Consider the following 288,358-nt stretch of genomic DNA (forward strand, 5'->3'; position numbering starts at 1 on the left):
TTCCAGCTCCATTTTCCACAACATAAGCATTCCTGCAGATCCACATTGCGTTGCACAGATGGCCTCTCCAAAAACACACAACGGAAACTACTCATTGTTATATGTTTCTGGTGCCAAGACATACAGAAGGTTTATATGCCACTATGGAAAGGTAAGACCAAAGTAAGGCTGTTTCTTAGGTAATAAAATCATCTTTTATTTCATCTTCTCTTTCACAAGGGTAGCTGTTACCCTGAATCTCACTAGGTGTTCAATGGACAAAAAGGAACTTTCTTTCCAGAAGCATCAGCACTTCTAACTAGTTTGTTAAACTAAACAAGTTTTTCACGACTATTCTTGACATCCCTAACAGCCTGTCCAAATTCATGTAAAACACCGCCACGGCAATCTGATGAGAAACATAGCTGCTAGTTCTGTATTCAGAAGAGTCAAGACAGGTTATTCCCTGCATGGGACATAGCCCTGTGCATGGGGACAGGCAGGCTCTAGTCTCAGATATTAAAAGCTCTGATTTTACAAGCACTTCTGTCAAGACAGCACGTACTTTTATAAATCTAATCCTCATGCAAGTCTGAAATCAAGATAAGCAGCTCCTGCTTAATGCAGTGCTCCTATCTATTGGAACAGACGAGCTGTCCTGGTAAGTCTGAAGAGTTTTTGTCAATGTGAATAAACTTGTGTTATAACCAAGACTGGGAAAAGGCTTCAGAGAGCACTTTCTGTGCTACCATAGCTAAGTCATGCAAATCTCTCGTTTCTATCAGGGACAGCCTCTGTGAATGTGGACGTTCACTACGCAGCTATTCTTTTCTTTAATATTTGCACCCTTGCTGGAAGTTTTGGAAAATGCTTACCATTAAAGGGGCACAAAGCCAAACTATCTGTTGTGCTGAGGTGCCTAGCTGATGGGGGAGAAAAGCTGGGCACTTCAGGGTGACAGACAGATATGGCCAGCTGTAGTCACTGCCTCCTTACCTCCAGCTGTGCACACATTGCTAGCAGCCTCTCAGCATGCTACTCAGCATTTCCTTCCCATTTCACCAAACCAATTAAAACAATTAACTTGTAACTGCTTTTGTTCCTCTCACATCATACATATGGTTCTACAACTCTTCGACAATGCTTAGCGAGTCCCTGAGGTTTTCTTTAGTTTGGCTTGACAGTTCTGTCAGGGCCTGCCTGTGACGGGACCCATCAGCACATCGGCCATGTAATCTCTCCATATTGCGTGAAGCGTGCGCATTGCATACAGAGCATTATTCTCCACTTGGTAGATAAGTCTGGTGCTCTGTACACACAGCAGGTGGCACGTATGGCAGCATAATAAAAAAAAAAAAAATAGCCACAGAAAACTCCTTAGTACAGGTGAGTTCAGAGTGCAGGCAGAGGTGTGGTGGCATTAAATAGTCACAAAGATCCCCAAAGATGCCAGTGGCCTTTTCTAGCTGCTTTCATCTCTAACAAAGTCAGGACCAAAGTCCTTCTTGCCACTTTTTTCTATGCTTCCACTCATACATATTTAAAAAAAAAAATCTGTAGAAGTATGTTCATATAAAGCAGTAGCGTAACTATTTCAGAGCCTACTTTGTCAGCTTAAAACTATTATTTCTCTCATTTCCAGCAGAAGGCCTGAATTCTGCAAGCACTGTTGATAGGATCCCTTTCCATTTAACAATAAAAATTCACCAGTAAGAAGCCAAATGTTGAATTGCAATGACTTTGCCACACAAATTTTAATTGCTCCTCCCTGGAAAAGGTAATTTGTTCATCACCATCAGCAGGCTGACGTTTCAGGGGGCAGCAGGGGAGAAGGTGGTGTTTATGGATGGTTGATCCATACCTGTCTTCTCTGTCTTCTGTGACTCTTTCCAACCTGATGGCAAACCAAAAAAACAAAACAAAACAAAAGGCATTCCCCCCTGCAATATCTGCTAGTCTCATGTTTATGGGTTCTGAGTATGCAAAAGGGGATATTCAATACACGAACCCTTTTTTTCTTGCAAGTGCTGAACATTTGAATTCTGTGTTTACCACATTGTGTGGAGTTGCTCCGATAGATAAACAGTCATACTCCACATAGGAATACATACACAAATCACCACTGTCCACAATTAGTAAGGGGCTCAGATTGCCCTCAGGAAGGTTCACCAATGTCAAGTAAATGGTTTTCAATACATTCCAGCTATACTGTTCTGTTCGGGGCAGAAACAGAGGCAATACACTAAAATTTGCAGAGCTTCTCCTGAATTAATTTTAAGATAATGAATTAATTACTTGTCCAGGTCTTGTGTCCACTCTATTGGAGAATCCTTTAAAAAAAAAAAAAAAGGAGATGTTGTTGAAGCAGAGAAAGTTCTATCGGATACAAGCTGACACTCTTTAGTCCTATTGCCAGAGGGGAAGCAAATCACACACTACATCTTTCTGAAAATAAACTAATTTCAGTGAATAAATATTTACTCAAAAAGCAGACAGATAGATCCATCCAGTCAGAACTTTCCGCTCAAAATGGAGTTCATAGGAATAGCGAGACAACAGCAAGAAACACAGAACCAGAAAGGTGTATCTGTGGCATAAAAATCATGCTTTCTCCCCTCCAGCCTGTGATCATTTCTCTACGGGCAATGACCACCCATCATTAGCTGCAGAGCTCCGTGCACCCTCTGAGCCAGGGTGCTCACATCCTCAGCCTTGGCGACAGCCATCCAACCTGACCGATGTGTTCAGCCTTCAGGAAAAACCACACACTAAACCTACCAATACACCCACTTGTGCAGCGGACGTCTCCCACCCAAGATCACTGGCAGGCTTTTGCAGTAGTCTCAGAGCACGAAGAAAAGTGTGACTTGTCAAAAATTGTGCTTATGGACCTCTAATTCTATTGTAAGTGTGTATATAGGTATGCATGTAAAACACAGAATAAAGATTTCCAGTCATTCATTCATCTCAGCTGCCCAAAACCTAGAAAACTCCTACATTGGCCGTATCTTGTAGATAGTTTTCAGGTTTTCTTTTTTAAACCCCTCTCCATAAAAAATTTCATAGGATATCTTTAGTAAGACTTGTTCAGAGCACATTTTTTTTCTGTTGGGTTACACTGATACACCCGAGGATTCACTTGAAGAGGCTGTGACTACAAAACTGTGTCTGTGGGGCAAGAAACACACACGCAAAATGGTAAAAACACACAGTATTGTGTGCTTGAGGTGCTCAATCTTTTTACAAGTCACCAGGCAACATGAGAGAATCAAGCTGGGCTTGCAGATCCCAGGTTGGTTTGTGTGTTAGAAGACAGCAGTAACATTTTTTCTATTTGCTTAGTGAAAACTTCTGAGTTGGAAACTGGAGAGACATTTGCCCTTGCACACCTTTACAGCATCTGTGAAAACTGAGTGATGCTGAAGCTGGTAACACCACCTACATTTCAGCCAGTTCCAGCCTTTTCTTTCGATGTTTGCAGGAATACAGAAATATACGTTACTATAAATAGCAATTAACAACATATTGAATGTTCAGAAACGCCAGGGCTTATCCCTGCAGAAGTCAGCGGACGCAAAGGTTTTTTTCAACGGAAAGCCCAAGGCATGATGAATATACAGTGAAACGCATGGGCAATATTAGAGAACAATTTTTAATGATTTTATCTGACCTAATGAAAACCACTTTACTGTGTTAAAAGCCATTAAGAATCTCACTAAAAACAGGAAAGGAAAAATCCTTAATTCAAAGTCATATAATCTTTCCAGGAGGTGGAGAAAAGCAAACTGGAAAATATCAGAAATTTAGTCCTAAGTTTTACTTGCACATTAAGAATGATGGAAACCGATCCTTCACTCCCTCACTTTTTTTTTTTTAGAGTACACAGAATATAATTTCATCATGTAAAATACAAATTAAATCCATCTATTTTATAGTTTATAAGAAAAAAAAAATCTACAAATTCACAAACACATCCAAAACCAGGAGACTGGAGTTCTGCCCTATCTCAAATAATTTTATAGAGCTGAGCAGAAACAAATTCTAACCAAAATAAAACAATAATTGTAATAAAGTTGTTTGTATCATTGGTAATAAAATATAAGAATTATCCAAATAAGTTAACATTGACATAAAAGTAACCAAAATAATTCATGTTGTAAAGTCATTTTGAAATAAAGCTTATATTTATTTTTAAATTATTTTAAAAGATTATTTGAAACAGTCATCAAAATAACCCTTTTCAATGAAAAGTTTCTGTTTCGATGAATTAATATTTCATGCTAGGGTAAAAATGTGGTTCAGCTACCTAGCTTTATCTGTCTGGCATCTGTCCACATTTCAAAAAACTTGTACCAAGCCATCTTAAAATTCCCAGTTTCCCAGTCTGTTTCTCTCTGTTGCTTTCTCTTATAACTTGATTCTTCAAAGTCTGACACCAGGGTTTTTATGGTGTGAGGTTTTTTTTCCGTTTTGTTTGACTGGGAAAAGTATTACTCTTTTAGCTATAACCTATCTATCTTTCTTGTTATTGGTACTTCAAATTTTGTATGCATTTGTATGTTTGTTTAGCCACATAACTTTGTATATATCATTTATGAGATTACAAAATTAGTTACAAATAAAATAGAACAAGTTATTTATATTTTTCATAGTGTTGGCGTTTATTTTGTGTTTAGTTTTGTGGGACTAATAAAACAAATAAGCATAGCCAAATCAAAGCCATTGTTATTACAATACCATAGTTTTTACCACCAACAATACAATGGGTGTTGATCCACTAGACTTTTACCGGTAGGAACTAGGCAGGACATAAGCTTTTTCCTTGAATCCTCACTGATCATTTCTCTTCATTAGACATTCAGATTCCACTGTGATGAGGGGCATAAAACTAAGACAGATTTGCAGACAGAAAGATTACTAAATTATTTCAATACAATCTCTGCTCAAAACTCCATCTCAAAGTAATGTGGACTCTACTTTCAGGGACATGATGGAGGTATTTTTGTGAAGGTACTTTATAGATTTGACAGCCCAGCTACTACTTGTCTACTTTAAGTTGTTTAAACATTTTATTTAAAAGAATGTTGTTATTTTTCAGGTTTCCTGAAAGACAGAGGAAGAACCAGAGAAAGCTGAATATGCTTAGATCACAAGAAATAATTGGTCTGAGTATGAGCTATCAGCTTAAGCGTGTAATTGCAAAGATAACAAGAAAGCACAACTAATGAGGTGAGATTACTAGTCACAGCTGACTTATGTTCTCCTCCCAGGCAAAGGGACTGGACTTGCAACCAGACAAGCAGTTTCAAAGTAATTAAACACTTGTGATACCAGCTGCAAGGCTGCCTCTCCAAACCAACAGCGTTTTTACTAGCATCCAGCAAACCGCTAATAAGAATCAGGAATGAAACAGTTGGGGGCTGCAGAATCGTGTTGCCATGGAAACCACTGCAGGTGCACGGTCCAAGGAATAATAAACGCCAGACTTTTAGAGTTTATAAAAAAAAAAGCAAGGAAGAAAGGAAAAGAAGACATAGAGTGAAATAAATATCACAAACCAAGGGCACTGCAAACACTTTTGAAAGGAAGATAGAATAACATTTTTAAATGTTATCTGTCAGAAAGAACCTTGCAGGGGACAATGGGATTTAGCTGAAAGATATCTTGGTGTATAAGTATGCCAGAAAAATGAAGAAAATAGAACTAAACAAAAGAAAAATACAAACACCAGAGGGCACTGAAACACAAATAAAACCTATTACAGGTCACTGAGTTCAGAAAAAACAACAGAAGAAAAAGAACAGTTCAGAAATTGATGTGGGAACCAGGACCTCTTGGATTGCCTCACATAGTTCTAGTTCTCTTGTGCCAAAAATCATGTGAACATCAAGTCTCCCACTCATATAACTCATGGGCCAGCCTTTCCCAGAATAAGAGCTCATTCATCTATGTACAGCACAATATAATTCTGATGGATCCAATTTTCAAAGGTATTTAGAGTCCTGAAACTGTTGCTGGTGGGGAAAAAAAAACCCTAATGTTGGGTGACATGAATATGCCATGAAGAGAGGCCATGCCTCAAAAATCTGTTCAAGTTCTTTGCAAGAGTCAAAAAAGTGTATGGACACAGAGATTTGGTTGATGTAATCAATTCAGATTCCCCCTCCAAAAAAAAGTTATAAGAAAGCAAATTGTCTCATCAATTAGCTAGTGAAAATAGAGGGAAATAAAAAAAAAATAAATAAATAAAAGAAAACAAAGGGCATGACTAAGTGCTCAGTTATCTCAATATAGGGGTTGATCTTTGCAATCTAGGGACTTAGGCCAGGATCTTTATTGTACCCTGAATGATCCAGGCAAGAACGTCATAACACGACAGAATTTTCAGAGTACTAAAATACTGAATGTGAAAAGCTGCAGGAGCATCTTGTAATACTGAGCAACTGGTAATATAATGGCAAGTAAAATTGAGTTCTGAGAAATATGAATCAATGTATCCATTCATAGTGATGGACTGTGAATTAGATATTACTAATCACCAAGAAGATTCCTTTAGGGATCAAAAGAGATAGTAATTTGCTTCAAAAAAAGCTGAGGGGAAAAAAAAAAAAAAGAAAATCAGGGATAACCCATGTGCAGAGCTGTGAATTTCTATGCATGACAGAGGCATAAAGAAGATTGGTGTAGCAGCAGTAGTGAAGAGGAAAGAGGGGAGCAAATCTAAGCAAGAGTCATAAGAGACAATTAATTTTAGACACAAAAAAACCCTCAAAAAATACAGCATTCATTGGCAAAGGAAAGTAAACAACAGACGATGAGGTGAACTGAAATATTCAGTGCCTTTTTGCTCCAATTTTCCTAAGAAAAATTAAGTATGACTAGATAATCAACATAATTAGCATTTGTAACTGGCAATGGTAAAACAAGCCAAAACAATGAAAGACTCTGTTAAAGGTGAGATACAGTCAAGGCAGCTAAGCCTCATGAAAATTTACACTATGTATTTAAGAAATAAGCCAAAGCAACCTCCAAACCATTAACTATTTTCTTCGAGAGCTCAAGGAAGGTAAGATATATTCCAGAGTAAAAAAGTACCTGTCTTTAAAGGAAAAGAAGTAAAAAAACATCAGTCACTAGGGAACTTAGATTAAACTCTGATATCTGAAAGAAAGTGGAAAAAAGATGAAACAATTATTTTGTTAGCTAGCAGATGATATTAACATGACAAGAAATATAAAAATGGATTGTCTAAAATACATGGTGTCACACTAATCAGATCTGCTTCCCTGACGAGGCTACCAGACTAGTGGGAAGATCTTTAACACATACATGTTGTCTTTATTAAAACTACTGGCATTTGACATTTTCATGGGAAAATTAAGGATATATCATTTAGGTGAAGTTAATATTAAATGCCTGCACAACCAATTGAAAATAATAAGAAAACAACATGTTCATAGAATAGTTATTAATAGTTAACTGTTAGCCTCAAAACGTAGGAGATGAAATGGAAGATCTGTCATAGGTTTTGAATTATATTCTGAATTTCCAGTACTGATATGGTTGATAGAGCAGAAACAATTTGTGGATGTTGCAAATGCCTTAAAGATCCTCAAGGACATGGTTAAAGCCTCTTATCAAAGAAATGTCATGAAATTTAACCAAAAAGATTGGAAACCTGAGAAAGAAGAACTAAAGGTGTAAATACAAAAAATAACAATAACAGTTTACACACCACCACTGCAGAAACATAGCTGGGGTTACAGTAAAGCACAAACAAAACAAGTTGATAAAACGAATACAGAGCAAAAGTAATTCTGGAATGAAGGTAGAGGAGCATTACATGAAGGCCATGAAAAGTAGCTATTCCATTCTGCAAAGTATTGACAAGGCCATAATGATGGTACAATATTTCAAATGAAATCTGACAAATCAAGGAGAAACCAAAGCAGATGTTCTAAAAAATAAGAGGAGGGAAAAAAAAGACAGAAAAAAACAAAGAAATAATTATATTTGTTTAAACTAGAGAAGATTATTTTAAAAGCCTTTCAAAATATAAAAGGTCATGATAATGAAGTAGGCAATTTTGAGGTATTGTCCAAGATGCTAACAGTTAATTTGAGAAAGGGATATTTTTCTATCACACTTTTAGGAAAATTAAACAAAACAGAGCTTTTCAACATGATGACAGTTAAGTACTAGGACTAATTATCTGTGGAGAGTACCTAGCGCAGCTTCTAATTTGGCCTCTATTACTGTCAAATCACTGCTTGAAACAGAGTGGCACGGTAAATACTCAGTAATGCGGAGCTGAGTTTGTGTCTGTTGTCATCGGGTTGACTTTCTCAGTGTTGAAGATGTTTGACCTGGTTTCTCTTTGGTAATGACTGGGACGAGAAAAGATTGATCTCTGCAGGGAATTTATTTATTTGTACTATATATTTGCAATTGCTTATTTACAAGAGGCTGTGAGAGATATTTTTAAAATAATGAAATTTAAGAGCAAGAATTGGCTATCTGCTAAATGTATCAGACTTGGAGTTCTTCCCATGTTAACACTCTGAAAATAGTACAGCAGCAGAGTGATAGTAGATACAGTGTGCCACTTCCTCCAGAGTTAAAAAGGGCATTGTTTTTCCAAGGCTTGGCATTCTAGATAGCAGATTTCATTACATCAACTAAGCATTTTGCACTGTTATGTCAAATAATATACCAGAATATCCATAAAAACTTGATTTGAACTGTTTTGAAGTCAGAATAAATAATATCTCAAAGTCCAGGTGTAGCTATGAGGAAAAGGCTCAATTAGCAGAGTCAGATGCATCTTAGAGTTCATGACGCATAAGGATAAAGTGGTACTTGACAAAACTTAGACTGAGCTAGAATTTTTAAAACGTATTAAATAGGAAAGGGTTTTCCCCACATTTTGAAAAAACAAATGAGGCAAAAAAATCACAGAATCACAGAATGTTAGGGATTGGAAGGGACCTCGAAAGATCATCTAGTCCAATCCCCCTGCCGGAGCAGGATTGCCTAGACCATATCACACAGGAACGCGTCCAGGCGGGTTTTGAATGTCTCCAGAGAAGGAGACTCCACAACCTCTCTGGGCAGCCTGTTCCAGTGTTCGGTCACCCTCACCGTAAAGAAGTTTTTCCTCATATTTAAGTGGAACCTCCTGTGTTCCAGCTTGCACCCATTGCCCCTTGTCCTGTCAAGGGATGTCACTGAGAAGAGCCTGGCTTCATCCTCTTGACACTTGCCCTTTACATATTTATAAACATTAATGAGGTCACCCCTCAGTCTCCTCTTCTCTAAGCTAAAGAGACCCAGCTCCCTCAGCCTCTCCTCATAAGGGAGATGTTCCACTCCCTTAATCATCTTCATGGCTCTGCGCTGGACTCTCTCTAGCAGTTCCCTGTCCTTCTTGAACTGAGGGGCCCAGAACTGGACACTATATTCCAGATGCGGCCTCACCAGGGCAGAGTAGAGGGGGAGGAGAACCTCTCTCGTCCTGCTGACCACACCCCTTCTAATACACCCCAGGATGCCATTGGCCTTCTTGGCCACAAGGGCACACTGCTGGCTCATGGTCATCCTGTTGTCCACTAGGACCCCCAGGTCCCTTTCCCCTACGCTGCTCTCCAACAGCTCTGCCCCCAACTTGTACTGGTACATGGGGTTGTTCTTGCCCAGATGCAGGACTCTACACTTGCCCTTGTTATATTTCATTAAATTTCTCCCCGCCCAACTCTCCAGCCTGTCCAGGTCCCTCTGAATGGCTGCGCAGCCTTCCAGCGCGTCAGCCACTCCTCCCAGTTTGGTGTCATCAGCGAACTTGCTGACAGCGCACTCTAATCCCTCATCCAAGTCATTAATGAATATATTGAATAGAACTGGTCCCAGTACCGACCCTTGCGGGACTCTGCTAGACACAGACCTCCAACTGGACTCTGTCCCATTGACCACCACTCTCTGGCTTCTTTCCTTCAGCCAGGGAACTGCTTTGCACTGGAAATTGAGCTACAGACTTTCTAGCAATACGATGATGATGACAGTCTACAACTACCTGAAGGGAGGTTGTAGTGGAGTGGGAGTTGGCCTCTTCTCCCAGGCAACTAGCTATAGGACAAGAGGACATAGCCTCAAGCTTCGCCAGGGGAGGTTCAGGTTGGACATTAGGAAGAATTTCTTCACAGAAAGGGTTATTAGGCATTGGAAGGGGCTGCCCAGGGAGGTGGTGGAGTCACCGTCTCTGGATGTGTTTAAGAAAAGACTGGACATGGCACTTAGTGCCATGGTCTAGCTGACATGGTGGTGTCAGGGCAATGGTTGGACTCGATGATCCCAGAGGTCTCTTCCAACCTGATTGATTCTAAAAAAAACTATGGGAGGGGAGCTAGGATAGCTAACAGGATTACAGAAATGGAAATGTACACGTCTGAAGCAAGGCAAAACCCCAGGGAACTCCCTGCCCACAGGTCAAGGGGCTTCACATTCTGCATTGCAGAAATGTGACTGGTCTACATCACAGACTTATATGTTCAATATCAAGGTTTTTTAATAAATCTCTCCCATGTAAATTTATTCCATGTTAGGGATAAGCCTTTACACTAGCTGCCTACAAAAAGAGAATTGGTAAAAAAAAAAAAAATCAGGCATGTCCATTTTGGCTTCCATCGTGTACAGGGCTTTGTAATGGGGCACAAGCTGACCCTAGATTCCCTTTCTGCCTGCATTTTGGGAAACCAACCAGGCTGGAAGCTGTCTAATCATAATAGTGTGGGGCTAAGCTTGCAAGGATATTAACCAATAAGCCCCCCCCAAAAATATAAAACTAAGGCATGGGCTGATCCTCTGGCCAAAGACCCCCAGCTTTGGCCTAGATGAAAAATTTCGTGAGAAATCTCACAGCAGTCCACATGCCCTTTGAAAGCCTCCTGAAACCCCACTATTACCGGAGCTCTAGGCTTCATCTCTCTCCTAACCCTACTCTTGACCGCTGCTAAGGGCCTGGCTGAGCCTTAGCCATGGATCATCAGGAGGTCCAAATGAAAACATTCTCCAGGAATAACTCTGCTGCCTACCTCTTCCCCGGGCAGTTTCTCCTCGGCTCCCCTCCAGCCACAGCTCCAGGCCCAAGGTGAGAGAGGGAAATGGGGCACTTCAGCGTTGTGCCACTGGGTTACACGCTTTGGGACATGAGCCTCTCTCCCTCTTGCTGAGGCTCAGCTCTCTGCCTAGGACCACTCAGACCTGCGACTTCAGACTTACCAGATCTAGGTGGGAAAGTACAAGCCAGGACAGTGTTTTGTTGACCTTTGCCTTTCCACAGGAATCTCACACTCTACAACCACCCTTTCAAGAGAAAAAGTTTTAACTCATCTTTTCTCACACTGGCACCTACATACAGAAGGCTGGACAAGCCCTATCACTTCGAACAGGTTAAGAAAAAGCACCATATGGAGTTAGTTCCAGGCCAGACAGAAATCATTGCCAAATCAAACCACAGAGCTAATGCATCTGTGTAACATCATCTAATTATTGGCAGATAGATTATTTCACAGTAGTCTCCCAGGCCGAGTCTTAAACGATTCACAAACATGCTTTAGGATACAAGCCATGAATTCATAGCACTGGGGTCTGAAGCTATTTTCAGTCATTTTATTCTAAAAATCTATAAAGGAGATTTTTGCTGCTATACACAAAGATACCTGTGTAATTTACATATCTCAGATTCTGATGCACTTCTATCACCATCTTCTCTTCCTCTTACATACAATTAAAAGACCTTTAGCTAAGTAATCCAGGAGCAAAACAATAGCATATATCAAGCTTTTAAATCCTGCTAGCCAAATGATTAGATGAATTAAAAATACTAGAAGCTCAGAAAAGTAACAAGTTTTGGCAAGCAGTCTGGAGAATAAAACTCGTGTAAAAATAGCCACTGAAATATTTGAAATCAGAAAAATCAGTAAAAATTTAAGCTTGTCTGCAAGTAATTCAAATAGGAAAATCAGGCTACATTCATTCATTTAATTTTCCATCACAAATGGCTGGAATAGCTCTAAAAAGAGCAACCTTCTTCCATTCTTTCAGGCTTATAATGTTCGAAGCCCTCAGATGGTTCACACTGGTGCTATGGTTAAATGGCAAAGAAGAACAACTGGGATAGGCACCTATAAACGAAGTAACCATATGACCACTCATAAATTAAAGGTAATGTTTAGACAAAAATAATTTATCTCTCTCTGATCCGTCTTCCCTCTGTTTTGTGCTCTAACTTCTCAAAAAGAGGTAAAAAGATGAGCCAAAAGCCCTGCTCTTTCTTCTGGCACATCTCTGGAGGGACCATCCACGATCTGGCTGGGGATACATTTCCTAGAGGCTGCTCTAAAAGAGAGGAGCAGGATGGCCAAGCAGCAAAAGTCTCTGGACACACGCCTTCTTTTCACTCATAAACTCTACAAATAGGAAGCTGCAAATAGTGTAGTCTTAGTAAAACTGGCATCAATGAGGCATCCTATAGAGTCACTGGAAAGAGAGAACATGATTCGAATCTTGGTTGGTTCAGTCAATCTTAGAGTTATGTATCCTCTTCACTAGGCTGTAGGATTAAGTCACTCCTAAGAGGATGTTTCAAAAAGTGACTACCAAAAATACATTAATAAACTTACAGTTATGGTTTTGATACAAAGACTTTGGCTCACTTCAGATTGCTTAATTTTTGGCAATGTCAGAAGCTGTAGCTGCACATCCCTGGGGCTATAGGAGTAGTAACAACTGTTAAAATTCTTCAGGCCAATGAGGAAAAATCTTGGCAGACTGCAAGAGCACAAGCAACCACAAAGTCCTCCTTCCTCTGCCCCACAGTTCACTTTCTATAGTTCACCATGCAAACCACTAACTGCAAAGAACAAGCAAGAGAAATTTCATCCCATAAGGTCACCATCTCAGAGTTACAAATGTATTAAGCAATGCAAACTGATCTGCAGCTCTTAGGCGCTGGAAAAGCTGCCTGCTCCAAGAACTGAAAGCTAACACTCTTGACATCAAACACCCCCGAAACGTTATTTTCCACAGCAATGCTAAATACTAGTCTTTAATAGAGGGGAGAGCTCTCAGGCCTAGGGGTAAGCCAATCTCATCAGTAAAGTAGGGCTTTGAGATGTTGGCTGTCAGCCACCACTTCCCATGCACGTTGTGCGACACTTCTCAGTAATCTTCAGTGGCAGCTCTGTAAACACTGGAGGTTGTGTTATTCAAACTTATCCTAGAGATGCCAGGAATTATACCACACTTTTACCCACAATTACGATGCTGCTTTGTCGTGGACATTCCTCTGGCTAAGCCTTTGTAGATTTGAAATTTAGTGGAGCGTAGAGGTGTTTTAGGATTACAAAATCCAGTTTGCTGCTTTCTGTTCACCTGCAGATTTAATCCTTAATTATCAAACTGTGATTAAAACCAGAAGCTGAAACTAGCAGCTGAAATAAGTAACATCGTAATGAAAGGAGATCTTCCCAAATAAGTTAGTTATTGGTACCAATTGGTTTTCTCTCAGGACAGATTACATCCATAGGACAACAGATTGGACTGATACTGCAAACTAGGAAGAATATTTACTTCACACCATCAGAGGCCTTTCCCAACAGCACAGAACAGCATTAAACCCTTAGATAAAAATCTAAAATGCCAGAAAACACCATGAAAAACAAACAAGAAGGATGCAGAACATTGCCAGTGTCTTCACAGCAATAGCAGGGAACTTAACAGAGAGAGGTGATTCTGCTCCCCTTTTTGTTCCTCTGTTGATAACCCTAAGGACCTTGAGCCTTTTCCAATAGGTGCTGGATACACTGAGATCAGTGACCATCTGAGAGAACAAGGAAACACTTTAGAAGGTGCTCCCTGCATTTCAGGACTGAAGTTTAACAGACTGATCTGCAGCTACTTGTACTTTGCTGTGTATATGTGTCTTTTAGTTTTCAGGGGCGTTACTCTACAATAAAGCCAAAACTAAGACGCTGGCATAAGCACCACCTGCGCTCTCTTTCCTTACTTCTCCGACTTTTTAGATTACAAGATGGAAAAAACAACTTTTCAAGTCAATAATACTCACCACATTTAAATCAGGATCTTGCAGTACAGAGAAGTTATCAAAAATACCAACTATTTTTAGAGGCCTCGTGGGCAACTGAAAAGCATTTTATTGGCATTTCATGAAATTAGATGTAAATGTGTTAAAAAGCTCCTGCAGCTAGTAAAGTGCTAAGTGCAAAAGTTATTTTTCCTTTACCCTTTCTTTTTTTCAATACTGCCAATTTTATACATAAATATGATTATGGAATTATAAGAAAAAGAAGGAACTACTCTTTCTGGCTTCAGAGAGGACTTATGGCTTTACTATGAGTTTTGCAAACTGATCTTACGAGTCAAAACCAAGTCTTTTCCTCTGTTTTCGCTCCTAAAATATTGCCTGATGTTTACTGAAATCTGAAGAAATACCCTATTTTCCACATACCCTCCTGAAAGTCACTGAGAAAACATGTTCTGAAATAACTTCCTGTTAATTTCTAAATAGAAATGCTCTTAAAGCTGTCACTGATATTCCTTCATTTTCTTTGAAAGAGAGTGTCAGATTGCCCAGATCCAGGGCATAAACAGAGCACTGACATTTAACCAGAGGCAGTGTATCCTTCCTAGCCTGTAGTATTTTTCCCTGCTAATTGGCACATAAGACCAAAGTTTTGTTTGAGCTAAGAATCAATAGATAAAGGTGGTGAAAGAAACAAATCCGATTTGGTGAACAAAATGAAAAAGACATCTTCAACCTGGTATGGTTCATGCTGGTAAGGCCAAGCAGACGTTGAGCAGAATCTATGCAAAGAACATGTCATCACGATGTTTTTGCTGCTTATTTTCTCTAAGAACATAATATTTAATACATAATGTAAATATTCTGTTGCATACAGGTGCAGTGCTTTCACAGTATGAGTCTTTGCTGGGGCCTCCAGGGACTACCACCATAATAAATACTGCCCTCTAAAAGCAAAATGGTCTGAAGGAATCAACAGCTAATTAAAAAACCTAAGAGTTCTAATTATAAATGGTGGCTTGTAGTCCCCTTCATTCATTTCCCTTTGCTCTTTACTCATCTCTATAAGCAAAACATACTACTTTCATTCCTCTCCAGACCAAGACCCTCAAACCCCTGAACTGTATGTGTTAAATAAAATATTTTAGGAAATTCCACAATTAGTCTGAGCTGTTTGGCATGGTTATGCCAGTTGGTTTTTCATCATTATGAACAAGAAAAAAAAACTTAAGACAAACCACTAGGAGTTTTCTTCCTCTGGAGATCTATCAAGTCATTGAAGAGATATAGATTATACCTGGATATGAAACTAACAATCCAAAACTTAAATTTTTAAATATCTTGAATCTTGAACCATCTCAAACTGGACCTTACTTCATATAGGAAGCCATATCTCACAATCACTTTAGTTTTTCACCCACTTATGTCCAGTAATTTTCAACAGATTCAGAAAGTGCCAAAGACTGAAAAAATCACATCTTAGGAACATCTTTGTTACAGTACAGCTGTAGCATTTATAGCTCCAAAGTCCAAAATGGCCTAGGCTAGTTTTTCCTCCACTTTTCTCTGCATATGTCTTTACCAGAAATAACATTTAAAGCAGGACTATGACAAACATTCATTAAGTGCTTCAATGAATGGAAGAGGTCACAAAAGAAACACTTCCAGGACTGGACCTTAAATTGCACTACCATTCCCTTTTCGAGATTATATAGGATATTGCCTACATATACTTCACATATATACTATTGAAAGTTACATTCAGATACTGTTGTGTCTTTTTCCCTCTATAGCCAGAACCAGCGCAGATGGTTCTAACAGATTAATTAAAATCACCTCCCAGTTTCAATTGCAGTTTGTGTTCTGTATTGTTCTCCCATTTAGACTAAACTCCTTCTGCTTACTTGTTTTCAAGCATTACTTTTTATTTTTAAACAGCGTACATCTGCTTTGCTCATTAGAATAAATATTTTACATGCACATTTTGTAGATAAAGATTCTCACAGAAAAAGGCCGTGATGCAGTTTTCTGTATCTGGGTTGCAAAGGACACTGGACTATAAATCAGAGCTCTGCGTCAAGCTGGTTTCCCTGTTACCATGCCTTGCAAGCAAGGGGAGCCTAGGAGGGCAGACTAAGAGGACACTCAACCATCCGCTCCCATGCAGCTTCAGAAAGCACAGTCTCTATTTGTAGGTAGAAATGCTGACCAGGTTGTCAGATTTAGCTATGACTGAGCTGGACATAACCTCAGACTTTATCTTCTGTTTGCACAGCTTAGTGTATCCCATGAAGGTTCAGTCAACATGATAAAGTTTCCCGCTTTGTTCAAACAGCATAGTCATTAGCATGAGCACCGAGCCATCCTCTTTGTTAGCCAATCCCAAAGAAAGCGAAGAAAAATTACACATGAAATTTATCACTACAAGAAGAAATCAAAGTAAATAAGATTTTCATTTTTCTGAATGTCACACTAGTTAGAGGTTTAGAGAGGAATTTTTTTTGCTATGAAGTCTTTGCTGTTATAATTACCTACTGAAAATACTGGTTGTAGTTAAAAACCAACTCTCCTAAGCACTAAAGAAAGATGAGGCTCTGTACTTGTGTTGCTAAAGTCTTCCTGCTCTTTAATGGGATGCTCATACACTCTGGAAACTCAGTACTCCTTCTCCACCTAGTGTGACAGAGCATCACTAAAGACAAACATAGGAAAGTTTAAGGCACTGAGCTCTTGTGGAGAATGGAACCATGTCAGCAGCTGATTTAACCAAGCTAAAAGAGTCTGTTTCTGACCATCAGTAGGACTTTTAGCTACTCATCTGCCTTTATGTATGTGCCTCATCTTCAACAAAATGAGCTAGCTGTTTTCAAGTGCAGGCAGTTGCTAAAGAGACTCAAGTTTACTATTTTCTGTGTCTACAAAAGGAGACCAATAGTAAAGGTGTTAAAGAGTGCTGCTGCAGACAAGTTTTTGAGTAAGAATGAGAGCTGGATGAAAAACTGTTGAAAGTCTGCATGAAACATACTGTCTAGGTGATCAACTGGTAAATGTACTTCAATCTGTAACTACGATGATGTGACGTACATGAGAAAATCTTAAAATAAACCGTAAAAAAACATATAAAAAAAGTAATCTCAGATGATTGCTGCCAATGTGGAAAGAGAGCTTAGGGTCAAACCAAATAATCCTACGCACACACTACCTCAAGTGCTCAGTAACCGTTAAACAATCAAATTGAAAAAAGATTTTTATGACACCAGATGAACCTTTGGTGTACCTGCAACATTTGATACAAGGCCTGGCTCTGCTCCTCCCATGTCTCAAAAAATATACCAGAAAAGATATAGAGATAAATAAAGAGGATGACCAAAGGTTATAGAGAAATAACTAAGTACACTAGGACTCAACGGGCTGGAAAAGATACAATCAAGACTGAGTATATTAGAAGTCCATAAAAATAGGGTGGGTGAACAGTGATTCAGTTTTTCATTTTTTTCTGATATAAGAAGTAGGGACATCATTTGAAACAAATGAAAAATGAAAACACAAACAATGGAGGTGACTCTTCTGATAGACAAGTTTATGACAAGTTGGGTGTACAGATGAAGTCATACAACCTTGGAAGTGAGACAAGCCCAGGGCTTTACTGAAAATGTGTACTCTCTTTTAAAAACACCAGAGTTTAGGAACCTGCAAATTTTTAAGCAGGAAACATGGCAGACATGGTGGGCAATGCTACAATAACAAATCCATTTTGAAGGCAGAATACTTCAAGTTTTGTGTTCATTCCCTTCCTTCAGAATCTCTCAGTCTATGATCAATCAGTACAATAAAACAGCAAGGTGTTATAGATGTTACTTGCTGCGTGTTTTGCAGTGAAATATAACCCTAGTAAAATCCTTGCCTTGGCCTCCTTTTTCATTTACTTCAATTGGTATGGCTGTTTTGATGTTGCCCTGTTCTTGATTTGCTCTCCAGCTAGAGCTTACTTGTTCAGTACTCACCTGCTGACAGATGAAAGGTAAAATCTTCAGTTCCCATGTGGTTTGCTGTTATCCTGTGCTTCCGCATAAGGAGCACATTCTTTGGGAGAAGAGCTAGCTGGGTGGTAACCCACCATCATTCTCAGCAGCAAAAGTTTCACCTAGCACCCCTTGTTTTGTGGGTAACAGAGGCACAGTGACTGTCTGCGTACTGTTTCGTGTTTGCCCAGTTTGCTGGGTTTTGAAGGGAAAGCAGGGGTAAACAAAACAAACTTGAAAAATTATTGTGTTTTTGCAAGTGGAGGAATTCTCACCCCGATGATGAAGGTATCCATATTCTATGCCCATCCTCTCAAAGCATCTTTTCACAGTGCAGAATGTCAAAAACGATAATTCACAGAAAGAAACATTATACAAGGAAAATATCCAAATCATACTTAGCCACCCCACTCACTGAATTGCACTGTTTTGTTTATAAATACAGAAGTGTCTACTCTGCATCTGTTTGCAGTGACATACTGTCTCCACATACGATTTCCAGCACAGAAAGAAACTGTGAGTTACGATCTTTCTTCCTTCATCTCTGGTTCTTCTTACCCAAAAGAAAGGGGATATATTTTGCTGCTTTGGTACATCTACCAGGCAGCAAAAAGCTCCTCCAAGACATAAATACTATCAGCGTTTCTCAGGCAAAAGAGGATTAATTGCCCTAGGAAGCATTGCTCCTGGAGACACAACTGAACTCTTTATTCACCTGCTTTTGGGAGCACAAGGATCTCCAGAGCATGGGCTTGTTTTGGGTAAAAAACAGTCAGCTCATGCTGTATTCTGAACAGATCCCAGCTGCAAATCAAACTGACAAAACTGAACTGTCTCAAGTGCCAATTCAGCATCTTATTAATACCAAGGTGAGTTTCTTAACCTTTAGAAAAACAAAACCAAAAACAAATCCAAAACCAACACAATAGCATTTGCAAGAGTATCTCGGTCACTCCCAGTGCCTCAAATGTTATTCTACCATACAGAAGATACTAAAAGGCTGGCACTGGGATAAACATATCCTTGTTATGTGCCTCTTCTCTCACTTTTTGTTTTCCTCTTAATTTTTATTTGGAACATACACTAATGTAGGCTGATCATTTTGGATGTATATACTAAAACTGTTTCTTATAGATGAAAGTTTTGAATACAGAATAAATGAGGAGTAGTCCTGGCTGCAAGGAAAACATTTATCATGGATTTGTAATGCCAGCAAAACAGAAAATGGACAGAAGATCAATAGCACTCATTAGAGCTTTATCTACAGCTCAGCTCTAGTGACACTAAACAAAAACTTTTCATGATCCTGAATGAGAACAGTCAGAAAATCTAGCACTGAATTTACTAACCTGAGAACAAAACATGTAGACAGAACAAAATGCTCCATCGTAAAGTACAGAAACATCTTCTACAGAATAATCCAAGGTTTTTTTGCTGGAAGTAAGCCTTGTGATTTGCCTGCATCTACTGATTTCCAGTTACATTACCTTTTTTAAATTTTTCCTTTCTTTTCTCTGCAATTCCAATAGACCTTGCTTTCCTAGTTTGGGATTTTAGGGACTGCTAACATAAGAGAACAGAATTAAGGCAATATAGCTGAATGATATAAATTTGATATGTATGTCAGATACATGGATGAGGTAACCTTCCATAAAACACTGAAGGACAGTTGGGACCAGCAAATACAAAAATAAGTCAACAATCTGAAGAATTAAAGCATCCAAAAATAAATCCCAAATAGCAAAAAGCTCAGACAAGAATGTTATTACTGAAGCACAGAGCAACCTCACCTGAACTGGATCCCTCTGTTGCCAAATTTTGACTGAATATTACCAGTGTTAACGGAATCCATCACAAGTGTCCGTACTGTTGCATGGTACAGACAGCTAAATCACCTCTGAACCGCAGTCTCCGCACTAGAATTATTTTTGTGTTTTGTTTGTTTTGAGGAAGGAAGGCTATGGGGGACCCAATACCTACAAGAAGGTTATCAAGATGATGGAGCTAGGCTTCTCACAGAGTGCATGGTCGGAGGATGAGCAACAACTGGAAGAAGCTGAAACAAGACAGGTTCAGACAAGAGGACATACGTAAAAAGCCTTTCAATATGGGGACAGCCAAGCAGTGGGACATTCATCCTTGGAGGTTTTCAAGACCCAGCTGAATACAGCCCTGAGCAACCTGCTCCAACAATAAAGGAACCCTGCCTTGAAGAGAAGGTTAGATTACATTACCTGTAGAGACTGCTTCCAACCTGTATTATCCTATGTATCCTATCATGTGCAATGTTTCTGTACATTATTACATCAAAATTAGATCTGAACACAAGATCAGGCAAAAGATTTACAGATTAATTTTAACACCAAATTCCTACAAACACATGGAAACATCAAAACCCTCTGGTAATGCAGTGTAATAAACAGCCCCCTTGTTAAAGAAACTCAGAAAACAATCAGAAATACTTTGCCTTATTAAGACAGAAAGGCATTTGGAAATAAAGACACCTATGTAATTTGTCAGAGCTCAAGAAAAACATAAGTAAAATACTTTGAAAGTGCATTCACAAAAGGTATCAACAAATGACAACGATTTGAGATGGGGCTTCCCAAATTGTGGAGAAAAATATCTGAAAGACTAGAACTGTCTGCAAGCACAGAGAAGTTCAGCTTGTCCTAATGAATAAACATCACTGAGGAGAGACAGGAATTTCAGAAAAAGTGGCTGAAGAAAGAAAATATTTATCTGTCTAAAAGGAGGAAAAAAGAGCCTACAATAAATGCAAAATATTTTACTTACTGCAAACAAAAGCAGTTGTAACAACATTGCACAATACCAAATTTCAAGGTTTTGAAATTCTCAGAAATTACTCGTCATTGTGATTATTTTTTTGCTCCATATATCTTTATAATTATATTTTTACATCAGTTTTACATTATGACAAGAGTGAATTACAGAAATTAAGACAAATTGTATATAACCTGCTAGCTTACTAATATTTTGTTTATATGTCACAGAGTGTAATCATTTAACACTTTTTTCTGATCTGAAAAGGATTATCAGATTCAATGCTTTGTTAGTCATATAACAGAATGATACGGTCTGCACCAATCATTTTTTTAAATCATTAGAAGTATATGGGAATTCACTCTAAGTGTGCTGTTTGTATTTTCTACAAAACATAGGCAATAACTAACTTTGTTACTTCACCAGAACAACAATTTCTCCCTTTTGTGTAAGATCTCCAGAAAAAAGGCAGACAAATGTACAAACCCAACTTTTTTAGATCCAATGCTGAAGAGCCTGGAGGGCACTAGTAAAAGTCCTGAGTGCAGGATGAGTCCCTCGATGAGATATCAAGAGGGACCCAGCCTCTGCGTTGAACCCTGCTTCTTTAAGTTGCTTTGCTATTTCCTCTACATCCCAGCCTCCTTCTCCCTGGTTAGCCAGTAAGTGGTCAATAAGCCGAGGATAGAAGGCAGTAGATACGCACTTCACCACTAACTTGGCATTGAGGAGCAAGGAAAGTATTTCAGCATCACAACTGGAATCATCAACCTACAAAGAAAGAAAAATCCAAAATAATTAAAAATTAATTACCAGATACATCCATGAACTACAACATGTCATCACTGTTCTAACTGCACAGTGTTATCTTGAAAGTGAGATGAGTATTCTGTATGGATTAACAACAGGGATACACACTTTGCATATGTCAGAATATGTAAAGGTATGTCTTTGACAGTCTCTGTCACATGAATATAAATATTTGACCTGCATGAAGTTATGGAATAAGGATGCTTATCAACTTGGCTAGGATTACATGAACAGCTTTATAGACTTTTCACAGGTTCTCAGCCCCAGTACAGATCAGATCACACAATTTACCTCCGTATTAAGAATGACACCTTGAGAAAGGTCAGAGCAGAGTATATTAAATTTTGGTCACTTGATATCAATAGAATATGTTACACTCTACATATTAATATGATAGGCAACATTCACAGACTCAACCAGATTTTCCAGAGTTTCAGCACTCACAGTAAGGACGGGATTTTTAGAAGAAAAAACCTTATATTTCAAAAGATTTGGAGCACAGAGCTGCTACCTCTGTGAGACACCCTGGGTGCCTCAGAAAAATGTGGTTATTTGATACATGAGAGCAGATATTATCTTGAAAATCTTGTCTATAGCTTTACAAATAACACTACAGACTACTTTAAATTCTATTTCAGTTAATTTTGACACATCTTTCCTGGGTTCCTTGAAATCAGGAAACCCTGTTATTTTAATCAGCTTAGGTGTCTTACCGTTTCAAGAAATGCAATAAAACAAATACTTATAACCAAAAAAAAGGGCCAAAGGAGGGGTAGACACTAGTCAGTTTTCAATGACTGCATCTTATAAATTTACAAATAAAGTAATCAAATTATGCTACATTTACAAAACAACCTCTCCGTTTAAAAAAAAGAACAAACTGCCCGGTTAGTCTCCATTTCATTTTCTATAAAAATGATGTACTATCTTACATGGTGGGTACCAGGGTACCAGCAAGCACCAGTGATTTGGTACCCTTGAAGACCAATTCAACTGCTACACAGGAGCACAGGACATGACTACTGTATCCTGAGAGATTTGGCACAGACACTTGACAGCTGAAATTAAGCAATTTTAAATCTAATTAGCATCACAAAACTTTTAACCTTGATTTTTTTCAGGACAGCAATTAAAGTTTCCTTGTCTCTCTGTTTTAGTTCAAGCTCAAACAGTGCAGAGCTTTGCTTGCTCATGTTCATGTGCAATAGGCTGCATCCAGACCCTGCCCCACCGTTGTCACCATAAGCACACTGCAACAGACATTTCTTGCTTATAACACAATTCTCTGTCCCATGAAGTTTCCACGACCACTTAGTAACACGTAACAGTGTCAATTTGCAGTTGTGGGGTTTTTTTTTAATTTTTTTTTTTTTTCCCCAGAAAGACTGAACAGAAGTACGATCTATTAGTCCAGAAAACCAAACGTACTGGTAAAAAAATCTTACCTACTCAGACACATACACTGTGAGAGATCATGCACACCATTTAACAGGGACCATCTACTGTGGCAGACTACTCTCTCCAGTTTCCCTGTACAGGTAGTCAAACCAGAAACAGGATCCTCAAAGCATAAATCAGAACAAGTATATTATTTTCTCTTGAATGCATAGAATTACAAGACTCCCAAGGTTTGGCATCTTATTTGGAGGAATCAATATTACATTTGCACATAGAGGAACACAGAGAGTTCATTAGGAAGTACCACATATGTCCTTGCATTGAAGAAATCTGCCACTAGCTTCAGGAGAAAGAACTTCCTTTGCAGTAATGACAAATTCTTTTAGAAGAAAGGTCTTCATTGTATCTAAATCATTTTAGGCTAATGAATATAAGTTTCTCTCCTGTGAAAGAGCTGAAAAGTCAGCATGATGACTGAAAGCATGTATGTGATAAAGCAACAGAAACAGAATAATTTGTTGCTCTTCTTTGCAAGATGCACTCTGCGCAATATAAAATACAATTAAAAAAGGAAAAAGAACATGAAATACTGTAGCATGAAAAGTTGCTATACTTTATCAAGATAAAAGACTCCAGGTGAAGCCATTCTCCAAATAACTCTTTTTATCGCCTTCAATTTACCATGAATAACACATGATCATTACTTTCAATTTACTATTTTCACTTCCTTTGGAACTTCAGAAGCTTTCCAGAAAAACGGAATGGCTTTATCATGTTAATCACGAAGAGAGCTTGCTTTTTCACCCTCATACTACTTCTTCCATTACTTCATTTAGATATTTGTACTTTTCTTTCCATTGAAATCTTAAAAATAAACTTCATTTCTTTCAAGTCTTCAACAATTTTACACTTGGTTACTATAAACCTCTTACGGATTACAAAGCTAACGCAATAGTGCGTAAGAGTTCTAGGTCCAGTTCACAAAACTGTTCTAAGAACTATAGGGATGTTCAGTCTTTAGGCTGTCTACTAAGTCTTCAATTATTCAATAATTTCTCTAAATTGTCATATGTTAATTACTGCCATGCTTTCCTGTTGAAGACAGGCTGATGATTAAATAAAATTCCTAGTGTTGGCATCTTGTAGCATACCACTAAGTCATTATCCAAACAGCTCTCATCTTTTCTGAAATGGGAGGCTGGAGGGATCCTCTGCCTCACCTCTGAGCTCTGTGTGCTCTGTTCTTGACCTGTATGTAGCATGCAACTTTACACAGGGCTTCAGTGTTTGATTTTATGAATATAAACCACAAACAGTAATTACAGTAATTAGATTAACAGCCGATGGAAAGTCTGATTTAAATTAGATTTTTAGGCTATTATTCAGTTAACGAAAAGTCCTATAGATTAGTTCAATTACATATGTCAAAACCCTACAAATTGGAAAGAGACAAGTCTGAAAGGATAAGACCTTTTCTAGCATAAAATCATTAAACATCTGAGCTATAATATAGGGATGAAGATGCCCACAAGCAACACAGAAGCAGAGAAATCTGTCTGTACTCATGCTTAAATGAGCTCATTGGGTCTTCACAGATAAAAAAAGAGCACTCAAAAGGCTCTTGGTTGTGTCTGACAGTTCATCCTTAAGCTCAAATAGTCCAGTAGGTTTAAATTGATTAACATTTCCCTTTTTCTGACTTCAAGGCTGCCTGAAGACCTGCTTAGAAAGAGGAAACCTTTGTCATGTAATTGTCTCCTGGCAACTGGATGGAAACACAAGATGGCAACTAGACCCTGTGAATGCATTTCACACAGCTAAGGCCACTATCTATCCTGCAACTCTTCGTTAAATCTAAGCAGAGTCTGACAGGTGTGGGAAGAACACAGATAAGCCAAGGTTTAATGAGAAATCTGTATAAAAATAGGCAGCTGAGAAAGATAGATTAACTATTTGTTTTTATCAGTTTTGCAAGTCCGGATCATGTCAACATTTTGCATATCAATTGCATATGAAGAAACAGTCATTAGTTTAAATAAAAAGAAATGCACACACAGAAATTCCTTACCAACACCTAGGCAGATTGTCAATAATGGGGCTACATATGGCTGGCGACTGGTCACCAGCAGTGTTCCTCAGGGCTCAATTCTAGGGCCAGTTCTGTTCAATATATTTATCAATGATCTGGACACAGGACTTGAATGCACCAGTAGGAACTTTACTAATGATGCCAAACTGGGAGGTGCTGTTGACTCTCTTGAGGGACAAGATGCCTTGAAGAGGGATTTAGATAGATTGGAGAACTGGGCAATCATCAAGGGGATGAAATCGTAACAAGTCGAAATGCCGGATTATGCACCTGGGACAGAGTAATGCTGGGCACAAGTACAAACTGGGAGAGGAGTGGCTGGAGAGCAGCCCTGCAGAAAGGGATCTGGGGGTGCTGGTGGGCAGCAGGCTCAGTAGGAGTCAGCAGTGTGCCCTGGCAGCCAAAAGGGCAAACCGCATCCTGGGGTGCATCAAACACAGCATAACCAGCCAGTCAAAATAGGTGATTATCCCACTATATTCAGCACTGGTGCTGTCTCACCTTGAGTGCTGTGTGCAGTTCTGGGCCCCGCAGTTTAAGAAGGATGTGAAGGTCCTTGAATGCATCCAGAAAAGGCAACAAAGCTGCTGAAAGGGCTGAAAGGAATGTCCTGTGAGGAGCAGCTAAGGGCTCTGGGCTTGTCTAGTTTGGAGAAGAGGAGGCTGAGGGGCGACCTCATTGCTCTCCACAGCTTCCTGAGGAGGGGAAGGGGACAGGGAGGTGCCGATCTCTTCTCCAGTGACAGGATGCGTGGGAATGGTTCAAAGCTGAACCAGGAGAGGTTTGGACTGGACATAAGGAAGCATTTCTTTACTGAGAGGGCGGTCAAACACTGGAACAGGCTTCCTGAAGAGGTGGTCAATGCCCCAAGCCTGTCAGTGTTTAAGGGGCATTTGGACAATGCTCTTAACTTTTGGTCAGCCCTGGAGTGGTGAGGTAGTTGGACTAGATGATCACTGTAGGTCCCTTCCAACTGAACTATTCTATTCTATTCTAATAAATTAGTGTATATTCTATACGTATAATGTGTATTCTAATAAATTCACGTATATTTCAAAACCTTAATTAAGATACTTTTATTATAAGCATCGCTGCTCAGTGTATAAGCTCTAAGATTTAAAAAAATTAAATCAATTTAAACGTACCTTAAGACTACATCCATTTAAAATTAATTTTAAGTTACAACAACAAGCATTAAAGCAAAAAATTATTAAAACTATATAAAGGTAAACACACACAGCATATATTTAAAAGTAAAAATACACCACAGAGCATATAACATGGTGCCTGTGCAAGAAATGTCTCAGCAAAACTAGGACTTCCCAATCTATGACAGAGGCAGCTTAGAGGGTATAGAGTAGATAGCAACATCATTAGAGTATACAGGGACTGATTAAACACATTCTGTCATAAAGAAAGAATTACGAAGCATCAAATGAAACTAGTAGGATCAGATTCACAATAAATAAAAGGAAATAGGTTTTTTTTACACTGTTGAAAGAGAGGAAGAAAACCACTGGCAGTTGCTTAGTACACAAATACACGCAGATGGAAATGACTGGAAGTCGGGAGAGCAGTACCTCAGAAAAAGAGCCTATATATTTGTCCTATTCATACTCCGGGCTAGAAGACTTGTAATTCTTCCCTCTGGTGGAGCCAGGATACTGTTCCAGGTGGACTTTCGATCCTCAAAATTTTACCTTCTTAAAAATATTAATTCAAAACAACCTTAAGGATTATTTTTGTTTGTCAATGATTTTACTAACATTTGAAATGTTGTTTAAATTAGCACAGATTGGCTGCAAGTATATACTTCTAGCATACATAACAGAAATTAGCCTACAGTAGGCACAGACTCTCTAAATGGCACTGCATTTTCTTTTTCAAAATCACTCTTTTGACAAGACTTGTAAACAAGAGAGTAAAACCTGATTAAGACAATTAGTAAAAAGCAGCCTTACCCTCCCAGTGTTAAAAAGCTGCTGCTTCTGGGCAGACAGCAGAGGAAGGATCTTACTAATGAGCCACTTCTGATCTGCCGGCATATGCAGAGCCTGTACTGTCCCAAGATCCTAACTAAGTCTTAAAACACTGGTTCCGGCAAAGTTTATAGGTGATACCAGAAACACTGTTCCAGTGATATGGGATGCAGCTGACTGCAGTTTAAGCAAGTCTCAGAGGTGCAGGTATCTTCTGTACAAATTAACACACAACCACTTTCCATATTGTGTGAATATGTGAATAAACTATAAACCACAATAATGACAAACTCAGAGTACATTATGCCTATCTGGACTTCCACGCTGAGGGTGCTAAATTTTTCATTAGCGTAAAACCTGATACTTCTGGAAGGCTTAAATGGGACCAGCTTTACTTTTTGACACCCATCTCTCCTTCAGTAGGATTTGACAGTGCTGATTTAGTGTGGTGCCTGCCCACACACACAATGCACACGTGCACAAGTAAAAGAACTAATGGGGATACTTATGCTAAGGAGAAGAAATCCTGACTTTTTTCCTTGACTTACATACCTATTTAAGTGTTAGCTGAATCAAGATGCAGGCATTCAAGTGGTATCTCTGATGATACTACTAGCCCACTCCTTTAGGCTGTGATGATCAATACCTTTTCCTGCTAGAGACATGCATATTCATCTAGAAAGCAAGGCAGACGTCACAGAAACAGAATTGCAACAGATGAGATCATAATTTCCACTGAAGCAGTGCTACAGCACTCTGCTTCAAACAGAGCTTGTGCATTTTATCAAATCACTCTTTAATGCAGAATTTATAAGTGGGTCTGCATCTACAGATGGAAAATCACACCTCAGCAAGGTTTGTCAACAGAAACGAGGACCCACTTGCACTCTGTCTCCATGAACCCTAAACTCTTTCTGCACATCTTCAGCAGGATGGGTAGGAGCCTTATCCCAGACTACTCAGTGCTGCTCTTAGAGAGGGTGGGTGTCTCCCTAACGCCCTTGGCAAATGATCCGAACACAAAGCAGCTGTACAACTTATATTCACCCCTACGCTGACTGCTGTTATTTCTGAATCAGAATGGCAGTTTGCGTCTTACGCTGAACTCGGCGCTGTCAGTGCATAATTAGTAAGGGTTAAGCATGCCTGCCTGGGGCTTTGCCATCAGCACACTAATGCTACGAACTGCAAATGGGCTCAGGCTTGAGGCACTCAGCTCTACCAAGGCAGCAGGTCCCCTGGGCATGCAGAGCCTGCAAATTTTAAGAAAGCTTGTGTGTGAAATAGGTGGGTGAAGATCAGCTTTGCCACAGGTGGCACTTCTGATGAACTCAGAAGAGGAGCTTGAAGCATCTAGAAGGCTTTACTGATAGATCACTGAGGTCTCCACAAATTCATACAATCATGAATGCAAGAATTTTGTGGATCCACTCCCCGAGACCAAGGACACATCTTGTATCAGCATCCAGTATTTTTTCTAGTTGCTAATACAGCCTACATGGACACTGTACCTATGCTTGCTACGACGCAGCATATGTTGGGGGGAAAAAAAAAACCTCTGCACTGTAGTGAGATTTTCAGATAAGCAAGAAAAGCTCAGGTAGGTATCTTTTGCCTTAGGAGCAAGTCAGGGTCTGGGCAATTCCCTGTCAGCATTTGCTTGCACAGGTGTCTAGATATGTTCTAGTATTAGCAATAGGCAATATTTCATCCATAAGTTATGCATTATAAAATCCATGCATTATGAAATATGGATACTAATGGAAAGATAAGAGCTGCTGCTGATACAACAGCAGAAAAGAACTGAACCTGCTATTTCCCAGAGTATTAGCTCTCCACTACTACTGGAAGTAAAAATGTTTTTCATTTTATTCCTGAATGGAGTCCCTAGCTACAGGACAAATAAATAAGTGGAGAAGAAAACAAAGGGATACAAAAAAAACCTAGAAAACTAAACTAGAGAGATGTTTTATCATAATCACGATTCGCTTACACACACATAATTCAACAAGATTTCTTTTAAAAGGTAAGCCACACCAAGTGAGTAGCCATAAATGGCACAAGACATTGAAGAAAACTGGAAATTCCATAATTTCAGACATTTTTTATGATCTTTCATATTACATTTTTCAATAAATCAAGTTGTAATGGTAGTCTCAGTACTTCATTATTGAAAGTATAGTATGCAAACTGAGATAAGGTATTATTTTAGATTAACTAAAAGAATTTTCCAGTTCTAGTTTTTATTAAAGTCTGAGTTGGAGAAGTATTTGCACTGATTATATTAACTCCCATTTACTGGCTGTTTAAACAACGTAACTACCAATAGGTAATAAAATATTTACTTGCTCTGTCAGAAGTATAAAAATCAGTCTTAATCTCTGAAAGACAACCAAGTGAACAGACAACACTGAAACTATTTTCAAAACAGTCTGACTCTTAAGGGCAAACTCTGAGCCCTACTGGCAGTAATAAGCTTATTTAAGTAAACTCATTTTTAAAATTATTCACACATCACACAACACAGAGGAAGAAGAATTATTTCTGTTATCCAAAAGAGACAAGTGGCAGTTTATAAACAGATACACAATAAAAAGAGAGGTCTGCAATTTCAAAAAAGCTTACACAAAATCTTGGTTGTTTTATTACAAGCAAAAGCTGTACAATTCCTAGTATCAGCACTTCAGCATCATCCTTAACTGTAAACATCCATAAAGCTGTCAGCAACATAGAACAAATGGCTAACTAATACATTGTACCAGCAAGCAAGTGCTGTATTTTTCTCACAGCCATGTTTGTGAGCTGTGTTAGTACTATGTCAGGGAATCAATAGCTATGATTTCCCTTTGCCAGATGTTATTTGTCCTTTTCCTGTTTGATGTAAGCAGAAATGGGCTTCCTATGAAAAATTCATGAAGAATTCTACAAAAAGCATTAACAGGCCAAATACTGTTTTTAAAAAGCAAAAAGTATACACAAAATTATACTGAATAAACAACATTAGACACAGCTAAGCAATATATGCACTTTTAGTACAACACCAACTAATGTAATCATAAGAGATGCATATAAAACAACAAGTAAGAGACGCTTTCTAAACAATATAAGAACAGCTTTTAAATTTAGCATGGCACTCTTCTGTAATAGTCGCTTTGCTAACACTGGCAGTGGAATGTCACATTCAAGGTGCTGGATAAACTCTGTGCCTGATGTAATGAAGTCAATAGTTAAATTTTCACTGACTTAAGACGAAACATTAGACCAAAGCTAAATGCTTTGAAAATTCCAGGTTATGCAGCACTGTTACAGAAGTATGTGCTCAAATGAATACTGAATAAAGAAGGAAAAATTAGGAACAATTTATTAAGCTGCCTCCTGCATAAGAAGGCCAAAAAAAATACTATTTTAGGGATGCACAGGTGTATGAAGTGTTTTATATTAGTAAGAAGATAACATGGTTCCTGGCCCTAGACCTTCAAGTTAATGTAATCAACCTAGAGTGTAGAAAATTGAAAGCTGTAGCACACTAGAAAGAAAAGGCCAGTTAAGAGAGCAACGCAATTAGCAGCCATTCAGAAAGTGCTACTGCACAGCATTGTGCTTTAAAAATAGTTAAATAAAATGTACTCGGACAGAAATTCCTGCTGGCAAGCTTCAGAGCCAGTCACTTACACAGCAGCTTTTATCTGTTAACAAAAAAGTCAATTTTAAAAGGTTAACAAGAACATACAGATGAGAAAGTGCATGCATGTATCAGACCCGCAATTGCTTTTCAATAAGATCATCTTGTTTAAAAACAGTTACAAAAAAAACTTGCTTTGCAGACACAAAATCTAAAATTGCAGGTGGTAAAGGAAAACCATCAATATATTAAAATAATTTACTATTGTTTGGTGGTTAGTATTTATAAAATTACGTTTTGTGGAAAATTCAGAAAATTTGTGGTTTATTTGTATAAGGAAAAGGGAATAGGAACACCTTCATAAAAACCTGTGGTTCTTTGCTTAGAATGCCAAACTTAACTAGGAAATACTCCTAATTCATACTGGATGCAAACTATGACATCGGAATTTTGATACAAGTAGATGTATATTACTTATCATATGCCCTGCCACCTTCCATGCAACCATTTTAAATGTTCACAGAGAACAGGTTAAAAAAGCTGGTGCTTCATCCATTTTGGTAACTATGTCATTTTGAAGGAAAATTAGCAACATCTGAGGTGGAGCCTATACTACCAGACCCGTCGCTTCTCTGGTTGGTCATGGCCACTGTGTTCTGGAGCCCTCCTGAAGGCGAAGGAGATAAATCCTTTCTCAAGCTATCCCATGGATGCAAAAAGAGAAAGCTTCTGGAATACAAAGTGCAGCATAAGAAGGAAAGACATAGTATGTGAGACAGAGTAAGTGAGGAGGAGAGACTTAAGGGAGAAACCTGGGAAAAGCAGGACGCAGAATATCTTTCCTAGGGAACAAAGGACGGTGTGAAAGTAGGGAATAGGATTGCACCCTTTGTTGCAACCAAGGAATCTGGAAAGTTTGTGGCAATTAATGTAACTAGAGCAGAAGGCCTTCAAAAACGAGGGAATGTTTGCCCACTTTGTGCATCTCAGGAAAGAGTTGTAATTCCAGTCTGAATTCCTACAAATCACACTTTTAAAGCTTTTGCGTTTTGGGGATGCTTATTTTAAAAAGATATACACAGTTCCATTCCTGTTTCCATACGGGCAGTTTCATTTTGAAGTAGCATATGGGAAATTTGTCATCAATTATTATTTTATATTGTAATATACAACCAAGAGCTCCCTAAGATATGATGCAGAATTTGGAAATAAGATGACATTTTCCTACCTAAATATTACAATTCTGGAAATGTTATATACAGTTAATTCAGCCAGACAGGAAAGCCATTCCCTTTCATATAAAAGTCTGAGACCGTACCTCCCTTCTCTTTTGTGGCAGAGTGCTGGATCATAGCCCATAGAGAACATAAAATCCAAGAAAGTCAGCTTGTACATGCACAAGTTCAATTAAGAGCTTCAGGAGGCTTTAAACGCAGGTAAATTTTCAGAAAAAAAGATAAAAGATAATATAATGCTTTTGTCTAGGAGATTAGCTTTCATCTTTTTAGGTGTTCCTTCTTAATTGAAAAGCAAATCAACGGGAAAAAAAGAGTAATGTAACTTTATGTAACAACTGAAAAATATACAGTAATGTCTTTCAGTTCTTGTCCAAAGGAAAAAAATGCAGTACTTGTTTTTTTTTTTCTCCAGAAACTTTGCTGCAGTATCAAATAAAACCTGTTTATAATTGCATGAAAGTCCCCAAACATACCATCTTGCACTTTAACCTTTCTACAACAAAACCAGAGATGTCACAGCTTTCCACATGTATATGAACAGACTGACAAGCTTGTCATAAGCACGCTAATTCATCTGATGTACTATTATCACTTAAAAAAACCCCAAAGTGCTAGAACATGAACACAGAGATAGCAATCTACTTTATATAACAGAATCGTTTCTGTTCCACCACACTGACTTAAAATAGCATACTTGATAATTTAAAGTGCTATGAGTTTTAATCACCTCAAGTATATATAAAGATCTTACTAGACCTGTGTTACTGCTCACTGTGGACACAATAGCTGTGGAAAATCTTAATAATGATAAGGGTCTCAACAGTCTCTGCTTACTATATGAAGATAAAAGAGGTCATTTATTACTTCAAACTCTGAAAGGTGGTTAATTCAGCTGCTCATACCTTAGCAACAGCTGTTATCTGCTCCAGTGCCACAGCGTGAAGATCTTGATCTTTGCTTTCTACCAGCAGTTTCAGGGATGGCAGCAGGAGGGACTGGTTAAGCAGCAGCAAACATAGTTCTTTTATACACTGAAAATAAAAGTAAAATAATTAGGTGAGATCTCTGGAGATACTACCATCATCATTCACACTAAAATTTATGAAAATTCTATGTCAAATGCAAAATGAAAACAAATTTTTAAAACAAATGAACTCCCTGTTGGAAATAACTCTTCAGAAACTTGAAAGGACAAATTTTTAAAAAATGTGGAATACAGGGTGCAACATTTGTTACATTAAGACAAGACAGGTGCTGAATCACCATTACAACCTGGAGTTTTACTGAAAGAAAACAAAGCAATCACAGCTCTCTGTGGGACTAATATGTTTGTGCTTACCAAAATACCGCAAAGAAGAGTAAGAAACTTAGCAGACACCTGTGACATTTCTGTAACTCCATTATGCAATCATAAAAGTGGAACAAAATAAAGAACTAACAGTACTTACCAGAGGTCAACTTCATACAGTTCTGTTGTAAAATCTTTCCAAATTTTGTACAATTTTTTTATACGCTATTAAAGTTTAGCAAATTAACTTTCTCTCATTCATCCATTTTCTCATATTTTATAATATAGCATAAATTTAGCATCATAAATCTTCTGCAAGAAGAAACTGGCCAGAGAAATATCTTTAAAAAAAAAAAAAAAAACAAACCAACACAAACCAACAAAAAAACCTCAACAAACCTACTGTGCATTTCCAAATCTTTACTTTGCCCTTTAGTTAAAACAAAGAAACAAAACATCCTACATGTTACTTGTGTTTTTTTTCCCTCAACATTACAGTGATTTATTCATTTATACGTCAAAAAGTATTTCAGCTAACAAATTACGTTATAAATCAAATTACAACTTCCCTTTCCCTTTTTGTCATTTCCAAGAATTTGGGTCACTTGTCACAACCACTTCCCAAAGAGGGCCACCAGAGATGTCCCATATTCCAGGACAACTTACACTAAGTGCTCTGGATGTTATACGATAGTCACCTTGAAAATGGCATCCAACTCTTAGAGGTGCTCTCTGTTTCACTCCAACATTTAGATAGCAATTGTCGGAGGAGCTCATCAGCTAAATATTAAGCTGAGAGAATGCAAGTCATATATTTTTTACATCTTTTGCAGTTTAATGACAAGTGTAACAATCTGATGACCAAGATGCAACCATACTTTTAGCAGCACGGTTTTAGTAGCTGTGAACCTAAAAGCCTAATAATTATTTGAAGATGAAGAGATGTTAAATGCTCCAACTGTAATGTACTGCAGAGACACTTGGCCTTGCACAGGGAGCTCTCTGGCTGCACGTTGCTCAGTCTTTCCTAAATTTATACCTTCAAGAAACACTGCCTAGAAGGATATATTCTATCACTGAGACAAGGCTTGTTCTCTTACCCAGACTTGTTCCTTTAAACTTGTATTCTGTACTGCTACTGATTGTTGATGATTTCAGTAAAGGATATGATACAGGATCAAGGAATAAAAAGAGTAAATAAGTATATTAAGCTTTGTCTGATCAGTCATATTCTTATTAAACTACTCACAATTTCATATTCCATTGTATTTCTTTTGAGCAGTATACCTGTCATTCCAGCAAACTTACTGAATGCAAAGTTAGAGATTCACTCTATATGTCTCCTTTTCTTGAAAATGTGTATCCAAAGTAATAAATGCAACTTATGTTCATAAAAATAAATTCTGAGAGTCACAACATACATAACCTGAACAAAACAGCAATTTTACCATGCTTGGTAACTTTTTCTATCTGAAAGCCTCTCAAAACTAACCGGAGAAGCTGTGCCATAAGAAATAACCCGTAACTATGAAAAGGCTCTCTAAAAAAAACACAAATCATATTTTGGGGTTGTGGGAGGAAGAAAAGGAAACTAAGCAAATTGTAAAATGTAACTAGGTACTGTACATTTTTAAAGTAACAAGGCAGGGAGAGAAAAGATGCAGATGTTGCATCAGAGTTTGATGTCTCAATGAGCTGCTTTAAAATAAAGAAGAATTAAACCTCTCAGCAAGCAAACACAATAATACAGATACTAACATTGCTATTTTCAAAGCACTAACATTTAACTCAGATGATACGCCAGCATTTTGTTTTCTTCTTAGATGCTTCACAATTATACTCTAGTACTGGTTACACATTCTAATGGGATACGTTCTAACACAATCTGCCTTGTTCATCACAGAGGCCTAAAGGCCTCCACATAAGAAAACACATGCTTAGCTATCCACTTAACTTCTGTTTATCTTACAATAGCAGATTTTGAAGCCAAAGGTCATTAGATTTCAGGTAGGTACCAGTCAGATGACTTGAGTAACTTTGTGCCTGATCATAGAATCATAGAATGTTAGGGGTTGGAAGGGACCTCTAGAGATCATCGAGTCCAACCCCCCTGCCAGAGCAGGACCAATCTAGTGCAGGTTACACAGGAATGCATCCAGACGGGTCTTCAAAGTCTCCAGAGAAGGAGACTCCACAACCTCTCTAGGGAGCTTGTTCCAGTGCTCTGTAACCCTTACAGTAAAGAAGTTCTTCCTCACGTTGAGGTTGAACTTCCTGTGCTTTAGCTTGCATCCATTGCCCTTTGTCCTATCACAGGGCACAAGTGAAAAGAGGTTGCACCTTTCCTCTTGACACCCAGCCCTCATGTATTTATACACTGATGATAACATGTCTAGCAGACATATCCAGTCTTACCTAAAAAATGTTCGAGTAATAGAGAATCCATCATGTCTCTTGAAGAAGTATACATTCCAACAATTACATTTACTTACTGTCAAAATATCATGCCTTATGCTAAAATATGAAATGGAATAAATTAAACTCAATTGGTTCTTGTTATGCCTTTCTTCATAAATCAAGAGAGACTTTTATTAGCTTGTGTTCCATCTAAAAATATCTGCAGAGTACAATCACCTCTAGATCTCTGATAATACACTGCACTCCTTCAGTCTTCCACTTCAAGGTATTTTCATCCATGTACTAATTTTTGCAGGTTCTCTCTTTTGCCCCTTATTTTTCAGTGTCCTCTTAAAATGCAGCTATACTAACAGGGAGTTTTATTTCAATGTCAGTCTCGGTAGTGGTTTATGGAGAAGGGTACTTCTTATCCACTCTTCTTCACTTGGTATGTCTTATAAAGTAAGACCGCACTGCCTCTGTTTTCTTTATTACACTACATCGTGATTAATGACATCTTGATATGAAAAAAAACACCAGCAACATAAAGCCAAGAAAAGCAAACTGTTAAAAATATCTTTTTTGCTTTAATTCTTATTAAAAGGTCTCAGGCAAATGAACAGCTAACAGTTGACAATAATAATGGGTGAGGGTTCAGTACTGAAAATTCAGTCTAGAATAGAAAAAAGGATGTTTCTGGGGTTGAAAAATTCATCTTCAAACACCTAAAGAAATAATAAATCACGTTAAGAGACATCACCCTCGAGAACATGGCAGGTTACAAAAGACTGAAAAAGAGAAATACAGTCTGTCTTTCAGACATGGAAGAAAGCAGGCATGCAAAGGGAAAAGATATTGTAGACCTATTGGACACTTCCCAATTCATAAAAACAATGAAAACATAAAATGAAAAACCAAACACAAAAAAATTTGTATGGAAATATGTTCCCACAAGGCCCTGCAACAAGTTCTGTAGTTAGGAATAAGGCCATCACTATGGCATATTTTGAACTTTAGGAAGACTTTGAAAATGTCACATGAAACAATCACTGTCCTCTGCACCAGGGAAATAAGCTGTAGGATAGTGTGGTCCAACTTGCAAATCCTTGGAGTGGCCTCCATCCCTTTTTCCACAGAAAGGGACTGGACAACTTGCTAAGCACCAAAGACTGTCCAAGTAGTACAAGTACCTCCTTGTATCTCTCCCACAAATGACTGCACTGCTGCTCTGGACAGGAATTGGAAACCCAACCCTAAGCAGCAAGCCACCACCCACAGCACTTCTTAGAGCAATAAGCACTCAAAAGCATTTGAGTCTCTGCCTGCCTGCAGTGAGAGGCTATGCTTACAGGGGGTATGATGTTACCTGTGAGAGGGACAACTGAAGTCCTAATTCAAAACCTGGATTACCATGATTTAGCTGAAACTTTTGTAAGATAACATTTGTCCTCTATCTAGTTACACAGCTATCGGTGGTTCACTGTGACACCAGTGAGGCATATAAACTGGATTTCATCGTAGTCTGTTTTGGGTCCAGTATTATTCAGTATTTTCATGGAAGGGCTGCATAACGAGTTCAAACAATATTGTGTCTGGAGAGGCTGAAAGCAGACTGAAGGGCAGCATTTAAAGTCAAAATTACCTGAACAAAATGATCAGAGACAACTGTGAATGAAGAAAAACATACAACGTAAACTCATATATAAAACCCAGGAACAACCAGCTACAAAAATAGAAAAAAGGAGATCAACTGGCTGCTATATTATTCTAGGAGGTAAGCATCTTATGGCCCCTAGGATTCCAGGGTGATGACAGATAAGAGACTAGATGCGCTCTCCCATTTAGGTGTTTATGTTAACTGACACATGACCCATAGGTTGACATAAAAACATGAGATATTCAGAGGAGTCACTTTAACAGTTACAGGGGGGAGAAGGATTTGCCCCTTTCTAAAGAGATTAATAAGGCAATGCAGATGTCAGACAGTCCAAACACATGTGCCTTCCAAGCAAATAAAACAAGGGTTATTTCAACTAAGAGGAATGGAAAAATCTATTCACTGAATAATGTAAATAAAAAAACCCCACCAAACACAGACACAGATACAAAGATTAAAGCTATGACTCTCTACAAAAACATTAAAAAAAGAACTTGGCTGTAAAAAAGTAGAAAGACCAGCAGGAGGTGGGAAAAAAAAGGAGAAACCTTTCTGATCACATCCAAAGAAAGTTTTTCTAACTTCTAGACCATCATGACTTGAAGTTAAATGTTCTTTCCATCAAAACCTTTGGACTTCAGAATGGTAAATGTTATTCTTGGTGATAAACTGATCTCTTAGTTTTTAGAATTCCATCATTCCAGGTCTGTCTCTTAATCAGTGTATTTATTGAAATGTGAAGTCATCTAAACAGGTTAATTGTCAGTAATCAGATTTTCACCTTATTCAGCCATGCAATCTCAATCTTCTAACTTGTGCACTTAAGTACTGTAGCCATGCATACAAATAAGTCACTTAAAATTATCCATGTCATTCCCCCTCTTCCCAAGTTCAGACTTAATGCAACACAGCCTGTGTTTGTTAGGTAATGGTACAATCACATATTTTAGTGCAACTCCTGTTGCTGTATAGTATTCTAGTCATAAAAAAAAGGTATTTCACATTGGTAAAGCTATTTTATGCTTAAGGACCAGAATACCTTCATACTGTACCTTTATACTCACACCTACACGGAGGGCTCTTCCAACATCCTGTACCATTAAAAAAAGGCACCTCCAACCAAAGCTGCCAACCAACACCAAAACTGTCTGCAAATAGGGACTTGTTATAGAGTTCAAGAAAAAGTTTACTCAATTAAGAGAAGTGAGTAAATCACGCCCCATTTTTGAGTAGAACTCTAGATGAACTGACTGCTGTATGACAGTGACCCTTGGTGGGATTTGTCTTCCTGGATCACCGAGGTGAAGTAGAACAATTCTACTTTGACTACTCCTATGCACAAATAAGATTATGAGTTTACAGGCTATGATGTGCCATTCAACACTTTATAAAGAAAAGCTACACATAATTACGCCAGTCCCAGGGATACACAGACCTGCCTTCCACCAAAAAATTTTTGGTGGGATGAATAAATTAATAAATGTATTTATCATTTCAGCTTACTGACACCTTTTGGAATTATGTTTTACATAGATTTGAAACTTGACTCAAATCAGTCTGGTGGACCACTTAAAAAAAACCACACCCCCACCTGTCTGTTTTTTAAACAGAATGTGTTGTTTCTATTCTGCTTCTAGTCTTAACATCAGCTGTTTTCCACAACAGACTGTGATTGTGTGAATATGATTATAAGGAATTAATCAGCCTACTGAAAATATGCACATGACTACTCTGAAGTTGTGTGAAGTTTATTAAGCATTTCTCCAATCTGTCTTCATTAATATACAATGTTTATGTACAAAATGCTTCAATAATTTATACTAAGAGATGCTTATATTGAAGTATGCATACATAGTTTAGGGAAGACAGAACACCATGATTATTACAAAGCAATTACTTGTATATTAGCTTTTTTCAATCACAAACACATTTTTCAAGGATTCCTCATTAAATCTTTATGCATTTATTAGTGAGGAAATTACTGATTATTTAATTAACAGTTTTTGCCACACTATTAAAGCCTTTCTACAAATATGCCAAGGAATAATTTATACTGGAACAGACCTCTAAAGCTCAGCTAATCCTACTAGCCTCCACTCAAAGCAAGTCCAACAAGATCAAATTGCCCATGATGTGATCCAGTCAAGTTCTGAATACCTCCAAGGACGGAGACTCCATGTCTCTTCTAGGCATCCACCTATTCTAATGTTTCACCACTTTAATGGTGAAAAACATTTTCCTTGTATGTAATGAGTTTTTGATGATGTAACTTGTCTCTATTGCCTCTTGTCCTATCACTGAGCATCCCTGAGAAGAGGCTGGCTCCATCTCCTCTACATGTGTCCTCATCCGTGTATTTAAAGACAGCAATTTGATCCCCCTCAGCCATCTCTTGAGACAGAATAAACCAATTTCTCTCAGCCTCTCTGCATTTAATGTGCTGCAGCCCTAATCCTCGTTAGCTCTCCATCAGACTTGATTCAGTATGACAACACCTTTCTCGTCACTGGGAACCCAAAACAGGACTCACACCCATGATACTCAAAGTTAAAACTTACCTTGATAGGGAGCATGTGCTTTGTCTCATACAAAGAACGGCAGATTTTCAAAATTTCATTTCCTGTGTTCTCCTTTTCCTCAGGTGGGCATCTCTGTAGCATAACAGTACCCAGTTTCACCCAGGGATTATCGTCTGTGCACGATCTGCCCAGAAAAGAGAGAGTTTTATATAGAATATAAATATACTTACACATCCCCATCATTTTCTGTAGGTGGTGGTGTTTTTTTTGTGTGTGTGTGTGAATTAAAGTACAATCTCATGAAAAAGAGAGGAAAAAGTTTTGACACAAGTTACTATCCTGATGCCATCATTCTTTCAATGCAACAAAGAAGCTTAAAGTATTTTGAATTATGACATGCTGTTACAATCCCTGAGGAATCATGCACCAGATAAAGACTGAATAGCATAGGAACAGCTTCTCCTGGCTTTATACCACCTGATTTCCCAAGCACAGTGGTATTGAGGGAGGAGTGATGGGAATCCAGCATTTCTAATTTTGTTTGCTTTCATCACATTCTAACAGCATCTGTCTCTTGCTTCTAAGTGATAAAATATTTCCAAGATTCACATTTTAATTTTCAGGTCTAACAAGTACAAACAAAAATAAACTTTTTTTATAGCTCATGCAAACAGGGTAGGAGAGTGAAAGTACATGCATCTGTACTTGTCCATTAGTAGATATGGATGCAGATACATTTGTTTTACATATTTAAAATGCTATTTTCATCCCACACAGAACTTCATGCCATGTCACCATTAAACAGTCAGCCCTACAGAGACAGCAGACAGCAGATACAAGTAAATTTTATCACTCATGATGGCAAAGGTAATGTTTACTATAAAGTTTTGCTGCTGGAACATTTCTTGGCCTATAGCCGCTATTTGGTAGATCGTGGAGATGCTTGGCCACTTTTGCTAGGGATAAGTGTACTTGCTAGGACCGGGTGTACTGACAGAAATGGGCAGCAGACGGGAGCTTTTAAATGATAGAATGAATTGTAACACTGGAACACATTCACACTGCCATTTTTCTAATGTGAATTAATTTAATGCATTTCAATTCCCATCTACAATGGGCTAAAATCATGCACGATCACAGCTTAGATCACAGTAACACAACCACTACGTTCATCTGTGCATAAACTTAGGAAGGCACAAAAGGTGGTTTAAAAATCACCCCATCAATCTCTTTGGCCATTAATCAGTATCCCAAAGATATGGGAAACTCTTCATTTTAGCTTGAAGGAAAAAAAAGAAATAAAAAAAATCACAGGAAGACCAAATCTGGCAGGTTGGTCTTACAATTTAAGATACTCATCCAGCACATGTGGGAAGGAGCAGTAAAGTGCTGTCAAAGTGCTGCTTTTCAAAGATATTATTTAGCGGCAATTGTTGAAAGTAACACATTCATATCACTGTAAATGGAGTCCATTAAGAGAGCCTGTTTGATTGGCATATACCAAGGAATAGGTCTGACAACTCTGGAGAGGACAACCACCAATATCTACTGTTTCATATATAAAAGCTCTCTCCTGCTCATCTTCTACTTTCAGAAGTACATACTGTAAACAAATAAAAGCAGCTCCACATGAAGCTGACATCATATTCTAACATGAAAAGCTGACAGAGATGCCAGGAGTGGGTAACTGAATGCAAACTAAATAGAAGTAACTACATTTATTTCTTCTGACAACTTAATTGAGCCTTTCCATCAGTCACAGTCACTGAGCACAGAGCTGCCACGAGTCTGGCTGGGAAAAGCAGAGCTGCTCCTCTCTTCTCCTCTCCTTCCAACCCGATGGATCAAACCCAAAGATGCCAGCTTATTCAACAAGGAGAACATAACGCACTTAATCTGTGAACCCCCAGTAAGGTTAGGAGAAGAAAAAAAACCCTGCACTCCATATCTTTGCCACCAGTTAAACTGATAGCTCCTGCTACGTGATCCATCTCTTGCTTAGAGGCACAGAGTCATAATGAATTTCCATTTTTATAGCTGCTGCCTCCAGTGTTCATTAAGAAAACCTGTAAGAATTTCCCATTAGAAAAAGAAAACAAAAATCACACTGCAAAACACAGAAATAACCAGAAAGATGCAAGGCCATCAAGGCTTGCCATGTAAAGGTTTATTTATTTAAATAAAGTATCAGATATATACTTTACATATATAAAGCTTTTCTCAACACAATTCCTTATAATTATTTCAAATACTTGTGTGATCTATCAACAAATATCTGTTATCTGCTATCTCTAAATAAAAAGATTCAGTTACCAAAAATCTGACACCTACAGGTAGAATTCAGTTTTCTTCTCTCCTGAATTTTACCTTAGTTCAACTATGGCTAAAAAAAAAAGTTATTTCTCAACATGAAAAAAGTAATTATTTCAAAAACTCAGCATGAGCGCCTTATTTTTTTGCCCAGAAGAAAAAGAGGGAAATTTTTGGATTAAGTTAAAAAAAGAAAAGTGAACTAAGCTGCTGAGTCCCTAAGAGCTGGTGTTTTTGAGTTCCAAAACACCTTATCAATATTTAAAAATAAATATAAAAAATGCCTTTTGAATGTAGGCAGCAAATTCCAAAGGACTGCAGAGCTTCAGGTACTGTCAATAATTTTTTTTAAAAACACCTTTATGAAATGCTTAAAATGACATCTGAATATGAGACACCTAGGTGGAAAAGCATGCATGCATGACAAGGGTGTGAAAATAAAATTTCAAAAAGTATATGGTTTTGAGTGCTGCCTGAAACAACCAAGCTACCTTCCTGTTTCCTCATGGTCAACATGGCATATTATGACATGAAGAGAATTATATTTGCAGGTGAATAATAAGCATTATTGTAGCTGGAGTATTTTAAAACACAAGAACTCAAAACAACATTAAAAAGCACAGACTTGGTAACAGAGAGGTCACAAAAACAAAAGGCTACTGAAAAAAACCCAAACTTCAGTTCTTTTACTTCGCCTTCCTTTTGAGCCTTTATAGAATGTAAATTGCATTTTCTAGCTTTATATTCAGTTATAAGTATTAGATATTTACTGTTAGGTTGAAAACCAAAATTCTAAGTATTCAGATGACTCAGACTTAAACTCTCCAGTTCCTGCACTGGGGAGTATCATTACACTGGCAATAAACAACCAGTTAGCACCAATGACCCTTTTCTGAAGCAGAGGAGGAACAAATAAGTAAAGATTTAGCAAAAATCTTAGTACGTACAGTTAAACAATTGGCTTAAATCCTCTCAGTTTTCCTCTTTGCTCAAGAATTTCTTAATACAATTTGCTTTTTTATTTTTTTGTTGAAAACCTCACTACTAAACAGTTCCTGCTCCTTACTCCAACCCAGCCATCAAGGTACGTTTTTCAGAAACACAGTTTCAGGAACATATATATATATAAAAACATCTAGGCTGGTAAGCATAATTGAATGCTATTAAGATGGAAGTATGAGTATGAGGCAGAAGAGTGAAGAATGAGCAATGCAAGAAAAGAAGACGACCCCAGAGCAGAGCAGAGTACGCTTGCAGCAGCCTTCCCAAAGATGTGGAGATGGGCATATGATAGCGACTGTCAATAATGACCAGGAGAGAGAGGAAAGGAGGTTCAGATAAAGAGGGTAGGAAGTACCAAAGATTATTTTGATTGCTGCTGGGCCTCCTACTTACAGCACAGCCTCTGCTTCCTGGCTGGCATGAATAATTCCAGGATTTACAAAGCAAAATAATTTAAATTAATAAAATTCAAAATAATTAAAAAGAATTGTAAACTATTCCCAGCACAAGAGGCAGTTGAAAAAAATCTATCTACTTGACAAGATCTTATGAAACAAATAGGTCTCAAGACATAGAGCGCAAGAACTTAGGAAATAAATAGGTCTCAAGGTCTCAAGAGCTTGACAGGCTTGAGAAGTGGGCCCATGCGAACCACATGAAGTTCAACAAGGCCAAATGCAAGGTCCTGCATGTGGGTCGGGGCAATCCCAAGAACAAACACAGGCTGGGCAGAGAATGGATTGAGAGCAGCCCTGAGGAGAAGGACTTGGGGGTGATGGTTGATGAGAAACTCAACATGAGCCGACAGTGTGTGCTTGCAGCCCAGAAGGCCAACCGTATCTTGGGCTGCATCAAAAGCAGTGTGGCCAGCAGGTCGAGGGAAGTGATTCTTCCCCTTTACTCTGCTCTCGCGAGACCTCATCTGGAGTGCTGCGTCCAGCTCTGGGGGCCCTAACATAAGAAGGACATGGAGCTGTTGGAACGAGTCCAGAGGAGGGCCACCAAGATGATCAGAGGGCTGGAGCACCTCTCCTATGAAGACAGTCTCAGAGAGTTGGGGCTCTTCAGCCTGGAGAAGGGAAGGCTCCAGGGAGACCTTCTAGTAGCCTTCTAGTACCTGAAGGGGGCCTACAGGAAAGCGGGAGAGGGGCTTTTTACAAGGGCATGGAGTGATAGGATGAGGGGTAATGGTTTTAAACTGAATGGGGGTAGATTTAGATTAGATATTAGGAAGAAATTTTTGACTGTGAGGCTGGTGAGACGCTGACACAGGTTTCCCAGAGAAGCTGTGGATGCACCCTCCCTGGCAGTGTTCAAGACCAGATTGGATGAGGCTTTGAGCAACCTGGTCTAGTGGAAGATGTCCCTGCCCATGGCAGGGGGGGTTGGAACTAGATGATCTTTAAGGTCCCTTCCACCTCAAACCATTCAATGTTTCTATGATTCTATGATTAATCCTGTCTCCTATCAGGGAATACTAAAGAGAGAGCTTTACCTGACTTTTCAAAATCAATCATAGTTGATGTGATGGGTTTGAGTGTGGAATAAGGACAGACCGTCATTTCGGGAGCGCTGTTAGCTGTTAAGACAGACGTTTTGAGTTCACTCAAGTTCATTTTAATGACAGCACACCAATGATAAAAGCCAAAATTCAGTTTGAGAACATTTCTGTACACCAAATACATTATTTCTGTAGACAAAAATAATAAATACACATTTTTTAGTTTTGTATAAAATGTGCAATGACATGGCTTAGATTTAAATTTAGGTGAAGTCCTTACAGAAAATATTTAATATTTGTCCTTAGAGTTGTTAAAAACAGAACAAAAACCAAAGCACCTCCAAAAAACCCCAGAACTCCAAAACGTTAATTGACTGAGTGAATACAACTAAGTGGAGGAAAAGATAATTCACAAAAAGGACTCATAACTATGATCGTGCTGTCTACTATTAAAATATCATGTATGTTTTCTGAAAAGCACTAGAAATGAGCTAGCAAGGATGTTCAAGCTACAACGAGTATTCCTGCTGACACAGGTTTTATAAAGTACTTAATCAGTCTTGCAAGTATTGTTAGTAGCAGAAACAAAAGCGATAATAACAGTAAAGCAATAGGAATATAAACACAGAAAGACCCCAGGGAGTGAAAAATGCCCCCCTTTGATATATTTTTCTATTGAGACAACTCTTAGTAGGGAAGGGGAAAACTGAACCATCATTGACTTTCTCATTAAATAAATAAATACTAAAAGAAAGCAGAAATGCAACATTCCTACTGAGAATAGACATGAGAAAAAAGGAGGGAAGGGGGCAGAAGGAGAACTACCTCTCTTGTCATTTCTTTCAATATGCAGCCTCAATTCTCTTCTCTAAAACACTGCTAAGGCAGGGAATAGAACAAACTAGATGTTTTTCCCCACCCCCTTCAAGCTAGCAGAGAGAACGGAAGAATGAAACAATGGTGGTAACCATGCCCTGTGCCCACTACCCTTTAAAAAACAAAAAAAAGCCAAAACTTACAAGAAAGACCCAATTGTTTCCTATACTATGAACACAGTTGCTTGCTTCACTAATTAAATTTATTTTCTTTTTTTAGTTGTCCAGAGTTTCAGGCAAACTCAAGAAAAATTGGAAACTCTATATTTCCCTGGAGATAACGACTATGAATTTAGCACTGAACTTTGGAAAACTAGTTGGGAATCTGCACTGTAGATCACATTTGGGAATAATAAGAGTCAGAGGTTCTCCATGAAACCAGTATAGGTGGCTATCACTAGTGAAAGAGAATAGGGCAATTTTCTCCTGAAGGCTTTCCAAAGCCTCCTGGCAAAGTCAAAGCAGTGAAGAGAGACACTGAAGTTTGAGTAATAACAGAAATTATTAAAAAAATAAATAAATAACCAATCTAATCACAGGATGACATTTGTGGTTTGTTTTTAGCATAAAGTCTCCAGACACAGGCTGGTCATCCTCACCTCAGTTCCTGGGAAGATGAAGCAAATCCTTCTGGAAGCATTTCCAAGCAAATGAAGGACGAGTAGACTGAGAACAGTCAGCATGGACTCAGAAAGAGGAAATCGTGCCTCAAACCTGATACCCTTCTGTAAAGAAATGATTGGCTTGGTAGATGACGGCTGATATCACATACCTTCAATTCATTCAGCAATGCTTTCGACACTGTCTCCCAGAACATCCTCACTGTCAAACTGATGAAGTATGGGCTAGGTAAGTGGACAGTGAGGCAGACTGAAAACTGGTTGAACTGCCAAGTTCAAATGATTGTGATCAGTGGCACAAAGTCCAGTTGGAGACCAGTAAACACTGGTGGATGCCAGGGGTCTATACTGAGGTCAATACCCTAACATCTTCATTGAGGACCAGGATGACCACCAGACAGAGTGTGCTCTCAGGAAGTCTGCAGATGATACAAAACTGGGAGAGAGTGGCTGATACACCAGATGGTTGGGCTGACATTCAGCAGTACCTTAAGAGGCTGGAGGAATGGACAGAGACCAACTACACGAAACTCAGCAAAGGGATATCCAAAGTCCACTCTCTACCTGGGAAGAAATAACCATCAGTACAGGCAGAGAGCCAACCAGCTGGAAAGGAGCCTGGACAATAGGGTGACCATGAGTAAGTCATGTACCCTCACAGCAAAGAAGGGCAAGAGCATCCTGGGCTGCATTAGGAAAAGTGTTGCCAGAAGGCTGAGGAAGGTGATCCTTCCCCTCTACTCAGCACTGGTAAGACATCTGGAGTGCAGAGTCCAGTTCTGGGCTCCCCAGTACAAAAGTGGACATACTGAAGCGAGTCCAGGAAAGTGCCACAAAGATGATGAAAAGATTGGTGTATCTGTCCCACGAGCAGAGGCTGAGAATGATGAGAAAGTTGGGACTGTTCAGCCTCAAAAAAAGAAGGCTTGGGGGAATTTTATCAATTGTATAAATACCTGATGGGGAAAGTAAAGATGAGTGAGTGTGACTCTTCTTAGTGACGATAGCACAAGAGGAAATGGGCACAAATAGAAACACAGAACATTTTACCAAAACGTAAGAGAAACCTTTTTGTTGTAGTTGGGGAGTCTTCAATCTTAGAGATATTCAAAACTCAACAATGCAATGGCCTTGAGCAGCCTGCTCTAGCTGACCCTGCTTTGAGCAGGGGGGTTGGAGTAGACATCTCCAGAGATCCTTTCTGACCTCAACTATTGCTAAATACATGAAAATCACAGAATCACATATAAGGTTGTGAATTAATTTACCCTGTTGCCTTGACCCTTATCTTAGCCAAATCGACTTCTTTATGTCAAAATTGCAACTATGTAAATGCCTAGGAGCTATACTAACTACTTTAGACCCTAAAAGAGTTATGATACAGGTGATCTAAGTATTTTGTGGAAATTTTCAGACTTCACAGATCTTGGAACTAAGAGGTGTCCCACCTCTGAAATTTAATCCACTGTTAGTTGTGACTACAAATCACATTTAATCATTATTTTGTTTTCTCTTCACTTTAGGAAGTCAGCCTGAAGGAACAGAACACCAAGGGGGAGATAAAATCAAATAATTTTTAATCTCCTCTTTTACAGAGCAGTAGACAAGAACTGTCATATACAAGAAGGGTTCTCCTTTCACAAAATCTTTAGCCTTTCTGTTCAACCCAAGGAAAAAGGATTTTGCTAACTGCAGCTGTATTTCACTTGACCCTTTGTTCCATACGTTTAACACTTTATTATTTTTTTTAATCTAAACAATATATTAAACAGAGTTTAATGCAGTTCCCACACAGTGTGAGACATCCAATTTTCAACTACAATTAAAACAAAACTAAAAAGGAAAGTTGGAATATGAATTTGTGATAGATCACACAGCAGTCCTTGTACTTCTTAATGCACTGAAGACAATTTTTGGCTCATAAAACTGTCATAAAGAATTTAGGTCAATGCTCATCCAGAAATTGCAAACAAACTGCAGGCTTGAAGGTGAATAACCTTACAGATTACCTGCTAATGGACCAGTCTCTACACGTACACCAAAGAGTTACTTTTCATAAAAAGATAAGCCTTAACTTTTCTGACAAATCAATGCACATAAACACTTTGGGGAGTGTAGTCCCTGAATTAAAACAGGTTGTAATCAATACCCCAAAGTAATCCAATGTAAGCATCATTTAATGTTTCTAACCTAACTACCATCAGATAAAACATGGCACATTGTGCTCGCTAGCCAAAAATTTATTAATATTATTGCTCTCCTTGAAAGATACGTGACTTTTGCCTCATAAGATTATATGAAACTTTATATCTTAGAAGTGATCACCAGTTATAGAATAGAACAGCTAAAATTTTTACCTTTAGATGTGTTCAGAAAGTCATGGACAAAACCCAAAGAAATGGTAAAAAGTAATGTAGTCAAGCTCTTCCAAATTAACACTTTCAATAAACGCCCATTCTGATGGGTGCAATGATGAAGTTTTAAGTAATTATTTTCATTTTAAATTGTTGGGCTAGGATATGTCTTCCCTAGTATGTATTCTTTACTTTTGGATACTTTATTCAGAGACAGAAATAATAGGCAGTGGATCTACAAAAGAGAAGCATCATTGCTTGGTACCATTACCGTCACAGACCTCCTGCAGACTTTCTGCCACAGCCATCTGAACAGTAACTTTCAAAGGTTTTCCTGCAAAGTATAACTTTGAATGGAAAAAACAGAACTTTCTATTCCTTTTTACGGATTTTGTACATACTGACAAAAATAAAAGCAAAATAAATAACTTTATATTTAAGCAGATAAAAAACCCCTCTGTGCAACAGTTCAGGCAACAAAATGTTTTTCTGCCTCCTCCATGATACATACTACATAGGTATAAAACAGTTTTTACATGAAACTAATTGATTCAGTTCTGCTTTAAATAAGCCATTTATTTTTCCCAGTATGACCCTTTCCAAAGGTCATGCTCCTCTTAGCCATCTTTGAATTAATTGATTGAAAACTACATGATATCATCAAGCAAGAAGACTTCAAACTCTTTTGTTACACGATTGAAGAAATGCTCACCTGTTGCTCATGTCCATCGGTGGCCAAGCTTGAAGTAGTAAAACCAAGTGCTGAAACTCAGATGGACTGTGACTAGACTCCAGAAGTCCCAGGAAGAGATCATACCTTTTTTCTTCATTTTCAATATCTGTTACCTCTACCTGGAAAAAAACCCCACAACAGATTTTTTTTTTTTTTTTTTTAAGAAAGCAATGATTTAAAAGCAATCAACAAACTATCTGTGAAGGACATCACTGTTGTAAAACAATGCAGGAACACAGTGAATGCAATTTTCCCAGAAACCCATTTTCTTACCTCTCGTTTTCAATTACATGCAAATAAAACGGGAGAGCACACAGATGATGGGGAATGACTTAGGTGTACGTTCCTAAAACAACGTAACCCCACACAAGTACCTTCATTGAGTATTTCAGAGGACCTTATCTCTGTGTTCTTCAAACAATCAAAAATTCCTTAAATTTCCTTTTCTCAACATATAGACATATATACACACACATATATGTATTTTTAAAGAATAGGTATGTCTAGTGCTTCCCTTATATATGTAACTTACTCACCTATGAAAATTCAGTAGTCTTACCTGAATTTACAGAACCTAATCTTTTCTCCCATAGGAAAGAGCCCTGAAAGATTATTCTAAATTAATTTACCCATTAAACAATGTGAAGAACATTTGCTGACAAGTACTGTAATATTTCTCTGTATAGGTGTTTGAACCTAAGAAAAATAAAAACCCACACCCCATCAGCCAGCCACCAGACGACTCTATCTCAGGAAAAGTGTTCATCTAAGTTTAAAACCTGCAGCTTCTGCCAGAACTTGAATTCACTTCAGTTGATGACAGGTTCTTTTACAGATAATTACTGCTTGCAGTTTGCATGGTAAAAAAGCACAAGGTAAAAGGTCTGACTGTTGGAGGAAGGCTGCTATAAATGAGAACCAACTTGCTACCAAATGAGAAGAAGTTTCTGTTTAAAAGTTTGGCTATCACACTAGGAGGGCTTTCAGAAATGCAATAGCTATTCGCTGTCTGCCTGACATACAAAAGTTCTTGGAGTTTAAAAATAATTTGTTACAATTACACAGTAGCTTCCTCTGCATTAACACATTCTAACACTGAATTTTTCTTCCAAAGTTCACAAAGGTTCAGGATATCAAACACTTCAGGTTCATTTTATAATTCCACTGAAGATACGCAGCATTAACTATTAACTTTTCTGTTTCAGCCCAAGTAGTTCTAAGACATCAAACATGGACAAAGTTTTCCTTAGTTCTACAGCTACTCTAAAAGATTAAAGATCACATTCCCATCTTTTCAAAGCGACTCTGATACATCAAGGGCAAATTTTTCAAGAGGTTGGAAAACAAAGATTATTGATGCATTTATTGAGTTGCCTACATAATTTGTGACTTTAAAATATTCAGTGTTGAAAAACTGTTCACTTCTGTCTCCAGGGTACATCTGAAAGCACCGTACACGAAAACATTTTAGATAGTGAAAAAATGTTTTTGAGATCTGTCTGTATAAAATACTTTTCTATACTGCAAATGTCCCATAGCAGACATCAGTTACCCACTTGTAATACCTCTAAATTCTGTCTATACTTGTTAATATAAAATATTATAATGTTCAATATTTATATCACAAGGCTGAAAAGAGAAGAGAGAAGAACAGGAAAGGGTAAAAGGGACATAAGACATGCTAACCTCTAAGGATCAAAAATATTTAGCAATTTAACAAATTACGTACTATCTAGAAGTTCTCACATTGCTTCATCTGTCCCCAAACTCCTTTTTCAGACAACTAGCTCTTTAAATATTTAAAGCAAGGAAGCAGCATTCTGGATGGTCCATTGAGTACATTTTAGTATGTCTGCACAAATAGCATGTTACTTCAAAACACAGACTAAATGTTCAGATCACTCTAATGATAACTGTAAAAATGGCAAGAAATGGCACAGATAATATTAATAGACGAGAAAAGCTGTCACAGAAATTGAGCCATTAGTAGCAGAAAGTATATAAGAGTAGATCAGACAGCCTATTCAACATGAACTGAATTCCAACAATTCTGCCTAATAATGTGTCTTTACAGACTCTGGTTTACATTTTTTTATGAGGTTAATTAATCTAACATTATAATGTGTTTTGGACAGCTGGATCCTTGCAAGATGATTGCTCAGAACAAAGCACATATTAATATGATCAAAGTAAATCAGAAGAATTAACTTTCTATTCTTAAACATGGTGTGCATTTCTGCAACATTTCTTTCTACAATGGCCTTTTTTCAAGTCACCTACATTTCCCACTAACAGTAATAAAGTGAACTTTCTACAGTGTTATTTATGGGTTTTAAGAAAACTATTGAAAATTCAATTTTTATATGGCATTTTAAATGCATGCCACTTCCATTTACTAAGAAACAGGTGAGATTAGAAAGTAGTAACACAGTGTATAAGAATGCATACCTTTAAGAGTGCATGTGGTGATCTAAAATTGCAGCACTAAGGATAGAGGAAACGGAAGGTTAATGAAGGAGCAACAAATGGAAAATACCTAAGTATTGATGGGTAGGTGACAAGTATGATTACTTTAAAAAAAAATTACTAGTGTTAGCCTACCTTAAATTCCCCACCCCTCCATATTTAAGTCCTAGATCTTATGCTTCTGCTGTATCTATCAGTCGTCCCTACACTCCACATACATCTGCATTTCAAGTATGTTTTAAGCATTATTTCACTCTTATGACAACATGGTTGTTAAAATAACTTTTTTTAAAAAAAAAACAAAAGCCGAGATTCAGAAGTAAACCCATGCTTTAACACTGAGAACGCCTAACTGTGTGTGACCATGGTCACACAGTCAACGATATCAGGAATATTTTTCAAAAGTATTCCTGAGTTGAAAACATCATCAAATACACGCTGATTCTGCAAAGATTGTGTCCACACTTCACATTACACATTGATAAGTAGTCCCACTGGTTTAAATAAGATTGCACCATGTCTAAAATTGTACCTTCTGAGAAGCAGCTGTATTTAACTTGTGTGTATATGGGTTTACACAATCAAGACGATTGAAATCTATGCCCCATTTGCCCACTAGCATCCCTAGAAAAATCCTAATGAGCAGAAGATCCACACCATGTACCAGAAACACAGACAACAATAAAGCATTTAAAATCTTAATTTCAAGGTATTGCTATTGCTACAAAACAAATAGGCTATTTTAATTTAAACAGCAGTATAGTAGTGATATTTTCTGCTATGAAGTAAATCAAGACACTTGCTGTACATAGCTCCTGCACTCCTTTGTAGTTTGAATGACAAGATACTTTGCCCTGTCTCTAATTCTTTCCTTATAATTCTCCAGAAAGTTACAGTCAAACCACAAAAACAAAGTGATAGTTCCTTGCTACAAGAAGCAATACCTTGAAGAAGCACATTGGAATGAGTTTTGAGTGTGTGTGTGTGTATATACACACACCCTGACCCCCCACAGGTTTTCCTCTGTATTGTCTCCTCTTTGCAAGGCTGAGGGACAGCACGGTGAGGAAACAGCCACCTCACACAGCAGAAATAGAGCACGTTCTGTGTTAAAAGGTAGAAATTTCACCTTAACGGAGGTGAAAGCTAGCTGGGATGAAGTTACCATGGTTAGTTAAGCCTGTTGTTTTGTTGTAATAACAGCAAAAAGATTAAAAATTCCTTTTTTAACTGAACACTCTCTTTGTAGCGACTCTGCATGATCTATTCAGAGGACTCTGAACACTGTAACGCAACATGGCACTGCATTTCAACCATCTTCTACCATATGCATTTCCATTCATCTTTAAACCATGATAACGTATACTATAACCCAGCTTTCCCTCCCTTTTTTTTTTTTTTTTAAACAAAACCCCAAAACATCTTTCTAAAATACTCAAAGGCTATGAAGAGATAACCTGGCATGAACTGCTCAGAGACCTGATGGCACAAGTGCCTGTGAAGAAGAATCTGTCACTAAACAGAATACTGAGGCCTATAGAAAGGCAGTAAGGAGTATGCTTGAACTTCAGGTGATCCCAAAGGAATATGAAAAAAAAAAGAAAAAAACAAAAGCAAGGAAAAGGAAAGCAAGGACTTTCAGTTTTAACAACAGATTTGCTCATTCTGTCTTGATTTTCCCTAGTTTTGTGTTTTCTTTTTGGCACTAGAACACAGCTGGCTTCATGTTTTTCATTAAAATAAAAGGCTGCACAAATATTTACCACAATGGGAAAGTCAATTAGGGGAATTAATTTTAGAAATTATACTCATGATAGATTATAAAAAGAAATACAGATTAAGTAAAACCAAACCTTCTGTTAAACTGTTAAAATACACAATTTTATTATCAATGAGGGACTACATATGTTTAAAAATCAAGAATATGAAAACATCTGCATATGCTAATGTTTCTTAAAAAAAAATCTATAGGAAATTAACAAAGTAAAATACAAGCTACACAAACAGCACCGAGTGTTGCTTAAAACTGCATTATGTACTACCAGCTCTCTGAACCAGCGCAAACACCTCTTAATAGTATGTTCTCCTGAGCGCTTTGCTTTTACATCTTTTCCCAGTTTCTCCTGTTACTAGGTAGCAGTGGTTAGGATGGCCCATAAAGAAGTTCTGACTCACCCCATATTATCTCCGCTTAATAAAGGCAAAAATCAGTCCACCTTTGTCAAATATTAACCAAGACAGAAAACTAACCACATTTCTGAATGGGAGTGCAGACTGCAGCTACAGCCTGTAGCACCCATGGCATGCCAGAAGACATAAATCAGATTTTCTTTTTATCTGGGATATATTACTTTGTGTGTCTTTGAGTATGGCTACACAACACACCTCATTGAATTATACTATTTTAGCCATCAAAACAGCTATTTTTTCTCAAGTTGTTATGGTCTGCTTATCAGTAGCAGAGACTTGACACAGCATATATTCAGTCACCCATTCTCTTACAGGGACAGTCATGAACTTGCTGTAACTTGCAAATCTTAAGAAAACTAAAATACTGCTGAAAAATTTATTGCTGGAGTCCACCTATTTATCAAACAATTGGCCAAAATATCTCAGTTCTGACATCATTTTGCTAGTAGGAAGTTACATCAGATGAGATTCCTACAAGCTTTTTAAAACATTTAGTTTTATATAAAAAACATGTGGTACGGGTGCTTTTACTGCAGAAGTATAAATGATAAGATGATTCTGGCAGTTGGTTGAGATACCTGTAATCTCTTCAACAGTTGATCATCTGAGCACAAACATACCCTTTATCTGACTTCAGCCATCCTGAGCAAACTTGGAAGGCATATTCTTTATATCCAGTGCTGAAATAAAAAGTTAATGCACTTACAATACCTCCTCAAATAAAACCCCAAACTGTTCTGCTGATGATAAAAATCTTTCAAAGTTTAATATCGTTCTCTTCCCTCACAGATTAGATCCTATTAGCTGCCCAAAATGTTGAAACCGCTCAATGTGCTTTATCCACTTTCAATGCACGAAGTTTTGACTCATCATCTTATTCCATACATTTGTTATTGCTTTATAGATACTCATCACACCTGACACACATCAAGGAGTCCAAATATTAAAAGTTCCATCAAAAGTTTGTTCTGTAGCTTTTAGAAACCTAGTATTTTATGAAAACTATAAGATGATACACTTGAAGAATGATAAGGTTAAATAAAGCTGTGGACATCACACATGACTGATAAAGAAGACCTTTGGCATGGCAGCCCGCAGCATCAGTTGTTTAGTTCAGTACATTATCTCACTCATGAAGGGAGTTTAAAATCAGTATTCACAGCAACAGTGAAATGTTGCTGTATCTAAATTGTGTCCCTGAGGCATAGATATCCACTATATAATGTTCTCTTAATCCTAAAAGACAGAGACATATGATAAGAGTTATAGAGTAAATGCTTTATTGCTTAAGCTATATAATTTGAGAATCTGGCACTGACCAACTTGGCTGATAACCTATAGAGAGATTAAGAAATGGAAATGCCAATAAAAAGATCCAGCCAATCCCACCCTCTCCTTCTGCTGAGATAAAATACAAAACACTGCCTATTTACATAAGAGACTGGTTAGCAGGAAAACTAACACAGATAGACATCCACCTTCCTCTGCCCCATGAATGTGTTCTGTAAATTACATTTTTACTCACTGCGAGCATGGCAAAGCCATGGTTTTCATCAACAGATTTTGTTCACTACTAATGTTCTAAGGAAATAATTGATAAGGGTGTTTGTAACCAAAGAATCGAGATGTTGAGATCAGAAAAAAAATTTTCCGTCATTATAATCACTTGTTTATTAAGAAAAGCTACATCCGTGCTTAAAACCAACTTCCTATATTAAAGGCAGGGATATTTGTTGTTTCCAAAAGCCTACTGATTTACCTGATTATAAAATTCATTTTATTACATCCACCAGATTATAAGTGTAAATATTTCAAAACATGTTTCTCACTGCAGCATAAATTTGAATTAATATGGCACTGAAAACAGAAACACTAAGCAGGTATTTGAGTAGTCCCTTATTGCTACAGTACATTTTCAATTTGTCAGGACTCCCTTGTAAAATGCACTATGCTTTTATTTATCTCCTTCTCGCCCCCAAGCTCTAGAGGTAGAGGATTCATCTATGCTGCATTTTAAAATAATAGGCAGATCTGACATGAAAGATTTTATTCAGATTCAAGATAGGGAATGCTGATGATAAAACTTGCTTCCACTCATCAGATAGGGTTTAACACGGCTTACAAACAATGACTAAAAGGATTGATAACAATTTGATAGAATTTTTGTAATTGCAATCTTGGTGTGCTGTTCACAGCACAAAAATACAACAGTCATGCCTTAAGGAGTTTGTAGTCTAATTGGGTAAATCAGCAAAGAAAATACTGCCTTTCCTACACAAACAGACCAGACAGGGTGGGCCACTGAAGAAATTAATCTTGCCATTTTGTGGGTCAACCTGTAGTCCATTGTTCCCTATTCTGCTGCTATCTGTGTGGTTACTGAAGTCTGCACAAATGTAAGTTACTGAAACCTATTTCCAGCACAAGGCTGCAAAGCTAAAAGCTTGTTACACAGGACATATAAAATTACAAACTAAGTTAAACAGATCCTTTAAAGCTAATTACTCACAATATGAACACAAATGTGAAAAATCACCAGTAAAAACAAACTGCGCAAGTGTACAACTGTTCCTGAAATCAGATAGCTACTGACCCTGCAAAGATAATATCAGGAGCTTTTAAAGGCTATTATTTATTTCATTCTCTTCGAACTGTTTCAAGGTGCTAGACATCCTATCAACCTTGATGTTAGACATATTATATACTTGTGAAACAAAGCAAAACCCCAAGCACATATTGAAACAACTCATTCAAGACCTTCACATCCCAGAACAAGAGTAAACCCTTTTTAAAGGCAAAACCACAAGTGCTGTACTCCCCAACATACTACCAGCATCCCCTTATTGCTAGACCAGGGTGTCGTTATAAAGAAATCTTTTAAGTTGTGATTGAGAGGGAAATCCTCGAAGATATAACAGGGTCAGGCTGGGGAGAGTAGTAACAGGCTTGGAAGAACAAACCAACACGACAGCCTCCCCGTCTACCAGTGTGTGGGCAAGAGAACACATGAAAAAAGGAAGTCAAGAGTAACCATGAGAGCAGAGCTGCAAGCTTGGGCATGGACAGTTTGAGATACCTGACTGAAGGCAATTTAGGAGGAGACCTCACATACAGCCAGACAGAAGTAATCACCTGTTTTGTGAGACATACACTGGAAGTCAGAGATCCCTAGGAGGAAAAGTGGAGAACTACTACTTTTTCTCCTGACTTTTTTTTCCTCACTATATTTATAGTCTCATTTTCCAAAGTTTAACAGATTTTAGTGCTGGAGGAGGCAGTTATTGATAATCTAAATACCTCTATGTACAATTTTATGTAATAATTTTGCACTAAAAACGTAACTTCTGTTTGAGCTAGAATGCTTCCCAATAGACTTAGTTTTTTGACTTAAGCAAGCAAGTTTAAGGTGTCAACAAGTAAACAAGCTTAACATCTTTCTGGTAGATTAGTCCCACCTATCACACAAAAGGCAACTCTTCCTCATTTGACTTTATCAAGACTACACTTGCCGTGATTAACACTTGAATTTACAGCTTGTCCACACAGGGTTGTTGCCAGTTCCTAGTCCTAACTAAACTCCTCTGACTACCCAGACATGAGGACAATATTGGAGTAAATTTAATACATATTTTTCATTTTCCAATTCTTCCTTCCATGTTTGTTTTTTGGCCAGAATATTGGGCTCGACTGGACCTTGATCTGAACCAGAACTGACATTATTATACACTCACACACTAATTAAAATTTACATTACAAAAACACGCTGGACCCACAATACTTTGTTACATGCAGTTTCCAAGCGGAATTGAGGGAACACAGGGACTCAGGGAAACATCATTCTCCATATGTGAAACGTACTCTCACAGGGTAGCTGAACAGGAGTCAATGAGGTCAAGTGAAAGTTGCTTCTCAAAGATATATTTTACAGACTTCACCTCAAACTTAGTATCTCCTTAAAGTTCTTTCCCCAGTATTTATTGATATTTTGACGTTTAAACAATAATGTGACATAGTACCTTTCACTCTCATGTCCTAGCACTATATTGCCATGTACAGAGTTAAAGGCAATTAAGAAATATAAAGAACACATTTATACAGCACTAGGTTTTATATACTTTAAATACTCACAATGTTTTAGAATTAAATTAAAAAGATTTCCTAGAACAAGGAATACTGCCAAACGACTATGACAAGGCACAGACGTAATCTGCTTCCTTACTAAGCATTCAGTCTTAGTACTGCACTTACTTCCTGTTTTTGGAAAGCCTTTTCTGTAAAGCTGGTAAGAACTTTTACTTTTAAGAAAACCCATGGAAAGCTGTGATTTAGATTATAAAAGTGTTAGTTTACTCACACCACTGTTGGATAAGAAAAATACAATTTGAAGAGCACATACTTACAACTAAATTGTAAACCTGGCAAGTTCAAAGATTTCCTGGGCACAAGTTCCATAAAAAAAATTTCTATGTCAATACATGTCATTTGAGAAGTCCATCTTTCCTTTAGCACAGATGAGTTTTACCTTCTAAGAAATGTATTCCAAATATATTCCCCTCGTTGCAGAGGAACCTGCCAGTTTTAAATGAGACTTTTTCATCTTACTTTCTTCATTTGCTCAAGTTCACATGTGGATCTATTTTGGATCTTGGTAAATTGAAACTTACATGATAGTAAGTCACAGCTGAGAGATGGTAACTTTTAAAAAACTGTTCTACTGGGCTCACAAATGCACCTGTATAATGACAGAATTTAGTTCTATTTTATGAAAAAACACTGTAGGAAAAACATGATCTGACTTGTAGCCTGGACCAGTGCTGCAGATTAAATTCCCTTGCTTAAAAGAAGCATTTTTGAAGCTATGGTTATGGAATTATCCCAGTTAATAAAAAGCAACAGCTTATTTTAGGAATATCCACTTAAAAAAACAACAACAAACCAAAAGCAACAAAAAATAAAAAACCCACCACATTCAAAGTACTGTTGATTTCCATTACTAGGGGGAATATAACCTGAGACAGTGATGCAAAGGCCTATCTCACATCTCCCCTCCATCTGAGTTTAAGACCATCAAGGAGACAGGAGTTCCTGGTGGAGCACAGTCCAAGTTCTGAACTCACAAAGATAACGTGGGCTGCTATGACCTAGACTTTGGAAAAAAACAGCCACTGCCTGACAGACCAGAAGGAAGTGTCTGCTATTGAAACAACAATCTTAGAGCAATCAATACAAAATTAAAACTTGAAGTCAAGGGTTTTGCATGACAAACTCAAGTGTTCACAACCTCTACCTTCTACCCCAAAGGAGGGAGAACTCTGAGGTGAGGCTTTCTTGCACTTTCCCCAAAGCTGGACTTCACATATTAAAAATTATTATGACTATGAGTGCTAACCACATATGAAAGCCTGCTGCACGCAGATACTAAAGGGATGTACATAATCTCACAGGTCAAATCCTGCTCAAACAGAAGCCAGTGAACAGGATAAGCAAGTTATGGGATTCAAGTTTAAAAACAAATCAAGCAGAAGCCTACTGATAAAGAAAGGCTCGGCCACATGTTGAGTTGCCATTCTTGCAGAAGAACTTTCTTCTTCTGAACATATTTATATATTGTTTAATTCCTTATCTGCTTGATATGCACTCACTAACACTAAGAAATGCATACAGATTCAATAAACACAAATGTGTTGCCTAATGTACAAAAATGCATAACTCATGCAGAAATAAAATCCTCTCATTTGTATTCTGCAGGAGACTATGTCCTAATCTGCAAATATATTTCAGCACAGAGAAAACCTCTGAAGACTGTACATAGATATTGATAGAGAGATAAGGGCAAATAAAGAAAAAATTATGCATTTGAAAGATTTGTATTTCCAGCTAGCTAGAACTGAAAGAGACAGGATTAACATATATGTAATTTAAAACGTATGTTGACTAGGTGTCAGTTAATAGGTAAAAATTTGGATCTATGTAAATCATGGCTAAAACTAACATCTGTGCAACATGAGGGACTTAAAAACACGTTAACTCGTTTCACTTGTACGCGGCAGCTACTAATCACTGTTTCACATTTCATAATCTATGTCTAATATAGATACTCTATATTTAGAACAGTGTTGGAAGACGCAGCCTAGAAATTACAAAACTTTAATCCTTAAATATCACTTTTAACTTTAAGCTGTTAAATTAGCGTCAGCCATTTCCCTCCACACCTTATGCAAGTGGCTCTTCAATTTACCTTTTCTGATCATCACTACCATCAGGCAGCAGTACATGCCCAAGCTCCCAGTATTCAGCTGTATGCATAACTCCTGTCTTGATAATCAAAGTCTGCAATTCTTGCTAATAGAGGAAAAACAATTTTAAAAGCTGTTTTCATGTAAATGAAAACTTGTTATAATTCATCTTTCCAAAATGTCATCCTGCAGATAGGCTAAACTGACCAAGTAAAAGATGGATTTTTAGAAAGAACAACCCACAATAAACTAAGATACTCTCTTTTAGGAACAGCAGGTTGTTGAAGTTGCGTCCAATTTTAAATAATATTTCAGTACTACTATTTTCAGTTTAAAAAAAAAAAGAAAGACTTACATTTTTAAGGCAAAATTCCTCCATTGTTTATCCATATTTATAACCTAGACCAGGGGCACTTAAAGTACCAAGTGGATGTATACCACGAAATTATTTAAGCTGTAAAAACTGAAATAAATGAGCAACTCTGTTGCAGCCATAAAAAAAAAAAATCAGAAGGTAGGCAGCATGACGCAACTGTCATACTAAATGGCGTTAGTGGTAAGCACTGGAATTGGTGGTTTTCTTTTTGATTTGATGTAGTGAAAGTTCTAGCAGTCACAGTCGTCGTAGCTGAGTCCCTATGTAATAACAGCAACAACATGGGAAAACCCCCTCACTCTCTTAATCAACATGGAACTATCAGAAATTACTCTGAAGTAAGAACTATTTTAAGAACACCTGAAAGGGGCTCCTCAGATGATACATAATTTACAGACCTCCAAATAAAAACTGTCAGCTAGCAAGATGGTTGATGGAATAAGACTGTTTGAAAAAAAGCATGGTATCAACTGAATGTCACAGTTATTAACAGAAAATACTCATTTATGATATTAACAAAATAATGCCTACAATGCCTACAAGTTTTACGATTTACTTATATTTTCAAAAGGCTTTTAACAACGTTCCTGACTAGAAACCACTGAAGCACTTGATTTGCTAACAGGAACAAAACAAAAAACCACAAACAAAAAAAACAGTTTATGATCAAATAGTAAAGGTAAAAAGTAGAATTGCTCATTATTTTATGACTGCTTCTTTGCTTATATAAATTAAATGATGTTTTTGAAGGACTGCAAGCATTGAACAGATAATAATTCACACAGATGAGCTGGCTTATATTCATCAAGGACACTGTAGAAAGAAACCTCCAACTGACTTGAAAAAAAAGTCTACGGTAAGTAAATGACCATATGATGGCAAATAAAACGTAACAATAGTAAAGTCATCACATTTTAAAGTACGCTAAATTAGCCTAAATTAGTCAAAACAGGTACCTGAGCCTGATTGACTGAAATTCAGAGACCTCTGGTTAATGTACAGCTGAAGTCAAGAGAGCAATCAAGGTGTTGGGATGCATAAGCACAGACAGTTAATTTCCACAAGGACATCACATTCACTTCTCCAATTACCTCCTTTCAGGTGGTACACTGCATATCACAGTGGGCTCGGAGATACGGGGGAGAATAGTTAGAGATAGAAAACACTGTGGATGAGGTAACATGACTGGAATTGTTTACTTAGATTGAGTAAACAATAGAATAAGGAAAAATGATGAAGTACATAGAGCAGGGACTTTGATTTTCTGGATTTTACTATCCTATAAACCATAGAACAACACCACACAGCAAATCACATAAAGCGGTTAAAAAAAAAAATCCTTCTACGAAATTTCAGCATGTTTTGCGCTCAATGCTGTATGGTGTACCAATGCCAAGAATTTAGCAAGAGACACCCCAGGCTGAATCACAGTTCATCCACCAATTTCTTCGCAACGTAATAATAGAACCAATAATACACCACTAATGAGCTCTTAATTTTTCTGAAACTGAAATTGCATATGCAATGAATATGCAATGTTTAAACCATTCTCCACTTATACCTTCATTACAAAAGACCTGTTACAGAAAGTGAATTATCCCCCATGAATCCACTCCAGAGCACTCTTATCTTCCTCTGAAGCAACTGCTGCTAGCCACAACATACCGCAGTACCCAGGGCTCGCGTGCGAAACTGTCATGTTCACTCAAGCTATACTGCTCTTCTCTCCACTTTGTCTCACCCGTTTTACTTGTGTAGTTAATGGAAAATAATTTCCATTTGCATCTTAAAGTATTTAATTAATCATACATGCTACAATTTATGTTCCCAGAAAAAATACATTTCACATGTTCTCATATGGATAAATTGCATCTTCAAGGAACGGAAATTAGTGTTCTAAAATATTAATTAAAACTTAAATTACATTTCTAAAACTTAATTTTTATGCATTACAAGTAGGGAAACAATGTCTCTAGAATTATAAACAACATCATAACAAATTTACTCAAAATTGATAGGACCATAAATCTTTCTTCTAATTAAGCATTTTTCACAAATAAAAGATGGCTGAGGATTAAAGAGATACAGCTTCTTCACTTGTATTTTGCCAGATCAAGCTAAATACAGGTCACTGTTACCTGATAAATGACTTCAGCAAAATGACTTCGGAATTCTTAAATCTCACTGTGCTTTCCAAATCCTTATGTTTAAATCTCTCTGACCCAAGCAGAGGCAATGGGAAAAAAGTTGAAAATTACTGGACATTGACTTATTCCCATTGAGACCTTTCTTTATGAAGCCATATGAAGAAATATCATGTAAACAGATACACATTTCTCATATACTGGGGGAAGAGGAACAAAAGAGCAATGGAGGCTTGACAGCCATACCCAAGTACTCAGAAAGTCATTGTGTTAATGTAGACATTACTAAGGTTGCTGAGACACACAAAACTTGCATATGACGTACATAAGTTGCCTATATGAAGGAAGGGCAAGTGGTGTGGGATGTACACAAGACAAAACACAAATTTATCTGGCAATTTTTCAAAGCTAAACTTTAGGAGAAAAAAACCCAGATAAAATAAGAAAGGTGCCTAAAGTTACAAACTGAATTCATATTAGACACCCCTTCCAATTTTCAAAAATGTTTAGCCCTCAGCAGCTCTGTGTACCCCAAGATCATGAAAAAAAATAATATAACAATATGAGGGAAAAGGCTAAATGAGATTACCTCCTCTAAATGTCAAAGCTCTTTGCATTTAAGTGGCATGCAAATAGTAATTACATTTTGCATTTGCATAATAATTAAACAATCCTTTTAAGACCAGGTGTGTCTTATAGAAGCTTCACAATTGTTAACTTCTTATCTTAAACTAACCCTTGGTTTACCTACAGAAGCTTTATTACTGCCACTGTAACTTTCTGGGGCAAAACCCTCACTCTTATTACTGTTAACTTACGCCTGGTAACTGGTCACTGAACTGAACAACTATGTACACACACATAACCTGCTAGTTGATACCTTACATATCTTAGACAGTGCTGTGAGTCATTACAGGCCATATTTTTATATATTATATGAAAACAAACGGATTTCCCATCTTAGATGTATAAAGTTAAAATTTGATATGAACATTCTAAACCACATTTCCCCTCCCCCAACATTTTTTAATATATAAAAAAGTCAGTATTTTGACCCATATTTTTCATGCACCAGTTAACTAGAAAATTACAGAACCTGAAGAGCTCAGATAAAATTCATCAAGGGGATTAAAACAACGCATGCCTCCTCCCTCCAGTAGCGTGGGATGCTACTGGAATGTGAATTGAAGACTCTCAAGGCTTTGAAAAACGAGGACCCCATAATTTTTAATTTTGTTAACTAATCATTAGAGAACTGGAAATTGCTGTGTTTCTGACTGTTTGATACGTAGCTGCTTCCATAAAGTACATTTTTAATTTTGTAAGAGCTGGCCTGTTTCCCAGCAGCACATTGATTTGTGGGACCACTACTTAGAGCATCTAGAGCGTAATTAAATATTAAGTCCCTCCTTGATGTATGCAAAGTCTGATTAAGAGGATTAGTAGACGCACTGAGGGTGGCTTTCACTCATTTTCTGGTAATTGGACACTGCAATATCATCAAACTTATCTTTACTCAATAGAAATCCATATTCATCCTTTACAATATGTGTTGTCCCTTTTTGTAGCAAGGAAAAGAGGGATCCCCTAACAGTATGTAAGAAATGTCAAGCGAGTAAGGATAGAACAATCTGGAAGTAAGATAACGAATACATTTTTTTAAATATTTGCAATTTAAAGTTGATTTAAAAAAAACCCCAAACTCAACAACCTTTAAACACATTCCTCTACAATCTAAAAATAGCATTCAATCCAAGCCCCCCCCCCTCTTTTTTTTTAGAAGCGATTTTCTTTTTTTACTACTTTGCTGGATGAGAAAGGATGACCAAATTATAAAGGTGTAGTGATGCCAGAGAAATTGATACCTACAGACAAAGCAGGCAGACTGACATAGCACTCTGAGCACATGTTTGAAAGATGTAATTCCTCATGTCTACTTTTTGACCCAGCTTCATACAGGATTACCCAGCAACCTGATCAAACTTTTTAATTGTGCTTCAACATTCCCTTCTGTAGAATGGGGTTGCTTTTGAAGGCCTTTGCACTTGAAGCATTAACTTGTATGAGAAGCTTGCTTAATTAATGCTTTGCCAAAAGCTCACATACAAATCTCTCTCTCAGCTTTTACAGAAGTCATGTAACTACTGAATTTGGCTGTGTTTTTGTTTCACTAACATACCATGAAGGATTGTGAAATGTGCACAGTTTTCAATATGCTGTTTTATTTTGGTATTTTCCCTGTTTGTTAATACACGAAATAAGCAAACTTAATCATCAAAAAAGGTCATCACTTGCTTTTTCTAATATCAACTTGTAGACTAGCATTTGACATCAGCTGACTAGAAGAGAAAAAAAAAGATAAAAAAATAGTCTAAGTAGTGGATCACTCATCTGTTTTCTTGGACATTTGTGAAGAGCTCTGAATTTCAATGACTGGTACCTAACAGACAAAGCAATATGAAATCTTCTGTTTAAATCACACATTACTTACCTAGCTAAAATATGAAAAACAAGCTAATGAAAAAAATATTGAAAACAAAGGGTTCTCATCTATCACATTTAGCTTGAACTGACATGAAAATTAGAGTAATTTTTAAATATGTTCCAACAAGACTCTTATAATTGGTATGTCTTCCTGCTCGAAACTAGGAGCATTCTAAAAATCTACCACTTCAGGAAACATAAATTATTAACAGATTATATGGAGAGACCTAAACAGGCTGGAAGATTGGACCAACAAGAGTCACAAGAGGTTTAACAGCCATGCTGCACCCAGGACAGCACAGGTGGGGACAGCCAGGCTGGGGAGCAGCTCTGCTGAGAGGGCCTTAGGGGTCCTGGTGGACAGTGAGCTACACATGAGCCAGCAGCGTATGCAATGCATTCAATTAATCTCTAAAACATCATGAGACAAAAGCAAATGGATTTAAGTTTCATGTTGTAAAGTTATATACATTTTGACTTACCAGATTATGGGAGAAAATAAAAAATATCTGATCTTACCTATTTCTCAAACAAGTGTAATGAGTCTCACAAGGTTTCTGTCAAACATAGGTTCTTTTTCTGTCTTCTACAGACATGGCTAAAAGCTATTATCTACCTATAGCTTTCTTCTTAAAACATACTCCAGTTGAATCTTTTAGACTTGTAATGCTTTTGGATTGGACAGCGGGTCACAGGCAACACAAATATTGACAAAGGACTGAACTGAAGATGAAGAATGCAATCATAGATCTGAAGAGCAGTTGAGGAGTTAAGTGCTGCTATTATTGTAAATGCAAGGGAAAAAGTAATTTCTAAAGAAAGCAAGAGATAAGCATTTTCTTTTTCTTTTAAGATTTTTATTATGATTATTCTTTTGGATGATCTTAGCACAGTGACTCAAAACTGAGATACTGTTTTTGTTTTATATGAATAGAAAATGGGTTTGTGCATAGATTTTTTTGAGGAACTATTAGAAATATTCTATTTTAGTTCCATAAGGTCTTGGCATGGCGGGGAAGCATTCAAAAAATGGATGAAAAGTATATCTGCTTCTTAACAATTCTACATGCAGCAAGTGATACTCATCTGATTTCAAAACAGCACAAGCTTCAAAGACAAGACTACTTCTTCCTGTTAAGCTTTTAGTATATTTTCATTGTATTTAGAAATGTAGAACTTCTAAAAATACATACGTTGGTACCAAGCACTTCACTAAAATGAGTCATGAAATAAAGCAGTTAAAATATTAATGAACAACCAACAAAAGCTTTTTTGTATATATGGAATTTTTAATATTCTACTTCACAAACCTGAGCATTTTCACTCCTGAGAATATTTACTAGGTGATCCTTATTAGTCTTAGATAAACTTACATATGCTTAAAAAATGAAATTTAAGCATTTTGTCACCCTTTAATTCAGAAAGAAAATTAATCTGTTTTAGACTTGAAAACCTGAACTAGAAGTACTTTGTCTCTCTTAGTTGGAAACAAATAAATATTGCTAAGAGTAACTTATTTCATCAATGATTTTACCTTATTTTTTTTCCTGACTTTACACTGAAAAAGACTTAAAATTATCACTTGGGCAGTTAGAGGTATGAACTGTTTTTAAGCAACTACTGCCTTTCAGTTGTTAGGTGCTGCATCTTAAGAGACAACAGCACACTAACTATGACCGAATGCACCCCCTACCAATTAAAGTCTTGCCATTGAAAAGAAAGAATGTACAAAAACTTCGAAGTCAATGCTTGACATGGAGGAAAATCATTAGTGTTTAATCAAGCTTGGTATTATGTATTCCTGATCAAACAAGAGCTGAGGAGTCCGTTAACTTTATATAACTGTGTTTTTCAAAGAATCATAATGTATTAGAAACCTGATTAAAAAGGAAGGGAGGGTTACTTCCTATACCAACAGGATGTATTGAAACTATATATTGCAAAACAGCATTTCATCGTATAATCCGTGTATAAAACCACTCGTTATCATCTATAGCAATCAATATTAATACCTTCATTTCAGGCCAGCAAGCTCTGAGAACAGCTTGCGTCCTGAAGTACACGAGTAGCTTGCTATCCTCATCACTGAGATGGAAGGCTTGCTCCAGAATTTGCAATACTCTTATGCGAGGCTTCACTGCTAAAGAGTCATCACCACAGAAAGGTCTCAACCACTCCAGAAGGTCATCTGAAGAAACTACTTTCTCCCTGTAATTAAACAATACTGTGTTAAACAGTCTTTGGTAATCCTAATGAAAGCACTACATGTATTTTCATAGCTTTTAACAAGTACATTCAATACATAACAACTACATAACACTGGAAATGGAAGAGCTCACATCTGTGAGGCTGCAGAGAAACTAGCCCTTGTAAATCAGTGCCTAAAGCAAAGTGGTGTAAGAACTTTTTTTGAACTTCAAATAACCATGTAATACCATAGAAATCCATCTACATATTCTCCCACATACTACCTGGACTGCTAATTGTATTGTAAGGGTTCTGGATTTCAGCACCTGAAAATCCAGGCCTTTTTATGGTGCCCGGTCCTGACTGATGCCTGTACTTCCACCCCATCTGACTTTATGGAAAACCAGCTTGACTGGCTGCATTTTAAGTATGACATTTTTATATCTGATGTTTATTCATATTGTCCTATATTCTCTTTCTTTCCTTACAAATCCCTTCTTTACGCTCCACATACACAAATTAGTGTATTTATTAGAAAAAAAAGAGATGTTAAAAAACGTAAATTTTTGGGTTTTCCTGACTTGGTTAATTAGAAAAACTCTTAATAAAATCATTTGACTCAAAAAGTGTATTATACTGAACACATTCTAACTGTGTGAAAGCATTTACAGTATACAGATTACCATGAACTCAACCAACCAGCTAGCAGTTACAGACAGAATACTCTGTTATGCCCCTTAAAGGCTATAAACTAGCATGTAACAAATCAATAAATGTTATTCTGCTATCTTTCAGCAGTATTTTAAACTAAAGCTAATGTTTTTTTTCCTTTAAAAAAAAAATCAAGAAAGTGGTTCCAGGTGGCATCCGAGGTGACCTTATTGCAGTCTACAACTACCTGAAGGGAGGTTGTAGTGAAGTGGGAGTTGGCCTCTTCTCCCAGGCAACTAGCGATAGGACAAGAGGGCACACCCTCAAGCTTCGCCAGGGGAGGTTCAGGTTGGACATCAGGAAGAATTTCTTTACAGAAAGGGTTATTAGACATTGGAATGGGCTGCCCAGGGAGGTGGTGGAGTCACCATCTCTGGATGTGTTTAAGAATCACAGAATCACAGAATGTTAGGGATTGGAAGGGACCTCGAAAGATCATCTAGTCCAATCCCCCTGCCGGGGCAGGATTGCCTAGACCATATCACACAGGAATGCGTCCAGGCGGGTTTTGAATGTCTCCAGAGAAGGAGACTCCACAACCTCTCTGGGCAGCCTGTTCCAGTGTTCACTCACCCTTACAGTAAAGAAGTTTTTCCTCAAATTTAAGTGGAACCTCCTGTGCTCCAGCTTGCACCCATTGCCCCTTGTCCTGTCAAGGGATGTCACTGAGAAGAGCCTGGCTCCACTTAGTGCCATGGTCTAGTTGACAGGGCGGTGTAGGGGCAGCGGTTGGACTCGATGATCCCTGAGGTCTCTTCCAACCTGGTTGATTCTGTGATTCTGTGGCATGTGATTTATAACTAATGTTCCCTTATTTGTCTTAACAAGACAGATGGGAAAGTAATATCAGAGAGAAAACACTAATTTGACCTGTCTTGCAGCTCTGAAATAATAAACATTGACAGCTTAGCTTTTCATATTACAAGGATTTCAATTTTACTTAAGCTTTATATTATCTGAATGATGCTGTTAGCTCAGAACTTGAGCTAAATTAGACATGCCTCTGTCGAACAGGTGGCATTCAAACTGTAAATCAAAAGTTTGGGAATTAAAAGGACCTGCTGGAATAATTAAAGAGTTTTGTAGAGCTCATAACTGATGTTTATATATGTTTTCCTGAAGGAAAGACTTATATTCTGTAAATTGAATAGCTGAAGTTTGAGGAGATAAATAAGAACAAGTGTTTAAATGAATGTAAACAATCTCCTGTAATCACAATGACTTTCACTCCAGCTTATTATTTCAGCAGTTAAATGTTGATGAAGGACACAAATAAAAGACTCTAGACAGTGCATCTCAGAACAAAATAGTACCGACTCTCCCATTCTACCTCATAATATTGCGAATGAGATTTAGTGTAGATTTTGACATCAATTCAGTCTACTTCAGTATCCAGTATTCAACTAATTTAATGTCAGTGCAGAAGTCTCCACATAATAGTGCAATCGGGTTTGTTGGCTACCAGAGAGTATGGGGTTTTATTACTATTATCATACATGAGTTCTTAGTTTGTACATCTGGAGAGAAAACTTTGGTTTTTTTTTTTTCTTGTCCTTACTAGAAATGCAATGGAAAATGTCAGTGAGACATACAGACCATTATGTCACCTAAAATAAGGACATCCCCAAAAGAGGAGAAAAAAATGTGGTGAAGCATTATACAGCATTTGTGAAATTGTTTCTGCACTATAGCCGACAAATATTGACAAATTTAAATATCTAAATTCAGATATCTGAAAGTGAGTCATTATTATCTGTAATTTAGCTACTAAACTGAAACAAAAGCAGTGAAGTACTCCTGTCAAATATACAATCTGCAGTAGTCACAGCAGAAAAACCATTTTCTCAAATCACCATAAACCATAGTTATCTAAATTTTCAGTTCAGTGACTTGCTTTCTTCCAAATGATCAAGTAAAGGCTTCTGTCAAGACTCAAGATTTTGAACCTGATAAAAAATAGCCTGTTCCAGAATAAAGTCTTAGAAAAATTAAGTGCAAACTCATTACGTACATCCATGAAGAAAAATCATCCATATTCAGTATCGTGCCATCAATGTTTTCATGAGAAGTATCTTTCAAAGTCTTAACCAAAGAATCCATACAGTAAGTTCTTACCCTTTCTCAACACTTGCATGCACTGCAGAAACAATGCCTTCTAGGATTCCAAGTGGATCTTTCACTGATGTACATGAGTCACCATTTCCACTGTTAAGGGAAGACATAAAATTACCACAAAAATGGTCCTTAATATCATATCTAATTCTATCCACCTGTACGATAATTGTTCAATAATATAGCAAATTTCCACTTTTTCCGCTTAACTGCCTTTTTTTTTTTATGTCAAACTAATGCGAGGAGCAACAAGAAGAAAGCAGGAAAGAGAAATACTGAAATACTTCAGTGAAACTTGAAAAAAAAAAATAGTTAAAATTTAGCACTTCTAACACAGATTAGGTCAGCAAAATATCCACATGTAATCTCATTATTTTAAAGATATCATCAGTATCAACTGAACAGATTAAAGGTTAGACATAAATGTCACCATCTTTTCACATATCATCTTGCAGTATCACTATTGGTTTAAACAGACTTGACTGTAACCTGAGTCAAGAATCCTATCTGCTGATTCGGCGGATTTCTTTTCCCCACCCCGCTCTGAGGTTCATTTTCAGCTGGATCAACCACGTTGATGCTTACCAGAACCAACAAAATTAAAAAGGAGTGAACACACGGTCAAGAACAGCATGTGGGAAAGGGAAGGATTAAGCCACCCATCAAATCACATCCATTATGCATGTGTAGGAATAGAAAAATGTGAATCATGCTGCCCATCAGATGTACCAGTCACACAATAATGTTCTTCTGCAGGTCAAAAGGGAGTAAATACTGGGGGGTGGGGGGTGGGGTGGAAATCACTCTGGTAGGAAATAAAGCTTCACTCCTAATGCAATGACAGTGATATTTTCTGCTAAGATTTTCAGCAAAACAAACCCAAGATGTGACTTGGAGCTGAAGGAGGGAGGGATTTTGCACTGGTACTCCAATAAAGCACACAGTGGCTCTGCATGGAAACCACTGCAGTGGCACTGACGCCTGGATGAACTTGAAAAAACAACAGTTTTGCCTATCTTAAGAGGTTGTCAATGCTGCATTAAAGAAAGAGAAAGAAAGGCAAATAGTTCCAAACTTTAGTTTACTAAAGATGACTCAAAAACCCACAGATAAAGTGTATTTTCTCTACAGTTCATCAGCATATCAAAACTCTTCTGCTACTAAAAATGTCAGCCTCTTCCTAGCTGATCTCTTCATAAAAATGAATACGTGTCCAGAGTACCCTGACTGTTCTGTTTAAAGCCAAAATACACTGTATAGCTGATTGTAATGTGTAAAAATAACTGCAATATTTCACAATATTTTTTTGTCAAGAGTTAGGAGAGCGTTAATAATTTTGTCATTTATTCCTTCAGTAAGATAAATATATTGCCTAAAAAGTGATTATTCTATATGGCATAGAGACCTGAATTTTTACAGCCTGTAATGTCTCCCTGCATTCAGAACTTTCATCTTTTCTGTTTTTATTTTTGTGTTAATAGGTGACCAGCATTTCAGTGAACACTAGATTTAAAAATAACATGTGACTCCATTCAGAACAGATGCAAGATAATTTGTTGCATGATGAAATCTCAGTTTACCTTAGTATACCCATTTTATATTGCTATACTGCACTTGTAAGTTCAAAGTAGGAAGCTCATAACACTGGCCGACTTCTCAAAAAATACTGTTACATATGACTATGACAGAAATGCCACTGTTAATACCAATACTATCATATGGCAGCTAAATAAATTTTAGAAGAGTGAAGTTTAAATTTAGATATTTTCCTAAACATCTTCAGAATATCTGGAAACAATCAAATCATTATTTATAGTACAGAAATATCCAGGATTTTAGACTCATGAAGAGAGATAATGTCTGTTGAAAAGATAAAATCTATTTTCACCAAAAAACACATCAAAAATTTCAGTCTCAGAAAAAAAAAGAAAGTGTATTTTTCACAGAAAAGGAGACACAACAGAACTGAATGGTCTGTTAAGAAAAAAAAAAAAAAATAAAATTGTATTTAGATTACACCAGTACTGCAGAAGTGTGGAAATGGTAAAAAGAACAGCATTAAAGTAATCATTTTACGCAAGAAGCTACACGCATTAGGAGATGGTTTCAAATTTATTTTAAAATAAAAAAGCTAAGAAAATTTAAGACATGTTCCCAGAGTGAAGACCGACATAAGCCACTTCATTAATGCTCTAATCATAAATGATTAATTACAGGCCAGATTTAAATTTTCATGTATTATTATGCTTTTTGTGTTTTTTCAATTAAGTTTGAAATAAAAAGACATCAACAAAGGGCATTAACATGGCATATCTAACCAAAACTAGAATACTTATAAAGGTTACAGACTAAGAAGAGAATTATGATTGTCTGAAATAGAAAAGAATAGGACATGGACTACAGAAATGGAAATCTTACTAGCTCTACTTACCCTAATTTATTTTTAGTGTACATAAGCAGCTTTCATATCAAAGGAGAATGACCAGCAAACCTTAGGTTCTGGGTACCCTCAATTTTGGAGATTGAGGGTTCTGAATTGGTTCTCAACCGTTCTAGTACTTGCTCTTCAAAAACCCTTCATTTCTAATTAGAAATTAAAGTCTTTACTCCTGTCACAACCAGGCTCTGAGCACATCAAAAAACTCAAGTTAAAAGAAACATATACCCCCAAATTAATGGACGTTTCTGAAAACAGAAAACCACTGTTTCTGACAATACATCTGTGAAGGCTGTTCTCAAGTACAGTAGATGTATGAACATTTACAGAAAGCTTCGAGTTTGTCATACACAGACACGTACTACTCTGCTAAGCAGGGGGAAAGGAGAAAAAATGTGAATCTAAGCAGTAAGTTACAGTTACCTAGAATAAGAAAGTATTTAAAGAAGAAATCTAGAAAGACTGAAAGCTAGCATTTTCTTAAGTTTAAGATTGCCTTTACTGTCTAATGGTTAGAGAAACTAAAAAGAGATCAAGTTCATGAGACAAATAATCGTGTCAAGTTTCCACAGATTGTTGCCTTGTTCTTTTCTTAATGATTAAAAATAAGCAGCTACTAACAGAAACAAATATAATTAATGAAGGATTAGTCTTCCACACAGATTATATGCTATTTTATGCATGTTTTAAACAACAGAACAGGATTCAATGTTCACCTCAAAACTCCTAGGTATGAGCCTGGTGTAATTACACTGATAAAGGCTTATTTTCGTTTTAGTTCAGCTTCAGAAAAAGTGATGCATATTTAATCAAGTTCCTCAAACACAAGAATGTACAAAGAATGCTTGAAAGGATAATAAATTAACTTAATCTAAATCTTTTAACCTAATTATGGTATTCATTGAAAATACTTGATATCGTCTTATTTCTCCAGCCTTATATTCATTTTCCTCTTTCTGTTTGTGCTTCCTCTAAACACCAGGAAAATAAGAAAATAATATATTGTTGGTGTGATCGTTCAAAGCTGGGGAAAAAAGTCATAATGCCAAACCACTGTTTCCATCAGAAATACCATGAAATTATGATATCCAAGTTATAAAATTACTCTTTATGACCCCTGCTCAAGTGAGGCGAGAGAGTAAAAAATCTGGGTCTTCTTTTCCTTTTAAGTTAGCTACTTAGTCTAATAAAGCTACTTTTACCTTCTTCATGAAACACTGGCCATTGAACAAGAACTCAAAATTTCACCAAACCTTTCCTGCTCATTGCCTGCTGAATACTTCCAAAATGTCATGAAAAGCTACATCCATCTATCTATTGAGGAGCTGCAAATGAAGGAGGCCATAATGTCTTCAACAGACAGACTGTTTTCCCTGGCTAACCATCCATGAACATGCCTACAGACATGCATCATGGAAAGTCTTCAGTACATCATATGAGTGATCTATAAATTGAATCTTGGGTAAATCTAATCAGACTACATCATTACCAAAATATTTTGGTTGTTTGTTTGTTTTTTTTTTTTTTTCAGAAGTTCATGATTTCTACTGAAGATGCAACTAATTTTTATTTATAGTAGCTGTTTGCACAGGCAAACAAGGAAGAGCCCAATACATATGTCGTATAAAGTATGCAGATATGCCCTGCTGGAGAGATTTTATATATACAAATATGAGTTTCTACTTTGAATTCTGTGTGTCAGAACTATAGAGTCAAAGGAGATAAAAGTAGTTAACAGAACTGGACAATACTGCTCTTGAAATTAAAACATAGGTACCTAATATCAGGCAAATAACTGTAAGTTATATTTAACAAGAAGTCTGCTTCTGAGAAGGTGTGTGTGTGTTTTTAAGACTGTGATATTGTATGCTGTTGAAAAATGAAGCCAAAAAGTAACTTAATTAATCTTTCAGAAAGGCAATACTTTCTAGAAGGTTCTTCTGCAATAGTAAATATACTAACAACAAAAGACATTTTACTGTGTTTGAAGGGATGTTGTAGTCATGAAACTGAAAGAAAGGATGCATATTTTCAGTCACAGAAATGGTGGATTGATGCTTAACTTTCAGGTAAATCACCAACGCTATCACCATTTTTCACATCCATACAGGCCTGTTTCACTTACGGTTACAATACCTTCATTACATTCTGTGTCACCGTAGATACAGAAAATCCAAGTTCTGTGTTATAACCTTACAACTGCTACTTTGAAGGTTAATTGTTAAAGAAGGAATTTTCCAACATGATCTTTTTCAAGACTACTGTATAAAATAACCACATTGTGTATAACACATCAAAGCTCCAATAATAAACCTGTAGAGTTTTCCCTTGAAATATTACATATATATGAATAGTAGTTTGTCATTCCAGGTACACAGGCAAGACTGCTTCTTTAATTGTAGTTTTTGCCCATTAACCCTGAAATGCAAGTACTGCAAAAAATGTGATTAATATGTTCTAATCTGTGTTATGGTCTTATTTGAAAGCTAACATCTGAGCATAGGCTAGAGATGCATCCAATTTTATTCACAGCAACAACATTAATACCAGCAGGCTTAAGAAATTCCAAGCAACGTTCCTTTTAATTGCTCCCTGTATTTAGAGTGGTGCTACTTTATAATATTATCCTCTTACTGAATTTCATAATAGGGAGGATATTATTTCAAGTATTTTCTATTTTCTTTTATGCTAGATTTTCACTTCATGCTCTTTATCATTGTAGTAGACAAACTTTCCATATGTCATTATCTATTAATTTATTATGAATGATATGAAATGATCTTCCCCTTCAAAAAAACCTGATCACATTAGGTAACATCACACACCAAATGAGTCAATTTCTGAGTTTATCTGAAGCCTCCAACTAATTCTCCCATCTTTGCCACTACAGTTTTCTCTACCAGAGAAACAGGCATTCCCTTCTTTACTGGAAAGTGCTGCATAGGAGTTATTGGTCATGGTCTCTGCCCCACAACTTTAAATCAACTTGCAGACATTCCAGTCTTGCAATGCATATAAAGAACAAATAATTCAGTTCACAGGAAAAATATTGATAAGAAGCAGAGTAGAAAAGAGAATTTAGATAGGTTTCTCATACTCTGCATATTAACAGGACTCATTACAGTTGAAATAACTGGACTTTGTGAGCTTGATAGCCAGATGCATCACACTGCTATATTCTAGTTAGTAAGAGCAGGACAGTGATTATCTAAAGCCAAATTATTCTTCATCAAGTGGACAAACCCAGACAAGAAAGCTGCACAAAAGCTCTACCATCACTGAGGATGATATGAACACTCTTGAACTGGGTGACAGGAGAAATCAATTTTCTGCCAAAGAGGACTGCAGACACTTTGACAGGCTGCCTTCTTTTCATCTGTGGCACTTTAATCTGCTGTAATATACATATACATGCTGAAGAAAAGCTACAGCCATTATTTTACATGCTAGACTTGTTTCTCTATTTCTGGTATGTGCATTCAGATCATCCACACAACTTTTCCGCATGCAGAAGAACAAGATAAATTCTCAAAGTTTTATCTATCTAAACTGGTCTTAAAAGTGATAAACAGCGTCTAGCAGTGATCTAACAGCAGAATACTCTTTCATACTTGTTGCATGTATCTCTGGAACAGAAATACTTCAGAAGAGAGTTTTGTATGAATAGTTAAATGAGAAGTATCTGTTCATTTATCATGAATGATACAAAATTATCTCTCCCCCTCCCCGCTCCCAGAAAAAAAAAAAAAAAACAGAAGAAAATATTTCTGCTGAAACCACTAAGTTACAGATACAGTGGTATTTCATTTGGAATATTCAGTACATCAAAGACCCAGCCAGGAAGAAGCAGCAGGTAGCATTGAGCAACATTAAATCCAAGAGAGCTTCCTCAAATAAAAAAAAAAAATCCCTGATGAATTAATTTCACCTGGCTGCAGAAAAAAGCCAAAGCAAATACTTTTATGCTGCTCTGGAGGAGAAAGAGCATCATGGACAAAAGGATTTTTAAGAGCTCATTGACATTCTGTCAACAATGATGGCAAAAAAAAAATATCTCAGGCTCTCTTCATCCTATACAAATACTGACAGGGATGTAGATGTAAAATCCCAGAACTTCATTCTCTGCTTTCTGTCTTGAGAATTTCACATCTTGGCTCTGGTCCAACAGCAATGGGGACTGTGTGCTCTTTGGTTAAGTTGTACTGACAGAGAACATCAAGACAGACCCATGGATTCCATTGCACTAAGGCATGGGTCAGAATGTGGCTAATTCCTTGGAGGGAAGGGGACAGGATGCTCTTATCTGGCTACAAAAATTTGTGGACTTCCACATATCCTAAACCTTGTTAAAGAACAATGGCACCTTCACAGACTCATTCAACCCTAACAAATAATTTTCAATGTACACTTGCCTCATGGATTGTCATTTGGGCCCCCAAACAACATCCGCTATCACTTCACCACCCTAATAAATATCTTCAGTTTCGCTGTGGCAGGAAAACGGTTTAACGCCAAAGGACATGCTGAAGTCTCACATTACATGCCAAAGGAATTTTATAATCACTACGGCGACAAAAGCGGTCAAACCTCTTATCATATCTTAACAGAGGGTGTTATGAACCTCCCTTGCCCAAGACATGACTAGCACTGAAGAAATACACCATGACTACAGTAGTTTTAGACTGTTTCTCACAACTGTAATTTGAAAGCAAGACTATAAAGAATATAAGCAACTAAAAGATCATCGTATTAAAGTTAATGCAGACATTAAACTCACTGTTAACAAGATTAAGATGGTCAGCATCAACTGTACTTCATGTTCCTTTGTAGCATCCAGGTCTTGCCCAGATCTCAACAGAATTATTCAGGGATGCCTAAGTATAAAATGTGTTGAGGCTAGTTATTTTGCCTTTTCTGTTCTCCTAGCCTATTTCTCTGTGATTTTAAAATAAGAGATGACTCAGTTTGCTGGAGCTGCATGAACAGGTTGGTTATTTGGTTTGTGTCATGCCATGGAAAAGACAATTAACGAGGTTTGGGGCCGTGAATCCCAGAAACAGACGAAGCCTCGCTTGTGGTACAATGTATGGGATTGCTCATAGTATGATGGCACTAATAACAGCAAGAAACAGTAACAATGAAAACACTGAAAGAGCTGAGCAAGACAACACCCTTCCTCACATTAGAAACCTGATTCTCTCCAAGAAGTTAGTGGGTCAGGGGTTTTTTTAGGGTATCATTGTTGCTTTTAAGTGCTGTAGGAAGCATAAAGCACTCACACTTGCTGTTTAATGTGGAGGCAGAGTGTGACACAAAGGGAGATGGAAGAACAAGAGCAAAAACTCTAAGCAGCATTCTTCATAAGAACAAAGAAGAAAAATGTATAGCCTATATTTTAATGACAGATGGACACATTTTTCAAAATGTTGCAAATAAAAAAAAAAAAACAAAACAAAACACAAGCAAACTGACCCAAAAAACAGCTCCCAGAAATAACCCAACCCAGCAACTCATTCCAAAGATGGAAATTGTACTTCGTCCTGTAGGACTAGCTGTTGTGGCAACAGCCATTGCTAGGCCTCTACTGCCCAAATACCTGCATGAGGTACCCACCATTTCCAACAAACACGCCTTTTGACTCTGTTTAAGAGGAAAGAATTATGTGCAATCGTAAATTTGCCAAAAATTCACAAGTGCACACACACATAATGGAACAATTTTAACTGACAAGCACCCTCCCGTGAATAGGATGAGTTCTGTGGCTTGCTTTGTTCAGACTGCCCAGGCTTCCCAAACTCAGAAAAATATAACTCTTATCTGAATAATAAATTATAAGTAAAGAGAAGCATAAACGATCCAAGAACTCATTTCCTGTTACTGTCAATTTTCTGCAAAATACAGACCTTCAAAGCAAACAAGTACTCACTACAAACAAACAAACAAACAAACAAACAAAACAATCAATGAATCAAACAACTCAACGCAAAACAATCAACCAACCAAAAAAAAACCCAACAAAAAAAAAGAAGAAAGGTTTTTAGGCTTAATTGTGGTAGTGTACTTACCTTAATGTACACACAATTTTTTTAATAGCACATTGGACAATATCCTTGGGAGAAAGACCTAGATCTCCAACAGCCACTTGTAACAACTGTTGTATCATGTCCAGGGGCTGACCATCTATACACATAGCCACTGCTTGGTCATGGATTTTTTCTTTCTCTGACCTTGACAAATCATATAAATAGCCATACTTCTGTAGTGTATCCTGTGAACAGATAATTTTTGAACATGAATCAGCGTACTCTTTATTTACAGTGATGTATCATTCAGAGTCTTTATTTCTACCAAGGTTTAACATATACTACAAAAGGAAAAGATTGATGGAAATGAGTTTTCAAACACCAGGTCAACAAAAACAAAGTTACAAAACACTGAAAAAATGTAACAGAAGATTGGTGTCCATCACTGCTAGTCATGGCAACACTCAAAACAAGCATCTGATAAGTAATCCTTACCTGTTCGCTTTTCTTCAAGTAAGTGATAAAACTATGAGTGAGTGTTTCCAGATGAACAAGAGATTGCTGCAAGTGATTCAGAGTTTCTTCATAAGCAATAGATGGATTTTCAGCATCTTCCATGACATTCTCAGAAGTTTTTTTTCTTGATTTCTCAGAAAGATGTTTAACTGTCTTAATTGCCTTCTCAGTCACTGCTATCCTGGCTTCAACTGGCAGCTGAAAAAGATTACTTGATATTTAATCATTTATCATCTGTACACTGCTATTTGTATTACAGCAGTGCCTAGAGGTCAGGTGCCTCCACTGCTCTACAGTACAGCATAAAACCAAATGAAGTATTTTATGAGAAACAACCTTCTTTCTTATTAGTAATTTATTTAAAAAGGATCAGTATTCCATTACTTTCTTCAGTTGTCCTTTCTTTTTATTGATGTTGAATCTGGCTCATATTAAACCATATGGAACTTATTTTCTCTAATAATATTCATTATTTTTGTAGACTGCCACCTTATCATCTTTGGTTTTTAATTCCACATTGAGAGATGTCTTGGGATCCTTTTACAAGATGATCTGAAAATCCCAAATGCTGAAAATTAACTTAGTTTTGTTAGGTTTAGATCACTGTTTAAAATATATCCCTGAGACTATAATCATAAGCAAAAAAAGCAGTAGGAATTCTACAGCTTTTAAATCAACCTATTTAAAGCACAAGTTATACAAAACAGCAAGTTATTATTTTGAAGACCTGTACAACTAGATGTATATAGCTGTTAAATTGAAACAAGAAAGTCTGGGTTTTTTTTTCCCCATTAAACTTCTCATAGAATTTTAATTTTTAAACATAGAGTCACACATACACTGCACGAAGTTTCCCCTTACCCCTCCATCTAGCACAAAAGGGTCATTCCAGTGCACCAGAATGGAATTTAGGACTTCAGAAATGAGCCTGGGCAATGATCACAGATTCACACGCTTCCAGAAACCAAAAGTATTTTGGAAAGGGATATAGATGGAAATACTCTATGTAAACAGTACTTGCAGCATACTGCTGTGCTTTTGAGTGAGGAAAGACAAAGCTTCAGCTAAAAAAAAAAAAGCAAGATGGGTGGACATCATTGCAAGAGCTAAGACAACTTTCCATTTACCATTCAGTTGCAAATTTGGCTCAGTTCCATTCCATCAAAAGAAATTAAGTATGATTTGGTATACTTTGAACAAGGTCTCAGTATCAGGTTTTACTATAAGCAGGGAAAAGGTGATACACTTCATATCCCATTAAAATTTAATGACCACAGGTGGATTTATATATCCATTTTGTAAACCTGATAAAAGATGAAAACAGCGACATATTTCATTCTTCCACTTCTACTGCACATTCTAATGTTCAAAATGCAATTGAGAGATGCAAAAGGCAAACAATTTAAGTATTTCATCTAACTGTTATATCCTAGAGAACAGTGTCAATATACTGTCAGTTTAGAAGTCGTGATGCCATAAGCATATACAGAAATAGAGCATTAAAAAACAAGGAATACCGGTTCTTCCCAAGACTATTGTAATTTTGCATTCATATTTGCATAGTGCTAAAATGCAGCACTACCAACAGATCATTTCTCTGATTATTTTATCCTCCATACTTTCTAGTCAGCTTCAGTAATGAGATTTGGTATCATACCCAAGTGATATAAAAAAAAAAAGTAGCTTAGGGGCTAGTTCAATCTGTGTTTGCATGTGAAGTGAAGTTTTCTTTTTAAAAAGCTTTTATTGTTTAAAAAAAATTAATTCTGTAGGCTATAATGTGTAATGAAAAATCCTAAAAATATGTTTTCTTTCATTTTCAAATCAAGGAACATCGCATACAAATTCAGCACAGCAGATTTCACTCCTCAGGGTAAAAACTCATCGAAGAAGTCCATTTCCTTCAAAATATATAAGTATTTCTTAATAAAGTATTGTACAAGTAACATTCACTTGCACATGAAGACGTTGACCCTGCTACTCTTATTGCCAATGACTAGCATGCAACTTGAGATGATGGAAACAGATCCCCTCCTTTTAGTGCTACAGGAACCTGAGATCCCAGCAACACTGAAACACAGAACAGTTGAGGTTGGAAGGGACCTCTGGAGGCCATCTGGTCCAAAGCCCCTGCTCAAGCAGGGCCATCGAGAGCCAGTTGCCTACGACCATGTCCAGGTGATTTTTGAGTATCTCTAATGTGGGAGATGCCACAACCTCTCTGTGCAACCTGTGCCAGTGATCAGTCACCCTCATAATGAAAAATGTTTCCTGGTGTTCAGATGGAACACTTTGGTCCAGTTCCCATCTCTACCATTAAATGCCAGCTTTATACATTCTACCAACAAAATGTCATGTAGCCACAAGTCAACCAGATATACTAGAATGGAAAGCAAATTACACTAGTTGATTCATAAGTAGATTATACAGTTACAGAATAACAAAAACTGGTTTCCAGTTCCTCCAGGGGGAGAGAAAAGAAGAGCAAAGGCAAGAAAACTTGTGGATCAAGATAGAGATAGTTTAATACATGAAGGAGAGAGGAAAATAAATGAACAAACCAAAATTAAGTGATGCAAAGGCAATCACTCACCACCTCCCACAAGCTGACCAATGCCCAGCCAATCTCCAAGCAACAACCATCTTGGAAGACATCTCCCAACCCCCTGTTTGTTACTGCTGAGCATGACATTATGTGGCACTGAACGTCCCTTTGGCCAGCCCAGGTCAGCTGTCCTGTCTGTGTCACCTCCCCACTTTTTGCCTACGGGCTGCCTACTCAGGGCTTGAGTGTTGAGAAAAAGAAGAAAGTCTTGACACTGTGCAAGCAGTTGTCAGCAACAGCCAAAACACTGGTGTGTTATCAACTCTGGTTTAGTCACAAATCCAAAGCACAGCCCCATAGGGGCTGCTAGGAAGAAAGCGAATTCCATCCCTGCCAGACCCAGTACGGTAGTGTAAAAGTTCTACTGCATGTAAGGAAGCAGTTAAAGAAAAGACATTATTCATGAAGTTTCCTACTACGCAGTTTTGAAGCAGATTTAATTAAAATAATTATATTAATTGCAAGGCACAAGAAAGTATCTAAAAATGTACTGATATCAGAAAAACAGGTAGTGTCCCATGAAGAAAACATGGTCATACAATACAAACCAACTGAACTGGAGCACAGTGATAAAAAGTGATAAAAAAAAGCCAGGTAATTCAAAAGGTAACATCTGAATGCAGTCATGCTATGTAAGAACACTATTAACACATTTCTTGTACATCTTCAGGCAACATCATGCCCTTTTTTCCTTAGTATTTTATACAGTGTTAAGAATCAGCCAGACAAAAGATACTGAACATTACTTTGAGCTTTTCTATTAAACTGAGCTTTTTATACAATTTTAAAAATGGCATTTAAAATCATTAAAATTGAAAGAGGAAATGATGTAGGTTAATATCCAGTCGTAACAGGTTCCCATTCCACACCCATTTGGTGTGTGGTCAAAATGTGGACATTGTATTCCCACTTAAGCAAGAAGAAAATGGTCTAAAAAGCATTACTGATTCAGAGAAAATAAGAGTCAATCTTTCAATTAAAAACATTAAGTTGAAAGCAAAATTATTCCTTTGCATCAGAAGTTGGAAAAGAAGTTATAAAGGATGGAATAGGAAACAAAAAATATCATCAGCCATAGTTTGAATGAATGTGGCTGAGCCTATGGAAGGTTGCGAGGAAGAGTCTGCGTAAGGAAAATTTCAACTTCTCTTTCTCTATAGAAGACCTAACTGATGATACCACTGCTTTTTATTCTACTTTTGCTGTCTACAGCTGCAGTGTTTTCTTCCTTATCATCATATTTTGCCCACCCCCATTCGCAGTGTGTGTTCAATAATGAAAACACGGCAATTAAAAAAGTAACCATTTTCAGTTGTGGTTTTGGTTTTTGGTTTTGTTGCTTTGAGTTTTTTTTTCAGAGTACTGTTATTCAACAAACATCAGGGCAATGACCTATGAGCTCTGAAACAGATGGCTCTTTGAAGACATAACTGACTATCCAGCACAATGAACAAAATGCTGGCAACGAAGGAATAAAAAAAACCCCTAAATTGCCTAAAATGCTTCACACAGATCACACAAAGGAGAATAAACAGGAAATCATCAAGATAAAGAAGTTGATATGACCATTAATATAATTAAGAATCTATGAAGTCAGCATTATTCAAAAGCAAATAGAGCTTCTGGAAGAAAAGACGACAGACTCAAAATGCATGCAAAAATATAAGCAGTAGTTCCACTGAATATTTGGAATATCTCCCCTTTAGGGAGAAATTTGTTCCATGCATGCAAATAGCCTATGCTTACCCCTCTGGAGGTGGACTGAATTCTTATTTAGTAAGAAAAACTTGAATAGTTATTCAGAATTAAAAGCATTTCTGAGTAGAAGTGCCACAAGCAGGAATCCTCTCACTGCTTGCAGCAGTGAGCTGCTGAGGTCAAGGACTCTTCAGTCCTTCAATGTGTGAGGAGGATACTGATGAAGAGTAAAGGACTTCACCTATTTCATTCACCACAAACACAACAGGAATACTGCATCAATCTCTACCTTCTTCAGTTGAAGATGGATGCTGATATACTGGATCCAAAGAAGAGTTGTTATAATAATGGAAGACCTGGGAAAAGAAGAATACAAAACAAACCCCCAAACACACTAAAAAAAAAGCCCCCAAAAAGCAACCACACACAAAAAAAAGAGCAGAAACCTTCCCAAGGTCGGTCCATTCTGTTTATCAAAGTTAAGTGGCCTCTACTGAATGTCTGACTGTGGAAGCAAACTTTGATAACTACCTCTTTAGTACAGCAGACAAAAGGTCTATAGGTGGAATTTCAAAACTAGATAACTTCAGTTTAGCAAAAAAAAAAAGGCATTTTTAAAAAAGCAAGGATTACTCTGGATTCACAAGTCACCCTTAACCCCTCAAAAAATTGTAAAACGTCTCCTATAGGATATGCTGCAGATCAAAAAATATTAAATTTTGTGAAGCAGTCTGATATGTCTCATACAGAATGTTCAGTACGTTAACCATGTTACTTTGGGTCTATGATTTATTACAGTCCCACTATGATGCATTTCTGCTCACACAGTTCCCACCACACAATGTCACCACTTCTCTGAACCCTTAAGTCTGGGGAACTGAATCTTATCTTCCATGTGGTAATTCCTTTCTACTGATTGCAAGAAACATGGAAGAAAAGACTCTCTGACCTCTAGGAGCACCTAAAACTTCATCACACCCTAAACTACACGTCATCGTAACAATGTTAACCGCCCTTTCACAAGTGCAAACTCCCCATCCGTTTCTCCAATATAGACATTCTCTCAACTCCTTTGCCCAGTCAAGCACTGCTCGTTCACCCACCTTTCCATTCAGTTACTGCTGGCCCAACTGATCAGAAAGTTAATTATGCTTCAACTTTCAATACTACCTCTTTCTTCTCAGATGTTCATTTACTAGTAGCAGAGAAGGAGCAACAATGCAATTAGCAGCTACAGCATCCTCACACAATGCAAATACAAACTATTTCTCTACGTGATCAGGAGGAAGATTCTGTTATAAATCAGACCTCCAGCTCCCCTCTCTTCTTTACCATCCTATGCTCCATGCTGTAATTATTGTGACATTACACTCATGCTAAAACACGAGTTTTTAAAAAAATAAAGTAAAAAGAAGAGCTAGTGGAAGGGGACAAGTGAAGAAGACCAGCAAGGCCAGCACGTTCCTGTCTTACTCAGTAAGAATGAGGAGTTGTAGAAATCAGCACTAAATCCCTGTGGTTTCACTCCCTTTTGTACAATTGCGCATTCTGCTCCCACTTTCTCTGTCATATGAAGGGACACAAGTAGAAGAGGTTTGTTATTGCTTTGTTGGCCCGTCACCTGCCTCTCCTTACTACTGCTGATATATTCAAACAGTGGGGGATATTCTGATGTTTGCGTCCTAAGTTCCCATGTGGTGACAACAGCAATGGTACCCTGGAACTTCAACTCTTGTAGCCTTCTACATTGCTACTTAGCCTACCTTCCATCACCCCTCACCGTTCCAGACTTTTCTTGATTGTTTCTGACTAAGAGGGGCTTTTAGATGGAGGTGCTGTTCCACAAGGATAATCACGGAGTGCATTTCATTGCCTCTCTGGACTACTCTCTCTCCTTTCCCTCCTCCCCTTTTGTAACTTTGAGAGGATCGGAGAGGGGTGGAGGTGTGTGTGTGCAGCAGTTGCCCCCTTTTGGTTTTTTTTGCAAAGGGGGAAGGAGCCAATTCACCTCTCAGTACTCCTAAAACACCTACTTACACTATTTTACTTCAAGCTTCCTCTCAAGGACCACTTAAAAGAACCTCACAAATTTTCTGTATGTGAGATTACTTCATGGTAATGACCATGGTTTTTTGCAGTCCTTTATGTGTATTAAATATCAGTGCTTCCACGAAATACAGAAATGTGCATCTGTTATGGGAATGGGAAACTGATATAATAAAGTACTTGGCCACAGAAGTGGGCTGGGAAGAAAGTGCTGAATTAGGGATTAAAATAGTGATCGCATGACCAGCACGGCCTCAAAACAAGATAAAATTTTACAGAATCACAGAATCAACTAGGTTGGAAGAGACCTCTGGGATCATCGAGTCCAACCTTTGACCTAACGCCATTGTGTCAACTACACCATGGCACTAAGTGCCATGTCCAGTCTTTTCTTAAAACACCTCCAGGGATGGTGACTCCACCACCTCCCTGGGCAGCCCATTCCAATGTCTAATGACCTTTTCTGAGAGGAAATTTTTCCTAATATCTAACCTGAACCTCCCCTGGTGCAGCTTGAGGCTATGTCCTCTAGTCCTGTTGCTAGTTGCCTGGGAGAAGAGGCCGACCCCCCACCCTGCCACAACCTCCTTTCAGGTAGTTGCAGAGCACAATAAGGTCTCCCCTCAGCCTCCTTTTCTCCAGGCTAAACAATCCCAGTTCCCCCAACCGTTCTTCATAGGACATACCCTCCAGACCCTTCACCAGCTTTGCTGCCCTCCTCTGGACTCGCTCCCTTAAGTAAAAGGTGAAAGCCAAAAGGCAGCTTTTATGTATGAAGCATTTTTCAGACCAAAGTTAGAGGAAAAAGATCTCTGAGAAATAAGTTTTCAGGTTCTACAACAATCATTTTTCATTGTATGCTTCCAGTTGAAAATTGCATGGGATCCTGCGGCAAAACTAGTTGGAAGCTGGTTAAACAGCTGTTTCATTCCCAAAGCCAGTGCAGGGGACACACTAAATCAACTGATTTGACCAATTGCTTCAAACGCTTCTTGAGTATCTCTCATGGCCAAAAAGTTAAGAGATTTCTGCTACAAAGTCCTGCTTGTGCCACCAACATAATAACCGTGCTGTCAATATCTCCTTCTGCTACCCCTACTCATCTTAAGAGATAAGAAAAAACTGTATTAGAATCCTGAACAGAAATAAAGGAATGAAAATAAACAAGGTGTTTCAAAACAGATACACAGTGGAGGCTATCCATCTTCTCCATGTACCATTCATCTGGAATAAACGAGAAATAATCCTGAAATGCCCAAGATACATTAACTAGCAAGAGTTTTCAAGTAGTCACTAGTGGCGATCATACATGAAGACAATATTTCCTTCTCATTAGACAACAGTTGTCCCTTGGCTACCTCAGTCCAGGGTCAGGTTTGGCAACTGAGATCTCAGTTTGAGTGTCAGCCTTTCCTGATAAGCATGAAACACTCAGTATTCACGCATGATAAAAAAGGATCAAAACACCTAAACAAGACAGTGGCTCTGCTGAACAGGCTTAGAAGACAGCTGATGAGACTAGTGATAAAACGTGTTAGTCTATTAGTAGCATGACAGACAGATCGAAGCATAAATTTGGTGCTGACAAAGGTTCATTTTCCCAGGATTTCAATGAATAGCAAATTTTTTTTTCAACAAATTCTGGTACAGATAGAGGTTAGATGGGTTCTAATAAATTTATACTAATATTGTGGGAACACTAAAACAATTATCCAGGGAGGGAACAAATGACACCTCATTGAACGCAGTGAATAAACACTGCTGGAAAATGAGCACAATCCAGAATAGAGAAGATAAAGACACAAAAAACCTCACAAAACATCTCTTCTTTATCATCCTTTTCAGATTAAGTTAGTGAAGACATGTCAAGATCTTTTAATATGGAAATATATAAGATATCTCGTCTCTTTTTTGTGCTTGGCAGTGAAGATATATAAGAAAGCATGCTAGAAATAATCTTATAAGTAGGTTTCACTGGGCAAAAAGAAATTGCAAATCTGGTAATATATGATACAGACATGAAAGCACATTCTTTCAATAACAGGCTTTCAGCCAGATGGAGATTACGACAGAGTTTATCATTTATATTACTACAGTGCCCAGAAACCATATTGCGCTGGCCCAGAACACTTCTCTGTGGAGCATTCTATTCAGAATGCAAAAGCCTGGTACTAAACACAAGCCCGCCAGCGCAATGAATTTTAGGATGAGCACAAATAAATAAAAAAATACGCAAGATTAATATCTTATTCTCTGCTGAACCAGAATACAGGGACTTCGGGGTTCCATGAAAATCTCTCTTACCCACAGAGCTAACTCCTCTAACTGAATGAAAATCTTCTTTTTATACTGGCAGTCATGAAAAGAAGAGGTAGGCAGAGGAAGGTAGGTTTATGAATTTACCTTTAAAAACTTTAAAATGAAAAATGTAAACATTTGCTGAGACTTTCTCCTTGATACTATATTCAATCGCGCGTCACCTGAGACCCGAAATTCTTCAAATATATCTGCTTACCTTTGTGACAGCTTTTGAAGAAAAGGTAATTTCATCAATAAAAGTAACAATATCATCTGGATCAAGTCTATCCAAGTACTTTGAACACATATTCATATGCATGTAGCCACTCATCCACGGTTTCTGGTATTTTTTTAATGAGATGATGATCACCATTCCAAAAAGTTTTTGTAACCAGACAGCATAAATAGAGCTTGGTGACAGCATGCTGCCATCATTTTTAGGAATTTTGGGAGCCAGTTTGGAAATAGATAAGATATTTTGACTTGTAAGGATGGGCTCCAGTGTTTCCAGAGGGTTTTCATTTTCATCTGTTAGCTTTTTGTAATTGAGACCTATTGACAGAAGAAGAAAGAGGCAAACAAAATAAAAGTTATTCATAGTTAATCTACTCAACTCTACATAGAATCAGAGAATGGTTTGAGTTGGAAGGGATGTTAAAGATCATCTAGTTTCCAACCCCCCTGACATGGGCAGGGACATCTTCCACTAGACCACGTTGCTCAAAGCCCCATCCAATTCTGGCCTTGAACACTGCCAGGGAGGGGGCAGCCACAACTTCTCTGAGCAACCTGTTCCAGTGTCTCACCACCCTCACAGTCAAGAATTTCTTCTTAATAACTAAAATCCTAAATCTACCCTCCTTCAGCTTAAAACTGTTACCCTTCGTCCTATCACTACATGCCCTTGTAAAAAGTCCCTCTCCAGCTTTCCTGGAGTAGCAACAATACTACTTTATGCATATAATTCCTAAGACAACTGACTTCTATTGCCATGTGTTTCTTCATATATTTAGAGCCTGTAACCTCTACAAACACTTTGATGTTGTACCTTGCCTACTATCTATAAATTATGCTGAACACTGACAATTTTAATTAAGGGTGTAATACAATAGATTTAATTTTTTACCATACAAAGTTACTGATTTATGTCTGATGTATGGTCCTAGGACTTTTTTTTGAGCAACATTTAAAAATAACTTTGAAGGCAAACAATAACTTCTTGACAGATTTTTCTTCAACAAGTACTGTAGAATTTGAGTGTTGAGAACACATCAATGAAAACTGAAGGCAATCCCTCCCCTCAAAAAAAATGATTGCCTTTTTTTCCTTCCTGCAATACATGAATTCATATGCACAATCTCTCCAAATTCTGCAGTAAATTTAGCATCTGATACACATGAGGTTAAAGTATTGAACAACTAATTCATCCCCACAGCAGGCAATCCCATACAGTGAGTATTTTTCATTCTGAAACTGGATTTAGAGTTATTCAACTGAAACTCAAGATACTGCTAATACTTGACTAACAAGCAAATTAAAACTAGTATTCAGAATTTCAGAGTGCTTTCCAGCAGCTCACTTTTATAGGCACTGTCTGATAATGTAGAAGGACAAATAATGTTGTAGTTCTGCAAAAGCAAAAGGTAACATCAAAGATAAAACACTAAAATTACCCTCTTTAAAATAAACAAACAAACAAAATGGTTAAAGTTCCTGATATAATATGTAATACAGACTTTTGAGGTAAACTGTCTTAAGTTCTTTGAGAATATTCATGTTAAACTTGCAGCATTAAAAATTATGTTCTAGGAGGTTTGTATTTTTTCTTTAAAAATTCACTATGAACCACTGCCAATAATTTTAACTTGCATCACCAACAGAAGCCTGTTTTTAGATGTTTTTGCTCGCTGGTCATAGAGTAAACTAAATTTCCATTAATACAAAGACAAGGAACTTACTCCTATAAGACACGACTAATCTACTAAATTGCTTGCATTCATCTGATACACTCATCAAAAAAAAAATACCTGGAGAGTACAAACTAGATAAGCATAATCATGTCAACACTCACATAACAGAATAATAAATACAGCTGTGAAGAAAAGAAACAGTAACTCTCCTACCTGATGCAACTGCTTTGAATTTTTTCAGGAGTCGGATGTGAGTTTCAGGTTTAATAGCATGCTTCACCACTTCCGAGCAACCACAATTTTCAAGGAGTGTAAAATAATAAAGCAACCGCTGGTGATCTCTACTGTCAATACTTGGGTAAACATATTTAACCATGTGTTCATGTAAGGTTTCAGGATTGGTTTTCAAAGTCTCAAAGAGACCAAGAGTTTGTGCTCTTTCTTCTATTTCCAGTGTTGATAACCTGCATTTAGAAAGAATTTTGGCATTAAAGGCCTGGACGTGCCATGAAAGACTCTTCAGCTGCACCCGTGGGAGACAGGACTATACTTTCCTTTATTTAAGCAGTAAAGTTCAACTCTGTAAGACATTTTGAAAGAGTAAATGCTCTTTCATAAATATTTAGATAGCTGTTATCCTCCATAAACATAAACTAAGGAGCTCTTATATTTCCTGATCATGTTATTTGTTAACTTGGACACGCAGATTAAGGGTTATGAATACTGACCTGGGATTCAAAGCAGCATTTCATATCTCTAACTATAGCTATGCATAGAAGTAGACAGATGTCCAGAGCTTTTTGTACAGGAAGCCTTTTTTTTTAAAGAAAAAAAAAACAAAACAAAACCAAAAAACACAATCTTGTGGCTGAGAGATGCTAGAAAATTCTATTCCCCAATTAGAAGTTCTCCCAATCTATTACATTCTATTTTCTGTAGTAGATGAGCACCTGTGCATGCTTTGAGAGATATTATCACTGAAAATTGGCTCTTGCCCACTAGTTAATCTATTTGACACTATTATTCATGCTCAGTATATTTCATTTGACAGTTTTACCAAGTTGCCTCTCAAATTGTCATCCATGAAAACTTATGAAAATATCAGCAAATCTTGGGCTGACATCAGCCAGTCTCACTGCTTCAGGAATTTTTTTTCTTGACCCTTTTGAAAAGAATACATTAGCTCTTTCACAGCATGAATTCAGACACCTCCAGCTGACTACATAAAAGACAGCTGAATGCAATCACTCCTTTCTTCCTCACCTGGGATAAAAATGGGTGCATATCAAGGAAGTCTCATCTTAAGTGAAACTGAAAGTTTTACCTAAAATCTGAGGAAAGAAGTCACCTATGGATGATTAGCACCTTGACTCTCCCCAGAGTCCAGTCATACACCATGTTAGGTAGTACGTTTCACTTAGAAATCTGATGTCTTCTAATCCCATTTGAATTTCTTAAACCTTTAAAACTGATTAAATTAGAATTTCAACATTAATTTCTCCTACATATAAATGTCACACATAAGTTAATGTTTCTCTTTGATATACAAGTAAAATATGGTAATTTTTGGTGATAAAATTTGATCATATTCTTCAAAAGAAACAATTAAATTTCCACCAAAATAAAAAGAACTCTAAACCATTTTCATCAGACTCAAAATCACAGCATAACAGAAAAATATGATGTTTATTTGTCATCAAGTAATCAAAGAAACAGTTAATACAAACTGTGTAAATGCTTCTTTTGAGCTTCTCCCTACATAAAGTGGCTTATAGAAATGCTGCATATTTGGTTAAAGAGATTAAGTCTTAGAATAAACTTCTTTTCAGTTCAGAATGAATGCATAACAAGGCATGCATTATTAATGCCATAATCCCAAGACTAAAATACACTGTAATGGCCATATGCTGTCAATCAACTTTAAAATGAGATTATGATACAAAAAAACCCATGCTCAGCAGCATATTATACTATTATACATCAATTGTCAAGATTTTTTTTGAATTTCATTAGGGAAAAGGTTGTTACTTTGTACTTCAGTGATTTCAGAATTCTATGAATACTAACTCATGGAGGACAAGAACAAAGAAAATGATAGAAAACTGTTGCAAAATACTTTAGGTAATATTCTAGTCCCAGAGAAGTCAGCTGTCTCTTTTCACATTCACCCCAGTGTTGCCATGTTTATACCCTGAATGTCTATTTTGTTTAAAGTACTAAATAATTCAGAGGCATCAAAATTTAGAGGGTACAACTTCTCTGTTTTCTTGGTGGAAGCAAAGAAAATCTCAGAATGCTATTTCATACTCCTCAGATGTTGTACCAACATCTATCAGGCTTTGTTTTTTTATGCCTCATGTTTTATAAAACATTTTAATGCTTTTTAATTAATAGTTAATGTTAAGAGAGGTACAAATACTGCTGCAAGCTAAAGCTGCTTTCACAATTTAAAATTTGAAATAAACTAGACTAATTTGATCATGTCTGTCAGAACAGTAGATAAGAGCTGCTGTATTACACACAGGGCTCTACATCACTGTCATCCAAATGCTCTACACAGGCACGTAGCTTAGTCTTTCATCGAATGAGTTTATTCATCTTCCAGCGGGCAAAAAGTACTTGTCTGACTGACAACATGTTAAAGTGGTTGGATTTTTTTTTGTTGTTTTTGTTTAGTTTGGTTTGGTTTTTTTGTTTGTGTTTTTTTTTTGTTTGTGGTGTTTGTTGTGGGGTTTTTTTTTGTGGTTGTTTTGTTTTTTTTTTTTTAATGGCCCTGGAATCAACTCTGGAATAGAAAAGCAAAGCATTCCTCCCACCCACGACCTCCACAAACGCCAGGTGTGGTCTGCCATAATCTTGTAGCCTAGAACAGTTCCAAACAAATATTGTAAAAAAAGTCATTTTATAAAAAACTGAAACTGAGATGAACAGATGAATGGGAAGCTCCAATATATTTATTTCCTTTGCTATTATGTAGGAGAGAGATCAATAAGTAGCAAAACTTTCTTTTTAAATAAATAATTATATAAAAACTATCAAGCTTCAGGACATATTCCAAGGGACTGTAAAAGTAACTACAAGATAAGTTGTTATCAGAAGAGAGCCCTAAGCATTCAAAGCCATGGAAACCTAAATACTGAAACAAAGTCCTGGGGTACTTGCAAGAATAATAAGACACATACGGACTTTTATCGCTGCTTGTAACACCTATTTTCGTGGCTGGTTACAAAAGCATCACACTCAGTAGCCAAAAAAAATCCCGAACTATCACAACACAAGAAATAAGAAAACACAAACCAAACTCTACCCTCAGTATACTTCAATTTTCTCATAGGTTAGCACATATTTCTGTGTAACAGAATCCTGCGTGTATTTGCAGGGGTCACAACTTACCCACTGTCAGTGAATAAAAATTCCAGATGGGTCATATAACTTCCCAAAGTGGAACATTGTATCGCTGAGCCAAAGAGACAGCTATCTTGTAAACGTTTCTTCAAGTGTTCTTATAGAGCAGAGACATGAAATAAAACAAGGAAAAGTCACAACTAAGCCGCTAGAGATGTGACATGAAAATAAATATTTACATTAGAAAAGTAATGATTTCTTTTTAATGTTTTTTTTTCATAAACCAAGAAACTAGCTTTTATTCACTAGTTTGAATCACAGTTAAATAAAAAATACAGAAAGTGTCTCTCTTGCATTTGCTTATACTCAGTGCTGCATTTGGGAAAAAAAGAAAAAAAATTGAAAAAGAAAAACAAAATCAAACTACAGAGATGTTCCAAAGACAAGCACCTGCTCCACATACTCTTTGGTTCTCAATAACAGCTTCTGCTTAACCTTGTGCTAAAGCAAAAAACCTCAGTTCTCATTTCATTTCAAGTACAGTGTGATTAATGATGTAATGTGTCACAGTTAGCATTTATTTGATTTAGTTGCAACACCTACAGTCTTTTAGCATAACTGGTACGTAGATCCTCAAAGCCCATCCTAGAAATCCACAGACAGAAACACTCTCAGTATTTGCAGACTAAAAGAAGGTGTGAAAATGTCCAGCTCCACTCTGTAAATGTCCAAGAAATATTAAAAGCTGATTTTCTGTTATTGTTTATTCCTCTAACAGAACAATAGATGGAGAATCTGTTAAGTGATTAAAGCCTAAAGTTAACTTCATATTAATTTTTAGTAATTCACTGAAGCTAGTATGGCTCAAACAGACACAAGTAGGTTTTCTTTTATGCTGACATAGAAGCAACACAAAAACTATTAAGGCTGATGCTGGTTTTTTTAGGGGTTTGGTTTTTGGTTTGTTTTTTTGTTTCGTTTTGTTTTGGTTTGTTTTTTTTTGTTTGTTTGTTTGTTTTTTGTTTTTTTTTTTCTGAGGATAATTCCAAGAAAAATACTGTCTGTTTGCAATTACATCCTAATAGACCTGTCACAAACAACTTTTCAAAAACTGTATTTAATGTGAATACTTCTGACCCTACTGGTTTAGATTCTTTAATTAAAAAGTCATGGGGGACTAAGGAAAAAAGCCTTTACACAACATGAACTATTACAAAATACAACTGCAAACGGTCAATAAATTAGTTTACAAAATTATATTAACATCACTTGTCTACAGACTCGTGTTAACTCCATAACCTTGAGTAACTTTATCATACATTTAACACCTTCCTTAGATTCATTACATTCTTTTCTACAATACTGGGAGGTAGGGGGCAGAGTTTGTGGAGCAACAATAACTTTCTATATTATCATCATTATCCATCTATGACAATAAAAGGAAAGCAGAAAAAAACCCTACAGATTAGAGAGCATATCCTCCCTTGTTCTTTTCTTGTCATATACAAACAGATCCATACCATATCTTGATCTATGCTAAACAAGGCTTACAGCTGGAGTCTATGATTTTCTCTCCACTCTAGGTGAAAGCTGACACATCCATACACCTTAATTCGATTTTTAGGTGCACAATCTAACATTCCACTGTGATACTTGCTACAGATATTGTAGAGCTAAAATAAGATATAGGATGTAGAGTAAAAAAGCAAATGCCAAAAAAGAACATAATGTTGAAAAATCTTCACAACCAGCTATCAGAACAGCCTTTGCATTACAGCCATTGCTCTAATAGTAAAAAAAAAAAAAAATCACAAATAAAAAACCCCAAAAAAGCAAAAAACCCACAACCTTCCTGTAACGACTCTTAGTTATGACAACTTCTGAAAAATATTAGGCACTGAATAACATGGATGCAAATTAAAGGAGGCAGAACACAAGCATTAGAAGAAATACATTTTAAGACAAATAAAGTATTTATTGAAATACATTTAAGAAGAAAGAAAAAAAAAATCCCACACACTATCCTGTCTCTTCCATCCCAATCGCCACGGCACTTTCCCTCTGATTTTCCAGCACAGCAAGGCTTCCTGTACCCAATCTCGTAAAACTAGACTCAGTACTTCAATGCAAACAGAATACTTTTTAATCCAGCAAGCAATGATCTATGTGTAAGAGGATGATGATCTAAACTTTTTCAAAAATACTCATTAAGAGTCATCTAATCTTTTAGAGGCAGATGCTCAATTCTGTTCTTTGAGATTACGGAGAAGTACCATGAGAACACTACATTGTAAATTCCAGATTAGTACCCACAGTTTGTGCAGGTTGTCATTCAGTACATAAAAGCAGATCTTCTTTTAACCAGGGATACACAACAGCTGTTGCCAAATCACAGCACATGTAAACTGACATTCCTTTGCATTTTCCAGAAATCATTTGATGTACTGTCAACAAGGGGATTACTAGTTAAAGTGAAGGTGAAGATTGATGCAAGAACTGCATAGCGAGTACGCCACTGGCTAAGGGGAAGATAACAAGATATTTGGGAAAAGGTACACTGGAGGTGATGAGGTTAACAGCAGTATTCTGCAGGCTAGTCCTCAACACTGATCTCAATACTTTCATTAATTAAAAAAAGTATAATATATTACTTTCCTTGTATCATCAATTCAGATACAGATTAACCTGACAGAAAGAAAAGATGATCTTTAGGAATGATCTAACAACCCTCTACTTAAAAAGTAAATACGACAACAACTTCTGAAATGAACTGAGCAGTTCTGAAATGAACGATTGAGCTACTGCGGACAGGCCAGTGAAGGGCCACAAAGATGATGAAGGGACTGGAGCATTGCTTCTATGAGGAGAGGCTAAGAGAGCTTGGACTGTTCAGCTTAGAAGAGAGAAGGCTCGGGGGGATCTCATCAATGTATATAAATGCCTGAAGAGAAGGTGCAAAGAGCATGGGGCCAGGCCCTTTTCAGTGGTGCCCGGTGACAGAACCAGAGGCAATGGGCACAAACTGAAACACAGGAGGGTGATCGAGCACTTGCACAAGTTGCCGAGAGAAGCTGTGGAGTCTGCACCCTTGGAGACATTCAAAAGCCATCTAGACACAGTCCTGGGCGACTGGCTCTAGGTGGTCCTGCTTAAGCGGAGGGGTTGGACCATATGTTCTACTCTGCTGTATCATACATGTGCACGTGTTCACTCACAATTGTTGCTTCCAACATTTTCTGTTGGCATCAACCAGCTACAAAGCATTAGAACCACCACTGGATTAAATCATAATAAAGGGAAATGAGATCCACTTTTCTGGTCACCCATCATCAAAAAATATTTTTTAAAAAACTAAAACAATCCAACTTGGAGAAGTTCCAACCTCCAACTACCTGAAAGGAGGTTGTAGTGAGGCGGGTGTTGGTCTCGTCTCCCAGGTACCAAGTGACAGGATGAGAGGAAACGGCCTCAAGCTGTGCCAGGGGAGGTTTAGATTGGATATCAGAAAAAATTTCTTCACTGAAAGGGTTGTCAAGCACTAGAACAGGCTGCCCAGGGAAGTGGTGGAGTCACCATCCCTGGAGGTATTTAAAAGACGTGTAGATGTGGTGCTTAGGGACATGGTTTAGTGGTGGACTTGGTAGTGTTAGGTTAATGGTTGTACTTGATGATCTTAAAGGTCCTTTCCAACCAAAACGATTCTATGATTCTAAGTGAAATGACGATTTAAGCCAAGAGCCTTAGTTTCCTCTCGTGTTTGAAAGCAGGAAAATGAGATGGAAGGCTACAGCTATTTAAGTTCTGCAGCAGCAATGCACCAGGGAGAAAAGGCTGTGTCCACACTGGCAATAGAGCAGAGCAGTATAGCAAAAGCATACACACAGTGGTTCAGAAGTTAACGTCACTAATAAGAGCTGAAGTACATTGAAGTGGTTTTATACAGGACCTGCTGGTTCAGTCTTCTGGAAGGGGACCTAGTTCATATGCACCAAAATAATTTTGAGAACCCAATAAGCACAAGCTAAATTATGAAATTCAGATTCCTTGACAATTGCACAATTTTTCTAAAAATCTAAAATAGGTATTTCAGATCAGTGACACAAGACAAGGAAGAAATTGGTATTAAATCATTAAAATCAACTTCTGATTTCAACATTTTAACAGAAGCAGTTATGGGCTGAAGACCTCAGAGCACGTCAATGAAAAAAAAAAAAAAAAAGCCACCTAAAAGCTGGCCTCAAGTAAAAAAATCATTTAGAAAGCTTATACACCATAGTTGGCCTGAACCTACATGAGACTTCAGCTATTTACTCAAGACTTCCCATTCAGTCTTGCTCTAGTTTCCATAATTCCTTCCCAGATACGTTCTGGCTCTATTTTGCCTAAATAAATTGTAAACTGCTTGAGAACTAACCTTGATTAAATTTTTGAGGCATCCACACCTTTAAATGTTTGATAAATAATGCATAGCAAGCTCTAATGACAATATACCAAACATGGAACATAGACCTGACAACTATTTGTGAAGAAGTTTTAGCAAACAAATTGCTCATTCTAGTACAAAGCCATTTTGTAAACAAGATACCGTTTCTTCCAGGTGTTGTTCCTGCAAACAGCACTTCATAAAAGATTCAAAACATGAGGCACTTAATGATAATTCAAAAATAAGAAAAAATATGCTACACAGTTATATTGAAATTGCATGTTTTTTTTCAATCAAAAATGCAGATTGAGTCAACTGAGAAGATTACAGCAAGGAAGCTGCAAGCTGAACAAGTAATTAATTGGATCTGTGCAACTGCCTAATATGGAACTACCACTCTCATCCACATGCTATGAAGCCTTATTTTTACTAATCCTTTCATATTGTGTTTCAACCTCTACTTGCTGTAACGAACTTTCTCTTCATATTTATTTTATTTTTACTAAAGACACCTCTAAATAAGATTGTAAGTAAGTATGCTGCATGCAAAATAAATATCTGTAATAACAGAAGGATTTTTGTATTGAAGTTACTGTAGATAATCATCAAGATGTAACATTTACCTGGTGACATACTACTGATACAGTATGTGCTCAATGAACAATATATACAAAACAGGTAACTCCAATGGAAACGTTAAAAGATGGTTACAAGCTATTTTTATGTATGCAGGTATAGATTTTACAGATGCAAAGCAGCAGCTACTTAGTGTTCAAAACCTGAGGTTATACAACTATTCTTATTCATCATTTTATATCAATGTTTTTTTTTACTAACAAATTTCTATTGGAGTTGTAGCTATGAGCAGCTACATAGGTGGAAGACTGTAAACATCTAAATAGGCTCTTCAAAAGCTTTATGCACAGAGTAGTTTAAAACTATGTTAAAAATTACATTGAAAGCTTCACATTGCACAGAACTCTTCCTTTGACAGTCTAGCAGCTATTCAACTGTGACTGTCTTCAAAACATACAGAGCTCAAGTATATTCATGAGTTGGTTACAGCTTAAAGTACCTGCATGCAGATGTTAATTAAAGGTATTTTAAAAATGAAAAGACGGTACTATCCTATATCTATCTATCTTTTCTATTCTCGGTAACTGAAAGGTGAGACAAAAACATTCCACGTATCAGAACATGTGCAGCGAAGGCTTCAGTACTTCCAAAGGACTACAGGGGAAAAATATTGTAATATACAGTAGCTTTAACTAAATTATTAAAAATAAAATACAGTTTATTAACCTTTTTTTTTTTTAAACTGCATTACAAACCTTGATACTTTGGCAAACCCTAATAGATTGCTAGGGGAGGTTTACAGGAGATGAAAGGAAGAGAACAGACCTCCACCTATGCTCTGATTTCATATATCCCTGATTAATATTAGCAGTTAACAAACAAAGGGTTATAGCTTCCATTAAAAGTTATTGATCCATTTATTTGGGTAACATTTCATTTAAGTGGAGTAGTTGAATAGGAAGTTGAAGTTGAAAAGGCTCCAACTGTAGCAGCATTACAGCATAAATAACTAAAGCAACTGGTATCTTATCCCTTCTAAAGGTCAGCACTACTTTCAATTTACTTTCCTGATTTAAAGCTTAAAGTGATTCCATTTTAAAATGAACAAAACAAACATAACTGACATTACTTACTCTGCCAATCCTAGTATTGTTTCTCTCTTGTACTGCCCATCTGCTGTAAACCTCTGCACATCCACTCCTTTGCCAAGCCCTTGCAGAATCTGAGCTTGAGTGAAATCCAGTAGTCGTTCATTGTAGTAATGCAGCTGATTTATCAAAGCTGCGATTTCTTCAGGCCAGTCTGCATAGCCATACTGAGTAACATGCTTTGTGACCATCTGAATCAACTCTTTTGGATCAGCCTGTGAAAATAATTGACAACAAACCAAAAAAAGCCCTGTAAATTTCTGAAAAAAAAAAACCAAACAGAATTCCCAATTTTCTGTAAGGGCTATTCGCTATGATATCATAATTTATCCTTTTGGAATGTTTTAAGACTACTTCATATGCTACAAAAATTCAAACAAACTTACCTAACCAAATTAATAGTAACAAGTACTTCACTATGACTGAATTTATTTGCCTTTAAAACCCTCATTTTTCTTAACACTGAACTAGGCAACTGATTGGCAAAACACTTTAACAAATCAAAGAAAACTTACCAAATCTCTCCTCAATTACAAACACTACAAATAAGTTTTACCCATAACCTCAAAAGTAAGAATCGAAGCAGTAATGCAAACTTTTTCTGATACACTTCTATTACAGAACTGATAAAACGAATAGCTTAGCATTTTAAGTGATGAGCACCAAGACTTTCAAAGAACAAGAAGTGTTACAAGATCTGCAAGTTACACACAAGATGCATTGCCTACACCCTGAAATCCATGGATTATGACAACCTTTGTTTACAAAATAACTTTCATCACAAATAAAACTTACTTTTCTGTATTAGAAATTATGCATCAAGTGCATATTTAATCAACCACTGACTTCTGTAGTCAATGCCCCACATAGCAAAGCAACAATTCAGAACATGAAACAAATACATTCTGCATGTTTGTAAGGGAAAAGGAACACATGTAATGTAGAGTTCCCAATTATCTCAAGAACTGCACAGTCTAGGCACCTCCACTTGGACACAGCTATGTGCAATATGTAATCACTCAGCACACTCAACACTTCGATTTCTCTCTTCTATGAAGAATGAGGCCACCAGCAGCACAATGCCCACAAGGAAGCACCATGACTTCTGTGTAGCACCCAGTGAGGAAGGCGTGCCACCAAAAGAGCCAGCAAAAAATACCTGGGGATGCCGACTGTAGTTGAAATATTTTCTAAGAGAAACTGTTGAATTAACTGCTGTGATTTCAAAAATGTTGAGTGTACTGGACAAATATACTTTGTTTTTATTACAGAATGATTCTGCTAAATTAGAAGCTAAACTTATGAACATTAACTGGAGTGCACAGCAGGGTAAAACATGCCCCAAATGGTTGAACCTTGAGGCATGATTGAATTTTTCTATGATTTGCTGGTCATTCTAAATTGATTTGTTTTTTTCTTTTTTTTCTTTTCAAGTCTTAGCTGACAGGCTGCTCACCAAGTCATATTAAATCACAAAACGGTTTGGGTTGGAAGGGACCTTTAAAGATCATCTAGTCCAACCCCTTTCCTCGAGCAGGGTTATCCAGAGCAAACTGTCCAGGATCATGTCCAGTTAGGTTTTGAATATATACAAATACATATACTCAAAGATATATACCTATGTATACAACATATAATATATATACTCAAAGATATTTATACACAGAATATACTCAATATATACACACACACACTGAATGTGTTGCATTTCATTAGTTAGGTGATAGATAATAGATCGGTCAAAACTCCTTTGCCTTCAGTAAAAGCATTTTGTAGGCATCACTTTTGTACTCAGCTTCCAATTTTTGTAGAATTTGCAGGAACTTAATTATTTTTGTGTCTCCAAACTCTTTATTAAATTTAGTTGAAATTGGCCATCAAGTTTTGAAGTTAAATGTGCGTAGAAGTTAAATGCTACAGGGCATTTGCTGAAGCCCTCTAAACATTGCAAACTCATTGATTTTATAAACAACATCAGTAGTTCTTTCAAGGTTGCTTAGGAGATTGGTAACAGAATAATAAAACGTCAGAAAAGATACAGGCAAGCAGAGCAGTGCCTCTACAATACAATTATATCAGCAGGAAGCCATTCCACTGCTTATTACGCACCCTGGTATCTCATTTTAGGTGATACACTAGAATGTGAGCATGGAGACACGGAAAGTCAGAGCAAGATGAGGAAACCTGTTTAACATAATTGCCTAAATCCTCTGTACAGTCCACTAAGAAAGGCAGGTCTCTCTGACAACCTGTGAGGGTAAATTTGCTCTCTTTTGCTAGTTTTTCTGTCTCTCCGTTAAGAGCAGCAGAATCCAATGTCAGCACTCTTCTTCCAGTGCACAGCCCACAGGACTGTTCATAATGTACACAAAGACAATCTTGAAAGTATTTTCAAACAAATATGCCAGAACTCTTCCCTGAGAAATGGCTTCTGAAGATGAAAATGTAACAGTTTTATAAGTTTCCTGAACAGCACATAAATTTTCACCTTGAGGCAGAACTAAACTTCAGCATTTAAAACAATAACTTAAAATAATACTAATTACTAAGACAGGTAGATTAAAAACCATATTGGTTTTGGTCCCTACTATGTCTTCAATACACTGGGGCAATCATCATCTTTAAATATGAAATTCCTTTTAAAAGAAATAATCTGCCACTTTTCTTCCAATCATAATATTCTGACCAAGGTGTCATCCTCTCAAATGACATCTATCACTAGTGCCAACATTCATTCCCCATTTGTTACATTTCCCTAAAAGCATCTGTGTGCAGTCTTCCATGCTGCCTATTTATGTTACAAAAGGAACACCTTAAGGCTATTTAATCAGCTTAATAATTTTCCTGCTAATACTTTTGCCAAATAATACCTACAAAGATTCAATAATAAGTGTGCTGTTCCACTAGGACTGCTCTCTATCAAACTGGTCAGTACTGTTCCACTGTTTTTCTTACCAGAATCAATTCTACCTCTTGTTTCAATACCAGGTTACAACAAAAATAAAATAAAAAAAACCTGCATCAAGGACCACAGTGTGATACAGTAGTACAACAAATAACGATGACAAACTGTTACAAGGAGGGAAAGAGAAGGAAGTGGAAGACAGTCTGATGTACATGTTGTTTAAAGGATCAGTGTGATCCTTGGACATACATATGAGGAATGAGAAACAAAAAAGCCACATTGATATTTGTCGCTAATTCCCACTACTAAGTTCTTTTCTTGTTTTGACGTTCTGAAATAAGTTATAAAAGGGATGGCTCTGAAAAGTTTCACAAAAATTATTTAAAGTATTTAAGAAACATATCTTAGAGTAACATATAAGTAATGTCTTTGGAAGCAGAATGTAAATTAACATATATACATTCAGACTAAAGAAGACACAAGTTGTTTTTTTATTGCAAGCAGTTGCCAAGGATTGTGTTGAACTCTTCACCACCAAAAATCTTTCAATTAAGTGTTGTCCTCCTTTATCCCTTACAAGACGTATGCTCCAAACTATCAGAGCATGTGAAATCAAAAATTAGTTTAGAGAAATCCCACAGCCTGCTTCATGCAGAGCCTATACTGCTATCTGGTGTGAGACTTTCTAGGTTTTTCCCAAGTTGCAGTTGTTTGCAAAATTCATTTACTGGAATAACACACAGTTTTCCTTCTCTTAGATTTGCTATCCTTTATAGATTGAAAATGTTTTCTTAAATAACAGTGCTGCTTATGCATTACTTACTAGGCATTCAACACAAGCTCAATGAGACAATATAAAGAGCTAAAAGTGTTCAGTATAAAGTTGCATAGAACTTGTACTTCGTAATTTTAAGTATTAATTCTTTAACATCTTCACATTTTTAATAATACATGCTTTTTAAAAGATGAGCACAAATATTTCTACATCCATTAGATACCTAGTTCAATTGAACATGATGCTTGTTCTAACAAACACTAATAAAGATCATTATAGCTGTATTGCTAGTATTCAAAAAAAGTCTTAACAGTTTTTAGTTGAAAAGACCATAACAACTAGCTAGTAATAGTAGCTGGTGATGAAAATTAGCAATATCAGTAAAGGCTGACGCTTACTGCAGCATTCATAGGGTTTACAAATTCTTTGACTTTCTTAAAATTGTAACAGGCACTTAAAAACAAACAAATTCTACAGCAATTTGTGTAAATACAAATGAACTTTGACAGGTGAGACCAATAATAAGTCATATTCAACTTGTTCTCTTTCCAACGTTATGTGCCAAAAAAACCCAAACTGCTCCTACACGATTCTCTCTGTTGGCTTTTCAGAGTCTTTCAGATATTTCGAAAATGTGCCTAGGTGTCCAACTCCCTGCTGTGCCAGATAAATCTCCTCCAGTACTTCTACACAGACATTTCAACATGGCTTCCCCTCCCTGATCATTCAGGAAAGGTATTTTACATACGAACACAGCAGCAAACATAGAAGTTTTCAGAGAAGCCACAAGAGCTGACCCGAACGTATTACACCCTTAACTCGTGAGCCTCCATATCATTGCCAAGGGAAATCCCTCATGAACTACCTGACAATGCATTTTACTCATCTATTGGACTAGTGCTATGCTTTGTGCTGCAAGTGTTGTCTTGGCAATAGTGACGTAGACGTTGCCTAGGAATTAAAAAAAAAGTAGAGAAAAGAAAAAAGCACCCATCACTTCAGCATAGAGCTAATTTAACTCCATGTTATTAGATGTGATTTACTCAGCACAGACTAAGACAAGTTACTGTCAATATTGCATCACCAGCCATTACCAGTAAGCCTCAGCTGGGAATCAGGGTCCAGCTGACTAGATGTTTCAAAGCAGTATTTCTCTTTGACCATCCTCTGGGAGGCACACCCGTGAAACCCTTCAGCATCTGTATGTCACTGTGATTTTATAAAAGCAACACTGGTTTTAAAAAGAGATAAGAGGTTTTGATCTTGGAATTTCTTCACCCTGATCCCTAAAATAATCTTCAATTTTTTTTTTCCTGACAAGTTGCTGTTTCCTATTTCTTTCAAATCTCTTTAAAAGACTTAATTCAGCCATACACATCATGGAAAAAAAATTAATCTGAGTCATTTTTTCTCCTCCTCCTCCCCTGCTTAGGAAGTGGCAACAATTTTACATCTATGGAAACAGAGATAAAAAACAGAAAGCTCTACTGTAAACACATCATTGAGATAATATTATATCTCTGTAATGCGATTTAGCTTGTTTAGTTATTTTAAGACCAAGAATCTTTCCAACTGTTCTAAAAAGGAATATTATGCTTTTGGTTTTGTTTTTAATGTAAATGATCTTCAGACTAATACAGAAATGATGAGCAACACTGATGAGAAAAGCTGCTTAGATCATCAAGGCTAATCCACTCATAATCATCTCGAATACATAACTGATGTTGTACACCTTTCTGGATTAAAGTTGCAAAATATTTCCATCACCTTTTGAACTGTAGACTTTTGGTAATGGTCAAAAGCTGCAACCACAGTGAACCACAGGAATCTGAACGGGAATGCAGAGGACACATTAGCTGTGCCTTGTAATGCCACATTTGTTCTAAACCATTTTAAGCAATCCTAAGAAAGGAGATCATGCTGCAGAGGAAGACACATACACCAAGCAAAACCCTAATGGTTAGCAGAGCTAGATCACAGAATCACAGAATGTTAGGGATCGGAAGGGACCTCGAAAGATCATCTAGTCCAATCCCCCTGCCGGAGCAGGATTACCTAGATCATATCACACAGGAACGCGTCCACGCGGGTTTTGAATGTCTCCAGAGAAGGAGGCTCCACAACCTCTCTGGGCAGCCTGTTCCAGTGATCGGTTACCCTCACTGTAAAGAAGTTTTTCCTCATATTTATGTGGAACCTCCTGTGTTCCAGCTTGCACCCATACCAGATGACAGCACATGAGCAGAGCAAGAGACATCAGGGAGCAGGGGGTAAATAAAATTCCTGCTACAGTCACAGCTGCAGTCACAGACTGTCCTATCTCTAGCTGTTGCCCATCTCCAGTGCTTCTAACGAAAGCAAACTACACCTCTGGAAGGCACTTACGTTTCAGGGAGAAGAGGAGAACTCTCCCTAATCCTTGTAGCAACTGCCACAATCCCTGTAGCAAGAGATTCAATGTGCTATAAATTTGATAGAGGAGGAGGCAAGAAAAAAAAGAATGAAAAGAAGCACGTACAGGCAACGCTTTTCCTCACGTACCGAAGCAGAAAAAAAGATTTACAGGAAAGAAACAGTTCACTCAAGAAGTAAAATCCTGAACACGCCTGTTCATGCAAGAAATAAAATCCATCCCTCCACAGGACAGCTTTTTGTTAATTAAATCAATGACACTTGTCCTCAACTGAGTCTGTTGTCACACTGTGAGTCAAGAGTACACTAACTTAGACACAGTGCCACATGAATTTGGAGTGGCCTAGCTTTCAGATAACAGCCATCTCATGCCTGATCTGGTCAAAGCCAAAGATAAAGCATACAGCTGAGATGGAAGACCAGAACATCTCAGAAATAAAACCTGTACTGTCACATCACTCAAGTGCAAGGACACCTCAACCTTCTTTCTCCTCCCACTGCTGCAGCTATGTATATTGTTGGGTGACAACACTGATGTGTTTAGGATCAGCTTTCACGATCATTTTTTAAATGGATACAGGAAGTAGCAAATCCCATCACCCACCAGTGAAAACACACCAAGTCAATATATAAGGATAGCTACTAGAATACCTTTTATAAGCTACAAGATGCATCAGAATAAAGTTGCACAAACTAACAAAAAATGAGGTAGAGATGAGCTGAGCAATAAATCCTCAATTATCAAACCTATAGTTAGGTCTTACACATTCAGACAATATTAAAACAATTTTCTAGTTCAGATTTATAATTTTAGATGATCCATCAGAAGTTTTTGTAACATACTCTAATGTCTCAGGTATATTTAAGTATAATGATTTTAAAGCCTGTTCATACTCTTAAAAATGCTTGTCACCACAGTACTGTACCTGGGTGATGCAAACAAGCAATGTCACACAGTACGCAAAAATGTAGATCTGGATTTTTAGGTCCAGGAATGCAGCTGTGGACTCCAATTCCTCCCTTCTCACCTTCAACACAGATTTCATCCAGATTCTCTTTTTTCCAAGAACTGAAACTGGATGTTTTAAAACTTCATTCCAGACCAGTGGCTGTATAAAACAAATGTTCCTGGATCACAGTTTAAAAGCCAGTACCATTAGCTCTCACTTAAAGTGGCCAAATTTAAAACACCCCCAAACTTATACGTTATACAGACACAACTTATAACATGTTATACAAAATGTAGATTACACATAGATTACACAGGTGACTGAGGGCTTCACAGTCCTAGTCCGCTTAGGGGTTTAAGGCTAGTACTAACTTAAAAGGGTTATTTGAATTTCTGGGGAAATTAGTGAAAAGAAAATATGTACATTTGCAGTGAAATTAGAATAAACTAATTCATGACAAAAAAAACCAGCCAAAACTAAAAGAGTTGGTGAATTACCAGAAGAACAAGAAAACACAGGTGAAGAGTTTGTAAATAAGCACTTGCAATTTCAAAGAAATTGGAACTAATTAATTTTATTTCCTGAGTCCTCCTTTCTTCCACTATCCAGCAATAAGGACCTACAATAACAATTCATACCGCAAACATATGATAATAAATGACATTTTGTGCAAACGTGCTGCTTTGTTGCTTTATGAATAGAAACACGTTTGGAATACAAAATCTGCAAAAGGAAGGAAAATTTATAATATTTCAAAACCGGAGTCTAAAAAAAAGCAAACCATCATGTTGTGTTGGGTTTTTTTGCGCTTTTTTTAATAGAAGGAATGTTATACGTTTTGAATAAGCAATGCTGAAACGTAATGGTTGAAAACTGAAACACTTGGACAGGAAGGCAGCATACTCCGCTGACGCTTTAAGATCATTATGTTTGGAAACTAACTGGATCTTATCAGGACAAAAGGTTGCCCAAGATGCTGGTATGATTAAAGATGTGACATAAGTGGAATCCCTGGAATATTTTCTGCTAACAAAGTCCCCAGAAGTAATTGAGTAAGAAAGGATTGAGAGTTAAGCTGTTAGTTTTGAATTATGAATCAGATGTTGCTAGCACACAACCTTAAAATAGCATTACCTGTTGTTTTTATTTCCGCTTCAGAAATCACATTAAAGACAGTATTAGAACTGGGCTCTGCAATGTACAGCACCTATTATCCAAAACCATGTTCTGCAGGATTTTTTAACTCTGTCTGCAGAGGTATCACAAACACTGGCTGGAATTATCAAAATACTCCAACTGGGAAGAAAACACAGTTAACAAATTTGATTTCATCTATACATTTTGCTTTAATGTCAAAGAGCCACTCATCACAAAAGGATATCATATGGTTAACCAGGATATCTGCAATATTTGTAGATGAGTGAACGTTAATATCTGCATATTCTAGAAATTGTCTTGAATTTGTACTGAAGATATTTTAAGGTAAATTCCTAGAAAATTAAACTTGATTACCAAAGTTAATACATGATCTTTTAATAGCCAGCAGCAGAAGAAACAATGACAACAAAGTTACTTTAAGCCCAAACAAAACCACTAGGTATAAGTTAAATCAACATAGTTTCCAATACAGAAGCCAGTACTGAGAGGCTGCTGTTAAGTAATAAATCACAAAAATAATTTGAAAAGTTGTCCAGGACAGTTGTTCCACAGTTATGTTAAATGACTTGTGTCTGAAGAGTTGAACAAATTGCTCTAGTGCTCTCTTTTAAATGCTCTTTTGCTTTGTTTTTAATCAGCTCTTCCAGCAATAGTGAGGAATAATTTGTCCCAAGAGAAAATGTTTTGATAGTTTCTCTTCTACCTTGTGTTCTCTTACAGAGTCTCTCTTACTGGGTAAGACATTGAAGAGTCAGATTTAGGTAGAAAAATCTCATCTCGTCATTTCACCTGAAAGCTGGTTTAGTGGAACTAACACGTTATATAAAAGGTTAAAATGCAACTGAAAGAACACCTCTGAAAATAGAAAAATTACTACATAATTTTGAGTAAAATGCCTACTAAATTCACAGTACATAATTCATTTCCCATTTGCAGTCAGCATTACTCTCAGGAAATAATGTTACTGTTTAGGTAATTATCCTAATCTTCTGTCCATCTCCCTTTTCTCTAAAAAAAATCATTGTGTCTTGTTTCTTAATAAATTATGTTATTTATTATTCTTTTAGAATATGTCTTTAATCTTGGTCTATATGGCAGCAGCTGTAGTCATATACAGACTTTAGGTCAAGCATACATTCCTACTGTAAAACTTCAGTACAATATGTTTTAGTTTCCTAAGTAAAACATGGTATCCTTTTAATTTGTACAGTTACTTGACTGGATACTTGCAAATATTTCCATAACTTATTAATTTAAAGCTTGAAAACTAAATATTCTATGAGCTACATGACAAAACAAAACACCTAATTTCCTCTTCCCTGACACTTATTAAAATTCCAGAAGTCATATATTTTTTCATCTTAATCCAGGGGCACTGCTAGCACTTCTGAGCAGAAGCATGAGTTTCTCACTGACCACCTTCTCTTACTGTGATATATAATTTCATTAATAGCTTCTTAGGCTAAACTTATTCAGGCCAACCTAGCATTTATCCTCAGCTCTCCAAGATGGAAAAAGGAAAAACAAACCAACCAACCAACCAAAAACTCAACCAAAAAACCCCACCAAAAACTAAAGAGATGGAGGAGCCAGTGTTCTCACTTGATGGGAATTCAGTACTATCTGAAAAATTACCTATATTGCCAACCCAGATGAATAAAATTTTGCTAAAATATTCTGTTCTAAGATGAAATATGTTATAGAAAATTTCCATCAGGCTGCTTGCAAAATTAGTGACGCTCACCGACTAGAGAAAATAGTTACAGAAGAACAGAAAAGAAAAGTAAAAGAAAGATAAAGCCAACTGACTAGGGGAAGATAGCTTCAAAAAGCTGTCTGTCACCTTTATACTGTTTCCCAGAAAGGAACAAAACCCTTTGCAAGAAGGAAAGCATTAGTACTTATCCCAACTACCTCCCTTGCATGAAAAGCCACAAATATGTCTCCAGAGGAACACAGGCAAGCCAGACCTCAAACCTCTGCTGAAATGAAAGGCTGGTTTGAAGATCTTCTTTTCTAAAAGAGTATTTCTGCAAAGCTGGCTCAAGAACAACACTCGTTCTGCTTTCAGAAATAGGATTTAACAGAAGAGCTTATATAACCCTTGAGAAATAAAAGTAAGCAACACTGTAACCATCTCTTTTTCTTAAGCACAATTTATCTTGAAGAAATAAAACCAGGGGAAAAAAAATCCAAGCAACTACTTAACAGCTCTTTTCTGAGTCACGTAAATATTATTTGGTCCTAACTAAGAATGGCAATGCTTTGTAGTGTTGTGTGCTTAAAGAAATATGAGGATGTGTGAAACACTGGCTCATCTGTATCAAACACACCTCAACCAAAGGAACATAGTTGTCACAATCTGACTGCAATGTCACTAATTGCTGGTTTACTATTTCAGGCATCATACTGGAAGATGTTCAAAAACATCCACAATGACTGCTAGTTAGGAGAGATTACTTGAGCATTTAAGTCTTCGAACATAGCAGTGTTTAGTGAGCTCTCAATTTCTGTTAGCTTAGATATTCTTTCATTTAAAAAAATGTGTGTTTATTTGTTGAGACATCACTGATGAATAAGCAAATCAATAAGGAAAACTCACAAAAAGTGATAGCCCAAAGAGGAAATTAAAAGAGCTAAAAAAGTACCTGGAAAGTGTCTTATAAAGAAAAAAAAAAAAGCAAAGATGACTTCTCCCACAATCAGTTCTTAGTCTGCCAGTTAATGTCTCATTCATAGTGCCTTCCCCCACTGCCCTCCCTCTCCCTGGTTCTCTTCTCAGTCACAGGCTCCACGCACATGCAGGAAAGTCAAAGGAAGAGAGATTAGAGCAGCATTGATTCAAGGAGTTACACTCTCATCTCTCCCAGTTTTCCTTTTGGAACCATCAGATATGCTTTGGACTTAGAAACAGAAGCATATTCCAAATGTATATTTCCCCCCCCAAGTATTAATGAATAATAGTATCTGAACATGTACAAGCAAACAACCTGTTATATAAAAAGATAAGTGCTAGGCATAAACAGTAGCATGAAAGGGAAGCAACTTAAAGACCAGCAAAGAAACTTGAACTTGATGCAGAACATACAACAGAAAATTCAAACAGTAAAGCAAAGAGGAGAAATTACGCTGGCAAAGGAAATGTGCTAGTTTTCAGCATCACTAACCAGACAGAAAGAAAGGCCAAAGATGAACCAATAGCTTGAATCAGGACTCAAAATAGTAATAGAAGTAAAGAAGGTCATGTTTTAAATCTATCATAAACCAACAATAAAGGGCACTACCATTTTACCATCTGCAACAAACTTAGTGCTAGCCAGTGAGTTTATGGATAAAAAGTTGCATGTCGAGACAGAATGAAACAAGGACTGACTGACACAGTTTGTCAGTATTGCATTCAATATTAATAGACTTTCACTAAAACTTCATGTACACAAATCCAATTTGAGATTAAAATGTATATATTATTTCTAGTGAGTTAAGTTACATAATTTAGGAAAGTAGTGACAGGATATTATTATTTAAACACAAACCAACATACAACCATTTAATGAGCATTTGATTTCCAATGAGAGATTAACTCACGTGTATAGACTTAACTTCTAGCTGTACTACAGTGCCATGTAATAAGGTTAAAGCCATTAGACCTCATACAACATGGGTAATGCATAGAATCATAAAGTCATAGAATGGTTTGGGTTGGAAGGGACCTTAAAGATCATCTAGTTCCAACCCCCCTGCCACAGGCAGGGACACCTTTCCTCTAGACAAGGTTGCTCAAAGCCCCATCCAATCTGGCCTTGAACACTTCCAGGGAGGGGGCATTCACAACTTCTCTTGGCAACCTGTGCCGGTGTCTCACCACCCTCACAGTCAAGAATTTCTTCCTAATATCTAATCTAAACCTGCCCTCCTTCAGTTTAAAACTGATACCCCTCATCCTATCACTACAAGCCCTTGTAAAAAGTCCCTCTCCTGCTTTCCTGTAGGCCTCTTCAGGTACTGGAAGGCTGCGATAAGGTCTCCTTGGAGCCTTCCCTTCTCCAGGCTGAACAGCCCCAACTTTCTCAGCCTGTCTTCATAGGAAAGGGCTCCAGCCCTTTGATCATCTTCATGGCCCTCCTCTGGACTTGCTCCAACAGCTCCATGTCCTTCTTATGTTTGGGGGCCCCCAGAGCTGGATGCAGTATGCAGGTGGGGTCTCACAAGAGCAGAGTAAAGGAGAAGAATCACCTCCCTCGACCTGCTAGCCACACCTCCTTTTGATGCAGCCCAGGATACGGTTGGCCTTCTGGGCTGCAAAGCGCACATTGCCAGCTCATGTTGAGTTTCTCATCAACCATCACCCCCAAGTCCTTCTCCTCAGGGCTGCGCTCAATCCATTCTCCGCCCAGCCTGTATTTGTGCTTGGGATTGCCCTGACCCACGTGCAGGACCTTGCACTTTGGCCTTGCTGCATTTCACGCTGGTTTGCACAAGCCCAGCTCTCCAGCCTGTCAAGGTTCCCTCTGGATGGCATCCCTTCCCTTCAGCGTGTTCAACCACACCACACAGGCTTGGTGTCATTGGCAAACCTTGCTGAGGGCGCACTCAATCCCACTGTCCATATCGCCGACAAAGATGTTAAACAGGACCCGGTCCCAATACCGACCCCTGAGGAATGCCACTCGTCACTGGTGTCCACTTGGACACTGAGCATCTGGTAGCCCGTAAGATCTGCCCCTCTCCCTCCTCTTGCATACAGCCTTCTTATACAGCATTTACTTCCAGTTCAAATGAAGTCTTTGTTTTCAACATCCTACACTTCAGAATAATACCTCAAGTTGTAGTGTAAGGACCCATGGCTGGGAGTTCTGCTTCTCTGGCTTAGTAAACTGTATTTATAATTAAGGTCAACCTTATACAAATAAGCAACAGAACTGCCTTGGGAGCCAAGTCAAGCTGCAGAATGAACTCCCGTAAGATCAAGACAACTTCTACATATTCATTCCCAAGCTCAGAACACTCTTCTTTTGACCTTGCTTTCATTAATGCAAAAAAAGATAAACACATATCAGCATGTAACAATTTAAAAACTGTTCCACATGCTGTTTTCCCCCTATAGAAGAGGACACTAGAGAGATTAAGACACACATGACATATTTGTCACAGCCACTTAATGCACTTAAAGTCCAACAGACGCCATTGCAGTGAGGGAAGTATAGAGAGCCTAAATTCAGTCTGCCAAATATGTGAATAGACAGAAACAATGGTCTAACAATGACAGGAATAAAGGGAAACAGCACAGGAACTAAAATACACAACAGTTGTCATACAAACAGAGAGAGAAAATAAAAACAAAACCAGAGAAAAAAACCCTCCTCTTGTAGACAGTGAATTTATGTGAGGTGAAAGCAGAGCTAATTCTGCCTCTTACAGAGCGATTGATAGAGTCTTCCCTAAGCAGCAAGTAACAGAAAAGGGAAGCAGGTTAAGTGCACAGAGCACAAGTTCACTGTATAAATACACCCTTTCACACAGTGACTCAAAAGCCAGTTACATCAGAGTACTTAACTCTGTGGAACTGAACTCCCAGCATCTTTCACCAACTCTATGCTGCATCAAAGCATCACGAAGAAGAACCTCTGAGGTTACCATTTCAACACATTGCCAGTTGCAATGCACAAAAAGGACAGGAATCAAATTCGTTTGAATAACAGGTAAGGGAATAAAATAAACACCTAAGAATTTTCTGCTAACAGTAACTTTCCTCATCTGCTATTACTTGCAAAATTCCCATTCCCCTCTGCAACTTAGCAGTATTTTTTAGAACTGTTGCTTGATGCTCCAAGAAAAAGCTTGCCCCCCAGCTAAGGTCAGTAAAATACTCCTCTCCAAAACAATAGAAACATTTCAGCATTACATTATTAGCATGAAGACAGGAACATAACATATTAATTAACCTCAGGGTAATCACACTTTTTCACTCCTTTCTAAAGTAAACAATCCCCCAGATACATGTATTCTAGTCACTTATCAGATCAACAGAATAGAACAAATGAGGAGAGAAGCTGTTAACATCAAAAATTATCCAGCAAATGTCTTGCTCAGCTATACAGCTTTTCTTCTCATTCATCAAGACCGGGATGTAGGGAGCAGTGAATCAGAGGGGCAGTGGGGAGACAGCCTTGATGCTGTGTAAGTAAAGGTTCAGCAACAGCCAAAACACTGGTGTGTTATCAACACTTCTAGCCACAAATGCAAAGCACAACACCATAGGGGCTGCTATGAAGAAAGAACTCCATCCGTGCCAGTTAATCCCATCCCTGCCAAGCCTAGTATGGACCTAAACCAAAAATAAATATAGCTTCTCCAAGGGTAATGAAGTGTCCTCACATCAATACTTTTCACAGCCAGCCCATTTCTGGAAATTTTGTTCTCTTCTGTCTGGCATTACTCTTAGAGCTTTATCTGTGGTTTTATTTGGTTGTAGAGCTCCTTTAATGTCTTCCTCAGAATAAGAAAATAATATAGCTCAGACGCCCTAAACTATTATGTTTATATTCTTATGACAACTAAAATTCAAAATTGTCTTGAGTACAAAACTAAAGCAGTACTTCATATACAAATCCCTTTGTTTCTCCTTAAAGCAAAGTAATAACTTGATCAGAAACAGAAATTATCAAGCTGATTTCCTTTTGGACATCAACAGTACAAAAAAAAAGTTAATGAGAATTTCTGGCAATTTATGATTCTGTTTTGATGTGCAGATATTAGCTGTCAGTATTTCACACCACAGTTAAAAAAAAAAAAAAAACCTCAAGCCTTCATGCAACAGACCCAATCATTCCTTCAAAATGTCTTTCTTGACTAACTAGCAAGTCTGAAAAGCCTGTCTCAGCCAGTAGAAGAGGAAATCTCCCCCCTTACTCCCCATTATCCTTATAACATCTGTAATTTTCATCCTGAGAACATGCCTCCCATTGTGCCAGAGGTACTCATGTACTGTTTTGAAAGATTTATACAATGTTATTTTAAAGTGCACATAGGAATTGTAGACTTCTCCATGCTTCTATACAGCTGCTTATAAATTCAGCTAGAGTTTTCAGACAGGATGCTTGAAGGGGGATGGGGTAGTAGCTGGGCTTGCACCACTGGGGCAACGCTCTAGTGTTGAGGTAGACCAGGAGGCCTCCCATCCCCCTGGGGTGAAATCAGTGTGCTCAGCTCCCTCCCTGAAATGCCTGTACACCAATGCGCGCAGCATGGGGAATAAACAGGAGGAGTTGGAAATCCGTGTTCGGTCGGGGTGCTATGATTTAGTGGCAATTACAGAGACTTGGTGGGACGCCTCGCATGACTGGAATGTGGTCATGGATGGCTATGTCTTGTTCAGGAAAGACAGGCCACTAAGGAGAGGTGGTGGAGTTGCACTTTATGTGAGTGAGCAGCTAGAATGTATTGAGTTCTGTCCAGGGGCGGATCAGGAGCGAGTTGAGAGTTTGTGGGTGCGAATTAAGGGGCAGGCTGGCAGGGGTGATACTGTTGTGGGTGTCTATTACAGGCCACCGGATCAGGATGAGGAGGGTGATGAGGCCTTCTACAGGCAGCTGAGAGCAGTCTCGCAATTACAAGGTCTGGTTGTTGTGGGGGATTTCAACTACCCTGATATTTGCTGGGAGGCCTACTCAGCCAGCCATCCTCAGTCCAGGAGGTTCCTCCAGTGCATTGATGATAACTTTCTGATGCAAATGGTGGATGAGCCAACTAGGAGAGGAGCGCTGCTGGATCTTATCCTCACTAACAAGGAGGGTCTGGTTGAAGAGGTGAAGGTTGAGGGCAGCCTTGGTTGTAGCGACCATGAGATGGTAGAGTTCAGGATCTCATGGGGCAGGACCAGAATAGCTAGCAGAATCACAACCCTGGACTTCAGGAGGGCCAACTTTGGCCTTTTCAAGCAATTGCTAGGGGAAATCCCATGGGTCAGGGTACTAGAAGGTAAGGGGGCCCAAGATAGTTGGTTAGCATTCAAGGACTGCTTCTTCCGAGCTCAAGATCAGAGCATCCCAGCACGTAGGAAGTCAAGGAAGGGTACCAGGAGACCTGCATGGTTAAACAGGGAACTGCTGGGCAAACTCAAGTGGAAGAAGAGGGTGTACAGATCATGGAAGGAGGGGCTGGCCACTTGGGAGGAATAGAAGTCTGTTGTCAGAGGATGTAGGGAGGCAACTAGGAAAGCTAAGGCCTCCTTGGAATTAAACCTTGCAAGAGAGGTCAAGGACAACACAAAGGGCTTCTTCAAATACATTGCAGGTAAAGCCAACACTAGAGGCAATGTAGGCCCACTGATGAATGAGGTGGGGGTCCTGGAGACAGAGGATAAAAAGAAGGCGGAGTTACTGAATGCCTTCTTTGCCTCTGTCTATACTGCTGGAGGCTGTCCTGAGGAGCCCCGGACCCCTGCGGCCCCAGTAGAAGTCAGGATAGAGGAGGAATCTGTCTTGGTAGATGAGGGCTGGGTCAGGGACCAATTAAGCAATCTGGACGTCCATAAATCCATGGGCCCTGATGGGATGCACCCGCGGGTGCTGAGGGAGCTGGCGGAAGTCATTGCTACGCCACTCTCCATCATCTTTGCTAAGTCGTGGGCAACGGGAGAGGTGCCTGAGGACTGGAGGAAAGCGAATGTCACTCCAATCTTCAAAAAGGGCAAGAAGGAGGACCCGGGGAACTATAGACCGGTCAGCCTCACCTCCATCCCCGGAAAGGTGATGGAACAACTTGTTCTTGGTGCTGTCTCTAGGCACATCAAGGATAGGGGGATCATTAGGGGCACTCAGCATGGTTTCACCAAGGGGAAGTCATGCTTAACCAACTTGATAGCCTTTTATGAGGATGTAACCAGGTGGATAGATGATGGTAAAGCTGTGGATGTGGTCTATCTCGATTTCAGTAAAGCGTTTGACACGGTCTCCCACAGCATCCTCGCAGCTAAACTGAGGAAGTGTGGTCTGGATGATCGGGTAGCGAGGTGGATTGTGAACTGGCTGATAGAAAGAAGCCAGAGAGTGGTGGTCAATGGGACAGAGTCCAGTTGGAGGCCTGTGTCTAGCGGAGTCCCTCAAGGGTCGGTACTGGGACCAGTACTATTCAATATATTCATTAATGACTTGGATGAGGGAATAGAGTGCACTGTCAGCAAGTTCGCTGATGACACAAAACTGGGAGGAGTGGCTGACATGCCAGAAGGCTGCGCAGCCATTCAGAGAGACCTGGACAGGCTGGAGAGTTGGGCGGGGAGAAATTTAATGAAATATAACAAGGGCAAGTGTAGAGTCCTGCATCTGGGCAAGAACAACCCCATGTACCAGTACAAGTTGGGGGCAGAGCTGTTGGAGAGCAGCGTAGGGGAAAGGGACCTGGGGGTCCTAGAGGACAACAGGATGACCATGAGCGAGCAGTGTGCCCTTGTGGCCAAGAAGGCCAATGGCATCCTGGGGTGTATTAGAAGGGGTGTGGTTAGCAGGTCGAGAGAGGTTCTCCTCCCCCTCTACTTTGCCCTGGTGAGGCCGCATCTGGAATATTGTGTCCAGTTCTGGGCCCCTCAGTTCAAGAAGGACAGGGAACTGCTAGAGAGAGTCCAGCGCAGAGCCACGAAGATGATTAAGGGAGTGGAACATCTCCCTTATGAGGAGAGGCTGAGGGAGCTGGGTCTCTTTAGCTTGGAGAAGAGGAGACTGAGGGGTGACCTCATTAATGTTTATAAATATGTAAAGGGCAAGTGTCATGAGGATGGAGCCAGGCTCTTCTCAGTGACATCCCTTGACAGGACAAGGGGCAATGGGTGCAAGCTGGAACACAGGAGGTTCCACATAAATATGAGGAAAAACTTCTTTACGGTGAGGGTGACCGAACACTGGAACAGGCTGCCCAGAGAGGTTGTGGAGTCTCCTTCTCTGGAGACATTCAAAACCCGCCTGGACGCGTTCCTGTGTGATATGGTCTAGGCAATCCTGCTCCGGCAGGGGGATTGGACTAGATGATCTTTCGAGGTCCCTTCCAATCCCTAACATTCTGTGATTCTGTGATTCTGTGATTCAATGGACTAGAAAAATCACACCTACTGTGACTCAGATGCTGTTATACAGAAATACACGCTCTATGATCTTGAGGATCCACCTTCTAAGCATGTGGCTGAAGCACCAGATACTTAGATCTTTACTGAAAATGTAAAGGTTTAGAACAGGGGGAAAAAAAGATTGGTTATACACCTTCACCCACAAAAACACACTCAGTTATCTTCTAAGAATAATGCATAGCTTTGAATTATACAGTTAAGGACCTAGGGATTCATTTCTATTTTGAGAAACAGTCAGAAGATAAAGGTGATGCAAGACACCAGTGAGCTGGAAGACAATCTACTATGGGATGACATCTACAACTGAGTTTATCATCTTCATAAAAGTTTGTACCATAAAAGTGTAAGATTATTTTTTTCCCCCCACAGAGCTCTTAGGAAACACAAAAATAAAAACCATGGCTAGATCTATTCCAAGAAGTAGCAACTGGTATGGCAATGAGGAAAGCAACTTGCAAGCTGAGCGATTCTTTATTACCAGCATCTAAGATGTATATTTAAACAAATGGCTGTTTTGCAGTGGAAACTGAGCATTTAAGTCTGGGGCTATTTTGTGGGGAAAAAAAAAAAAAGAAAAAGTACTTATTTTGCTCAAAAGCATCTGTTTCTATTTCTCCTTTTCTACTTCAGTGACATTCCCTCACTGGATACCCTTGAAATTAGTAACAATGAATGCATTCTCCTGTGTTATTTTCTTACTGGGCATTTGGGCCTCTCCTTTTTTTTTTTCCTTTTTCTTTTTCTTGGTGGGCTGTTCACTCAGGATCTTCTCATACAGTTGTTTTCAAAAGCTACTGTTTAACAGTAGTACTGAAACATAGCACATACTCTTTTTAGCAAACAACTTAGAATCCACTGCTTATCACAGTCACATACAGGATTTTACCAAGATGGAACAAAAGATTTAGCCAAAGATCATATCAGTAAGAGATAAACTACATGGTGCTACTGATAAGACTTTGCTTACTAAATGACAATTGGAGTAGAAGTAGTTCGATCTTTAACATCTCTGTCCTCATTCTTACGACTTAACGCTTTCAAAAGGCTTCATAGCTCATTTCATAAAATAAGACTGTCTAAAAAAACTAAAATAAAATTTAAAAAATCTTTTTTTTCATCAAAGGTGCTTTGCAGCAGGTGGACCTAGGCTCAAAGAAAGCTATTTAACAAATGCAAATAAATTCCTCACAACCAACATATTTTGCTAGCCCCACAAATTTCAGTTGTGGGCTAAGTTTTCCTTTCACTTCTAAACAGAAGATGGCAGAATGCAAATGTCAGCAGGAGCATGAAAGACTGCCTAATTGTGGAACTTGGCTAATATCAAAACAGGCTTTCCTCTGTAAATCAGCAGTCATTCTGAACATGGAAAAAAAATCTCCTCTTTCATGCCATGGTGGTGATTAGTGGTCTCTCTTTTCAGAAAACTTGTGACCAGAAGTGTTCTTTTAGCTGTAATGCAGAGTTAGGCTGAAAACCAAACAGTCCAGAGAGCTTCTGTACAGGAGGAAAGAACTGGTGTAAATTCAGAAAGGCTCTCTTGGAGTGGCAAAGAAGAGTTTTTTACCCAGGTACCTTAGTAGGGATGGCAACTGGTGCCTTACTAAACTTTTGTATGTCAACTTTCTGATTTAGTTCTGTATAACTGCTTTAATCACAGGCGATGAGCAAGAGGTAAAGCTATGCCATTTCAAAAAGAGATACTTGTCAAAGGAAATCAACAAATTCATCAATGAATGAGAATGAATTTTCAAAGCACCATATGTAAATTAAAATATAAAACAACACACCTCAAGGAAGGCTATGGAAACTTTTTGAATAGCATCTTTCTTGCTTAAATGGACACTTGACTCTTCCTAGGAAGTACTGCATTGTATTATTATTGCAATATGACAGCATAGGCTATGCTCATGATTACTCAGTGTTTATAAGCTACTTTGAAGACTGATACTGCTATTACCTATAAAAAACACTTGATATTGTGCTTCAAAAACTCTTCCACAAACTGTGAAGTACTTGTCTGTTTACAGCACTGTTGAAGAATAATTATGTGTAACTTAACAGGCTGCTCACACTGTAAGCCAGATCAGCTCCTTAACAGGCTTAACTCATGTACTGGCTTTTTAGAATAGCTTTAATGCTGCACATTAATGAATACGGTTTTAAAAAGAAAGAGTACTAACCCTGTAGAGAGGGTGGCATTTGTCCTTGAAACATGGTGCCAAACGAGCATAGATCTGCAGACTATAGTAATAACTTGCCAGCTGGAGAGATAACGCAGAATGTAATTGCTTTTCAAAGCATTTGTTGGCATCTACCACCTAGGAGAAAGAGAGCATTAATTTAGATGAAAGAATTAGCAAGCATACAACATTAAGTGCACAAACTTTCTAAAAAGCTACTTGCTGTGATTTAGAAATAGCTCTGACTATGTTTTTCTGGCACAGAAGTAAATCAGTAACCTTCACACACACATAAAAATAACTCTACATTATGACCTTTTTCTCCCCTTGAACAAGCATCTAACCAAAATGATTTTCCAACTACAGTTTTGCTGCTTCTATACCACAAAGTTATTATCCATATTTTTGAGCTACACTAGAACTGTTGGTCAGGTGACCCAACTACCACTTTAAGTAAGAAAATGTGTCTTTTCACCAGTGCCATGCTCATAAGCCAGTCCGATGACATTTGTTCAGAGTTTCCTTTAAATGTACCAGCCCAATCTATAAAAATGTGTATTTAAATGAATTCAAAGTCTTAGATTTTAAAACCCTAAGGAAATTGTATTTTCTTACGGAATTTTGAAATGTTATTAATAGTCTTTCCTGGCAAAAACGTACAAACAAAATCACTATCAACATACCTGCGGCAGTGCAAGTAGATAGGCGAGAGACAAGGCCATATCATTTGGTAAAGCATCACTTGCCAGTTGTAGCAGAACTGCAACATATAGGGAGCAGAAATAAAGCTTTGATTACTGACCTACCTAGCCTTGACAGTTAGCAAATGAAGTATTTTCAGTGTAACCGTATTTTATTAGACAAAAGCTTCAAGCATTCTATACATACTTAATTAAACACTTATCAGTGCAATCCAGAAACAGATAATATGTAATTAAACTGCAGCACAGCTTTACCTTGACTTCCAGGCAAAGCGTTTGATGCATTAACCAAACAAGAATGAGACTATGCAGTAACAGATGCTAAACAAAGCCACCAAAATATCACCTGTACTGATTTATGACACATAAATCTTTTCCTTGTAAAATCAAGGCAGTAAAGTCATGTTGTAAACGTTAAAAGACACCAATAAGAGGAAAGGTATAAAATGTTTCCTCTTCCAGCCTGAGCTCTAATTCATTTACCAATTAACACAATAAGCCATATTAAAAATTTTTGTCTTAATAAAAAAAAAAAATAACAAGCTACAAGTGTCGTATGAATTTTAAATGAAATCAGTGTAACAGGTCCTGTCACATATAGCAAAAAGAAATATCAGCACAAGGACATAATTGAAATTAATGCACCAAAAAATAATTATTCTGATTATAAAAATATATATTTCTGGTAATGCTGATACAAAAATTACGTACTCTTCCTATATTAAGGATTCCAGACTTTTTTTTTTTGTTTAAAAGAACTACTACATTTTACAATAGGAGAACCAATACACAGACACAGGTGAGCACCCAAGATTTGTTAATTAGTAACAGGATCTCTCCTTCATGGAGTTATCTCCTTCTGTGCTAAGGTCAAGCACCACTATAGTTGCTACAAAAATTCCAACTAACAATTACAAAATAACGATACTCATGATACACTTAATATTCAGTTTTTGGGGTACAGACTATAAATCATTAGTTCCAGGGACAACTTCGAAAATCTTATGACACCTGGACCAGCAACTGCATAAGGAATTGTATGTATATCAGGAAAATAACATTATGGTTTCCTTTTTTAATTAATAATAATAATAATTATTATTATTATTCCAATCAGTAGAACACACCTTCCAGCAACTTAGCTCTTTGTTTATTTTAAGGAAGTCTCAAATATCTATATTCCCACATTACACAAACTACTCCTGAGTGCATGCTGGCAAGAACACTGATTACTTTACACACACAAGCCCCCAGTGAATTCCTTGTTCCTAAGAATGATTTACAAAAGGCTTGAATGACTAATTATAATTTTCATATTACTGTTAATTTGCCACCAGAGTGCAGAAGATTTACATGCAGATATAAAAAATATCATCCAGATATAAAAACCAGATTTCTTTGTGACAAGTCATCGCAGAGGCTGCCTACATGGCAATACGTCACAGTTACTGCAAATTCAAGCCTGTCCTTCAAGCACCTACGCTCTATGTTCAAATAGCTTTTACCAATAGTTTCTTGCTGTTGACAGCTTGTTTCTGCTACATTCAAAATAACCTGCATGCTGTCCAAGCAAAGACAACACGACTCTAGAAATACCTAATATTAAAATGCTGATGAATTAGTTTGCAAAATTGGTATTTCCTACTCTGAGCACAAGAGAAGTTACTTCATATATTCTTACAATCACCCCTCTTCGAACAGAAAAAACTGGGAGGAGGGAAAGAAGAATTTGGTCTCTGTCCTCTTCTCCCTTTCTCTGGAGAACTAATGATTGCAAAGCCTCAGGAATATATAATAAATTGTGAGTTCTCTTCCAACTTAACATCCTCAACATGACAACTGCCATACTAGCAAAAATTTATCTTCACCCTTCAGATAGCAATCATGACAAAGAACGCAGCACCAATACAAGGCCAGAAACCAATATGATTTTATTCATATTCTTGTAGGAAGCTCAACACAAAGGCATTCCAGTTGCCAGAATGTACTTATGAAGAAAGATCTGCCTCCCTTGGCATCCTTTCCGAGAAAAAAACATCCTCTGTACTGATTAATAAATACAAATTTTCTGTGTGCTTGTGTGCAGATATGTGTTAACGTATCCATATATAGATGCCTACATTACGTATACACAAACACACGTGTATATACAAAGACTAATTTCATACAGTTTTCTGTCTCCCAGTGAAGCCCTACAGGAATTCTCTGACATGTAAGAGGGCTTAGTTTAAATCATAGGCTACGGAGAGATTAGCATAATGCCGTTCTGTCCTGTCACACATATCATAGAATCATAGAATGGTGTGGGTTGGAAGGGACCTTAAAGATCATCTAGTTCCAACCCCCCTGCCACAGGCAGGGACACCTTTCCACTCGACCAGGTTGCTCAGAGAGCCCGGTCAAACCTGGCCTTGAACACTGACAGCAAGGGGGCATCCACAACTTCTATGGGCAACCTGTTCCAGTGTCTCACCACCCTCACGGTAAAGAATTTCTTCCTAAGATCTAATCTAAATCTCCCCTCTTTCAGTTTAAAACCGTTCACCCTCGTCCTATCACTACATGCCCTCTCCAACTTTCTTGTAGGCCCCCTTCAGGTACTGGAAGGCTGCTAGAAGGTCTCCTTGGAGCCTTCTCTTCTCCAGGCCACACAGCCCCAACTCTCCCAGCCTGTCCTCATAGGAGAGGTGCTCCAGCCCTCTCATCATCTTTGTGGCCCTCCTCTGGACTCGCTCCAACAGCTCCATGTCCTTCTTATGTTGGGGCCCCCAGAGCTGGATGCACTAATGCAGGTGGGGTCTCATGAGAGCAGAGCAGAGGGGCAGAATCACCTCCCTCAACCTGCTGGCCACGCTGCTTTTGATGCAGCCCAGGATACGGTTGGCTTTCGGGGCTGCAAGCGCACGTTGCCAGCTCATGTTGAAGAACTAGTATCATTCAGACAACTGCCAAATTTGAAATTTGTCAAAGGGATTAAACACTACAGGGTTGGCAAATCAGGGAGGACAGGCAGTGACAAACAAAAAGCCGATGCTCCTGTTCCACAAGTGGTATTTCCTTAGGAAAACACACCCAAAAACTGATTTTATGAATAATTTTATTTCCTGTGCAGGTCTTTACGTCACAAGCCTGCTTGGAAGGCAAAGTAAGGAAGAAAATTGTTTGTTTATGAAAAACTGGAATCTATCAATACCTAGGAAGTTTCAACTCTTTTTCCATGTGTCTTTTTTTCTGAAAAAAACAAAGGCAAAAATTTTTTCAAGTCTTCAGTTGTTCATTTAGCATGTGATAAAATCTCACTAAACTTAAAAGTATATATTGCAGTTAAACAGCCATATCTGTAAGCAATTACAAAATCATCAAAAACATTAAGCTATTCTTTGTTCTAAAACTCCTGAGGATTAATAGGTATGACTGACTTTCTTGGGTTTACTTCGAGTTTAGTACCTAATCTAGTTACAATGAAAAGCAGCCATCAGTTGTAGTAACCTTGCATTCAGATCTCATCTTCAACCTCCCCATCAAATCCCTAAGGGCTATGGAAAGAGGAAAGAGTGTTTTACTGGACCCAAAGTGATGGGTGTCACTACTTCACTCAAAAATGCTCAGTTCACCACCTACATCCAGATAGAAAGGAGAAGGAAGGTCAAAGTCCAAGGTTTGTGACCCTACCAAGTCCACAAAGAAGTAGCAAACATTATCCTGAGTTTTATCATGCACGCTGCCTCCGAGGAAAGTGTTTACCCATTCCCTCACTCCTGGACTATGACACTACTATAATAACAGAAACAGAGTGTGATGCATGCTTCAACGTCTCCTAAGACAATGTACTAAGTACAACTAGGGGGTGTGCTTAGTAGGTCAAGAGAGGTTCTCCTCCCCCTCTACTCTGCCCTAGTGAGGCCGCATCTGGAATATTGTGTCCAGTTCTGGGCCCCTCAGTTCAAGAAGGACAGGGAACTGCTAGAGAGAGTCCAGCGCAGAGCCACGAAGATGATTAAGCAGGGGGAACCTTATGAGGAGAGGCTGAGGGAGCTGGGTCTCTTTAGCTTGGAGAAGAGGAGACTGAGGGGTGACCTCATTAATGTTTATAAATATGTAAAGGACAAGTGTCATGAGGATGGAGCCAGGCTCTTCTCAGTGACATCCCTTGACAGGACAAGGGGCAATGGGTGCAAGCTGGAACACAGGAGGTTCCACATAAATATGAGGAAAAACTTCTTTACGGTGAGGGTAACTGAACACTGGAACAGGCTGCCCAGAGAGGTTGTGGAGTCTCCTTCTCTGGAGACATTCAAAACCCGCCTGGACGCATTCCTGTGTGATATGATCTAGGTAATCCTGCTCCGGCAGGGGGATTGGACTAGATGATCTTTCGAGGTCCCTTCCAGTCCCTAACATTCTGTGATTCTGTGTGATTCTGTGATTCTTTGCTAAACTGCATCTTCTTCCAGGTTCATCGATTCTTCTAAAGGAGCTGAAACCTGCTGCTGTAGCTGTCCTAGAAGACAGCTAGAACGAAACAAATGGGATACAAACTTGTCAGCAAAATTAAATGACATCTGCTATGTTTGTTAGTTACTGGTATAGTAGCTAATAACTCATACTAGCATTCCAAGACTCATATGGCAAAATTCCCCCAAAACCCTAGAGAAAGCATGAAAATATGGGAAAAACAGAATAATACTGGGGCTCATATGTGTGTGATTTTTTTTGGTTTAAATTTTGGCAGTGTGCTATTAATATAAACTCCACAATCTTGAAAGTGTTAACTCATCATAAGGACTTCCATGGGAAATGAAAGGAAAGCATTAAGAAAGGGGAAAAGGTGGTATCCAATATTGTTAATCCAGGGCTAAATGCATTAGAATTAGCAAATTGCCAATCCATTCATTTACTACCAACAGAAACACAGAACTCTCAGTTCCATAGCATAGTTGGAGGGACTACAGGTGAAATTCTATAGAACAAAAGTGGTGGAAGAAAACAGAAGTATTAAAATGGTGAAAACAGTAATCTGCACACATAAGAGTAGGAAGTTAGAGCCTCAGAATTTAAAGCTGGAATCTCAAGTTTCTTTTCTTGTTCAAGCAGAAGAAAAAACTGAAACTTCCATCGCAAAGGCAGCTCCTGAATTGTAAACAACCAGTTCCAATCACTCCATTTGGAGCAGGAAGTATTACCAAAGATTTTCCAACTAACATCACTGGCCATAAGAAAGCAATGAATATTTTTTAATCCTTGCCTTCGCCTCCTTTAAGACATAGGCATCAGAGCTAGAAGCCTACGGGCTTTCAGTATGCAAGAAAAGAGATCACAGTACTGATTTTAAACTATTTTTTGCATGAAAGGAACAAAATGTGAGTACATCCTCATTTATACAACCTGTTGGTGACCTTTTCTAATTTATAATGTTGTTATATTACAACTGTACAGGTTATCTGCAGAAACACATCTCAAACTAACTACTGAATCATATGCCTGTGAAAAAAAATACACTGGTTTTCACTCAACAGTTGAAATAAAACTGTGTGGCTTATGAAGAAAGCCTCACGTGAAACTATTCTCATATTGCAAGTGATTTAATACACTCATTTTTCATGGCAGAACTTAACATAGAGTAAAATATAATACAGATACAATACTTCCTTTAAAAGACAGTAACAGCATGTAAATATTTAAACAGTTAATTTCTTAAACCAGTAGGAGACAGACAAAAGGGAAGACAATCATAGGTGTTTTTTTTAAAAAAATTGAAGCTTTTTCCGTTAGCAAATTATTAAGTATAAATGATAAAATGCAGAAATTCCAGAAGACAAAAAGTTCTAATGATTCCAGAAACTGCAATTGAGCATTAATTAGCAAATAAAATACCGTAATGACCCTGCAATACTGAAAGCTGTATAAACAATGGCATAGAATCTGAACAAAGGAATACACAGGCACACATACAAATAACATTATCAGTGGGCTGCAAATTTCCATTTAAATATCTGTACGTGGTAGTATTCAGGAAACCTTCAACAATTTTTCCCCCCTTAATGTTTGTATCTTTGTCAGCCCCAAATATCAGCTTCTGCTTATTTAAAGTCCACTTTCAGATTTCAGATTTCTAGTCTTTATTGACTCCTACAAATACCACTTGTCTTGAAATCACTGCACGTACTTCTATCAAGAGTACTTACCAACGTAAGATGTTGAACCAGATTACAATTCGTACAAAATACCCAGATAGTACTTCAGATCATTGTGTGCAATTCTGCACATTCAAACCCATCCATAGATTATCCTATATAGTAAATACAGGAGTGAATATACCCATACCTTCTGTAGTTGGAAGTAGGTCTTTTCCTTCACTCTTTGTTTCTGTTAGTTTCTCTGTTCTCAGTAATACTTCTGCAAAGCTTTCCAAAGACTTGTTCTGGTATGTGCCATAGCTGATTTCAGACTAGAAGTAAAATAAGATAACTGACATATGCACACTACACCCTGCAGTTATATTGAGCTCACTTGCATCAGATACAATTATCTACCTCGGTTCCTGCATTTACTTTCCTTTCTGTTTAAAGCTGGAATTTTGCCTACTGTTGCACAAAATTTCAAATCCTTGTAAATCACACAAATAATCCAAAATCCATATTGTTAATTAATTATAAGATCTCCACAAAAAACTAACACTTCCGAATCCTGTAACAGAAACTTACTTCTGCAACATATGGATTGGCAATTAGAGACTCATAAAACGGATGACAGCCTTGCTTTTCCACAGTGGCATTTTCTCCAGGCCCACTTTGTAACTCATCTCCAAATTCTTGGCCCTGTGAAAAATAAGTGTAGTTGAGCCTAGTCATAAAAAGAGCTCATTAAAAAGTCTGTAACTGCTGTTCAGAAGGGAAGCAACTGTAAATTAAAATACCATTGAATTCAGTGGGGACAAAGATAGGAGTCATTTTATATAAACCAATGCTGAATGAGGTCCAGTATTCTTAAAAGAAAGAGAGAGAATTATGCTCAAAAGTAGTATCAGAGAAACTAGTATCATAAACATTATAGAAAACCCACTGAAGTAGAGAAGGTTGAAAAGAGAAACTGAAAAGGAACAGCTTTGAATATAAAATGACAGTTTAAAGGGTGGACTTCACTGCGCTTTCTTCCCCAGAGTTCTGAAGTTCTGCCAAATTTCAACTATGCCTTCTCACACTATGCTAAAAAAGCAGGAGAAAACAGATTAGAAAACAAGAAAAGGAAAGAGCTTTAGACCCCTTCTTTCATTGGGATTTGCTTGCAAAAAATCCCTTGATGTCTCTAGTTCATTTATAGATTTGAGGTCTTCAGTTATCAGATACCTATAAATGACACAGCTTTTATACTAATGTATCGGTGAATGCGTAAGCATCTGCAGACACATCAGCAATCCCTTACATGTAATGGTCGAAGATAAGTTAATGATCTCTTCCACCACTGTCCATCACTGACAGCATGCAGCATGGCTTTTGTAGTCATAGTTGTGTTAGACAACACTTTCATAGTTTTTGATGTCGTCCAGTACAACAAATCAGCAGACTGGCTAGAGGAGGCGTTGGTTTCACCCTGTGAGCATATCCAACACACAATGGCAAGTGTTAGACTCATGCTTTAATTAGGCTAACGACCTAAAACCAAATGCATTAGAGATCAGGCACACTATGTTAATAACATATTTTAATGATCATTAATTTAAGCAACAGCTGTTATAAAAAAAACCCAAAAGACAAGTTAAAAGTGATTTAGAAGTTTCAATCTGAAGCGAGTAGCTTGATCAGTAGAACATTTTGCCCCTTTTTCAACTCTGATCTCGTTTCCACAGACACCAGCTGTTTTTAATTCCATAGTTTCTAATGGTAATGTTTTACATAATTGTGGAATGCTTCTGTCAAAATAATTATCTCTCTACAAATGAGGAGACTGAGCATGCTAAAGTTAATCTTCAATAATTCAAGAAAGCTGATAGTAGAGACAATCTTGTATTTGTACAGAGGTAGCATTAATTAAGTTGAATTCTCAGTAGGGGAAATGGTGAAGAGATGTAAACATTCATCTCCACACCAAGTGAAAAAGCATCATCAAGATCTGAAATTCTGCAGTCAGCATTTACAAGGTACCGAATACAGCGAACAAGAATGCAAAAAAGAATCGAGACCCCAACCTGTTCTCAGTCTCAGACTGCTTCTGCAATACATGCACGTATATGTTTTGACGGACAGAGTTTGTATGCCTTAAACAACTTGTTTGACAACTCTGGCTGGAGGAGGGCATGTGTACTACAGAGGCCTGCATGTCTGGCAAGAGATAAGGGCCTTGGGAACAGAACAATACCCCTGCTGTGCCTTAATTGTTGTGATTTACAACTCTGGCTGGAGGAAGAGATAAGTCCTGCGGAGGCAGGATGGTATCTTTTCCTTGGGGCCAGCCTACATGTGCAACAACTTTGCAAGGCCTCAACCATGCTTGTGCAGAAGCGGGGTCATACAGCGGACACCACAACTAGGGGATCACGACCACCAGACACCCCTTGGGGGACCACCGACTCATTTCGAGAACAATCTAAGACTAAAAAGCGCAGGCGTCCCAATTAGCATGAGAAGCGAGAAGAGGGGGGGAGACAAGAGGGATGTTACCACCCTCTCCTATCTCGCATGCAAATGACCTATTCTCTATGGAGAACATTATTCTCTATGCACCATTCACTGGATCTCCATTGACTATAACAGGAGTTTAAACAGTGCACATATAGAGTTCCACATGGAGATGCTGCTTCTCTGCACAAGAGTTCAGTGACACTGTAAATTAACATGATTCCTTCAGGAATTACAGCTATTTCTTCCTATAAGAAGAATTCTAATTTAGTTATTACAGAATTGAAACCAGTACATTTACTAAACCACAAAACGCAGCTCCAGTTAATTGTAAAATAAAAAAAATAAAATAAAAAAAAAAAAAAATCACAACTATTTGAAACAGCAGCTGGAACATTATTTTTGCCCTGAGGTTCCAAAGACTCCAGGTAGAAGAGTTCCCAGTGCATGCTACATAAACACAATACTCCTTAATAATTTCTAACCAGCAGTGATAAAAATGCATGATATACCAATGTAAAGTACACAAATGTTTTAAAAGATCCTGTCTTTTCCCAGACCTAGTGCTTGGGAAAAACACAAAAGCAAAGTAGATGATAATGCTCTGTTAATCTGAAATTTTATTTTCTTTAAGCAATGTTTAAGAAAATCATTCCTATAATTTGAAGATGCTCTCCTCTAGATATTAGATCTACTCTCCTATCAAAGGGTTTGGTTTCAAGGAAACCTGAAATTGCAAATTTTGCTTGTGCTGATGTGCCACGTTACAGTAATTAAGTTTTCACATTCAGATATGTAAAAGATAATGATTTTAATTATAACAGATATAATGCATGTTCTAAGTATTATGCAGATTTAACATAAAGTCATAGCTCATTTACAAAGCAATTGACGGTTATTGTTTCTACTGTTCCTACACATCACAGCATCTCGTGACTGAGCACTACATTATAATCTAATAATATTCTGAAATGCTTTTCATGAATCAAGACCTTAATTTTCTCACCGAGATATTTTGAGAAGCACAAGATTAGTTGTTGAGGCATTTGTATTATACAACAAAGAGAAAAAAGGTAGGGATTGAGGAAACTCAACATTTTGTCTAAAAATAATCTGTTATGTTGGAATCTTTGTAGCTTCCAGAGGATAATTTCTCCAACTGATCCCATGAGTTCAACCACAGAATCACAGATTCACAGAATCACAGAATGTTAGGGACTGGAAGGGACCTCGAAAGATCAGCTAGTCCAATCCCCCTGCCGGAGCAGGATTGCCTAGACCATATCACACAGGAACGCGTCCAGGCGGGTTTTGAATGTCTCCAGAGAAGGAGACTCCACAACCTCTCTGGGCAGCCTGTTCCAGTGTTCAGTTACCCTCACCGTAAAGAAGTTTTTCCTCATATTTATGTGGAACCTCCTGTGTTCCAGTTTGCACCCATTGCCCCTTGTCCTGTCAAGGGATGTCACTGAGAAGAGCCTGGCTCCATCCTCATGACACTTGCCCTTTACATATTTAGAAACATTAATGAGGTCACCCCTCAGTCTCCTCTCAATCAACAATGACAAGCTGGCATTAAGGTAATGAAGTACATCCTTGTGCAAATACATTAGTTCCCACAGAATAATTACGTGCATCTTTATCATAGCAACCAGCAATTTCCTTCAGAGTAGGACCACCAAAAACTTGGAGAAAAGTTATACTTAAGTCAATATGACAGCATATTTAAATAACACATTTCTATGCAATCTGTGAAGATATGTAGACAGCTGCTATTAAGATTTCTGCACGTTTCACGGGAAAAGAGTTTCAGGGGAAAAACTTAAAACAACAAAACTGAAATGGGTTTAGACATTTCTAGAGAGGAGTTCATCAAGAGAAGAACGATCAACAAGTATGACCAGCTGGTGATGTACGTTGGTATAATGAAAAAAATGGTAGTGGCAACTAATGGTTCAATACCAGATAAAGGTAAGAAGAGGTAGAAAAAGATCACTAAAGCTTTGAAAGGGAAAACTGATATACAGATAGGCATTTTTAATGCAACAGAGAAAGGGATGCCGAAACACATGTATGCTAGAAGAAGCTTAGTCAAGTCAAGATAAGGAAAATTACATTTAGAGCACCAATTTGAAAGTGTACCAATAAGTGAGAAAGAAGAACATTTGTCAGCTTCTTGAGAAAAAGGTGTTACAAGTTAATCAGGACATAAGTCAAAAAGAAAGGAGTACAAAGAAAGGGCAAAAAAAAAATCTTATACTTTGTTTTTTCTTTGAAGAAATTGAAATTCTGTGCAAGACAATGAAGGTGAAGCACAAGGAATTAGCTGAAGTGGAACTACGGGAATTGCAGTTATGGGATTCAGTTAAGTTAGAGAAACTGAGTTATTGAATATATTGCTTTTCTAACATTTCAGATGTCTGGAACAAAGGGAGGGTTATACAGTGACTAAATTCTTGGCTATGTTTCCTCCTGTGTCATTGCAAGAAATTAAAGAAGCTATAAATCCCTATTAAGTCAACTGGGACAGAACAAAAAGACAGAATTAGCAAATACTCATTTCATAGCGTAACAATCTGAAACATGACATGCCCAGAAGCTGTATTAAAACAGAAAGGAAAAAAACTCAATGCAGCAACATACAAGCTTGCCAGGTCAACTGTCTGCCTGCTTCCAATTCTAAACAGACAACCTTCCACAACTAAGGGGGAAAAAAACGAAAGATATATGGGAGAAAGTAAGAGTGGGTAATCTTCTGAATGTGAATTCCCCAACATAATGAAAATTGCTTCAGATACCCAAACAGAATTGATAATGAAGTTAATTAGTGGGATTATTCAACTATGATAAACCCTTGAATAAGTTTCTGAATCATTTATATGCATGTATAATTGTTCCATCAAAACATACAGTCAACAGCACTACAGCATATGAAAGGTGATGCATGACAAATTTGTTATATACATTAAAATACTGTAAACATATGTATCCACACCCACATCAGAAGGTTCCACAATTTTATTAACATCTACTTAATAATCTCCCTCTCAGAGAGATATACCAATTTCCAGAAAATAAAAAGCATTCATGCCAGTGAAGAGACCTGTTCTTCATATAAATGATCCTAGTAGATACACAGTGTTTAGCTCTCTTCCACTGAATACTGTTTTCAGTGCTATTCTATTTTTCTGCCCATTTATTTTTTATATATGCAAATATGTATATATATGTTTACATATATATATTTACATGTGCATATATGTATACAAAGTATGCATGTATGCCTATCCATATATGAAAAACGTACACAAAATATAGACCTATACGTAGAAGTTGCCCGTTCCCTTTCCAATAACATGAAGGAGAGGTGTGGTTTTTCTAAGCCACATGGTGTTAAATATACCAAAGGCAAAGACTAGAGTGTTCCACCTACAGCTGTCATTGGTAAAAATTCCCCAAGGGTATCATGACATTAAGGAGGCTGCAATTCAGATACTTTTCTCAAAAAGCCAGAGTATGCAGCATGAACCACCTTTCTTCTCTCTTTCTCTATTCTTTTCTTTAAGGTTCTTGACCCCTGCCCCCGCCCTTCCCCCCCCCCCGCCGCATCTGTTTATCACCTATAGAAAAACTCAATTAAACAGAAAACAGAGAAAAAAATAAATTAAACTTAGAATTTTCCACTCTGGAGAGAATGAAAGAGACACTCCTTTCTTTCATAAATAGGTTATTACATCTTCTTTAAAGAGAGAAATGTACTTGCAATTGTATGTGTACACACTTAAATTTTTAAAGTAATAAACATGAAAAGTACAAAGAATAATAGTAGACCTTTTTACTGCTGCCCTGCCTCTCTTTCCCACAAAACACTCAATGTTCCTTCTGATCTTACACACAAAAATAATTTCACATGCAATATATTAAAGTTATAAAACGGCAAAGAAGTCATAAACTTCATGATGCACAGAACAAAGGGGAAAAAAGTTTAATTCAACACAATTAAATACGTAGCTCAGATTCATTTTCAAATGTCTTGCTTTGCAATTGGGACAGATCAAACATCAAACCAACAGTAATGTACTCTATTGTGTTAAGTTTTGTTGCACTTTCCTCTTCTCCTGCCTCTGGGTTTATATTTTTTTTCTACGGTGCTAAGACTGTGTAGGAAAAAGCAACGAAGTATCAGAACATACTAAGTAGAAATACATAAGCAAAACCTTGAACTTTAAACAATCTAAGAACAGAAATTAGATGATGTATTTAATGTTGTGCGTTTTATCTAGCAAACAGGTAGATGTTGCTAAAAACTCAAATTCGGTTCTTCAGCATAATGCAGAAGAAAGTCATTATTACTTTAAAAACTCTCTTTAAAGCTTACCTCTGTATCCTTACCGATCGATGAAGAAGGTCCTGAGATATTTATATTTTCACCACCTTCTGAAGGAAGAAACTGGTAATTCACGGCCTGATAAAGAATCTATAAACACAAAATAAACATAATCTCTTACCAGTCAAATAACCAAATATAAGAATTATGACTGATGTCATAGGAAACCCAAGAAATTCCGATGCAAAAGCTTCCGTGATAGAAAAACAAGGGTGCAGGGGAAGACAGGGAAAAGAACACAGGGGTATCTTTGACATGCTTTCATTGTTGTAGTTCCTAGACAAAATGACCTTCCCTTTTCTGTGATTTTTGTGTGGTATTTTTCATGCAATATAAGAATATTTTTTTTTTAATTATACGCACCCTGCTGTACTACATCGGCTAAAGAACTTATCTGAACTGTGCCTCGGAGGGGGGCACAGAGGCTAGTGTTACACAAGATAATAGTTTTGTGAGCAGAAGCTCCACAGGCCATAGAACAGATGAAGGTCCACAAAAAGACACGTACATAAATCATCTGGTCAGCGTGACCTTCTAATAAAGATTTTTTGCATATATCTATCTATCTACATACAAAGACAGAGTGCTTGGACTGAACACGTAGGACCACTAACGAACAGAGCTGAAAAGCTTATGCTTAGTTTATGGAGAAAGTAATTGCAGAAGAAACTGATTAAACGTGCTTTGACAGAAATCATGACTTGGGTTTGGCTTCCTGGGGCAAATACCAAATTAATCATCACTGCACTTTTGCTACAAATGATATTGCACTAACAAAGAAACCTTAGCCACAAATTCAGTCTCAAGTTTTGTGAATGGAGAAGGCAAAGAATCGTTTCCCTTGGAGAAGTGGTATGCAAGACGACAATAACCAGTGGCTGAACAGCTGCATTGCACTACAACTAACAGGACATGAAGCCTTTAGAAGGAATGAGACAGGGCTATAAAGGCAGTGAATTTACAGAAAGTCTAACAAATTCTGGCTCATACAGTGCCAAAAGTTTGTTTGACTTCAAATTCTAATTCCAGGTATAGGCATAATAAGGAGAAAACAAGTTTTTATTTCTATACTGTCTGCAAAGACTCCACTTGTGTTTAAGCTCACAATTGTACCTGCCTCTCTCAAATTTGAGTGCTTTCATGATGAAAACAATAGTAAACAGCTTGCAAGAGACAGACTTTATTTCAAATCCTTTGTAGCATCTTATTGATGTTATCCTGTTACTGAAGCAGCACAGACTGCCTTCATATGTTGCCTGTATTTCTCATACACATTGCTATACAAGCAGTTTTGTAAAGAAAAAGGCTACGCACTTGCAGTTGCCTTAATTAGACTGTGTATGTACTGTGGCTATTGCTCCTTTCTCCTGCATTTTTCAGACACAGAATGCAAGCCCTCTAAGATGTTTTTATTACACAAAGATAAATCTATGAACATTGTGAACTAAGACAAATATGAACTCTTAAACAAGTAATAGTACATAGGCCAAGCCACAATTACACTAAACAGAAATGTAAGATTTTGACAACCTAAAATGTTTCAAATAAAACTTCAAAAGATTTGCTGTGTCATCTTGCCATAACTTGTATTTAAATGCCACAATTACGTGTTCTCACACACATAATATGAGCAGCTGAACACCTACAGTCTGATTCTATCAAGAAGTCAGTCATTGCAGAGTTAATAAAGATGGCTTAGACATAAAGCCTGTTGTAGTTGTTAAAACCATCACATGGTTGAAATCAGTGAGAAAAGAATTTCACTGTATATTGGGGAGAGATCATAAAAACGTAAGAATAAACTTTTAAGAGATATTTATGTGGGCATTTAATGAAGTTGTATTACAAAGTGTAAACAGATAACAGAACCTGGAAAACATTGAAAAAAGATTATTTAACTGCATTTGCAAATAAACATTCAAATAAGGCAATAAATGAAGAAATTAAAAAGTACTGAAGAACGAGAATCCGATTGCACTTCTACTTGAGAAGCCAACTCATCATATAAAAATGCTTATAAAAGACCTCATTTGTTGAAATATAACAGTGAAAGTAGAAAAAAAAAACAGTAGAACAAATATAAACTTGTTGTGGGGTGAAACTTTAAGGAACAAACTTAAAAATGAGCACAAGTCCCCTTTACTTTGGTAGGCACTGAACCTGCATGAAATAAGTTTCAGAAGCACCTACCTGGGTTTGCAACGAACTGCTCACTCCCAGCAACGCCTCTATGGCACTTGGGGGACAGTGTGTCAGAGCAAAAGCCATGAGTTCTTGACGCATACCCAAATCATGGTAGCCTTCTGATTGCCCAAGCTGACTGCATACTTCCCAGCTTTTAGAATAACCTACCGGGGAACATAAAACGTACTTCTGAGATTGGCAAGCTTCACAAGTGACAGGAGGATACTGCATAATTCTTACCAAATGAGATAAAGGAGGGCATGTGGCATTCCTGCCAAGACTTAACATCCCCTGAGAAAGGAAGCAAACATAAAGGCTCCATAAAACAGAGATGTAACTCAACTGCAGACTGACTAAATGCATAGAAGAGTCTTTATTATCACATTGTAGATATCAGTACAATAGGCATCTGTAAGCCTACACACTATATTTTTACCTATTGGAATAACAAAATCATAATTTACTTCAGAGCATGAAATTAAACACCTTACTGAAGTAGCTGAAAAAAAAAGGTAAAATATATCACTTAATATAACTAAAAGAACATCAATTCATCTCAGATTTTCTCCCCTTAATCTCGAGGTAGAAAAAAGAGCCAAAGAAACAAATCCCATCTTTCTTAGTATCTTGACACATATATGTCATTTACCTCCACTCATACCCTCACATATACAAATTACATAAATACCACCAATTTTTTAAGTTTTGATAGAAAGGCAGACATCTAAAAGACCTGGACATTCCTACTAGCTGCAGTCACATATTTTTACCTGTTTGAAAGGGGTACAGTGTAGAAAGAATGAGAAATTGTGGTTCACAGAGGCATACAGAAAAGCTCCCTAAGGTTATATGTCTAATAGTTCAGCAACTGCCTTATTACGTAAGTATTTGCTGTGTACATCTCCGTTCCAGGTATCCGTGCATTACATATGGCAAAAACATTTGCATATTTTTGTCTTGCAAAAGAAATATCACAAACATCTAGGATCCATCTTTCCTGCATTAGGAGGAGATTACAGGAATCTGGCTGTCACCTTGTTTTATCAGCTCCTATATCACACGCATCTCTTGTCAGAAAGCCAAGAAATTAAGTTTGGAAATATCCAAACAGACCTGGCAAATGTCTCACCAAAAGTATAGGTCCAGTTTAAATATAACTGAACTGTCTTTTACAATATGCACACAACTTAGTAAGAAACAAGTCAGCACTTATTACTACAGCCTATAATATTGTTTTCAGATTGAAAACTAAATACAAGGCTCCGACCCCGCTGGCTGACAAAATTTTATTTCTTATAATTATTTCCAGAGATGAACAAGTGGGATAGCAATTGCAGAGAAAGATTTTACATTACGTGAATGAATTTTTTCAAACTGAAACACATCTTAAGAAAGATATTGAGATACGTTTCCATAAAGAATTTTACAGAGAAGAAACATGACTATGTACAAATGATAATGAATTGTATGGACCAACATACATGTTTAATCTCAATAGTGTTATACATGAACATTCATTAATAAAACATAATACCAAAACATAGTAAACAGGATTTAAGCAACACAACAAATTAAAATTTTTTCTTTTGCTTTCTTACAAGAAAGAAAGTACTGAGTAGACAATTAAAAATGGAATCCCTACTGGGATATATATATCTGATGCAAAAAATAAAGAATTATCTGAATGACAGTATGAAACTTCAGTTGAACGATCTCAATGAACTAAACTGATTTAGAAAAAGACCAACATTGCTCCAGAAGTCACTGCGGCTTAAATATTTTCTAGTTCCATAACTACGTGGAGTTCCTCCTCCATGACAACAGGATTTGTCATGTTTCATATCACATGCCTTCTACATCTGACATGATGTCAGTTGACTTCCACAAACAAAATGTAACTGATTTTTGAATGAAATGAACCAATCTGAAGTACCATACTTCACAGTAAGTCAAGAGTCAGAACTCGATTTCCACCACCATGACCTCACACCACCCCCATTTATTCACTTCACCTGTGGCCATGAGCTCTTGGCAATGCATACTAGCTGCTTTGTAGTCCTGGAAACTGAGAGCTTGTTCCACTAACAGGATTAAAACTTGTCCTTTTCTCTCCATCTGATCGTCTCCTGTAAGAAAAATCCAACATTTTATTAGTTAATTGGAATTAATGGTAGACTTAACCTTACTACTTTATTTCTTAAGAAAACTATATGCCACAACAAGAAAAGCCTGCCTTGAAATTGAAGCAGAAATAATGTTATCTGCTTTTTCCTGAAGGAAACAATAAAAACAGTTATCCATTTTAAAAAACATTGGCATCATAGCTGGCTACAAAAACTACACAGCACATTATGCCTAGGTTAAAAAACAAAAGTTTTGAAAACTGTATTTATGTAATGGGCAAGACATAGATGAAAACTGATATTTAAGGTAAGGGACACATAAATCCAAATCCTGACATTGAAAGAAAAACTTCTGTGAACTATAACAGAAGAATTTTGAAATTTTTAGTCATTTTGTTACAGTATACAAAGCTCAAGTTTAAAATCCTGCTTCACAGAGTGAAATAATTCATGAGATGTGGAAGACAGGTACTTAAAAGTCCCTACTGTAATAAATATAGTGAGTAGAACTGAAGCTATTTTTTCACATCATATATGCATCTTGGTCACCAGACCTTTTGGACAATGCCTCTTCTCCCAGTTATGAGTCAAAAGAAACACTTCAGATACTATTGATCTCTTCTGACTAAACTTTCATCAAGAATCTGTAGAAAAATGTCCTGACCTTAACTGAAATACATCAGCATTCACAGAAGAAAATTAATCAGACAACTCTTTTCAAAGCCAGTTATCGTCAATACAAATAACGTTTATACCTGTCACGCTTTACCAGTCATCTATTTTTATTTTTTTAAGCTTTTTCCAAATTAGAACGAACACAAGAGAATGAAAGTTATTTACTTCACCGACACCAGTCAGTCCAGGCTTGTGCTCAAAATAGTGTGTATGTCCATGCACTATGTGAGAAGGTGACTAAACATACACAGGAAAAACAATCTCTCGCTATTCATTTTACTTTAGGAAAGAAGGATGGCAAGAAGCTCATAAAAATGAGTGGATTTTTTCAATGCAAGCTTCTTGTTCATGTTTCTCCCCTATTATTAAAAGTGATTTTATGCAGTCGCTGCTGTTACAGTCATTTGAAAAGGGCACTGGTTTATGAAACTGTACTACTACAACTTGTGAAATGCAAATATTTCAGAAGGTTAAACACATCGAGTTCCAAAAACCAGTTAAAGAGTACATGTTCTTAAATTGCATAGCTGTTATTTTTAGCTCTGCTTCACTGATGCATCAATGCAGGCAAAACAGATTTCTTTTTAAAGCTTTCTCAAAAGAAAAGATGTAGCAGTTGTGCTAGAATGACATTCAGGGAAGTGAAGTTATCCTAATTACTAAGCTTAATCAAGATTCCCCTAATCCTGGCACGTCATAACTAGCTCAGCTGGGAGAACAGGTTGGCTTCCCATCATTTTATCTTTTGGCCTCTTGCTCTGTATACCGCCAACACACGATGTTGAAAATTAATCACATCCAAGGCTCTTCTCGTACAAAATTTTGCCCTCTGGAACCTGGGAACTTCTCATCCAGGCAAAAGCAATTACAGATGACAAAAAGGTGCTTCTATCTCCACAAGCTAAACATGAACTGTCATTTTTGTAAGCAAGAGATCTGTACTTGCCACTCACCTTCTGATGCCCACTTTGCCCTGACAGCTTTACTTCTTACAGAGAGTTGACTAAGTACCAGATACAAATAAAAGGCAAGAGCAATAATCAAACTATTGTCCCTCAAATTTCAGCTAGACAAAATCATCACTGCTATTTATTACTACTTAAAAATCAGCGGGATTGGAGGGAAGAGAGGAGGAACACTTGGAGCAAGGAACGGTTTTCTTCTTAACTGTGCTTGAGAAGTCATATGCTGACAGGTCCCCCATCCCCAATATTTTAGCTAATTAGTTTTGATGCAGTAGGATACATCTCCGCATGGTTTACAAAAGTGTAAGCATAAAATTTAGGAATTGTTTTCCTTCCAGTCCATGGCTATATTTGCTCATCTTCTCTCCACTGTTCACTCATTTAAACTTCCATTATCTTGACACTCTGTTTTGCCACAGAACAACCATCAGCTCCAACATGACTAGTGAAATCCCTGCAAGGCACAGCCCGAGCCCTTTTTCACACAGGTTTCATTGCCTCAACAGTGCAGTCACTTAAAATATTACCTGCTGCAGATTAGCGGTTAGTCTTGTTCTTCTGTTCAAACATGAAAAAATTCCCTGCCTCAGATTGTGATGCCTCATTTGAAGGCATTTTTAATAGTAACGTCTTATAAAAGTGAAAGTTTTGAATTCTAAATTGTTCCCCTTGCCATTTTGACAGACATCCAAGATTTAAAACCAAGAAAGGTTCAATGAGAAAAACCATTAAAATGATGATCTTATATTACAGAGTAATTCTGCATTAAGCCTTAATGTTAATGTCTGACATCCAGACTCAAACAAAACAAGTTCAGAAACTGGAAAGGATATCTTAGTTTTCGTTTCCCTTTTATTTTTTGTGAAAGTTTGTGTGCGTTCAGCTCCTTCGGACTATTGCCTCCTTACGTCATAAGGAAAATGCATTTATATTGTAAGGGTTACTCCACTCACTAAGATGTAAGTCACCTAAGTTCTTTCCATCTCCTTTTGTTATGATGTTTAGCATTCAGACATGAGTTGATACAAGCAGGTATGACAGGCGTGAGGTTCTAGCGAGGTGGGTGTCAGTCTCTTCTCCCAAGTAACAAGTGGTAGGACGAGAGGAAATGGCCTCAAGTTGTGCCAGGGGAGGTTTAGATTGGATATCAGGAAAAATTTCTTCACTGAAAGGCTTATCAAACACTGGAACAGGCCGCCCAGGGAAGTGATTGAGTCACCACCCCTGGAGGTATTTAAAAGACGTGTAGATGTGGTACTTAGGGACACGGTTTAGTGGTGGAATTGGCAGTGTTAGGCTAACAGTTGGACTCAATGATCTTAAAGGTCTTTTCCAACCTAAGATTCCATGATTCTATTACAAATGATGAGAGGAAAAATATGGACACTTAGAAATTTTGTCAGTGAATGAAACAACATTACCCTGAGTGAAACCATGTCATAAAAACTTAAAAGTCAAATGGTATCAAAATTGTATGTACACTCCAGAAATTCCATGTCACCTACATTTAGGAGATCAGAAACCATATGTATGGTTACTTCCACATGTATTAAGCAAGAAAGTCAGTGTTGAGGAAGGTGGATTTCAAAACCAAGCTTTGACGTAGGAATGTGAGCAAAGCTTAAAGTTACTAGAAGTAGCTTATGGATATTAAAATTAACTAAATTACCAGAGAAAGTTGTGAGAAAAGAGAATAATGAACAGAAAACACTTCTAGAGAGCGTGACTCAAGAAATAATGAGCAATGCTTACTAGATCTTTTCGATACACAGTAACAGTAGAGAAGATGCTCTTAATTTCTGATACATAAGCATTTTTTTTACTCTTTTTTTTTGCTCCTCTATTTTGTAAGCAAGTAATTACATAAAGTGAATTCTTTCACACCCTTTCTTAACCGAGAATGTGTATTAAGTGAGGATTGTGAGCTGTAGAACATCTGAGCAGGTGCAGAGTTTCTGGTTGTCATGCTGAGCACATTCTCCCTCACTTTGCCCATCTGCGAAATTAAGATAACACTTACGTGCTTACTTTACAGAGGTAGCGATGTGAGGCTTAAGTAGAGTTTATTGTTATTAATAAAATACTTTAAAGCAATTAAGAAGCTAGCTGATATATCATTACCTAAGCAATATTTTAACTTTGCTAAGTATTAACATAAATTCTATTACTCGCTTTCAGTGCTGCTCTCTAAACAAACTGCATTCTGAGAACACAGTTCCCAAAGCTCCTTGAGAATGACCACATTACTTCTACCCTTGTATGCAGAGCAGATGTATTCTCTTAGAATTGAAAATAAAATACATAGCATATACTATATACTCTACATATACACATATGTATAAAATTTATATAGGTATGGATAGGTGTAGCAAGCAGGTCTTTCAAAATCAGTAATCAGATAGGGTCGGAAAACAGGGAGAAATGCTGAAACAAATTCCTCCAGTTAGCAGATAAGATAAAGCACAAGAAAGCACTCTACTGGTAGATACACAGAGTGGATCGGGAACAGAAGGAACTGCAAATTTGAGCATGCATAAGCAATACCAGTAAGTACGTTCCACAAGACAAAATTAGAACTTCTTTCACAGCAAAGGTGACTCACAAATCAGGATAATTGTATAAGTAGTGAAAACCAATTAGGGACAAAACCCAATTCTTTCTTCCAGCAGCGCTTTATCTAATTCTTCATCAAGCAAGTCCATAAAGTTCAATCCCTAGATTCTTTTCGATATCCAGACTCATGCCAATATATCTCCATAAAACCATTCCCTTTCACCATAAGTTTTTAGAAATCAAGTTGCCCTTTCCCAGTAGTTTTAAACCCGGTAACAAAGACTATCTGTGCTAAAACTGCAAGGAAAGTTTTCCTTTTCTAATATTCAGTTTAAAATAAAATATACTTATTCACGAATCTTAAAATCTGTATGCATGTGCTGCCCTTTTGGCTACAACCTAATTTATGGCACAATGTTAGCATTTGTTATCATTCTTATGGCTACCCAAGTCCTAAAACAACTCTTCACTATATTAATAATTAATTATAACTCAATAACTTAAATTATGAGTCAACAGATACAGTAATACCATTTCTACATGTCTTGCTTTATTTTTTTTTAATACCTACCATTAAATTTTATGAGACTCTTCATTTAAAGACTGATTAAGGCTATGCTAGTATTCCACTTAAAATCTGTTTTTAAAGGTGTTATTAACCTCGCTATTAAAATCATATGCAACTTAAAAATCTGTGTAAGGTTGCCTATTCCAGCATTCACTGAAAGTACACACATTCGTAATTGAGGACTAAAGAGTGAAGCTCTACAGACTTTCTTTAGTGTGTTGGAAAATATTGCATTTGCATGCATGACTTGAAATAGCAACAACAATCATGTTTCCTTTGTATGCTTTTGGATACTGTTCTAGGTACTCGTCCATGGGTCGGAACGTCAATTAACTGTAAGAGAAAATACTCTCAGCCACCAACTCCTCCAATCTGAAATGAGCTTTTACTCAAAATCCAGATTAGACAAGGCTGGTTTTATTTTAGGTATTGGTGGAAGGTCAGAGCAGCTGACAAGATCAGCTGTTTTACAGGTAAAATATTTCATTCATGTAAAATATTTCATTCCTCCCCAATAACTGCTCTTCCAGATAACTTTTTGGTGATATCTTTGAACATGTATTCTAATGACCAACTCGAATGTTCTAAAGCATAACACAAATACACATTGAATTGCAATTCAGTGCTTTATTAACAGCTTACCTGTAACCCTCAGCAAATTTGCAAGTCCTAGGAGCTTAGCAGACTGTTTATAGTTTGTTGGCATCTGAGCAAGACAGTCCTTGATGAGACTAAGTCTATCTGAACATAAACGCACTGTTGAAAGAAGAACTGGTGTTAGAGACTGTATAAAATGAACCCTACTGCTGTATTTCTTGTTAAACAATGTAGAAGCAGAAAGAGGGCTAGGGAGCATAAGAATTCAAATACAATCTGAAAACCAGCCCGAAGTTACTTGCATGTAGATCCTCAATCATATCTATAAACAGAATTTTGAAAGTTATAATAACACTACAATATATCCAGCCCCAATCACTAGCAAGTCAGGCTGGGAAAGGAAGGAGAAGAGGGAGACTGAATTAAATGTTTCAGGTTTTTAGATTCAATCTCTTAAAATTTATCTGACTAACCCTATGCCTTTATGCATTTTTTTTAAATATAATTTTTGCAACATTCTCAGAAAGACTGCTAAAACAGACATTAACTTTCATTTACAATGTTGTAAATAACTAATATTTCACACTACGTTTTAGCATGGACAAGATACATCACATGGACTGAAAGAACTGTCATAGGCAAAATTTTCAGGCTATTTTAATTTACACAAATATTTTCTGAGCTAGGGGAGGGACAGCCTGCACATCACGAGGTTGTGTTAACCATATCCTGAGAAGCTTATAATTAGCATTGTGTTTCCAAAAAGATTTTACCAAGAATTAAACAATTAATTGTATAATTTAATATCATGAACCAATTTCAGTGTTCTTTTTAGCTAGCTAGTGGGTGGCTAACTTCAGGCTGCTACTTTAAAAAGGTAACGTTTTCATACCATGCAACAACATGGTATGAAAGGAACAGCATGTAGATCTCCCATTTAACATTAAGACATTAATGTCTGCATGGGGGATAAACTCTGTATTAGGATATTGGGCTTAAAACATATGATATTAGGCCTCTCAGTAAGAGAAAAGAAGCACTTGCATAATGAACACTCTATTAATAAAGTCCTGGAAATCAAATTAGACTAAAATGAATAAAGAATGGAGGAGCAAGAAAAGGTTACACTTTTAGTTTCATTTTTTATAGTCTACCACAGACATATATTAGTATACAGCAGCAAAATGTTTTCATTCACTGATTGTATAAGCAAGATTTTTTGAAATATCTCACATAACTGAAAGGAATCTGAAACAATACCATGGGTCAAACACTTTCATTAAAGATGGACTTTTCTTCACCTTTTATGTTAGTAAGGAGTCTCCAAATCAGATTTTATTGAAATACATCATAATAGTAGTTCACAACCTTAGCTGCTGAGTTTGCTAATAATACAAGTAGAGGAGGAAGCTGAAAACTGAACATAAAAGTGCAAATAAAAGCCTACTGTTAATTCTTATTGTGGGAATAACTGATCCTTAATGTTATTTTAATGACATTCTATCAAAGTAACTGACCATTTAAAGGCTTTCATTAAAACTTTAAAACATAATTTTAATCGTACTAGATGAATTTGATTTACATTAAAGATACTGAAGAAAGGATAAGTCAGGATCATTAATGAAATTACAGGCATGATTTCACATATTCTAATTAATCTGGATCAGTTGTATCACACACACTGTTAATGCAATATTATGTTTCCACGTTTTTTTTTAAGAGACACCTTCACGTCCACACTGAAAAATATGAAGAAAATACATGTGTACTTTTCTACAGGCTGAAGAAACTGACTAAAAAGTAATTCTGCTCTAGAAGCCAACTGTGCAATAGTGCTAGATCTAGAAACCATACTGATTCTCAAGGCAGAAAAGGTAAGATTCCTGAATATAATGTACAGAGCATCAGCTCACTCTAAAGGAATACTCAGAGAAGCAAAAAAACAAAAAGAGAACACCAAAGTAAAGGAACATCAGCCACTAAGAACATCTACTTCACTTTCCATAGACCCACAAGTGCTTTCCAGAAATCCCAGTATTTCTCTGCACAATGCCAGAAGTAAAACACTACCATCAGCACATTTCATTGGTACTCAGTGCTCTTCTCAGCCAGCTCTTTTTGAGTGCTTTCAATACATGCAGTTTCACATAGTTGCCCGCATACTATACATTCAAGCTTCACTGAACACCAGGTAGATGAGCACTCTTGTATTTCTTTCACTTACAAAAGTGGGGGTTTTATTAATAAAGCAGTGAACTTTGTTAGTTTGGCACAATCTATAAACAATAAAATATACTGCAATATATTCCATTTGCCCCTTTATCTCCTTGTCCATAATCATCCTTTCTTTCCAATTTCTGTCCAACAACTTTCCATACGATTAGAGTCAGAGCTACAAAACATATCTAAAGTTTTAAGCAAGTTGTCAGAACTTTTACCTTGTAAAAGTTCACTTCCATTGTCATTGGGTTTTATGTACTTCAAAATGAAACAGCCCAGTGGAGACATGAAAACTGCCTACACATGAAATACCACTCCTCCCACCCATTATTTTAAAGCTCATCAGCACATAGGCAAGTGTAGATCATTTTGCAAATAAAAGGTGAGCTCAAACTATTTCTGCTGAAGTTACCAGGAGTTTCAGATACTCACTACTCTATTAAAAAGTCCTGCTAAAAACAGAAAAATGTTTTTAAAAAAATAATTTTTTGGTATGTGCCTGTAAGCTGTTTGAAGGCAGGGAAGGGACCCTTTAGTTTACTCATGCAACTCTCATGGAATAGCAAACTACTTGTCATGCATATTTATGCATGTGATTCAAGTAATCATATAAAGAATAAAAATATGCAGTACCTTGTAATGGTAATATTTTCACGCCAAATTCTTCAAGGTAGCCAAGAGCACGAATAAGATCTAGCTCCTCCTGAATAGCACTTGGACAGTCTACAATAAGTTGTAGACAGCACCTAAATAGGAAGGAAACAATTTTTTTCTAAAAATTGTTGAATAAATTCAAAGTTAAATTTGTGGAAAAAGTTCACCAGTGAGCTTAAAAAAAAAAAAAAAAATCACACCAGTAATTTACTGTGCTTATGAAATGTCAAAATACTCACTAGTCCTGTACCACACATTCTAAGTGTTTGGCACTATAATTCCTGTTATGGCTGGCTAAACTTGTTAATCAAATTCTGTTCTTGGATTGCTGCAATCTTCTTCACCTAGTTGTGATAAACACATTGCCTAAACCCTCTTGAATTTATACCTGCAATGAATTTAATGAAAGACATGAAGATATATGTACTTAAATATGTAATTATTTAGGGAAATATTTCTCATATCACTATTGCGTTTTGGTGTTGCCATATACGAGAAGTTAAAAGCAAAATTCTGTTAAAAGCGATTGGAAGTGAAATGTTAGAGCCGTTGTGACAAATTCAGTTTCTCAGCTAGGTTTAACAAATGAAAACAAAGATGATTAGTAATTGTACGCATTAATTCATCTTCAGAGCAATTTTGTGGGTTTTTCTTTTTAATAAAACATAATACATATTTAACGAAAAATCTAAATACAAAATAGTCTCAATGATTTAAAAATGGCTTAATTAAATCAGGAAAGTATTTTATTTGTGCAATTGGTCATACGGCTCTTATCTCTACATGTTAATTAAGAAACAGACATATTTACATCAAAAATAGAACTTTTGTTAGCTATGTATGTTAGCTACATTGCCATCTGAACCCATCACATTTTTCAGGAGCATTGGCAAACATTTCTAGGTGAAGCGGAGATTAAAACAGGAGTGGAAGGAAAGACAACTAGCTAAAGAGAAGATAAATACGTTCTGCCTAAAACAAGTCACAGAAGAAGGTTACTAGGAGACCTACACACTGTGATAATCACTCATGGAAATAAGTTAAGTAACCATGAAACAACGAACTGGAGAAAAGTCAGAGAAGGACCAAAACATCCTACTAAACAGAATAAACACACGGTCACACATTCATAGCAAGTATTCAAGCTATAAACTGCATATTTTGAAATATCACTGTAAAACCGTAAGAGAAGAGTTGACTATGGGACCCTTATGAGATAATAAAAACAATGATACTTTGTATTTCCAGAGCCTGATAATGGAAAAGAATCTCAATAGGAAATTGGGAAAAAAAATTAGTAAATAAATACTAATTTTATGACAACATTAAATCAGTTTTTCATAGTGATTACAGAATCATAGAATCATAGAATAGTTTGGGTTGGAAGGGACCTTTAAAGATCATCTAGTCCAACCCCCCTGCAGTGATCAGGGACATCTTCAACTAGATCAGGGTGCTCAGAGCCCCATTCAACCAGACCTTGAATGCTTCCAGCAATGGAGCATCTACCACCTCTCTGTGCCACTTGTTCCAGTATTTCACCACACTCACTGTAAAATATTTCTTCCTATATCTAGTCTAAATCTACCCTCTTTCAGTTTAAAACCATTACCCCTTGTCCTATCACTACAGACCCTACTAAAAAGTCTGTCCCCATCTTTCTTATAAGCCCCCTATAAGTACAGAAAGGCCCCAAAAAGGTCTCCCCGGAGCTTTCTCTTCTCCAGGCTGAACAGCCCCAACTCTCTCAGCCTGTCTTCATAGGAGAGGTGCTCCACCTCTCTGATGATTTTTGTGGCCCTCCTCTGGACCCACTCCAACAGATCCATGTCCTTCCTGTGCTGAGGACTCCAGAGCTGGATGCAGCACTCCAGGTGGGGTCTCACGAGAGCAGAGAGGCAGAATCACCTCCCTCGACCTGCTGGCCACGCTGCTTTTGATGCAGCCCAGAATACCGCTGGCTTTCTGGGCTGCAAGTGCACATTGTCGTCTCATGTCCAGCTTTTCATCCACCAGTAGCCCCAAGTCCTTCTCCACAAGGCTGCTCTCCATCCCTTCATCCTCCAACCTGTATCAATACCAGGATTTGCCCCAACCCATGCGCAGGACCTTGCACTTAGCCTTGTTGAACCTCATGCAGCTCGCATGGGCCCACTTCTTGAGCTTGTCCAGGTCCCTCTGGATGGCATCCTGTTCCTCAGGCATGCCAACCACACCACTCAGCTTGGTATCATCTGCAAACTTGCTGAGGGTGGATTTGATCCCACTGTCTATGTCACTGACGAAGATACTAAACAGTACTGGTCCCAACACGGACCCCTGAGGGACTCCACTTGTCACCAGTCTCCATCTGGACACTGAGGCGTTGACCACTACCCTCTAGATGCAACCACCCAACCAATTCCTCATCCACTGAACAGTCCACCCATCATATCCATATCTCTCCAATTTAGAGAGAAGGATGTTGTGGGAAACAGTGTCAAATACCTTACAGAAGTCCAGATAGACAACATCTGTAGCTCTTCCCTTGTCCACTCACGTAGTCACTCCATCATAGAAGGCCACTACATTGGTCAGGCAGGACTTGCCCTTGGCAAAGCCATGCTGGCTGTCTCGAATCATCTCCCTGTCCTCCATGTGCCTTAGCATAGCTTCTAGGAGGATCTGTTCTGTGATCTTCCCAGGCACACAGGTGAGGCTACGTTATATTAAAGCGCCACATGCAACACCAAAGGATTGGACTGCTGACCCAAAAGGTCTGTTCCAAATAACCATGCATTTTGTTACTGCTGCTCCAAAATGAAGTTACTCACCTGCAAAAACCAATCAATCCCTCTGCCTCCTAGTTTAGCCCAGAGGAGGGCTCCTCTCCTATGCATAGAGGAAATCGCACTGCTATAGTATCCTTTCCCCATACAAGTAAGCAGCTAACAGAGAGATTTTAACTCTGGCAATTATATGTATACAGATAAAATTCAATTGTAATCTGGATATCATAACAGTGTATGCACCTGCTTCATTGTGATTGCAGCTTTTGCACAGTATATCTAGTAGCCCTGGTGTCCAAAATGTAAAAAGGCTCAACTGATTTAAAAAAAATAATAATAATAAATTATATTTATATAAATATTCATATACTTTATTTTAAACATAAATTTAAAAAGTCAGTAACTCTTGGGCCTTTTAGATCTCCAAAGCAAGTATTTATCTAGAGGACTTATAAGCAGTAATGTCAGTCAATAAACCATGCTTTCAATAAAAAGGTAGAAATAGAGCTAGCATAATATAATAAATACTGTATAAGTAACTGTAAAGAAAGACTTGCACGTTTCTTGTTCTTCAACCTTAATTCTGTAACACATCATTTCAGCAACCAGGGACACTGATGGTGTACACACATACAGAGCAAGGCAGGGGAAAAAAAAAATAAAAAAAATCCCCCAATCAAAAAAATCTTACAGAAGCCAAAGATATTGTTTCCATTTACCATGTAATTTTACATGAAGAGAAATAAACCCATGTAAGATTCACCCCCGTACAGGAAAAACAAAATTGAAGTTTCAATGAAAAGAGCAATATGTATTTATGTATATGATAACTGTAAAAATACCTGGCCAAATCCATACAGCTATCGGTCAAACTCGTTGAAGAATTGAAATATTCTCTGCCAGCAGCCAAAACTAGTTCGATACTTTTCGCGTAGCTGACTCGGTACTGCGGCTTCCCTTTTGATGAACTCGGGAGATCCACTGACCAAATGCTGCAATGCATCATTTGCCCAGCTAAGTGGATATTGTCTATACTGCTTGAGCATAGAAGGCTTTCTGTGAATATCTAAAGAAAGAACAATAATTTAAAAATCTGCAGCAGCAGCTTCAAGTAAACTTATCTGCATTTTATGGAACCAACTTCTTTGAATAAAAAGATCTTTGAAGTTAAAAGAATACATTCAGTCCAAGCAGAAAATGTATCTTCTACCAAGGAGAGTATTTCTACAATTTATATAAGTAAAGCTAGAATCAACTAGTAGTTAGTTATTTCTACTTCCTGCAGAAAAAAGCTTATTAAATACCTTTTTACAGTATGACTTAAGAGACCAGAAATTATTTCGACCTACATTCTGAGGTGTTAATAGGATGTAAGAATCTGAAAAGGCAGTTCAGTATTAAGACCTTAAAACCAACAACATATGAGAAGAAATTTTCTATCCTTGAAGAAACTAAAAATATTTAGAACTGAGTATATAAGATGTTTTTTAAGTTTCAATCAAGGCTATATTCAAAGAATGCATCTGCCACAAAACACCTAACTTATTTTCAGGTCAAAGTTTTGCCCACTTTAAGACACTCAAAATAATCTCAATTCCTTACAAAAATAAACTGTTTTTTTTTTTTTAAATACAGTCAGTATCGTCCTAATGAAGAGCAACATATGCATTTAATCATTTCAGAAAACATTGCAGCTGCAACAATATGGCTTTTCTTGAAGGTTTTAAATTTAGTAACAAATTAAATAGAATCAGTGAATCATAGAAGAGCCCAGGTTGGAAGGGACCTCAAAAGATCATCTGGTCTGACCCTTTGTGCGAAAGAGGGCATAGATGAGATTATCTAACACCCTGTCTAATCACATCTTGAAATTAAATTATTTCTTCACTAGGAAGAACCTCTCCAAACCATCTCATGCTCTGGAAAGGAACACAGTTCAGTGCTTCTTAAAAACATCATACAATTGGATCATCTTCCATTTCACAATATATTAATCCTCAATGAGCAGTGAAAGATGCAAAGTATAGCTGACCCTTCTTCCTTAAAGATCACATACGTACAATTTATCTCCCAAAATTTATGGACATTAAGTCCTTCTACGAGAGGACAGGATTCACTTTGCATGCAAGCAGAACAGAGTAAGCATCACGCTAAAAGAGATCTCAATACAAACCTCACATGTGACTGCAAATCCTTACTGCCTCATCAATTTCTCAATTTTGAAGTTATCAAAGTATAATTGGATATGACAGCACTACATTTCAAAGCCTTTCTAGCATTTCCTAGATTTTTCCAAAACCCTTTGTTGGTTTTTTTAATCATATGAGGTTAAAAAATAAAATTAATAAAAAACCTATTAAGATCAGAGCAAAGCAAATGCTATTATTTTCAGAGTGCTCTAAATGCACTTAAGTTTTAAATGCACTTAAAAAAAAATTCCAAGTACACTATGCCTTAGCCTATCACAAACTCACGAATATTAAATACATTGCAGTTCTCTTTGAGCAACTTCAAATTGTACAACTACAGAGAAAGAGTGACTTTTTTACATGTAAGTCAAATAGCACTGTTTTTTCCCTTCATTTTTTTTTTTTTCTGATTTGCTTCCAAAACTACTCCCAAGAGCTAATCAGATTGGTAGCCATAAGCAATTAAACCTGCAAACTGAAATAAAACACTCAAACTTTCAAAAGATGTGACTATTTAAACACCAATTATAGTGGACAAGGCACTGTTTCTGTAATAAACTGCAGTATACTGAAGTGAAAAAGTAGATAAACAATACATGTCACAGCACATTCTCCATCAGTTTAATAACTCTCTTTTGCAAATATTAATGACATAATATTTGCAAAATATAATAATAATCCTGCCCAGGGCTTGGAGGGGTGGACTCTTCAATGGGTTAAAAACTGGCTGGATGGCCGAGCCCAGAGAGTGGTGGTGAATGGGGCAAAGTCCAACTGGCGGCCGGTCACTAGCGGTGTTCCCCAGGACTCAGTTCTGGGGCCAGTGCTGTTCAATATCTTTATAGATGATCTAGACGTAGGGATTGAGTGCACCCTCAGCAAATTTGCAGATGACACCAAGCTGGGTGGGAGTGTTGATCTGCTGGAGGGTAGGAAGGCCCTACAGAAGGATCTGGACAGGTTAGAGAGATGGGCCGAGACCAACAGCATGAGGTTCAACAAGAACAAGTGCCGGGTCTTACACTTTGGCCACTACAACCCCATGCAGTACTACAGGCTGGGGGAAGAGTGGTTAGAAAGCGGCCGGGTGGAAAGAGACCTGGGGGTGCTGATCAACAGCCGGCTAAACATGAGCCAGCAGTGTGCCCAGGTGGTCAAGAAGGCCAATGGCATCCTGGCCTGTATCAGGAATAGAGTAGCCAGCTGGTCTAGGGAAGTGATGGTCCCTCTCTACTCGGCACTGGTGAGGCCGCACCTTGACTACTGTGTCCAGTTCTGGGCCCCGCACTTCAAGAAAGATGTGGAGGTGTTGAGGCGAGTCCAGAGGAGGGCGACCAAGCTGGTGAAGGGTCTGGAGGGTCTGACCAATGAGGAACGGCTGAGGGAGCTGGGGTTGTTTAGCCTGGAGAAGAGGAGGATCAGAGGTGACTTTATTGCAGTCTACAACTACCTGAAGGGAGGTTGTAGTGAAGTGGGAGTCAGCCTCTTCTCCCAGGCAACTAGTGATAGGACAAGAGGACACAGCCTCAAGCTTCGCCAGGGGAGGTTCAGGTTGGACATTAGGAAGAATTTCTTTTCAGAAAGGGTTATTAGACATTGGAATGGGCTGCCCAGGGAGGTGGTGGAGTCACCATCTCTGGAGGTGTTTAAGAAAAGACTGTATATGGCACTTAGTGCCATGATCTAGTTGACAGGGTGGTGTCAGGGCAACGGTTGGACTCGATGATCCCTGAGGTCTCTTCCAACCTGGCTGATTCTGTGTGATTCTGTGCGATTCTGTGTGACATAGGTTTGGGGTTTATGCACATGCAGAGGTTTTTTTTTTAGCTTCAATGAAATTAGATTTCTCATCTCACATTATTTTAGCTCAACTGCAAGCAGTAGAAAGTCCATAATCCTATACTGATCTTGGATAATATTATCAAACCAGAACTTCATGTTTAAGAAATGCTTGGCTGAAGATATCATTTAGCTAAAAGACTGTTTATTTTCATTAGTTTTAACTGTTTATTACTAAAGACATTTGTCCATAGAATTAAGAAGTCTCAAGAATTTGACTCAATTTAAAAGAAGTTGATATTTATTAGATGGGCTTCTGAAGAAATGAATTAACACAGGAAGTTTCTGATTTGAATGAAAACACCATGAAAGAGCCAGCAGAGAACCAGGTAACATAACACAAGAAAATGTATTTACATTTGAACAATGTATTTACAATGTATTTACAATTTGAACAACAATATGAAATGAGAATTTGTAGCTTACTTGGGACATAAATCAGCAAGAAAACATAAAACTCACCTCATAGCAAGTATCTGAATGTAAGCATGTATATACTTTCTGCTGCATGTCTAACATATCCTGGAGCAATTCCTTCCAGTGTATCTCATGGACTGACGGTTGCCTACAAACATTTTTAAAATTAAATATTCTCTTCCTCAACAAATTTAAGGAAAAGCAGTAGATAACACTACAGTTCCATCAGCAAAAACATGAGTTTTTTCAAACGTTATTTCAATTGGAGTTTTAGTCAAAAGTGATTTAAAGACAGAATGCTTTTAATATTAACATTAAAACAGTGTCTGTGGGATAAAATTGTTTGACAACAACAATGCAGTACCCAAAGTGTTTTTTCCGTTTGTTTTCTGTGGGATAAGACAGGGATTTAAGCAATCTTTATCAAGATCCCCAAAGTAGGTTTTGGTAACTTCCAATAGCACATCAGGAAGTTGGAAGTGCTATCTTCCTGCTGATCCAAGAACAGCTGGGTAAAAACAAGTCTGTAACAGCAACTGAGGATCATTAAAGTGCTGTTCATCGTAGGCAATCTCAAAGGACTAATCAATTGCATGCAATCACAGGAGAATAGAGCTGCAAGTTTATTTTGTTCCTTAAACTGAAATGGTATTCAGATTCTTGACCCTCCGGATCTACGGATCTCTGTTTACCCACAAAGCTTCCCATACAACTTCACGTGCTCTGTAAAAACTTTTACTAGTAAAAACACTGTGAAGGTCTTTTGACATTATCTTGAGCCTTTCAGAATAAAAAAAGACTTTTTTAAGCTACACAAGCTAGTCCAGCTAATAGTGATTTTCTCATGTGTCGTTAGCTTTCCTTTTGGCAAAGCAAAGGGCCTGTACAAAAAGTGAAAAATCAACATTTTTCCTACAGAGACATTGACTTGATCTTTCTAAAGAAAGGTTTTCAGAAGTCTTAAAAAAGCTTTCAGCATGTCCAAGCTAAATACTACTCCGTCATCACCAGTAAACTGTTGCGCGTCTTTACTTTAAATAAGAAAAAAAAAATCAACCCGCAGTGATGCCTGTTTTTCCTAAGGTTCAATCTTTTTATCTGCTTATGCCAAGAGTCATGTAATAATTCATTTACAGTTGGAAGACTAGTTAAATGAAGTAGTTCTTAAACAGAAAAATTGAAAAACTATACTGGAAATATAAGAGGTAGAATCAATACATAAAATCAACAAATTACCCTATTACAAGAGCTCATAAGAAAACACGACAAAAAAATAAAGTGTTATTTTACAAATCCTACACTGTCAATAAAATTAAATAGGTCTTAAAGGACCTTATTTACAATATGTTAACTCTTACTGTTTATCGTCTTGCAGTATTTTGCAGCCAGTGTGCCTTTTAGGCTTGTTTACTTGAACACAAACATACTGAAACAGGTTGGAAGCAAGACAGAGTTTTTTGAACGTGGAGAACGCAGCCAAAACACTAATCATGTTAATCATCAGTTTAACAAATGTGTTTTATGTACATCATGTTCAGTTTGAACACTATGGTTCCCTACTGCAACAAAACAGGAAGGTACGCTCTCTGACAGTAAGTACTGTTACCTTACTGTCCTTTCCCCTTTATCTCCCACTCCCCTTCGAATACTAACTTGCGACCTGTGTGCCTTGTCAGCCTAATCATCAGCTTCCGTGCCTCCTCCGCACTGTCCTTTGTGTCTTTCACAAAGGAAACAGGCTTCTGAAGTCCATGTTTCTCCAACAGCTCTGACACACTGTAAATGAATAGTCAACATTTTTGAATCCCACACAGTTGTACAACTAACTCTACTGCAGCAGTCTTAAAGCTGTCTCAGACAATGTACTGCAAATGCAAACAGTCTCTATAAAGTCTGTAACAGTATGGATTAGCCAGAGTATCATTATTTACTAAAAAAAAAATTAATACTGTAGGGCACATGCATACCAGCAGTAACCTGATGACATATCTTCACAGCTTTTAGTTTTTGATCACTCAAAGTATTACAGAGTATCAAGATCAAAATAAATTCCCCAGGTAACCTTCTTTTCCCTCAAGAAAAAAAAAAAAAAAAAAAAGAAGAGACCTTTGTTTCAATGAAAATATCTGTGCAGTTTTATAATATTCAGATAGCTTAAACCATTCACAATTTTTAAGATTCAAGATTTCTGTTTTCAAAATATTCTTGCTGGTTTCTTGTCATAAAAAAGTTCCTGGCTATGTCTAGTGACTTCTGTAAGAATACATTATTTATTTCAGTAAAATTAAATACCTAAGAATGTGCTCCAGTTCATCTACTTCATCATGAAGAGTGTTAGTTTTATCTGTTTGAGGCCTGCAAAGATATTACACAATTAATACTAAATATAAATATTGATACTTCTTGTAACTTAATGTAATTCATATTACACCTATAGAGATAAGCAGTTTGAAACATTCCTTGATGAAAATCAAATATATGTTTGCTTGAAAAGATTAAAACTGTTGGCTTCTTGCTGGAAGGATAGCTAAAACTGAGAGGGTCCCTCAGTCTTTCAAGAACAGAGCTTTTCCTTCTTCCTTAGACTTTTCTCAGGCTCTCTCCTTCCTACATGTAAAAGATATTGGGAGAAGAGTTTACACCTCCTTCTCATGCTTTCACTTTCTTGAGAATTACTTGTCCTCCATATAGGTCTTCCATATAGAGACCTCTCTCACAGGGCCATGTTGCTGCTTACAAGGTAAGTGCAAGATGCCACTAACTGTAACAAGACCAGTAAGACAGCACTAAAACTTGGTCTCAATTCACCAGGGTATAAAAATCTAAGAAACTAATACAGAAGCCTTGGTCTAGGCTACTCCTTTAAATCATGTTTTGTTGCATTATTTGGCAGAGTACCTATACAGCACAAGCATACATATATGACCACAGCAATTCAGACAGGAACAGAGTATTCCAGTAATATCATCTGCCCTTTAGTGACTTAACAACTATTTTTAAAGCATTAATTCGCAACTATATTTAACATACCTAAAATATTTACAAATAACTAGCTGAAAATGTTTACCCGTATCCTCTTTGTGGAAGGCATTCTAAAATATCATAACAGAGAGCGAGCTGGTCATCTCGTTCACAACTATAAATACATTCCAATGCCATAATCATAAGCTGGTCTTGATCAGGAATAATTTTTTGCTGACACTAACAAGAAGAGAAAGCACATTAGTTTGAGTTTTCTGTTTCTAATTCAACAGTTAAGTTTCTTCTGAATATAAAAAGATGTGTACTCGAAGTAAATAAATTGTCTTCAGCTGTAATTAGAATGTCTCTTGCTGACAACTTAGTGAAGTACCTGTTGAAGTCACACCTGAAACATAACTTGGCTAGTTTCCTACACTGCAGACACTTGAAAGAACAGTGGTACGCCTTTATATTCTTTTTTGAATTTGACATGTGGAGAGGGTGCAGGGCAGAGGAAGGCAACTGCTGCAAACATTTGTCAGATTTATTTAATATAAATAAATAACAGCATTTATTTACTATAAATAAATAACAGCATCAATATATATAAAATAGCTGTTTTTTCCTTCACTGGTTGATTTCTGTCCATACACTTAGAAGAATGTTCAATAGTATACAAAAATGTACTTATGTGCCCTGGAATAATTATTTAAGCTGTAGAAGCAGTATGAAATACTCACATGGCTCCATCCTAACGGCCTCCACTTTATTCTTTACATTTGTTGTGGAAAAAGAGGGGTGGGGGGGGAAGGGGGTATGGAACAACTTGAAATCTACTGCTAATAAAATTCCTCAGGAAAAAACTATTAGTGAGATCACAAAAACTCTTCCAGATCCATTTCTTAAAAAGCAAATATGCCAGGAATTTACCTTAAAGATGTCACCAGAAAATTATTTCAAAGAAGAATCTTTACAATAATTTTTATTCTTAGGTCAAGATCCTAATCACATTATTTGACAATCTCATCAAGGACAGTTTAGCTGCATCATAACTTATGCTATAATACTTTTTAATTAATGTTTTCTAAAGCATAACAAATCCTGGGTCCAAGAAGAAGGGAAAGATCATAGGGACAACCTGACTTAGAAGATGAAAAACTCTGTTTATGAATTCACCTCTTCAGGACAAGAATTTCCAAAGAAAACAGTAGAATCATCAGAGCTCTACACTTACAGCAGGTTTTGAATTCTGAAATATCTTCAGAGGCAGAGTCAGGTCTTCCTTTGCTAATGCTACTAAATATTCTTTAAAAAGTGAATTTGCCAGACCAGGGCACTGATTTTCACAGCGGTGGAGAAAAGGAATCATCCACTGATAAACATTCTTCACATATTTTTCATCAGAGGACTGGAAGGTGGAATGAGTTACAGAGAGGAAAAAAAAGAACAAGTTCAGCTCCATTGTCCAAAACAAACAAGAAAACCAAAAAACACATAGAACATATTTTAATCAATATAACTGAAACAGTATCTTCACCTATCACAAACAACAGCTGAAGTCTGACATTGGCCACTGCTGCACAGATTGCTACATCATGAAGCACTGAAACAATCCATCATCTTTCTGCTACCCAATGGCTTGCGGAAACCAAACAGTAGAGAGTAAAGCCCATTACATGAGGAAAGCCTAGCTGTCTTCCTCCTGCAATTTCAGAATCAGTGAAAGATTGGCTTGCATCCATGTCAGAATGGCATTACTTTCGTTATGCAAGAATGCAAGACAGAAAAATAAACAATGAGGGGTTACATAAATCCTAGCAAAATTTTGAAAATTCTGAGGAGCTTCAAGCACATAAGTATTCTTCTCCGGTGCTTACATATGCTTAGACTGAATTTCAGAGCCCTGTTCAATCACTAGGTATTTTTCAACCTTTCCAAGAGGTCTTTTTCTATTCTGAAATGCCATGCACAGGCTGAACACAGAGAAGATGAAAAACACACATATGCTGCAAATATTAAGATTTTTTGCCAATATTTAAAGACACCAAAAAATATCCAATGTAACCATTCAATGTTGTTGTATCTGCAGCATAATCAACAGCTACACTAAAGATCCTTTAGAAAGGGCCAATGAAAAAGCAATTCACAGCTTTCAAAAGACTGGAAAGAATCGTAGAATCATAGAATCGTTTCGGTTGGAAAGGACCTTTAAGATCATTGAGTCCAACTGTTAACCCAGCACTGCCAAGTCCACCATTAAACCATGTCCCTAAGTACCACATCTATACGTCTTATAAATACCTCCAGGGATGGTGACTCCACCACCTCCCTGGGCAGCCTGTTCCAATGTTGGATAACCCTTTCAGTGAAGAAATTTGTCCTGATATCCAATCTACACTGAGCCATTTCAGCTTTTGTTAACAACTAAACAGTGTAAGTGCTGAATTCTTGTTGAATTAAAGATGGAGGTTCATCAGAAAAATGTCAGCCACTAACAGGATCTAGGGTAAACATAGGATCTAGGGTAAACTGGATTACTGGAATTCAAGGTATACTTACTGATTTATTCAAAATACTTACATTCTTCATCAACAGTCTCAGCTTTTCAATGTCTTTCATCTCTACAAGCTCCTTCAAAGTTAAGATTCGATCACCACCAGTCTCATAAACTACTGTCTCAAGAGTGATCAGATTGTTACAAAGCACCTCCAGACCAGGAATATTCCTCTCCATGCCAAGACGAACAAGGGACAGAGCACAGTCCACCTGAAAAATAATAAAAACCCCTGCTGTACAACTGTTTGCCAAAAAACAATTTCAAGTCCAATCTACGTCCTGTTTGTGTATTTTTTCCCATGTTCCTTTTGCTTAATAGGCAATTCTGAGTTCCTAGAAGTTTTTGTGGTATGTATATTCCTAACTTAATTGTTCTTCTCAACTTTATAAAGCTTAAAATAATAATTATATAATTAAAACAAATAAAAAATATTAATAATAAAGCTTATAAAATGCTTTACATTAGTGGATGATGTCATTACAGGTCTTTTGACCCAGATGCATCCTATTGATGCACGTAAATTAGGAGCATACTATTTTTTTACTCCTTCTGGATATCACACACAGAAATACATGAACTCATCTCACTGCATGGAACATAAAGGATTGCTTTAAACTAAGATAATCAGCTAACTGACTGAAGTTATGCGTACCTCTGCATGTGACATGACTTTTCTAGCTGACTATGAATTAATAATTTTAATTGTTGCATTTTATTTCACAGAGATAATGACTGTCTTTTTCCCTGGTGACTGAAAATACCTTTGTATGATAGATTCTGTTTTGATTTCAAAGAACTCAATATTGGCTATATGTATTCAGTGAGGCAGATATAAGTCTGGAAGAGCAGAATGCAAATTCATTTATATGTTAGTAACTTAATTGATCCTTGAAAGTTGCTTTTATTTCCATACCTGCTGATAGGCTGTTAAGATCACAGGGAACTATGATTAAAGAGCCTTGGAAGACTGCAATCTTGAAGAATAAAAGAACTCGCCCATCAGAACTAACTCATAGTGATACTTCCCGTCAACCACCTTTTCATGCAGCTAAATTGGCTTGAGAAGCAATAAAATACCAGAGCACATCAGTGATGAGCTCTGTTCTTACTTACACGACTTACCTCTACCACATGGAATTTCAAACATTTTTAAAATACGAAGAAAATAAAGCAAAAATAAGCTGCATGGTAGTCCCACAGACACACAATAAACCTCACAGGAAGAAAACATGATCGTACTACATACTGGCATATGAGCGACACATGACTGCCACATATCGATATATATGGCCCAGTATCATGTGACAGATAATAAAACATGTTTCCTGATACCCTGTGCACAACATTCCCTCTCTTAGTTACAAACATAAAATGTAATGGTAAACATTTTTCATGGACTACAGAAGTGCTACTGTCTGCTATGGTAAGCCATGTGAAAGGGAATCTCCTGGCTTCGTATTCATTCCTATGGATCAATCATTTGGCTGAGTAAACTTCAGAGCAAGCATAAGTACACTGCAAAAGAAAAAACAAACACTTCAAAAGCCAAAATGAAGACTGAAACACAGTGTATATTACTGAGGGAAAAGAGTCCCATCAATACGCATTAAGACAGAATTCTGTTGGAGAAGGCTGACCAGCCCGAGTCAGCCATCATCATCTCCTCGCTGCTATTCTCACCTGCATCGCATATTTTTCAATTTCCTGTGCTCTGCTCAAATACCAATCGGTAACGAGACCTACTGAAAGGTTAGTAGTCCTGTACTTCAGTAACTCAGGTTGCATTTCATACAGAAATTCGCCTTCATCTTGTAAAGTTGGTTCAACAATCATCCTTTTAAAAGAAAAAAAGTAAGTATATGTTTAAGTATACTTGAATTTTTTTCACATCAGTCTTTTTCCTAAAACTTCTGGTTGTTCTGAAAGAAAATGATACAATCAACCTACCATTACACCAATAATTTGACGAGACCCAAATGCCGATCACAGTAAGTGTTAATTTTTGTTAGCAAAGTAACTAGTAAGATATTACAAACACAAGACAGATCATGAAATAAAGAATCCTCTCTACTAAAGACACAGGTATGCCCAGCCTCGGCTTTCCATCTGCTCCTCACACAGTGAAAGGCAGTTTTGTGATCCATTAACACCGCTATGATGTTATGGTTGACAAGTAACAGGCCAGAAGGGAAAAAAAAAAAAAAGAAACAAAGAAAAAAAAAAAAATCAGGATTTGCAACAGTAACCTCCCACCCTTTAACATGCATTTGTGAAAGTTATTCATTACATAATCACACTGAACATAACGCTATAAAATAAAAGTGTTTTGCTCAGTCAGTCTCACTAAGGTAGCTGAAAACACAAGTTAGTGTCCACAAAAAAAAAAAGAAGTGAGTCTTACTAGGTATTTCCCACATTTTAAGAATTAGTAAGTAAATTCTTTACCTGAAATGTACATAAATACAGAAAAATTTTTTTGCTTTTTCTGCATATTTACCTGCATTCTGCTTTTTCACACCAGTCTTCTTCACGATGCTTCTGCTCATTCCAAGGAAGAATTTTCAATGTCCCCTGCTTGTAACTGGTATAAAAGAAGAGGAAACTTTACACAATTTTTTTTTAAATTGTGATGGCATTCAATTAATGGAATAAAAAGCATATGCAAGTATTTCAGTGAATTCTTAATAAGTATGTAATTCAATTACAGTATCAATTCTTTCAGATTTATCACTTCTTAATGTAGCTATACAACTGTGATTTTGCCTGTATGAAATTATTTGTGCAAACACATATTCTACCTATACCATTAAAGATACACTAAAAAAAAAAAATATATTCATTTTCTTACTGACCATACCTTTTTTTTTTTTTAAAAAAAAAAAAAAAGGAAAAAACACACTACACATTTTAAGAATTTTTATTGCTTCACATTAAGTATTCTGACTTCATATGCTGTCACGGAAGACTGAAATGAGCAAAATCCTATGATCTTCACAGCTTAAAAAATACATAATTCTTCAAATTTTCACACAAATCCTCATACTAAATTGAAACAAGATATGTCCTGCTGTACTGATCTTCTCAATTAAGTTTAATGTGGTTTTCTCACTAGAAACATCCACGGTGAAACATTCTTTAAATACTGAGGTTGAAGAAAAAAAAAATTCTGTTTAAAATGCAGATAATGAACACCATGGGTTATTACTAGAATGATCAGTTACAGCTCGCTGTTGTAGGCTAGTTGTTTAAGCAGCATAAAACCTGAGAAAACCATGTCAAACTATGCAGAACACAAACTAAGGGGGAAGAGAAGACCCATATTGGTTCTGGCATTTGTAGAAATAAGAAACAAACCATGTACAAAGTAAAGACATTACGGTTTCAGCATACTGGAGCAATAAGCTACTTTAAATCTCATTTTTCACCTGACCCTGATAATAAACAGCAACAGCAATACCACATGGACAATCCCTGTCCATAAATTAAATAACTGATACAATCTTCTCATCCCTTGAAGAGCAGCACTGTAACTCAGTAGCTTAAAAAGAAACGATTCCAACAAACAAATCAATTTCACGATATAGCAAGGGTCAGAACAACAAACTAAAAATCAGTAACTCCATCTCATTTAGCAACAGCCATTAAATACATTTAACAAAGCAAGGCATGTCCATACTAACTGCCTACTAACACATGCACATTTCTCGCACAAGGTCAGCCACCCTTCCTGTCCCTCCTCTACACACTAACAGTAATACTTCATATATTTTATCCGTAGTAATTCCAACCTTCCAAATGTAACACGCAGTAGAAATCCAGCAATAAATTGGCAGAGAGAGATCTGCAGGCTATAAAAGTCAAAAAAAAAAGGAGGGGAGAAGATGGAAAACTGCTGATTCCTGTGTCTCAGCTATAGCAACATCTGTGTTCAATTCCAGTTCAGTTGGACAAAACACTCCATAATTATCTTTATAATTAGGCACCATGTAGCAACATCACTGAAAAATAATAAAGAAAACTCCAAATTAACATTTATAGTATAAGCACCAGGAATAAAGTCACTTCCTAATTTTGGAAAGATTAATCATCAGACCACGTATTTTAGGGATTGGGGGGGGCCGTTGTTTGTTTAAGTCTTAGATAACATAATTTCTCCATTAATTTTAAATATTAAATGTCATACATGACAATGTTACGATGGAAGGCCCAGTTTGTAGTGAAAAAGTTCTCCTTATCCGTTGAAATGTCAAATAACAGAAAAGCCAAGTATGATTAACACTCCCTTCCAAAATATAAAATCAAGATAGTATGAGGTCTTCAAAATAACTTCTCCAACACACCACTATGGCTTATAGTTTCAACTGAAGTTGAAAGTTTATTGCTTAAAAAACTGCTTGCTGAGAAAGACCTCACTCAATTCGAGTTCCCAGGCTTTGCTCTCTTTGTTTGACAGTTGCTTTGCTTCCTCCTTTCCCCTCACCTCCAAAATCCATCACTGAGGAAGCAAGGTGCAACTCCGCCTCCCTCTGCCTACCTTCTTCAACAGGGTACAACAGAAAAAAGTTGAAAAGTACAGAGACAAGCAATGTGAACGACCAAAGACAAGAAGTGAGTGATCATCCCTTCTGTGAAAGCCAGAGCAGACTGAAGAATCCTAGATGAAAGAAAACAACTAATATGCTAAGATTGATATAAAGTTGTTCATTTTTCTGTTTGACTTAAATAGGAAATAACATTTCACTGTTTTTACCTCCAACACTGTAAGCACTGAGGAGACTAACAGGGCCTCATTTAAAACAAACAGCAGCAGATACTGTTTTACACCATATGCAGCTAAGCTGTTAGCTACTTGCTGCATGACATAGAAGATAAAAAAAAAAAAGTGCATTTGCGTTCAAAAATAGAAAGAATTCTTGTAATAAAGTGTCATGAAAGTCTACGATGTCTAGAAAATATCTAGTTCAGGAATATTTGAGCCACATATTATAAACACTTGAGAAACTTCAGGTAAATGTTGCAATGCGCTTGCCTGTACCTACTTTTTTTTTCTCTTGGCAACTGCTGTTGGCCATTCACCTTCTGGCCAAATCTACCAAGACCAATCTCATGTTTCAGCACAAGATTTTGCAGGAATGAAACTTACAGTTGTCCAGACACATCAATCCAAGAAGTACTGTAAGCATAGTTCAAAAGTTTTTCATAAAAGCTTATTAACAGACCTCAACACAAAATGCTAAAGCAGGGAAGATTTTTCAGTTCATGGGAGAGAAGCACCATGCATTACTATCTTGACTGGAAAACGTCTACTCCATCTTTTTTTCCCCTTCCCACAGCAGAAAAAGTTAGAGTTATATACTTTAAGTCAGGTATAAGGATAAGCCACAGAAAAGTCTTTTAAAAGTATTTTCTGCTCTGGCTCAATTTGCCATTTTAAAAGTATTCCGGTTCACCATAGGAGTAACTTGAGAAAGGAATTTTCCATTTTTAAAGCTCTCACGAAGAGTCAAGCAGCACTCAGTAACTCCCTCCTCTAAATGCTTAAACAAAACAATACAAAAAAAAGATACAACTGCAAAATACCTCATCCAAGTAGAAACCAGCAATTACGGAAAGTCAGTCTTAACTGATACATTTCTTGCCGTGATCACAAAAAAACAGCAAAACCCACACCACTCAGAACGGACTGCTAAATTCATTCACCTTCTCAACAACGCTAAAAAAACTTAGAACTCCCTCCTGCCCTTTACATGACTGTATCCAACTGTCCTTACTTTCTCTCCTCATTCTGAAGAGTTTAGAAAAACTCTTTGTTATTTGAATTCATATACAAGGACTTGAATAAATCAGTCTTGACACTTAGCAAGGGATGGGAGATCCCTGCACCTGAGTCCTCTACAAAGGCAAATAAATTGTTAAAATGCTGTATTCATCTCAACATTTATCACAACATTTTTTTCTTAACCGATAGTTACGTTTTAGCAGAGATTTTTTTTTTCCTCAGATCTCCATATCATTAATTCCTGTGACTCATGCAGAAACAGAGAGCAACAAAACTTTGGAAAAGTAGCTGTTAAAATGGAAGCAAGTCAGATGAGACAGCTCTCAGGCATCAAAACACCATTGCATTCTGCAAACTCAAAAACATAAGTGCAGATGAGACGGGTAAAAAAAAAAAAAAAAAAGATACACAGACATGAACACATGTACGCAAAGAGACAGGGCTTCCATTTTTCTACCATGCTTTTGTTTACAACACGTGTTCAGCAAATCCAGCTGAACTGGGGCACATCAGAACCACCACAAGTGCCCTGCGCACAATACATAAGTCTAAGCGGGCTGGAAGCAGTGAATTTAGCGTGCGCAGGTAACTCGCCGTATGTGCAACACATGCTCTATGCTACTGCATCCAGAATTCACGAGTCTCTCTGCTTACGCTACGCAACTTTGCAGTTTTGTTCTAGAAATTGAAATCCTACAGAGGTCAGAGCCAATCACACAGATTTAACCTGCACATACGCGGTGGGCACTGATCTGAAACTCCAGATGTGAGGACAGGTCACTGTAGTCACTAAGGCAGGTGACCTTCTTTTCCAGTTAAAAGAAACTATCAGCTGTGCCATACCATAACGCTACACAAATATTAGCATGGCCTTTTCTTTATTATTAATATTATTATTTTTCTCCTGAGCCACTGCTTCCCCCCAGCCTTTCCCCTTCTCTATTTTCTTTTCAACAGTAGAATAAATATGATTGGAGCTCAGTAAATTGACAGATTACAGAGGTATTCAACTCTATTTCTTCAAAAAGAGCTGACTTTTCCTGTATTGCTCTTTTCACTCTATTGTTTGCGTTGGCTTTGCAATTCTTCCCATTCTTTGCTTCGACAAAAGAGGTCCATCCTATTGTAGTTTCTGTATCCTACCAACTGCATTTATTCAAACCTGCAGATTATTTTTCTCTCCAAGGACACGCTTTCAAAAGAGGAAGGTCTAATTCAGTTTTAAGGTCAGAGTCCAATACTTTCCATTACAAATGGCAACATTGTGGGGTTTTTTTTTCCTTCAAGCATTTCATACAGCAGGCCTGTCTCCAAGACTCATCTAGTTGAAGATTAGAAACTTTTTTTAAAAATCTTTTTCCTTGTAAACTTGTGCATGTCGAATCCAAACTTCCAAGGCAAAAGGCAATTTGCCCCAACACATTTATGAAACAATACCTTTTTGCTGAGACCTACATATTTTTCAGAGTAGGTTTGTTTTTTTTTTCTAAAAATATTTTGGGAGTAGATGAATCTTTGCTTTTTCTTTTCTTTAAATCATGTCTCATTGTCTGAAAAAATAACGTCATAAACATTAAATCTGCATTTGAAATATTGTGTGTTAGATACTGGAATGGTTCTGAGCATAACGTGTTTAAGTAAGACTCCAAGTATTGATCTGTTAGAGGTGATAAAGCTATATGTGAAAGATACTGAACTATAAAAAAAAAGAAGGTAGTGTTACCATCAAATGGTTTTGTTATCCACTTAAAATGTTTTTGAAGAATGTGCTTGATTCCAATTTTATTACATTTATGTTTAAAATTATTTAAAACTTTGGTTTTGTGATAAAAGGAACACAAAACCCTGAACCTTCAAATATTCTTTCCCCCTGCTGACACTTGCACACTTATCAGAATTTATGATTTCCACATTTTACTGTAGGTACACTGTAAACTATTTTAGACTTCACATTCAAATTAGCACTTCCATGATCCCACTACATACAGATATGGAAGCATTAAAAGTAGACTAGATATAATACATATAGTTGTATATAATACAGGATCTGCAAGGGAAGTTTTATAAAATATTCTTTTTTAATTTAATCCAGAAACTCATTTGCCCAAAGTCTGTATCTTCTCAGACAGCAATAGGGAAATCAATGCCAGTTTCTGTTGCTCTGCAATTCTTATGGCTCTGAAACAGTTATGTCACAATTATTCTATAACTGAGGATGAAATATAGCAAGAAATGTATCCCAAATATGTAGTCTTAAACACCTACGATATGTACTGCATCAAAACATTCTTTTCTACCATTATAGTAGTTCAGTAGTGAATTAGTAAATACAACTATATAACTGATTACATATATTTTTAAGTTTCCAATTATTCAATATATTATGTGATACAAAGGCGGTGGGCAGAGAGAGAAGCTCTTCATTTTCCAGGAACATCCATATGACATGATAAATTCATCAAGACTGAAGTACAGCTGATGCCTAAAACAGACTGCAAAACCACCACATTTTTTGGGAAAACTGGTCCACATAAACGAGTGGAAAAGGTATCCCAGCTGGTTTTGGCCACCACAGTTAATTCCTCTTCAGAATTCCTGCTGTGCACATTGTGACAACAGGTCTTTTGAAGCAATTCTGCCACCAGAGGAGAAAAGTTATATCTGATTTCACATAAACAAATCAAGCTATGTTTTAATGATGTGGTTAACCTTTATTAGGCTTTGGGGAAAGGAAACTTTTTTTCTCCTAAACCAACCTAGACTGAATAATGTAAACATCAGAAAATTCAACCAACACTACACAACTGCAGTTTAGAAGCTCGCTGTGGTTTTTTTCTTGATGTACACAATTATAATTGTGAGGCAATAGCTTTCACAAAATCAAAATGGGCTATTTTAAAGACACAGCTGAACTCCAAGTAAGATCAAAGCTGTCTGCCACCCTATAGTGAAAATACTCCTTCAGAACTGTACATTTATAAAGGATAATGAATGCTCATGGAAAAAATTTTGTTCTAAACCCTGTAAAAAGGTGACAAGTAAGACAACAGCAGCAATACACTTTCATGAGAAGATTGGCAAAGGCAAGCTAAGGTACATTTCAGGGCTATGCAGGCAAAAGACACACATGGTAGATGAAGACAGGACAAGTCAGACATGAACAAGCCAGAAATATAAAGAAAACCCTGTTAATGCTCTGTGGATAAACAGCACAGGCACAGTTCAAGCTCACGTGCTATAGGAAGGCATGTGAAGACTGTTACTGGCCTGCCTGAAACCTTCTCCACACTGAACACACACAGCTCTCAGCCTTCAAGTGCTCCAGTCCCCAATCACCTTGGCATCCCTCTGCTGAACTCGCTCCAGTTTACTGATGTCTTTCCTGTACTGGGGGCCAGTATTCTAGATGTAGCTGAACAAGTGCAGTAGTCTGATTGCTCAGTCTCTTGGCTGCACTTCTGTTCATGCAGGACAACATGCTGCTGGCCTTCCCTGCTGGCTCATGTCCTGCTTGTGCCCACCAGGACCTCCAGGTCCTTTTCAGCAGAGCTGCTTCCCGGTCAGTCTCCAGCCTTTATTGTTGCAAGAGTTTCACCAGTTGCAGGAACAGGACTTTGCATTTGTCCTTCTTGCACTCCCCAAGGCTCTTGCTGGCCCATTCCTCCAGCCTGTCTAGGCCCCTCTGAATGAGAGCTCAGCTCCAGCACAGCAGCTCCTGTGAAGCTTCCCTCCTTCCTTCGTGACAGCTCATGTTCTCCACGGCTCCCTCATAGCTTCAAGTTCTCACTGTCCTCTTCAAAAGCTCCTCACGACTAATACCTACAGTACTTTCACCAGCTCAGTTTCTGCAGCAGTCTTCTCGCTGCACTGAGCTGCTCCTACTGCTTTCCCAGATCCCCACACGGGCCAGTTTGCTTTCACTTCATAGTGGAAGGTAAGGTCTGAGATTTTTTATTTTTTTTTTTCCAAACACATCCTTGAAATAATATTAACTACATTGATCCCTCTACCTCTAAACTGTTTTTCTTCTTTCCCTTACTGCAAAGGAAAAGAAGTGCATATAAAACTTATGCCTTTCTTATTTATGTCACTGTAGCACTACACAAATGAATTCAAACAAACAAACAAAAAGAACTGACCATGGGATTCTTTTAACATGAACACTTCTGAACTACAGCAAAAATAAAAAAAAAAGCAGTTCAGTTTCAGAAGATAAAAAGAAAAACTAATACAAAAAAATGAGGACTATATATTAGTTCTGCAGACATTCAGTCATCAAACCTATTCACATACACATACTAAGAGAAGAGATGAAGTTGTAAGAGCTTTATCGAAACTGCAGTGCCACAGGCAATAAATAAAAACTTAGTTCAGGAGAAGATATCATTATGGAAAGGCAAAGTTAACTGCTTATGAACCTCTTAGTTTAATTGTGTAGTATTTATCTATTCATAGATGAGAGTCTGCTACATGGAAATTTTCAGGTTTTAAAAGCTTCACTTTATATCCTTTATAAGATTTGTCTAGAGTCAAAGTTCTTGAGGACAGATTGAATCATTTTCACCCCTTCTCCCAAGCTCACTGTAATTACAAGCTGCATAAGCTGAAGAGGCACTAAGTTGTAATGCTACAGACATTTTTTCTACAATTGAAACACTGGAGTTCATATTTCTGCAAAGTTTTCCTTTTGTTCAGAAGTTTATTAATTACAGTCACTTGCAATGTTTTAATATCATGTGGGAATGAAATAATTTCATAAGCTGTATCATAACCTTTTCAATCAGTTAATTTAAGGCAAATTATGTCTATGTACTGTGTTCTGAGAAGTAAACTAGATAGCACACTCATTTAAACTGGATTTCATAACAACAACTATGTACCTACAGGATGACAGTAATTCTATTCATACTAATATCTCATTTAAAAAATAAATACTAGAACTAAAAGGCCCATTAAACTCACTTAAAATGACCAAGAACTTCAGTTCTCTTTGATTTACGTAGATTCATTTTGATTCACTTGAAACAAGAATTGCCAGAAGCTGAAGCTATTTGGACTGGAGGGAAGACTCATACTATTAAAAAAATAAACTTTCTAAATTAATAAGAAAAAAGTTACTTTGTACAACTTAAGTCTATTTCATTAGTTATTATTCTCATTAATATTTTTATCAATACATATTTAATTCTATTACATTAATAAAATAGAGTTTATGGGAGTATATTTAGCAATACAACATGAGTAATCAGTTTTGTAACAGGGGAACAGTTTTAGAAAAAGGTTAGATCAAATATAGAATACATTTTTATAAGTATATGGGATTTGTGGATATAGGATTTGCTCTCATCCCCATTTTGTAGTTGTTCAAAGATAAACATTTCAAAGACATACAGTATTATCTGTTCTGCCATCTGAAAAAAAAAGCGTGAACCTGCACATACTTGATCCTAGCACTGAAAAGTTCTGTCTGCCAGAGGAATACATATTCAAACTACATACTTCTATTTTTCCAACAGCAGACAAAACTAAGTTCTTAACCCATAACTTCACATCTTTACTACTAGAACACTGGTGAAATGTTTTATTTTAACTGTCATTTTGCCTCTTGGCACATAAGTCAGTTTCTTAAACAAACCAACCAACTACAGCAACAAAATAAAAAACCAAAACCAAGGATAAACAACCCTTCAGAAAGAAGGGGAACCTGTATGTAGACACCAACGAAGTACCATAACCACATTTAAGAAGACCATTCTTCCCTCCCTCTCACATTATAAATCCTATGAAAACAAAAGAGAAAAACTGGAATATATTTTACCAATTTTATAAATACTGCAATAATTTCTCTTCATGGTCCTAATTGTTACCTCAAAGAAAATGATAGAATAAGTGTTTTCACCCCATAACTAAATAACTAAATGTGTTCCTAATACTACCAACACAATAAAAAGGGCACTGGTAAGTATTAGATAGCATGAAATAAAGACTAACTTCTGCTCAGAAAAGACAAAAGTGGTAAGTATTACAAGCTAGGAAAAATGTCAGGGGAATAACATGATGAATAAAAAAAACTCTTCTACATTGAGAATTATCCAAATGGGACTGCTAAAACTTTGAAGGGAAAAACTTAAGTATAATGCTGGAAGACTACAAAAAAAAAATTCTATTAGCTACTCCAAAAACTATCCCTCTGAAGTAAAGTTTCAAAGTAAAATATTAAATAATGAGGTCTCCCCAATTCTTTATGGGCACTGAATAATATGCTCAAAACTGATTTCACAATTGATGTGTTTGAAAGAAACACTCCAGAAGCAAAAAATCATTTTAATTAATACACAGAACATTATTACGATGTTCAAGAAAGACTCTCTTATGAAAATTTATATGACATTGACAGTAAACTAACATTTTATACTGAAGTGAGAGAGTAGGAAAGTCTGGATTTAAAGCTTTTCATAATTCTACCTTAACAAGCTCTGCAAGAATCAGTAACAAAAAGATTAATGATTTTGAAGTAACTGACTGCTTAAGTGTTAAATTACATTTCAAAACAAATCCAGAAAAATGTAATTGCTTCCAGGGAGCTAAACACTTGTATTATTAATTTCCTAATGCTGGTTGTTATTACAAACCAATTACAGACTTGTACTTACACCTGTAAAAATGTGGTCAGTTTCAGGTCAGAAAAGGCCATGCTTCCTCTTATGCGTTAATACAGGCAAGAACATTTAAAGTCCCTACTTTCCTGATATTAACCAAAAGAGGTCAAAAAGCTTCCATGAATAGCACAACATAAAGCAGAAAATGAAGACTGGTCAAATACATAAAGACAAAGCTGCTCTCTTGATTCCAGGTAATAACCAACAGCGGATTGCCATATATGGAAAATAATTTAAGTATTAACCTAAAAAATCTTTTTTTTTTTTTTTAGTTAATATCCATTGATGCATCCTTACCAAGCTTCAGGCAACAAGAAAGCATATTCATGTGGTGAAGTAGTCTCTGGAAAATTGGAAAGAATTGCCTGTCTGTGTGGAAGTAAAGATGATCCATGAAAAGTGAACAAAATTTCCAGGGCTCTGACGTTGCTTTCCTAAAGAGCAAAACATTAAGTTGCAGAATTGATAAGATTGATTTAGACTGAAAATGAGCAAGAAATGTAAGCTTAGGTCATGCAACAGCCATTTAATTTTAAAATTTTCTTTATTGCTAATGAAAATTAGCTCAAGGTCACTGCATTTATTTATTTACAATCAAACAAATAAACCCCCCCACCCCTTAAATTGCCACTGAAATTCAACCAAGTTCAAAAGGAGGAAAAAATGCACTTAAGTGAAAACAGCAATAGCAAAACAAAATTACATTCTAGGAAAATAAATATTAATACCCGAGCATAAGTTCTTGCTGAAAGTACAATATTCTGATTTCTGAACTTCTTGAAGAATTCGCCATCATAGTGCTGTTCAGCTGCATGAGGCCCTCCAAGGATTTCCTTTAAAAAAAAAAAACAAAAACAAAAAAAAACCCAAACAACTTATGAAAGATTGGTTTTTATACAAGATTTACAAAAGCAGCAAAAAGCCAACACATTTCTTTATCTTAGCATGAATAAGAGATCTATGTGGAAAAGCATGCTGTTGTTTCCTATTTGTTTCAGTATGAAAAAAAACAGAGGCATTTTTGATTGATAAGCTAAGATAATTCTCTGCCTTATTTTAATGAGGGTTTAGACAACATTGTTTTCAAACAGATGTGGTAAAAGTCATTAAGTGACTAGTGCCAACTGCAAAGTTAAAGTTAAAAAACTAAGCAAAATACTGTTTGACATGCCAAAAACTTTCACTTTGGTAGTAAGCTCATAGAAGAAAAAGATTAGTTAGAGAATCTGAATAGAACTGGCTAATTAAACTGACAGGGAAATAATAGTAATCGTGCAACAACCCCCCATCCCATGTTGTTGCATAACTTAATTCTCCGGAGACACAATATGTTCAAAGCAGGCCTCTGCCCAACTATACCACTCAACACCAGAAGCCAGTAATTTGCAACAGTGAAGCAGGAGCTTGAACAGAAAACAGCTTACATTTCTCAAGTGAGAGACTGTAGCATTTCAAGAAGACTCTAAGCACTAACACTACAACATATCACAAAAAAGATATGTTGATGAGACAAAAAAATTACAGGAATACCTATGGAATAAGAACTCAAAAGAACTGTAGCCAATTACCAAGTTTCCTCACCTCATAGGTTTCAAGCCGATCAAGGTAAGTTAACAGCTTCAGCCTGCTACGGCAGAGTTCTTTTTGTTCCAGTGTCAGCCTGTGTTCAAAACAGGAATTTTCACACTTGCATTTGATACTGTACATCATGTGCATATGAAGACAGTGGTTACACATTTTAATGACTTTGTGCACTGAAATATATCAAGAAAGTAAGTAAACCGAGAACTTTGACACAACATAATGCCAATTAAAATTTAAACAGCTTTCCTATTAGGAATAACATACATGAGTAATTACATTCTTGCAACTGTGTAGCTATAATAAACCTATAACTGAATAAAACATGGCCTAACATTTAATTTACTTTGAGAAGTTTACTGATGATAGCAGTTCTTGATGCTTCTTGGCCTCTTTTTCCTTTCTAGTATCCATTTCTTCATCTGGGGATAAAAAGTCTTCATAGGGAATTTCAATGTCCACCTCCCCCGGTAAGATAAATCTGGAGGACAAAACCAACAATATAATCAATGTTGATACAAACAAACAAAAAGATGTGATGAACTAATTATCGAATAAACATACTAACACAGCTTTCTATTTATGTCTTGCCTAAAAATCTAAACTTGTATAGAAAATTATAATAGCGAGTTTTGCTGTTGTAAAGCAGCAGGCACTAATTACAAGCTAACAAGAGGCATCATCTCTTGTTTCCACTCCCTCCCTAAAACAAAATAAAAAAAACCAAAACAAAACAACCCACTAATCACACAGCTATGATGTTTATTAGAAGTTTCTAAATTCCATAGGTACCATTGGGATTGGCAGCAGGTCTACAGCATACAATTGTAACAGATGACTGGACAAAGGAAGAACAGCATGTTCTATTTACACCACCAGGAACTGAATACTGAAGAGAATCGTCTCCACATGTATCGCCCCACTGACCCACTGTTTTGCTTTGTTCCCCTCCCCACTTGAACAACAGAAGATCATAATAACAATTAAGACACACAATAAAATGCCTTTATAGGAGTAGCTGCGGCTTCCAGAAGAGGCAGCAGAAACAGATTCTCATAGAAAAATCGTGACATGAGAAGTTCTCCATGATGGACAAAATAAAGGACATCCAGAGAAGAGGGCAAATGCAGTACAAAATAAACAGTGATTTTACCTTTGTAAAAGGGAAAAGAAGAACAGATACCTTGTGGAAATCTTTAGAATAGTTTGATTCAAAGCATTATCTTTTTATGTCCTTCAAAAGCATCTTATCATTTTCATTAGGGGTTGATAAAAAAAAATGAAAACAAAAACCCAAAAAAACTTTACCAAATTATTAGAAAAGACTTCATCCATCATTCTTTAAAAAGAAAACAAACAAAAAACGCTTCCCAAACCTGCCACCATCTTCTCCTTTTCCTATGGCCACAAGAGCCTCCAAGTCTGTGCCTTTCAAGCCATACTGAAGTAGTTTCTTAGCAGCATCCACATTATCCGGAACTCTTTCCAAGCACTCGTGAAGAACCCATGCGCGTTTCTTAATTTTGCTCTGTCCAAGAACAAGAGCACAGGCACAATGTTATATGCTTCAATCCAATGCAGTGAAACCAGAGACGTTAAAATCTTCTAACATGTTTCTTTTACTTAAGAAAATGTCAAGTTAATATGACAACTGGCAATGTGAACCAACAAAAGAGGTGAGAAAACTATTCCACAAATGCTAAGCCTACAGTTCCATTTATCAGTACATGGACTTAATTTTATTTAGTTAATGTAATGGAACTAAGCCTCTTTACAGTGCTCTGCTAATGACTCGTTGTTGACTAGCACAAAAGAAGTCCAATTCCCACCTGCAGAAAGCTAAGCTGCATCCTGAAGGTAATAAATACTCACAGCATACAGCCCAATAGAAAGAGAACCAAAGTATGCAAAAAGCATAATTCCCTCTGAGTATATATGGCAGAAAAGGGCACAGAAATGCCAAATGATTTAGCAGAACTTTCACAACAGGAAGAGAAGTTATTATTTGTATTGCCTGATTAGTATCACTCCTCCTTACACTAAACAAAATGTGATGGCTTTGGGCTAAAATGCAGTTGTTATAGACTGGGTGTATTCCACAACAGCGCTCAAGTCATTTTCAGTATCAACCTCTTCACATGCCAATAGGATTCTGTGACAGAAAGGACACACCAGGGTAACAAAATATTACTGGCCTTATCTGCTAATCTTCAATTGAGATTACATAGCACATGGAGAACAGCTACTTATAAGACCTTATTTTGACACTAAATTATTATTTGACGTGAAAAAAAATTAGATTAGAATTCTCTTGATCTCTTGGAAGACTTTACACTGTAGCACCACTAGGTTGGGCATCGTTGACGATGCCTGTCTGCTGAGTTTGAGGTCTTTCTTCCAAGCCAAAAATAAAAAAACAGGTTGCATTCTACTGAAAAACTACAGTTACAGGTAGCACAATTTAATATATACTTTGTTATTCAAACTTTGCTATACAGCTACTGATACCAACTTCATCTTCACATTTAATTTTCTAAAATACTTGGAAGTTATTTGAATGTTTTGTATTTCCAATTATTATTATTCATTTGCCATACAACAATCTACTGCTGTATGTGGGGGAGAGATTACACTACAGAAAGCATGCTGCTATTAACGGAAATTAGAAGATACTCCGAAGGAAAGATTTCCATTAACTTCCAAGGTCTCCGGATCAGGCCTTCAGTTAAATTAACAAGATCACTCTCTTCCACATGACATGAAGTGGCATCTGCAGGACAGCTCTCCAAATTGCCACCAATTTACGTTGCATAAATTAGAACACAATTGAGAATTCCATTTCTGTGAAGATAACGCATCCATTCTGATAAGAAAGCCTACAAGTCACAAAAACCAAACCCACCAAGTAGTCTTGAATTGAAGCGACGTTAACAGCTGACTTCCTCCACTGTCTTTGATACACAAGATCAGAATCAAGGCCATATGCTTGAGCTAAAGACAAAGCTTCCCCATAGTCTTCATTATCAATCTAAAATGCAAACACACGAAAATGAAAGTAATCTGATTTCCATATTAAACAATCAATTATTAATTAACTGTGTTGAAACAGGTAAAGTGACAATTACTGTGGGTATGCTTAAGCAGGTATGAAAGAGAATAGCTCAAGATATGGATAAGTAAGACTCAGATCTGACAGAAACCTCTATAAAATCAGAGATTTTTCCTCAAGAAAAAGAACTTATTTAGGTAACTGGTACGACATCAGCACTCTCTGGAAACTCTAATAGCTATAGACTGGGCTGGTTTACCATCAGAACAACCGAAATTGCCTAAACAAAGTACTCTCTAGAGTAGTCTTAAAAATTAAGAAGTGTCTGTTCTTCAATAAGAGTGCGTCAAAGGGCCAATTTGCATGTATGCCTGAAAAAACATGCAAGTAAACTACATTAACATCAGAGTAGATGTTAGCCCCTTCCCTGGCCTGATTCATTCACAAGCTGAACTAATTTCATTCAATATATTTGCCAGGTCTTTCATTATTTTTAAATGCTCTCATGAGTACACTTCCAAGTCTGGCCAAGCTAATGATGCCCAGTGTCCCCTCAGTGACCTGCAAAGTTCATCTCATCTGAATTATTATAATGTAGTTTTAAACAACAATCTCTTAGATTAGTTAACACAGTACACTGTCAACTAAGAGACCCTTAGAACTATGTGCCTAAATCCTTCTGTTAATAAAGAAAGAATTTAAAAAGAAAATAAAATGTTATTTCTAAATAAAGCTTATTAGCAGATACGACCTTTCCTTCTATACTCACCTTTCTCTGGTACAGTTCCTCTGGAGTCGTGGACCTCAAACTGACAAGGCGGAAATTCTTTGTAATAGTACGTGGACGTTTCCGTGGAGGAGCAAATCGTTCCATTTCTGTCACAAAGTACAGGCCTTGCTTTAGGTAGCTGAAGTATCTGTCCTTAGCAGAAGTTTCATCATCTGAGTCAGAGTCATCTTCTCCCTCATCTTCATCACCAGGCCTGCTCTCCAAGCGTAATCTTTTTGGAACAACTTTTATCTCACACTGCACAGAAAACAATTCTTAAGGGTAGAATATGAAGCATCCACCTCCTACTTCTCAACTGGTCTGGTGAGAACTGAGTACATCTCCATTTCCAGTACTTCAAATTTCAGAATCAACATCCTTCCTCCCCTTCTTTAAGCCCTTTATTTCTGTGCTTGCTTAATGCATTCCACAAACCCTGACTGACTCTGTCTCCTAGATCTGAGGCTTCATCCCTTACCTACTGAAGCAAGGGTGAAGGGTTCTTAAGAGCAATCCACTATTACACTAAATGTCCTACACGACCCTGGACAACACAGAACTATGAAGACATCTTAGTACACTGATATATAGCTTACTGCAGTGTACAGCAATGTTTCCAACTCTTAGCTATCCAAAGCAAGGTTTTCTGTGTGCCAGTCACTAGATCTGATTTCCAGAATAATACAAATCATTCCAAAAACATACGAGCAAGCTTTGGTACATATTGAGATATTCTTATAGATATTATTTCAAACTTTTAGACCTATTTCAGTGTAAGCCTTAGGAAATAGTCATTCTCTTCATTTCAAAGAAAATTCCTGGTTAACCAAAATTATGTTTTACTCCTTCCTGAAATCCTACTGAAAATGAACAAAAAAAGATGTCTTACATGGTTTGGTCTTAATTTAAATGTGTTCCTCGTTTCTCTTAAATATGCTACCTCTGTTTCAAAATGGGAAAGGGATGCTTGCAGTATTCTTCAAATGCACTAACATACAAAGCAGTGAAAACTGTCAACACAAACTGTTTCCTGCAGCAAGATTCCTCTCATTAAGACTCAGCCTTCTAGGAGTTTTGTATCTACTGTCTAGAAGTTATTTGATAATTAAATTTTTATTAAGACAGTTGAATTGCAGCAAGTTCAGAGTTTCCCTGCAATACCTACCTAGAGATAAGGAAACAGAATCACTTTTCATATTCATAATAATAATTTATATTTTTTTAAACCATACCACACACACATAACACCCCCAGGATTACATATGGAAAAGCAAACTGTTTCTACTACATTCCAAAAAGATATAAGATGTAAGATCTATATCTGCATGTGCACATTCCTCACCTCCAGACTTAGAAATCCTCCATCGTGAGCTGAAGTGACCTGAGGAGAACTCTCAAACCATTCACATGACTTTCCCAGCAAGTTTCTTAACGTCTTGACTGATGACACAGTCAATGCACCAGAGCAGCGAGCCAAGATGACAGAATTATCTGCCCACCAATTTACATCTATCAATGGGTAATAGGATTCTTTATCTAAAATAAATAAATAAGAAAGCGCCATACAAAGAAAGATAACTTTAAACACCAGATAAGCACAGAAGTGACTTCAATTACTAAGAGACTTCATCTGATGGCCCAATTTAACAAACACTTACTATTGTATAAGGATCTTTGGTTCACTAAATTTGTGTTTTAGATCAATGACATTTTACTAAATCAATTCTGCATTAACTAAAGATGTTGAGGGGAAAAACACTTATTTTTGGACTTACTTTTTTAAATATTATTTGGTAAAAGAATTCATAGTAAAATGATTTATTTGCACAAAACATGACAAATTCTAGATATTTGATAAAGATCTGCTTCAATACTTCCCAGGCCATCCTTGATCTAATCTCCCTGGCAACAAACATAATACTGATGAAAACCGGAAAAGGTTACACTGCTTTCGAGGACAAGTGACAACTATGAGCAGGGCTCCTGAAAAAGCCTAGAAGATGAAGTTGTTAAGAAATTAAACCAACAAAACAAACAAACACATAAGTCACCATGACTGAGGATGAAAGCTGCTTAATTTCTAAGATTTTTTTGATATTGGGACAAATTGCTCACCAGAGAGTTATCTCAATTTGTTCACCACAGTGTCATTTCCTACCTCTCTGATGAAAACTACCTTTCCCCAAACAGAACTGAGAAACAGATCAGCTTATCACTTTTCTGCCACTTCAGTGCTTAAGTCAGCAGCCTACCCATGAAGGTAAGACAAGTTAACTCAAAGAATCACCAAGAAAAACAGCACAAAGAAACAGGGATCTTTTAATAACATAGATGTATGCAAGTAATAGTGAATAGATCATAGAATAGCTATTGATTTCTGCACTCTTGGAAGAGCCATGAAATAACCAGGTGATAAATGGCTGCACATGGTGGCCTGAATTTTGGGAAAACAATAGAGAGACTGACATGAGGCAAATTCAGCTGAAGGAAACAAAGACCTTTTGTTTCAGAACTTTAAACAAATCTCTTTCAATTACGTTAGCTTTCAAGATTTATTAGACATTTACAGAAAGAAAAGCTAAAGTTTAGGTTTTAAACTGTGGACTCTAATGATGTGTTACCTACAATATTATGATGTAGTGGCTTCTGATACAAGCTGAGACATTTGCTGAATGTTCAGCATTCTGCAGTCATAATTTCATGATTAATAATAAATGAAGTCCTGTGCCTAACTGAAATACCCTCTTATTTATGGTTATGGCTACAAACGTATTCCTAAGAGAAGATTTAAAAAAAAACCTATTGTGACACTCATTTAGCTATGCCATGCTACAAATTCAAATCATACATACAATTTTGGCAACTATTCTAAGTGAGATTTAATTAAGCCATTTCACATCTTTGTATATTTGTGTAAATACTTTTAACTACACAGTGGTATAAAATAATGATTTAACTGTAACACATACCTTTTATTTTCTTTCTTTTTTCACTAGAGAGTCTCCAGTCTGGGTTGATCTCATCATAACTCGGCTAAAAAAAATAAGAGAAAAAAAGGACTATATGCAAGTTAAGTTTTTGTAACATGACCTGTGTATTTAATCTCTTGTTGACCCACTCACTTTTCAATGAAAATGCTCCCACATAAATTCAAACTTCTCCTCAACATAAAACATGCAGCTGCTATAGTGACATTGTACTTTTCTCTAAACAGTTAAATTAAAACAAAAAAATAGAAAAATAGACTGCTGGATTCCTAAAACACCATATTAGAAAACAAGAATAACATCAGACCTGGCCTAGTCAGCATTAAACAGTAATCATACCCTAAAGATTTCTGAAATAAAGGCACACAGAAGCCCACCAAGTGTTTGTTTTTCATGTCTATACATAGGACTGCAAGTGTATAAAAGAAGAATCTCCAAAATAGTCCTCTTGTTTGCTCTGTGTACTGCTCTGGAGTACCAGCCTAGTACAGTGCTATATGTATTTACTGTGGTTATTTTTGTAATTATATAGCCCCTTTCAAGACTAGCACAGCAAGGGAAGGAGCATTATTTAATGACGCACTGCAGCATTTAGAATTGATAAGCTCTTGCTCTGTTGTCTTTTTAAACTTTATTTGGTAACGTTAGAATGAATACGTGGGACCTACACAAACATAGATGACAGTAATCCTGCCCCTAGTTGCAGGTAGATTATACAGCTCTGACAACCGAAGCAGTTTTGGGTCATGCAGAAGGTGATTTTCAGGCTTAATTTTTTAGTAGAGAGTGATCTAATAATTAAAAGTAAATATGAGGCCACTTTAACTTACTCTAACAAATACGTTTGGGTGACAATTAAGTAGGAAACGCACACATTACAAAAATACCCATTACATGGGAATATGAATTTCACCTATAAAAATCATTCTGAAAACAGTCAAGTACTGTAATACTCCTTTATATCACCCTCACTAGGTGATAAAGTCCTAAAAACTGGTCCAGAATACATACGCATTATTATTAAAAATGAAGATCAAAAAGATAACAGCACACCAGTGGTGTTCAGGATGGCAGTATGCCATTATCTCTACAAGTATTTATTGATTTAAATCTTTCCTACAGTCAAAGTTTTTAGCCTATCTTTTTTGTAATTTTTCGTGTAAACCTTCATTTAACATCATTGTCATCATGACACCCAAAGCAAAGATGTCTGACTTCATTTTGTCTTCTTCCTCATTAGAAAAACCTGTGCCTATATTTAATGTCAGGAAGCGTGTTGTTGTGGACCTTATAGTACCTACTGTATAATGCACAGACTGCAGAGAAATTCAATATAGTGTGGGAAAGGCTATCTGTGTTTCATATCAATGCATAAAATTGAAGAATTTAAAACATTCTACAAAAATTTGGAATTTTGGAACCTTCTGGAATTTTCTTTGAGAACTAGTTAGCTGTCAACTTCCAGTGTTTAAATTCACACTAGTCATGTAAAAGTTTGCTAGTGTCTGGGCAATTCTTAACTTAAGTTTCCCCACTTAGTTTGAATGGTTGAAACCAAATTCTGCTGTATGTCTACTGTGTTCATCTATTCCTTTCTCAAAATTTTGCCAGATAACACTCCAGAACAGTTTGTTGATTGGATTGGTATTAGTAAGTCACATACTTTCTACAGGAATTGTTTGCAAAACTAAGTTACCTTTGTTGGCCTCCATTAACATTTTAAAAATAGCATTTCAGTCTACCTCTACCAGTGTTACCCATTTGGCATCAAAATGCCTCATGAAAAATTCATTCCAGCCCAACAGGTTCTTTTTCTTAATTTTTGAAGTTTAAGGTTTATAGTTAAAACATAGAAAGATTATTGTAAAAGTAAATATAGTGCTCTTGAAAAATATGGAGCTGACTAGAAAGACAGCACGTAGCTATAACATAGTTATCTGAACTACTCTAATCTCCTAGGAAAACATAATCACCAGAGGATTAAAACATACACTGCAAATTTCTAAACATCTACATCCTTCTTACCTGATCAGTTTGGTCCCATTCTCCTTGTTGTCTGAGAGATGGAATAGACCAGATTGTCAGTTTTCCTGAGAAATGAATAGCTGCCAGAAGAGCTCCATCAGGAGAAAGATTCATCTTGAAAACTCCATCCTGCCAAGCATTATGTCAGCGAAGTAAAAAAAACCCAAACAAACAAAAAGCCCCACACAGATCAAGGAATACCCCCCCAACAAAAAAAAAAAAACACCCAAAACCCCAGACTATTTTTTCTAATTGAGGAAAAAAAAAATCGTACAATCTTCCATCTTGAAAATTTAATATGCTTTAACTTTAAAAAATACTATGCTAAAAGTCAGAATAAGGGTAAAATATCAGTTGTGGCATGGAAGAGTAAAGACAACCTGTATAAAGGAAGAACACTACCATAACACTAACAAATCTTCAGGAACGTGAATTTCTGTATCACACTGTCATACATCAAACAAAATCTCAAAGTGTGGCACTTCTAGGAGAACACTGCAGAGAGCAATGCAGAGCTAGCTGGAGGGAAAACTGCAGGTTGTTCTCAAATCAGCTGTTCAGAGAAAACATTAAGCAACCTCAGTTTTCTACTGTCCTGCCTCTCAAGTCTACCCAAGGATGACTGCTACCCAAAACCAGCTTGGTACAGCTCTTCCTCCCTGGAAACAAACTTTTGGGTGGGCACTATTACAACTAAAAACGAAGAGGCTACAAGACATACATAGATTAATAGATCTTGAAGAAGCACATGGACTTGTGCTTACAGGACACTGAATCCGAATTTAAGAATCTCTTGGGTAACAACAGAGTAAGTAGCAATATGGGGAACATCAGATTAAGTCCATACAGAAGAAATAATTCAACATCCCTAAGTAAACTTCATCAAGGCTATAAAAATTCTTCTCGATGAAGTCTTCCTTCAGCTCTGGATATCTTAAGAGGCAAAATGTACTTCAAACAAAGTATTTTCTTAAGGATTCATGAACTCCCATACAATTACAACTGAATCTATATACTATTTCCACAAGACAGAAGCCTCTAAATAGACACTCAAACTTTAAAGTTAAACTTAGTGTCACTGGCAATGCATAACAGTTTCTGAAAACACAATTTATATTTATACCCCCCATCCTCAACACAACTTCTATGTTTTCAGAAGGATCATGAGGTCTCAGAGCCTAGTCTTCACTGAAAGACAGTAGGATATAGATTTCCCAGATTTATATTGTTTATAAAATCCCATTTTGTTAGTGCAGTTTGTTTTTTAAAACTTCCTAATAAAGATTCAAACTACAGTAATGTTAGAGGTATCCAAGCCTGCAGCTAATCAATTTTTAAGCCAGCATCTGCCTTCTTGGAAAACACTCCAACAAATAAGAAGTACACAAAAGTTAACAGACATCCATATGATTAAGAAGTTTTAATGGAGTTTCTACAGCACAGTAGTGCTAGGTATCATTTGAACATAACGATTCTTTTAGTGTTTGTTTGTTTGGGTTTGTGGGGTTTTTTTATTATTTTTGTTTTATTTCTTAGGCTGTTTTAAGTTCTAGTTATGCCACAGAAACAATGATGATCAAGTAATCTGCTCACTGTGGTACAGTTTGCAGCTGTTGAGAGTACTGATTAAATCCAACCTTAAAATGTGTTTTTAATTAAAAAAGGGAACATTATTAAGGCTTTTTTTAAACCAATTATGAGTTTTTTCTAATACAAATGATTCTTAAGTATTCTCTAATTATACCCTTAAGCAGCTAGAGTACTGCAATCTCTGTTACAGTTTGCCAAGGAATCGTATGTGCCTACTAATGCCAATTCTTTCTTTATAAATCAAGTTGCGTGCACAGGGGACAAAGAACAAGAGACTGCTGAAAGACTTAGAAACGTATAGCTAAAATATATAACCCATTCAGATAAATAGTCAGTGGTATACACCACGGATCTTACCAAGGGTTAAACATTTACTCAGTAGTCAGTAATAATTCTGTTGCTGTTAAATTTAGATGTTGGGTGGCCATTAAAACATTCAAATTTACCACTCAAGCATTATTACCTATAGAGATTAATCAGTCATTTGGCAAAGCAGGCAATGCTGCCTCAGTAAACAGCTTGTCAACTTAAGGGAACTGCAGAACAAGACACCAAAAACCTCAGCAGGTTGGCACTTCACATTTTATAAGTGTCATTTAAGTCAGCAGCTATAAGAATCAAATCCCAATATGGCTAGTTCCGATATACAAGTCCTCTTGCTGCTGTGCCTGTCATACACTAACACTGTCGCTAATTTCCCACTAAGAATATAAACTATACCGCACATGTTTAAACCATAATCTCTGAAATTGGATTAAAACATTCAAGGATGAAATACAATTTCTGCTTTTCTTTGTAAATTTAGTATTGGCAAGTACAGTGAAGCTGAAGTTTAGTACAGCTACACTCAGTACTAGCCTTCCAGTAAAAAAAGTTGACTTCAGCTTTCTCTTTTATATTTTCAGTGAAGGAAATAAAATATCTCCCCATTCCACCTTTGAGATAGATTCAGAAAGATTTGTTTTCCCCTTCCAACCAAGCATGCAATTTCTTCTTTTAACCAGTCACCTAAAAATCCCAAAAACCTATTAATGTCATTTCCAACGTCCATATAACTTCAGACCACCCATTTTTCCTCTCAGAAGGATACAGTGAGGGTGGTAGACAGATTCTTTACTGTTCTTTCCTTGTAAAGCAAAAGAAGGGAAAACAGATCTTTTTTACAAGGAAGGAAAGGGGGACAAAAAAAAAAAGGATCAAACAATGGCTACACACAACTAGTAGACAAGAGATACGAGAATGTGGTGCAGTACTGCGTGGGTAGCTCTCCTAAGGCATGTAGAAGAAAGCCACAAGCACTGTGTGCAAAGCCTTAGAAATAAAGAAAGCACACACCTACACCTCAGCATGACGCTCAAGATTTAACACTCACTTATTCAGGGGAGATGAGAATACAAGACCCATACCCAGGTTTGTTAAGAACAAGTTGATTCTGATCAGCAGTTTCATTAGGTTCGCAGGTGTCCTGGTAGTAGAAGTTTGACCCATAATATACCTTTGAAGCTACTTAGCAAAATGTTTCCATAGTATCTCATAACAGGCTGTAAAAATTAAGTCTTTGTGTCTGCCCTATTTAAGCCATGACTGATTAGAGTTCACTCACTTTTTCTTCCCCCCATTGTATGAAAATTTTGGGCTATAAGGTCAGGTGGGGTTTGTTTGTTTTATAGTGGGAGTGGGGTAGTGCAGAAGGCTCGGTTTTGGAGTTTCTCTTTTTTCTGTCTTGGGTGCACGCTTGAGAAACATTGTCACAATCTACTCTCTTCTTGTAGCATATATAACACACCTAACGTGCTATGATCATTACATTTGTTAACAAATAACTATGTGGCTTTTTACACCTTCCTTTTTTTGTGCCCAGGTGGCCAAGAAGGCCAATGGCATCCTGGCCTCTATTAGGAATAGTGTAGCCAGCCGGTCTAGGGAAGGGATCGTCCCTCTGTACTCCGCACTGGTGAGGCCGCACCTTGAATACTGTGTCTAGTTCTGGGCCCCGCACTTCAAGAAAGATGTTGAGGTGTTGGAGCGAGTCCAGAGGAAGGAGACCAAGGTGGTGAAGGGTCTGGAGGGCATGACCTATGAGGAATGGCTGAGGGAGCTGGGGTTGTTTAGCCTGGAGAAGAGGAGGATCAGAGGTGACTTTATTGCAGTCTACAACTACCTGAAGGGAGGTTGTAGTGAAGTGGGAGTCAGCCTCTTCTCCCAGGCAACTAGCGATAGGACAAGAGGACATAGCCTCAAGCTTTGCCAGGGGAGGTTCAGGTTAGACATTAGGAAGAATTTCTTCTCAGAAAGGGTTATTAGACATTGGAATGGGCTGCCCAGGGAGGTGGTAGAGTCACCATCTCTGGATGCGTTTAAGAAAAGACTGGACATGGCACTTAGTGCCATGATCTAGTTGACAGGGTGGTGTCAGGGCAATGGCTGGACTCGATGATCCCAGAGGTCTCTTCCAACCTGATTGATTCTGTGATTCTATGATTCTTTTTGATTAAGAACATACATTTAATATTGAACTCTACATCTCTAGACCTGTTCCTGCCAGTATGCTGAAAATCTAAGATTCAAGCTTCAGCAGATGAATTAATTGGATTCTTGAAAAAGCAAAATAAATGGCAAGCTACTCCATTTAAAGCTAAAAGCTTATTATTTTTGATAAGTTTTATAGAAATGTTAATTAAGTTGCATAAATTAAAAACTACTTTGAATCAGTCTCTCAGACAGTCATTAATGGACAATTATGTTAGTAAAATACATTTCTGAGGTAGACCTAGACCTTAATACCTGTTCTGTTCCCCGTCTGCTGTAAAATCTTAAATTCATAATCCTTAATAATCCTCTTCTCTGTGCCTATACGAACAGAAACATATCATACAATGAAAGACAATCTCATACATTGCTTTACGCACCAAAAACTAAGTCGTACCTAAAGTACTAAAACAACTCTGCAGGATTCTTTGAACTTCCATAAGACTGCCTATTTCAAAATAATGTAAGGATAATAAAACACAGTTTTTATAACTTTGCCCATTTTGTTAGGTATGAATCATGCCACAGAAAAGCACTACCCATTTGCAATAAAATTAACAGATTGCTTTTAATACTAAGCAATACCTATATAAGAGTAAATACTGGAATTTATCCCAGTATACTGTAAATTGATTTTAGTATATCCACAAAGTAGTTGTTAACAAATGAAACATTTACTTCTACTAGAAGCAAAAGAAATCAAGAGTCAGGCTTAAACTGAAACACTTAAATCAGGTGTGCTGCCTTTTGTTATGAAGTAATAAAAAGACAAAAATAACAGGAATTTTTTCCAACAAAGACAGGTAACATATCCCAGTATACAACTAAGGAGTTTGTATATTTCCATGCTACAACTTTGTTGTCGTTGTTGTTTCTTCTTGTTTTGGCGTTTTTTAAATCCACAAGTGGTAATCAAGAACTTAAAAGTTCAAATCATACTACAGAAAAAATAAAAGTAGATAGATGCTTGGAGGGGAAGAGATAACTTATCAGAAGTTCACATCATAGCTTAGAAAACAGCAAAACATTGCATTCAATTCTTCTTTCAAGAAGAGATTCACATTGAACTTCCAGTTAGATAATTCTTCCAGCAAGAATATTCATCCAGTAAAACGAGGAAACATACTTACTGTTCTAATGTCATCTTCGTAACTAGTGACCTGTTTATAATGGGGAGAGCCTGACAGAACTCTCCAAGCAGATATCCCACAACCAGTTGCTTTAGACACTCCATCTTCATCTGTTTCACAGCCTCCTACAAGCAGGAGTCTGTAAAACATATAAAGGAATATTATGGTTTCATGTACTGCCACATAAATGTTCTTTTAAACTGCTATAGATCTGACAAGACAATTAGCTCGCAGTAACAAAAAGACTAAATATATTAAGATACCTAATAGTCCCAATAACCTTTAAACTTCAGGGTGTTTATTCAGAGACAAAAAGATTTAAATATTACTGAGTAACACTTGTTATTTGTGGCATTTATCCCCATCCATTCTCATATCTAGCTTTCCAAATAAGGCATAATTCCCAAGATGTCTGGCTACAAATTTGAGTTTCTCCCCTAACCTCAAAGAATGATAACCAATTACAGCTTAAGCTTATGAAAAGTTCTGGTCATTCTGTTTAAGCATTCAGTTTCCATTTATTCAGATGTGGTACAAAAGCTATTTCTCTTTTACTGAGGAACCAAATGTGTCAAGGTTTTTCAATTTTGTTTTCTAAAGCCACTCCACAAATTATAAATGTGCATGCAATAATTTCATTACACACAGTAGATGATATTTTAAAAAATTTGAGGGAAGTTAACAATTATTGCTGATAACCACTGAAATGTATCAAAATGTCTTCCTTTGAAGCCCTTTCACCTTATTAACAAGCAGTTTTATATTTAACTGATTATTACTTTGACAAAACTTTGAAAACAGATGTCTAAATTTGTTTGAAAGCACCACTTTAGTGAACAACCCATCAAAAAGTAAAGTATCTGCAAAAAAGGCACAGATTGGAAAAGCCAGAAGTTCAGTGCTGAGAACACTCCTATATCAATTTTCAAAGTCTGCGTTACTCTTGAAATGCTCTACCACCTAGTGGCTGATGCTCACACAGCTCTCAGCTGTGGTTTCAGTGTATTTCAAAACATTTCCTGCAAGAGTCAAGTGGAAGAATAAAAAAAAAAAAAAAGGAAAAAATTTTTTCCCTTCCACATCTAATCCCCTTCAAGCGGTCAGTAAAACTTATTTAACATTCCCAGGTCTCATGCTATTCACAAACATACAGCAAGATGACTGTATCATGGATACATCATGTAAGCATCATGGATGCTTACAGTTTGTTAAGGTTCTTAAGAGTTTTAGTTGTTTTGTGGTATAAAGAGTTTCCTAAGACAGCAAGACAGAAATCACTTTCACCATTTTCCCCAAAAATAGCAATAGGAGAACCCCAATCTACCATCGTAATTAACAGAAAAATAGGTAATTTTGCATTGTTCTTATGATCAGAAAGCAAAGCATAGCACAGCTAAGAGTAATGACTTCTCCCTTAAGGAGGTGCTGTTTAACTTTAGAATATGTAGTTTCTGGCTGAGCATCCATGACACAGTGGTTTCTCGCTGCAGTATACCAAAAAGAAACCGTGTTATCATTTAAGGAACAAATGGATTCCTATCAGAATCAAGGAAATCCACCATGAGTAGCACAGAACATATTTCAGACTCCTTAAAACTGCTAACCTGAACAGCATGTGGCAGTAAATGTACTTCTTGAGTAATTAGCACACATTTTTTGCAGCAATAACATAGGAAAAAAAAAAGCAGACACAAAATTCACCTATTATAGCCTTCCAGCAGATACTCAGCAAAGCAATTGGGTTATGAAGATGACAACAATTAGCAAAGCATGGTATTAGACAGTCAGTGAGAGAACTCCAACACAGACACAGCAAGGGAGGACTGTACTTCAGCATTATGTAGATTGCAGAAGAAACTTCACTATAAATACTACTTGTTAAACAGAGAATACGACTGTTGCTCAGTAAGCACAGCAATCCCAGTATTAAAATACCAAAGAACTCCTACAGTGCATACCTCTTTTCTGAACAAGCTAGTCATACAAGACTGCATTAAGCCTCTTATGCAACAAACTTTACATCTTAAATGAACCCAAGTTGCTTTACATTTTAACAGCTTCCAATCAACACCAACTGTTTGGTTTTGATACTGGTTGTTCATTCAGGTCAATTAGTTGGACAATCTTCAAGTAAATATTTGGATAGGAACTCAAAGGAACTTTAGTAAGACACCACTTTAACCCAAAATACCAGTACAAGTACTTTGTTCTGCAAGTCATACTAAGCACAAGCTTGATCTGAGGATGTCTCTGGTACCAGGACTCTTAAAGACTACAGGGGTTCATTAAAAATAACAATAATGGAAAGGCAGTTATTCAAAACCAGAGTATTTAAGCAATTCCATATTCAAGAAATTGAGGAAATCAGAAGCAACGAGCAAGACAACATAACAAGTTTAATTTCATTCAACACCGGGACATCAACAAATACTAGAAACTACTTGAACAGTCTGTTACTCCTTCATGAAGGAAGTGTCTGTAACTGAGGAAGGCTTGGAGAGAAGAACATCAATCGTTCAGGAACATGGAAAACAATAACACATGAGGTACAGCCACCACTAAACACCACTGTTCTCAGAACTACACAAAATATTTTAATACCAAATTTTCTGCTGATTACTTGGGAAAAGTGCACTTGGGAAGAGAAAAATTTCACAGATTAAATGCTACACATTTAATAGTCCATTTGTTTGTTTCCCTTCTGCATATTTTTTATTTTCCTTCTCCCTGACGTTTCTGTTTTGCAACTTTGCCTACGATCGTTCTACCAGAGAAGCTTGACACTCTGACGCTGATCAAAGAACATTAGAGCTGCACCCAACTCGTACAAAAGCCATCTTTTAGACATGCTACATAGTTCTTCTAGGAAACTTCACTTAAAAACAAGGAAGTAACAAGTTTTCAAATATCTTGCAGCACATACCTCTACCAAACAAACTTTCAGCAGAGACAGAGCACACCACATGAAATTCTTGTAACAGCTCAAGTAAGTATTTTGCTCCAAAACCTATCTACCCTGTTGTACATGATGCAGTTTATGTCCATTTTAGCTAGTCAAGAATAAACGTGTTAGGGTACTCACATGTGAGCACGCAGTCTAATATCAGTGAATGTGAAATCACATCTTAAAACACTAAAAGATGTTGGCAAGGTCAATCATTATGTGTAAAGTGTGAATTTCCTAACTTTTTTTTAGCATGGAAAGTAAGTTTCAAATGTGTCTCTTTCACAGCCTGACCATAAGGAAAGCTTTAAACAAAAATAAAATTCAAAATCAGTAAACAATAACTTCATGAAATCACTACAACACAGCTGTCAATTCCTATTCCTCACTATCAAGAGACAGTATGCATAATCTTCTGGAAGATTCATTTATTTATAGTCTTGTCCATCCATAGGCACCTAAATTCTTCCATAAGCTCCAGCTTCCATTGAAACATGCCACTGAATTTACAATTTCAACAGCAGCAGTGACTAGAACTCTATTACAATTGACCACGCTGTGCCGGAGGTGACTAAGAGACAAATAGTAGCACAAAGACCAAGTGAAGAATTGTGAATAATAGCGACAGCAGTAGCTTCAAAACCGCCTGAACGAGCTCTCAAAAACTCCATCAAGATAAATCTTTTCAAAGAAATTTTGGGAAAACTGTCACATACAGTGCAACACGTTTATAATTCAGATGTATCTTTTAGGATAAACGAAACTCAATGACAGCTGGAATGAAGACGTCATATCACACAAAACACGCAACCTCAAGACAAAGAGCCTTTTCCCCGGACTGCAGAGAAATTCATCATGGCAGCACGTACTTAAAATTTCAAAAAGCTTTTCAGAGAGTAAAATGCAATAGCAGGGGCAGAAGCTATTAAGATGAATAACACAACTGGCATCAAAAGAAAATGAAAGGTACTCTTGAGAGCCTCAGCAAAGATCTGCCCTTGTTTACCTATTATTTTTTCAGGACTAGACAGGAGATGACTCCAGAATAACAAGTTGACAGGTAGACAGCAACAGGAGAAGTTTTTTTCCTGTTTACCATTTTTTTTTAAGTTAGTCTCAGTCTGAAGAATAAGATGCCATGTCAACAACTTTTTTTGTCCCAGTAATGTGAAAAACTCCTTTTCCTGGGCAAATACTTGGGTTCTTAAATCACACCATATCAGCTGTAGTTTTATGCCACTCCAGACGGTTCACAAAGCAACAATAACTTAACATATGACATTTAATAGTAACTCCCTAGAAGGGAAAGTTTTGTCTATCACGCTGTTATGGACATCAAGATCAATGCAACATCTTTTAGTACTTAAAATGTTAAAATCTTAATTAATTTTTGTTCTTGCATATGTTTTCTACACAGAGCACAGGTAGCATACAGCAGTTTGTGCAGCAGTTTCTGGGCTCTGTTTCTAGATCCTCTTAAACTTCTACATACTTCTGGGATCATCGGAGGACTCCTTGGAAGTCTTTGAGGAACTTCACGATGCCTGCCATTGCCAGGAAGAGCTAGCTAGCAGGCTCTAGAAGCTTTTAGCAAGGTCTGCCAGCTGTTCCTGATCAAAGGGTTCTTTGTGCTTTTGTTCCAGCTCACTCTTGCTTAGTAAGGGTCAGGAACCCTTTCAACAATTCCTAGAAAAACACCTAGGTAAGTGCCAGGCCTAGAGCACTGCCATTGGATTCAGCATTTTGCACAGCAGTTTGCAGAAAATGATGTCCAGAAACTCTCTCTGTACACGTTCTCAGCAATTCTGGTAATGCGCTGCCAGGCTCAGTCCCCAGCACCGCTGGGGCAGCTACCCCAGCACATCAGAGGCCTTGACACAGACCACACTCCTAAGGGATGACACAGATGTGCAGGTCTTGGACTGCAGGGACATGGCTCCAAGCAACCCGCTCTAGTTGACCCTGCTGTGAAGGGGAATGGATTAGATGATCTTCAGAAGTTCCGCCAGTCTCAAAAAAATGGCTGCCCTTGCAGCACCTTAACTGTACTCTATTTCAAAGGTTTCTACAAAGTTGGGCTGAAGAAAACTAGTATAATACTCGTCTCAAGAACAGCAAGTTCAGTTGAGGCATCCAAGAAAAACTTGAGACTTCTACACAATTCTTCACTCATCAATTTCGGTACAACAAGCAAATTCCAGCTGAATCTAAAACCCTTCATCTCCTATAGTCATCACAAATTTTAGGCTCTAATATCAAACATTTTCTGTAGCAATTGCAGATAACCCTGAAGTAAGACATTCAGCTCCAGATTAAGATACTCAAAATAAGCAGGTGTTGAACCTCCCATTAGAGCCTACAGAGAGCTCACATTGAAGCAGATATTTGTCAACTAAAGTGCACCATAAATTCCATCATAGGTGAAAGCTGGATCACATAAGAAAACCAACATTAGGCATCTAAATTAAGGCATATAACACTTTTCAACAGCAGTGAAACTCATTATTAGACTTTTTCCCAAAGCTATTGTTTCAAGTTTTCCTACAGATTCAGACACATTCCCTACTGACATATTCTCTTCATAATTATCATACATCTACTTGAAAAAATTAAGCATATTAAGTTCTTAAGTGCTATTTTATTGCACTGTAATAGGTAATAAGCAAATACATAGTAATATAGAGTGCAGTAAGTCAAGACTTACAAGACCAGTATAACTTCACCATCTGAAACTAAATGAAATGAAAGAAAACATAAGTTGGACTTGTCACTTTGTGCTAAGTGATCAAAGTTCACATTACTAAAAATGAAAACTTTGAAGTGTTCATATGTATCTAGAATTTTCTTTAATGCACAGTTTAAGAAAACTGCCTCCCTTCGAATCCTTCTGGGTTTTTCTTTTTGGATAACAAGACAATTTCAGCAAGACTCTGCTCACTAATTTAGAGTTCTCTAATGTCAAATTTAGAAGCTTTCTACCACAGAGTAAATTCAAAACAGAAAAGACTTGCCTACATAAAGGGCAAAAATGTCAGTTCTTTCTGCTTTCCATCCATTCCACCCAATTGTGCATTCTTGTAAGTATCAATTTTTCACCTTTACTAAGCAAGTCAACTGGCTGCACACAGCAGGAGACACTACGATCATAGAATACTCCACCTGACTTTTTATTTTCATGGAATAAGTCATAATATTTCCTAGTAAAAACAAGTAATTTCTGAACGTGTACGCCTCACACATTACACAAACTTACTACTTCAGCAGCAGCTATAACAACATCTTTTCATGTACAGAAAGGGCATTTCTCTCCCTAGAAAATACGGAATATAGACAACAAAAAAAATATGCCAGCCATAAGCTTCCATAAAAAGATAACTTTAATTACTAATATTCTGAATTAACTGTTCTAAACACAAACCAGGATTGTCTCCTGCTCTTTTACTGCACACTAACATCAAGTTCTAAAAATGTTAACCTAAGATCTTATAAGAACAGCAGAAAAAATAAAGCTATTACTTCTCTTGGAGGTAGGAGGAAAGAAGGAAAACATAACTTGATATTTTTGTCTTTTTTTCCCCTCTCCTCTTTTAAACCTCTATGGCAAGAGGTTGCCATTAGCACACACAAAGCAAAGTCCATACTATTTGGCTGACAACTATGCCAGCTGATTTTCTATGTATTTTGTTGTTAATGGGTTCATCCATTGTAAGAGTTTAACAGTTCTGACACCATTTACTCAGAAACTCACCAAAAATGAAAAGCAAGAACATCCATCTATTATAATTGCCCAAATAATTATTTGACCATCCTTTGAATATTAAGCAATATTCTTCACAACACTCACTCTTATAATTAATCTACTTCCTAATACCAGGAGCAAAAAAGATAACTTCGGAAACAAGTGCCAAGAACCATTAACCCTGGTCTGATCAAAGGAAAAAATGAGTAGGTTCTGTTGTCTGGTCAGATAGTGCTACCAGAGCTCCATAACCCACACCTATTACCTCAAAACTCTAGATTTAGTATACTGAGTATTAATTATGTGGAATTACTAGATATGACCTAGGTAGAAAGAAGAAGTCATACTCAAAATTAATCTCTCAAAGCAATAAGCTAGAAGAACACTACTTCTCACTAATAACCATTTTTTTCCTAAGATAGATAGGACAGCTCACTTAACACTGAAGAATGAGAACAGCCTTTTAAACAGTGAGCTTCTTCTGGTATTCTATAGCCAAGCCTCATCTCCATTTAAAACAATACAGTAATATAATATATTGCACTGACAAATTCAATCCTAGTAGACCTAATAGAAGAAAAATATCTAGAAGGAAGTTTAGTTGCTACAACTGAAGAGAAATAGAAAAGTAAGTTGCTGAGTTTATCTTGCTATATAACAAGTAGATATTAAAAAGGTAGACACATTTTTAACATAAGCAATTGGCTAATCATGACCTATTTCAGCTACATCTGGTTCAAGACCAGGCAGTCAAATAGTCCATCTTTCAAGTCTGGTAGCTGTACCCAAGACATTATTAATAGAGAAAACTCACCACAAGACAACTCCAAATACCAAAACCTGGGAGTTCCAGTCAGAACACTAGGGAAAATGGGCTGGCTAACAAGTCCAGAAATCAAATCCAGACAGAAAAAAAAAAAAAAAACCAACACACAAAAAAAAACACAAACAAAACAAAACAACAAAAAACACAACTTATACATCAGTCTTTACACCCATCAAATTCAGAAACATCTTTTGAAGATATTCCTGACATTCTAAAAATGCTGCTTATGCAAGGCACTCGAACAGTAAAGGACATAACTTGATTTTCATTATTCCAGCAGTAAAGTGAGATCACCAACTAGGGCTTCTTTCATACATACATTGATACATGACTTGTTATTACCAATTCACTAAATATCTATATTAAAATAGATTTTTTTTCTCCCTCTCCTTATCCAACACACTGCAACGTTTATTTTGCCACTTTTGTTCATCATTTCCATATTATTGGTAGGTAGGAAACAGAACACTTACCTGTGACCAGGATGATAAATGACAGTAGTTATTCCACGGGCATAATGGCTGCTAAAGCTGAAACTATGACTTTCTTGAAAGCTTTGATTTGTTCCAACACTAAGAGGGAAAAAAATACATACATTATTTCAGATCTATTTGCTTTAAAGAGTGGAAAGAATTCCTTTGAAGTTCACTGCACCTTCTCAAAGCAAGTCAAAATTTATGCTTACCTTACAAGGTAACTTCTCAGTTCTCCACGATAATTAACAACAAGCAGTTCAGCTGACCATTGGGCACTTGCTTTGTATTCTAGAAAGATCAATCCAGCAATAGCATAACTCAGATCTCCTGGAAAACTTGCTGTCTTTACCCAAAAATGCAGACAGACATTGAGAGAGAAAGGGGATTAAAAAAAAAAAAGTATCTTCATTACTGAAAGAACTAGGAAGTTAAATTTACTATATTGTATAAAAATATATTAAAAAAATAAAGTTTCATAGTTTGTATTAGTAACAAAATACACTTCCTTTTATCTTGATTTTAAAGAAATTTTATTAGTATAAAGTCTTTAAAGACAACATGCTAAGGAAATACACTTGATCCACCTTTCCAAATTAGTTTAATACAACCTTTGACTATGCGAAATATAAAATATATTGTGTGGGGCAAGCCAACAGCAATGATGTATTCTTATACGAAGAAAAAAAATCTTCATATTGCTCTATCAGCAATATTTCTTGATTTATAAGTCTCTGCGTATAAACCGGAGATTTGTAATCTACTACTACAAATTGTAATTATCTGCACACATACTAATTAGGTGATTCTATACTTTCACAATCTGATGTGCCTGTAGATCTAGCACAATTCTAAGAAAAATAAAAGATAAAGATCCTGACTAGATACAACAGCACAAAGGATATGCTTTGCAAGCGCTACACATGACTTAAGTTTAACTATAATATATCCATCATATAATAAACACTCCATGGTACATTTGTGCATGGTATTCATACTGTAAGGCTTTATATCAAAGCAAGCCATGATTAAAAAAAACACCAAACAGTGGAAATTACCCTTTACCCTTACAAAAAGTTCTCCTATATTCATACCTAATGTAAGAGAGCACTTACCGGTGAAATGACCAAAAGCTCACTACCCATTAGGTCAAACACTCTCACTGTTCCAGTGCTTTCAGCATAAGCAAGTAACGTACAATCATGACTCCATGCCACTCGCCTCCACTGAGGGTTAGGATCCTTTGGCACTATGAAAAGGAAGAAAGTTATTAAAAAGTGAAATATAAACATAATCCCTTAAACAGAACAAAAAGTCAACTGCATCAAAAAATGCAGGCTGCCTATCCTCGTTACAAGCTTATCTCAGAGGAGGAAAAAAAACCAAACACACCCCCTCCGAGACCTGCTATGTCTCCCAAACCCATTAATTTTAACTATCATTTTATTTCAGATTCAGGTTTTATATGTTAATCATCATGAAAAGAAGAGGGGTAGGGAGGGTAATGGAGATAGTCACAAAGCAAAATTATTAATAGATTCTTCACAATGCTTTTAAGAAGTTACAACATTATCTTTAAAGTAAACCTACATCACCACTTAGCAATGCATGAATAATAAACAATGATGACACTAAGTAACAATGTAGAGGTTGCCATATTGTGTACCTTGACATTTTCCAACTATAGATCCAAAGTCATCTTTTGCAGACCTGCAGAAAAAAGACTCATATGGATTTAAATAAGAAAAAAAACACTATTCAATTTTCCAGAACAAACAGAACATTATAAAAATACTCTAAGTGCACAATTCAAAGGCCTGTGTGTATTTAACTACTCGTTCAAAAAGGCAGATAGTAGCCTTCACCCTTTGGCAGCTACAGTAATTAACAATAGTATTTTAGGAAACCCTCCTCCCAATGCATAAATACTAATATCCCTCATTTAGTAGTAATGCTGTTCAAAATAGGACAACAGAATTTCAGAACTTCAGCATGTAACTTTAGAAAAAATAAACTAGTCAGTATTCTCTAGGTTACAATTTTAGAAACAATGCAAGAATATAGTTACATTAATACAGCTGAAACACGAGATTTATTTTATATTTTATAAGCTGACATTTATGGTGTTCACACCACTTCTGATTGAACAATTTTCATACACTTGCTTCTTTTACATATAAATAGAAGGTCTGACCTTCTAGCAAATGGATTTTTGTGAAGCAAATAAACACACTCAATCAAGATCCGTTCTACAGCTAAACGTGTTCTTGAACTAGAAAAGGAGAGATTGTTGTTAGAGAGCAGAAGAGAAAGGGAAAGCATCAGTCTTTACGGCAATCCACATTACTCGTAAAACAAGGTGAAGTATTATACACGCCAGCTACTCTACAGGGAAGCAGAATACTAGCTCCTTGTCCGATTTATTAGGAGAGAATTTCTAGGGGGAATAGAAAGACAAAGGTTAGAAAGACCATGATTCGGGTTTAGTATTTTGAAGCATTTTGACTTTTTCTTTCACATTTTGAAAAGAGAGAGATACAGATAGAGAGGTATATAAATTTGTCTATAATCTTTATAACTGGGGGGGGGGGGGGGTTTGAAGGTGGGTGGGTTTTTTTTTAAGTGGGGAATGACCAAAAACTAAGAAGAAACAGAAAGCTTCTACTTTCTAAGTGATAATATATTTTAAGTTTATTCCATAGATTACTTTCACAATATATAACATTCAAAAAAAACCACAGAAAAATCTTTAAAAGTACAGTTAGTAAATGACTAGAAACACTTTCTCTGAACTCCACAACTGTGGTCATGAAGCAATAGAGAATACCAAGTTACCTGATTTCTACACATTGGTCTTGAACAACTGCCAATAATTTACCATTGCTGAAAGAGAAAAATACAGGTGTGAAAGTTCATTTAAAGTGCAGTCCTTACAGAACGTGCATCAGAGCTCTAGGTGCTTTTCTGCAAGGTTAGAAATAAATTTCCTCTTTCATAAATCAAAACAAATTGGGAAATATCAATTTTTATAAAAAAAAAAAAAAAATCAGTGCTATAAGATTCCCTTCATGTAACCGAAATGTATCTATATTCTTCTCTAGTAGCACTGAGAAAACAGAAATAATGTCTAAAATCTTGCTGCAAGGGAGGTCAGAATCAAGTGTTGTTTATGGATAATTTTATAACAGCAATATCTAAAACTATATATTGCTTTATCTGGAATAAAAAACTACCATACTTCAGTAAGTTACGTTGTCTCCTTAGGAGCAGGTCTCCTGTCTTTGTACCTAACACACAACATTGCAACATGCTGTGCGTCACAAGGGATCATCACTGCCCTCAAAGAATCACCATCTCTCTCAACAGTGAAGAGCTCTTACTGAACCACTGATCATATTCAGTGATAATACATAATAAACTAAAACATTCCATACTACTTTCATGTCATTAAATCATTTTTCTGTACATATTTATGCTCATTTTTAAAAGCCAGTGATCTCACTGATGCTGCTAAAATTACTGCAGAATAGCTGGTTCTAGCCTTGGAATTCTCACTTCTCCTCTATACATACAGTAACAGACAAGTCTTGAAGGTATGCATTCACTTTCCACAAATACTAAAATAAGCAATTTATATTACATATCCTGCCAAGTTATAGGTCTTTAACTGATCAAATTCAGGACTTGAGTTTGAGAACGATTGCACTGCAAGTCACTTTGCCTCAAAAGCTAGAAGGACATTCAGACCTGAATGAGAGATGCATTAAATGAAGGGAAGCAGGGTGGAAGGCCCTAGGCAGCAGACTGACCTTTCTTTCCCAAGGCCTGTGAAAGCCTCCAGTATTTCTCTTGAACAAAAGCAATAACATGACTTTAGAACAATAGTAACTCAGCATTGTTACCAATGGGATGGCGGGGGGGAAGGAGAGGTAGCATTAATACATTCATTACTGCCAAAAAAGGAGAAGCACGTAAGCCGGTTACCTTGCAAGTACTAGGTGCCAGTTGATCTGCTTACTAATTAGATGAACCAGGCCAGCGGGCAGAGAAAACTTTGCAGGGCTGAAATAACAAAAACATTAGGCTAAATCAGAATGCACATCTAACAAAAGCAGTGCCTGAGATACACGTGCCAGCTGACTTATGCTTTAAGGCAACCATCAATCACCTGGGAGGTTTTAGCAACTAAACTAAATCAACACTGTACCCTGCCAACAATGAAGGCTAACAACATCCTTGTTTTTATTAACAGAATAAACCCACATATTAAGGAAACTGATTATTTACTCATCACTCTTTATACTCTGGTCAGCAGCCAGTTTTGGGCCCCCCCCCCCTCATTACAAGAACACCACCAATAAACTGGAGAGCCACCAAGATGGTCAGGGGACTGTAGCACTTGCCCTATAAGGAGATGCTGAGGAAAATAGATGGCCTCTATTAGGAATAGTGTAGCCAGCCGGTCTAGGGAAGGGATCGTCCCTCTCTACTCGGCACTGGTGAGGCCACACCTTGAGTACTGCGTCCAGTTCTGGGCCCCGCACTTCAAGAAAGATGTTGAGGTGTTGGAGCGAGTCCAGAGGAGGGCGACCAAGCTGGTGAAGGGTCTGGAGGGTCTGACCTACGAGGAATGGCTGAGGGAGCTGGGGTTGTTTAGCCTGGAGAAGAGGAGGCTCAGAGGTGACTTTATTGCAGTCTACAACTACCTGAAGGGAGGTTGTAGTGAAGTGGGATAGGACAAGAGGACACAGCCTCAAGCTTTGCCAGGGGAGATTCAGGTTGGACATTAGGAAGAATTTCTTTTCAGAAAGGGTTATTAGACATTGGAATGGGCTGCCCAGGGAGGTGGTGGAGTCACCATCTCTGGATGTGTTTAAGAAAAGACTGGACATGGCACTTAGTGCCATGGTCTAGTTGACAGAGTGGTGTCAGGGCAACGGTTGGACTCGATGATCCCTGAGGTCTCTTCCAACCTAGTTGACTCTGTGATTCTGTGAATTGCACTTGTTTAGTCTGGAGAAGGGAAGGCTTCAGGGGGACCAAACGGCAGTTCGCTGACACCTAGGAGGTTACCACAAAGATGGCAGCCACTGAGGTAGATGGCAGGAGGACAAGAAACCATGATCAACCCTTTGGTGGATTTGGCAGTGCTAGGTTAATGGTTGGACTCAATGATCTTAAAGGTTCTTTCTAACCTATATGATTCTATGATTCTAAAAGAGAAGAGGTTCCAAGATGACATAAGGAAGAGAACTCTTCACCATGAAGACAGTCAGGCACTGGAACAGGCTGCCCCGAGTCTTTGGGATCTCCATCCTTTAAGCTTTTCACAACCTAGCTGGACAGAGCCCTAAGGAACCTAGTCTGAATTCAATGTTCTCCCTGCTTTTAGCAGGACTTTAAACTAGAGGCTTCCTGTGCTGCTCCCAAATGCTTTTATTAAATACATAAAACCAGCAAATAGAATAAATTGCAAAAGCTAGAAATCAGGCTTTAAATGTGACTACTGGGGGTAGGCAAGAAAAATAAGCTAATTCTGTCTGCAACTGAATCCTTACAACTAGACTTATATGATGGTATGGAGCCCATAAACACCAGCCCTCCCAAAAAACAGGGAGGGGGCATAAAATAAAGTAGAACACCAGCAAGTGTGAAAACAGCATTGCCTGCTGATTTCAAGTACAGTATTGCTTCACAGGGAGCCACATTAATGTCCCTTTCCCTACATCTCAAATCCAACAGAATACCCCTAAAAATGAAGAACTGATATCTTCAAACCTGCCAAGTGCATCAGCAAAGTAGTATAGCTATAGACCTGAAATTCTCCAGGAACACTGTATTTACCCCAATATGTTTCTGGGACCATTTAAGTGCCTTTTGAATCAGAAGTTACATTTATAAATGGCACAAGTGTTGCTCAACTAGTTATCAAGCTTTTTGTATGACAGTTTGAATTGTCAAGGGAAAAAAAAAAAATCTAAATTATTACTCCAAAGGAAGCAAATCCTGCCAAGCCATCATACCTGCCATTGAGGCTTAATCAAAAAAAAACAGCTTGACTTGCAGTATTTCAGTTGGGAACAGGCAGGACAAATATGTGTTTTGAGAAAGATGGATGTTCCAACTGCAAGTTTACTTCGGCTTCTGTTAAAGCGAAAAGTCAAGCTAGTATACACCAGCTCTTTTCTAGATAGGCTTTAGCTGCAACTCAAGTAGTTACAACTTAAACTTATGAAAAGAGAATATTCTCGGACAATATTCTAAACAAGTGTTCAATTTCACTCTCATTAAAAATAACTATTCATCGAATCAAAAAGCTATAAAAATATTACCAAATAAAAAGATTAAGCCCTATTTTCATCAAACCTACCTGTACCATATGTACCGAAGCAAAAATAGTGCAGGACCTATGACAGAAAAAGAGGCAAAAATTACATCTCTAGCGGTTTTAGGACACTCTCCAGCCTACTGCACACAGAATCTCAAAAATTCTCACAAAAGAAAAAGGTGTTAAGGGAAAAACCCTCTATCCTTGGCCAATGAATTCTTATCTTAGAGTAAATGCAAATGGCAGATGAAAAAAAAATCACTACACATTTCTGGAAATTCTACGAGCAATTTCTACTGGACGAAAACGCAATTCAGTTACTGCATAAACCAAGTGTTGAATGGCAATGTAATATAATCAGAAAGTAAAGTTTCCTTATAGAACTGTCTAACTAGCAAACAGCCCAATGCAAGAGCTGATAGAGAAAAAAACCTCAACAACATTTTGCAAAACACAACAGAGCTTCTCAACTTCTTAGATGCATGGTTTATTACTTTGTTCCAATAAGCTAATAGAGACAAGAAAGCTCACAAAAATGACATAAAAATAACATAGCGATACTGATAATCAGAAAACATCTTCCTCAAAACACATCCTGCCCTCTATTTCCATTACACCAGCCACCCTGAAGTGCAGAAATTGTAAATTTTACAAGCAATCCACACATCATTTTTATGAGTCATGAACATAAGAACAAGTCATATTTACCTGTAATTGCTCTAGTGATGATAAACGATGCACCATGTTTTCTGTTGCCTCTTGGCTGCAATTACAATAATGGTCAAACACTATGTTATACGTTTTAACTTAAATACAACATTCATACATATATTCACTGATTAAATTTAAGTTGCCTGCTAGCTTACTAGTTCCTTATGTATTTTCTATTACTTGCAACTTCATATAGTGAGTGATTTAACTGCATAAGCTAAAACAGGCTATAAAGCCAAATATTTTAAGTTCCAAGATGCAATAAACAAAATGTACTACAGATTGTCTATTGATTCAGCTTTGCCTTGATCTTTGGGTAGTAACAAAAGAGATTGACTTCTATCAATATATTCTCTATCATTCTTTCTATGCCAAATGAATGCCAGATTGATCTGTAATGCCCAGAAGAAGTCAAAGCAATTCGTGTTCAGCATATTATGTTAATATATAACTGCTAAGCTACATAAAGACTGTTCATGAAAGTTTCAGAAATATTAAGAAAAACAAAGAACTTCTGAAGAAAAACTTTTTATGTCAATTTGTACTAGGTAGCACAGCCACTCAGATCACCACCTCTACTCCATGCTGTCTCATATAGCCTTTCCAGCAGTCCTGCTCTATTTAAGGTAGAGGGGAACAACTACATTCACTATATAAACATAAGCACTCTCCAAACACAGAAAAAGAAATACAAAACAACATAGGATGTATATTCTTAGCTATAAAAAGAGGTAAAATTATTTGCCAATAAGAAAGTAGGGAAAAGGGATTAAGCTGAGAAGACACGAAAGATAACCAATAAGGAAGGCATCACACACAAATCTTCAAAATAAGCAGCCATGCTCATACTTGTCTAGTGAAAATATTAGAGCACCACCAACTAAGCATTAGGGTAGGTAATGAACGAATTTCCTCTTCCCTTCATTATAGAATACATAGAGCAGATCATTACTTGTTAACTGAAACATTCAGACCTCTCACTCCACGTTATAGATCAGCAAACACTGAAAGACACACATTTATCAAAATTCTGGACTATGTCCATGTTTAAAAAAAACTATTTGGGCTCCCGAATTTAAGTTATTGAAGTAAAGATTAGCAGTTTTCTACGCAAAGTCTGCAATCCAGAAATAGTCTTTCAAATAATCAGGCTGTCATCTTATAGCATGCAAGAAGCCAACACAGCTGTACTAATAGATAATGTTCCAAATCCAGGTTGATCAACCAGGAAATAACAAGGCATTAAAGTAAAATCAGTGAAAGTATAAATTATTTCTTATAGCAATCATAGTATCTCGGGGAGAACTGCAATTTCCTATGGAGGTTAAAAGTAAAGCTTGTTAAAGTTTTTGGATAAAGGAAAGTTCTCAGTAAAAGCATTTCCAAAAATTGCTTATACCTCTTCAGAATTTTTTTGAATGTTCTTAGAGTCCACTCCTTAGGCCTAAACTACAGGCTCTTATTTCACACATCTTAAACCCTTCACAAAACTGATTTACTATTATACTCTGAAGACCTGAATTTTACTTTTTATAATATATTCCTATCACCTCAGCAACAGCAATGGCTACCAGATATGCTACATTTTTTTTTTTAATTCATTCCCATTTAGGAAAAAAACTTCACGTTCTCCTTTGCTAGAGCATTCCAGAAATAAAACCTAAGTAACCTCCTCACTGACAAGACACCCACTTAGTTTTGGATTTTGTTGCACACAGCAAGCTTACAGGGGGCGGGGAAGGGAGGGTGTTGGGGAAATCTCAAAACATTAGATAGCAATGAAAAAACCCCACAGAATCAAGTGATATATTTGATATATTTCAGAAGATAGACAGTACTTGTCTACTGGAAGAAAGAAAAAGTTCACTTTGCCTGTATTTACACAAATGATTCCACGAGTCCTCCCCTGCAACCTCCTCCACAACCACTGCCTCCTTCACTATTTTCACTGATCAACTACTCAGTAATGCCTTTTATTCTCATTACGTATTTCAGGGATCTCAAACAGTGCATTATATACAATCACATCACTACACTGAATACAGACTGCTTCATTTTCACACCACTCTCTTCTCTGGCATTGTCAGTTCCTTGCATGTGTCTTTTACAAATATCTGTTATTTTCCACCCCAAAAAAAATTTCTTCTTGGAAAATTCAACATGGGTGAATGAGACTACTAACAAGAACTAAAATTAAAGCTAATTTGGAGCTCCAACTTAAGAAACCCACAACAGTTTTATCGGTGTCTTGAATTTAACACAACTTTATGTGTTTGTCACAGGATTCATCTTCCAACACTCCTAATTACAGTTCTAGGTGCTCAGGACTCTGCAATTAAAAATGAATCATTCCAAATGAGATAACAGAAAAAGAAAACACAGTCAACAGAGACCTGTGAAAAGATTTTTTTAAGGCCTTGCTTTGTATCCTAGATGACTGCACAGGAAGACATTTAATTTCATTTCCCAGTGCGGCATTCAACTTCCTTTCCCTTCCTGCCGTCCCTCACCTCACTTATTCCAAATCATTCAGTTCTACAAGAAGTAAGGCAGGGAATGTTTTGTGACTTTTTCTGAAAAGTGTGAATAAACCAGGATTAAAAGAGACAAATGTTCCAAAGGGAAAGTCACAATCACCTAAATAATACCACTGTTAAGGCACCTTAAGGCAAAAACTGAATAATGCTGACAAAATTATTTGTTTGCCTATGTACAGAATCACAGAATCAACCAGGTTGATCCCTTTTAACCCACTCCTGAAAAATACAGATGCAACCACTCTCATATACAAGTCTAGAGAGGGATCTAGTTTTCCTCATGCAAAGTAAGCTTGATAAAGACCTTGTTTTCACCAGGGCAGCTTCCACGGCTCTCAGTACAGCTGTTTCTGGATATGAGACCTGGACTTCATTAGAGCTTCCCTCGTATCAGCTCAACAGTAAAACCTGTGTATTGGGTTTGAGTGGCAAGGTTTTGGCAGCGGGGAGGCTACAGGAGTGGCATCTGTGAGAAGCTGCTAGAAGCTTCCCCTGTGTTCAATAGAGCCAATGCCAGCCGGCTCCAACATGGACACGTCACTGGCCAAGGCCAAGACAATCAGTGATGGTGGTAGGGGGAAAAGTTGCTGTGCAACAGCAACTGCAGCCAGAGAGAGGAGTGAGAATATGTGAAAGAAACAACTCTGAAGACACCAAGGTCAGTTAAGGAGGAGGGGAGGGAGGAGGTGCTCCAAGGGCTGGAGCAGAGATTCCCCTGCAGCCCGTGGTGAAGCAGTCTGTGCCCTGCAGCCCGTGGAGGGTAACGGTGGAGCAGATATCCACCTGCAGCCTGTGCAGGACCCCACACCGGAGCAGGTGGATGCACCCACAGGATGCTGTGACCCCATGGAGAGCCAGCACTGGAGTGGGCTCTTGGCAGGACCTGTGGACCCATGGAGAGAGGAGCCCACGCTGGAGCAGGTTTGCTGGCAGGATTGTTGTCCAGCTGAGGAGAGTGATAGAGCGGCCTGGGTGCACACCTGGCACCCAGCCAGGATCAGGCCACCGCAACCTGGTACATATTGTTCACAGGCAATGAGCAATGAAGGATTTCAAGGGATCCCAAGCGGCCCAAACAAGGGTGACAACGCGGGAATTCAGTGACACGAGATCGTGACTGGGGCAGGACGACCGGCGGGACACCTTTCGTGATTGTCCCTGCTGCCCTCCCGCTCGTGTGCCCCTCAGGAGCGGGGCGGGGCGGGCAGCCCGGTGAGCCTCCCTGGAGGCAACAGCCCGTCCCCACGGCCCGGAGGGCCGGCGGCCTCCCCCCGCCGCGGGCCGCCCAGCCCCCGGGGCAGCGGGGCGCATCCCCGCCCGCGCCTACGTGGCCGGTCCGCCCCCCGCACCCCGGCCTTGCCACGGCGACACACACCTGCACCTCCGTCTCCGGAGGCCACTCGGTGTTAACCAGCAGGTCGTACAGGATATTCTCCTCCCCGTCCTCCTCCTCCTCCTCCTCCTCACCGGCACCGGCCATCCACTCCTCCCTCAGCGTCCCTTCCCCGCGCTCACCGCCGGCGGCGTCCATGATGGCCCGGACCCCACCCACCCAGCGCCGCGGCGACGACGGTGCCCGGCGGAGGCCAAACCAGTAACGCCCAGCAGCTCCGCCGAGCCGGCGGCCTTTAACTCCTTCAGCGCTCCTCGCCTCGACGCGGGTCGAGAGGTTGTTGCCTTCCCTGCCCGAGGGGAAGCTCGAAGCTGAGGGCAAGGGAGCGAGGCCCAGAGCCCTCACCGCCTCAGCGGAGGCCCAGGAGCCCTCACCTCCTCTGAAGGGCTGCAGCTGCAGCTTCTGAGACTTCAACCTTTCCTCTAAGCCATGAGGGGTGGGATGCTCTTTTGGGGCAAGAAAAGAGGAGACAGATACTGAATATATCATATGATGTAGATCTATAGAGAGCATATACAAATAAGCCTTTAGATCCACAGCTTGTCTGCTGCCTGGAGGCCTTTTATCCAGTGCCCACCACTGCTCTGCAGCAAGTTGCCACCATCAGGGCCACCCTGCCAGCATGGCCACCCCATGAGCATTGGCCTTCTCAAACAGACTGCCCAGGGAACTACCTGCAGCTGCAGCCTGCTGTTGTCCGTCCAGAAAGCTGATAGAAAATTTAGGGTAAGAAACACCTAATGTAGGCAAGGCCTGAGTGTATTAAAGCCTTAGTGAATAGGAAAAAAAACGTGAAAAAATCACAGGTTTTATATATATTTCTCACAAATTATTATTCCAACTTTCATGATGCTATGTAGAACTTCCAAATATTTCAGTCCTACAAATGTTTGCCCTCATAGAGTTCAGCTCTCTCAAGCATATAAAAGTGAGACGGTTTATAAAGCAGTATGAAAGAACTAAGGTTTCAGTCTCTTTCCTGTGACTTTATAAAGCATTTGTAAAATTGAAAGAAAATTACCTCACACCTGCCACTTCCACTCCTGTACTCTAATTTTAGTTTGTATTTAGTAGCCTCTTAGTCTTGTAGGCAACTGTGCAGCCTAGAATTAGGTTAAACTAAAAATTAAAATCTGAAACTAAGGATTCAGGGCAACACGAAAGCTGTGTTGGATACTTGGCAAACACTTCAGAAAGAAACTACTGAGAAAACAATGCTTTCTGGCTGCCTCGTTACTTAATAACATTTCTTTAGCTGTATTTGACAATGTAGCTTGTAAAGCAATGACAAATAGTATAACATAATGTTCGTAAGTTTCAAAGAATTGTGGGAGATTTATAGTAAATTACACGCTGGGTTCCACGCCAACAAGCAGCATTACGTATTGATAGCGAGGTCTGCCTGCAAATATATTTTCTCAGAATCACGGTTGACTGTGTAGATTATTCATATCTGTGTCTTTAAAAATTATTAGATTTGTCATTTACCCAAAAGCAAGCAAAATAATAAATGACAGATACAGCAAATAATAGTGAAAGAAAGGAAGCGCATTAAATGAAGATACTCCCAAAGGAATTATTAATATATGAGAAGCCATCGTGATGCAAACAGCTTGGTACTAAAGATATAAAACACCTGCTGTATTTTTCTCTGCACGACACCTGTTTCCATAGCGTAAGAAGGGCTCAGTGAGTGTTTTAAAAACGGTCTTGGAATAAACCTCCAGGACAAAACCAGTACTCAAATTTCAACACAGAAGTTAAGAGAACTACATTGTCAGAGATGCTGTCATTTATTTGGCCTTTGAACCAGATGTGTCTCTACCTGAGGACTGCCTAAGATTAAAGTTGTGTTTCACGATGGAAAACAGTAGTTAATATTTTATGCTGTGCCTTCCACTTTGCAGACAAATGCACCATTGTTTCATGGTGTAACTGTAGAAGCTGCATTTTTTCATTTGCAATCTAATTTTATTTTTATAATAACACCCCAGAGATTCTTGCCTTTAACTTCACTGGAAGTTATCCTAGAAAAAGATTGTGCAGAAGTTGGGGAAACTTCTGTAAAAACTGGAGAAGACTGTATCCCCATTAATGTATGTCCAACAAATTGGTGTGTTATCTATGTGTGAAGGTACTTTTGTTTGTCTAAAACCCTGAATACTTTCTGCCACACGTTTGTTGTCCAAAACTATGCAGATGTGAATTACGCTGATGAAATAAAAAGATGACAGTGCTGTATTGAAATGTAAAGCAGATTCTCATTGTAAACACACACTTCGTGTTTAAACCATAAGTTACCCCGGGCCTAAACCAGACTGTCTGTTCACATGAGTCCACTGCCTGTATGAAGCTGCAGCTACGAGGCCCGGCACCACAGACATACTCGAGCTTTGATTTGCAGAGGAAAAAAACCACGCCGGGCTTTCAGAACAGCGCTACAATCGTGAGCAGGTGACCTGAGTGTACTCTAAAAATCCGCAAACAGAACAAAAATCCGCCTCCGATTTTGCCCTCGGTGTGTCAGCTGTAGAGCCACGTCTGAGCCCGCGCTCAAACGGGCCGGGGCCGGAACGCCCGGCGCGGCGCCTCCCGCCTCCCACCCGGCGGCATAAAGCCGCGGACGGGCTCGGCGCATGCGCCCTGCCCGTTCTGCTCTGTGGTGGTGTTGGCGGCGCAAAGATGGCGGCTTTTTCGGGTACGTGGTGCTGGGGTAGGCGGGGTGTGTGGCCTGTGCTGCCGGCAGCAACGCGCTGGGAGAGCCTCTCGCCTCTGGACCTAACGGCGCCTTCTGGGGGTGGCGGCTCCCGGTCTCCCTGCGGCGGACGGGCCCTGTCAGCGCGCTAAGCCGCTCCCCGGGCCTGCCCCCGGTGCGGGCCCCGCGTAGCGTGGGACTTACCACGTAGCAGGCTTAAGGTCGAGAGGCCTGTGGGGATGTAGGTGCTGTTCCCGGCTCCTCTGGCTTTTGCAGGCTTTCAGAAATGGTTATTGAAATGTGTTTGTTCTAGTGCGTATGTGGTATGCATGCATCCGGCAAATGGAGCTACTTAAAAGTCAGGTTTGTTCCTCAGGCTGACTGGTTTCTGTACCAGGAGGCTCATCATAACTGTTCTGTGTATTGCAGTGAATAATAACTGGTTTTTATAGTATCTCTGTTCTGTGATGTGGTTTGAAATACGTGTGTAAACTATAATCTGAAAATTTACGGTTAAAGGAGGAAGCGTCCCTGTTTGTCCCTCCCCAGGCACATATATGCACACATAGGCAACCAGTCCACATTAGGGTACTGCAAAGTTTTACTGTATATGAGGTTTTTGATTTGTTTCTTTTAACTGAATTCTTTATATATAATCATGGGGGGAAATGCTGAAACTTCCTTCCATAGATCTAGAGATTAGTTTAGATGGTAGACAGCAGGATTAATTTGGTTGTAGTTGAAACAAGTGTCATAGTGCCACTGTCTGATTAAACCCTTGTGCTGTATATTGAATTAAAATATGTGAAGTGAAAGTATATTAAAAATAGAAAAAATTAATGGAGGGATTTATGTATCATTTGCAATCAGTTGCTATTTTTATTGCTATGGGACAAGCTCTTATGTGGTTTGTGTAATTTTGTAGGAGTATGGGCTAACACTTGAAAATATTAAAGCTTTCTGAAATCACGTTGCAAATAAAACGTTTCTTGTAGCATTTATGTTATAGCAAATGGAAGAATCATTTTTGATTGCATACATCCATATATGTCAGCACAGCTCTCTGTACGTGTACATGTGTGTCGTATATGTGAAACCAAGCATGTGACAGTGTAAGGGCTATAATTTAAAAGCTCCCTTTAGAAAGGTGCATTTTATACTTCAAGAAATTGATTTAGAGTAACCTTATGCACCTGAAAAGATAACCAGCAGCTAAATTGTTATTTTGATAGTATAATACTATCGTTTGGATTGGTTAAGATCTGCTTTCCTCTTGCCTTTATTGAATAGCTGCAAGTTTCTTTTTTTTTTTTTTTTAAATAGAATTTGTTTATCAACATACAGACGTTATGATGCGGCTTCATATTTAACTTGTGTCTGAGGTACGAATGTCAGACCTTGATAGGAGTTTGCCAGAAGAGTATCTAAGGAAAAATCCTTTCAAAGCTGGATGTGATTAGTAACTGTATGAAAATCAAAGCATTGTCTAGTTAATATACATGCTGTAAGTGTGTAAGGCATGATTTGGTGAAAAGAAACTTAAGCATCTCAACTTTGAGTCCTTATATGATACAGGGTTTTTTGTTTTGTTTTGGTTTTTTTTGAAAACGGCATCTCAGCTGTAGAGAGAGTCAGGATATTTGTGATTAACAAAGTCTTCCCTGTTTGCATAGATGGTTTCCTTAATTGTCCAAAGATAAGTATTTTGCCTTTGAAATGGTACTTGCTTCCCAGGGTAATTGCATTGCTGCTATGTCAGCACCTGCCCATATGCCTAGTATACGCCTGGCTTACTCTGCTGTAAGTGGGGACAACTGTCAAAACTGTATATGGGGGAGGGAGAATGTTTCTTATCTGTCACCTGAGTTCTATAGAGAAGGCTGCCTGTGCTGTTGCCAAAAAAAATGGTTTTTTATTTTTGTCTGTTGTTGTAAGTGTTGGCACTTGGACATATTTTGGGCTATGCTGAGGTAAATAATACTGCTTGTTCCTTTTTTCCTTGTATTACAGAAATGGGTGTTATGCCTGAGATAGCTCAAGCAGTGGAGGAGATGGACTGGCTGTAAGTAGGAATGCGTTTGAGCATGCCAAAATCTAATTTACCTTTCAATGATATGTGACATATTTCTTAAAATACCTCTGTTGTCACATTAAAACAAAGCAGATTATGTGTTTTCCTTTAACTGTCGTTGCATCTCATGCACTTCCTTTTAGTGTGAATGACTGAAGAGCACAAATTGTGACTGCAGTGGTAACATTTAAACTTGGACAAGCAAAGCATGACTTTAGTGTCATTTGTTTGATAAAAGCCTTTGTGCTTCTACCTCTGTGCTTCTGGTTTGTTTGTTATGTATTGGGGGATTATTAGATGAAATACTGTCACACAATTGATGCTAGTTTAGTACATGGTTTACAGACTGTGGTCTGAATTTGTATTCTTCAGAGTTGATGCTTCTTTGTCAGTCTTCTAAAGAAGTTATTCTTCCTGGTTTTAGTTACTTGTTTGGCTAAAATATTTGGCTTCAGAGCTTGTTTTGAATTGTCATTCAAAAATGTTATCAGTATGGACAATCTTAGTATATGTAGTTCTTTTCTCGTATGTATGGTATTAATTAGCTGTGATTGTCTGAAAATGCTGGTTACATTTAGTTATTTTTACTTTCTTTTCCAGTTTTGAATAGGAATTTTGTAAATGAGGGCTGTGTAAGTGGCTTTAAAAGTGAAACTCACTTGAAGAAAGAAAAACAGGGAATATGTAATTAATTTTTTTTTATAATTAGGCATAGTGATGACAGATGGTTTTAAACTAAAAGAGGATAGATTTAGACAAGATACAAGGAAGAAATTTTTTACAATGAGGGTGGTCAGACACTGCAACAAGTTGCCCAGAGAGGTGGCTCAGGTTGGACAGGGCTCTGAGCACCCTGATCTAGTTGAAGATGTCCCTGATCACTGCAGGGGGGTTGGACTAGATGAACAGTAAAGGTCCCTTCCAACCCAAACTATTCTATGAGATATGGCCCTCTTGTCAGGGTGCAGCTGAATCCACTGCATCCACTAGTCACTTCCTGTCAAGGTACATCTCTTGTTCCAAGCTCTCCTTGTAAATGGAATCCTTTTCACTTTCTTAGCTGCAAGCTAGGAAGAATAATATTTACTTGCTGTTTCCCATGTTGCAGATGACTGTGGTTTCTGTGAGTTCCTATATAGGCAAAAATCCTTTCTTCTACTGATAATACTGATTTGTGTTAATGTATTCTTTCCTGTAGTCTTCCTACGGACATCCAAGCAGAATCCATCCCACTGATCCTGGGAGGTGGTGATGTACTTATGGTATGTATGCAGGATAGCCCTGTTCCTAGAAAGCCTATGTCTTTTAATTAACGTTTGTGCGGTCAATTCCCTTCTTTCCAGAAGGGTCATAGTTAGACTAGGTCTCCTGTCCTTCTTCAACAGAAAGTATATTCTTCAACTAAAAACCTCTTTGAGTTACTGGTGTGTTTCCAACCGTTCTTGCAGATGGGATTCATTCTTTTTAGGCTTTATTTTTTGACTACTTGACAGGCACTGCCACATGAATGAGAGCTATCTGATTTCATCTACTCTCCTTTTTGTCGTAAATTCCTGACATAGATGTGCATGGAACACGACTGATACTGCCTAAACAAATGCTTCACTATTGATAACCTTGAAGATATAAGATTAATATGCCTTGTTCATGATGTCGTTTGCAGATCTCTGTGTTCTTGATTCCGTAACCAAAGTAACACTTCCTATGATCTTCTGTAGTGCATCCGGAAATTGGACATACATAGATAGCTTTTTCTGGTGGATGCTGGGAGCTTTAGGGGTTTTATTTTTTGAAGTCTATTGTAAAGATTTTCTGTGCTTGTATTTGCATCTATTTTGTGTGAAGCAATGGCATTACTCTCTTAAGATTTTCTGTATTATGCAGAAGTAAAAGCAAACTTAGCGTATTACAATAGAACAGTAGAACAGTCCTTACAGTGTAAATTGCAACTCTGGTTAAACTCTTACATTTTTCTTCCTGTAGGCTGCTGAAACGGGGAGTGGAAAAACTGGTGTAAGTAATCAAATTTAAATTAGCAGAAAGTGAAAGTCTTTAAGTGGTGAGAGGTGGTTTGTGTGTTTGTGTATGTGTATACACTGAGAGAACGTGTATATGTTTATATATGTATTTAAGCAGTATTATTAATAGTCTTTACAAACATATATGTAGGCATGTTTAAAAGTGTTTCTGGCCCTGGGTATTGCACCTGAAAACTAGGCTGACTCTATATCTGGAAACATCTGTATAAATTGTGGAATGAAAATAACTTTCCATTTTAGGCTTTTAGCATTCCAGTTATCCAGATTGTTTATGAAACACTGAAGGACCAGATGGAAGGCAAGAAAGGGAAAGCAACTATTAAAACCGGTGGGGCAGGTAAGTTTTCATATGTCACACTCTTCAAGTTTGGAACACTGTTAATTCATGTTGATTCCATCACCTCCCAAAGTAAAGATAACCTAACTTGCCATTAGATAAGTATTTTTTCCTTAATTTGGGATAATAGAAGTATAAAATCTGGGGTGATGATATTCTAAAACACTGGATATAAATTTACTGGTGGAGTCATGGAAAGAACTGGGATGCATTTGACTGCATTCTCATTGTCTTCAGCTTAAGGCTGGCTGATCCACACCACGCTCTTCAGTATTCTTCTGAAAGCCATACTAGTTCAGTGCTTTACAAGATGTGAAGTGGTAGTAGTGTCCAGCTTAAATAAAGGAGTTAAAAAAAAAAGCTTCCAATTGCAGGGATAGATGAGACATCAGCAGTGGCACTACATGGTTGGTTTGGGCCTCTTAAGTGAGCTTGAGCAGAAAGCTCTTCTAGGCTCAAACTTATTTTTGTGTGGCTGGAGTAGCACTATATTGTGTCTTTCAGTTCTGCTGTGCTGAATAAAGCTATTGCAATCCTTCTGGCGCCTAGCTAGATTTGGAAGCTGAATAACAACATCTTGAGTTGCTGCATATTTGAACTAGTAAACATTGAACTGAGCAGGAAATGCACAGGGCCAGAACCCACTAATATAGAACAGGTTGTAACCAGGATAATATCCTCACAGTATTTGAGAGTCTATTACACATCTGTTCAAATGTTTCAAGCTTGCAACTTGAAAGCTGGTAACTGTGTCCAGTCTGTGGTATTTATAGATTGAGATTTATGTAAGTGACAGTAGCTGCACAAACAACACCGAAGATATTACAGTTCTTACACTTTAGCTTTGTTATAACAATGGTGACAGTACAGTCAACTTGGAAAAACAAATAAAATTATCCTTGAAAGAATGTAATGGAAATACACTCAGTAATCCTAATTGAAATGGCATCTAGTGTTACAAAAAAATCCTTCTATTGTGGAACCTCTAGACTCTATTGCAACATGTTATTGGGCTTATGAAGAATAAAGTCAAAAATTTTATGTGCTATGTGTGCATGTATCTTAGCTCTTCAGTAATGATGTTTTAACTGATACCCTGAAAAATATCTTAATGCAAACTTGGAACAGAAATAGCAAATACATTTCAAATTTATTGCTCTTAATGTAGTTTTGGATATTTTCTAGCTGAATTTGATTGTGATTATGTGGTACTCTGGCTTATTTTATAGAAGTCTTCATTGGTTTCAGTTGTATTTTTAAGTAACTTAATCTGTGCTCTCCTTAATGGAATACTCTAAACTTTCATAGAATACCTTTGCATTATGCATCTATGCCCCTCCTTCAAGTTGTAGGCCTTCATTTTGATCTGGTATGAATTGCATTGCAACAAAGCTGTCTCCCCAGGAAGTCAAGCCAAACACTGTAGAGCCAATGTGAACTTCTAAATTGAGTTTTCCAGGCTTACCTTGTTGGTTTAATGCTTTTTCTGTTGCTGTCTTTCAAACCTAGTGCTCAATAAATGGCAAATGAACCCTTATGATAGAGGATCATCTTTTGGTGAGTTGTCCTAATGCTGCTTTAAATGTTTGCTTGGTGAAAATGTTCGCTTGGTGAAGAAAAGAATAGAAGATAGTACGCATGAAAATTTCTTTTAAAAGCAGTCAGGCAATTTCTTTAACCAAAACTGTCTTGTAATTTTCAGCAATTGGATCAGATGGTTTGTGTTGTCAAAGCAGAGAGGTAAAAGAATGGCATGGATGCAGAGCAACTAGAGGCGTGACTAAAGGTAGATATAAAATTATGTATTTTGGAGACTCTTCTAAAAGTTTTAACTGAAGTGCCTACTTGTCACACATTTTTAATGTAGACAGTTGCATTTAAAACTTAGTGTCCATCTGAGCAAATATGCCATTACTCAGTTTACTGCTAGCTGAAGACTTTGGAATGACAGATACCTCTGTTTTTCTCTCCTTGTGTTGTAAATTACCTTTTCCCTGATAGGGGGTTGTGTTGGAGGAGACAGAATCATAACTAATATTCATTAGAACACCTTTTATTAAGGTGCTAGTAATAGGAAATATCTAGTCAGACAGTACTTTCGGTTGCTTCCTCACACACTTCACACAGACATGTGCATGCACAAATTTCATGGTTACATGGTTGTAGCAACAGTTGAGGCCAACCCCAGCTCTTTACTTGGAAGCAGAGTCGTACTGATACTCCAGTGGTTCTAGGTGGATGTTCAGAAAGACCTTCAAACAGTCTCATTTCATCAGGTGTGCAAATAATCCTGTAGTCTGTATTTATGTAGTAGCCAGTTGGATGTGGTTCAAGTTACACAACCAGTTGTTGATGCTCGTGTATGCTGGTGGTCTTGTACTGATTCGGCAGACCCCTGGTGTTCTGAGTTTATCAGTTCTTTTGGATTTAATGGAACCACTGGTCTCTCTAGGTTATCACTCCTTTGGAACCTTTCACACATTATTTTCAGCATGTACTTTTTCTCTCTTTTGCCTGCTGTTCTCTGATAAAATGTTTCTTTATTACATACATAGGTACCTACAAAACCTTTTCACACTAATACAATGGGGGATCTTATGACACTTTCAGCAGGGGTGAAAATGTTAGACTTGCATGGTCTTGGAAGTAGCCAAGCTGAACCACCTTGATGAAATTGAACTTTACGTGTTGTTTTAGATACTTTCTTTCTCTTTTAAAGGGAAATACTACTATGAAGTTTCCTGTCATGACCAAGGCTTGTGCAGAGTTGGTTGGTCAACTCTGCAGGCTTCACTAGATTTGGGTGAGTTTCCTTCAAAAGAAGGATCCTGTAGGCAGTTTTCATATTCACATGGAATGTCTGGAGTCCTGTTCTAGTCTTGCAGAGAATGGGCTCCTCGGGAAGGATAACAGTATTGGGGAGTTTAAAACTTTTTGTACAAATGTTGTTCTTCATGTAGGAGGAAATCTGCTTAGGTGGCAGCAATGTTTTTTGTCTCTTGTGAGTTTTTCCCTTTTATTTCAGTTTTTTAAATGAAGATGACTGGAGACTAGTAAAATCAATAAATGTACTGGTACAAAAATACTAGTTTAGTGTATATCAAAGCTAGAAGACTATAGTTAGCACTATGTATTATTTTTTTGCATGGTAGTGGTTTCAGTTGCCGATACAAAGAGGAAAAAACGTAACCTGTCAGCCAAAAGATAAAAAGCTATACTTTGTCTTGTCTTCAGGCACTGATAAATTTGGCTTTGGTTTTGGTGGCACTGGTAAGAAATCTCACAACAAACAATTTGACAGCTACGGTGAGGTAAGCTTGAATTGCTTATTGGTAGAAACATTATTGAAAGTTTTACATGTTGGTTCTGTGCTGTAACTATCAACTGTATTTTGTAATAGTGCTAACTTTTAAGGGAAGGTCACTGGGCAAAAGTACCATGAAACAGTGAAGCATTTTTGGATAAAATCATATTAACAGATTTAACAAAAGCAGTTATCAGCTTAAGGCTTATGATTGTGGCTAGACCGCAAATATATTGACTCTTATTTAGAAGATAAACCTTTTCTGTGTGCAACAGGTTAGAGGTTAACTGATCCCTTGGATTTATTTCTTTACTTACTTCAGTCTTAGCTTGAATAACATCAACCCGTCTGTGTACCTTGGTGAATGTCTAAGTGAAGGCATCGCATCCTGTTTACTAGTAGTTAAAGTAGAATTAATCACACAACAATCTAGTGTGTCAAAACACATATTTAAATGCTAATAAGATGTAGTTAGTCATGCTCTATTTCTGGCTATTGAGTTGGGTTTGCCGTTAGAACCGTTACCGTAATGTACACTTCTGAAAATATCTACCAGGAATATCTGGGGTGGTTTTTTTGTAGTATGCCAGTCAAGAGTTCAGATGTTTAAGCATAATTTATAGAAATATGAATAATACAGCAGAAGCTCAAGTCTTTGTGGTGTTAATGAACTCTCAATGCCATAAAACTTGCACCTTTTGTAGCTTTTTTTATAGTAGTGACTTCTGAGCTGTTGAATTATGAGCACTTCATAATATACAGATTCTACTGAATATCTTTACAATGAACAGATTTCAAGATATTTAAATGAAATACTTACTATATGCATGTTATAGATACTTACTTACCTCCTGCAAGAGTTAGTCTTTTTATATAGTCAAAATATAGGTTTCTGTTACCGTGTTTGATGCTCTAAGCTTGACTTACATTAGCTAATAAATGCATGGTTAATGCACTTTTCCATAACATAGAATACTTATAGGTAAATGACTTAACCAAACACTTTGACAATGATAGATTTTTAAAGTAAATTTAAAGCAGCAATAAATGTTTAAATATCTGAGATAAATTGGGTAGTTTACTGAAGATTTGTGATCAAAATATGCATTCTATTTACAGCTGTATTATTGGAATAAATTGAACTTGCTTCTCAGAAGTTAGCATTTAGTAGGGAGAAGTGGGAAAACTGAAAGTTTAAAGTGTGTAAGCACTAAGTTTTCTTAATACAGTGAACACAGTCTCTTAGCTTTGCAAACTTCTTTCTGTTATAGGAATTCACTATGCATGATACAATTGGGTGTTATCTAGACATAGATAAAGGACAAATAAAATTTTCCAAAAATGGTAAGCTTTATTTGCTTTCTTGTTTGAAATTTTATTGGGCTGCTTGTACTGGGAGAGGAGCAGGGAGGCGAACACACACACATGCAGTCTGACTGAACTAACCTTGCTTTCAGGGAAGGACCTTGGCCTTGCGTTTGAAATCCCACCACACATAAGGAACCAAGCACTTTTTGCAGCTTGTGTACTGAAGGTAACTTAGGAATATCACAGATGTGTAAGATCATGAAAAATGCTCTAGTTTTGGTAACTAACTACTTATGTATAAAATTTGTATAGCCACCTACAATTACTGTAGTTGTGCTTGTACACTCTGCTTCCTTTGGTCTACTAGTATTTCGCTACCAGAGCGGTCACCACAGCATTTTAGCTTTGGAGAGTCCCATTCAAGTTAAATATCGAAAGTTTAAATGCAAATTTAAATACTTAAACTTGAATATGAGGGTAGAATAGCATGGATAACTAATTCCTGATACCAGTGCTAACTTGCCTGTATTAAACTTCAATATACTATGATTCAACAGATGTAAGCAAATAACTTGGAAGTGCCAAAATTCCTGTTGACATTTATTCTCAACTCTAACATTATAGTAGTGTAGTAGTATGTCTTTCTGGAGTTAGTCTCTCTGGGACAATCTCTTACCGAGTAAAGGTTTTAGCAAAACATTTTGGTGGTCAGAGAAATGTATGAGTCCAAAACAGTCTGGTGGGTTTTTTTTTTGTTTGCTTGTTTTTTAAATTGTGGTTTGTCATTGAAAATGAACATAAAAGTTCAAAAAAGGTTTCCATGTATCTGTAAATGTGGGAATATTTTGATGTAGAAGAAAAGAGTTTCAAGAGCTAGAACCACACACAAAATGTCTGGCAGGTTTTAGACGACATGGGGAAGGGGAATGTGTGAGATGGGAGAAAATGCCACTTCCCCCCTCCCTCCTCCTCTAACTGGTTTCTCATGGGGAAATTAATTATGGAATTGTTTCTCATTTTACATGGTCTCTTGAATCTGTCTGTATGACACAACTATTTTGAAATCTAGAATGCTGAATTGAAATTCAATTTTGGTGAAGAAGACTTCAAGTTTCCACCAAAAGATGGCTATATTGGTCTTTGCAAGGCTCCCGATGGTAGTGTTGTAAAATCACAACACTCGGGTATGTTGGATTTTTAAACTTCTATCAGTTCTATATTCAGGTTGTGTTAGAGCATCTTTTGATCGCTTTAATTGCTTCATTACTGCCGTATTCAGGGTCTTAGAATGATCTTACTGGTAGCAATATTATTGCTTTTTAAAAGTATTCCAAATTTTCTTCATCTTAAACCACAAATAGTCTCAACATTTTGAATTTATAAATGCATCAGATAAAAAGAGAAGTTCAGCTAAGTTACTCAGCAGTGTAATCTTAAAAATAAGTGTGTGTGCTTAAGATCTGCAATAAAATTAATTATGCTGCATGGCCAGTATATCCACAATCATGGCAGGATTCACTTGTAATCTCTGAATATTAATCTGAAGCTATTCATAATCGAGTGAGCAGTAACATCACCCTTTAGTGGACCATTTAGAATCTTGTGGTTTTAAATTATTAGTAGAAAATCCAAGTTTGTTTCCAGTAAAAAATTCCGGGATAGGAATGTACTTTGTCTTAATAGCATATTTTTTCACTTAGGAAGTGCACAAGTGGTTCAAACACAGAACCTTCCAAATGCTCCAAAAGCATTGATTGTAGAACCATCAAGAGAGCTGGCAGAACAAACTTTGAACAATGTGAAGCAGTTCAAAAAATATGTTGATAATCCCAAATTAAGGTAACAGTGCATCTATTATAATTGTATTTATGGTATTGTCCATGGACATGACTTCATAGGGTGACGAGGGGTGTTCCACTTTGTAGCTAAGCATACCTTAATCTGCAGTGCTACTGATAATAGCCTCAGTAGTAGCTGCCTCCAACCAGCCTTCTGACTTTTCAGCTACAGTCAGACCAGTTAGGGGTTTTTTTGATGTGTTTTATCTAGGGACTGCATCTTTTTGGTGTGACAAATCTATTTGTTTTTTTTTTATTCAGGTTATTAAAGGTGTATGATACTTAATGTTTTAAGTTAAGAAAAGCTCATCTTCTGCTTACTGGCCTTCTTTTCTGAGTATCTTCCTTTGCTCCTCACCCCCCTGCCCTCATTTTATTTGTTTTTCACCTCCAACAAATAGTTATATACAAGGTCTGCTCTATTTACATTAGTGTGCTCTCAGGACAAATGTTGCAGTGATTAGCATGGGGATGCAATTCTGAAAAAATTAATCATCTACAAGCTGCTTTGGTCTAAAGTTGTTTCTCTTTTGACTGTGCTTCTGAAACTTAAACCAAGTGTCTCCATATTCTAAACTGCAGTCAGTTTACAAGAGTGCTTTTACTAAAATTGCAGGGGAGTAGCAATGCTAGGGAGAGGCAAGCTATGATGTGAGATTCATTTAGTTTACTGTTATTTGCATTTCTAGCTTTCAAGAACACAGGAAACTTATTAATGTAACTTACATTTGAGATTTTTAAGGAACAGATTCTTCTATAAGATTAAATTAACTAAGGTGTTTATGTGTTTAATACAATAGTGATAAAGTAATCAAATTCAACTATGATTTGGTAACAAAACTTTTCACTTCTTGAATTAAAATACAATACATATGAAGGGATGAATTTTAAAATTAATTTTTTTCCTATTCTTTTGTTCTTAAAAATACTGTTTAGAGCCATTAATTGTCAGCTACTAATAAAAGAATCAGTCTTCAGCCAGATGTTTAATATATCTTCTGAATGTAATAAATAAGCAAATGTCAAAATATGTTGATGTAATTTTAGGGAACTGTTGATTATTGGTGGGGTTGCTGCGAGGGATCAACTCTCTGTATTGGAACAAGGAGTAAGTTGTATTTTTGTTCATATGATTTAATAGTTTGGGTTCGGAATAACTCATGATGTTGCTAGAGAATAGTAATGGCACTTCTTGTAACTCCTGTAAAACAGATAAAAAGAATTTGCGTAGTTGATAGCAAGCTCGTGTTGCACTGGTCTAGCATTTGTTGCTTTACTTCCATGACAGTTGTCAATACGAATGCTTGTAGTACTTTGTCAAATTTTGTTGAAGCCTGAGTACTTCTGAAAATTTTAAAATAAGGTGTCATTTTTGCCATTTGTCCTTAACTAACAAAATGGAGGCAGTTTTCCTATTAACTTCTGCTTCACATTCATGTGAATAAAACTGATCTGCAGTTATTGAGGTCAACCTACAACACGAACCAGTCCTGCATAGAAGGATCTGGTCTAGCTGCAGCAGCGTGGGATGTACAATCAATCCAGTCATGCTGCAGGGATAGCACAGTAATTTTTTTTTATTTAAGACTTGCTTTTGGAAGTGAGACCACATCACTATTGATAAGTCTTTCAGTGATTCTAGCTGCCAAAATACAATTTTTTTCCTAAGCAGGCTTGAACTGTAAGACTGCTAGACTGCCATGTGAATGCTAAATTCATGACAGTGAACCTTTCAGTGTTGCAAAATCTTAAGTTATAGACTTGATATGTATACTTTTACAGTGAGAAAAGTTGAATTTACTTTATCCCCATTTGAAAACAGATCTGTTTGTTGGCTTCAGGTAACAAAGTTGCACAGCTTGGAGGGCAGGGGAGGGGAGAAGGGAGCAGGGGCACAGCACTTCCCAAAATAAGGGAAGGCTTCCTGCCTGAGGCAGGTTCTGCTAAAGAAATGGCAGTAAAAGCAAAATGCAGGTTGCCCAGAGAGGTTGTGGGATCTCTCTCCTTGAAGATACTGAAAATTTTATTGGGCAACTACCTAAAGCAACTTGGAAATTTTCCTTGATTTGTATGTGATGGTGGAGTGGAGACCAGATGACCTCAAGATCTGTCCAACCCAAATTACTCTAGGATTCTATGAAGTTATAATTAATAGAAAATAGGACATCATACTGGTAATTGTCTCATAATCTTAAATTTAGACAAAGCTGGTAATGCTTCTAGTTAGTTATGGCACCAATTCATACTCTTATGTATTTCATAGGTGGATATTGTTGTTGGAACTCCTGGAAGACTGGATGACCTGGTCTCAACAGGAAAGCTTAATTTATCTCAAGTTAGATTCCTGGTTCTGGATGAAGCTGTACGTAGAGAACTGAGTGATACCTAAGTTCTGTTTTTAAATGCAGTATGACATTTCCTAAAACAGTGAAACATCATTGTTCTATAGTATTTGGTACTTAAGTGGAAGAACAATCAGCTACCTATAAACTATGCCAGGTTAATCTTGTTGTTAGTAACCACAGTAACCTACATATTTTTTCCCTTTGTATCCTCTCAGGTAAAGCTGTTTGAATTTTTTCTGATACAGAAATATATTTCAGGCTGTATTCATCAGGCAGTGAAGTCTATCCCTGTACAGGGAGCTTGAAAGGACAAAGACGAGATAAGCATTTTTGATTACCCAGCAGGTCTTGAAGCCAATGAATGTTGTAGTCAATATGCTGTGAAGTGAGTGCCTTTCCCTCTGATCTGTTACAGTACAACTGAATATTCACAAAGATGGAATGCCTTGGGGTATTAGCCTAGGAGAAGCTGCTGAGACATATGTTCAATTTCTTGTGAAGCACAGCAGCTGTACTTGTAAATACTCCAAATTTTTAATTTTTTTCCTTCTTAGTAATAATATCTCAGCCAGGCATTGACCTGTCCAGCTAATTAAAAGAGAGAACTGCTGTGACTACAAGTGTATTGCTTATTTAATTCAAGTGTATAGACTGAGAAATGAGAAATAAGAATTGCAGCTTTATTTCTTTTATTTTATTCCCATGTAGGATGGCCTTCTCCTCCAAGGTTATTCAGATTTCATAAACAGGATCCACAGTCAAATTCCTCAGATAACTTCAGATGGAAAGAGACTTCAGGTATAAAATTTGTTTGTGGTTTTGTTTTTTTTTTGTGGTGTTTTTTGTTTTGTTTGGGGTTGTTAGTGTGGTGTGCACTGCTTTAAATTGTTGACTATTAAATGGCATGGAACATGCTGCTTTGTTGTAGAATTTGTTATACCTCTTGTCCAAAACTAACACTTGTTCATTGGGTTCAGCGATTGCCTGTGAATATGTATTTTTAGGATCCTAGATCTTGAAGCCTACTGTTGAGCAGTATTTGAGTTATTTAGATACAAACATATCTGAAAAATGAGTGACTACACACGTAATGATTTCTAGTGCTCTAAAAATCTTGATTCATCAGCTCTCAGTAATTCTGCTTTCTTCTTCTTAAAAGATTGGGTTTTTGTATTTTGTGTCTTGACTTCTGTCAGCTGGTGTTTCCTGTGATGAGGAAAGCCAGTCAGGGACTCTTTCTGTTGTGCTACATTATGCTGTTCAACTACATAACATTATTCCTGTTCTACTCTGACATTTTTTGCTGGAAAAATCTGATCTTCAGTGTGGCTTTTTTTCTTAGGTGATTGTGTGCTCTGCAACACTACATTCTTTTGATGTGAAAAAACTATCTGAAAAGATCATGCATTTTCCCACCTGGGTTGATTTGAAAGGAGAAGATTCTGTCCCTGAAACTGTGCACCATGTAGTTGTGCCTGTAAATCCAAAAGCTGACAAACTCTGGGAAAGGCTCGGCAAGAATCATATCAGAGTAAGTGGTCTATAAGTGAAAATTAAAGATTATTTGCCCATGTTTACTTACTTACCCTTTAGAAACGGGGCCTAATGTTGTAGGATCTTTGCCAGCTACTGAAACAGCTTAGTGTATCTGAAATGGTTTGTTCCAGGATAGTGAGCATCATTATAATGGTGATGTGGTAACACAGCTGAACAGCTGTCTGAACAGCTCAGCCTTATAAACATGATTGAGGAAGATCTTGATAGGGTAACATTCTGATTTGTACCAGAGAACAATGGCACTGCACTGCTTTTTCACTCACTTCACAGCTAATGGTCTGTGGCCTACCTGTAGTTAGTACGTCTTTTCTGATTAATCAGGAGGAAGTAAACCTTCCAACACAGATCATTCTGTGAAGTAGTTTTGTTTCTAACCTATGTGAGATGAGCAATTTTTAGAGGAATGGATTTCATCTCAGACTACATTTGAGACTCTAGTTTAAATTCTACGTTAACCTGATACCTATTCATATGAGGTGGTGGTGGTTGTTGAAGTCTTTTTAGTTTTCAAGTTCTAAATAACCTGGGACTGTTTCATTCTCAGCAGCTCTTATGCAGTTGCAATCAATAGATTTTCCACACCCCTTGTTATCTCTGGAACCTCCCTTTCTTAAGTCTGTTGGAGCCTTTTTGTTAAGTCTTAGCATGAATTTACTTCTCTTGAGTTATAGGTTTATATTTGATACAGCCTAGCATAGGGAAAAGGGTAAGGAACAACTATGTGTGATTTAGCCATGTTTATAGTACATTGTTTGCAGGTTTGCTGTGTTTGTTTTGTTTTGTTTTTGTTTCAATTCATCACTCTGTTCAAAGGTGGTTTCTCTCCAGTGTCTACAAAAATAATTTTATTGTCCCTTTTTTATGAACAAGAATTGTGTGCTTACACTCAGGACTTTTCTTTAGCTGAAGGTAGATTAGCTTGTTTGGTGGGAGAACAGAATGCTAAGACTGTTTTGAAACTTTTAGTTTCTTGCTAATTATAAGTTAATGGAGTTAAGTATTTCCTCTGTGAAGTATGGACTAATGACTTGTGGGGGTTATTCGTTTGTTTTTTTCCTAGACTGATGAAGTACATGCGAAAGACAATACACGGCCTGGCACTAACACCCCAGGTAATCAGCAACACTAGTTAAGTAATAGATTGTGAAATAATCCTTTGGAAATGTTATAAAGTAAAGCTAAATTACAGTAGATATCAGCCTTGAGTCATGTTCCTCCAAATTTTTATTTCTACATTTTTGTAGTTGTGAAGAGAAATGTGTTTCTGTAATTAGGGGGAAGAGAAAAAGACTTGAATATATATTTTGCAAGTATGTAAACAAGAAGTGTTTGGTGTGTATAAGTAACCTGAAACTCCTGAGTAGTTTTGTTTTTTCCATATTATATTACCTTAGAGCAGGGGAGCATGGGTGGAGAAAAAAAAACCTGAAGATCTAGCTCACTTAGTCTGCTAATAAAAGTTTAACTGTCTACTGAAAGGCTAGAGAAAACTTTATGCTGTTCAAAGGCTTTTCAATATTTTTAAACAATTTGAGTGAAATAACTTCTTTACTTTTACTTAGAAATGTGGTCTGAAGCTATTAAAATTCTAAAAGGAGAATACACTGTTCGGGCAATCAAAGAACACAAGATGGACCAAGCCATTATTTTCTGCAGGACTAAAATAGATTGTGATAATATGGAGCAGTACTTCATCCAACAGGGTGGAGGTAACATTTTTCACAAAAACCTTATTCTGCTCACTTTCCTGTTTATTTCAAAGCCAAAATTATATGATAGAGGTCACTGGTGTTCAGACACCACACAAATAAAATTGTGCTTAAGTTTTTGACATACTGACTGGGCATAAAAGTCCAGATTTGGTACCAGGGAGCTGCAGGGGTGCCCTTTGTGGGAGGAGGCAATGAACTGCACTGTACCTGTTCAGATAGCTCTGAAATGGCTGGAAACAACCCATTGTGCACCAAAATTTGAACCAATGAGAAAAGCGTGTGGTGCCTCTGCTGCAATGTATATAAGAAAAAGTAATAGTTGCTAGTGGCAGGAGACCTGGGAAGAAACGTGCGTATACAAAAGTACACACATAAGGAGACGTGGAAGGAGAAATGTGAGAGAAAAGATGGGGACACTGAAAGGGGCCATGTGAGGAGAAAGGTGAAGGCACACGTTTGGAGAAACAAGGGAAGTTCAGACTAGGAAGGAGTGAGGAGACATGCCTGCACAGACCTCCTCAGGAGCAGAGAGGAAAGGTGTTTGTTTAATTGTTTGTCTTGTTTTTCCCCAATGCCTGTATCAGTAATTAGAAGTTTATGTTAATTGGTAATAATTGAAGTGAAATTCCTCCGAGTCGAGCCTTGCCCACAAAATATACTTTTTTCACAGTTCTGTATGGTGTTGTGTCATAACTTACATATGATGTTACTAATACGTAGCAACTCTTTCAGGCCCTGATAGGAAGGGACATCAGTTCTCATGTGTGTGTCTGCATGGTGACAGAAAACCTCAAGAAAGAAAGCAAAACCTGGAAAGATTTAAGGTGATGCGGCAGATTCTTGAAAGCTTTTCCCTCACTTCCCAATATCTGAAACCATATGTTAATTTGTGTTGCTAGTTCTCCATTTAAATTAAATTGCATTCAAATGGCCTGTGACCCACTTCCTAAAATTCTGTGAGGCACAGTTTCTGGAGGCGGAAATCTGTACTGTCAGCCAGTATGACCTTTGTGAGTTTTCATTGAGAGGGTAGATGCGCTTGCTTTTAAATAAAACCTAAATTTAAGCTCTGTAACAGATTACATTGTTTTTTTAAAGTCTTCGAGTCTTGAATATTAAAAAAAAAAAAGTTATTTAAATGTTAGACAGTTTGATTATTTTTTTTTTTTTGATTAAGCCATTCATCAATTTATACTTACCATATGCTGTTGGGGAAAGAAATAAGGATATAAATTGACTAAGCTATTCAGGTTCAAAAAGCACTGTTGCAGTGTGGAAGAGCTTTATTTGAAGTGTTCCTAAATCTACAGAGACACTTCAAGGTGAAGTAAATGCGAAGGACTAGTGTTTCATTGCCTGGGGTTTTGTTTGGTTTATTTAGCCCAACGCTTCTTTACAACTATCTTTTCATAGAGAGGAGATGTCCGTTTCTTGATCTGCACAGATGTTGCTGCTAGAGGAATTGATATTCATGGTGTTCCATATGGTAAGATGAAACTTCTAAACTAAGCTATTGAATTGCATACAGCTTCAATATATTTGCAGTCCTGTCAACTAGTTAAAACAGGTGTATGACTTACAGCTTCATTTTGAAAAGTTGGAGATGTTAAAGGCTTGAGCTAGGCAACTTTTAATTTGTTCACCATACCTTCTCAAATGCCTGATGATGTTCTGCGTTGTTGGGTATTCTTAATTTATTTTTCCACTGTTGTCAAAAAGTAGTCATGGAGAAAGCAGTTTTATAGTGGAAGCCTTAAGTGTGGGTAGTGCAGGTAGTGATACGTGTAACTGCTGTCATAGAACATAAAGTATGTATATGGGCTAAGGAGAGGGGTTGCAGCAATCAAAATTGTATTTATTTTAGGTGTCTGGTCTGTGACCTTAGCTCATATATTTTTTTTAAAAAAATCTTGTGTTCTCTGTGGATTGTGCGTGTCTTGTACAGTTATCAACGTCACACTCCCTGATGAAAAACAGAACTATGTTCATCGAATTGGGAGAGTAGGCAGAGCTGAGAGGTATGTATGTGTTCAGAGTAGTCACGGTGTTTTCTTTATTTTTTTTTGTTGTTGTTGGTGTCTCATAAGTTGGCAATAGTTATTGAAATACATTTTTCTCTCTCCCTTCTCCCCTAATATTTCAGAATGGGTTTGGCAATCTCCCTTGTGGCAAAAGAGAAAGAAAAGGTAATTATGCTCCAAAGCAAAATTGAACAGACGTTATTTACTGAAGTTCTATCCACAACTGGTGTCTGACTTTAATATCCTGCATTGGAAAACTACTTGTTTTTTCTTGCTTAATTGAAATGGAATTTAAATAGCTGAATTCTTTTTCGTGCTATAATTAATCAAAATGAATATACTAAACTATTTCACAAAGTTTAGAAGTTGTTTTCCTTTATTTCTAGGTTTGGTATCATGTGTGCAGTAGTCGTGGAAAAGGGTGTTACAATACTAGACTGAAGGAAGAAGGAGGTTGTACCATATGGTACAATGAGATGCAGGTAAACGTTTTGGTTAACCAGAATGTTCCAATTTCTCTAAAAGACTGTGGGGTATAATTCTTGTTTTAGCTGTGTAGTTGAAGTACAAAGCTAGTTTTGGGGTGTTGATTCCATTTGAAGAAGAAATTAGAACACTTTGCAAGTTATACTTTCTATAAGTTATTTCTTTAATTATAAAAGCTTGCTTTAATATTCCCAGCCAATTCTGTTGGGAGTCTTATTTTCAGCTTCTCTATAGTCTTCTTAATCAAATGCTGTTAAGAGTTACAGGATGTTAGTTACACATTTTTGTTTAGATCATTGTTGCAAAACTGTAACTTAAAACTGTTGTTCCTCTAACCTGGAAATAGTGTGTCACTTAAGTACTTTTTCACTGGGATTTGTATACCAAGTATGAATCCTTGTTAAATTCACAGCGCTTCCCTTCTTTCTACATTAAAGAAGGGTAAATGATATATTGTCTGTGATAAAATAAACTTGAACTGTGAGCTCTTTATTATAAAGTAGCCCCACTCACATAAGTAGGATTATATGTAAAATAAAGGTTTCTAGGTAGGGTAAAAAAAACATCCTGGGATTGGAAATGAACTTGTATAGTCCGTTTGAGCAAAAAATGCGTTAGTCTTTGGTGTCTGCGACCAAATTGTTTTCTGGGTATAGTTGCTGTTGAAACTACTTGAATGTGACTGTTCAGCACACTAGTCTGATGGAAATCTTGGACCATAAGAGTACTTTAAGACTTTTTTTTTTTTTTTAGTTGCTCGGGGAGATTGAAGAACACTTAAACTGCACTATTGCCCAAGTTGAACCAGACATAAAAGTACCAGTAGATGATTTTGATGGGAAAGTTACATATGGGCAGAAAAGAGCCCTGGGTGGTAAGCAATGAACTACTCTTGAGTTACCTTGCTATGCAATACTCAGTTTCTTGGTTGTCTGCTGTGTAACTACAGAATGATAGATTAAAAATACCTGCTAGTTCTTTGCTGTCTTCTGCATTTATTACATGCAGTCTACGGGTTGCAAGTGACCAAAGTGTGTGTAGGCTTGTGTTTTGGTTTTGTTTGTGCTTTTTTTTTTTTAACAAGGTAACAAAGTTACTTCAACTTTTTGAATGACTGTGACTGAGTATTATTAGTTCTACTGAAAAATGGCTTTGAACGCATCATTTAGATTGGGTCTCTTTTGGCAGGTGGACTGTATAAAGGCCACGTGGATATTCTGGCACCTACAGTACAAGAGTTGGCTGCCCTTGAAAAGGAGGCTCAGACATCTTTCTTGCATCTTGGCTATCTTCCTAACCAGCTGTTCAGAACATTCTGATTGTGCCACGCTTGAGACAAGGTTTGAGTTAATAAATGCTCTACCCTGCAAATAAAAAAATCCCGTACCGTCTCTGAGTAGCGGTAGTTAGAAAAGGATTAAAATTAAACATACTTCTCGCATGATGAACAGCGTGTTCAGCGTTATTAACTCTGTGTTAGCTGTTGTCTTGATAAAATAAAACGAGTCGAAGATGAAATGGTTTCTGCTGGTCTTCTTTTGCCTTGCCTTGAGTATTAATTTACAGAATCATTCTTTGCATAGCTTTTTGATTTATTGAAATTACAAGTGTAGTTAAACAAATCTGGAAGGAGGAAAGTTTAATTCTTTTCTTTGCAGAATATATGTTAAAATTATTTAACTAGCTGTGTACTGTAATTTTTAATACTGGGCTTTTTAAAGATGGATCCATGTTCAGACAGCTTTTTATATTTAAGATACTGAAGAAATAAAAAAGACTTCCTGAAGTATGTATTTGAAGCCCTTGGTTATCCTAAGATCCTAAATCTAGGCTGGTAACTGTGTTTTCATTCTGTAATCACACAGAATCACAGAATCAACCAGGTTGGAAGAGACCTCAGGGATCATCGAGTCCAACCGTTGCCCTGACACCACCCTGTCAACTAGACCATGGCACTAAGTGCCATAAGTGTAATACTACGCTTCTCAATGTATCTTAAATTTCTAAAATAGATCTTGTACAAAGAATTCTGTAATACTCTGAGTTCATACGGAAGTAACACGCTGGTATCAAAGCAGTTCATAAATCTTGAGAAAAAGCCTTTTCATGCAGCAGTATAGGTTGAAGTACTTAATGCCTCTTCTGCTGCTTTCAGACAGGTTGAATTTGTCCAGATGAAGTTACTGTAGCCTGATTTGGATTTTTTTTTTTAAGCTTCCTTTTTTCTCTAGTGACTCTTCTAATGGTACTTAGAAGTTTCAGTGACTTTGCCTGCAAATTGTCACCTAAAATATCAAAGGTCATTGTGAGTGCCTGACAACTCGGTATGGCAATAACCTTTTGCCTTCCTCATGAAGACTTAGTCATAAAACAGTTGGTCCCCGTGCAGAAAACAGTGAAAAACAGATTAAACTCAGGTTGAGCAAAGCAATTTTTGTGTAGTGTTACTTGGAGAGGACAGACTGAGAGTCTTAGCTATTACAATAAAATACTTAAATTTGTTTAAATTAATGAGAAATCTAAGTATTAAATTTACTGTGTCTATGTGGTGTGACCTGATCCTAAATTGGTCATCATGGAATCCTTCTTTTAATACCTTTTATATACTTTAAAACTGGGCGGGAAAGGGGAGGACATATGGGGTGCTTATCATTAGAACTTGGGAAGAAAAGTTCTACCATTTGTTGTATTGGTTTTCTCTTGTCAGACAAGAGTAATGAAATTGTTGACCATAAGTCAATCAAAATTAATTTATTGCAGTGCCTAAAATAATTTTAGATACAGAACACACATCATACATGTTTGCAAATTGAAGCTGAGAGTGAAAACAGTTTCATCTAGTTTAAAGTTGACATAGATTTAACTGGGGAGCCCTTTTAACTCAGGGGAAAATGGTGTGTGCACGGAATCGAAATCTTACCAGAGTTGATCTTTTTATTAGAGTGTAACATTTATTCTAGATCTGCTACATGTTTGAAGTGCTCCTGTCTTTCAAGATTAGCTACTGGGTATCCAAACTTCAGTGGATGGTTGCAAATTATAACTGTTTAGCATGGCTTTTTTCAGTCCTAATAATGACAGTCACTTTAGGCCTATAACCTTAGGCATGCCAATACTTCTTTAAAATTTCTATTTCCTTGTTATAGAAGCTGAAATTACTAAAATGGCCTAATGTATACTTGTTTTCAGGAGGGTTTTGCTGATGTGCCTTCAAACGCTGCAGTGTGAGGGAGGTACATGGGGAAAGAGTTTCTGGTTGAGAAACTTTAAAGGTTGACTGAAATGTCAAGAACCGTAACTGTAGCTTGTGCTAAACAGCAGAAAATCCCTGCTGCCCTAATGAGTAATCTCTAGGAAAAGTATTTAGATGAGATGGCACGTAAACTACTTGCAATTGTTTTCAGGGATCTGGTCTGGGTGTTTTATAGTACTTACAGTTACTGCTGCCTTAAAACATTAAAAAGATGAACTTTCTGGTAAACATCACTTTTCTTCAGAAAGCGATTAAGGTTATTTAAAAAAAAAATAAAAGCTAAATGGAATTATGCCAAATTAAGTTCAGGCAGTTGTCTGTGGCATGAAGTCCCTGGAAGTTCACTTGTCTATTTTTATTTCAGGATGCACACACCTTTACACCTAGTAACAGTAAGTGATAAGCCGTATGTAGCTAGGTAGGCATGATTCCAAGTAAAAGCTTTAACTGCCTTTCTTGAACCAAGCGCTGACTTGATTTCACATCCACAGTCAAGATAGATAGGAAGACATTTTCACATTGGAAGTTAAAGTCAACTGATTCATAAGAACAGAATTTCTTAGAATCAGGGGACGTTGTACATCTTGACATTGGGAATATTCCAAGTGATATGCAAAAAAAAAATTTTCTTGTTGAAATTAAGTACCTAATTGTGTGTCTTCATACTTACATGTATATGTACATGTAGGCTGTTCTGCATAGGTATACTTACTACATGTGTATGGTTATGGGGATGGATGTTCAAAATATGCTTTTTGCTCCTTTTTGTTAGATGACTAACTGTTGACTGCCTCGTGGTGGTGCTGGTGTTTCATGTGTGGATAGAGAGGCCGTTTGTATACCAGCCTTCTGCTTCCAACTGGGTCAATTATATTCCTCCCTATTCTTTTTTTCCCCTTAGAAACAAACTAACTCGTAAACAAAAAGAGAACTTAAAGCTGTTCAAACTGTTTGAGTGGAGCACAAGCTCCGAATGAAGGGCCCTTGCTTCACTGGCTGACTTCTTGTCGCAGCTGGAATAAACATGCAGTTTAAGCTGTTAGGATGGTTAATCCACTAACTTCTGTTTTACATGGCTCGTTCCTTGTCTTGGACACAACACTAATTCTTGCTACTGTACATGTCAAAACTGTGTTTATTTTTCTTCTCAGTGTTGATTTCTAGGGCTGGGTAACTGAAAACACCACCAAAAAATAGGATTTCGTAAGTGCCCCTGGCAGTATTTGTCGCAATTTACTGGCTTTAGAACTCTGTAAGCAAATCTCACGTAGGCATGCTTGCTGTGCTTCAGCTTTTCTGACCAAAAGGGGAAAAAATGGGAAATTCAAAATTAGCCTAAGTAAAATGAGCAAAATAAAAATTCTAGGTTTAAACTTTTTTTTTTTTTCCTAGTTATATTTTAATAATATCTGTAAAGTCGGGGAAGGGAGAGATTTGTGTTTGGCTTTTTGAGTTTATCACTTGCTTTTTGGGGAACTCTTGTTCGATAGCTTTGTATTTTTGACTAATTTGCTTTACAATGTCTTGAGAGAATTCACATTCTTATTGGATGATTAACTATTCATTTGAGTATTTATAACTACTGGTAGTAATCTTTCTTTGTTTTCCTTTACAGTCCTATAAAGGTTCCTTTTATGGAAGGGAAAAGGATACAGATGGTGTTTGCTACTCAGCATCCAAGCTGCTGAGCTGGGGCCCCCTTTTAGTATACTCCAAAGGCAGGAGTTCGCTGGTCTCTTATCCTTTAAGTATGGTTCTGTTTTGCTACTGTGAAGGCAGACAGAATTGCTGCTGGCAACACAAACTTATACTCCAGTCTTCTCATGTTTATGGAATCACACATACAAATAAACGCGCCTGGTCTATTTGAAGACGTAATTGGCCTGTGGTCACTTCCATATGTGAATATCTGTATAATGCAATAAGATGGAGTCTACTTAAGCCAGTTAGCAAAATAACTGCATCTCAAGTAGATTAGATACATGTAAGAAAGGGAGAAAAATGGGGTGGTGAGTTCAAAGGGTGAACTTTACCAAGGAGTATGAACCCTTCTGCCTTGCACTTTTTTTTGTAGAGAGGGAAAAGTGTAAAAGCTAGAGATGCTTAAAGAAACCCTTTATAATTACAATTAGACCAACGCTTGCCAATAGACGAAATGAAGATATGCAAGGGGTGAAGGAGAGGAAAACCTATGGCTTGTGTAAGGAATCCTCTTGACAATACTTTTTTGACATGTTGCTTGGAAGCAAAGTTGATACTTCGCAGAGTTGATACTAGTTGCCGATACTAACCCAGTCTGTGAATGATGATTGATCTCTTAATCACTTCTTATTAAGATGTCTGCAAAAACCACTTTGCGTCTTGCAGTGCTTTTTGTCTGTAGTTCCTGGTTTCTTACAAATTTTGCAGGATGCACGGATGGAGAAACTGCGGTAAAGTGATGCAGTAATCTGCTGAATGTCAGCCAAGACTGGCAAGAACTTTCATAATTTCTTTGCAGCAATGATATATTAAAGGCTGTTTCATGATATTCAGCATGTGAACGAAATAGACTTTCATAATGGTTGTTATTATTGGAGAACATAAAAGGTACATTCATGAAGCATATCCTATGTGGGCTGAGCATCACTGCTTACTGGAGTGCCTAAGGCGTATAGCAGAATACTTCTCTTGCCTGAAGGGATTTGCTTGATCTAGTATTTGGCAGAAAAATTAAAAGGACAAACAACTAACTGATACATGGAGAACAGATTGCTGGAATTCAGTTGATTCAAGTTAACATTGAGCTAATACAGTTGTGGGTGACAGGATACACTGCCACTCCAGAAGGACACAAGTTTCCCTCCTGTAGGTGCTATGTTGTACCTGCTGGTGCTGTACAGAAAATTCAGCTAGCCTGAAGCATCTAAACAGCATCAAGAGTTTGTGTTTAGGCAACTTGAACCATCCTATGTATATAAATTTAATTCAAAAATTCTAACGTGTTGAAATGTCATATACTCATATTCCATAAACTGTGTTACCACTGCAGTCTCACTTTTTTGGCTATCTTCTGACCCACTAAAAGCTCTGAAGTGTTGCAGAATTGTCCGGTGGGGACTTTCTTCTGTTTGCTGCTGGTTATTGCAATACACAAAACTCAAAATGGGTCATTCAGACAGTATCAGTTAAAGCCCTGCTTCTATAGATCTGTGTTTGAGAACCAGTATCCTCTTAACTACACCTTTAATTGTGTTAGAATTAGTTCAAATTATTGTAGGAGCTATGAAGAATAATATGAAGGATAACAAAAGCCAATAGAAATTATATCCAAATTGCTTTTGTTGGCATTTGTGACTATCTGGTCTCTTAGCAGTATTATGAATTATGGCTATCTGTTATTTAAGTCTTAAGCAACATGTTCTATTGTAATAATTTTTGTGAACTTTTGGTTGACATTTAGTTTCTCTGAATGATAATGATATTTTTAAATTAAATGCTTCAAAATAAGAAGTAGAGAATTTGTTAGCATACAATAGTACACAATTATGCTTTAAGCAGCCCTGTACCAAATGCAATAATAGGTTTGGGTTTTTTTTTTTTATTGAGTTTTAACCTTTTTTGAAAAAACATTTAGATTTTTCTTCACTCCCTTATGCAACGTTTGGCTGAAATGGTTAAAAAGAAGTAAGTTTTACAAAAAGAAAGTCTATTCATCTGGAAGTACTTATCTTTGGTGGCATTTTTAATGTCCTAGAACAATGAGAAGATAATTTAAATTTAGTAAAAAAATCTGTAAAATTATCTTCAGTCACCTGAGGTTTTCTATCAGCAGCTCAAACTCTGGTTAGGAGTTTTACCAACAGCCTTTGTTGCAAGGTGGAGCTTTTACACTAGTGTCTTTAGTCTGAGTTTCTAAAACACCGTAATTCTTAGTACATGGTAAATACACCTAATTTTTCTGTAGTTTCTTACTAAGCTTTAACTTTTCTGGTATGTGTGTATAAACAACTTTTCCTGATGGCTTGAAAATAGTCTTTATAGATAAAGAAGGAAAAAGTTTGTTGTTAATCTTTCCCTATTAAACTAGGTTTTTTTCAATATAATTCATATGGTATCAGAGGCTTCCTCCATGTATTTTAGTTAACTCATTTAATTGTGTAGGTAACTTAAGTAAATGCTACGCTCAGGATGCGGTCTCCTTAATAAAGCAGGAAATTCCTGGGAAACTGTCCAAATAAACACTGCACAGGCTACCGAAACAATGAGAAATATGGGTTTGTATATGATGTTCTCATCAAGCCTATATACTACCCCCTTAAAAGTCATCATTTTTTCAGAGAAGACATCCAATAAAGTGACCTTTCTACTTGTCAGACCATGTGTGTATCCAGTTGCCTCTCCTGTTACTCTACTGATGAAAAGTGAGTTAACTTTTGCTCCTGTATCAACAGAATTGTTTGCACAGTGGCTTTCAGTTTAGACCTCTTGAAAGTCAACCAGGGGCTGGGGGGGGGAAATGCGTCAGGGTAAGATGGGGAAGAAATGTAAGCTCTCTAAAATTAAAGAAGGAATGCAAATCAAATCCTGACTGAGACCTAAATTGCCAGTTTGAAAATAATCTTCTAAATAAGTGTTTCCATAAGTGACATGATTTGGGGTAATTAAGTTTGTGATGCCCAAATAAGCTGTGGTTTTAAGGTTACAAGCTTCAGAGATTAGTGTCTTAGAATCTTAAATGCATATGATAGTCTTGACTATGCAAATGGATATGCAACAAATATAAATTCTCTTTACTCTTGCATACTGCCATTGTCTAGAGCAAATTAAAATAATGTGGTTTGATACGCCATGATGAAAAATCCTCTCACTGAAGCATCTGTATCTCTGCAAAGATGTCAGGCTCTGCAGCTCATTCAGAAATCCCAACCTCAGCTATGTTCTGGTTCAGATTAGCTTGTACTGAACAAAATAGAGTGTAACAAAAGTAAGCAGGAAGCAATTGCATCCCCCATATGAGGCCATTCCAGTTTCTTTAAGTGTTTAATACGAAGCTTAAATTGCCAACTCAGGTAGAACTTGTGGGATGTTATTCTCTCTCCTTTAATATAGTGATGCTCTGTAGTGCAAAGCATTACATCCAAAAACCATGCTTTCTCAAGCAATATTTACCAAACTCAAGTCTCTAACTTGTTTATTTGAAGAAGAAATCCTCAACTCCACTAGACTATTTCCTGCATTAAACTAATTAACCTTCACAGAGAAATTAGGTCTTGCAGAGGTGGTTATGTTTCCTAAGAGAGCAGCCACAGCACTCCCGACAAGTGTTTGATGTGGAGAAAGTTAGTTTTTAAGAAGAATGAGTTAATTTCCACAGGTGCTGCTGTGATGAGAAACAATTTCTAGTATTACATATACACCTTGCTTATCTTTGCTATATAGTGAGATACTTTTTGTTGTATCAGCAGGAAGCACTCATGTTTGCCAGACAGGTTTTAAAAGGCTTTATTCTGCAAAGCCTTTATAGCAAAAGGTATTACATACCAGTCAACCACTGGTATCAATACAGGCTGGGAGATGAAGGGATTGAGAGCAGCTCTGCAAAGAAGGACTGGGGGTACTGGTGGATGAAAAGCCAGATGTGCTCACAGCCCAGAAAGCCAACTGTATCCTGGGCTGCATCAAAAGCAGCGTGGCCAGCAGGTCGAGGGAGGTGATTCTGCCCCTCTGCCCCGCTCTCTTGAGACCCCACCTGGAGTACTGCGTCCAGCTCTGGGGCCCCCAACATAAGAAGGGCATGGAGCTGTTGGAGCGAGTCCAGAGGAGGGCCACAAAGATGATGAGAGGGCTGGAGCACCTCTCCTATGAGGACAGGCTGGGAGAGTTGGGGCTGTGTGGCCTGGAGAAGAGATGGCTCTGGGGAGACCTTATTGCAGCCTTCCAGTACCTGAAGGGGGCTTATAATAAAGGTAGGGACAGACTTTTTAGTAGAGCTGTTGTGATAGGACAAGGGGTAATGGTTTTAAACTAAAAGAGGTTAGATTTAGACTAGATATAAGGAAAAAAATTTTTGCGATGAGGGTGATGAAACACTGGAACAGGTTGGCCAGAGAGGTGGTAGATGCCCATCGCTGGAAACATTCAAGGTCAGGCTGGATGGGGCTCTGAGCAACCTGGTCTAGATGAAGATTTCCCTGCTCATTACAGGTGGTTGGAACTAGATGACCTGTAAAGGTCCCTTCCAACCCAAACTCTATTCTATGATTATTCATGTATCATTTTATGGAACCAATATTAGGAATTGACTTTAGTTTTAATCATTTAATCAGTTCCCTTAAGAAAAAAGGAATGAAGGGGGAGATAGGACACAGCAGTGGGCAAGGGTAGCACAGCTGGGTTTAGTCTAATGCAGTGATGTGAAATAGTTTTCACCTGGAGTGCTGCTTACACAGTCCGTATGGTATATGTAAGTAGTCCCTTTTCCTCCAGTGTTAGCCTATGGAGTTGCCCTATTTCAGCCTTCCCTTTGGATAACAGGTTTTAATTCCTCACTATTGGTTCATCTGCATGTGCCAGGTGCTGTGTTGTGGCTTTTCCTTTCCTGTGGCATAGGGGATGTACACCAGGGAGGAGGGAAGACAGCAGAATGCTGTCCGGATGTACCCCACTGCCTGGGGACCAGCGCAGTGGGGTACAGCAGGACAGCGTTTCTCCGAGGAAACTTGCTAGTGTGAGACCTAATAAAAGGGCAAATGAAGAGCAGCAGCAGGCTACTGTAAATCATTCTGGATTTGATGGGGGCAGAAAAATTGGGGAATCACATGGCCCAGTCTGCTTTATTCTAAAATTCTTGTATTGCCACAGTGGTAGGTGAATTCTTTCCCAAAGCGAAGTGATGCCTTCTGATACCTGTCAAGAATGGCTTGTTTTCCTCTCTGCCTCTGCAAGGAGGGAATAATATGAGCTCTTAGGCTCCAAAACATTCTTTTAAATGAACAGGCAGGAAGGTTGAGGTAGGCAAGTAGTGAGCCTAATGAAGAAAGGAATTAATTTAAGATGATTCTAGGTTTCTCTGAGCAGCTACTCTATCCACCACAAAACCCGTTTCCTATGCCAGGGGAAATTATTTTTTGTGTGTGAGCAAGCCTGCTGTGCCAGAAAGAGAGAGATGTTTTTCTTTCTGTGCCAAACAAGCTGTCCTTTAGATACACTGGTTTCTTTGAGAAACCAAGGAGTGGATCAAGATACTTTTTCACAGAGTGCTTCATGTAACAAACAAGATCGTTAAGGCTGAATGAACCCGCATAGCTGAGCAAACACACTGAACTCTGAATTTGTTGGAAGTGAGTATAAACAGATTTCATGCCCTGAGCAGTAATTCCTGAATGGTGGCAAAGGTGTGTAATTATTGCTAAATTTACCAGCATAATTGAAGTCCTGTAGTCAATTATAGGTGATAACACTACTTGCGTACACAGACAAGAACTTATGGGAATACGTAAATTGCGGGTTAGTTGGCTGGTCGTGTGTGTGGTTGCAGCCAATGGAGGTTGCACTGTGTTTGGAAGACTCACTAAATTCCCTCTTGTGCTAAGGAGTGGTCTGTTACACAGCCAGGGACTAGCCCAAGGCTTGTATTTTGTTTTATGCTGTCTCTTACGGCAAAAGAGGGCTTTGCACAGTTTGCATGTTGTAAAGGTCAGGAAAAAAGGTTGCAAGGTTGACCTTTTTTTTTTTTATTTTTTTCTCCAAATAACTTGTGTTCCCAAGTGCGTAAGTTTGGGAGTAAACACATGATTAGTAAGAGATGTTACTTTGAAATGTTTTCACACTTGAATTTTTTTGAGACCTTATGACTTTTTTTTCTAAATGGATGACTATGGTGTTGGTAAAAAACTTTTTTTTTTGTGTTCTTTTCCCTTTGACCAGGGCTTAATTATAATATGCAGGTGTCATGAAAGAAGTGCATGTGTAAGTACCAAGGAAAACAATATTTTCAAGGTCAAACTCCAAGTAACGTTTTTAAGAACAACTCGGATTCATAAGATGCTTTAGCCCTGAACTGAAGCTCGTTACAGTTCAAGTGCTGAAGCAGAGATCAAAACAAGAAGGTGCAGGGAACTGCATTCAGAACCTGATTGCTTTGACTCATGTTCTTGAAGGTGTTACTGTTCTAGTAAATATTATTTCTGACACTTAGGGTTTTCTACGCTTTCCCTTGGTCTCTGGCTCAAAAGAAACAGCTGAGCGCAGAGTGAGCAAGTGGTGTTTTATTGTGTGTCCAGACTGACAGATCAGGAACAAGAGATCAACATGGATGGGTCTGAACCAGATCAATCATGCTTCGCACCAAGTAAAAAATCTCTCGGACAGGTGGGGTGAAATTGAAGGAATCCTGATTTTTATTAACTAAGTGCACATTGGTATGTCCTTAAAGAAGAGTGGGAGGATGTAGCCTATTTGTATCGCCACTAAAACTCCCAGATTACATGCTTGACTGCTACCATATGGTAGCTGGGAATGACATTGCAGCCTGTCTGGGAGAGGGACCCTCGTGAAGAATTATAGCCACCACTCTTCTTTAGGGACCATTTTCTGCCGTTGTACTGGATTTGAATTTTAATTATAGCTGTATATATTTTCAAAAGTTTTCAAAACAGCAAATTTCAAAAATTGCCTTTGGACAGTTTGGTTGACCACAACATTACCCTTCTGTCATTTTATTTGAGCAAAATTATTCCTTAATTAAGGAACTGTAGCCGAACAAAACCCTTCTCTTGCTGACATGCTGAGGGAGAGCAGTAAAGCAACATCAATCCAATTGCCATTCTACGTAAACAACAGAGAGAAATATAGGAATAACTCTTCAAAAATTTGTTTCAAACAGTAATACCCAGTCTGTATGATCACTTTTTAAAAAGTCTTTGCATGCTACTGTACTTTATACATGGGTAGCATTTGGATCAAGGAGGTGCCCCTAAAGGGATGTGTAATACCGGTGGTTTGTATTGTTCTTCTACAAATACAGGGGATTTTTTTTAATGATGCTAATGACAGTCAGATTTAAATGCTTGTGTCTTTAGCAGTGTGTTTTTTAGTGGAAGGTTTAAGTCACAGAAGTCTAGAAGATACTAATATGCTGATGACAAAAAGTGGTCATTCTTTACCTCAAATTGCTTGCTGTGTTGCTAAACATCTAAAAAGCTTTATTCCATAACATGCCCTGCAACTTTCTGAAACAGCACAGAAAAAAGCAAAGTCTCAGGTCTAAAAATTAAATTTTAACATTTAAAAAAAAAACCACTCCTGCAAGCAATACTCTCTAATGATCTCCATCTTGAAATTTAATCTGCAAAGGTGATACTAGGACCTCGCATACTTCATGTTTCTATGTTAAGCTCCTATGAAGTTGAAACTGAATGAGGAATTTTTCCCTATCTATAAATTTGTTCTTTCCATGAAATGTGAGTTCATAGAATACAGAAAAATTCAATTCATATGTATGAATCCTCTGGTATGTCAAGGAAGCTATTACTTTAATATGCTTTTATGCTTCTCACAATGTAGGATAATGATGCTGTATATATTAAAACTTAAATATTTTATAGATGCGATCAAAAAAAAAACCCAAACATTTAAACAAAGTTAAGGGCCTGACTAAAATGTAAAAACGAAGAAATTTAAAGATCAGATAGGAAATTCTGGTCTATGTTATACTCTTCAGGATTTTCAAGACCACTGTGAAGCGCTACTGAGTAGGCTGCTTTGTCTAATCTTGTGTTGGCCTAGGAATAACCATATGTAAGTTACGTTTGTGAAGTTAAATTTTTTTTTAAGATAAAAGTGGAAATATAGATTTAGAATTTGCTTTTTGAAGTTTACAGGAAGCTGCCTATCAGGTATATTTATGTAATGAGGCAAAATTATAGATCATTGTATTAATGTGCATTTATTTTATTATATGCTTTCTTTTGGAAAATTGTATGCTTATCAGAGAAGACAATGTTCAAATCTGTGTGAAAGAATTCATAGATTTATTTTATTTAATTTCTTTGCTTCCAAGTGCACTTCTGAATTTATTGCAAGGTAAGAATTGCACCCATGATAGAGCATAAGGGATTCTGGACTAGATCTAGAACAGCAGTGAAGTTCAGCTTGCTTTTTAAGTTAAGTTCTTGATGTCCTGAAAAATATTTTTCAGATGATGACTTAAGTCCAAGGTTGCCTCAGTTCTGCAAATAATTTCCATACTGAATTGCAAGGTTTCCAGGAGCCTGAAGTCTTCCTTCAGTGAGTAACCAAAAGTGGATCAACAGGACAGTGGAGAAGCTGGAGACTGTTCAGTGCATATTCAAGAGGCACAAACTGAATATTTCTTCTTTCTCCATCTAAATTACCTGCAAATGCTCTTAGAATAGCCAATAGGGATATTTTTAGAGAACTGTGTTCCACGTCAAATGTAGCAGCATGCTTTGCTTTCTCTTCAAAAAGTGACATCATTACCAATGATAGCTTTTGCCCTATAGCTGTGGGTAGTTAGAGCATTAACCAAGGTATAGGAGAATGAAAGGCCCATCCTTCCTTCTGCATAGAAGGCTCAAAATCCTTATCTCATATATCCCAAGAGACTACACTACCTGATCAGCTTTAGGCTAGTTGTGGGTGAGAACATTTCACCTCCCTGCATGACTGTGCAGAATAGAGTTCAAGATTCATTGATCTGAGGGAGAGGCCAGAAAGAAAAGGGGAAGACTCTATAAACAGTAAGTTACTCAAAGTTATTTTTTCAGTTTTAGCTTATTGCTAGTCTAACTTTTCCAACTTAAGCTCACAGAAACAGGAGCCTGTTAAATCTTCATCTGGACAGAAAAGCCTTCTATTATTCAATTTTGTTCCTTAAATAAGTACCTAAAGAATATGGTATGGTCATGTATTTGCTTTCTTTGCCATAAACTATTTAACTGAGCTCTCAAGTACCTCAAAAAAGAAGTAAGTTTTCTAATCCTCACATCATTCTTGTGACTTTTATTCAAACTCTAAATTCCCCAGGATGGTTCTTCACCTCTGGGTACCAGCGCTGGGCAGTGCTCCGAATTCAGCAGCACAATTTCCAAGCACAGAGTTAATGCAACCTCCCTTTCTATTTGAACATTCTCATTCTGTACCCAGTGATTGTGTTTGCCCTTTCGAGTAGAGAATCGTACTGGAAATTTGAGCTCAGCTCATAATTCACTGATACTGCTTTCTTTCATTCTCTTCCTTCCTTTCTTTCTCTCTCTCTCTTTTTTTTTTTTTTTTTTTTTGTCTTTCAGAGTCTGTTTGAGGTTGTAACCTAGAATTAGTGAGTATTCTCAGAGGTACTACTATAAATGTGGCCATATTTAGGATCAAAGTGCTTGCTTATGGTTAGGTTATGGGGTGGCTTGTACCACTTTGTCATTCTCTTTATTAGTTACTAATGTTGATGGATTCATATACATACGTGAGTATGGGTATATATTTACAGAGAAAGTATTTTTTCCAGGTTTTTGGTACAAATAACTTGTGGGGATCAAAAAAAACACCCCACATTCTCAATGATGCATGTGCATTTGCAGCTATGTTTGGAGACCTGTGAGTCAGCTAGTTTTACTGATACGTGCTATGCTGTATTTGTCTCACCACAGTTTCTTAGTTAATAAATAAATAGATCAGGGAGTACCAAATCAATGCCATAAAGAGGTCTAAGTATATGAATTCTCCATTATTCCCTTTTTAACTAAACTTGTAATTTCATCATAAAAGATATCAGTTTAGCTTGATGCAAACCCATGTTGATTGGCATTAATTATATTACCCTCCTTTAATTTATTAATCAAGTCCTGTATCAGCCAGCTATTTTTCTTAGGATCAATGTCAGTGTGACAGGCCTATAATTACCCGGGTCGTCTTATTTGCCCTTTTAAAATATTGGCACAACATTATCTGTCTTCCAGCTCTCTGCAGTGTCTCTAGTATTCCACAATGTATTGAAAATCAACATTAATGGCCCGGAGAGTGCCTTCGCAAGCTGTCTCTGAAACCTTGAAGTATAAGTTATTTGGACATGCCGATGTCTGCTTTTAGGAGCTACTTTTTAGTATCTTCCTGAGCTACTGTTAAAATGGAAAGTATTTTGTCATCGTCATCAACTGAACATGCTGGAACACATTTTTCATTAATATATTTTGGAAATATTTGGGAAATGCTTCTGCCTTTTCTGCCTTTTCTAACTACTGTTATTGATATTTTTTCTGTTAGAGATCTTTTCTTAGTCTTTTGATACAGGTTTTCTGATTCCCAGTCTGGCTTCCTCACAGGAAACCCTGACCCTGTGTTTGACATCCATTTGCCATGTAAATCACTGTAACATCCCAAGTTTAGCACTAGAGCTGTAGTGCCAGAGGACAAGAGTGAAAGAGGATGAAGTTTTGAGGTAAACATCATATTCATGGTGGTGTAGGGTCACCTGGAGGCCACAAACAAGACTGTGGTCTCTGTGTGGTTTTAGCATTGGATAACATGCAGTCAAAGTGTAAGATAAGGGACTCCTAATAGAGCTGAAAAGGGGACACAAAGTGCCCAGTGACACAACAGTTTTAGTTAGTGTAATGGGGAGGACAAACATGTTTGACAGCCTGCGTCGAAGTGCTGCATAAGCCTTGTAGCATAGTTTTAAGATAAATGTAACCCGTGAACTCTTTGACCCACTGATGCCTGTCAAACGTGATGTTCATTTGTTGAATAAGAAAAATATCAGAAAATCAAATATTTCAGTTAAATTCTCCGGGATAAAAAAGCCTCTTTAAAATTGAGTAATGAGCAATAAACGTGATGGAGGGGATGCTTGATGGGCTCGCAGCCTTAGTGCCGTGAACAGCTCCATTGTCAATTGTACCCATTTCTGTTAACGTCGCTTCTGGTGCTCCGGAGCTGCAGGTCTCCTCGCCGGTGGGGTCCCGCAATGCATAAACACCATTAAGCTGCCGCTCAGTAGTGGTAAAATCAGGGAAGGCTCCCCGCGCTGCGGCTGATGGCCTGGAAAAGGAATGCTTTTGAAATGGGCTGCGGCGTTGGCTGCTTCACTTGATTGTTTCCATCTCTGCATCAATCCCTGTTTCGACACAGTGTGAGCTGGCTGCGGGTGAAGGTGAGTGTCCGTTTGAAAAGGAACAAAAGCAAAAACTTATACCATCTTTTACACAAAATGGATGCTGTTTTTATTTTAATTTCCAAAGCAAAAGCCCGGGTTAAGTGGACCTAGCTTCAGACAGAAGATTACGTGCACCCTTTATCACTTTGTGGCAGTAACTTTCCCTCTCTGTTGGCTACATCTGCCCAGCTGGATTAACACCTTTTTTCCAGTCTTTATCCCAATCCCTTTTTGTTAAGATTGTGGAGTCACATTCAGTTAAAGGTATACCGAAGAAGCCAATGCATCCTATTGCTCAACTTCCAATAGCAATCCTTGTACAAACCGCTATAAAATGTCAGGTTGAAACAAGGTAGCAAAAGGTTCAGATTTTACCAGAAATACATGCCATTCAGCATCTGACTTTGGTAGCTTCATAATGAAAATAACCCCCATTATTTTGTGTCAATGTACTTTCTCTTTCTAAGGGGCTAGATCCAAAGCCTGCTACAGCCGTAAGAGTTCAGAGGAGGCGTTCCTTATTCTGGCAATAAAATCTCCAAAGATGTGATACTTACATAGCTTCTGTTCATGTTAATCATCATGGAAAGCTCAATTTCAGTACAGGAAACAAACAGACAAACAAATACTGTTTATACAGTGCTTTTCATGAAGTCAAAGCACATTAAAAAGCACAGAGAAATGAACACCATTACCAGGGAAAGACCCTTTGAGGGAAAATACACTCCTTTTACAAAACAAGTTAAAAATCACTTTTTAAGATTTTAAACTCCCTGTCCTTGCATGCCTTTTAATCTCACGTAAATCTATAAAAGACATATAAATTAAATTTATAAATCATAGATCACAACCTTTTTCTTTCCATGTCTTCTAACACTAGAATAAAATTAATTTAACTGAAAACAAAATGAGCTTACATCCTGTCATTCTGTGTCCTGCTAAAGGATAAAGCCTCTTCTCCAAGGTACTGTGCTGGTCCAGAACACAGAGTCAGACCCAGGTACACAGGTTTTGATGTAACTATAATGTAAGACAACAGAAAATATGTAAGACCAATAAAAATCAGAGGAACAGTGGCAGCATGTTAGCAGTGTTAGTTGCGGAGGGACATTCTGGCTGTTGCTGCTGACATTGTGGAATCAATCACCATAGAAAATAAAGGAAAATTCAAGAGATATCCTAAAGCGTGTATATATATATATATATATATATATGATATCTGTATATGAATAATAAACATGCATCCAGGGATGTGATTGTTAATAATAACAAAAGCATTGTGATGGATACAAAATTTTCTGATTTCTATTTGATTAGACGAATCTCTAGTTTGATCATGTAAGGCAGTAGCTGTGCTCGTATCCTTGCCATCATGGAAAAGAGATTGCTTATTTTGGGAAACTGATGATAGGACTGGTATATGTTTCTTGCAAAGGCTTAAAAGAGAAAGGTAATGAAAGGCAAAAGAAATACAGGAAACAATCGAGCAGGAAAAGCGTCTTACCACCAATAAAATTCTCTATACAGTTAAGGTTGCTGCTTTTTATTCATGAAGCCCTAAATCTAGTCTTTCCCTCCAGCAGTCTCTCTCTCTTGTGCGTTATCACCACATTTGCAAATGCCAGTGAGGCTTGAATTGTAACCTTAATATGAAAGAGAGTAAATTTCCAAAATGTTATACTAGTCTGTTATCATTTAAGTATCAGGGCATGTTACAGAGAACATCTGTTTTTCTGGACATCTGGGAGGTGAGGGAGTATGGTATGGACAGAGTCTGAGATACAGTGGACTATTGGTATTCATTAATAATGGAAAACATCTAAACATTCAAAGATAGTGACAGCTTGTATAGAAGGTAGCATCAGACCTTTGTATTTTGTTATCAAAATAAATATTAATAACCATTGCAAAAATTTTCCATCTTGTTGTCGTAGTTACAACTATTAAGCCCACACAGTTCTTCTGTTAGCTTTTTCCACATATTTCCCCAAAATTACTGATACTGATTGATACAATAAGAAATGAGTAATTTTTATGTACTTTCATCAGTTTATAAACTCTAAAACTATCATGAGCACTTCACTGGTTTGCAACCAGCTGTTGGGTTTCTAAGGATATCATGAAGCACTAAATTTAATCCTTTCTTTAATAATATATCCCTGTTCAGTAAACCACGGAGACTTGGTGCGCTGTGCTCGCATGGGGACTCACTGCTGGAACTCTGGTTATTCTGTTCCAAAACCATATGCAGCCAATACCTCAAAATTTCCCATCAATAACAGTAATAGCCATATTGTTATATGATACTGACTTAGTTCTTTAAATTTGTTTTATAATTGTATCAACTATTTGACTTGATCAGATTCCCTCCTCCCCCTCCAAACAGACAAACAGGTGATAGTAAGCAGAGACCCATTAAAGTGGTATATTTAAGAGGTGCAACCTCTTGGCCTACGTTCTCTGTCTCATTAAACTGGATTGTAATATCCAAGTTTTTGTGGCTTATGGTTGGATGTTTAATGTGCTCTTTGATTACCAATGTACTTCATGCTGCCAGAATTCACATATTGTGATCAGCATTTTTGAATGGCTTAAATTGTAACCCTCAATTCTTTTTTCTACACCGCCTAAAAAAAAAAAATGAAATCAAGGAAATAGGAAGCAAATTCTCTCTAACAGCATGATTGGTGTTTCCTGAACTGGGAAATAATGATACCAATTAACAATTTTTTTTCCCTTTTCTGCCCACTTTAAAGTATCCAAATGGACAAACAGGAGTCATGCCAGGTTAACCGATTGGCTGTTAATGAAACCTCCCTGTGAAGACCCTCCCTAATCTACTCAACCCTCCAGAGATCAAACAGAGAGTTAACAGAGCAGAGCAGGTTATACGTGATGGATGTGTGTGAATAAATCGCTTCCTCAAAGCTAAATTGTTCCAATTCACTCGGTGGCAACAAACTGCGAAGGTTCTCACAGGCATGTAACACTCCCTCCTCCTCCTTCTCCTCAGTAAGGATTATTGGCTGAGTGTTAGAAAACTCCTAGGAATCCAGGTAATATAGTAACAGGGTAGAAAGCAGCAAGTCAAGTAGGGAATAAAAGCAAACATGTAAAAGAAATAATAATGATTTTTGTCTTCTGATAAACATTTTGTTGGCCCTGAGGTAATCCATACTGTTGCTTCAGTTTTTGGTGTTGTGTAGATAGCTTTGCTCAGATGTTCTCCAAGAAGGTAACACTAAAAGAGATATAATGGCAAAAGAAGAATAAATCATGATTCTTTAAGGAAAAATTTGTAAAATTACAGAATAAAATTCACCTGCAGTTCACAGGGTCCAAAAGGACACTTCTGACAACCACTACGCACAATCCATATTTTTTCTGGTTTGCTCTTGTTATTCTGATAAAGTAAATTTTTGGAAACTTATGACGTAAAGAAGAGTTTTCTTTGTACATTTTAATGTCTCTCCTGTGCTTACCTTCTCAGATATCCTTTTAGGAACTAATCTTAGAGCTCCTGCAGAAGAGTTCACTGCTTGCAGATTGCACTGAGACTAAAATAATCTCATTTAGTTTAAGAGAGAGAAATTACGCTCTTCATTATTATCTCACTGGTTTCAGTAGAACCTATTAATGTAGCCAAGGGCTGAATTGCATTCAAGGGAAATTTTAAATGATTGCACAAATAAAATTCAGTTAAATATTTTTATATATTCTTTATGTTTCCCATTTTAAATTATTCTTCACATGTTTATGACTTGTGTTTTTCGCTCTACTTTTTACCTTATTGTATTACTATTGCACACATTTTCTTCCTTTTCCTAATATTCCACTACAATTATTTTTAACTTTCTTCATGCTCAAGGAAAAGACTCCTGACAGAAAACAATCTGCTTATCACTTCTTATTGAAGCATCGATATTCCTGGATAGTTGGTGTCCATTAGGAGTTTCCTCTGAATACATGCTGTAGAGTAAAGGAAAGTTGAGTAGGTCATGAGTGTATGTAAAGAGCTACTTTTGGAAGGAATAAAAAGAAGGAGTGAAAGGCTCAGACTCTTGCCCTGTTCTGTATTTTAAGTTTATTATTTACACTGAAGACACTGAAGCTGAATACGCGCGTTTCAAGACCGTGGTCATAGATACAAATGTGGTAAGATCCATCCTTGTCCAGAGACAGAATATTTGTAGATGAGATTAATGGAGAATAAGTTCCTTGACTATTAAAAGAAAAGTCATTAACAAAGGAAAGAAATCCTAAACAGGTCATTACTAGGATAAAAGAAGTACCTTGAGAGCATTGAACTTCAGGTCATTCCAGTCTACTGTACTGATGAGGGTGAAATTCATCTCGCCTCACTTTGGATGACTACAGCTTGGTCACCTGTAATTCCCTTCTTACAGGTACTCTTATGTGTGCCTATAGCATGGCTTATCTCACTCTATAGTTGGTGTATTTGGGTTAAAATGTATCACACCTCTTTTCTTCTTCAGTTATATAGGGCATGTGAAATACTGACATCTACATGTGGACATCTACGTAAGTCTACAATATAGTTTTCTACATGTCTATATTGATATATTGTCATATATATTTATAACAGAGAAATCCAGCCCAAAGCAATATATTCAGCAGCCGCACCTTTTTCCCTAAAGCCCCCTACATGTACATTTCTAAAGACATTCAAAGTATAAGGTTTCCATTTCAGAGTGGCATGTACAAGCAGACAAGCTTTGAGACTTCAGTCAAATATCATTTGTAACAGCTGAGCTTAGCAACAAAAAAGCCCCAGTCCTGTTTTTATAATGGACATATTGACAAATCCTCTGTGTTACAACAAGCGTATGGATGAATACAATAAATTACAATTGAAAGCTAACCAATGTCACTTCCTTCCCTACATTGTGGAAAACATAAGTGTGCCTTTGTATGAGGCAAGAATTGGTTTGGCTCAATTTATTGTGAGGGTAAATCCAAATCTTTAATCAATCCCTGCTTAGTCTTAATGCCAACTTTTGCTCCTAACTTTGAAGATTTCATTCCAGAGGTTCAGACAAGTCAGTCCAGAGAGCTATGTACTTCTCACATTTGATCAGCTGGGTCATCTGTATCTAGGGGAAAGGGTGGTGGGAAGTCAAACAACAGTGCAAAATAATTGCTCTTTCTCTTTTTGTATAGAAAAAAAGAATTTTGTTGAAATGGCCAAGTCTTCAAAAGGCCATTTTGCAAAACAGAAATACGCTTAAAAGCATATAATCTTTAGCTGGAGGCCAGACTGAGTATGTTTCTGATTATGCTGGTGACCCTCACCCTAAAATACCTTTGTAGAAATGCCTTTATTCTAGACAACACACTGACTAGGAAATGATCTAACAGATTTCACAGCACATAAATTAAGACCTAATAAATTATTTCAAATTCAGACTCCCTAATTACAGAATCAGTGAAGCGTTCCATTTATAATTGCAATTATCTAAACAATTAATAAATACAACTAAAATGAAACATTGCAGAGAAATATTTGATAGCTATTTACTATGGAAAAGAGAGACTAAAATTTTAAGCACTGGCTAAAACTAGTGAGGACTGGTTAAAACCTGTTGTTCGTGGTTGGTCTAGATACAAGAATAGGAACACTTCAGTATGTTAGCTTGGATGAGTGTAAATGCTCTGATATTAACCTCTGTTACTGATGAATTTTTATACTTATTTAGAAATGTTCAATTCTTCTACTACTTTACTGCGTAGTAGTGTACTCATTTTGCAGGAAAGGTTTTGGATATATAGAATATACGTTATATATTAAGTATGTAAATCTGATATATTTCTTGGAATTTTTAGATGTGGAAAGAGCAATTGTACAGTTAGGAAATGTACTTTGTATATAGGTATGGCTACGGCTGTATGTCGATGGCTCCAACACATATCAATGTAAAGGATATAGCTCCCATATAAATCTAATAGTGGGAATGCATATCACCTATAAAAACAAAGAACAGCTCTCCCCTTGCACATAACAGTGTTTCAAACATACCCTCCTTTTGTCTGTTTTTTCCCCATGTCCAGTAGCAAAGATCAAACAGAGAGAAAAACTAAGGAAAATTTCAGTTGCTGCTATCAATTAATTTATTTCAGATATTGGGATATCTGCAATGAGAAAATTAAGACAGGCTATAAACAAATGGCAAAGGAATCTGTAATTGTGAGTAAGCATAAGGTGCTTCTGTCCCGGTACTTTTTATCATCTCAAGCGCTGTTAGCGAACAACGATAGCACTGATGCCCCAGAAATCTGTGCCTCCGTGAGTTTTTAGGTTTACATTGCATCTGGTGCAGTGGGATTTGACTTATTTCTGCACTGCCATCGGAACAAAATACGTGAAGATGTTGAAATGTGGTACTGAGCTTGGAGGAAAGGCCTCTGCTGCTCACCTGTGACCCTGAGCAGCAGAAGGTTGTTCTTCAGAGATGGAATTTGAATGCTGCTGTCTTTTCATGTCAAAAAAACGGAAGGTGGAAACAAGAATATAACTGCTGTTGTTTATTGGCTGCCACTTGAAGGTGTCTTCCAAGTCAGATGATACATTAATTTGAGAAGATGCTGGGGCCTCAGAAACTGTGGGGCTAGTTGTTTTGCTACCAGATACGGTGAGGGCTCATTTTAGGGTGCTTAGGAACTTTCAATACTACTGTGACTGCTGTTCAAATAAAGGGCTCAAGCTTTGTGAGGGAACTAACCCATCTGGGCCACTGAAATAATCATCTAATGGCTCTGAAGTATTCCTTAGGAGAACGTTTTTTAATTCTGTTAATTTTTATTGGCTGAGGGTAAAAGTCAGTTCCTTCCAGAAGCTGTGGCTTAAGTCTGAGATAACATGTTGGCACTGTGAGTCAATTATGAGCTTGTTACAGAGTTTCAGAGTCTAGTTAAGGAACTTGGACTGGTGAGGAAGGTTCTGGTTTCCTTTGCAATTGCTGCCTGTAGGGCTAAAGGAACTCTCGCCGTCGTTCTTTCCCGGACTATTGGGATTTTTCTGAGATCATGGACTTCTGGTAGAAGAGTGATAAAGTAATCCATTGAACAGACCAAAACAGTGAAAATTAATCTCTGTTTTAAACTGGTGGTGGTGCAGCAGGCTAATCTTCCATATCTCAAATACAGCAATCTTTTTTTGTGCAAAGTCTGTAAGTTTTTGCAGGCACAGATTGCTCCATACAAAACCTGAAATAACAAATTGTATCTGTACCATAAATAGCATATTAAACTTTGTACATTCATCCTTGACATGGTCCCTAACTATGTTAAGCCTTCTTCCTATGTACCAATCACATCTGAAATATTCCATAACAATATAAGAAATCTCATGCTGTTCAGACTAATGGCCAACGTGACCCCATATTCTGCCTCTGACAGTGGCAATAGGACACTGAACATCAGCTGTGTCCACCCATCTTCTCTTCATCAGCCACCCCAGATTCCCTCCCTCCTCCATTTCTTTTATAACAGTAGGTGGAAGGTTTTTCTTGCTGGTGAATTTAGCACTGCTTGTTACAAGGGCAGAAAAAGTTCTACAGAGCATTTATTAGAAAAGGACTTAGAAAGGTGAATTTTGCAGCACAACACCTTTCTGATGGAAAAACCTTCCACCGAATTAACATCAGTGCTTTCTTGAAGACCATATTGACTTCAAAGTTCACTTGATTCAATGCATTTAAGTAGTTCTTTCCCTCATGTTGCTGTATGTATTTTTCATTCCACATAACAGCGAATCCTAATCATATCATCACTGTGATCCTTACTGACTCAAAGCTTCATCGAGGAGTTAATGGAAGTTTAACCTCAGTAATAACAGAGTAGTTCTGAGGTTTGTCCCTTTGTAACGTAATTTGTAGCTTTTCACGTATTGCTGTAATACACATTCATTTCCCTTTTTACCCTTTTAGCCTACACTGGAAGCCATTTATGTATTTTATAGAATGCCAAGAAAACAATCACAAATCATCTATTAGCAATTGGATTACACAGTCTTCTGAAGCTGGTTAGATTTGCTTTGCCAAATATATTCTACTCCTTTTAATCCAGCTTGCTAGGAAAAAAAAATCAAGCTGCTATACATGTTGCCTTTTCATTTTAATTGCTGGCATTTTATAAGGAATGCACACAGGTCCTGATTTGCACAAAGAACTTACTGTAGATTCATTTGCAATATCAAGTTCCATGTCTTGGTGGAAATTATATTTGCAATAATGCTTTGTGTCATAAAACTGCAGCATATTATTTATTATACAATCTTAATCTTATTACATTCAGTTGTTGAACTCAGTTTTAGCAGACTGAAACATCAAGTGAAGCATTCATGTTAAAAGTCAAGCAGAATCAGGGGTGTTAGACAGGGATAATTCACTGCTTATTCAAGTCATAAGTAGAAGGTGGACACTCTCCTGAGCTGCCCCTGAGGAAAGGGAATGAAAACCTCTTCTTTGATTGAATCCAGAAAGACTTCCTTAAATTAACTAATATCAGTAGGGACAGCGGCTATTCAGCACCTCTAAAAATGGATTCTTCCAAACCTCCAGTTATGAATGCAGTATGGAGGCACCAAAAAATTCTTTGCCAAATCTGTCAGTCTAGGCCTTAGGAAGTAATTTGTGCTGTGTGGAGACTTCTGTTGATGGACAGATGAAACAGGTAGAGTTTCAACACAAACTTCTCATTTGGGAGTCAGCAATTTCTCTGGAAGACTGACCATTGTTATTTTAATTGATGATCATTTGTACCTTGAATACTGTGTTCAGTTTTGGGCCCCTCACTACAAGAAAGACATTGAGGTGCTAGAGAGAGTCCAAAGAACGACAACGAAGCTGGTGAAGGGTCTAGAGAACAAGTCTTGTGAGGAGCAGCTGAAGGAACTGGGGTTGTCTGGAGAAAAGGAGGCTCAGGGGAGACCTTATCACTCTCTACAACTACCTCAAAGGAGCTTGTAGCAAGGCAGGTGTTGGTCTCTTCTCCCACATAACAAATGATAGAACAAGAGGAAATGGCCTCAAGTTGCTCCAGGGGAGGTTTAGATTGGATATCAGAAAAAAATTCTTCACCGAAAGGGTTGTCAAGCAGTGGAACAGGCTGCCCAGGGAAGTGGTCGAGTCACCATCCCTGGAGGTATTTAAAAGACATGTAGATGTGGTGCTTAGGGACATGGTTTAGTGTAGGACTTGGCAGTGCTAGGTTAATGGTTGGACTTGATGATCTTAAAGGTCCTTTCTAACCAAAACAATTCTATGATTCTATGAAAAAGGTAACAAAGATGCAATGGCGTTCATTCTTGTTGTAGAAAACTATGTTGAGTGGTACATGTTATTAGTGGCTCTTTCATACCAATTAAAAGCTTAAGAGTTGTTCCTGCTACAGCACCTACTCATTTCCTCCTAGAAGTATAATTTGGTTTTCAGCAAACCCCGAGAAAGTCTCTAAAGTAAGAGAAAATCAACATCAATCTCAAGAGACTCTTCTGCCTGAATTACTAGGCAATCTAGTACACTGGTTGAGTAAGAAAATGGAACAATGAACCTGAATGCCAAACTCCTTACCTCAGCTCCTCTGAATTTTCTGTTACAGAATCTTTGCTTGAATTTTATGTCTCAGTTTCATTCCAGCAGCCTGCGCTTTGAACCAGATGCTGTCTCTGAACCCAAAGCATTTTGAAGGAAGGTGAGGGGAGCTATTTATAAACACGTTTAATCAAGCACATGAACAGACTAAGGCTCAAAATGCAGAGCTATATTTGTTTTGAAAAAGTAGCAGCTGAATCTTCTTTGCCACCCTTATGTAACAATGTAATTGAACAGTACAGTTTACCCATTAAAAACCAACACCTCCACTGGAAAAATTGTATGTTCTTAGATTGACTGTGCCTCTAACCACCTGTGTCTGACGGAGTGTGTTTCCTTGTTTTAAAACGGCATTCACAGACATGATTACAATTTTGATTTTAAGGATCTAATCACATGTTCCTCACACGTCTGAAACGCCCAGTGAAAACAGCAAGAGCTTTGTATTTGCAAGGAATGCAGGAAGCAAGACTTTGTAGTTGTTGCTCTTCTTTTTCTTCTTTTTGATGTTTAAAATGTGTACTAATATGCTTGCTTTACCATGAGCTGACTTCATGATTTATATGTATTCTTTTTCACTGAAGGCATCTGTACCAGAATAATTAGAATGCTCAGATAAATACATTCTCTTCATTAACTTCACTGTCCCTAACAGAGTTAAACAAGGAAGAAAATTGAGTATAGATTTTCTTTGTAATCAGACTTTAGACTAATGTAACTGTAGAAAACAAAAGCAATCCTAAAAACCTAGAACCTACCAGAAACATCTAACATACAATTTGATCTTCTGCTTATGCTATTTTGCTTCAATTCACAATAAAGTAACATTTCTGCTTCACTAGCACCTGCTGTGTATCTCTGCAAATGGTTGCGTACAGCAGCACAGGTGCCTTGAGAAAAGGAGAACATACTGTTCGGAACATGCAAACAACTATATTTGAATTTATGAATATCATAATTCCTTCTGAAAAATGTGAACTGTTTAAACAAATAATCCTTTGGTAAGTGTTTATTCTAGAAAACCATAATTTCTTTCTTAGAAAATTACACGCAGCAATGGCTGATGACACTGGTGATTTGTCAACCATGGCATTCAAAGAGACGAGAGCTTTGGGTTTTTGTATAGAAACTGGAAAATAAAGAGGCTCTGGTACCCAACTAGAAAGTGCTTGTGGAAGCAGTCTGAAAATAAAATAAACAAATTCCTACTGCAGTGCATAGTTTAAGGTTAAACTCAAACTCATTTAGACTTTTGCACATGATGTTTGTCTCCAATCACTCTTTTGTCAAGACACCAGGAATAGAGTTTCATATCTCCATTTGGACACCTGAGTAGCTCAGTACCCGAGAAGTGCTGTCACTAAAACCTATCAAAAAAGAGGTTTTCCTGCAGCCCCCTGTGCTGCTGGGAGGCCCCGTCCCTGCGGGGTGAGCGTGAGAACCTGCTGCAGGCTGGAGGGGTGACTGGGACACAGCACAGCTGGGCCCTATGCAAAGGAAAGGAATTTGCTCAACACACTGAAGTTCCCCAAAGTGCTGTCTGGGTGAGCATTAGGCTTATTGCTATTACCCAGTTTGCCTCACAGATGTCTGGTGAAGGAAAATAACCTTTGCCTTTGAGAAAGAAAAGAGATAGTGAGCGATCAACCTAAGAATATCCCTCCAACCCCCCCACAGGCATGCCGTTGCCTATCGCTGCCACTCCCGATGTTTTGGTGCTTGCTCCAGGAGTACAATTCACCAACCTGACTCAGATGTCATAGTTCAAAGTACAGCGAACAGGAGGAGATAGGTAGGTTTGAACATCCAGCACATCAAACTGGACAGTGTCCTGTGAAATAGCTGTTCTGCTGGCAGTGGAATTATTGACAACTTAAAGCATTCAAGAAATGCAAAGAAGAGAGATGCCTGTGAAGTTTGGTGTTTCATCTTGGGCTTAGATGCCTACCTGCAGCTGTGACTTAGATGTCTTTGAAGGCTAAATTCAAAAAAAACAAACTAAGTCTTACAATAAGACATCTCTTAGAGTGCAGGCAGCTATTTTACATATATTTTAGGGCACAGCCAGAGGAAGCAGAGCTGCAGGCCTTTCACACAAAACCTTAGTGGCTACAGAACTTGCTGAGGATCTGAGATGACTGGCTTTTACATCTGATGGGACTAAGAAGAGGAAGCAAGAGGTGGGTTAACTCTGCAAGCAAATGATTAGGTTGCTTTGCTGTGGAAGAAAGTTTTGGGGTTCCAGTCATTCCCTCAGTGTTCGTTTTTATTCAATGCTTGTTTAATGTGGAATATATAAACAGCTAAGGTACCTTGCAAGTTCCCATGTCATTAAGTGGTTATGTGGGGATTTTGTGGATCACTCATCCAAACTGCTCTTTTCAGGTTTCACACTTTGTGCCTGAAAGAGATCTGTTGTAGCATACATCTGGCTCCAACTTACTGTGCATAATAACAATAAGACCTTCATAGCACTTCTGTATGGGATATTTAGCTCGTAGAAGTACTACAAGTGGTTTTAAACGTGGTTGTAATAATCTGCAAACAACCCCAAAACTAAATGTACTAGTATGTCCATTTTCTGCTCAGCTGTTTCTCCCAGCAGGGCTTTCCTGGGCTGTTAGCACTAGCCCTGTGTAAAGGCAGCAGTGCTACTTCTGCTGCTCCTTTCCATGGCTTCAGATAAGCAGATTCTGCTGCACCAGCTTGCTGTAGGCATTGCCTGTGGGAGACTATCTCTTGAGAGAGAGGAGATTAATTTCTCTTACCCCTCAGGCTCTTATGAGACTTCATGGAAACACGGTCTGTCGTTCCACACTCCAAGCCAAGGTACCATGGTACCTTTAGAATTCCATGATATAGATGGTTACCCCTGGGCTAACCAGACTGGCTGTTTTTATAGTCCACAGAAACAGGCATTTCCAGCAAGCAATTCATCGCTTTCTAATCTTTGCGTGAATCACACCTCTTTTATTACCTGACTAGCTCAGGTGCAAATGTCTATGTTTGGCCGGAGGGTTCCCACCCTTTTGTGCCTAGCTGAAGTGACAACTTCAAATGACTGCTGGGCAAATGACTGCTATCACCCCCTGCACATTTGGAGGGAGAGGTGGTAAAAAGAAGGGGCTGCGTGCCCGTTCCTCTCCATCAACACCTTCAGATGTACATATATGCTCAAGACCCTTTGAAAATAGTAGCTGTGCTACCCTCCCAGACAGATATCAGCAAGATCCACATCGTTACGTTTGCAATTACTATATCATACGAAAAACATGCAGAATACTTTTTTTTTTCAGCTGCTTTGATACCATCAGCACCTTTATAACTTCTGATGCTCCCTGATCACCCTTCACAGCTCTGGCTTATTTTGTGTCCAATTCCAGGGTTTTTTTGTGCGCATCGAGAATCTGTGACAGCTAAAAAGGTGGCAAATTTTGCCAAAAAAGAAAATAGGAGAGAAAATCAAAGAAGAGCTTTCCGAGACACCTTCTCTAAACAGCTCCAAAGTTTTCTCTAAATGTGTTATTCTGTTCTGCAGTATTGAAATAACTTTCAAATGCAAAGAAATATCTTGTCCAATACCATTTGGTATCTGTAGTGCTCCTGGTGTACTCCTATGTGTAAAATATTTAAATGGTTCTGGAATTAATGGTATTAATTAAAATATTCACTTGGTTTCTCTATTTACCTGTTTCTTTTTGAGTGCAGTGCAATATTGATGCTGTCAGTTAATACAGAAAGTCACATCAGCAGCTGGATAAGAGTTCATCACAAATAATGGCACTGCTCAAAAGAATGACCCTTATAATCTGCATAGATGATTGTTTTCTGCTTTGATATATTTTCATTGCAAAACCACATAATTTTACCTCAGAATTTGTTAGACAATAGATTACTCCTAACGTAAAATTACCACAAGGCAACTATTTATATATTGCCACTCTTTAAAATCACATAATTAATGGTTACAACTGCAACTTTATACTGATCTTTTTCTTTTTTCCAAATAACACTATCATAATTACATAATTTGAAGCACTTTCTTTAAATTGCAACTTGTTACCTATCTTCTGCAATAACATGTTTTTAAATTATAATAATTCAGTGCTTTTAAATCTGATACTCTCCACTCTGCTAGCACTAGGGCTCCATGCTAGATGTCAGTGATATTCCATGTAGGCACAGGAATCTCCACTAATGAACCTGAAGCAGATGAGGGTCATCGTTAATGTTTGACTGTGTATTTACACAGGGTGGTTTGATGGGGAGTGTGTGCAAAAGTAATAGATCTTCCACCTTGCTTCCTTAGCCATAAACACTGCTTGAGAACAAGCGGCTTGTGTTTAGGTATACACTTCAATGGATTTCAATCAAGCTAATGACCAAATATCACTGAATTTTCATAGGCACAGGAAATTTTAAAACCTTTTTTTTTCCTTCTTTTCCTGAATAATACTTTGTTTTGAACCTGATGCAACACAAATTGGATCACAAACACACCACTCACCAGCAACAGGAAAGGAGTACCTTTCACAGGCAGAAAATTAGAGGGCAAATTCATGTGAATTGAGCAGAAGAGAAGGTGAGCACTGAGCAGCCACCCCAGTGAGGAGGCACCTGATTGTACAACTACCACACTGTCAGCTCAAATATGTATCTGCACCACCTACTTTCAAAGGGCAGGGAATTAAGCAGGGAATCAGCCCACTGACTTCAGCTGGCTTTAGATCAATGCCACCTCTTTGCTACAAATCCATGAAACTGCTGTGAGAGGCTTTAAAAATGTGCTGCTGGATATCCCATTCCCACATCTCTCAGAAAGACAATTACTTGGCAAAGCAATTTTCAGTTTAGTATTACTTCTGTAAAACACAGTTCTCCTTAGCTTTGGTGCCCTTTTTATCTGTGTTATAACATTTTTGTAATAAGAGTGGTGCAAAAATATTCACTGGAACTGCTTCTAGAGCTACTGGCAGTACTCCACTTCTAAAGACACTAGAAGATTTGTATTTTTTTCCTACTGGATATTATTGCTTCTGAAATTAGACCTTATTTTTTCTGGATAAAATCAAACATGTCATGGAGCACAGGGCTGGACAACAAGGTGATAAATATGCTTGAATCTCACATACATTTTATTTTTCATTGTGAGTGCCAACAGCCAAGTCGGGTGAAGGAGAACAGTGTCAGTGCAGACAGTGGCACAGGCAGTTCACAAATAAATCCTGTTGGTTTCACATGGTGGTGGTGAACACTGAGCTGGGGTGAGGGGGGAGAACATGACTGTGTGTGTTCAGGGGGTTGGAAGGGCCATCATGTTTCACAGATTCCCAACAACAAATTCTGACAAGTGAAAAATGTTTGATTTTAAAAAGTCACACAGCTCGCCTTTTTAAAACACTTTCAGTATTTATTTAACCTAGTAAATAGGTTTATTAGCAAGGTTCCATTCTTTGTAGTTTAGGTAATGGATTTACCATATGTTTATGCTTTAAGGACTTGTGTAAGACTGCTAACACCTATTTCTCCACCTCCTGTCTCAGGGGTTAAGACCTTGGTATGTTGCCAGTTTACTGCTGTGGTCCCTTCCCCTTGTATAATTACAGTCATTCCCAGAGTGAAGGAAATTCCCTGAGCTTTTGCTCTAACTAGCTGCAACGTTTCACTACAAAAAGGCACTTCTTTAAAAGAAGAAAAGTAATAAAACTTTCACATTATTAACTTTTTCCCTTTTAAAAGAGGCTGAAAAATGCCATTGTACCACATTAAAGACCCTTACATAAGACTCACCATTGGCTAATGAGCCTTGTTGTACAATCTACCACATGCAACTGCCTTCAAGTGCTGCTTTTAACTTAACCTTGATGTAGTGCCAGGAATGTGCAAAGGATATACTTTGATGGTGAGGGCAGTCTACTTTTTTTTCCCCTCTCCTTTTCCATATTGATGCACTTCAAAATATCTGTAAGATTTAAATTTTACTGTTGTTTAACAGAGCAACTAGTTTATATTCCATAAAGGAGCAATGAGTAATTATCTGTCCTCTAGAAATAAGCAAGTAGATCAATTATTTGTAATAGAAATGATAAGAAGTTGTTGATATACTTTGTACTTGTGCAGCGACTTTCTTCCTGCAGATACAAAGCACTTCATAATCATCCTCACAACTCCCTTGTGAAGAAGGTATCATAATCTCTGCTTTATCATTGACAATTCTAGTTCAGTGACTTTCCAGAAGATGGCACAGAATATCAGTATCAGAAACAGGATCTGAAGAATTTTTACTTGCAGTTCCCTCTTTGATTATCAGCCATTTCCTCCCATCACTGGAGTGAATTATTTTGGTAGCAGTGCTACTGGAATTTGTTTAAATTTCACATTATGGCCAGATGCATTCTCCATAGAAACACATATTTGATTTATATAACAATATTTATAACACAGGTAGTATTCTGGAGATTATTTTGGAAGCACTTACTCTTTCCTTGAATAAAATTACTATGATGTTGAAATTGAATTCTAAACTTTCTATGAAGACTATTTATAGAAGTATTAATTTTCTTGAGCTTTATAGAGTTGATGGAGTTAATTTTTGTCTCTTATTTCCTTGATTGCATACTCAAAACATATAGGAGCTGTTATCTAAATGTTTTCATTTTCCATCATTTGAGAATTTTGTGAATTAAGAAAGTGTCTGATATTCTTGAAACAAGACATGAAAGGTCATTCACGAAGGGTATATTCAAGGATGAAATAGATAACACAGAGCATGGGAAAATGAATAACAAGGGGTCAACAATAAGTTTTTTTATATTCATCCCAAAAGTCAGGACAAAAAATATCCTCTTGACTTGACTAAGGAAAGTTTGAAAAGTCTTCATGAGACAATTCAGAGTCTGGTGGAAGTGGAAATTGAAATTCCTTTTATTTTCTGCCATGCTTCCTGCATCCATTGTGCATGACAGGCAATTTACCATTTTCTTTATATTTGAACACAAAAAACCTGGAGTGATACTTTGCATAGGTGAAGTCTCAACAGGAACAAAATTGGAACCATGACATAGCTTCTGAAAATATCACCCTAAGTATATAAAAACAATGAAAAATATCTGGGAAGCTATGGGGCTGTCCAGAACATTTAACCAGGATCTTCTCTGAGAGTAGCCTATGAATTTTCGAGTTACCAGGACAGGATGACTGATAGAATTACTAAAACTGAGTACGAATTGCCTCCTTTAAGTAAAGACTGAATTAAATCTTTGAAAAGTAAAAGTGATTAAAAATGATGCTTCCTTCCATTCCATCTTCTTCAAAGTCAGGAAGGAAAGTATTTTCCACATGCCAGCTTCTGATACAATGGGAGGAGAACTGGTACTCAATTTTGCAAATTACCAGGTGGCATGACTGCAATAACACAGTTGAATCAAAGTGAAGTGAAAAATAAAAGATTACAAAAGGGCATTGCATTTATACCTTTTTTTCCCTTTTTATTACTGCATATTAACAACTCACTGTCATTGTCTTGAGCTTTCATCAATCCAGTTCTCTCTCTCTTCCTAGAGTAGCCTTCTAAAGGAGAAAATTTCATTTTCCAAACGTAATTTTAATTTCTCCTTTAAAATATTGCTAGTAATTATAAGCAATTTTGACCACTTCACAATATGCAGGACTGACTAGGTTGAGATAAGTTAAGATTTTTTTTCAACAAATATGTTTGAGTAGTTTTCATTTCTTAATTTGAAAACAAATATTATATCAAGTTTTGAAGGTATTTATGAATTTTTTTCTGAAAGATGCAAAGTATAACTTTTAATGAAAATCCTGTGGTTATGGTTTTATTCACTGGTCAATCAAACCTTTTTCTTCCTACTAAAAATGATGAAAATGATGAAAAAATGATGAAAAAAAATGAAAAAATACACATTTAAGAAAACAGGTCAATTTTTGCAAAAATGCTGTGGTTTATTTCATAATTTGAAAGAAAAAAAACCCATCAACTTTAAAATATCAAAAAGCCCTGCTATGTGATGCCTTGAGACTTAAAACAGGGATTCTCTGATCAGTGGATAATGATAGTAGATGTAAGGTGAAAGTTAAGACGATGGCAGAGGCATGAGAGAAGCATGTACAGGTTGAAGGGAGAGCTGGAGGGGTAAAGGTGAAAAACGAGAAGCTTGAGACTCAGACAGGGCAGGACTTAAAAAGTGTAAAACGAACAGTTTCGCTGACCAATTTGTCTTCACTGTGCAACGAACTTCTTGCAGTCATTATAAACACCTGGATAGTCTGGATGATTACACAAAAGAGTTATGTTGAAACCAAACAACTTGATGTTATTAGAATCAGAAACCCTTAAAAGACAGAAATATATAAATATGTGAGAGAATACAGCACTGTCATTTCCTGAAAAAATTACCTTTATGTGTATGAAATGTGATTTTTGACGGGAGTTTGATTAAGAATCCATATGAGCTCTGTCTGTGTTGCATACAGTCTGCTTACACAGGCAGAATTGTTTTATTTTCTGTTAGTCCCCCCAAGTGGTATAAAATCCCTGTTAACATTCTTCCTTGCACCGTGTTTGCTAATGCACCGTTTGCTAATTAACTCTTTAAGCACTGGCATGTGTTAAAGATTAGTCAAACATGAGTTGTTTTGTTAATATCTTTATGGAGAAGGGGTCAGGAATTTCCATGCAATCATGTTATGTTTCTGAGAAAGAATTTCATGTTATTCAATTTATGATATACTTAAAAATATTTTCTTACTGGCTGAGGAATTCTGGGATTTCCCAGAACCCTGTGATTTTCATGGCCTTCAGTTAGTAAAATTGTTGTTCTTGCTTTGCAAGGCACAACTTTGCAATCAGAAATCAATGGTCTTGCTTTGCAACAAAAAAAGATGTACGAATGACTGCTGTTATTCCCTACACCTGGGGGAACAGAAGCTTCCACTGAAGTGTGACCAAACAGTTTATTTGAGCTGCAGACACATAGGAATAAGTGATTGGACATGCATGAGAAGACTCATATACAGTTGTCAGCCAATTACTATTTCTGTGAGAAAAAAAAATATATTTAGAATCATAGAATCAGAGCCATGGAATGGTTTGGGTTGGAAGGGACCTTAAAGATCACCTAGTTCCAACCCCTCTGCCACGGGCAGGGACACCTTTCCACTAGACCAGGTTGCTCAAAGCCTCATCCAACCTGGCCTTAAACATGGCCAGGGAGGGGGCAGCCACAACTTCTCTGGGCAACCTGTGCCAGTGTCTCACCACCCTCACAGTAAAGAATTTCTTCCTAATACCTTATCTAAATCTACCCTCTTTCAGTTTAAAACCGTTCACCCTCGTCCTATGCCCTTGTAAAAAGTCCCTCTCCTGCTTTCCTGTAGGCCCCCTTCAGGTACTGGAAGGCTGCAATAAGGTCTCCCTGGAGCCTTCTCTTCTCCAGGCTGAACAACCCCAACTCTCCCAGCCTGTCTTTATAGGAGAGGTGCTCCAGCCCTCTGATCATCTTCGTGGCCCTCCTCTGGACTTGCTCCAACAGCTCCATGTCCTTCTTATGTTGGGGGCCCCAGAGCTGGATGCAGTACTCCAGGTGCGGTCTCACGAGAGCAGAGTAGAGGGGCAGAATCACCTCCCTCGACCTGCTGGCCACGCTGCTTTTGATGCAGTCCAGGATACGGTTGGCCTTCTGGGCTGCACGTGCACGTTGCTAGCTCACATCGAGCTTCTTGTCAACCATCACCCCCATGTCCTTCTCCTCAGGGCTGCTCTCAGTTTATTCTCCGCTCAGTCTCTATTTGTGCTTAGGATTGCCCTGACCCACATGCAGGACCTTGCACTTGGCCTTGTTGAACTTCATGCAGTTCGCACAGGCCCATCTCTCAAGGCTGTCAAGGTCCCTCTGGATGGCATCCCTTCCCTCCAGCGTGTTGATCGCACCACACAGCTTGGTGTTGTCGTCAACCTTGCTGAGGGCGCACTCAATCCCACTGTCCATGTCGCCGACAAATCTATTAAACAGCGCTGGTCCCAATACCGACCCCTGAGGAACACCACTCGTCTAGTGTTACTATCTAATAGCTTACATGTGTATTATCCTCCAGCCAACCAGGCTTGTGAATTTATGGGTCAAGAGCACTTTAAGAAAATCTAGATCTTCTGATATTTTGGCTTACTGGGGTTTGTAGGAGTGGCCATAACTCCACAGGTTGCTGCACCTCTCAGTTTGGTATTAAGGCCCTGAAGCTATGTTATTCGGAACTTGTTGATGTTGCTTCAGTGAAGAACTATGATGTAGTAAATAATTTGCCTGGAAAGCATGTTGCTGCTAAATGAATGGAAACTCTGGAGACTAGTGAATAACTAAAAGCAACATTTCTTTCTTTTTTAGAGGACGCTGTCCTTGTATAAGGACTGTCAGGCTGAAAGCATGGAGAAAAGGAATAAGGAATTTGGATATTAAAGTTTTTTTTTGATTTCAGCTTCCAAAGCTAGTTGGTTGGTTACTGAAACTATTTTATCTTATAAACCCTTCCTTACATGAGTCTATTAAACCAAGACATTAAAAATGACACAGTTTTATGTTCTGCCTTGGTGTCTGCTGGCCTGCTACCACTGTAGTGCATTGCTTTGTAAGTGTAATCCTGAATAGGAGAGAAAAGGGAGAAAGATTACTTTAAAATGCCAGCCATCCTCTCTGCAATGACAGTCTGATGCTGAAATATTGTGACAGCATCCTGAAAGTGTATTCATGATCTATAGGCAGTCACAGAAATCTTTGGAGTTAATGAGTGTGCTTACCACATTAGGTGGGAATAAATCATAGAACAATTAAATATGCATTGGACTGTAAGGGAAGTTGTGATTGGGAACAAATTAAGAAAGGACAGAAGAGCTGTCCTTGATCGCTTCACTGGCCTGGACATGCATTGATGGAGTTGTGCATGACTGCACATGACAGAAGGATGTGACCGGAGCCATAGGTCACAGGAGAAGAGGACAGTGTACCTGGAACTATGAGGAAACCAAGAAAGAAAGAGATTTTTTCTTGGGGAAAAGTGGGTAGAAGGGAGCATGACTATCAAGAAAGCAAGAGTGGGTTTTTGAAATAAGGATCTTTCACTGCTGACAGAAAGTCACCAGGTCTCAGAAGGAAATGGGGTTCAGCCTATGTGCTCAAACTGGAACAGAGCACCAAGGCAGGCAGGATCTGTCTTTCATAGTGTGTTTTACAATTAAGAAAAAACTACTGAGAGCTACTGAATATCATCAATCCTTAGAGCCCTTGGGGATGAGAATCCACACTAAAAACTGTATCACTGCAGTGTCTGCGATGTCGGGATTACGTCAATAATTCATGTCCTTACACTCTGTATCCTGTTATAAATATTAAAAAAATCCATTTAATCCCATGTTTACCTTTTGCTTTAGCTTCTTCCTTTTGTCGTCATTCTCTGGATTAATGGTCACACAGTTGTCTTGTGTGCACAAGCTCCCCAGATTTTCTATTATACAGAAGGATAACTTGTTTACACAGAGTTTTCCAATTCACTTTTACACCGTGTCAGCAGACTGAGTTGTGATCTCTTGACTCATGCCAGCAGAATGGGAGTTTAATTATCAGACAAAAGGTAAAGGTGCAGTGATTTTGTATCTCTTTACTTTTAGGGCCACCAAGGAGGATGAAAAAGATTCCACACACCTTTTCAGTTAGCCTGACTGTCTGCTCAAATGTGATTTTACAGATAATGACAGTAATATCTCACACAGCACATTTGTATCTACGTTTAAGAGCTGTGTAAAGCAGTCTGAGCTGTTACACAATGCCAAATACTCTCCTTAACCCACAGTTTTTCCCATCATAATCTAAGCTCTTCAGGTTCTTGCCATAACAGGGTAAAAAAGACTGACTAGGGAGGGATTGGTGCAGCAGGGATTGCTGTCTTACATGCTGAAGATAAATTAGGCAGAGAATTTGTACTCGCTAGGGTTTTGTTGTTGTCTAAATATCAGACTTTGCAACTGTTGTCAGCCAAGTTACCTTGGGATTTGCGTATCACTGCAATCACTGAAGAGCGATGTTCAGTATAAGGCGTTCAGCCCATCTCCTGCCTTTCCCCATAGCTCTCCCTTGCACAGAGCACTTCGTGGTCTTTGTGATATAGGTGTAATTTCTGTCTTGGTACTTTAACTTATAATATCAGATAGCAGCAGAGTTTTTGAGATTCATGACAATAAGACAGTTTCTGAGACCTTGAACACTGTGACTCCAGGCAGCTCGTTGAAGAGCTTAGTGCAAAGCATGCTTGAGAATCACAGAATCACAGAATGTTAGGGATTGGAAGGGACCTCGAAAGATCATCTAGTCCAATCCCCCTGCCGGGGCAGGATTGCCTAGACCATATAACACAGGAACGCGTCCAGGCGGGTTTTGAATGTCTCCAGAGAAGGAGACTCCACAACCTCTCTGGGCAGCCTGTTCCAGTGTTCAGTCACCCTCAGAGAAGTATGGAAATTCTGTTCAAAAATGGATTTCTGTGGGAACACTGGTTTGCAAGATCTACTTCTGCCTTACATAACTGGTAGATAATGGATCTTGTAGTTGAGTCCTATTTCTTCTTTGTAACCTACAAGACTCAAACTCCATTTTAAAAGAAAACACAGTCCTGTAAAGCAGATGGTGGGAGACAGAATTAGTGCATGGGAATTTTGAAAGGGATTGTGCTTCAGGGGGACATACTTCTCTCTCAGCTCACTGAAGGATATGAAATCATCCTGTAGGTATAATATTAATACTAAGCATTGTTCATATAGATTTTGATGTCACACTTCATGCTTTCTAGCTATTGTGCTACTTAAAGCATTATGGATGAACAGTAGTTTGAAATACTTCAAATAACAGCTATTTCACACCATTTTCAACTGACAGTTGAAGAAAAATGTCTTGCAAAAGTATCCTGGCAACAGGGCTTACAGCATCAGTGAAATTCTTGTACATGTATTAGCATGCTGTGGAACATCACTGTGTTGTGAGAGAGGAGAGCTGCAAATATATTTTTTATCCTGAAGTGGCAGTTTTCCTGAACTACAGCAGTAACAATTAACTAACCATCCAAGCCAGGGTTTTTGTGTGAAAAAGGCAATAAAAGTCAAATAAAATTAGATTGCCTAAGCACTTTGTAAGATTTTTGCATTATCTGCATTAAAAAGCTCTCCCTGTTTTAGAATCAGCAATCCTCAGCCACGGGGCTGTTAATCTGAACCCTCCTTGTTCAGATATTCATATGATGCCACAGCTCTTTAAAATGCTTATGAGTGATTTAGGAGTACTTATAGGAAACATTCAGCGGTGAAACCTGCAACTTTGTGAGGAAGGCGGTAATTTTCACAAAGCCCTCCCATTGGGAAAGAATAATAGTTTGAGCCCAACCAACAGTGCTTATTTAGTCCCAGGCAAAGTAAACAGTGGCCTACAATGACAGACTGCCCAAGATGGCAGATGAGGACATGCAGTGCACTGCTTGAATAGCCAGCCTCTGCCTCCTACCTGCACAGCCTTCTGCTCTTTTGGTGCTGTCGCTGAGCAAGGGATCATGTTTTTTTCAGCAACAAGAGAAAAGCAGTGGGAGTAGGAAGCTTAACTTGCCTGGGTTCTTCCCAGCTTTCTGGCCTGGCCCTGCTCCTTCTGCTCCAAAGTGCCTTGTCCTCATTTCTGCAGTCAAAATGTCAGTTTTGTGTATACTGTCAGGAAACCTTGAAATAAAGGAAGAAAGTGCCCCAAGTGTGTGGAATCAGCTCCAAAAAGCAGAGTGCCAGTGAGTGCCACGGGGTCTGCTAAGGACTCTGCTGACTTTTAAGTAAAAGAGGTTCAATTGCAATTGCAATAGGTAGTGACAGGAAGCATAAAAAGACATTGGATATATCCAAGCATCTCATAAATGTTTCTGTAGGCAGCCAAAATTCAATAGGCCCAAATTTGTGACATAATTCAGAACAGAAAGGGAAAACAAAAAGAAAGAAAGAATGTGATATGCGACTGCTGTAACTACGTGAAATGCTTGAAATAGAATCTCTGGAAGTGTTGCACCAAACAAACAATTTATTTTGTGTGTGTGTGTGGATACTGTTCCAACAGAGTTAATCCCAGGTCAAGTACAATCTACACATGCCCCTTACTTCAGCCACAACAGGTCACCTGTTTTCACATACCCAACATAAAACCAATATAAACATTATATCATATACGCTGGCTAATTCAGCAGGGGTGTGATTCTGTGATGATGTATGATTCAAGCCAAATTTGTACTGAAGGTGATTTGGAAGTGCTTGGATCCAGTATTAATAAACGTAGGACCACACAGACCACACCATCAGAAAACTTGAACCATATGGGTTATTTAATTAAAACCTGAGATTTCTGGGGCAGGGTGAATGAACTTGAATAGAGTGAGTCTTCCATGAAGTGCTTTATCAGCTTAACTTATCAATCAAAAACTCACTTCCTGCCTACACAGAAGTATCTGCTGATAACAACTTCTTCGTGCTTTTGTATCGGTAGCTACAACGGATGTTATGATAAGGAAGATTAAGGACTGTGCAAAAGCTCAGAAACTTCAGTTAAGCTTTTAGTTTTCGACTGACATTCTGTGTGGCTTGAGCATATCTCTGAATATCTCTTCTCCCTCAGTAAAATAGGGATAATTATATATCACATATGAAGCATTTGAGTGAATCCTGGGATTTTACAGGTATGCAGAAAGTAGATACATTCTTCGCATCTTCACCCAATGTAAGTATAACAGAATTTACTGAGCAAAAAGTAATTTATGTAGGGCTAATTGACAGCTGTTGGTGCAACCAACAAGATGAAAACTCTGAGCTCTCATCATTAATTAGCCCTGAGCATTTTATCAGTAATAAACTTGTAAAATTTCAGATGGGGTAAATATGTCCTAGCTCTTTAAAATAATTCTAACTGCAGTTGGTTAAAAAGTTCTTCCCACTCTGCCCTATAATAATATGTAATTTTGAGTAGCTGCAGCACAGTGTACTGCAGATGATGAAATTATTTCAGTGGCAGATGAACTTCTTCCTACTGAACTGGATTTTCAGGTGAAACAGAGCTTTTGGAGTTTTGAGTCCCTCTGCATTTTGGCAGGATCCTTGTATGTGAGGAGTGCCTGAAGAAGAAACAGACAGCAGAGTAGACTGTGCTGGCTTTTTGTATTGATTCACCAGGCATTTCTACACTGCATCTGTGAATGAGAAATGGAAATAATACTACAGGTTTGAGGATCTAATGTCAATGATCTTTAAGATGTCTCCTGATGTAGAGCAGTAGCATTAATTTCATATATCCTAGCAGCTTCTTCTAGCCACATGTTTACTTGTTTTAGATTTTTTAAAAAGCTACGAATTGCCTTTGACATAAAAATTGAGATGATTAAAACCAATTCTGTCTAGTTCAATGTAATGTTAAAAGTGGAAACTAAAGACACTGGGGGCAAAAAATGACAGGCAAAGGGATTTAGGTATACAAGTACCCATTTATATTTTTGAAAATATTTGTTGTTCTGTTTTCTGTATTGGTAAAGAGCTATTCTAGATAATAGTCTTAATAATATAAGGAAAACAGTGCTTAGCAAGCTGAGCAATTCTACTGCCACCCCCTATCCGCCTGTTGTGTTACTGTGATGACACAGTGAAAAGAGACAAAAGAAGCTGTCAACAAAGGGAAGTATTCCCACCAAACACCTGAAACACTTTTTTATGGAAGACAAAGAGAGATGAAAGAGGGAGACAGGTAAGGAAGAACGCTAGGAAGAGAGCTTTGCTGAAACCCTGCTTAAAATAGGATGAAGTGTGTGAGAACTAAGGATCAGGGGGCAAGACAGAAAATGAGAACTGTCATCAGCAGGTCGACTCACTGCAAGACCTTTCGTATTCTGAAGAGGGTATTAATAACTTGGATGAGGGAATAGAGTGCACTGTCAGCAAGTTCGCAAGTTCGCAAGTTCGCTGATGACACAAAACTGGGAGGAGTGGCTGACACAACGGAAGGCTGTGCAGCCATTCAGAGAGACCTGGACAGGCTGGAGAGTTGGGCGGGGAGAAATTTAATGAAATATAACAAGGGCAAGTGTAGAGTCCTGCATTTGGGCAAGAACAACCCCATGTACCAGTACAAGTTGGGGGCAGAGCTGTTGGAGAGCAGCGTAGGGGAAAGGGACCTGGGGGTCCTAGTGGACAACAGGATGACCATGAGCCAGCAGTGTGCCCTTGTGGCCAAGAAGGACAATGGCATCCTGGGGTGTATTAGAAGGGGTGTGGTTAGCAGGTCACGAGAGAGGTTCTCCTCCTCCTCTACTCTGCCCTGCTGAGGCCGCATCTGGAATATTGTGTCCAGTTCTGGGCCCCTCAGTTCAAGAAGGACAGGGAACTGCTAGAGAGAGTCCAGCGCAGAGCCACGAAGATGATTAAGGGAGTGGAACATCTCCCTTATGAGGAGAGGCTGAGGGAGCTGGGTCTCTTTAGCTTAGAGGAGACTGAGGGGTGACCTCATTAATGTTTATAAATATGTAAAGGACAAGTGTCATGAGGATGGAGCCAGGCTCTTCTCAGTGACATCCCTTGACAGGACAAGGGGCAATGGGTGCAAGCTGGAACACAGGAGGTTCCACTTAAATATGAGGAAAAACTTCTTTACAGTGAGGGTGACCGAACACTGGAACAGGCTGCCCAGAGAGGTTGTGGAGTCTCCTTCTCTGGAGACATTCAAAACCCGCCTGGACGCGTTCCTGTGTGATATGGTCTAGGCAATCCTGCTCCAGCAGGGGGATCGGACTAGATGATCTTTTGAGATCCCTTCCAATCCCTAACATTCTGTGATTCTGTGATTCTGTGAAAATATTGAAAGGCAATTATAGTTGGTTTAAGTGGACAGAGCTCCTCCAGGCCCGCACAAATTGCATCCTTGAGTCTGAAGAGGAAGCAGTGAGGGAAGAAATAGGAAAAACCTTGGCAAGAGTTTTGAAATCTTGCCAAGGCTGGCAGTGACCACAGAGGAGACAGATGGCTAACTCAATTCCTGACACATCGAAATTAGTAGGAGCAACACAACATAAAGTTTACTTCTGCTATGAGGAAGATTTGGGGATAATCAGCAAGGTTTTTCAACCATTTTCATCACTGTTGTGTACATATTATTATGCTTCCTAGAAAACAGGATGGACTAGGTGATCTCTTGGCATCTTCTGAAGTCTTGCATTTTTAATTTCTCTGATTTAAAATAACTTGACAATGTCAGCTGTACTGGGAAGAAAATGAAGTTTAAAGTAAAGAGATTTTTCCTTCATGCTGATATAGATACAGACCTGTGAAACAACTCCATTAGGGGGAAAAATCTGAAAAATGAATATGGTATGAAATGAGTGAGTCAGTATGTTGTACATAGCAAAGACAAGGTAATAGTACATTTGAAGTCATTCAGATGGACTCTGAAGCATGGTGGGAGGGTGGAGGCAGAGACAACAAGCAGTCTAACATTTTCTACACATTCCACTATTAGCTGTTGCTTCCTTTATTTTTCTGTTTTGAAACACATCTAACAAGGTACTTAACTCCTACAGAAATTATTACTCCCTCAGACCCAGTTGAAAATACACCTTAGTTTATACTCTGGTATCTAGCATCACTAAACTGAATAATATTCAGGACTGGGTAGGAGAACTTTGTGAAAATCTCTTCTTGTCAAAGGAATTGCTCTCAATATCAGCTAAGATTCCTTTCACTTAATGGAATGAAATATTCCATTCATTGTGCCTGACAAATCATCCTGCAAATACTGCTTCTGAAGATTGTGTTTGATCACTTTATATCGTGTTTCCTCTCCGTTGAAAGAAGAAATGGACTTAAAAAAGAAAGACTAGCAGGTAAAGACGTAGTACAAAAAAAAACAGCTTTTAATGACTGGACGAGCATAAATGCTACAACTCACAAATGATCACATTTCCCAAATTACCTTTACGTGTACAGTCTCGTAGTTCAGTTATGGACAATTGATTTTCAGTAATTATTTTTGAAAGTAATGGTCTCATAAAGATGAGGAAGCAGGAAAACATATTGAACTTTATCCTCCTACATTAATATGCAATGAGGTTATTTACTGCTAATAAGTAGAAGACAATGAAAATTCTTTGCAGGAGTGAAAGTGATATCTCACAACTGGGTTTTTTTTTTTTATAAATTCTCTTTTTTTCTGACATCATGTCATAGTAATGTTGTGTAATCAAGTCATTCATATTAAATATGTTCATTTCCAGATTTTTTTTTTACTTTGCTAGGGGAGAAAATCCTGCTAAACTTACTTGTTTTCTAGACAATGGCCTAACTTCACCAAGAAAGTTGCAGAATATTGTTTCTACCCAGTAAAGTGTTAGAATAACTGTTCCTTTCCAGGAGGAAACTGCCTACTGAGGTGGAAACTATAAATTTAAGTCTTCTCAGACTGAGGAGAACAGAAACTGGCACTTGCACTTCCTCTTGTCTGAATACTATAATCACCTTCTTCTTACAGAAAAACTGGGTAGCAACACCTCTTCTGGTCATGTTTTAAAAGGTGAGCTATAGCTGTGATCAGTTACTTTAGATGGTACCTGCCATTTCTCTGGAGAGAACCCTTGTCTTTGGTTTCAGATACATGGAGAGGTCTCTTGGAGTTGGCCTAAAGACCTCAAAGCCGGCTGGAATTTCAGAAACTGGAACTTCTAAATAGCTTCTTGCTCGGTGTGTGAGGTTTCTCACTGCCTTTCTGAGGTGTGTGACTCTTCCCAGTCATCATATAAAGAAGGGAAGGAATGTAGTTCTGTGTCCTTAATTGAACAAATTAGATTGTTCAATGCCTACTTTGTATCATTCTAGGTTTCTTTTATTTGAATTACTCTTTAGCTGTGGAAAGAAGTACATGAAATCATATATGAACAAAAACTCTATGAAAATGTTAGATCATTAATGACATAATCAGTACTCTGGGCTTTGCAATACTCCAGGCTTTATAATTCTGACAGCAGTCTGTCTGTATGTTCATCAGTCTTCCTTGTAACTGTTCTCTAAGTATAGAACTAGCAGGGACTTTTTCTTTCTTTGCCTTCTCATCTTTGTAAGATTTTTGCTTGCTTCATTCTGTGTATTTGTGCATAGAGTCTGACTGATAGGCAATAAAATTACCCACTAGAAATAAAAAAAACCCACCAGATCCCAGAAAAAAAGCTGTTGAAACCTTAGTGGGGTCACTGGTACATTAATATCAGCTCTCCCCTGAAAATAAGTGAAGTTTGAATGCAAGTAATTAATCATTCAGATTCTTTATCTGGTGCTTGCAACCTTGAGATCATTTGCCTGTTCCCAACTAGGTGGAATTCAAATCCAATTTGTAACAATAAACTGTGACTTTGAATGGATCAATCACAATTGGTTTTCCCTGTTACTTTAATTGAAAGACCTTGTAATTACTGAAGTATTTGTTTTTAATTATAAGTTCTCATTTGTTATGAATGACTGTATTCTGCTTCATTCCTCTAAGAACAATGTAAAAATATAATATGGAAACCTCAATATGTTCCATTGTGGAATAATAATAATGAATTTAAGAAGTGAATAAAGGATAATGATCATCTCAGAGATATAGCTGTTAAAATATCAAGGAAAATTTTATTTCCAAAGTAAAGCATTACTTTTCACCCTTTAATAAAAGTGTCAATATCACATCATGAATATCCCTAATGGTATTAATCCACCAAGACTCTCCCCCAGCTTTATCTGTCCTTCTGAGCTTAGACAGTCAAATGCATCGCTCTATTCCTAACCTGACATCAAAGCTCTCTTATTCCTCTGAGTATATAGGACAGTGGCTATTCCAGGAATGAGTCGGTTACCTATTTCATTTAAGTTCCCCTAACATTTTTACTGTTAGTTTAATGAAAAGAGAGAAATAGACTGGTTGGGCACTGCAGTAAAATTCCAAGGTAGTATGAGCTTAGCTAATTTTACAGTATGGGAAACTTGTCTTGGCTTTTACCACAGCTCAGAATATGTTCCTGACTATCCACTTTCAAAGCAAAGAAAGAAGTCTGTCTAGAAGAAACAACCTTTCCCAAAGGTGGATGCAGAGATATACGCACCTCCTCCACCTCCAATTTTGTGGAAATGCCTGTCACTAGACAGACTAGTTCATTCGTCTGAAAAGCATTCACAATGAATAGATGAACATAAATAGTTTCAGATGTTCTGTGCTAAGCAGTGTCTTTTCCATGGTCATTTGAGAGGCTACGGTCTGCGTCAGAGCATCCAGTTTCTCAAAGCTGTATGTTGATGCCCATTTTAGCTGCTTGGTTACACTGATAACATCGGTAAGGCAGTACTGGGGGAGGCATGGGCACCAGCAGTTACAGTGCTCTGGCTGTTCTAGTCTGTCTACTTGTCACTGGTTTAAATGAGACATCAAGAGTCACCATATGAAATGTTAGAAAGACCAGTATGGCAGGAAAAAATACTGCTGTGTTGTTCTGTCATCCAGTTTTCTGCCTGTGGAGACTGCCAGAATACCTCTCTGAGGTTTTGGTATCTCACACTTGACTCTTCCACTGCTTTCACCAAAATAGTGAAACAGTAAACTCATTGTGACTCAGTAGTCATCTATGGTATTTCTTATACTGCTTATTTGGGAGTTTTGAAGACAATGCACTTTACAACATACATTCTTCCATTACGAGACTGACTTCCTTATTTTTTATTTGCTGTCACAGGGACGTAAATTAAAGCAAAGCTGTGGGGTTTGTAATGCTCCAAAATTCCTCATAGTGGCCACTCTGAAATAGACTGACCCGTGGGACAGTAATCCTCCTTCTGGTAGCATCTCAATGATCCTTATGGGTCCCTTCCAACTTGAGCTATTCTATGATTCTATGATTCTAAGATCAGTTAGTGCTGCCTCTTTGCCCTCTCTCTGTCACTGCTTCCTCAGCAGTTGTCCTTCTAGTGAAGCTGCACATGAGGAAAACATTTCTTGACAGTCATGGTAATTAGCTGCCAATGATAAGGCTCTGAAGGCATTTGATTCACTGTCACTAAAGGTCTCCAAGAATAAATTATGTACAAAGAATGAGAGACAAACACAGATACAATCCCTTTCCTGCAGAGGGCAGAGAGAGATGCTCCAAGCCCATCAGGTCTTTTCCATTGCTATTATGTATAATTAATTCAGGAAAATAATTTTCCTCCCCTCTACAGCTAACTTTTTTCCTGGGGCCCCTGTGTTTCCCTTTCTTTCACTTAGATCATTAACTGTTTGTTTTCCTTTCCCTATATGTGCACATTCAATTTCCATTGATGCTAATGGAAAATACATGTGCAGGGGATAATAAACATCTAAATATTTGGATTCTGCTAATACTCTTCCCCAGGGCATAACAGTAAAAATGTTATAGGAAAATACGTTTGTGCAGAAGCACCAGAAGACAGAAGAAGCAAATTTGATATGTCTCTTTTCTCCCACCGGAACGAGATAAACAACCAGTAGAAAGTGTCTTTTGGTTCTCTTTAGATAAAAATGTTCACATAAAAAGAAATAGAAATTTTAGTATTACTCCAGCAATTACTCCAGTGTTTGACGAACAAGGTTTAGTTCTGCCTAGTAGAGATAGACATGACGTTGGTGTATTGGTTAGCTTCTTGGAAGGAGGGAAAGGCTCTTCATTAGAAGCCTGGCAGAACTAGCGTGCAGAAAGATGTGGATGCAAGCACCTTACTGAGACAACTAAATAAGAACATGGCCATTTTTTGCTTCATCTGTCATCAGTGATGAACAAGATAATCATGACTTCAGGGCAACTGAGGTCACAGGTGAGATGACTCCTGTTTGGGAGGACGGGTGTCTTAAAAGCTATTAATAAATGTATGGTTTGTTGCTTCTCTGTATAGCACAATTCTGCTACTGTACCACAACCCTTAAATGGTATCACTAATATTTCAAATTTTGGCCCTGTTTTTCTGCTTCTATTGCACTAGGACTGGAAGGGAACATCTATGTCAGCAAGTCCAGACCTTAACAGCTATAAGAAACCATGCATGAGACGGCTTAGTTAGGAAGATCTTATTCTGTATGTCTCTGCAAACCCCTCTCCAGCACCCTATGGCAGATGCTGAAGATCTGTAGTATGAAAGCAAAAGCTGCAATGGCAAAGTGGCACAGAAAGTGGAGACTGAGTGGAGACTGCCACTGCTTGAGAAAGTGCTGGGACTCATTAAACCCTCCAGATGATCCTAGATAGGAAATCATGACCCATGCTGCAGAGAGGTAAAAAAGCAGCACACAAGCATCCTTTCTAATATGACCCAGGGAATCAAATGCCCACCCAAATCTGATGATCTGAGTGTGTAAGCAAGCTACACAAATTTTCCTGTACAACTTAATCACTGGAGAGAATGCAATGTTCCAGGGACACCAGAACCACCTGCCTAGCTCTGGCCAATCTTCTGCATCTTGGGAGAAGGTGAATGTGTCCTCACACCCCTCATCACTATCTCTGAAGCCAAATGAGGAGATCAGCAGAGCCTAGAAGTATGGAAATAGGAGAGTATAAATAAAGTGACAGCAACCCAATTTGTCTTCAGACTCTTGTGCATACAGCAAAACAACAGATCGCCCAGGTTTCATTAGGGGAGCCAGACCAAAGGCATATGCTTTTGTGACCTGTGGGTTGCTTGGGAAAAAGGTTTGTATACGTGTGTCAGGGGAATGAGGGGGATTTGTTGGGGCAGGGAGGCATATGGCAGCGTTCTGCCACAATAACCTCCCAAAGGAGCAGTAGCCATTAAGGAGCCTACACCGCTCGGATCCATCTGGCAGCTGCTCCTGGGTGCCCTGGGGCCCTCTGGTCCACAGCAGCCAACACGGAGCGTGGGAGAGCTGTGCCGAGCCTTTGGCACTGCCATCCCACTGCCTCCACTGGGCCACACTCAGGCAGGGCGAGGAGGGGAGCCCAGCCCTCCATCCCTCCCTGTGTACAGAGGAACAGAAGTAATTCTCTTTTTTGAGAAATCTCGTAGGACTGCATTTTTTTGCTGGGGAAATTCAAGCTAGCACGCATGTAAAGATTTGTAGCAGCATGTAGCACATTTATTTCGTATCCACTGAGCCTCTGGGGTACTTGGCTGAGCAAGGAACAAGCGCTTTTCTTTAAAACCAGGGATCTCTTACATGGCCAAAGCTCTAACTACCAATATGCCTGTCTTCCCTAGGGCTAGCTACTGGCAGCAAAATGATAAAAACAAGGTAACTTCACTCCCTTTTATCATTTCCCTAGACCCACCCTCTTGCAAACCAGCCAGTGGGAAGAGGAAAGTCCTGACACTCCTTTTCCTGAAGGGACAAAAACATTAGGAAATAGCTGAGTAACTTTGTGCCCCTTTGGCAGCTGTAGTTCCCCAGAATACACATGGTTATTATAGTGATGATTAGCAAGCTAAAAATGTTCACATTTCACGTTTTTATTTTTTATTAAATTTGTAGATATTTTTTCCCCCTAAGAAAGCAAGAGATGTGTGAAATTGGGAACAAACTGACTGAACATTGCAGAACGCTTTTATCGGCAAGGACGTTCAGACAGCTACAGAAATGATAAACAGCATTCTGGACAACATTATTTAAACCCCTTTGGCAGTGTACCATCCCTTTTGAAGAAGGGTCACAGGATTCTTTAAGTGTGCTAAAGTGCTATTGCATCTATCATTACTGTTATGAACTTGCATCCTTTCAAAACATTCTCAGTGGCATTTAAAGTGTATCCCACATAATCTAAGATGTAGTCAACACCAAGATAACAATAAATAGTAGTGAATGCAATTCCAAAGCAAGAAAAAAAGTCAGGGGAAAAGAGCGTATTTGAATATTCATGGTCAGACTCCTAATGATTCAAAGGAGTAATTTCCAGTTTTCTCTCCAGTGTTCTCTTCAGTCTGTGTTTTAAAGAAAAATGTACTTTAAAAAATAAAACAATAGCTTGACAGTGCTCACCTAGAAACTATGCCTTGTTTTCTTGAAATAAAAGCTCAGTATTTTATGGGGTAAGAACTAGAAGCAATCACGAAGCCTGTATAGAACTACTCGACCCAGTACATTCATAAAGCCTGAAGATATAAGCCGGTTATTTATTTCTCCTGAAAAAGTTCACTTCTAAAGCAAGCAAATGAGAAACACTTTTTGTCACTATTTTCTAATAAAAAAACCCAATACCTGTTCCATGTCCTTCCACAAAACCTTTCCTTTTTTTAAACAAAGTCCCTTCTTGGTTGTGGGAGAGGTAATTAAGAGGGTAGCAAAAGACTGGCAAAAGGTAAATAAAAGTCAGATAAATTGGGTACTTTCTACACAGAAAGCAAGATTTTGTCAAAATATTTCCTTTCTTCCACAAATCAGTTCTGTGTTTTGAGCCTTCCTACTTATAATACATACACAATGACAAACTGCTTGTGCATACAGTTCCCTCTTCCAAGTTGCTCTTGTTGGTTAGTGTAATTCTTTCTGGCTTTTAGCAAGCATAATCTCCTTTAATTGTGAGCCTTCCTTAATGAAGACTATTCTTGAAACTGTCATTTAAAATAAGTCATTAATTGTTTTCCACCCCCAGTAAATATAATAAGAAACTACCATTAGTTCTATAACTGCTAAATCCCCACATTGCCAGATGCTGAAGCAGAATGGGACTACGGATTACGAAACATATGGATTTATTTACACTAGGTAACTTCTTTATTAAAATATCTTAACACAGTCATTACAGAGACTTCTTTCCCAAGCCCCTGCTGTCACACTCCACTCTGCTCAGGAACACACACCACATCTGTTTTTCACATATGCTCTCCAGCCCCAGTCCACCCGCATGGGCCCCATTCGCAGCGGTACCTTCCCCTCCTCCCGAGCCTCAGATGCAAACACACAGTGGGGCTGTAGCACTAACAGAAGCACGGTGGGTTCAGCTTGGCCTTGGCTGGCTTGGAGGATATGCCTAGATCATCCCTGCTCCAGCACAGAGGCTGCATAGCTGGTCTTCAGTGACAGACTCTCCAGCTCACGCCGACTGTGGAAGCGGTGCTCCCCAGAAGCAATGCAGCTTATCCAGCATAAAACTGCCGAGGCAGATTTTTCATTGGTGATCCCATGACTAGGAGCTCACAGGGGTTTCTAACCCATTCAAAGAAAACTAAAAACAATCCCACACCTTCCTCTCTTCTTTCCTTTAAGCCACAACTGCCCGAACTGTAGACTAATGCTAAACACAGTCCCTTGCTACTGGCGAGTAAGAAAAGAGAAAGACCTTGGGATGAACTGCCTGTTTCTCTTTCCTTGAAAACTGCTCAGACACCTTTCTGAGCAATGTAAGAAATATACCTGATGGAACAGATAGAAGGATTATTCTGAAGCTTTTAGTTTGTGTTTGATTTGCATAGGTCAGACTTTCTAGCTGCAAAAGCAGGCGTGCCCTTCCCCTTGCTGTGTAGTTTGTTCTAATTCTGCAAATAGATAACCAGTAAAAAGTGGAAACTATTCTTAAAATGTAGACTCTTTTTGTTTCCTACCTGTCTCCTCTTTCCTTAGTTACAGACTGTCTTTCCCCTATGGGCAGCATGCTTTTGCCTGACTTTCTAATTCTCCACACCTTTAGTGATTTTTTTTTTCTTTCTGGGTTATCATCTTTGAGCCAAAAATGTGTGACCTCTTTTTTTTTTATTAGCACAAAACACATATTCTAACAAAGAACTTTTGAAACTGCCTCCATAGCAACCAAGGATTCTTTATGAAAGAGGATGTTTAAGATCTCCTCACTGCTTAACAATGTGCTGCAAACCACAGCCCCCATTTTAATGAACTAGATTTACAGTGCACACCTCACCCCCATCACCCCCACATCAAAATGCTGAAGATATAAAGTAATGCCCTTTAAAATTAGGAAATATTTAATTAAGGCCTTTTACTAAGGCCATTCTGTTTTTTTTCCCTACCTTTACCCTCTTCTCAGTGGCACCAGGTTCCTAGTACCAGTCCCATCTTCATATCTGAGCTGTCAGTATGAATTTCTTCTCCCTAGTGCACCTCTTTTGAATCCCTTTAGTTCAGCCATTCTCATGGGGTCAGCGTACATCCATTCTCACTTTCTACCCACAAAATCGCCACTTAACCTCAACCCAGTCCGCATGTCTTCTCTCATTTGGTTCCCAGCCCTACCTGGGATTCAAGCCATGTTCTATTCCTTCCTCCACTCCCAGTCTAGTCTCTTACCTTGCCCCTCATCTAATTCCTCTTTTAATGCCTTGTTCAGTCTTAATTCTCTCTGTCCTACCACTCCTTGACTCTTGCTCCCGTTCTCTAGCTTCTCTTGTGTGGGTTCGTGAGCCCTTTTGCCTTCCTATCTCTTCTGCTTTGTCCAGTCAATTCCAATTGTCCAGATGGAAAACTGTTCCAGCCTAATTGCTCCTAACCTGAATTCTGTCTTCCCTCATTGCTCTATCTATCAAACGGTCCCATTTGCTCTAACAGGCTCCTCGGTCTGGACTCTTTTTACTTAAGCAGTTCAGTTTCTGTTTTATCAATTAAGTTCACTATTGCTTGAAATACCGGAATATTCTTATTAATATTTTATTATTTGTAGCATCACCAGCATGGATTCCAGTATTGTTTTATTTGCAAATGTCTGGTAGATGGCAGATTCTTCCTCACTGTCTAATAAATAGAAAATGTATTTAATTATTTTATATTCTTAATCTAAAAGGGCAGGAAGAAGACAGGAGAATTAGCAACAATGAGCTGTTAATGGAACTACCTTCCAAATATAGGCATCACAGGCAAGTAGTTAAACTTTGACAGTGTGGATATCTCTTCTCTCTCTGTTCCCCTTACTTCTCCAATGTGGACCACTAAGGCTTAGTTTCACAATGGTTTTTGGGTGTGGGGAATTCTTTTTGTGTACTCCTGTTACCACATCTTGGCAGATTTGAGCACCTAACATCCATATAAACAGTGATGGTGTGCTTCAAATGGGAATATTTAAAAGAATCAGATGGGACTTAAACAAGAAAGTAGGCATTAATGATGTGAGTCTTTACAAACCCTACCAACATGACAAAATAAGTAGAAGTAATACTAATGAATTATTACAAAATAAATGTGCTTTACATCCATCAAAACAAAGCTTTACAGAACACACAGGTAATATTAATAAATTGCCAACAGTAGCAGTGTCCAAAAATATTGACTGAGAATTAGAATTAACATCTAACACAGACCAGACATTATCCCACAAGAGCATTGGACATATTAACATCAATAGGCTTCCGCATGTAACAGTAACCATTTTTCATTAACAACAAAGTAAGTTGTCACTGAGCTGTGCTTATGGTGCTAACTGATACTTCCACGTTGGGCCTTCTTCATAGGGGGCTAAAGCAGGATACAGGATACAACAGATTTCCAGAGGAAATTAATTAATGCAAACCATTTACAGCATGTTGACAAGGTTAGGTTTACAATGCGGTCACTCAGCTTAGATAAAAGCACGCACAGGTTCGGCTGATCCCAGGATTTAGGAAAGGAGGGAGGAAAAACAAGAATTAAAAACCTTCTAATGCCAACAGTTTTCCCTTTTTTTCCCCCACAGCAAATAAACACATTGTTTTCCATGCACACACAGTTGAATATTACCAAGTTTTAGAGTAGCTTTTGAAAATCTTCTTGAGAACATTTGCCTCAAAATGTCCCAAATTATTCTGTGAGGAAATAACAGGTACTTATTCCAAAAAGATATAAAACTTCAAATTTTGAAGATCATAATCTTTGAAATCTGCTTCCTGCATTTAACTTCTTAAGCAACCTTCAATGAAGACAATCTCATGTCATATGTAAAGCCATTTCAGTTGATGGAAAGAAGATAGCACTAGCTATACCACCACATCACCTTTTCCAGATTGATAGCTAATGAGAGTGTTGTAAGGATGGAAGTAGATTTTTCTTTTCAGTATCCTGAAGATCTTTCAAAGGGGTGTTTTGGCTTTTTTTTCATGGTAGAAACAGAAATTAACATGAATATTACATGCTCCCTGAACAGCCATCGGTCCCTCTAAAAAAGAAACCACATGTAGAGGTAGGTGCCCGTTCGGCTGTTCTGATTCTGTGAAAGATGTCCTTGGTACATATTCTCTTAGTCCAGTTACACATATCTAGGACATCACCTGAGCAGAGGTTGCAAAGCCACACTACCACAGTTAAAAACTATTGTTTCTTCTCTCATTTTGTCTGTGAGAGCTTTGAACTGGATTTACTCACAGTAATAAAGCTTTTTCTTTTTTTTCCTCTCCACCCCTTTTCCTCACATGATGCTCTTTATTTCTGTCTTTGTGCCAGTTTAAATAACCAACTATATATCTATACATCCATATAGCTGAGAGTTTTCCATTACTTTGGCACTTAAAGGAATACCGACAGTGAAAGTGAAATACCAACAGTGAAACTTCAGTGAAATACTGAAGTTTTTAGAGACCATATTCGAAGTGGAGAAATGGACTTCAGGGTGAGGGAAAATTCATGAATGAGGAATTTTTCTGAGTGTCAAGTATAAGCCTGTTAAGAAGTGAAGTTTTGTGACATATTCTGAGCTCTTCATCTCCAAGCCAGACCAAAGATATCCTTATTCTCAGAAATCACTTCCTTCTTCCTAGAATTCTGCTGCTGGGGTACAAGGACTGAAGAACTGATCCAGTTTGAGGACCAAGACCATAATTTTGGCATGAAACCTAGGAACTGGTGAGCTTGCATGAATCTGTAGCAGCTGAGTCATGAAAAAAACAGACCACTGTTTAAAGCTACAAGACTCCATTCATTGTTTCTGCAATGACATTTAGAGACCATGAGGTGCAACACACCAGTCTGGATGGATATAATGCAATCACTGACTGTCAGATCCAATCAGAAGAAACATGGTTCCCTCGGAAGATGTAGAGGATGGAAAAGAAAAGAGGAAAGGCGTTTTTGAAACTGACTACAGCTGGTTGCTCTTTAGAGTCTGATGGTCTCTATTTTTTATTTAAGGCAGAGGGTCTACCTCTATGCAGTGTCCTGCAATCTGGTACCAGCATGCTGTCCTGAGAGTGAGTAAAGAATAATTCCACTAGTGAAGGAGCAAGAGGTCATAAGATGCAGTGCAGAACTCCAAAGAGGAAATGAATCAGAATTATTTAATAGTTGGGTCCTGCGAGAACTGAAGTGATCCATGTGGTCACTGGACTTGACATCCCATGAGATATAAACCCTGCCAGCACTCTAAATCCAAGATGGTATGGAAAGCTTGCTGAGGCTCATCTGGCCCAGTGGCTACTACTTCATGCTTCTGTTCATCCACGTAGGAACTCGTGATAGTTCCAGGAGTAACACTGAATAGATGAGAAATCATCATCTGCCTCTGGTAAGGAGGGTAAAAGAACTGGACTCAGATGGTATTTCTGTTAGACTTTCTGGGAGAGGGTAAAAGTCTGGGGCAAGCACAGATGTATCCTGAAGATGAAGCCACTGCTAAACATATGGTGTCATTGGGAGGGTTTCAGACTCCTTACAGTGATGTGTAACTTGTGATGAATGGGGAAAGTGGTGAAGCTACTATTACATGGCAGTTACCACACTTTATGAGTATTTTAGCAGTGGTTCATGGTCAATGTGGAAAAATATATTCAGTTTTGAACTAAAAGGTCTGTCCTGGATTAGAAACAATGCAAAGATTTTGTGGTAATTGGAAGGAAAGAATAAAGTAATTTTATTAAAGTTCCAAATGACATAAGCTGAGAAAGTTTTAAGTACACTGTAGAAGAGAATTCAAGTTCAAAATTATATCAGAAAATAAGAGAATCATAGAATTATTCAAGTTAAAAGGGGTTTAAGGAGGTCACCTATCCAACCTCTGACTCATTGCGGGGCTAACCATAACATTAGATCAGGTCAGTTCAAGGTCTTTCAAAATTTACATAGAGAAAAAAGATGCTGTTCTACAAGAACACACACACAGAATTCTCTGCAAGTACAAACTGAAAAACGTCTGGCTAAACAAAAAGATCTGAGAATTACTGTGGCTCACAAGCTGGACATGAGTCAAGAATGTTATGCTTTTCTGAAAAAAGTAAATAGGAGTGTTATCTCTAATTCAGCTGAATTATTTGCTGTATTTGGCACTAGTAAGGTGTCAGCTGGAGTACTAATGTCTGATTTTGTGTACAGTTCAAGCGGGATGTGGACCAACTGAATAATATGTTGTGATTACAAGGGTTTCTAATTAGCACAAGGGAGATTAGATCAGATGACAGAAAAAAACTCCCAACAGAAAGGTTAGTGCAGCACTGGAATGCATTGTCTGGGCAGGTTATGAAGTTTCCGTCATTGAAGGTTATTGAAAAATAAGTTGGACAAGTAACAAGTTCACCATGAGCCAACAATGTGCCCTTGTGGCCAAGAAGGCCAATGGTATCCTGGGGTACATTGGGAAGAGTGTGGCCAGCAGGTCAAGGGAGGTTATCCTCCCCTTCTACACTGCCCTAGTGAGGACACACCTGGAGTACTGTGTCCAGTTCTGGGTCCCCCAGTTCAAGAAAAATAAGGAACTACTGGAGAGGGTCCAGCAGAGCATGGATGTAAACAAAGATGTTTAGAGGACTGGAGCATCTCCCTTATGAGGAGAGGCTGAGGGAGCTGGGTCTGTTTAGTCTAGAGAAGAGAAGACTGAGGGGGGATCTTATCAACACTTACAAATACCTTAAGGGCGGGTGTCAAGAGGATGGGGCCAGACTCTTCTCAGTGGCACGCAGTGACAGGACAAGGGAAAACAGGCACAAACTGAAACATGGGAAGTTCCATGTGAATATGAGGAAAAAGTTCTTTACCTTGAGGGTGACAGAGCACTGGAACAGGCTGCCCAGGGAGGTTGTAGAATCTTCTTCTCTGGAGATATTCAAAATCCACCTGGACATGACCCTGTGCAATGTGCTCTAGGGGAACCTGCTTTAGCAGGGGGTTGGACTAGATGATCTCCAGAGGTCCCATCCAACCCTAACCATCCAGTTCTGGGCCCCGCACTTCAAGAAAGATGTTGAGGTGTTGGAGCGAGTCCAGAGGAGGATGACCAAGCTGGTGAAAGCTCTGGAGGGTATGACCTATGAGAAATGGCTGAGGGAGCTGGGGTTGTTTAGCCTGGAGAAGAGGAGGCTCCGAGGTGACCTTATTGCAGTCTACAACTACCTGAAGGGAAGTCGTAGTGGAGTGGGAGTTGGCCTCTTCTCCCAGGCAACTAGCGATAGGACAAGAGGACACAGCCTCAAGCTTCGCCAGGGGAGGTTCAGGTTGGACATTAGGAAGAATTTCTTTACAGAAAGGGTTATTAGACATTGGAATGGGCTGCCCAGGGAGGTGGTGGAGTCACCATCTCTGGATGTGTTTAAGAAAAGACTGGACATGGCACTTAGTGCCATGGTCTAGTCGACAGGGTGGTGTCAGGGCAACGGTTGGACTCGATGATCCCTGAGGTCTCTTCCAACCTGATTGATTCTGTGATTCTGTGAAGAACCTGTCAGGAATGACATAGAAATATCTGATCTTCTCTTTGGGCTTAGGAAGGGAAGAGATGGCCTGTTAAGGTCTCCTCCAGGTCTCCTTCTATCTGTAATTTCTAAATTTGTCATTCAGATTTAGTGAAGAATTAAACTCTGTGGCCCTGCATTGTTTAGATGTATCCCTTGGAGACAACCACCAGGTTATTTCTTTCTGATCTGGATACAGTTGCTGTTCATATGTGGATGGTGCCTGTTCTGCTAAGTCCTAATGAGCCGAATTTGCCAAGATCCATTATTCAAAATATTTCAGCTCACAGTCCCTTACTTTAGAAGATACAAAGTACTCATGTGAGCATTTGTGCAAGCAAATTAAAGTGGGGGTAATAACTTCTGCAAAAGGGGCAATAATGACCAGCTGGATGTATATGGCAACCTTTTTTATGGGCATATCTGTTTGAGTAGTGCACATCTGTACATGCTTTTAATGATGGTTTGTAGCTTTTATGTACACTTCAGCACACTGGAACTAAGTAATATGGTATCCTGTAATGAAAAAAGTACTCATCCTTTTCCAATAGTGGGCACTTTTTTCTTCAGTACAAATTGAACATCAACAAAGTATTATAACATTCAGTGCATAAGAACTAGAATTAGACCTGAAATACACAAAAAATGCAGCACACACTTCCTCAGGTTTGCAAGACAAAGTAAAGCCATTCTGTCTGGAATTTGGAATCTCGGGTTCTTTTTCTTGCTTACTTTCCTTTAAATAAACTTTGCATGAAGAAACGATGCTTCCCAGCGGTTGGCATGGTGCTTTGAGAGCTGGGAATTCAGGGTTCTCTTCTAGGGGCAGTAATTGACTTAGTCAGAGATTTGGCCCAAGTGACCTAATATCTTTTCGCCTTTTCCACAGCTGTTACATCTTCAATACACTTTATTCTTTCAGAGAAAGGATGATAGGAGTTATCTGAGAAAGCAGATGTTGCTTGTGCTGTTTTCCTGTTGAAACACAGCAGTAAGCACCACTGCTTACTAAAATCCTAGTTTTAGTTAATGCCATCCACCATCTTCAGCCACACTGCTAGCCCAGTCTCCTAGATCACTACTAAATCAGTCTGGGGTTTTTTTAGGACTTTGTCCTCAATGAGATGAATATGAAATTCGTATTCATTCCACTGATTTCAGCTTGTTCACCATTTAGTTTTTGTCACCTCAAGCCACCTGTATGTATAAACTGAATTTGGAATATACTCGGAGAAACAAGGGATAACTGGGAAGAAAGAGAAAGAGAAAATCAGCGTAGGAGGCAGTGATATAAATGAGACTGTGCTCTGTGCTAATACATATGACTAATTACTATTTTTATTGTTATTATTAAATCATCTTCATTGCTATTGAAATTATTAATAACACTTCATGGCTATTACTCTTAACACCTGTAACCAGACCTGGAAAACATGCTGTCTGACAGTAGCAATGAAAGAACTTTTACTTGTGTTTTATTGAAGTGACTCTTTGTTAAAAGTTAGTCTTAAAATGGTTTCTATGGTAATAAATAACTGCCACGAGTTTCCTGAGTTTATTAATTTTTATAAAAAGTAACTTCAATCCTCATTAAACATAAATAAGCAAAACAATGCTGACAAAAATTATCTTAAACAAAACACATAGAATCAATTACATGACATAATGCAGATGTTTAAAACTTACAACATAGTCTGTTCTGCTTTAAAGAGGTCGAGGACTACTTTTCTCAGAAACAAAGACGGAACATTATCGTCCAGTGAATAAAACTGTATTTCAACAAATAGAAATATGGGACAAGGCAAAAAGGAAACAAACAAAACCAATTTAAGCATCTCTCCCTTCTCTTTTGTATTACAGTGAAATGTAAATATGAAGAAGCTGCACCCAACATCCAAGACCACTATAGCTCAACTATAAATGAAAAACAGTATTTTTACTGTTACAATGAAAAATAATGCTAAAGCATATAAACAGATTTTCAGAATAACAGTGACCAATGAATGCATGCATTTATTATAATGAGAGTAAACATATTACCAGCCTTTATACTTATGACAGTTTCCTGAAAACTCCCCACTTACATGAACAAGCAGAATTTCTTTCATTAATGTCTTCTGTGTCTTTGGGCATAAGGCTGGAAAAACTTAGTGGGTCATAAAGCCCTGTTCCCTGTTGTTACAGGCAACTGAAACCTGTTTATAAATGCTGCAAGACTCATTATAAAATGGGCTAAAATTTCTTACCCCCCTGTTTTTGCTTGAAAGCTGTTCCTGATATTAGAAATCTAACTTCCAGTTTAAAAGTATTCATGATGATTCTGCACCTTTTTATCACTGTGCCAACAGTATCTTTTAGCTTAATAGCTCTTTTTTCTCCTTGGTGGTTTTTATCATATGTGCTTACAGATATTTATGATTTTTCATATATATTATCTCCACCTTTATTTCACAGATCTGCATAGAGGTTATTCTCCAAGTTTGTTCTAGCTTAAATTTGCAGTTCTTGAACATGGACTGGATCCAGTATTTCAGAGGAGAATTTTCTAGCACCTTACATAATGGCATCAACATGTCTCTATTTCTATCACTTTGCCTGAAGTGCACTAGGATTATTTTTGCCTGCTTATAGTCACATGACGCTACTTGATTGAATAGGATATTTGGGTCTTTTTTGCCTTCTGCTATTTCAAGTTGATGATAACTTATTTTATAGAAGAATTCTTTTTAGAACCCAACTTTTGATGATAAAATTACATTCCACCTCTTGTTCTTCTCTGGGCCTTCTGAGGTGACGGACAGAAATGACAGAGGTAACAGATGGGCATTAAGTGATGACACTTACTCATATGCTTGAGGTAATTCAGGTAACCAACATGCTCTTGGTGATGTAGGTGCCTTAGATAACTGAACTGACCTATGTGACACAGATTTCCTCCTTGATGTGTCATGAAGAACCACCTAGTATAAAAATTTGTGGTTTTCATAGGTAGACCCAGTTAGTCTTTTAGTCATGTACACAAACTATATCTATATAGTGGACGGAGTTTTGAGCAACTGGGTCTAGTGGAAAGGTGTCCCTGCCCATGGCAGGGGGGTTGGAACTAGATGATCTCTAAGGTCCCTTCCAACCCAAACCATTCTATGATATGATTCTATGATATGGAATAAATAAAATTAGGCCAAGAATGAGTCTTTGAGAAACTATGTTACAAATCTAATTTCATCCCAA

At 37.7% G+C, this 288,358-nt stretch overlaps 2 protein-coding genes across 2 annotated transcripts; one reads left to right on the forward strand and one right to left on the reverse strand.

The window, feature by feature from the left end:
* Positions 1 to 20,872: 20,872 nt before the first annotated feature.
* Positions 20,873 to 205,881, reverse strand: NBAS (NBAS subunit of NRZ tethering complex). The gene is given in 56 exon segments (XM_068424707.1): positions 20,873 to 21,654; positions 32,922 to 33,050; positions 39,920 to 40,064; positions 49,255 to 49,394; positions 67,184 to 67,379; positions 70,185 to 70,274; positions 78,684 to 78,886; positions 79,137 to 79,355; positions 88,022 to 88,111; positions 88,113 to 88,186; positions 88,189 to 88,356; positions 89,928 to 90,178; positions 93,108 to 93,147; positions 93,150 to 93,205; positions 96,757 to 96,768; positions 99,192 to 99,421; positions 119,707 to 119,844; positions 120,390 to 120,466; positions 126,732 to 126,855; positions 127,112 to 127,225; positions 127,830 to 127,997; positions 133,401 to 133,499; positions 135,600 to 135,757; positions 137,606 to 137,719; positions 143,120 to 143,233; positions 145,928 to 146,040; positions 149,559 to 149,782; positions 153,207 to 153,309; positions 154,815 to 154,937; positions 155,454 to 155,516; positions 156,229 to 156,362; positions 157,357 to 157,530; positions 158,703 to 158,888; positions 160,360 to 160,513; positions 161,177 to 161,260; positions 171,415 to 171,551; positions 171,846 to 171,950; positions 172,699 to 172,777; positions 173,045 to 173,179; positions 174,075 to 174,226; positions 175,601 to 175,726; positions 176,517 to 176,774; positions 177,859 to 178,052; positions 179,486 to 179,549; positions 181,529 to 181,657; positions 185,903 to 185,968; positions 186,778 to 186,916; positions 194,760 to 194,858; positions 194,972 to 195,105; positions 195,875 to 196,008; positions 196,426 to 196,469; positions 197,595 to 197,642; positions 198,744 to 198,821; positions 201,130 to 201,166; positions 201,796 to 201,850; positions 205,711 to 205,881. Coding segments are annotated over 56 exon segments (7,152 nt in total). The 5' UTR covers positions 205,867 to 205,881; the 3' UTR covers positions 20,873 to 21,378.
* A 2,498-nt stretch (positions 205,882 to 208,379) lies between these two features.
* Positions 208,380 to 228,959, forward strand: DDX1 (DEAD-box helicase 1). The gene is made up of 26 exons (XM_068424942.1): positions 208,380 to 208,426; positions 210,434 to 210,485; positions 211,693 to 211,756; positions 212,478 to 212,507; positions 212,774 to 212,870; positions 214,380 to 214,427; positions 214,573 to 214,656; positions 215,590 to 215,673; positions 216,105 to 216,181; positions 217,446 to 217,518; positions 217,632 to 217,708; positions 218,552 to 218,666; positions 219,183 to 219,321; positions 220,368 to 220,428; positions 221,584 to 221,682; positions 222,374 to 222,463; positions 223,008 to 223,196; positions 224,283 to 224,334; positions 224,785 to 224,931; positions 225,667 to 225,758; positions 226,348 to 226,420; positions 226,880 to 226,952; positions 227,078 to 227,120; positions 227,342 to 227,437; positions 228,195 to 228,315; positions 228,630 to 228,959. The coding sequence occupies exons 1-26, from the start codon at positions 208,411 to 208,413 to the stop codon at positions 228,758 to 228,760; spliced, it is 2,223 nt and encodes a 740-aa protein (XP_068281043.1). The 5' UTR covers positions 208,380 to 208,410; the 3' UTR covers positions 228,761 to 228,959.
* Positions 228,960 to 288,358: the final 59,399 nt, after the last annotated feature.

This window comes from Nyctibius grandis, chromosome 1 (assembly GCF_013368605.1).
Source record: "Nyctibius grandis isolate bNycGra1 chromosome 1, bNycGra1.pri, whole genome shotgun sequence".
In the NCBI taxonomy this organism is placed as follows: Eukaryota; Metazoa; Chordata; class Aves; order Nyctibiiformes; family Nyctibiidae; genus Nyctibius; species Nyctibius grandis.

Bases quoted from the DNA above. Each gene is read 5' to 3' on its own strand.
- DDX1 (XM_068424942.1), top strand. The intron at 225,759-226,347 runs GTGATGCGGCAG...ATCTTTTCATAG, and splicing joins AAAACCTGGAAAGATTTAAG to AGAGGAGATGTCCGTTTCTT. The intron at 227,121-227,341 runs GTAATTATGCTC...CTTTATTTCTAG, and splicing joins TGGCAAAAGAGAAAGAAAAG to GTTTGGTATCATGTGTGCAG.